The sequence below is a fragment of the Lonchura striata genome, unplaced genomic scaffold (genome assembly GCF_046129695.1).
Source record: "Lonchura striata isolate bLonStr1 unplaced genomic scaffold, bLonStr1.mat Scaffold_145, whole genome shotgun sequence".
NCBI lineage: Eukaryota > Metazoa > Chordata > Aves > Passeriformes > Estrildidae > Lonchura > Lonchura striata.
The window spans coordinates 74,291-360,070 of NW_027461096.1; the positions used below are offsets into that span (position 1 = coordinate 74,291).

At 50.2% G+C, this 285,780-nt stretch overlaps 1 protein-coding gene and 10 long non-coding RNA genes across 15 annotated transcripts in view; 7 read left to right on the forward strand and 4 right to left on the reverse strand.

Annotated features, from left to right (window-relative positions):
- Positions 1 to 52,732: 52,732 nt before the first annotated feature.
- On the reverse strand, positions 52,733 to 53,350 carry LOC144248473 (uncharacterized). Its single transcript, XR_013341755.1, has 2 exons — positions 53,282 to 53,350; positions 52,733 to 53,036 (listed from the first exon to the last, which is right to left on the reverse strand). It is a non-coding gene; the product is annotated as an uncharacterized LOC144248473 (long non-coding RNA).
- A 23,571-nt stretch (positions 53,351 to 76,921) lies between these two features.
- On the forward strand, positions 76,922 to 77,650 carry LOC144248463 (uncharacterized). Its single transcript, XR_013341743.1, has 2 exons — positions 76,922 to 77,083; positions 77,241 to 77,650. It is a non-coding gene; the product is annotated as an uncharacterized LOC144248463 (long non-coding RNA).
- A 5,193-nt stretch (positions 77,651 to 82,843) lies between these two features.
- On the forward strand, positions 82,844 to 126,432 carry LOC144248465 (uncharacterized). Its single transcript, XR_013341745.1, has 3 exons — positions 82,844 to 83,385; positions 84,955 to 85,087; positions 126,342 to 126,432. It is a non-coding gene; the product is annotated as an uncharacterized LOC144248465 (long non-coding RNA).
- Positions 85,386 to 87,993, forward strand: LOC144248462 (uncharacterized). Its single transcript, XR_013341742.1, has 2 exons — positions 85,386 to 86,476; positions 87,727 to 87,993. It is a non-coding gene; the product is annotated as an uncharacterized LOC144248462 (long non-coding RNA).
- LOC144248472 (uncharacterized) lies at positions 93,562 to 97,766 on the forward strand. The gene is made up of 2 exons (XR_013341754.1): positions 93,562 to 94,127; positions 97,613 to 97,766. It is a non-coding gene; the product is annotated as an uncharacterized LOC144248472 (long non-coding RNA).
- LOC144248469 (uncharacterized) lies at positions 101,359 to 112,154 on the reverse strand. Of its 2 annotated transcripts, XR_013341751.1 has the most exons (5): positions 111,571 to 112,154; positions 104,209 to 104,272; positions 103,833 to 103,910; positions 103,113 to 103,289; positions 101,359 to 102,658 (listed from the first exon to the last, which is right to left on the reverse strand). It is a non-coding gene; the product is annotated as an uncharacterized LOC144248469 (long non-coding RNA). The 2 variants fall into 2 exon arrangements; XR_013341750.1 differs by having other exon boundaries at positions 101,359 to 103,289; positions 111,571 to 112,145.
- A 2,432-nt stretch (positions 126,433 to 128,864) lies between the features above and the next one.
- Positions 128,865 to 235,805, reverse strand: LOC144248464 (uncharacterized). Its single transcript, XR_013341744.1, has 3 exons — positions 235,296 to 235,805; positions 232,487 to 233,590; positions 128,865 to 128,941 (listed from the first exon to the last, which is right to left on the reverse strand). It is a non-coding gene; the product is annotated as an uncharacterized LOC144248464 (long non-coding RNA).
- LOC144248466 (UBX domain-containing protein 1-like) lies at positions 180,021 to 184,879 on the forward strand. 3 transcript variants are annotated; one of them, XM_077790625.1, is made up of 6 exons: positions 180,021 to 180,272; positions 180,517 to 180,570; positions 180,995 to 181,114; positions 181,841 to 181,973; positions 183,049 to 183,362; positions 184,613 to 184,879. In XM_077790625.1, the coding sequence occupies exons 1-4, from the start codon at positions 180,220 to 180,222 to the stop codon at positions 181,848 to 181,850; spliced, it is 237 nt and encodes a 78-aa protein (XP_077646751.1). In that variant the 5' UTR covers positions 180,021 to 180,219; the 3' UTR covers positions 181,851 to 181,973; positions 183,049 to 183,362; positions 184,613 to 184,879. The 3 variants fall into 3 exon arrangements, 1 of the variants encoding a protein (XP_077646751.1); XR_013341746.1 differs by lacking the exon at positions 180,995 to 181,114; XR_013341747.1 differs by lacking the exons at positions 180,517 to 180,570; positions 180,995 to 181,114.
- On the forward strand, positions 191,229 to 195,097 carry LOC144248474 (uncharacterized). The gene is made up of 2 exons (XR_013341756.1): positions 191,229 to 191,458; positions 194,944 to 195,097. It is a non-coding gene; the product is annotated as an uncharacterized LOC144248474 (long non-coding RNA).
- Positions 199,903 to 209,179, reverse strand: LOC144248471 (uncharacterized). Of its 2 annotated transcripts, XR_013341753.1 has the most exons (5): positions 209,007 to 209,179; positions 201,533 to 201,596; positions 201,164 to 201,241; positions 200,444 to 200,620; positions 199,903 to 199,989 (listed from the first exon to the last, which is right to left on the reverse strand). It is a non-coding gene; the product is annotated as an uncharacterized LOC144248471 (long non-coding RNA). The 2 variants fall into 2 exon arrangements; XR_013341752.1 differs by lacking the exon at positions 199,903 to 199,989 and having other exon boundaries at positions 200,239 to 200,620.
- A 49,639-nt stretch (positions 235,806 to 285,444) lies between the features above and the next one.
- The window catches only part of LOC144248467 (uncharacterized), a 2,613-nt gene continuing 2,277 nt past the window's right edge, over positions 285,445 to 285,780 (forward strand). The window contains exon 1 of the long non-coding RNA XR_013341748.1: positions 285,445 to 285,780. This exon is cut by the window's right edge and continues 760 nt beyond it. This is a non-coding gene — a long non-coding RNA (uncharacterized LOC144248467).

A 285,780-nucleotide genomic window follows, 5' to 3' on the forward strand; every position in this document is an offset into this window, starting at 1 on the left:
TGCACATCCCTGCCCCCAAAGCTCATTCATAAGGCCCTCCCAGCACCCCACTTTCACCCCCAATGTGGGCCTGAGCCCTCAACTTATCTCTCAGCCATCTGGGGATGAGAGCACCCCGCTTTCACCCCCACTGTGGGCCTGAGCACTCAACTTATCTCTCAGGCATCTGGGGATGAGAATCCACATCGCGTGCCAATGGAGGCTGCCTCGCCTGCGGGGAATGTCCAATGGTCACCGGGCTGTGGTCCCGTGCTCAGCTACAATCGAGAACACCAAACATCACTGCATGATCTTAGCTGCACAATGGACAAAACCCAGCAATCCTGCTACTCACTGCTCTCCTAAGAATGCTCGGGCCACGCACTTTGGCCAGGCTCAGAGGCTGCCACCGTCTTCGCAGGGTCTGCCTGGGTTAAGAAGAGACAAAGTGACTCGGCATTGCTGAAACACGAGTTGACCTTGGCTCCCCCTCCCTACCTCGGCAACTCACCGCAACTCCTCAGCCATTGCCAAAGGCTCCCTGGATGCCATCGTGAAATACAAAATTTCAAGGCTTCATCTCACAGTCCTAAAATACATCCAGAGGGCTCACAAGCACAGGAAATCCAGGCCATCAGCTGTTGGTGACAGGGGCTTGGCATACTCTGGGTGGATTCCCTAAACACACAAACAAGAACAGATACATACAATTGCTCCAAAACCTGAAACCTGAGCACAAACAACTGCTTTGGCCCACTGCTCACCTGGCACACTTGGCCTTGACTGCTGCTATCTGCCTGGACCTCCTGAAAATAAAGGCAAAGAACACCGCTGTGACAAAGACACCCTTCAAGCATCCCCTGCAAATGCAAAAAATGACTGACCTGCTCATGGGAAAACCCTCACCCAGGACTGGGGCCCTTGGCCACAGATTTGAACTGTCAGCATCTGAAAGAAAGTTAGGACTGGTGTCAAACGGCTGCAGGACAACTTAACACAACTAAACATATTAAGCCAATCTCCCCATACAATCTAGAGCCCAACTACACACTGCACTGCCAATTTCAAGTCCCCAGGACTTGTGTTGTTACAGGCTATGCAGCAGGGCAGAACAGCTCCAGGAAAAATACGTGCAGACATCCACGACACAGGACAGGGAGAGAGAGCTTTTGAGGAGAAGAAAGGACCGAGAGACCCAAAGAACACACAGTGCACCAGAGACAAGTGACAGGACACACACCGCAACTGCTCTGCCCTGAGCACCTCAGCACTGTGATCAAAACAGACACTTTTTGCCTTTAGATGGCCTTAGGAGATGCTTCTTGCACATCCCTGCCCCCAAAGCTCATTCATAAGGCCCTCCCAGCACCCCACTTTCACCCCCAATGTGGGCCTGAGCCCTCAACTTATCTCTCAGCCATCTGGGGATGAGAGCACCCCGCTTTCACCCCCACTGTGGGCCTGAGCACTCAACTTATCTCTCAGGCATCTGGGGATGAGAATCCACATCGCGTGCCAATGGAGGCTGCCTCGCCTGCGGGGAATGTCCTATGGTCACCGGGCTGTGGTCCCGTGCTCAGCTACAATCGAGAACACCAAACATCACTGCATGATCTTAGCTGCACAATGGACAAAACCCAGCAATCCTGCTACTCACCGCTCTCCTAAGAATGCTCGGGCCACGCACTTTGGCCAGGCTCAGAGGCTGCCACCGTCTTCGCAGGGTCTGCCTGGGTTAAGAAGAGACAAAGTGACTCGGCATTGCTGAAACACGAGTGGACCTTGGCTCCCCCTCCCTACCTCGGCAACTCACCGCAACTCCTCAGCCATTGCCAAAGGCTCCCTGGATGCCATCGTGAAATACAAAATTTCAAGGCTTCATCTCACAGTCCTAAAATACATCCAGAGGGCTCACAAGCACAGGAAATCCAGGCCATCAGCTGTTGGTGACAGGGGCTTGGCATACTCTGGGTGGATTCCCTAAACACACAAACAAGAACAGATACATACAATTGCTCCAAAACCTGAAACCTGAGCACAAACAACTGCTTTGGCCCACTGCTCACCTGGCACACTTGGCCTTGACTGCTGCTATCTGCCTGGACCTCCTGAAAATAAAGGCAAAGAACACTGCTGTGGCAAAGACATCCTTCAAGCATCCCCTGCAAATGCAAAAAATGACTGACCTGTGTTGCAGAGGAATACTCATCCCACAGACCTGCTCATGGGAAAACCCTCACCCAGGACTGGGGCCCTTGGCCACAGATTTGAACTGTCAGCATCTGAAAGAAAGTTAGGACTGGTGTCAAACGGCTGCAGGACAACTTAACACAACTAAACATATTAAGCCAATCTCCCCATACAATCTAGAGCCCAACTACACACTGCACTGCCAATTTCAAGTCCCCAGGACTTGTGTTGTTACAGGCTATGCAGCAGGGCAGAACAGCTCCAGGAAAAATACGTGCAGACATCCACGACACAGGACAGGGAGAGAGAGCTTTTGAGGAGAAGAAAGGACCGAGAGACCCAAAGAACACACAGTGCACCAGAGACAAGTGACAGGACACACACCACAACTGCTCTGCCCTGAGCACCTCAGCACTGTGATCAAAACAGACACTTTTTGCCTTTAGATGGCCTTAGGAGATGCTTCTTGCACATCCCTGCCCCCAAAGCTCATTCATAAGGCCCTCCCAGCACCCCACTTTCACCCCCAATGTGGGCCTGAGCCCTCAACTTATCTCTCAGCCATCTGGGGATGAGAGCACCCCGCTTTCACCCCCACTGTGGGCCTGAGCACTCAACTTATCTCTCAGGCATCTGGGGATGAGAATCCACATCGCGTGCCAATGGAGGCTGCCTCGCCTGCGGGGAATGTCCTATGGTCACCGGGCTGTGGTCCCGTGCTCAGCTACAATCGAGAACACCAAACATCACTGCATGATCTTAGCTGCACAATGGACAAAACCCAGCAATCCTGCTACTCACTGCTCTCCTAAGAATGCTCGGGCCACGCACTTTGGCCAGGCTCGGAGGCTGCCACCGTCTTCGCAGGGTCTGCCTGGGTTAAGAAGAGACAAAGTGACTCGGCATTGCTGAAACACGAGTGGACCTTGGCTCCCCCTCCCTACCTCGGCAACTCACCGCAACTCCTCAGCCATTGCCAAAGGCTCCCTGGATGCCATCGTGAAATACAAAATTTCAAGGCTTCATCTCACAGTCCTAAAATACATCCAGAGGGCTCACAAGCACAGGAAATCCAGGCCATCAGCTGTTGGTGACAGGGGCTTGGCATACTCTGGGTGGATTCCCTAAACACACAAACAAGAACAGATACATACAATTGCTCCAAAACCTGAAACCTGAGCACAAACAACTGCTTTGGCCCACTGCTCACCTGGCACACTTGGCCTTGACTGCTGCTATCTGCCTGGACCTCCTGAAAATAAAGGCAAAGAACACCGCTGTGACAAAGACACCCTTCAAGCATCCCCTGCAAATGCAAAAAATGACTGACCTGTGTTGCAGAGGAATACTCATCCCACAGACCTGCTCATGGGAAAACCCTGACCCAGGACTGGGGCCCTTGGCCACAGATTTGAACTGTCAGCATCTGAAAGAAAGTTAGGACTGGTGTCAAACGGCTGCAGGACAACTTAACACGACTAAACATATTAAGCCAATCTCCCCATACAATCTAGAGCCCAACTACACCCTGCACTGCCAATTTCAAGTCCCCAGGACTTGTGTTGTTACAGGCTATGCAGCAGGGCAGAACAGCTCCAGGAAAAATACGTGCAGACATCCACGACACAGGACAGGGAGAGAGAGCTTTTGAGGAGAAGAAAGGACCGAGAGACCCAAAGAACACACAGTGCACCAGAGACAAGTGACAGGACACACACCGCAACTGCTCTGCCCTGAGCACCTCAGCACTGTGATCAAAACAGACACTTTTTGCCTTTAGATGGCCTTAGGAGATGCTTCTTGCACATCCCTGCCCCCAAAGCTCATTCATAAGGCCCTCCCAGCACCCCACTTTCACCCCCAATGTGGGCCTGAGCCCTCAACTTATCTCTCAGCCATCTGGGGATGAGAGCACCCCGCTTTCACCCCCACTGTGGGCCTGAGCACTCAACTTATCTCTCAGGCATCTGGGGATGAGAATCCACATCGCGTGCCAATGGAGGCTGCCTCGCCTGCGGGGAATGTCCTATGGTCACCGGGCTGTGGTCCCGTGCTCAGCTACAATCGAGAACACCAAACATCACTGCATGATCTTAGCTGCACAATGGACAAAACCCAGCAATCCTGCTACTCACCGCTCTCCTAAGAATGCTCGGGCCACGCACTTTGGCCAGGCTCAGAGGCTGCCACCGTCTTCGCAGGGTCTGCCTGGGTTAAGAAGAGACAAAGTGACTCGGCATTGCTGAAACACGAGTGGACCTTGGCTCCCCCTCCCTACCTCGGCAACTCACCGCAACTCCTCAGCCATTGCCAAAGGCTCCCTGGATGCCATCGTGAAATTCAAAATTTCAAGGCTTCATCTCAGAGTCCTAAAATACATCCAGAGGGCTCACAAGCACAGGAAATCCAGGCCATCAGCTGTTGGTGACAGGGGCTTGGCATACTCTGGGTGGATTCCCTAAACACACAAACAAGAACAGATACATACAATTGCTCCAAAACCTGAAACCTGAGCACAAACAACTGCTTTGGCCCACTGCTCACCTGGCACACTTGGCCTTGACTGCTGCTATCTGCCTGGACCTCCTGAAAATAAAGGCAAAGAACACCGCTGTGACAAAGACACCCTTCAAGCATCCCCTGCAAATGCAAAAAATGACTGACCTGCTCATGGGAAAACCCTGACCCAGGACTGGGGCCCTTGGCCACAGATTTGAACTGTCAGCATCTGAAAGAAAGTTAGGACTGGTGTCAAACGGCTGCAGGACAACTTAACACGACTAAACATATTAAGCCAATCTCCCCATACAATCTAGAGCCCAACTACACCCTGCACTGCCAATTTCAAGTCCCCAGGACTTGTGTTGTTACAGGCTATGCAGCAGGGCAGAACAGCTCCAGGAAAAATACGTGCAGACATCCACGACACAGGACAGGGAGAGAGAGCTTTTGAGGAGAAGAAAGGACCGAGTGACCCAAAGAACACACAGTGCACCAGAGACAAGTGACAGGACACACATCAGAACTGCTCTGCCCTGTGCACCTCAGCACTGTAATCAAAACAGACACTTTTTGCCTTTAGATGGCCTTAGGAGATGCTTCTTGCACATCCCTGCCCCCAAAGCTCATTCATAAGGCCCTCCCAGCACCCCACTTTCACCCCCAATGTGGGCCTGAGCCCTCAACTTATCTCTCAGCCATCTGGGGATGAAAGCACCCCGCTTTCATCCCCACTGTGGGCCTGAGCACTCAACTTATCTCTCAGGCATCTGGGGATGAGAATCCACATCGCGTGCCAATGGAGGCTGCCTCGCCTGCGGGGAATGTCCAATGGTCACCGGGCTGTGGTCCCGCGCTCAGCTACAATCGAGAACACCAAACATCACTGCATGATCTTAGCTGCACAATGGACAAAACCCAGCAATCCTGCTACTCACTGCTCTCCTAAGAATGCTTGGGCCACGCACTTTGGCCAGGCTCGGAGGCTGCCACCGTCATCGCAGGGTCTGCCTGGGTTAAGAAGAGACAAAGTGATTCGACATGGTTGAAACACGAGTGGACCTTGGCTCCCCCTCCCTACCTCGGCAACTCACCGCAACTCCTCAGCCATTGCCAAAGGCTCCCTGGATGCCATCGTGAAATACAAAATTTCAAGGCTTCATCTCACAGTCCTAAAATACATCCAGAGGGCTCACAAGCACAGGAAATCCAGGCCATCAGCTGTTGGTGACAGGGGCTTGGCATACTCTGGGTGGATTCCCTAAACACACAAACAAGAACAGATACATACAATTGCTCCAAAACCTGAAACCTGAGCACAAACAACTGCTTTGGCCCACTGCTCACCTGGCACACTTGGCCTTGACTGCTGCTATCTGCCTGGACCTCCTGAAAATAAAGGCAAAGAACACCGCTGTGACAAAGACACCATTCAAGCATCCCCTGCAAATGCAAAAAATGACTGACCTGCTCATGGGAAAACCCTCACCCAGGACTGGGGCCCTTGGCCACAGATTTGAACTGTCAGCATCTGAAAGAAAGTTAGGACTGGTGTCAAACGGCTGCAGGACAACTTAACACGACTAAACATATTAAGCCAATCTCCCCATACAATCTAGAGCCCAACTACACCCTGCACTGCCAATTTCAAGTCCCCAGGACTTGTGTTGTTACAGGCTATGAAGCAGGGCAAAACAGCTCCAGGAAAAATACGTGCAGACATCCACGACACAGGACAGGGAGAGAGAGCTTTTGAGGAGAAGAAAGGACCGAGAGACCCAAAGAACACACAGTGCACCAGAGACAAGTGACAGGACACACACCGCAACTGCTCTGCCCTGAGCACCTCAGCACTGTGATCAAAACAGACACTTTTTGCCTTTAGATGGCCTTAGGAGATGCTTCTTGCACATCCCTGCCCCCAAAGCTCATTCATAAGGCCCTCCCAGCACCCCACTTTCACCCCCAATGTGGGCCTGAGCCCTCAACTTATCTCTCAGCCATCTGGGGATGAGAGCACCCCGCTTTCACCCCCACTGTGGGCCTGAGCACTCAACTTATCTCTCAGGCATCTGGGGATGAGAATCCACATCGCGTGCCAATGGAGGCTGCCTCGCCTGCGGGGAATGTCCTATGGTCACCGGGCTGTGGTCCCGTGCTCAGCTACAATCGAGAACACCAAACATCACTGCATGATCTTAGCTGCACAATGGACAAAACCCAGCAATCCTGCTACTCACCGCTCTCCTAAGAATGCTCGGGCCACGCACTTTGGCCAGGCTCAGAGGCTGCCACCGTCTTCGCAGGGTCTGCCTGGGTTAAGAAGAGACAAAGTGACTCGGCATTGCTGAAACACGAGTGGACCTTGGCTCCCCCTCCCTACCTCGGCAACTCACCGCAACTCCTCAGCCATTGCCAAAGGCTCCCTGGATGCCATCGTGAAATACAAAATTTCAAGGCTTCATCTCACAGTCCTAAAATACATCCAGAGGGCTCACAAGCACAGGAAATCCAGGCCATCAGCTGTTGGTGACAGGGGCTTGGCATACTCTGGGTGGATTCCCTAAACACACAAACAAGAACAGATACATACAATTGCTCCAAAACCTGAAACCTGAGCACAAACAACTGCTTTGGCCCACTGCTCACCTGGCACACTTGGCCTTGACTGCTGCTATCTGCCTGGACCTCCTGAAAATAAAGGCAAAGAACACTGCTGTGGCAAAGACACCCTTCAAGCATCCCCTGCAAATGCAAAAAATGACTGACCTGTGTTGCAGAGGAATACTCATCCCACAGACCTGCTCATGGGAAAACCCTCACCCAGGACTGGGGCCCTTGGCCACAGATTTGAACTGTCAGCATCTGAAAGAAAGTTAGGACTGGTGTCAAACGGCTGCAGGACAACTTAACACAACTAAACATATTAAGCCAATCTCCCCATACAATCTAGAGCCCAACTACACACTGCACTGCCAATTTCAAGTCCCCAGGACTTGTGTTGTTACAGGCTATGCAGCAGGGCAGAACAGCTCCAGGAAAAATACGTGCAGACATCCACGACACAGGACAGGGAGAGAGAGCTTTTGAGGAGAAGAAAGGACCGAGAGACCCAAAGAACACACAGTGCACCAGAGACAAGTGACAGGACACACACCGCAACTGCTCTGCCCTGAGCACCTCAGCACTGTGATCAAAACAGACACTTTTTGCCTTTAGATGGCCTTAGGAGATGCTTCTTGCACATCCCTGCCCCCAAAGCTCATTCATAAGGCCCTCCCAGCACCCCACTTTCACCCCCAATGTGGGCCTGAGCCCTCAACTTATCTCTCAGCCATCTGGGGATGAGAGCACCCCGCTTTCACCCCCACTGTGGGCCTGAGCACTCAACTTATCTCTCAGGCATCTGGGGATGAGAATCCACATCGCGTGCCAATGGAGGCTGCCTCGCCTGCGGGGAATGTCCTATGGTCACCGGGCTGTGGTCCCGTGCTCAGCTACAATCGAGAACACCAAACATCACTGCATGATCTTAGCTGCACAATGGACAAAACCCAGCAATCCTGCTACTCACCGCTCTCCTAAGAATGCTCGGGCCACGCACTTTGGCCAGGCTCGGAGGCTGCCACCGTCTTCGCAGGGTCTGCCTGGGTTAAGAAGAGACAAAGTGACTCGGCATTGCTGAAACACGAGTGGACCTTGGCTCCCCCTCCCTACCTCGGCAACTCACCGCAACTCCTCAGCCATTGCCAAAGGCTCCCTGGATGCCATCGTGAAATACAAAATTTCAAGGCTTCATCTCACAGTCCTAAAATACATCCAGAGGGCTCACAAGCACAGGAAATCCAGGCCATCAGCTGTTGGTGACAGGGGCTTGGCATACTCTGGGTGGATTCCCTAAACACACAAACAAGAACAGATACATACAATTGCTCCAAAACCTGAAACCTGAGCACAAACAACTGCTTTGGCCCACTGCTCACCTGGCACACTTGGCCTTGACTGCTGCTATCTGCCTGGACCTCCTGAAAATAAAGGCAAAGAACACCGCTGTGACAAAGACACCCTTCAAGCATCCCCTGCAAATGCAAAAAATGACTGACCTGCTCATGGGAAAACCCTCACCCAGGACTGGGGCCCTTGGCCACAGATTTGAACTGTCAGCATCTGAAAGAAAGTTAGGACTGGTGTCAAACGGCTGCAGGACAACTTAACACAACTAAACATATTAAGCCAATCTCCCCATACAATCTAGAGCCCAACTACACCCTGCACTGCCAATTTCAAGTCCCCAGGACTTGTGTTGTTACAGGCTATGAAGCAGGGCAAAACAGCTCCAGGAAAAATACGTGCAGACATCCACGACACAGGACAGGGAGAGAGAGCTTTTGAGGAGAAGAAAGGACCGAGAGACCCAAAGAACACACAGTGCACCAGAGACAAGTGACAGGACACACACCGCAACTGCTCTGCCCTGAGCACCTCAGCACTGTGATCAAAACAGACACTTTTTGCCTTTAGATGGCCTTAGGAGATGCTTCTTGCACATCCCTGCCCCCAAAGCTCATTCATAAGGCCCTCCCAGCACCCCACTTTCACCCCCAATGTGGGCCTGAGCCCTCAACTTATCTCTCAGCCATCTGGGGATGAGAGCACCCCGCTTTCACCCCCACTGTGGGCCTGAGCACTCAACTTATCTCTCAGGCATCTGGGGATGAGAATCCACATCGCGTGCCAATGGAGGCTGCCTCGCCTGCGGGGAATGTCCTATGGTCACGGGGCTGTGGCCCCGTGCTCAGCTACAATCGAGAACACCAAACATCACTGCATGATCTTAGCTGCACAATGGACAAAACCCAGCAATCCTGCTACTCACCGCTCTCCTAAGAATGCTCGGGCCACGCACTTTGGCCAGGCTCAGAGGCTGCCACCGTCTTCGCAGGGTCTGCCTGGGTTAAGAAGAGACAAAGTGACTCGGCATTGCTGAAACACGAGTGGACCTTGGCTCCCCCTCCCTACCTCGGCAACTCACCGCAACTCCTCAGCCATTGCCAAAGGCTCCCTGGATGCCATCGTGAAATACAAAATTTCAAGGCTTCATCTCACAGTCCTAAAATACATCCAGAGGGCTCACAAGCACAGGAAATCCAGGCCATCAGCTGTTGGTGACAGGGGCTTGGCATACTCTGGGTGGATTCCCTAAACACACAAACAAGAACAGATACATACAATTGCTCCAAAACCTGAAACCTGAGCACAAACAACTGCTTTGGCCCACTGCTCACCTGGCACACTTGGCCTTGACTGCTGCTATCTGCCTGGACCTCCTGAAAATAAAGGCAAAGAACACTGCTGTGGCAAAGACACCCTTCAAGCATCCCCTGCAAATGCAAAAAATGACTGACCTGTGTTGCAGAGGAATACTCATCCCACAGACCTGCTCATGGGAAAACCCTCACCCAGGACTGGGGCCCTTGGCCACAGATTTGAACTGTCAGCATCTGAAAGAAAGTTAGGACTGGTGTCAAACGGCTGCAGGACAACTTAACACAACTAAACATATTAAGCCAATCTCCCCATACAATCTAGAGCCCAACTACACACTGCACTGCCAATTTCAAGTCCCCAGGACTTGTGTTGTTACAGGCTATGCAGCAGGGCAGAACAGCTCCAGGAAAAATACGTGCAGACATCCACGACACAGGACAGGGAGAGAGAGCTTTTGAGGAGAAGAAAGGACCGAGAGACCCAAAGAACACACAGTGCACCAGAGACAAGTGACAGGACACACACCGCAACTGCTCTGCCCTGAGCACCTCAGCACTGTGATCAAAACAGACACTTTTTGCCTTTAGATGGCCTTAGGAGATGCTTCTTGCACATCCCTGCCCCCAAAGCTCATTCATAAGGCCCTCCCAGCACCCCACTTTCACCCCCAATGTGGGCCTGAGCCCTCAACTTATCTCTCAGCCATCTGGGGATGAGAGCACCCCGCTTTCACCCCCACTGTGGGCCTGAGCACTCAACTTATCTCTCAGGCATCTGGGGATGAGAATCCACATCGCGTGCCAATGGAGGCTGCCTCGCCTGCGGGGAATGTCCAATGGTCACCGGGCTGTGGTCCCGTGCTCAGCTACAATCGAGAACACCAAACATCACTGCATGATCTTAGCTGCACAATGGACAAAACCCAGCAATCCTGCTACTCACTGCTCTCCTAAGAATGCTCGGGCCACGCACTTTGGCCAGGCTCAGAGGCTGCCACCGTCTTCGCAGGGTCTGCCTGGGTTAAGAAGAGACAAAGTGACTCGGCATTGCTGAAACACGAGTTGACCTTGGCTCCCCCTCCCTACCTCGGCAACTCACCGCAACTCCTCAGCCATTGCCAAAGGCTCCCTGGATGCCATCGTGAAATTCAAAATTTCAAGGCTTCATCTCAGAGTCCTAAAATACATCCAGAGGGCTCACAAGCACAGGAAATCCAGGCCATCAGCTGTTGGTGACAGGGGCTTGGCATACTCTGGGTGGATTCCCTAAACACACAAACAAGAACAGATACATACAATTGCTCCAAAACCTGAAACCTGAGCACAAACAACTGCTTTGGCCCACTGCTCACCTGGCACACTTGGCCTTGACTGCTGCTATCTGCCTGGACCTCCTGAAAATAAAGGCAAAGAACACCGCTGTGACAAAGACACCCTTCAAGCATCCCCTGCAAATGCAAAAAATGACTGACCTGCTCATGGGAAAACCCTCACCCAGGACTGGGGCCCTTGGCCACAGATTTGAACTGTCAGCATCTGAAAGAAAGTTAGGACTGGTGTCAAACGGCTGCAGGACAACTTAACACAACTAAACATATTAAGCCAATCTCCCCATACAATCTAGAGCCCAACTACACACTGCACTGCCAATTTCAAGTCCCCAGGACTTGTGTTGTTACAGGCTATGCAGCAGGGCAGAACAGCTCCAGGAAAAATACGTGCAGACATCCACGACACAGGACAGGGAGAGAGAGCTTTTGAGGAGAAGAAAGGACCGAGAGACCCAAAGAACACACAGTGCACCAGAGACAAGTGACAGGACACACACCGCAACTGCTCTGCCCTGAGCACCTCAGCACTGTGATCAAAACAGACACTTTTTGCCTTTAGATGGCCTTAGGAGATGCTTCTTGCACATCCCTGCCCCCAAAGCTCATTCATAAGGCCCTCCCAGCACCCCACTTTCACCCCCAATGTGGGCCTGAGCCCTCAACTTATCTCTCAGCCATCTGGGGATGAGAGCACCCCGCTTTCACCCCCACTGTGGGCCTGAGCACTCAACTTATCTCTCAGGCATCTGGGGATGAGAATCCACATCGCGTGCCAATGGAGGCTGCCTCGCCTGCGGGGAATGTCCTATGGTCACCGGGCTGTGGTCCCGTGCTCAGCTACAATCGAGAACACCAAACATCACTGCATGATCTTAGCTGCACAATGGACAAAACCCAGCAATCCTGCTACTCACCGCTCTCCTAAGAATGCTCGGGCCACACACTTTGGCCAGGCTCAGAGGCTGCCACCGTCTTCGCAGGGTCTGCCTGGGTTAAGAAGAGACAAAGTGACTCGGCATTGCTGAAACACGAGTGGACCTTGGCTCCCCCTCCCTACCTCGGCAACTCACCGCAACTCCTCAGCCATTGCCAAAGGCTCCCTGGATGCCATCGTGAAATACAAAATTTCAAGGCTTCATCTCACAGTCCTAAAATACATCCAGAGGGCTCACAAGCACAGGAAATCCAGGCCATCAGCTGTTGGTGACAGGGGCTTGGCATACTCTGGGTGGATTCCCTAAACACACAAACAAGAACAGATACATACAATTGCTCCAAAACCTGAAACCTGAGCACAAACAACTGCTTTGGCCCACTGCTCACCTGGCACACTTGGCCTTGACTGCTGCTATCTGCCTGGACCTCCTGAAAATAAAGGCAAAGAACACCGCTGTGACAAAGACACCCTTCAAGCATCCCCTGCAAATGCAAAAAATGACTGACCTGTGTTGCAGAGGAATACTCATCCCACAGACCTGCTCATGGGAAAACCCTGACCCAGGACTGGGGCCCTTGGCCACAGATTTGAACTGTCAGCATCTGAAAGAAAGTTAGGACTGGTGTCAAACGGCTGCAGGACAACTTAACACGACTAAACATATTAAGCCAATCTCCCCATACAATCTAGAGCCCAACTACACCCTGCACTGCCAATTTCAAGTCCCCAGGACTTGTGTTGTTACAGGCTATGCAGCAGGGCAGAACAGCTCCAGGAAAAATACGTGCAGACATCCACGACACAGGACAGGGAGAGAGAGCTTTTGAGGAGAAGAAAGGACCGAGAGACCCAAAGAACACACAGTGCACCAGAGACAAGTGACAGGACACACACCGCAACTGCTCTGCCCTGAGCACCTCAGCACTGTGATCAAAACAGACACTTTTTGCCTTTAGATGGCCTTAGGAGATGCTTCTTGCACATCCCTGCCCCCAAAGCTCATTCATAAGGCCCTCCCAGCACCCCACTTTCACCCCCAATGTGGGCCTGAGCCCTCAACTTATCTCTCAGCCATCTGGGGATGAAAGCACCCCGCTTTCATCCCCACTGTGGGCCTGAGCACTCAACTTATCTCTCAGGCATCTGGGGATGAGAATCCACATCGCGTGCCAATGGAGGCTGCCTCGCCTGCGGGGAATGTCCAATGGTCACGGGCTGTGGTCCCGTGCTCAGCTACAATCGAGAACACCAAACATCACTGCATGATCTTAGCTGCACAATGGACAAAACCCAGCAATCCTGCTACTCACCGTTCTCCTAAGAATGCTCGGGCCACGCACTTTGGCCAGGCTCGGAGGCTGCCACCGTCATCGCAGGGTCTGCCTGGGTTAAGAAGAGACAAAGTGATTCGACATGGCTGAAACACGAGTGGACCTTGGCTCCCCCTCCCTACCTCGGCAACTCACCGCAACTCCTCAGCCATTGCCAAAGGCTCCCTGGATGCCATCGTGAAATACAAAATTTCAAGGCTCCATCTCAGAGTCCTAAAATACATCCAGAGGGCTCACAAGCACAGGAAATCCAGGCCATCAGCTGTTGGTTACAGGGGCTTGGCATACTCTGGGTGGATTCCCTAAACACACAAACAAGAACAGATACATACAATTGCGCCAAAACCTGAAACCTGAGCACAAACAACTGCTTTGGCCCACTGCTCACCTGGCACACTTGGCCTTGACTGCTGCTATCTGCCTGGACCTCCTGAAAATAAAGGCAAAGAACACCGCTGTGACAAAGACACCATTCAAGCATCCCCTGCAAATGCAAAAAATGACTGACCTGCTCATGGGAAAACCCTCACCCAGGACTGGGGCCCTTGGCCACAGATTTGAACTGTCAGCATCTGAAAGAAAGTTAGGACTGGTGTCAAACGGCTGCAGGACAACTTAACACGACTAAACATATTAAGCCAATCTCCCCATACAATCTAGAGCCCAACTACACCCTGCACTGCCAATTTCAAGTCCCCAGGACTTGTGTTGTTACAGGCTATGAAGCAGGGCAAAACAGCTCCAGGAAAAATACGTGCAGACATCCACGACACAGGACAGGGAGAGAGAGCTTTTGAGGAGAAGAAAGGACCGAGAGACCCAAAGAACACACAGTGCACCAGAGACAAGTGACAGGACACACACCGCAACTGCTCTGCCCTGAGCACCTCAGCACTGTGATCAAAACAGACACTTTTTGCCTTTAGATGGCCTTAGGAGATGCTTCTTGCACATCCCTGCCCCCAAAGCTCATTCATAAGGCCCTCCCAGCACCCCACTTTCACCCCCAATGTGGGCCTGAGCCCTCAACTTATCTCTCAGCCATCTGGGGATGAGAGCACCCCGCTTTCACCCCCACTGTGGGCCTGAGCACTCAACTTATCTCTCAGGCATCTGGGGATGAGAATCCACATCGCGTGCCAATGGAGGCTGCCTCGCCTGCGGGGAATGTCCTATGGTCACGGGGCTGTGGCCCCGTGCTCAGCTACAATCGAGAACACCAAACATCACTGCATGATCTTAGCTGCACAATGGACAAAACCCAGCAATCCTGCTACTCACCGCTCTCCTAAGAATGCTCGGGCCACGCACTTTGGCCAGGCTCAGAGGCTGCCACCGTCTTCGCAGGGTCTGCCTGGGTTAAGAAGAGACAAAGTGACTCGGCATTGCTGAAACACGAGTGGACCTTGGCTCCCCCTCCCTACCTCGGCAACTCACCGCAACTCCTCAGCCATTGCCAAAGGCTCCCTGGATGCCATCGTGAAATACAAAATTTCAAGGCTTCATCTCACAGTCCTAAAATACATCCAGAGGGCTCACAAGCACAGGAAATCCAGGCCATCAGCTGTTGGTGACAGGGGCTTGGCATACTCTGGGTGGATTCCCTAAACACACAAACAAGAACAGATACATACAATTGCTCCAAAACCTGAAACCTGAGCACAAACAACTGCTTTGGCCCACTGCTCACCTGGCACACTTGGCCTTGACTGCTGCTATCTGCCTGGACCTCCTGAAAATAAAGGCAAAGAACACCGCTGTGGCAAAGACACCCTTCAAGCATCCCCTGCAAATGCAAAAAATGACTGACCTGTGTTGCAGAGGAATACTCATCCCACAGACCTGCTCATGGGAAAACCCTCACCCAGGACTGGGGCCCTTGGCCACAGATTTGAACTGTCAGCATCTGAAAGAAAGTTAGGACTGGTGTCAAACGGCTGCAGGACAACTTAACACAACTAAACATATTAAGCCAATCTCCCCATACAATCTAGAGCCCAACTACACACTGCACTGCCAATTTCAAGTCCCCAGGACTTGTGTTGTTACAGGCTATGCAGCAGGGCAGAACAGCTCCAGGAAAAATACGTGCAGACATCCACGACACAGGACAGGGAGAGAGAGCTTTTGAGGAGAAGAAAGGACCGAGAGACCCAAAGAACACACAGTGCACCAGAGACAAGTGACAGGACACACACCGCAACTGCTCTGCCCTGAGCACCTCAGCACTGTGATCAAAACAGACACTTTTTGCCTTTAGATGGCCTTAGGAGATGCTTCTTGCACATCCCTGCCCCCAAAGCTCATTCATAAGGCCCTCCCAGCACCCCACTTTCACCCCCAATGTGGGCCTGAGCCCTCAACTTATCTCTCAGCCATCTGGGGATGAGAGCACCCCGCTTTCACCCCCACTGTGGGCCTGAGCACTCAACTTATCTCTCAGGCATCTGGGGATGAGAATCCACATCGCGTGCCAATGGAGGCTGCCTCGCCTGCGGGGAATGTCCTATGGTCACCGGGCTGTGGTCCCGTGCTCAGCTACAATCGAGAACACCAAACATCACTGCATGATCTTAGCTGCACAATGGACAAAACCCAGCAATCCTGCTACTCACCGCTCTCCTAAGAATGCTCGGGCCACACACTTTGGCCAGGCTCAGAGGCTGCCACCGTCTTCGCAGGGTCTGCCTGGGTTAAGAAGAGACAAAGTGACTCGGCATTGCTGAAACACGAGTGGACCTTGGCTCCCCCTCCCTACCTCGGCAACTCACCGCAACTCCTCAGCCATTGCCAAAGGCTCCCTGGATGCCATCGTGAAATACAAAATTTCAAGGCTTCATCTCACAGTCCTAAAATACATCCAGAGGGCTCACAAGCACAGGAAATCCAGGCCATCAGCTGTTGGTGACAGGGGCTTGGCATACTCTGGGTGGATTCCCTAAACACACAAACAAGAACAGATACATACAATTGCTCCAAAACCTGAAACCTGAGCACAAACAACTGCTTTGGCCCACTGCTCACCTGGCACACTTGGCCTTGACTGCTGCTATCTGCCTGGACCTCCTGAAAATAAAGGCAAAGAACACCGCTGTGACAAAGACACCCTTCAAGCATCCCCTGCAAATGCAAAAAATGACTGACCTGTGTTGCAGAGGAATACTCATCCCACAGACCTGCTCATGGGAAAACCCTGACCCAGGACTGGGGCCCTTGGCCACAGATTTGAACTGTCAGCATCTGAAAGAAAGTTAGGACTGGTGTCAAACGGCTGCAGGACAACTTAACACGACTAAACATATTAAGCCAATCTCCCCATACAATCTAGAGCCCAACTACACCCTGCACTGCCAATTTCAAGTCCCCAGGACTTGTGTTGTTACAGGCTATGCAGCAGGGCAGAACAGCTCCAGGAAAAATACGTGCAGACATCCACGACACAGGACAGGGAGAGAGAGCTTTTGAGGAGAAGAAAGGACCGAGAGACCCAAAGAACACACAGTGCACCAGAGACAAGTGACAGGACACACACCGCAACTGCTCTGCCCTGAGCACCTCAGCACTGTGATCAAAACAGACACTTTTTGCCTTTAGATGGCCTTAGGAGATGCTTCTTGCACATCCCTGCCCCCAAAGCTCATTCATAAGGCCCTCCCAGCACCCCACTTTCACCCCCAATGTGGGCCTGAGCCCTCAACTTATCTCTCAGCCATCTGGGGATGAAAGCACCCCGCTTTCATCCCCACTGTGGGCCTGAGCACTCAACTTATCTCTCAGGCATCTGGGGATGAGAATCCACATCGCGTGCCAATGGAGGCTGCCTCGCCTGCGGGGAATGTCCAATGGTCACGGGCTGTGGTCCCGTGCTCAGCTACAATCGAGAACACCAAACATCACTGCATGATCTTAGCTGCACAATGGACAAAACCCAGCAATCCTGCTACTCACCGTTCTCCTAAGAATGCTCGGGCCACGCACTTTGGCCAGGCTCGGAGGCTGCCACCGTCATCGCAGGGTCTGCCTGGGTTAAGAAGAGACAAAGTGATTCGACATGGCTGAAACACGAGTGGACCTTGGCTCCCCCTCCCTACCTCGGCAACTCACCGCAACTCCTCAGCCATTGCCAAAGGCTCCCTGGATGCCATCGTGAAATACAAAATTTCAAGGCTCCATCTCAGAGTCCTAAAATACATCCAGAGGGCTCACAAGCACAGGAAATCCAGGCCATCAGCTGTTGGTGACAGGGGCTTGGCATACTCTGGGTGGATTCCCTAAACACACAAACAAGAACAGATACATACAATTGCGCCAAAACCTGAAACCTGAGCACAAACAACTGCTTTGGCCCACTGCTCACCTGGCACACTTGGCCTTGACTGCTGCTATCTGCCTGGACCTCCTGAAAATAAAGGCAAAGAACACCGCTGTGACAAAGACACCATTCAAGCATCCCCTGCAAATGCAAAAAATGACTGACCTGCTCATGGGAAAACCCTCACCCAGGACTGGGGCCCTTGGCCACAGATTTGAACTGTCAGCATCTGAAAGAAAGTTAGGACTGGTGTCAAACGGCTGCAGGACAACTTAACACGACTAAACATATTAAGCCAATCTCCCCATACAATCTAGAGCCCAACTACACCCTGCACTGCCAATTTCAAGTCCCCAGGACTTGTGTTGTTACAGGCTATGAAGCAGGGCAAAACAGCTCCAGGAAAAATACGTGCAGACATCCACGACACAGGACAGGGAGAGAGAGCTTTTGAGGAGAAGAAAGGACCGAGAGACCCAAAGAACACACAGTGCACCAGAGACAAGTGACAGGACACACACCGCAACTGCTCTGCCCTGAGCACCTCAGCACTGTGATCAAAACAGACACTTTTTGCCTTTAGATGGCCTTAGGAGATGCTTCTTGCACATCCCTGCCCCCAAAGCTCATTCATAAGGCCCTCCCAGCACCCCACTTTCACCCCCAATGTGGGCCTGAGCCCTCAACTTATCTCTCAGCCATCTGGGGATGAGAGCACCCCGCTTTCACCCCCACTGTGGGCCTGAGCACTCAACTTATCTCTCAGGCATCTGGGGATGAGAATCCACATCGCGTGCCAATGGAGGCTGCCTCGCCTGCGGGGAATGTCCTATGGTCACGGGGCTGTGGCCCCGTGCTCAGCTACAATCGAGAACACCAAACATCACTGCATGATCTTAGCTGCACAATGGACAAAACCCAGCAATCCTGCTACTCACCGCTCTCCTAAGAATGCTCGGGCCACGCACTTTGGCCAGGCTCAGAGGCTGCCACCGTCTTCGCAGGGTCTGCCTGGGTTAAGAAGAGACAAAGTGACTCGGCATTGCTGAAACACGAGTGGACCTTGGCTCCCCCTCCCTACCTCGGCAACTCACCGCAACTCCTCAGCCATTGCCAAAGGCTCCCTGGATGCCATCGTGAAATACAAAATTTCAAGGCTTCATCTCACAGTCCTAAAATACATCCAGAGGGCTCACAAGCACAGGAAATCCAGGCCATCAGCTGTTGGTGACAGGGGCTTGGCATACTCTGGGTGGATTCCCTAAACACACAAACAAGAACAGATACATACAATTGCTCCAAAACCTGAAACCTGAGCACAAACAACTGCTTTGGCCCACTGCTCACCTGGCACACTTGGCCTTGACTGCTGCTATCTGCCTGGACCTCCTGAAAATAAAGGCAAAGAACACCGCTGTGGCAAAGACACCCTTCAAGCATCCCCTGCAAATGCAAAAAATGACTGACCTGTGTTGCAGAGGAATACTCATCCCACAGACCTGCTCATGGGAAAACCCTCACCCAGGACTGGGGCCCTTGGCCACAGATTTGAACTGTCAGCATCTGAAAGAAAGTTAGGACTGGTGTCAAACGGCTGCAGGACAACTTAACACAACTAAACATATTAAGCCAATCTCCCCATACAATCTAGAGCCCAACTACACACTGCACTGCCAATTTCAAGTCCCCAGGACTTGTGTTGTTACAGGCTATGCAGCAGGGCAGAACAGCTCCAGGAAAAATACGTGCAGACATCCACGACACAGGACAGGGAGAGAGAGCTTTTGAGGAGAAGAAAGGACCGAGAGACCCAAAGAACACACAGTGCACCAGAGACAAGTGACAGGACACACACCGCAACTGCTCTGCCCTGAGCACCTCAGCACTGTGATCAAAACAGACACTTTTTGCCTTTAGATGGCCTTAGGAGATGCTTCTTGCACATCCCTGCCCCCAAAGCTCATTCATAAGGCCCTCCCAGCACCCCACTTTCACCCCCAATGTGGGCCTGAGCCCTCAACTTATCTCTCAGCCATCTGGGGATGAGAGCACCCCGCTTTCACCCCCACTGTGGGCCTGAGCACTCAACTTATCTCTCAGGCATCTGGGGATGAGAATCCACATCGCGTGCCAATGGAGGCTGCCTCGCCTGCGGGGAATGTCCTATGGTCACGGGGCTGTGGTCCCGTGCTCAGCTACAATCGAGAACACCAAACATCACTGCATGATCTTAGCTGCACAATGGACAAAACCCAGCAATCCTGCTACTCACCGCTCTCCTAAGAATGCTCGGGCCACGCACTTTGGCCAGGCTCAGAGGCTGCCACCGTCTTTGCAGGGTCTGCCTGGGTTAAGAAGAGACAAAGTGACTCGGCATTGCTGAAACACGAGTGGACCTTGGCTCCCCCTCCCTACCTCGGCAACTCACCGCAACTCCTCAGCCATTGCCAAAGGCTCCCTGGATGCCATCGTGAAATTCAAAATTTCAAGGCTTCATCTCAGAGTCCTAAAATACATCCAGAGGGCTCACAAGCACAGGAAATCCAGGCCATCAGCTGTTGGTGACAGGGGCTTGGCATACTCTGGGTGGATTCCCTAAACACACAAACAAGAACAGATACATACAATTGCTCCAAAACCTGAAACCTGAGCACAAACAACTGCTTTGGCCCACTGCTCACCTGGCACACTTGGCCTTGACTGCTGCTATCTGCCTGGACCTCCTGAAAATAAAGGCAAAGAACACCGCTGTGACAAAGACACCCTTCAAGCATCCCCTGCAAATGCAAAAAATGACTGACCTGCTCATGGGAAAACCCTCACCCAGGACTGGGGCCCTTGGCCACAGATTTGAACTGTCAGCATCTGAAAGAAAGTTAGGACTGGTGTCAAACGGCTGCAGGACAACTTAACACAACTAAACATATTAAGCCAATCTCCCCATACAATCTAGAGCCCAACTACACACTGCACTGCCAATTTCAAGTCCCCAGGACTTGTGTTGTTACAGGCTATGCAGCAGGGCAGAACAGCTCCAGGAAAAATACGTGCAGACATCCACGACACAGGACAGGGAGAGAGAGCTTTTGAGGAGAAGAAAGGACCGAGAGACCCAAAGAACACACAGTGCACCAGAGACAAGTGACAGGACACACACCGCAACTGCTCTGCCCTGAGCACCTCAGCACTGTGATCAAAACAGACACTTTTTGCCTTTAGATGGCCTTAGGAGATGCTTCTTGCACATCCCTGCCCCCAAAGCTCATTCATAAGGCCCTCCCAGCACCCCACTTTCACCCCCAATGTGGGCCTGAGCCCTCAACTTATCTCTCAGCCATCTGGGGATGAGAGCACCCCGCTTTCACCCCCACTGTGGGCCTGAGCACTCAACTTATCTCTCAGGCATCTGGGGATGAGAATCCACATCGCGTGCCAATGGAGGCTGCCTCGCCTGCGGGGAATGTCCTATGGTCACCGGGCTGTGGTCCCGTGCTCAGCTACAATCGAGAACACCAAACATCACTGCATGATCTTAGCTGCACAATGGACAAAACCCAGCAATCCTGCTACTCACCGCTCTCCTAAGAATGCTCGGGCCACGCACTTTGGCCAGGCTCAGAGGCTGCCACCGTCTTCGCAGGGTCTGCCTGGGTTAAGAAGAGACAAAGTGACTCGGCATTGCTGAAACACGAGTGGACCTTGGCTCCCCCTCCCTACCTCGGCAACTCACCGCAACTCCTCAGCCATTGCCAAAGGCTCCCTGGATGCCATCGTGAAATACAAAATTTCAAGGCTTCATCTCACAGTCCTAAAATACATCCAGAGGGCTCACAAGCACAGGAAATCCAGGCCATCAGCTGTTGGTGACAGGGGCTTGGCATACTCTGGGTGGATTCCCTAAACACACAAACAAGAACAGATACATACAATTGCTCCAAAACCTGAAACCTGAGCACAAACAACTGCTTTGGCCCACTGCTCACCTGGCACACTTGGCCTTGACTGCTGCTATCTGCCTGGACCTCCTGAAAATAAAGGCAAAGAACACCGCTGTGACAAAGACACCCTTCAAGCATCCCCTGCAAATGCAAAAAATGACTGACCTGCTCATGGGAAAACCCTCACCCAGGACTGGGGCCCTTGGCCACAGATTTGAACTGTCAGCATCTGAAAGAAAGTTAGGACTGGTGTCAAACGGCTGCAGGACAACTTAACACAACTAAACATATTAAGCCAATCTCCCCATACAATCTAGAGCCCAACTACACACTGCACTGCCAATTTCAAGTCCCCAGGACTTGTGTTGTTACAGGCTATGAAGCAGGGCAAAACAGCTCCAGGAAAAATACGTGCAGACATCCACGACACAGGACAGGGAGAGAGAGCTTTTGAGGAGAAGAAAGGACCGAGAGACCCAAAGAACACACAGTGCACCAGAGACAAGTGACAGGACACACACCGCAACTGCTCTGCCCTGAGCACCTCAGCACTGTGATCAAAACAGACACTTTTTGCCTTTAGATGGCCTTAGGAGATGCTTCTTGCACATCCCTGCCCCCAAAGCTCATTCATAAGGCCCTCCCAGCACCCCACTTTCACCCCCAATGTGGGCCTGAGCCCTCAACTTATCTCTCAGCCATCTGGGGATGAGAGCACCCCGCTTTCACCCCCACTGTGGGCCTGAGCACTCAACTTATCTCTCAGGCATCTGGGGATGAGAATCCACATCGCGTGCCAATGGAGGCTGCCTCGCCTGCGGGGAATGTCCTATGGTCACGGGGCTGTGGCCCCGTGCTCAGCTACAATCGAGAACACCAAACATCACTGCATGATCTTAGCTGCACAATGGACAAAACCCAGCAATCCTGCTACTCACCGCTCTCCTAAGAATGCTCGGGCCACGCACTTTGGCCAGGCTCAGAGGCTGCCACCGTCTTCGCAGGGTCTGCCTGGGTTAAGAAGAGACAAAGTGACTCGGCATTGCTGAAACACGAGTGGACCTTGGCTCCCCCTCCCTACCTCGGCAACTCACCGCAACTCCTCAGCCATTGCCAAAGGCTCCCTGGATGCCATCGTGAAATACAAAATTTCAAGGCTTCATCTCACAGTCCTAAAATACATCCAGAGGGCTCACAAGCACAGGAAATCCAGGCCATCAGCTGTTGGTGACAGGGGCTTGGCATACTCTGGGTGGATTCCCTAAACACACAAACAAGAACAGATACATACAATTGCTCCAAAACCTGAAACCTGAGCACAAACAACTGCTTTGGCCCACTGCTCACCTGGCACACTTGGCCTTGACTGCTGCTATCTGCCTGGACCTCCTGAAAATAAAGGCAAAGAACACTGCTGTGGCAAAGACACCCTTCAAGCATCCCCTGCAAATGCAAAAAATGACTGACCTGTGTTGCAGAGGAATACTCATCCCACAGACCTGCTCATGGGAAAACCCTCACCCAGGACTGGGGCCCTTGGCCACAGATTTGAACTGTCAGCATCTGAAAGAAAGTTAGGACTGGTGTCAAACGGCTGCAGGACAACTTAACACAACTAAACATATTAAGCCAATCTCCCCATACAATCTAGAGCCCAACTACACACTGCACTGCCAATTTCAAGTCCCCAGGACTTGTGTTGTTACAGGCTATGCAGCAGGGCAGAACAGCTCCAGGAAAAATACGTGCAGACATCCACGACACAGGACAGGGAGAGAGAGCTTTTGAGGAGAAGAAAGGACCGAGAGACCCAAAGAACACACAGTGCACCAGAGACAAGTGACAGGACACACACCGCAACTGCTCTGCCCTGAGCACCTCAGCACTGTGATCAAAACAGACACTTTTTGCCTTTAGATGGCCTTAGGAGATGCTTCTTGCACATCCCTGCCCCCAAAGCTCATTCATAAGGCCCTCCCAGCACCCCACTTTCACCCCCAATGTGGGCCTGAGCCCTCAACTTATCTCTCAGCCATCTGGGGATGAGAGCACCCCGCTTTCACCCCCACTGTGGGCCTGAGCACTCAACTTATCTCTCAGGCATCTGGGGATGAGAATCCACATCGCGTGCCAATGGAGGCTGCCTCGCCTGCGGGGAATGTCCTATGGTCACCGGGCTGTGGTCCCGTGCTCAGCTACAATCGAGAACACCAAACATCACTGCATGATCTTAGCTGCACAATGGACAAAACCCAGCAATCCTGCTACTCACCGTTCTCCTAAGAATGCTCGGGCCGCTCACTTTGGCCAGGCTCGGAGGCTGCCACCGTCTTCGCAGGGTCTGCCTGGGTTAAGAAGAGACAAAGTGACTCGGCATTGCTGAAACACGAGTGGACCTTGGCTCCCCCTCCCTACCTCGGCAACTCACCGCAACTCCTCAGCCATTGCCAAAGGCTCCCTGGATGCCATCGTGAAATACAAAATTTCAAGGCTTCATCTCAGAGTCCTAAAATACATCCAGAGGGCTCACAAGCACAGGAAATCCAGGCCATCAGCTGTTGGTGACAGGGGCTTGGCATACTCTGGGTGGATTCCCTAAACACACAAACAAGAACAGATACATACAATTGCTCCAAAACCTGAAACCTGAGCACAAACAACTGCTTTGGCCCACTGCTCACCTGGCACACTTGGCCTTGACTGCTGCTATCTGCCTGGACCTCCTGAAAATAAAGGCAAAGAACACCGCTGTGACAAAGACACCCTTCAAGCATCCCCTGCAAATGCAAAAAATGACTGACCTGCTCATGGGAAAACCCTCACCCAGGACTGGGGCCCTTGGCCACAGATTTGAACTGTCAGCATCTGAAAGAAAGTTAGGACTGGTGTCAAACGGCTGCAGGACAACTTAACACGACTAAACATATTAAGCCAATCTCCCCATACAATCTAGAGCCCAACTACACCCTGCACTGCCAATTTCAAGTCCCCAGGACTTGTGTTGTTACAGGCTATGAAGCAGGGCAAAACAGCTCCAGGAAAAATACGTGCAGACATCCACGACACAGGACAGGGAGAGAGAGCTTTTGAGGAGAAGAAAGGACCGAGAGACCCAAAGAACACACAGTGCACCAGAGACAAGTGACAGGACACACACCGCAACTGCTCTGCCCTGAGCACCTCAGCACTGTGATCAAAACAGACACTTTTTGCCTTTAGATGGCCTTAGGAGATGCTTCTTGCACATCCCTGCCCCCAAAGCTCATTCATAAGGCCCTCCCAGCACCCCACTTTCACCCCCAATGTGGGCCTGAGCCCTCAACTTATCTCTCAGCCATCTGGGGATGAGAGCACCCCGCTTTCACCCCCACTGTGGGCCTGAGCACTCAACTTATCTCTCAGGCATCTGGGGATGAGAATCCACATCGCGTGCCAATGGAGGCTGCCTCGCCTGCGGGGAATGTCCTATGGTCACGGGGCTGTGGCCCCGCGCTCAGCTACAATCGAGAACACCAAACATCACTGCATGATCTTAGCTGCACAATGGACAAAACCCAGCAATCCTGCTACTCACCGCTCTCCTAAGAATGCTCGGGCCACGCACTTTGGCCAGGCTCAGAGGCTGCCACCGTCTTCGCAGGGTCTGCCTGGGTTAAGAAGAGACAAAGTGACTCGGCATTGCTGAAACACGAGTGGACCTTGGCTCCCCCTCCCTACCTCGGCAACTCACCGCAACTCCTCAGCCATTGCCAAAGGCTCCCTGGATGCCATCGTGAAATACAAAATTTCAAGGCTTCATCTCACAGTCCTAAAATACATCCAGAGGGCTCACAAGCACAGGAAATCCAGGCCATCAGCTGTTGGTGACAGGGGCTTGGCATACTCTGGGTGGATTCCCTAAACACACAAACAAGAACAGATACATACAATTGCTCCAAAACCTGAAACCTGAGCACAAACAACTGCTTTGGCCCACTGCTCACCTGGCACACTTGGCCTTGACTGCTGCTATCTGCCTGGACCTCCTGAAAATAAAGGCAAAGAACACTGCTGTGGCAAAGACACCCTTCAAGCATCCCCTGCAAATGCAAAAAATGACTGACCTGTGTTGCAGAGGAATACTCATCCCACAGACCTGCTCATGGGAAAACCCTCACCCAGGACTGGGGCCCTTGGCCACAGATTTGAACTGTCAGCATCTGAAAGAAAGTTAGGACTGGTGTCAAACGGCTGCAGGACAACTTAACACAACTAAACATATTAAGCCAATCTCCCCATACAATCTAGAGCCCAACTACACACTGCACTGCCAATTTCAAGTCCCCAGGACTTGTGTTGTTACAGGCTATGCAGCAGGGCAGAACAGCTCCAGGAAAAATACGTGCAGACATCCACGACACAGGACAGGGAGAGAGAGCTTTTGAGGAGAAGAAAGGACCGAGAGACCCAAAGAACACACAGTGCACCAGAGACAAGTGACAGGACACACACCGCAACTGCTCTGCCCTGAGCACCTCAGCACTGTGATCAAAACAGACACTTTTTGCCTTTAGATGGCCTTAGGAGATGCTTCTTGCACATCCCTGCCCCCAAAGCTCATTCATAAGGCCCTCCCAGCACCCCACTTTCACCCCCAATGTGGGCCTGAGCCCTCAACTTATCTCTCAGCCATCTGGGGATGAGAGCACCCCGCTTTCACCCCCACTGTGGGCCTGAGCACTCAACTTATCTCTCAGGCATCTGGGGATGAGAATCCACATCGCGTGCCAATGGAGGCTGCCTCGCCTGCGGGGAATGTCCTATGGTCACCGGGCTGTGGTCCCGTGCTCAGCTACAATCGAGAACACCAAACATCACTGCATGATCTTAGCTGCACAATGGACAAAACCCAGCAATCCTGCTACTCACCGTTCTCCTAAGAATGCTCGGGCCGCTCACTTTGGCCAGGCTCGGAGGCTGCCACCGTCTTCGCAGGGTCTGCCTGGGTTAAGAAGAGACAAAGTGACTCGGCATTGCTGAAACACGAGTGGACCTTGGCTCCCCCTCCCTACCTCGGCAACTCACCGCAACTCCTCAGCCATTGCCAAAGGCTCCCTGGATGCCATCGTGAAATTCAAAATTTCAAGGCTTCATCTCAGAGTCCTAAAATACATCCAGAGGGCTCACAAGCACAGGAAATCCAGGCCATCAGCTGTTGGTGACAGGGGCTTGGCATACTCTGGGTGGATTCCCTAAACACACAAACAAGAACAGATACATACAATTGCTCCAAAACCTGAAACCTGAGCACAAACAACTGCTTTGGCCCACTGCTCACCTGGCACACTTGGCCTTGACTGCTGCTATCTGCCTGGACCTCCTGAAAATAAAGGCAAAGAACACCGCTGTGACAAAGACACCCTTCAAGCATCCCCTGCAAATGCAAAAAATGACTGACCTGCTCATGGGAAAACCCTCACCCAGGACTGGGGCCCTTGGCCACAGATTTGAACTGTCAGCATCTGAAAGAAAGTTAGGACTGGTGTCAAACGGCTGCAGGACAACTTAACACGACTAAACATATTAAGCCAATCTCCCCATACAATCTAGAGCCCAACTACACCCTGCACTGCCAATTTCAAGTCCCCAGGACTTGTGTTGTTACAGGCTATGCAGCAGGGCAGAACAGCTCCAGGAAAAATACGTGCAGACATCCACGACACAGGACAGGGAGAGAGAGCTTTTGAGGAGAAGAAAGGACCGAGTGACCCAAAGAACACACAGTGCACCAGAGACAAGTGACAGGACACACATCAGAACTGCTCTGCCCTGTGCACCTCAGCACTGTAATCAAAACAGACACTTTTTGCCTTTAGATGGCCTTAGGAGATGCTTCTTGCACATCCCTGCCCCCAAAGCTCATTCATAAGGCCCTCCCAGCACCCCACTTTCACCCCCAATGTGGGCCTGAGCCCTCAACTTATCTCTCAGCCATCTGGGGATGAAAGCACCCCGCTTTCATCCCCACTGTGGGCCTGAGCACTCAACTTATCTCTCAGGCATCTGGGGATGAGAATCCACATCGCGTGCCAATGGAGGCTGCCTCGCCTGCGGGGAATGTCCAATGGTCACCGGGCTGTGGTCCCGCGCTCAGCTACAATCGAGAACACCAAACATCACTGCATGATCTTAGCTGCACAATGGACAAAACCCAGCAATCCTGCTACTCACTGCTCTCCTAAGAATGCTTGGGCCACGCACTTTGGCCAGGCTCGGAGGCTGCCACCGTCATCGCAGGGTCTGCCTGGGTTAAGAAGAGACAAAGTGATTCGACATGGCTGAAACACGAGTGGACCTTGGCTCCCCCTCCCTACCTCGGCAACTCACCGCAACTCCTCAGCCATTGCCAAAGGCTCCCTGGATGCCATCGTGAAATACAAAATTTCAAGGCTTCATCTCAGAGTCCTAAAATACATCCAGAGGGCTCACAAGCACAGGAAATCCAGGCCATCAGCTGTTGGTGACAGGGGCTTGGCATACTCTGGGTGGATTCCCTAAACACACAAACAAGAACAGATACATACAATTGCTCCAAAACCTGAAACCTGAGCACAAACAACTGCTTTGGCCCACTGCTCACCTGGCACACTTGGCCTTGACTGCTGCTATCTGCCTGGACCTCCTGAAAATAAAGGCAAAGAACACCGCTGTGACAAAGACACCCTTCAAGCATCCCCTGCAAATGCAAAAAATGACTGACCTGCTCATGGGAAAACCCTCACCCAGGACTGGGGCCCTTGGCCACAGATTTGAACTGTCAGCATCTGAAAGAAAGTTAGGACTGGTGTCAAACGGCTGCAGGACAACTTAACACGACTAAACATATTAAGCCAATCTCCCCATACAATCTAGAGCCCAACTACACCCTGCACTGCCAATTTCAAGTCCCCAGGACTTGTGTTGTTACAGGCTATGAAGCAGGGCAAAACAGCTCCAGGAAAAATACGTGCAGACATCCACGACACAGGACAGGGAGAGAGAGCTTTTGAGGAGAAGAAAGGACCGAGAGACCCAAAGAACACACAGTGCACCAGAGACAAGTGACAGGACACACACCGCAACTGCTCTGCCCTGAGCACCTCAGCACTGTGATCAAAACAGACACTTTTTGCCTTTAGATGGCCTTAGGAGATGCTTCTTGCACATCCCTGCCCCCAAAGCTCATTCATAAGGCCCTCCCAGCACCCCACTTTCACCCCCAATGTGGGCCTGAGCCCTCAACTTATCTCTCAGCCATCTGGGGATGAGAGCACCCCGCTTTCACCCCCACTGTGGGCCTGAGCACTCAACTTATCTCTCAGGCATCTGGGGATGAGAATCCACATCGCGTGCCAATGGAGGCTGCCTCGCCTGCGGGGAATGTCCTATGGTCACCGGGCTGTGGTCCCGTGCTCAGCTACAATCGAGAACACCAAACATCACTGCATGATCTTAGCTGCACAATGGACAAAACCCAGCAATCCTGCTACTCACCGCTCTCCTAAGAATGCTCGGGCCACGCACTTTGGCCAGGCTCGGAGGCTGCCACCGTCTTCGCAGGGTCTGCCTGGGTTAAGAAGAGACAAAGTGACTCGGCATTGCTGAAACACGAGTGGACCTTGGCTCCCCCTCCCTACCTCGGCAACTCACCGCAACTCCTCAGCCATTGCCAAAGGCTCCCTGGATGCCATCGTGAAATACAAAATTTCAAGGCTTCATCTCACAGTCCTAAAATACATCCAGAGGGCTCACAAGCACAGGAAATCCAGGCCATCAGCTGTTGGTGACAGGGGCTTGGCATACTCTGGGTGGATTCCCTAAACACACAAACAAGAACAGATACATACAATTGCTCCAAAACCTGAAACCTGAGCACAAACAACTGCTTTGGCCCACTGCTCACCTGGCACACTTGGCCTTGACTGCTGCTATCTGCCTGGACCTCCTGAAAATAAAGGCAAAGAACACTGCTGTGGCAAAGACACCCTTCAAGCATCCCCTGCAAATGCAAAAAATGACTGACCTGTGTTGCAGAGGAATACTCATCCCACAGACCTGCTCATGGGAAAACCCTCACCCAGGACTGGGGCCCTTGGCCACAGATTTGAACTGTCAGCATCTGAAAGAAAGTTAGGACTGGTGTCAAACGGCTGCAGGACAACTTAACACAACTAAACATATTAAGCCAATCTCCCCATACAATCTAGAGCCCAACTACACACTGCACTGCCAATTTCAAGTCCCCAGGACTTGTGTTGTTACAGGCTATGCAGCAGGGCAGAACAGCTCCAGGAAAAATACGTGCAGACATCCACGACACAGGACAGGGAGAGAGAGCTTTTGAGGAGAAGAAAGGACCGAGAGACCCAAAGAACACACAGTGCACCAGAGACAAGTGACAGGACACACACCGCAACTGCTCTGCCCTGAGCACCTCAGCACTGTGATCAAAACAGACACTTTTTGCCTTTAGATGGCCTTAGGAGATGCTTCTTGCACATCCCTGCCCCCAAAGCTCATTCATAAGGCCCTCCCAGCACCCCACTTTCACCCCCAATGTGGGCCTGAGCCCTCAACTTATCTCTCAGCCATCTGGGGATGAGAGCACCCCGCTTTCACCCCCACTGTGGGCCTGAGCACTCAACTTATCTCTCAGGCATCTGGGGATGAGAATCCACATCGCATGCCAATGGAGGCTGCCTCGCCTGCGGGGAATGTCCTATGGTCACCGGGCTGTGGTCCCGTGCTCAGCTACAATCGAGAACACCAAACATCACTGCATGATCTTAGCTGCACAATGGACAAAACCCAGCAATCCTGCTACTCACCGTTCTCCTAAGAATGCTCGGGCCGCTCACTTTGGCCAGGCTCGGAGGCTGCCACCGTCTTCGCAGGGTCTGCCTGGGTTAAGAAGAGACAAAGTGACTCGGCATTGCTGAAACACGAGTGGACCTTGGCTCCCCCTCCCTACCTCGGCAACTCACCGCAACTCCTCAGCCATTGCCAAAGGCTCCCTGGATGCCATCGTGAAATACAAAATTTCAAGGCTTCATCTCAGAGTCCTAAAATACATCCAGAGGGCTCACAAGCACAGGAAATCCAGGCCATCAGCTGTTGGTGACAGGGGCTTGGCATACTCTGGGTGGATTCCCTAAACACACAAACAAGAACAGATACATACAATTGCTCCAAAACCTGAAACCTGAGCACAAACAACTGCTTTGGCCCACTGCTCACCTGGCACACTTGGCCTTGACTGCTGCTATCTGCCTGGACCTCCTGAAAATAAAGGCAAAGAACACCGCTGTGACAAAGACACCCTTCAAGCATCCCCTGCAAATGCAAAAAATGACTGACCTGCTCATGGGAAAACCCTCACCCAGGACTGGGGCCCTTGGCCACAGATTTGAACTGTCAGCATCTGAAAGAAAGTTAGGACTGGTGTCAAACGGCTGCAGGACAACTTAACACGACTAAACATATTAAGCCAATCTCCCCATACAATCTAGAGCCCAACTACACCCTGCACTGCCAATTTCAAGTCCCCAGGACTTGTGTTGTTACAGGCTATGCAGCAGGGCAGAACAGCTCCAGGAAAAATACGTGCAGACATCCACGACACAGGACAGGGAGAGAGAGCTTTTGAGGAGAAGAAAGGACCGAGTGACCCAAAGAACACACAGTGCACCAGAGACAAGTGACAGGACACACATCAGAACTGCTCTGCCCTGTGCACCTCAGCACTGTAATCAGAACAGACACTTTTTGCCTTTAGATGGCCTTAGGAGATGCTTCTTGCACATCCCTGCCCCCAAAGCTCATTCATAAGGCCCTCCCAGCACCCCACTTTCACCCCCAATGTGGGCCTGAGCCCTCAACTTATCTCTCAGCCATCTGGGGATGAAAGCACCCCGCTTTCATCCCCACTGTGGGCCTGAGCACTCAACTTATCTCTCAGGCATCTGGGGATGAGAATCCACATCGCGTGCCAATGGAGGCTGCCTCGCCTGCGGGGAATGTCCAATGGTCACCGGGCTGTGGTCCCGCGCTCAGCTACAATCGAGAACACCAAACATCACTGCATGATCTTAGCTGCACAATGGACAAAACCCAGCAATCCTGCTACTCACTGCTCTCCTAAGAATGCTTGGGCCACGCACTTTGGCCAGGCTCGGAGGCTGCCACCGTCATCGCAGGGTCTGCCTGGGTTAAGAAGAGACAAAGTGATTCGACATGGCTGAAACACGAGTGGACCTTGGCTCCCCCTCCCTACCTCGGCAACTCACCGCAACTCCTCAGCCATTGCCAAAGGCTCCCTGGATGCCATCGTGAAATACAAAATTTCAAGGCTTCATCTCACAGTCCTAAAATACATCCAGAGGGCTCACAAGCACAGGAAATCCAGGCCATCAGCTGTTGGTGACAGGGGCTTGGCATACTCTGGGTGGATTCCCTAAACACACAAACAAGAACAGATACATACAATTGCTCCAAAACCTGAAACCTGAGCACAAACAACTGCTTTGGCCCACTGCTCACCTGGCACACTTGGCCTTGACTGCTGCTATCTGCCTGGACCTCCTGAAAATAAAGGCAAAGAACACCGCTGTGACAAAGACACCATTCAAGCATCCCCTGCAAATGCAAAAAATGACTGACCTGCTCATGGGAAAACCCTCACCCAGGACTGGGGCCCTTGGCCACAGATTTGAACTGTCAGCATCTGAAAGAAAGTTAGGACTGGTGTCAAACGGCTGCAGGACAACTTAACACGACTAAACATATTAAGCCAATCTCCCCATACAATCTAGAGCCCAACTACACCCTGCACTGCCAATTTCAAGTCCCCAGGACTTGTGTTGTTACAGGCTATGAAGCAGGGCAAAACAGCTCCAGGAAAAATACGTGCAGACATCCACGACACAGGACAGGGAGAGAGAGCTTTTGAGGAGAAGAAAGGACCGAGAGACCCAAAGAACACACAGTGCACCAGAGACAAGTGACAGGACACACACCGCAACTGCTCTGCCCTGAGCACCTCAGCACTGTGATCAAAACAGACACTTTTTGCCTTTAGATGGCCTTAGGAGATGCTTCTTGCACATCCCTGCCCCCAAAGCTCATTCATAAGGCCCTCCCAGCACCCCACTTTCACCCCCAATGTGGGCCTGAGCCCTCAACTTATCTCTCAGCCATCTGGGGATGAGAGCACCCCGCTTTCACCCCCACTGTGGGCCTGAGCACTCAACTTATCTCTCAGGCATCTGGGGATGAGAATCCACATCGCGTGCCAATGGAGGCTGCCTCGCCTGCGGGGAATGTCCTATGGTCACGGGGCTGTGGTCCCGTGCTCAGCTACAATCGAGAACACCAAACATCACTGCATGATCTTAGCTGCACAATGGACAAAACCCAGCAATCCTGCTACTCACCGCTCTCCTAAGAATGCTCGGGCCACGCACTTTGGCCAGGCTCAGAGGCTGCCACCGTCTTCGCAGGGTCTGCCTGGGTTAAGAAGAGACAAAGTGACTCGGCATTGCTGAAACACGAGTGGACCTTGGCTCCCCCTCCCTACCTCGGCAACTCACCGCAACTCCTCAGCCATTGCCAAAGGCTCCCTGGATGCCATCGTGAAATACAAAATTTCAAGGCTTCATCTCACAGTCCTAAAATACATCCAGAGGGCTCACAAGCACAGGAAATCCAGGCCATCAGCTGTTGGTGACAGGGGCTTGGCATACTCTGGGTGGATTCCCTAAACACACAAACAAGAACAGATACATACAATTGCTCCAAAACCTGAAACCTGAGCACAAACAACTGCTTTGGCCCACTGCTCACCTGGCACACTTGGCCTTGACTGCTGCTATCTGCCTGGACCTCCTGAAAATAAAGGCAAAGAACACTGCTGTGGCAAAGACACCCTTCAAGCATCCCCTGCAAATGCAAAAAATGACTGACCTGTGTTGCAGAGGAATACTCATCCCACAGACCTGCTCATGGGAAAACCCTCACCCAGGACTGGGGCCCTTGGCCACAGATTTGAACTGTCAGCATCTGAAAGAAAGTTAGGACTGGTGTCAAACGGCTGCAGGACAACTTAACACAACTAAACATATTAAGCCAATCTCCCCATACAATCTAGAGCCCAACTACACACTGCACTGCCAATTTCAAGTCCCCAGGACTTGTGTTGTTACAGGCTATGCAGCAGGGCAGAACAGCTCCAGGAAAAATACGTGCAGACATCCACAACACAGGACAGGGAGAGAGAGCTTTTGAGGAGAAGAAAGGACCGAGAGACCCAAAGAACACACAGTGCACCAGAGACAAGTGACAGGACACACACCGCAACTGCTCTGCCCTGAGCACCTCAGCACTGTGATCAAAACAGACACTTTTTGCCTTTAGATGGCCTTAGGAGATGCTTCTTGCACATCCCTGCCCCCAAAGCTCATTCATAAGGCCCTCCCAGCACCCCACTTTCACCCCCAATGTGGGCCTGAGCCCTCAACTTATCTCTCAGCCATCTGGGGATGAGAGCACCCCGCTTTCACCCCCACTGTGGGCCTGAGCACTCAACTTATCTCTCAGGCATCTGGGGATGAGAATCCACATCGCGTGCCAATGGAGGCTGCCTCGCCTGCGGGGAATGTCCTATGGTCACCGGGCTGTGGTCCCGTGCTCAGCTACAATCGAGAACACCAAACATCACTGCATGATCTTAGCTGCACAATGGACAAAACCCAGCAATCCTGCTACTCACCGCTCTCCTAAGAATGCTCGGGCCACGCACTTTGGCCAGGCTCGGAGGCTGCCACCGTCTTCGCAGGGTCTGCCTGGGTTAAGAAGAGACAAAGTGACTCGGCATTGCTGAAACACGAGTGGACCTTGGCTCCCCCTCCCTACCTCGGCAACTCACCGCAACTCCTCAGCCATTGCCAAAGGCTCCCTGGATGCCATCGTGAAATACAAAATTTCAAGGCTTCATCTCACAGTCCTAAAATACATCCAGAGGGCTCACAAGCACAGGAAATCCAGGCCATCAGCTGTTGGTGACAGGGGCTTGGCATACTCTGGGTGGATTCCCTAAACACACAAACAAGAACAGATACATACAATTGCTCCAAAACCTGAAACCTGAGCACAAACAACTGCTTTGGCCCACTGCTCACCTGGCACACTTGGCCTTGACTGCTGCTATCTGCCTGGACCTCCTGAAAATAAAGGCAAAGAACACCGCTGTGACAAAGACACCCTTCAAGCATCCCCTGCAAATGCAAAAAATGACTGACCTGCTCATGGGAAAACCCTCACCCAGGACTGGGGCCCTTGGCCACAGATTTGAACTGTCAGCATCTGAAAGAAAGTTAGGACTGGTGTCAAACGGCTGCAGGACAACTTAACACGACTAAACATATTAAGCCAATCTCCCCATACAATCTAGAGCCCAACTACACCCTGCACTGCCAATTTCAAGTCCCCAGGACTTGTGTTGTTACAGGCTATGAAGCAGGGCAAAACAGCTCCAGGAAAAATACGTGCAGACATCCACGACACAGGACAGGGAGAGAGAGCTTTTGAGGAGAAGAAAGGACCGAGAGACCCAAAGAACACACAGTGCACCAGAGACAAGTGACAGGACACACACCGCAACTGCTCTGCCCTGAGCACCTCAGCACTGTGATCAAAACAGACACTTTTTGCCTTTAGATGGCCTTAGGAGATGCTTCTTGCACATCCCTGCCCCCAAAGCTCATTCATAAGGCCCTCCCAGCACCCCACTTTCACCCCCAATGTGGGCCTGAGCCCTCAACTTATCTCTCAGCCATCTGGGGATGAGAGCACCCCGCTTTCACCCCCACTGTGGGCCTGAGCACTCAACTTATCTCTCAGGCATCTGGGGATGAGAATCCACATCGCGTGCCAATGGAGGCTGCCTCGCCTGCGGGGAATGTCCTATGGTCACGGGGCTGTGGTCCCGTGCTCAGCTACAATCGAGAACACCAAACATCACTGCATGATCTTAGCTGCACAATGGACAAAACCCAGCAATCCTGCTACTCACCGTTCTCCTAAGAATGCTCGGGCCACGCACTTTGGCCAGGCTCAGAGGCTGCCACCGTCTTCGCAGGGTCTGCCTGGGTTAAGAAGAGACAAAGTGACTCGGCATTGCTGAAACACGAGTGGACCTTGGCTCCCCCTCCCTACCTCGGCAACTCACCGCAACTCCTCAGCCATTGCCAAAGGCTCCCTGGATGCCATCGTGAAATACAAAATTTCAAGGCTTCATCTCAGAGTCCTAAAATACATCCAGAGGGCTCACAAGCACAGGAAATCCAGGCCATCAGCTGTTGGTGACAGGGGCTTGGCATACTCTGGGTGGATTCCCTAAACACACAAACAAGAACAGATACATACAATTGCTCCAAAACCTGAAACCTGAGCACAAACAACTGCTTTGGCCCACTGCTCACCTGGCACACTTGGCCTTGACTGCTGCTATCTGCCTGGACCTCCTGAAAATAAAGGCAAAGAACACTGCTGTGGCAAAGACACCCTTCAAGCATCCCCTGCAAATGCAAAAAATGACTGACCTGTGTTGCAGAGGAATACTCATCCCACAGACCTGCTCATGGGAAAACCCTCACCCAGGACTGGGGCCCTTGGCCACAGATTTGAACTGTCAGCATCTGAAAGAAAGTTAGGACTGGTGTCAAACGGCTGCAGGACAACTTAACACGACTAAACATATTAAGCCAATCTCCCCATACAATCTAGAGCCCAACTACACCCTGCACTGCCAATTTCAAGTCCCCAGGACTTGTGTTGTTACAGGCTATGAAGCAGGGCAAAACAGCTCCAGGAAAAATACGTGCAGACATCCACGACACAGGACAGGGAGAGAGAGCTTTTGAGGAGAAGAAAGGACCGAGAGACCCAAAGAACACACAGTGCACCAGAGACAAGTGACAGGACACACACCGCAACTGCTCTGCCCTGAGCACCTCAGCACTGTGATCAAAACAGACACTTTTTGCCTTTAGATGGCCTTAGGAGATGCTTCTTGCACATCCCTGCCCCCAAAGCTCATTCATAAGGCCCTCCCAGCACCCCACTTTCACCCCCAATGTGGGCCTGAGCCCTCAACTTATCTCTCAGCCATCTGGGGATGAGAGCACCCCGCTTTCACCCCCACTGTGGGCCTGAGCACTCAACTTATCTCTCAGGCATCTGGGGATGAGAATCCACATCGCGTGCCAATGGAGGCTGCCTCGCCTGCGGGGAATGTCCTATGGTCACCGGGCTGTGGTCCCGTGCTCAGCTACAATCGAGAACACCAAACATCACTGCATGATCTTAGCTGCACAATGGACAAAACCCAGCAATCCTGCTACTCACCGCTCTCCTAAGAATGCTCGGGCCACGCACTTTGGCCAGGCTCAGAGGCTGCCACCGTCTTCGCAGGGTCTGCCTGGGTTAAGAAGAGACAAAGTGACTCGGCATTGCTGAAACACGAGTGGACCTTGGCTCCCCCTCCCTACCTCGGCAACTCACCGCAACTCCTCAGCCATTGCCAAAGGCTCCCTGGATGCCATCGTGAAATACAAAATTTCAAGGCTTCATCTCACAGTCCTAAAATACATCCAGAGGGCTCACAAGCACAGGAAATCCAGGCCATCAGCTGTTGGTGACAGGGGCTTGGCATACTCTGGGTGGATTCCCTAAACACACAAACAAGAACAGATACATACAATTGCTCCAAAACCTGAAACCTGAGCACAAACAACTGCTTTGGCCCACTGCTCACCTGGCACACTTGGCCTTGACTGCTGCTATCTGCCTGGACCTCCTGAAAATAAAGGCAAAGAACACCGCTGTGACAAAGACACCCTTCAAGCATCCCCTGCAAATGCAAAAAATGACTGACCTGTGTTGCAGAGGAATACTCATCCCACAGACCTGCTCATGGGAAAACCCTCACCCAGGACTGGGGCCCTTGGCCACAGATTTGAACTGTCAGCATCTGAAAGAAAGTTAGGACTGGTGTCAAACGGCTGCAGGACAACTTAACACGACTAAACATATTAAGCCAATCTCCCCATACAATCTAGAGCCCAACTACACCCTGCACTGCCAATTTCAAGTCCCCAGGACTTGTGTTGTTACAGGCTATGAAGCAGGGCAAAACAGCTCCAGGAAAAATACGTGCAGACATCCACGACACAGGACAGGGAGAGAGAGCTTTTGAGGAGAAGAAAGGACCGAGAGACCCAAAGAACACACAGTGCACCAGAGACAAGTGACAGGACACACACCGCAACTGCTCTGCCCTGAGCACCTCAGCACTGTGATCAAAACAGACACTTTTTGCCTTTAGATGGCCTTAGGAGATGCTTCTTGCACATCCCTGCCCCCAAAGCTCATTCATAAGGCCCTCCCAGCACCCCACTTTCACCCCCAATGTGGGCCTGAGCCCTCAACTTATCTCTCAGCCATCTGGGGATGAGAGCACCCCGCTTTCACCCCCACTGTGGGCCTGAGCACTCAACTTATCTCTCAGGCATCTGGGGATGAGAATCCACATCGCGTGCCAATGGAGGCTGCCTCGCCTGCGGGGAATGTCCTATGGTCACGGGGCTGTGGTCCCGTGCTCAGCTACAATCGAGAACACCAAACATCACTGCATGATCTTAGCTGCACAATGGACAAAACCCAGCAATCCTGCTACTCACCGTTCTCCTAAGAATGCTCGGGCCACGCACTTTGGCCAGGCTCAGAGGCTGCCACCGTCTTCGCAGGGTCTGCCTGGGTTAAGAAGAGACAAAGTGACTCGGCATTGCTGAAACACGAGTGGACCTTGGCTCCCCCTCCCTACCTCGGCAACTCACCGCAACTCCTCAGCCATTGCCAAAGGCTCCCTGGATGCCATCGTGAAATACAAAATTTCAAGGCTTCATCTCAGAGTCCTAAAATACATCCAGAGGGCTCACAAGCACAGGAAATCCAGGCCATCAGCTGTTGGTGACAGGGGCTTGGCATACTCTGGGTGGATTCCCTAAACACACAAACAAGAACAGATACATACAATTGCTCCAAAACCTGAAACCTGAGCACAAACAACTGCTTTGGCCCACTGCTCACCTGGCACACTTGGCCTTGACTGCTGCTATCTGCCTGGACCTCCTGAAAATAAAGGCAAAGAACACTGCTGTGGCAAAGACACCCTTCAAGCATCCCCTGCAAATGCAAAAAATGACTGACCTGTGTTGCAGAGGAATACTCATCCCACAGACCTGCTCATGGGAAAACCCTCACCCAGGACTGGGGCCCTTGGCCACAGATTTGAACTGTCAGCATCTGAAAGAAAGTTAGGACTGGTGTCAAACGGCTGCAGGACAACTTAACACGACTAAACATATTAAGCCAATCTCCCCATACAATCTAGAGCCCAACTACACCCTGCACTGCCAATTTCAAGTCCCCAGGACTTGTGTTGTTACAGGCTATGAAGCAGGGCAAAACAGCTCCAGGAAAAATACGTGCAGACATCCACGACACAGGACAGGGAGAGAGAGCTTTTGAGGAGAAGAAAGGACCGAGAGACCCAAAGAACACACAGTGCACCAGAGACAAGTGACAGGACACACACCGCAACTGCTCTGCCCTGAGCACCTCAGCACTGTGATCAAAACAGACACTTTTTGCCTTTAGATGGCCTTAGGAGATGCTTCTTGCACATCCCTGCCCCCAAAGCTCATTCATAAGGCCCTCCCAGCACCCCACTTTCACCCCCAATGTGGGCCTGAGCCCTCAACTTATCTCTCAGCCATCTGGGGATGAGAGCACCCCGCTTTCACCCCCACTGTGGGCCTGAGCACTCAACTTATCTCTCAGGCATCTGGGGATGAGAATCCACATCGCGTGCCAATGGAGGCTGCCTCGCCTGCGGGGAATGTCCTATGGTCACCGGGCTGTGGTCCCGTGCTCAGCTACAATCGAGAACACCAAACATCACTGCATGATCTTAGCTGCACAATGGACAAAACCCAGCAATCCTGCTACTCACCGCTCTCCTAAGAATGCTCGGGCCACGCACTTTGGCCAGGCTCAGAGGCTGCCACCGTCTTCGCAGGGTCTGCCTGGGTTAAGAAGAGACAAAGTGACTCGGCATTGCTGAAACACGAGTGGACCTTGGCTCCCCCTCCCTACCTCGGCAACTCACCGCAACTCCTCAGCCATTGCCAAAGGCTCCCTGGATGCCATCGTGAAATACAAAATTTCAAGGCTTCATCTCACAGTCCTAAAATACATCCAGAGGGCTCACAAGCACAGGAAATCCAGGCCATCAGCTGTTGGTGACAGGGGCTTGGCATACTCTGGGTGGATTCCCTAAACACACAAACAAGAACAGATACATACAATTGCTCCAAAACCTGAAACCTGAGCACAAACAACTGCTTTGGCCCACTGCTCACCTGGCACACTTGGCCTTGACTGCTGCTATCTGCCTGGACCTCCTGAAAATAAAGGCAAAGAACACCGCTGTGACAAAGACACCCTTCAAGCATCCCCTGCAAATGCAAAAAATGACTGACCTGTGTTGCAGAGGAATACTCATCCCACAGACCTGCTCATGGGAAAACCCTGACCCAGGACTGGGGCCCTTGGCCACAGATTTGAACTGTCAGCATCTGAAAGAAAGTTAGGACTGGTGTCAAACGGCTGCAGGACAACTTAACACGACTAAACATATTAAGCCAATCTCCCCATACAATCTAGAGCCCAACTACACCCTGCACTGCCAATTTCAAGTCCCCAGGACTTGTGTTGTTACAGGCTATGCAGCAGGGCAGAACAGCTCCAGGAAAAATACGTGCAGACATCCACGACACAGGACAGGGAGAGAGAGCTTTTGAGGAGAAGAAAGGACCGAGAGACCCAAAGAACACACAGTGCACCAGAGACAAGTGACAGGACACACACCGCAACTGCTCTGCCCTGAGCACCTCAGCACTGTGATCAAAACAGACACTTTTTGCCTTTAGATGGCCTTAGGAGATGCTTCTTGCACATCCCTGCCCCCAAAGCTCATTCATAAGGCCCTCCCAGCACCCCACTTTCACCCCCAATGTGGGCCTGAGCCCTCAACTTATCTCTCAGCCATCTGGGGATGAAAGCACCCCGCTTTCATCCCCACTGTGGGCCTGAGCACTCAACTTATCTCTCAGGCATCTGGGGATGAGAATCCACATCGCATGCCAATGGAGGCTGCCTCGCCTGCGGGGAATGTCCAATGGTCACCGGGCTGTGGTCCCGTGCTCAGCTACAATCGAGAACACCAAACATCACTGCATGATCTTAGCTGCACAATGGACAAAACCCAGCAATCCTGCTACTCACCGCTCTCCTAAGAATGCTTGGGCCACGCACTTTGGCCAGGCTCGGAGGCTGCCACCGTCATCGCAGGGTCTGCCTGGGTTAAGAAGAGACAAAGTGACTCGGCATTGCTGAAACACGAGCGGACCTTGGCTCCCCCTCCCTACCTCGGCAACTCACCGCAACTCCTCAGCCATTGCCAAAGGCTCCCTGGATGCCATCGTGAAATACAAAATTTCAAGGCTTCATCTCAGAGTCCTAAAATACATCCAGAGAGCCCACAAGCACAGGAAATCCAGGCCATCAGCTCTTGGTGACAGGGGCTTGGCATACTCTGGGTGGATTCCCTAAACACACAAACAAGAACAGATACATACAATTGCTCCAAAACCTGAAACCTGAGCACAAACAACTGCTTTGGCCCACTGCTCACCTGGCACACTTGGCCTTGACTGCTGCTATCTGCCTGGACCTCCTGAAAATAAAGGCAAAGAACACTGCTGTGGCAAAGACACCCTTCAAGCATCCCCTGCAAATGCAAAAAATGACTGACCTGTGTTGCAGAGGAATACTCATCCCACAGACCTGCTCATGGGAAAACCCTGACCCAGGACTGGGGCCCTTGGCCACAGATTTGAACTGTCAGCATCTGAAAGAAAGTTAGGACTGGTGTCAAACGGCTGCAGGACAACTTAACACAACTAAACATATTAAGCCAATCAACCCATACAATCTAGAGCCCAACTACACACTGCACTGCCAATTTCAAGTCCCCAGGACTTGTGTTGTTACAGGCTATGCAGCAGGGCAGAACAGCTCCAGGAAAAATACGTGCAGACATCCACGACACAGGACAGGGAGAGAGAGCTTTTGAGGAGAAGAAAGGACCGAGAGACCCAAAGAACACACAGTGCACCAGAGACAAGTGACAGGACACACACCGCAACTGCTCTGCCCTGAGCACCTCAGCACTGTGATCAAAACAGACACTTTTTGCCTTTAGATGGCCTTAGGAGATGCTTCTTGCACATCCCTGCCCCCAAAGCTCATTCATAAGGCCCTCCCAGCACCCCACTTTCACCCCCAATGTGGGCCTGAGCCCTCAACTTATCTCTCAGCCATCTGGGGATGAAAGCACCCCGCTTTCATCCCCACTGTGGGCCTGAGCACTCAACTTATCTCTCAGGCATCTGGGGATGAGAATCCACATCGCGTGCCAATGGAGGCTGCCTCGCCTGCGGGGAATGTCCAATGGTCACCGGGCTGTGGTCCCGCGCTCAGCTACAATCGAGAACACCAAACATCACTGCATGATCTTAGCTGCACAATGGACAAAACCCAGCAATCCTGCTACTCACCGCTCTCCTAAGAATGCTCGGGCCACGCACTTTGGCCAGGCTCAGAGGCTGCCACCGTCATCGCAGGGTCTGCCTGGGTTAAGAAGAGACAAAGTGATTCGACATGCCTGAAACACGAGTGGACCTTGGCTCCCCCTCCCTACCTCGGCAACTCACCGCAACTCCTCAGCCATTGCCAAAGGCTCCCTGGATGCCATCGTGAAATACAAAATTTCAAGGCTTCATCTCAGAGTCCTAAAATACATCCAGAGGGCTCACAAGCACAGGAAATCCAGGCCATCAGCTGTTGGTGACAGGGGCTTGGCATACTCTGGGTGGATTCCCTAAACACACAAACAAGAACAGATACATACAATTGCGCCAAAACCTGAAACCTGAGCACAAACAACTGCTTTGGCCCACTGCTCACCTGGCACACTTGGCCTTGACTGCTGCTATCTGCCTGGACCTCCTGAAAATAAAGGCAAAGAACACCGCTGTGACAAAGACACCCTTCAAGCATCCCCTGCAAATGCAAAAAATGACTGACCTGTGTTGCAGAGGAATACTCATCCCACAGACCTGCTCATGGGAAAACCCTGACCCAGGACTGGGGCCCTTGGCCACAGATTTGAACTGTCAGCATCTGAAAGAAAGTTAGGACTGGTGTCAAACGGCTGCAGGACAACTTAACACGACTAAACATATTAAGCCAATCTCCCCATACAATCTAGAGCCCAACTACACCCTGCACTGCCAATTTCAAGTCCCCAGGACCTGTGTTGTTACAGGCTATGCAGCAGGGCAGAACAGCTCCAGGAAAAATACGTGCAGACATCCACGACACAGGACAGGGAGAGAGAGCTTTTGAGGAGAAGAAAGGACCGAGAGACCCAAAGAACACACAGTGCACCAGAGACAAGTGACAGGACACACACCGCAACTGCTCTGCCCTGAGCACCTCAGCACTGTGATCAAAACAGACACTTTTTGCCTTTAGATGGCCTTAGGAGATGCTTCTTGCACATCCCTGCCCCCAAAGCTCATTCATAAGGCCCTCCCAGCACCCCACTTTCACCCCCAATGTGGGCCTGAGCCCTCAACTTATCTCTCAGCCATCTGGGGATGAGAGCACCCCGCTTTCACCCCCACTGTGGGCCTGAGCACTCAACTTATCTCTCAGCCATCTGGGGATGAGAATCCACATCGCGTGCCAATGGAGGCTGCCTCGCCTGCGGGGAATGTCCTATGGTCACCGGGCTGTGGTCCCGTGCTCAGCTACAATCGAGAACACCAAACATCACTGCATGATCTTAGCTGCACAATGGACAAAACCCAGCAATCCTGCTACTCACCGCTATCCTAAGAATGCTCGGGCCACGCACTTTGGCCAGGCTCAGAGGCTGCCACCGTCTTCGCAGGGTCTGCCTGGGTTAAGAAGAGACAAAGTGACTCGGCATTGCTGAAACACGAGTGGACCTTGGCTCCCCCTCCCTACCTCGGCAACTCACCGCAACTCCTCAGCCATTGCCAAAGGCTCCCTGGATGCCATCGTGAAATACAAAATTTCAAGGCTTCATCTCACAGTCCTAAAATACATCCAGAGGGCTCACAAGCACAGGAAATCCAGGCCATCAGCTGTTGGTGACAGGGGCTTGGCATACTCTGGGTGGATTCCCTAAACACACAAACAAGAACAGATACATACAATTGCTCCAAAACCTGAAACCTGAGCACAAACAACTGCTTTGGCCCACTGCTCACCTGGCACACTTGGCCTTGACTGCTGCTATCTGCCTGGACCTCCTGAAAATAAAGGCCAAAGAACACCGCTGTGACAAAGACACCATTCAAGCATCCCCTGCAAATGCAAAAAATGACTGACCTGCTCATGGGAAAACCCTGACCCAGGACTGGGGCCCTTGGCCACAGATTTGAACTGTCAGCATCTGAAAGAAAGTTAGGACTGGTGTCAAACGGCTGCAGGACAACTTAACACGACTAAACATATTAAGCCAATCTCCCCATACAATCTAGAGCCCAACTACACCCTGCACTGCCAATTTCAAGTCCCCAGGACTTGTGTTGTTACAGGCTATGCAGCAGGGCAGAACAGCTCCAGGAAAAATACGTGCAGACATCCACGACACAGGACAGGGAGAGAGAGCTTTTGAGGAGCAGAAAGGACCGAGTGACCCAAAGAACACACAGTGCACCAGAGACAAGTGACAGGACACACACCGCAACTGCTCTGCCCTGAGCACCTCAGCACTGTGATCAAAACAGACACTTTTTGCCTTTAGATGGCCTTAGGAGATGCTTCTTGCACATCCCTGCCCCCAAAGCTCATTCATAAAACCCTCCCAGCACCCCACTTTCACCCCCAATGTGGGCCTGAGCCCTCAACTTATCTCTCAGCCATCTGGGGATGAGAATCCACATCGCGTGCCAATGGAGGCTGCCTCGCCTGCGGGGAATGTCCAATGGTCACCGGGCTGTGGTCCCGCGCTCAGCTACAATCGAGAACACCAAACATCACTGCATGATCTTAGCTGCACAATGGACAAAACCCAGCAATCCTGCTACTCACCGTTCTCCTAAGAATGCTCAGGTCACGCACTTTGGCCAGGCTCGGAGGCTGCCACCATCATCGCAGGGTCTGTCTGGGTTAAGAAGAGACAAAGTGACTCGGCATTGCTGAAACACGAGTGGACCTTGGCTCCCCCTCCCTACCTCGGCAACTCACCGCAACTCCTCAGCCATTGCCAAAGGCTCCCTGGATGCCATCGTGAAATACAAAATTTCAAGGCTTCATCTCAGAGTCCTAAAATACATCCAGAGAGCCCACAAGCACAGGAAATACAGGCCATCAGCTCTTGGTGACAGGGGCTTGGCATACTCTGGGTGGATTCCCTAAACACACAAACAAGAACAGATACATACAATTGCTCCAAAACCTGAAACCTGAGCACAAACAACTGCTTTGGCCCACTGCTCACCTGGCACACTTGGCCTTGACTGCTGCTATCTGCCTGGACCTCCTGAAAATAAAGGCAAAGAACACCGCTGTGACAAAGACACCCTTCAAGCATCCCCTGCAAATGCAAAAAATGACTGACCTGCTCATGGGAAAACCCTGACCCAGGACTGGGGCCCTTGGCCACAGATTTGAACTGTCAGCATCTGAAAGAAAGTTAGGACTGGTGTCAAACGGCTGCAGGACAACTTAACACGACTAAACATATTAAGCCAATCTCCCCATACAATCTAGAGCCCAACTACACCCTGCACTGCCAATTTCAAGTCCCCAGGACTTGTGTTGTTACAGGCTATGCAGCAGGGCAGAACAGCTCCAGGAAAAATACGTGCAGACATCCACGACACAGGACAGGGAGAGAGAGCTTTTGAGGAGAAGAAAGGACCGAGAGACCCAAAGAACACACAGTGCACCAGAGACAAGTGACAGGACACACACCGCAACTGCTCTGCCCTGAGCACCTCAGCACTGTGATCAAAACAGACACTTTTTGCCTTTAGATGGCCTTAGGAGATGCTTCTTGCACATCCCTGCCCCCAAAGCTCATTCATAAGGCCCTCCCAGCACCCCACTTTCACCCCCAATGTGGGCCTGACCCCTATAGTTATCTCTCAGCCATCTGGGGATGAGAGCACCCCGCTTTCACCCCCACTGTGGGCCTGAGCACTCAACTTATCTCTCAGGCATCTGGGGATGAGAATCCACATCGCGTGCCAATGGAGGCTGCCTCGCCTGCGGGGAATGTCCAATGGTCACCGGGCTGTGGTCCCGCGCTCAGCTACAATCGAGAACACCAAACATCACTGCATGATCTTAGCTGCACAATGGACAAAACCCAGCAATCCTGCTGCTCACCATTATTCTCCTGAGAACGCCGGGCTCCTCGGGCCACACGCTTCACCCACGCTCTCCTGGCAGGGTCTGCCTGGCTGAAGAGCAGGCGAGGTGAGGTGGCGTTCCCAAAACTCGAGTGGACCCTGGTCCCCCTCACTAGTAGTTCCCCGACTTACAGCAACTCCTCGTCTGCTCCTGAGGCTCCCTGGTGCCACCTTCAAGTGACACAGATCAAGGCTTCGTCGCAGAGCCGTGTGCCGCTCCCCGAATTCCCAGGAGAGCGAAGGAGCGGCTCTGCGGCCGCTTGCAGGGGGGACTCGCTGGTACACGAGTGGACTGCCTAACACACACAAACATGAATGGATACTGAGAGACACTACAACTGCAGGCACACAAATTCATAAATAAATAAACTAACAAAATCCAAAAATTCTACCAAAATATTAATTTTATTTACCCAGTATCCGAATAGATTGACAGAGACACCCTGTCCTATCCCCTCAATAAGACCTCTTAATCTATGCCAAAAAATCCTTGAAACTAAGATAACCCTGCCTGTATCGAAATAAAAAAAAAAAAAGTCTTGTAAACTTTATAAATTCATTAACCTAACACATCAGAACCATAAAAATATTAAACTTTTATGAACACCAGTACGCATTACACACTACTCTCATTTCAACGTATAAGAGTAAAGCTATTCCTATTACTAACCTAACACAAATATCACAAAATATAGCAGTAAGAAAAGAAAAAAAAAAATAAACCTCACTAAAAATAAAATATAAAATTTTTATTTTAAGCAAAAAAAAAAAAATCATACATTCTAAACAGGAACTTCCTCAAAATCAAGTATTTCAATAAACCCAAAAAACTCTAACATATTTCAAACAACTACTAAAAAGCCAAAAAACATAAAACAATTAAGCAACCCACCACAACTATCTAAAACTATCTACAATAAACCTTCTTGAAAAAAAAACAACAAATACCCCTTACGACTTCAACAATACATCACCAGCAATACCAAACAACTCAAAACACCGTAACTCCCATCCAAAAAATGCTCTATAAACTGAAACACTAAAATTAATCTACAAAACCCACTCACCCTTCAACAACCTCCTCTAACCTACACACAAATCTAAAACAAATAAGAATTAACTATAAACTATCATACCTTAAATAACGCCACCATTAAACACTACTGTACCAGACTTACTATAAATCAAAAACCACAAAATAACACACCACTGTTAACATTACCAATATTTTTCTCCATTCCTCTAACAACTGAATACAAACCTCAATTTACCTTCACTTGAAAAACATACAATACACCTACAACCAACTACCCCAAAAATAAAAACACAATCCTACCATCTAGCATAAATTCATCCAAATGAAACTTAAAAAAATAAAACTCCAAAACATCTGTAATAATCCAACAACATTAGATGAAAAGTATAACAAAAATATTTTTTAAAATCATCCAAATTCATCTAAAAGACTATTACACCACCAAAAAAAAAAAAAAAAGGAATATCAAAAAGCCTACTGAAAAGATCCAATTTCTAAAAATAAAATAACAAAAGAAACATCAAATTCCCACCAATTTCATCAAAAACAGCCAGAATGGCTCCATGAGCCAACAAAAAGAACCCCAACCTATAAGAAAATGCCAAACCACCTCAGAAACAAACAATAAAACACAGACAAAAATGTCCTCTACCCTGCCATCAATGCCACATAAAGCAAATAAATTAACTGTTATCATACAGGACATCCATATAAAAAATCTCAATCGCCCTAAAACCTTAAAAATAATTACAAATTAACCCCAAAATAAAAACTTTAATCTCTAACAAAAGAAACCCAAAAACAAACAACAGAAACTAAAAATACACCACCATAGAACCAACTACCAGCAAAAAAAACCCCAAACTACTCTTTTTACTACCAGTTGTTAATGAGGCACATCACAAAAAAGAAACAAAAATAAAAAATAGCCCTATAGAAACCCACAAATCACAAAACCCCCTAGAAAAAGAAGTCCAACCAACATACTAAACTTCAAACCATACAACAGACCCTGAAAGCTACTAAAAATGAAAACCTGATCTCTACACTAACTCAAAGAGTAACCAGTACTCTGCTAAGTTATCTTTAAAAACCAAAGTAATAAACGATATTAAAAAAATCTAAACCACTAGACAATAAAAAGCACCCAAATAAAAAACTACCTAAAAAATCCACCGTATAAATACACAAGTTCCTAAAAAAAACCACTAATAAAAAGCAACCAACAAATACATCAAACTAAAACAAAAACTCAAATAAATAAACTGAAATTAACAACCAAAAAAATTACTCCTAACTCAATAAACCCAAAATGCCTCAATCCATCAAAATACAAATACCACCAAGAAACAAACACGTCACCAAAAGATAAATGTAACCATAAACGATAACTCCCAAATTACCGGTAACAATATAACATCCACGACAATTAAACAAACCAAATGAATAAAACCTCTATAATAGAATTTTTAAAAAAGCAATACTCAACATTTAAAAAAAAACCCTCACTAATTCACTACAGGACACTACCTCAAACCCACCAAAACTAACACTACATACTCGCGCTAATAAAAGCCACCACAACCTAATTAAAAACCAACCCTGTACTTCATGCTACGACCCATAAAAACTATTGTAAACCTTAAAAAAAATATCCTTTAAGAAGATAACAACAATTATATTTTTATAATATAAAAACAACGAAAAAAAAAAAATCCAACATATCGCACAAAAAAAAAAAAAATCCAACAACAAACTCAATCCAAAAAAACCCTTGTCACAGCACCTGAACCAAGAACCGTAACAACCAACAAGTACACCGTGACCCTTCTCATACACCAACTACGACCCAATAAACTCCTCAGGAGCGCCTCAAAAGCAGCGCAGCGAGGGAGGCTGGAAGATGCGGAGCCGCGCTCCCGGCCCCGGGCGCAGCGCGGCTCCGGCAGGAAAGCGGCTCCTCCGGCAGGCAGAGGCGGCGCCGCGCCGGCAGACCCCCGCCCGCTGCCCCCGGCCCGGCGGGGCCGGCACCGGGCCCGGGGGGCCCCGGCGGCGCCCGAGCCCCGCGCCCGGAGCGGACGGAGCGGCGGCACCGGCCGGCACCGGCGCGGCGCCCGCGCCGCCTCCCCCGCCCACCGGACCGGCCAAAGCTCCGCTCGGCTCCGCACGGCTCGCACCGGCGCGGCTCCGGCGGGCCCGCGGCAGCCCAGCCGCGCCCAGCTCCCCTTCCGCCCCGGCCAGCCCCGGCACTGCCGGCAGGGCTCCGCGCCGCACCCTTCGCTGCCGGGCCGGGGGCAGAAGAAGCGCCCCGAATGCAGCGGCACAGCCCGATCCCCGCCCTGCCAGCGCTGCCACGGCTGCAGCTCCCTTCCTCTGAAGGCCCGACACTGACGCCACGCTCCGGCGCTCACCTCCCTCCAACAAGGGAAAAGAAATGTGGGATCCCCTTCAACTGCGTCCCCTAGAAGAGCAGAAAAGAAGCGGCTTGCCTCAAATGATGGCAAAAGGGGGCTTCTTACCTCAATCCAAACCCCTTAAAAGGCGGGACCACAGGACTGCCCCCTCCAATTCAACCTCAGGATGACGAAATTTCAAGGGAAAGGAGAAAAGTCCCGGCTAAAAAAGCGCACCAGCTCACCTGCTCGGCTGCTGCTTCTCGGCACAAAGGTTTGTCCCTCGGCTCCTCCTTTGAGCAATGCTCCACGAATCCAGGTGATCCCCCGGACCCTGTCCAAAGCACTCACCGTCCTTCCAGGAGACAGCCCCGGGAGCCCCTCATAAACTCCGCTTCTCCAGCAGCTTTGTGCAAAACCGATGGGAGGAAAACCCCCTAAATCAGCCGCCGGAGGAGCCGCGCCCTCCTCATCATCCTCTCAGCTCACACCTGTGGCTGCTCTGAGCCCTCATCATCTTAACAACTCACACCTGTGGCTGGTCTGAGCCCTCATCATCCTAATAACTCACACCTGGGGCTGCTCTGAGCCCTCCTCATCATCCTCACAGCTCACACTTGGGGCCTGCTCTGAGCCCTCATCATCCTAACAGCTCACACCTGCCGCTGTTTCCACTCTCCAAAAGCGTCTCTCCGTCTCCAGCACACAGCCCACTTCTCACAGATACAGATTCAACAGAAATCTGCTACGGCTGTCGGCTTTTCTTAATCCACCTGGTTACACAATTAAAACACATACATGCACTGATGGTGATTGAAAGAAAGCTTTCCCCTGGAGAAAACAGTCCTTTTGCTGGCACACTTTGCTACACCTTCGGAAAAAGCAGAATCGGCACCAACTCCTAAGACCCCTGCCGAGGAACCCAGCCCTGCTTGGGACACCCAAAGCAGCCGACCTCGAAAAAGGAGGGGAAAAGTCAAGCTTGGAGTGGAAAAAGAGGACAGAAGTACAGCAGCCTTTAAAAATGCCTGCACGGAGCAATAGTGGGAACCAGACATATTTATTCTTTCCTTGCTTTCTGTGATGACATAAATAGGAAGTAAAAACACGTTAAACAAAAGGCAGAACTAGGATTTTACAGGTCTTTATTTTGGCAGGCTGCATGACAAACGCCTCTTCTGGGACTGCGACACGTTTGGGGGAATGGCAGAGAACGAAGGCAAAAGGTGCCGGGAGCCCTTTCTGTTCCCTTCAGCCCCTGCAGCTGCTCCGCTGGTTTCAGGGCACTTGCTTGGTTCGTTCCTAGAGAAAAAGGCTAGGGCATGATTTTCAAAACTACTGCCCATCCACAGTCAGAGTTTCCTACATTCCTGGGTACAAATGAGTGGATCGAGAGAGGGCTTCTTTCCAAAAGAGGTTAGCCATAGCTTCCTATTCTTTACCAATAGCTGTGAAAACGAAACACTTGCCAGGTTTTAGTATTCTACACACACCCCTCCCAGGGAATTTTGGGGCAGCTTTGGGTCCCTCTGCGGGACGGCACCCAGCGTGACCCGCCCCCCTCATTCGCCACCCACCCGCTCCTCCACCGCAGTGTGCGTAACTCTCCTAGCGACCTTGGGGTGCCCCAAATGCCATCAGAGGCCCGAGGCTTCAGCCCCTAACCCTGACCCCCGAAGAAGGCACAGGACGAGTCCAACTGCCCCGGACAGCAGCCCAGCACTCCCTTCCAGCCCTTCCCACACCTCCATCCCCCCAGAAAGGGACTCCGCCGCAACAAGAAAGGGGGGGGCAGCCCCCAGAAGGCTCGAAGCTCCTGCCCCGCCTCGCTGTCGCGGGCCAGGGGCAGAAACAGGGAGCGGCAGAGGCGGCGGGGACGCGGCACGGCCGGCACGGCACAGAGCGGGGGCCGCTCGCAGCGCGATGCCGGCGGAGCCGCAGGTCCGGCAGCGCCGGGGCGGGGTCCGAGCGGCGCGGGGGATCCGCCGAGAGCTCCGGCCCCGTGCGGGGACTCCCGCAAGGCCCGGGGGGCGCCGGGCTCCGGCCCTCGGGGCTTTATTCTCCGGCGCCCCGAGCCCCGCGGCTGCGGGGGAAAGAAGCGAAGGGGCGACGGGAAGAGAGGAGGGAGAGCGGGACATGCGAAAGGGCGGGGAGGAAGGTCGGGCTGCGGAGGAAAGCGGTCGGGGAAGGGAAAGGCCGGCAGGGCAGCAAGAGGGACGGGGCACAGAGGAGGGAGAGAGGGGGAATGGAACGGAGCAGCGGGGCAGGGACAGGACAGGACAGGAAGGAGCCGGGTTTGGGGGGGACATGGAAACGGGGGAAAGAGAGGTAACTGAATACGGGCAGGAGCATGGAGCGGGAGAGAGAGGGACAGGAGGGGGATCCCTCCCGGCGCCCCGGCCCCGCCCTGGCGCCCCGGCCGGCCCGGGCTGCTGCGCTCGGCAGAGCTCGGCTCCGTTCGGCTGGACTCGGCTCCTCGGCCAGCTTCGGCTACTGTCGGCCACGCTCGGCTATTTCCGGCCGCATTCGCCTCCATTCGCCTCTTCGGCAAAGCTCGGCTCGCCTCGGCTGAACTCGGCAAAGCTCGGCTCCGCTCGCCTCCTCGGCCCCTTTCGGCCGCTTTCGCCCACGCTCGCCTAGTCCCGCCCGCACCCGCCTCCATTCGCCCACTCCCACAGCTCGGCTCCCTCCGCCCGGCCCCGGCTCCCTCCGGCTCACACATTTCCTCAGGGCACCTCATTCCAGGGCACACAAACTGCAACCCCTAAAGGCTTGCGGCTCTTTCAACACACACACTCATAACTCAGCTCTCGGGACAGAGCTGATGGCCCCTTTAGGACAAGAATAGTTACACGTAAAAGCAATTCCCTCATTTTAAATCTCCTTTTTATTGACCCCCCCCCAAAATCCCATCCCTACCACAAAGAATGTGCAGCTCCGGTGACGCTATTTGTACAAAGGCCCTGGGGCAGCACACAGCCGGGATTCCACGGAAGAAAGCCCGGTTTGCATTGCAGAGGTTCTCGCTCCGGCACTGCCTGTTTGCAGCTGGGCTCCGCTTCCCTCATGGCCACATCCCCGAACGATGTGCCAGATTTCCCAGAGAGCTCCCAGTAAAACTCAGCTACAGTCACTGAGCAGAAAATCCTTTGGGCTTTAGTTCCACCTCTCACCTGTTCCGAGCGCTGGGAACGCGGGTTTTGGTCCCACATCGCAGCAGCAGGGATGGATTAGGGTTTTGTTTTGGTTTGGTTTGTGGTTTTTTTGTGTGTGTGTGGGTTTTTTTTAAATTAAAAAAAGGGTAATAAAAACAAACCATGTCTGACATAAATGTCTTGAAGTGCCATTCAAGCTTTTTAAACCCAAGCAAACCGTCCTAATTCCCTAGCCCAGTCTTCTATTCATACTGGCTACTTACACCCCAGTGTAGGAAGCTCTGCAGCCTTCTTCTCCTGTCCTGTATTAGACAGAGGATGGATATGAAGGGCACACACGCAGTCTTTTTGGTTCTTCAAAAAGATAAAAATGCCTGTAATAAAAATTACAGAAGTAATATTGTTTCTCAAAGTGTTCCAGAAAAGGGAATTTGGAGCTTTAATGTCCCACTGAGAGATGTTGAATAAAATCTTCCCCCTGAGTTTGCACCCAGTAATAAAATACTGATTTTTTTTTTTGACCAGACAAGGTAGGTCTATAGGAGAACAGCTCAGGAGGCTCTCATGGCTCACGGCGATGAGGATGGAGCAGGGCAGAACGTTAAAGGTGAAGTGTCAGTCCCCTGAATTAATGCCCTGATGGAGCCAATTTTTTTGCTAAGAGACATAACAGATCCTTCCCTTTGTTCCCCAGTTTCCAAGTCACCTGTAATTCGTTACCTGCACCAACCTGCCGCAGCTAAGTGACAAATCCAGCTCCTGTACTCCAAGCCACGTGTCCCTGACGTGAAGGGAAGTCAGGGATACAGAATCAGCTGTGGAAGAAAGAGAAGACAAAAATCAGAACAGATATTCTTCTATTTCCCCACAGGATCACCAAGCCAAGCTGCTTGCTACCTCTCCAGGACTATGTTTGAAAAGAGTTCCCTAACTCTTTTCTTAGCCTGAAATTCCGGAGTGGCTTTGCCCATGCAAAGCCAACGATCCTACTCACAAGAAGGAACAAACCAGCTTCCTGTTAAATAAAGCACTTGGAAATATGAGCTGCCACGTGGAGCTGGGTTTTTAAATATCACAAATAAACTTAACAAAAAATTATTCCTGACTCAAACCCACAATGCCTCAAACCATCAAAACAAAAATAGTTCTGGAATGACAGCTACACCTCTGCAGACCACAGCACAAAAATAACACTAAAGAATTTCTGACACCTTCCTTTTGAAGATGCTCTTACAGCATATTATCATAGTAAAGGGGCATTCCCTACATCTCTAACCAGAACTAGAGCTAGAGCTATCAGTTACTTTCACATACTCGCATGTCTGTATGGTGGCCTTAGGAGAAGCTGGCAACACCTCTTCTGGTACCACACCTTGGAGGCTCAGATTGAGTCAAAAGCACCACTGAAACCAGCGTGCCAGGAGCTAACTGAATAATGAAAGTCATTTTCTCCATTTCTGTGACAGAAAAGCCCTCCATTTGGACAGCATTATTTGCAGCCAATTATTCTGCTACTTCCAGCAGTGCTCCAGGGAGCTGTATCACTTCTCCGCAGAGCTCAGGAGCTGTTCATTAGGTTGATCTCCTATAGTCTCCAGTTCTTCCTTTTGCTTGCACAATGTGCACCCTGCAGTGCCATATGACAGGAGCTTTGAGTGCTGTCTGTTGCTCTGTATTACCCTCATAGGACTGAGGAACCCGTCCCAGCCAGGGAAAGAACAGCTTTTGATTCTTGGATTAGGACACAAAGTGCCACAGTTTAATCTAACAGTGGGAGGAATAAAGAGGAATACCTGGCATACTCAGAATTCCACCTTAGGGCAAAGCCCAAGTGACACTGCCCTACAGCAGGATTTGAAAAATTCAGGGTCCATCTCCTAATAAATACATTTTGGCAAGAACCTGCACGATTCTCTTTGACATGTATTTCTCCTTTGTAATGACTCAGTGCTTGGTCTCTAGGACTTCCATATCCCTGACACACTTGCACTCGGATTACTAGCAGGAGGATCACAAACTTAGGTAGTCTCATATCTGTGCAGCATTTAAAGTCAAGGAACACTGGGCTTGGTCAGCAAGACGTCCAGTTTTACAATTTTCCATCATAGCTGCCTACACCTTTTAACATAAACTCGAAAAAGAGACAAAATTCCACCCTACCACTGTTGCAATAGGGAACTGAACTCTGATTTCAGACATTTTCCTCCTGCTTGAGCAGGGACATTGTACAAGATGACTCCACTGGTGGGTCCCTTTCAACCTTAATAATTTTGTGATTTCCAGGGTCTTCAGAGCAAGCCTGCTGAGTTTATAATGTTTTATTTAATTAAAAAAGCTGGAAGTGCAGCTCGAACCCTGAAAGTCAAAATGCGTTTATTCCTTACTTACTCATTACCCCCCAAAGTAGAGCTGCAGCTCAGCAGACAGAGAGGGACTTCTGTGGACACTGCATTTGTCACCTGTGACTAATTTAATTCAGCAAGCTCTAAACCACAGGTCAGCCTGTTCCATTACAGCATCATCAGGGCAACTTACAAGAACTGAAGCCAACTGAGAGCCCCTTCATCCCAAAGAGGACAAATATAAGCCTTTTACTTCAGCTCAGCAGAACTCTTAGATCATCCTAACAAGAGGTAATGCGTCCCAGCAGGTGTCAGTGAACCCAACCTCTTTAAATACTCATTTAACCCTACCTCAGCTGGTAATCAAAGTCGTGGGGGTGAGGCTAGGCTGAATTTCTCTTTTCTGTCCTTCTCCAGAGTAGTCCTAGTGAAGTGGCCTTGGACTCTGTTTTCTGAAGAGCCTAAGTGCTGCTCATGAAAGCCTCTAGGAGATTTTTCTCCTGCTGCTGCTAGAGCTGTGACTTTGAAGAACTCACTCCTAAGAGCTGGAAATGTAAAAGCCAATTGGATGTGCTGGGCTGCAGTGCCCCAGAGCAGGCAGTGCCCCTCACCGTGCCTGTGAGAAGGTGAAGCCAACCCACGCCAGGTGCCTGTGCTGGACAAGTGGGAACACTGAAGCCAAGGCTGCTTCCTTCTTGAGGCTTTCTGAGGTGGCTGCTAGGAGAATTTTTCTTAGGCAGTCACTCTCTCGAACCCAGTCTCTCAATAACCTTCTGACACAAATAGAGGAGGATTTTTGTTCACTATCTCCATGTGTGCAAGGTAGGAAAAGTTAATTAATTGCCAGCATACCAGAGGATTCCGCCAGAGGAATCCTCTATACCAAGGCCTTCCATCAGAGCAGAAGGCACTAACCACGCAAAACCTCCAGCGGGAAGGATCCTAGCAGTCCTCTTCTTTCCTCCTTTGCAAGAAACTGTGCTTAAACATTCCCCAGTAATTAAATATGCTTATGACTCTTAGAACATTTAAAGTTCCTTGAGGGAAGAAGGCGTGTAGAGGCACTATATGATCCACTGTGTTTGTTACGTTTGGGGTTATGTTATATATTCTTACGTAATGGTTTGAAACTTATCTTTATCCCTGCACCGTGTCCTTAGAACAAGGCTGTGAACACTCTTTTTCTCCAAATACAAGAATAATTGAGGAAACAGAACAGTGTTTGTCAGAAATAATGAGGGTAGAGACTGAGGGTGCCAGCATGCTGACTTGTACCACCTTAGGACACTTTTGGAAGTCATCACTCCTGTAATATACTGGATCCAATTTCAGCAAGAGCTCCACTCTCTCCTGTGGTTTCCACAGGGCCAAATAAGGCAAGAGCTCCTTGAGACTGAGGGCTCCTCATGCCCTCCAGCAAGGAGAGGGTGGGCAAAGACCCATCGGTAGGAAACAGATGATCCTCAGACTGAGCAAGTTGCTAACATCCTCTTGAATGTGCTGTGGAATTGTGCAGACATTGCCATGGCCAGGGAGAGAGCAAATGGATGCTCTGATAATCTGCAACCTAAATTTAGCTGCAATTCCAGAGGGACAGTCTGATAGCCTGTTCCTAAGACATTTCATTTCCTGGACCTCAAAGATCCCCTTAGGCACTGCAGCTGCATTCTCTGAGGGTATATTGTGCGTTTCAGGCAGTTGGTGTGGGGTCCCTCCTCACTGATTCTGCCCCACATCTTGTGTTCCCAGGCTGAGGTGGGAGACTTGAGTGTAGAAGCAATTATTTATCTCTGCCTAAGAGAGACTTCTGAGTATGATCTAGCTTAAATGCCTGCTTGTAGGGCAGGCTGCACAGCTGAACTTGCCAAACACGGGGAAGCTAAACAGGCACCAAACCCTTGGCTTATTTCTGGGGGAGGCCCTCAGATGGCTTCTGAGCTTCTCCAATCTACACTCTACAGGGAGTCTGCACATCTCTCCAGCAATTGAAATCTTGAGCAGGGAAGCAGGCTGGTAGCAAAAGACTGAGCTAACACATAGCGAGGCCAAAGGAAACCGAGTGTCAGAAGCACAGCTTTGAGTCCAGAAACACAATCAAAGCCCGGGGAAGAGTGTGGCAAATGCTGGGGTCAGCAGTGCAAGTACAGGGCAAGGCTAGACGGTCCCTGAGCAAAGCACCGGGCACTGCCCAGACCAAACCAAAGACCAGAGTCTAAGCAGGAATACAGGGAGATTTCCAGCAGCTCTGCTGGGCTGGGATAGGCTCCCATGGTAAGCTGAGAGGATGGAGACTCGGCCCCCAAGCTACAGCCACTGGGACAACTCTCCATCATGGGGCCAGGGAGCTGTGCAGGGCACAGACTCACCTCATCCCCAGCACTGCTGTCCCCGGAGAGCCCGCTGGCTCTCTGCTCCTGAGAAACACTCTCTTCTCGCAAAAACCCAACTCCCTCACCACCTGCATCTGCTTCTTCTTCAGTATTGCCCGCAACCTTCATTTCTGCTCTCTCAAAGCACTGTTCATCTCCACCTCTTTTTCATCGCAACATCTTTCAATTGACACCTTTGAAGTGAAGAGGCCACTGAATTCTACCATTACAGAGTAAAACCACTCAGTATTGACACAGCCAGCTATTAGTTTTAATCCTCAGTTCTGCATTCCAAGGGATACTTCTGAAAACACACTGAAAACTCATAAAAATACGTGGCATTCACTGGAGCCAGGGCTCACTTCTGCACTGTGCCTTGGCACAAACACGCTCCATCACCTGTGACATCTCTCCTGCATTGACCATTGTTCAAAGCTTTCCTGCAGGGGCCTGACAGAGCAACAGGAGCTTGCTGAGCTTCTGTCAGGGCAGGAGCATAACAGGGTGCAGATCCTGTCCTGACCCCACCAAAGAGGGGTTTTTCCTGCATTCCTTCCTGCTGTGACACTCAATGACAAACATCCTCTGGGCCTCTATGTTACCAAATACAAGGACATGCCAACGTTTAGCGAGGACAATTTCAGCTTTCCCAATCTAAACTTTCCATATGATGCAATGACACTGTCACTTATTTACTGAGAACCCCAGCCCACGTAGCCTAGAGAAGTGTCTGTTGGCTCAGAGCAAGCTTTAGGAGCCTGGAAGAAGCTTGTTTTGATTTAGATGCCAGGCCCAAGACTGCATTTGAACTCCTGTCTCCCCACCAGAGGTTTCTAACCCTTCCCCCGTGTCACATGTGCAACACCAAATACAGCAGAAAAGCACTTCTGGGAGAAGCTTAGGAATGGAGGAAAGTATAGTTATTATAAGTGTTTCATATATCTGTATGTAAAGATAGATAAATAGATAGCTAAATATGTACAGACATCTGTACACCCACCTACACCGGTATCTATATGAAGTCCTTTTTAGACCCCTCCCCAAATTTGTAAGTGATTGGTGCTTATAGAGGCAAACAAAATGAACTTTTAAGTTAAGCCAACTGGGGTGGCTATTTGTGTCACAACAGTCTCTGAAAAAATGATGACAGCACTTAAAAGTCACCAATAGTAATAATAATAACAACAGTAATAAAGTATTTTGCTGCTATTTTGGCAGCTTATGCTGCTTCTTGTACTTACTGCTCAATGCCTTGCTATTTCAGTAGTTCACTATGAAGCAATAAAGCAAAAGCCTTAAGGCTGGCTTGCTTAGCTTACAAGAAGCTCTGTTACAATTTGGAGAAAAAATAAAACTTGGAGCATTATCAGTAAAACAGAGATTCTACCCATACCCATTAAAAATGCAGTATTTGCTCTGCAGACCTGCAAAAACTTACTTTAAAAGGTTAACTGTGACCTTTCACAAACCCAGTCTCATTTTAGCAGAAGAGTTTCCTGCTTCTCTGTGACTGTGAGATGTATCTATTAAGTTCCTTTCAAAGGCCTTGCCTGACCTATTCATTTTGCAATTGAGAGCCAAAATAGCTCAATATCAAATATCTGCAAGCACCTTAGTACTTTTGGAAGAGTGGAACTGCTCGATCAAATCCTCACGCTGACCACACTGTTTCAAAATGCAACAATGAATTACGTCATTATGTCTCCATTTGGAAAGGGTTATAATGTAAAATTAAGACAAGAGCCTGCCCTACTCTGAAGGCATGGGGACAATGGGGATTTGAGTCCCCAGTATGTAACTACTGTTGCAAATGGAAGACATCTATCAAGAACAGAGACGTGCGTTACTGCACGAGATACAGTGCCCAAGTCCCAGACTTCATTAACCTTAATTAAATGGTTTTGAAACCAAAATTTTTCCGTAGCAGTTCAACGGCATTAAAAGGGCCCTCCCTCTCTGTAAACGGTTTTGATACATAAACATGCAAGCACTCCCAGAAGGGCCACATCCTTAAGGACTGCTACTATATATTTACTTTATGAAGACACTGCCCCATCTGCTGGGTCAGCCACGCACACGGCCCCACTGCTACGCTTGAGTGTGGCACTGGAATAAAACTTTTCTTGTGTTCAGGAACAAAACCCCGTCAGTCAAATCCACAATCATTCCAGCAGCAAGTAGGGATGCACCAAACTGCTCGGGTTTCCATCCCTGTTTATTCTGGAAACTGACCACAAACTCCTACGGAGATTTTGAAGGGCACAAGGGCTTCTTGTGAAAGCACAAAGGAAAGAATAAATGACTAAACTGGTATGTTCAGAAGAATAGGTGGGAGGTTTGTACCTAAGCACATAAGGCCACAGCCTCCTTTTTCAACATGTACAATCATAGAATCAGAGAATGGTTTGGGTTGGAAGGGACCCCAAAGCTTTTCTCATCCCATCCCCTGCAGGGACACCTTCCACTAGAGCAGGTTGTTCCAAACCCCATCCAACCTGGCCTTGGACAATTCCAGGGGTGGGGCTGCCTCAGCTTCTCTGGGCAACCTCTGCTAGGGCCTCGTCACCGTAACAGGGAAGAATTTCTTCTGTATGTAGGATTTCTTTAAGCTTTAAAGTCCTAAAGCAGAGGCCACCTCAGGCAGGCATTTACGGATGTAAAGGGTCCTTCTCAAAGGTAACTGTAAAACATGTTCAATGTTCATTAACCTTTCATATGCTGCTCACCAATTACGGAGTGCTTTGAAGAATTTTTAATGAACGTAAATTTTAACCAAAAATACTGCAAAGCCATTATTAATACTGTATGTAGGCACAGGGTACCTGACTTGTAAAGCTGCCAGGAACCTAAACTCTTCTGATAAGATTTGCCACATTTTTTTCTTTAAATAAATACATTTTTAAAAATCATCAAATGTCCCTGCTTTATTTCACCACAGCAACGAAATAAGCACAGTCTCAAGTCTGTGCTTCTGGTTCCTATTACATTAATTTCTCCTACCCTGTTCCTCCCTCAAAGCAGTGAACGTGCAGGCAAAGTAATCCTGCCATTGCTCCAGCTCTATGGAGGATACAAACCTGCCTGCAGCCTCTGTCCCTCTGCTACTAGGCAGTCACTGCTGCGCCCAGGCTCTTTATTCACGGTTGTAACAGAAACACTTTCATTTTTTTTCTCTTAAAAAGACACCTAACATTTCACCAGATGGTATCAGCACTTCCAAGTGCCTGTAAACCAGACTCCCCAAGCCCAGCCCATTAGCAGCTGCTCTGTGAGTGGCAAAGGAATCCAGAAATTAATCGCCTACCTTACACCGCTTCTCACCTGGTCTTGGCTACTTCCTTTCCTCAGGCTCTGGCAAGAAACCCAGACATGAAGCAATTCCCCAACCACAATGACAGCCATGAAAACTATTTAAGCTGCTGACAGTTCGGCCGTATCATTGGGCAGTCTGACTGAATTAGGATAGAGAATTTTAGGCTCCCCACACTCTTCTGAGCAGAGGTAGGGTGCGTTATGTTCCTGTCTTGTGGAAACCTGGCACGTGGCAGAATGGGAGTTGGGTTTGTGCATCCTTTGCTGCTTACTCCTCTCCTTACCCCCAAAAACTGGACGTGGAGCTGCAGACATCCTTTTTACCTTTGTACTGGGGAACAAAGAGGTGGCAGATCCCCACCATTAATAGCCTGTGCAGACAGACCAACAATGAAATACAACTGTACTGGGTTTGCAAGGCAAAGCTTTGGTAGCAGGGTGGGGGGCAGAGCGGCGGCTTCTGCAAGAAGCTGCTGGCAGCTTCCTCCATGTCTGGCAGAGCCAGTCCCTGGCAGCTCCAAAGATGGATGTGCTTCAGGACGAGGCTGAGCCCATGAGAAATGGTGGTGGTGCCTCTGTGATCATGTGTTTCAGAAAAAAGAAAAAAATAAGTTTCTGCACAGTTGTAATTGCAGCCAGAGGAGAGTGGAGTGAGAGTACGTGAAAGGAACAACTCTGCAGACACCGAGGTCAGTGAAGAAGGAGGGGGAGAAGGTGTTCCAGGCACAGGAGCTGGGATTGCTCTGCGACCATGGTGAGGCAGCTGTGCCCCTGCAGCCCATGGAGATCCATGGGGATGCAAAGATCCACCTGCAGCCTGTGGAGGAGACCCATGCCAGAGCAGGGGGATGCCTGTGAGGAGGCTGTGACCCCGTGGGAGGCCTGTGGAAGGAGGAGCCCCTGCTGGAGCAGCTTGTCCCTGAAAGGCTGTACCCGTGGTAGGGTGGCCCACGCTGCAGCAGCCTGAAGGGACTTTCACCCACTGGAGGGACACAGACTGCAGCAGTGTGATGGGGAGTGTTGCCTGTGGGATGGACTCACACTGCAGCAATTCACAGGGATCTGCTGCCTGCGAGACGGACTCATGCTGTAAAAGTTCATGGAGAACTGTCTCCCATGGGAGAGACCCCAAGGAGCAGCAGGGGAGCGACTGCTTTCCCTGATGAACTGATTGTCACCTCCATTGCCTGTGTCCCTGCACAGATGGGGTAGGAGGTAGAGCTGGGAAGGAGGGTGTGGGAAGATGATGTTTTTAAGGTTTTATGTTGTTTCTCATTATTCTGCTCTGACTATTTAGCCATAAATTCAATTAGTATCTCTAATAAGACTCTTTCGCCTGTGACGGTATCTGACGAGCGATCTCTCCTGGTCCTTATCTCAACCCTTTTTTGTATTTTCTCTCCTCTGTCCAGCTGTGGCGGCAAGTGATAAGAGAGGCTTTGGTGGGTGCCTTGCATCCAACCCACTACATGGGAGCCTGCTCCTGGATCATGGAGCAGCTCCTGCCCCACTGCTCTGGGAATTACAGCCTATTGGAAAGCACTTGCTAGCACAGCACTATGTAGAACAAAGATGAAATATTCCTCTTACGCGTTTCTGATAGCCACCAGCAAAAGAATGACATATTCACCACCCCATCCAGCTGCCTCGAGATGTTGGCAATTGGTGGGTTACACTGATGGAAAAAATATTTACCCTAAAAATCCTGCAATGCACCAGAGCAGAGAACTAAGCACAGAACTCACTCACAATGGCTGGAGACAAAAGTGCTACAGCTAAAGCTATCACAGCCTCTAGTCATCATGCACACCCTAAAGCATGTCTCATCTATGGCAAGAGACCAGAAACAAGCCTGGCTGCTGGCTACTCTTGCTCCCCAGCTGATTCTCATTGATGTTTGCCTTACATAATTCCACTTCAGGGCCTTAGCTGGATTTCCATCTGGCCATCACTCTCTCATGGCTGATTCCTTCCATTTTAAACCTTTGCTCAATCCCTGTGACATCTGCTGTTTTGTAATACCCCACACCCATCCCGGGCTCCTCTTTCAGTCTATGGACAAGCCCCCTGTCATCTGCTGAGTTCCTCTGCCACATAAGCCTCTCTGCATTCACCTTCACCAGAGGCTGCTTCAGTTCTGGCTGGACAGCTGCACACACATTGCCTCAAGTAGCTCCTCACTCATCTGTGTATGAGTATCATCAGAAACAACTATTAAACACCCAAACTGCTTTTAATTGACCAGCAGTAACTCAGTGTTTCGCTCAGTACTTATAAAAGGTCACAGTTCTGTGTTTTCCAGTTCTGACTGATAGTACCCACCACCTGTAACCCCCAGAAGTGGCAATATTGCTCAGCTGCTTTTCACATCTCTCTTTAGCACATGCTATTAAGAAACCATTTACCTCATCAATTACACATTGAAAAGTATCTCTAGTGTCTAAAGGTACTCTAAAAGCTGGATGCAATGGAGGAACTACTTCCTGAAACTTGTGGATGTGCTAAATCAATGACTGGTCACTGATTAAAGGCTGGAGCACTCACCTTGAGCTCTAACACTTCAGCTGATCAGCATGTGCACATGAGTACGTATCGGTGCAAAGGATTGTCTTCTGCTTCAACTGACAAACTGCTGGATAGCTTTTAAATTAAAAAAATCAAAAATAATAAAATAAATAAAATCTGTATTCCTCCAGACCCAGGGGAACAAACAAGCCAGACCTTCCGGACCCAAGCCCCAGGCCCTGCCAGCAACACACACAGCACTAAGGGATGCACAGCACGGCTGGGTGCTTAGGTTACCAACTTCTGAACTCAGGAAAGAAAGGAGGAAAAGGCAAACTTCTGGATTATTTAACAGAGTAATTTCAGCAACGATCACTCTTGGTAACTTAATGGAACAGAGGAGCAAAGTCCTCTGCCCAGAGACAAGAAGTGACTGTGTATGGCTCAGCTCACGGCCACATAACACACTCTGACCTCAGTCTGCTGGAGCATCCTCCATATGGGGACAGCAGGGGCAACCTGGATGGCTGGACTCACCCTTGACTACCAGCAAAATGCTGAAACAGTCCTGACCTGGTGCTGTGCGAAAGGAAACACTGCCAGGAAGCATTGACGGGATCAGTTCTGAAAGCAAAGCGAGGTCCTGGCCTCATGCATTGCCCTGTTTTAACCACACAGGCAAACAGCTAAGAAATGTAACTATTTTCTGCTTAAAAACCGCAAATTCCTTGGAGAAAAGGAAAACTCAATCTGACAAAAAGAAACACTCAGGCAATGGTGAGAATCTGGCACATACCGGATAACAATCATTGGCCAAACGCTCCCGGAGAAAATTGAAATTAAAAGTCACAAGGCAGATGCAGAATAATATCTGTTGTGAAAATACATTATTCAGCCAGCACTGGTGGTGGAGACTTTTGGTGCAGTGCAATCTGCACACCCTGGTGACCACATATGCAGCAAGATGTGCTGCTTGGCATAGCCAAAGAGAGAGCAGCAGCCTTGCTTGGGAGGCATTTGGGAACCAGCGCCCTTACAGGTCAGAACTACTTGTTATGCCACTCTCACTGCATCGCAGCCTTCTGGAACTCGAGTAACACAGACCAGCCCTGCCTCGGGGCATGCAAGAAATCATATGGGGACAAGCTGCAGACAAATGGGCCACTAGTCCATGCCACATGCATCACCAATGGCACAGCATATGCTCCCGGTTACACTGTGGATCACATTCTGGATGGAGATCTGCAGTCCTCCATTAGCCTTAGAAGAGACAGATGCACACACTCTACAGCCAATCATCCAATTTGCACCGATCTTCAAGACAAAAATCACAGACCGCTCACAGACAAACCTATGGCAGTGAAGTTACATTATGGCTTACTTAGTGGAGAAGAGGCCTCAGGAGTTGTCACCAGCTCTCTACAGCACCGTTTGCTTGTCTGAGCCCACCCAGCACATGCTCTGGACGAGACCACAGTGGTCCTTGGAGCAGCAAGTGCTGCCAGGAGCTGGAGCCTTCCTGTAGCGCAGAGCTGCTCGGGAGCTGCTGCTCTCCCTGCACCACAGAGCCCTGTCCTGAAGCCTCCTGCTCCCGTGCCTCCATCTGCCGTGGCCGTGCCCAGCCCTCGAAGGAAAAGCTCACAGCTCTGGCTCTTACAGCACTGCAGGAACTCGCACACGAGGAGGAGGAAGCACTGGGCTCTCTCACCCCCAGTGCCCGCCTTGTTCCAGCATGTCAGACCTGCAGGGACAATTATTCAAAGTAAGGAACTTACTCGGAGGCTTTAAATACAGTGCTTAGGATTCTGCAGAAGATGAGCAGCCAGTTCATTCAATAAGACCCAACAAAAATAACGGTACGCATTTCTTCCTTTTATAGGTTTACGGCTAGAGGTGTCCAATTCCCACCTAAGTGACTCCCCTGGGCATAGGCCAGAGCAGTCTAATAAGCTCCTGTGGCTTTCCAAGAACTGAACAAATGAAACAACACAAAGATGAGTGTACCTCAAGAGCTGTTTATGGAATACATTTGAGCTGGACTTAGTTTATCTGCATCCACAAATGCTTTAGGACTGTCACATTACACTTGCAGGCAAATACACACATGCAGAGAAAGGCATGTGCAGCCCCATGCAGAGATCACCTATGAGCTGCCAAAGAATAAGATGCCATGTTTAATATCCAAGAGAATAAATCTTCTTGTGTTTTTTAGGCTGTCTGCTGAAGTTGCTGCTGACCTATACACTTTAGGCTCATCTAACATTGCTGGGGAATTGATGACTTTTAAGTCTGAGCATTCAAGACTTTCACCCAGCCTTGGGTGTTTTCTCATTTATGTTTTAAGAAAGTCCATCTTATATTTATCTTCAGGCAGCTACTCAAAAAGAAAAAAGGAAGGCACAGCCCTCCTTCAGTGCATCCAGACTGTTTTGAAGAGACATCCAAGTAAAGCTTTTGAAGAGCCACAAACATTAACCTGACTGCTGTTACCCACTTGTGAGGATTTCTGACATTGCCTTTCAGGGACACTTCCCTTTGAAATCATTAATGAGCATCCTCCAAGGTGCTGCACCCCTCCAAGGTGACTGAATCTACTCCAAGAATTTTCTCCTTTTCTGAAATACACTCGAATAGACTGAGCAGACATATCAGCTGTACCTTCAGGAATTTTTTAAAGTTTTACTATTTCAGGTAGCAACACCATTTTCATCACCAGTATCCATCCTTCTTAGCCAGAGAGGAGCAGATCACCTGTCTGTCTTGAAACTTTGCAGCTACTCTCGAGGAGGCTGAGCTGCCATGAGTCCCAGAACACGTGAGCCCTACAAACTGACATCAGGAACCTGGACTGGTGACTTTTCTTTCCCAGGGAAAATGTCCAAAGCATGTCCCCAGGGACTCCTGGCCCTGAGCTGGGACCTAACAGCAAAGAATCCATACATCAAAGGACATACCTGAGACCAAAGTTGTCCCCTCCTCAAATTTCTGCTGCCCAGATAGACCCAAGGGAGCCCTACAAACTGACATCAGGAACCTGGACTGGTGACTTTTCTTTCCCAGGGAAAATGGCCAAAGCACGTGCACAGGGGCCCCTGGCCCTGGGCTGGGACCTGACTGCAAAGAATCCATACATCAAAGGATGTACCCCAGACCAAAGTAGTCCCCTCCTCAAGCTTGTGCTGCCCTGATAGACCCAAGGGAGCCCTACAAACTGACATCAGGAACCTGGACTGGTGAGTTTTCTTTCCCAGGGAAAATGGCCTGTGTTTCTGCCCAGAGCCCCCTGGGACTTCGGGTGAGGCTGACTGAAAAAAATCCGAACATGGAAGGATATGTTCAGACCCCAGCTGCCCCCACCCCAAACTTGTGCTTCCCTGACAGTCCCAAGGGAGCCCTACAAACTGACACCAGGAACCTGGGCTGCTGAATTTGCTTTCACCATGTAGATATCCCTCATTTATTCCCAGGGCCTTGCAATCCCCCTGGGTTGTCTGGTCCCAGGTTTCCTTTTGCCTCCCTGATGTCAAAACGGCCCATGATTTCTCCCAGTCCAAATCTCCCACCCCCAAGTACTCAGGGTTGTTTTTTTTTTTTTCATTCCAAATACATGTTGCAAACTGACAGTACTAAGCTTGAGGCTTGATTTTTTTCTGTGCTGGAGAAATCTGCCACCATATAACCCTAACCACAACCACCTTGCTTTGCTCAGAAATCACAACCTTCAGACCAGCATCATGGCACCTTACCCACTGGCCCTCCACTGGCACCTTCCCCAAGCACTCCAGTAATACTCCACATTTTCAGTGGTCATTCTGTCAGACCCTCATCCTTACCCTAAAAATGCACCAAGGAATTCAAAAATAGCCATTAGGAAGGTATAACAATTCTCTAAAAGTCACCAGAGAAAGCCTTCAAAATTCCCCTAAATATTCCTAATAGCCCTGCAAAAAAAAAAAAAAAAAAAAACACTCAAGGAAGCCTGCTCAGCCTCCAAACCCCTTCCTGTTGCTCTCTAGCCCACAGATGTCATCCCTACCTTTTAGCAGCGGGTCCTGTTGTCCTCTGAGGGTTCCGGCGTTGTCCTGGTGCGAGGGTCGCTGCCCTGTCCCACTGGGAGGCTTCCGGTGTGGTCTCGCTGTCAGGCTTGCTGTGCTGTGCTGCTGTTGTTGGGGCTGAAAAGGGAAAAGGCTGCTTAGGGTGAGGTACGGGTGGCGTGAGGGGTGCCGCACCTGTACCCTAACTTGCCTCCTAAGATGTACCCTGTAGCCCTGATCTCCACTGGACTGTCCAGCCCTCAAGGCCTCACCCTTTACCCCTGACCCCTCCCTCTGCCCCCCAGCCCTCAGGCTCTGGCTGTCACCCTCGAGCCCCCCCCTGCCCCTCAAGCCCCCTCTCAGCTGCCCCTCAGCTCCTGTGTGCCACCCTTAATCCCTCTCCTCTGCCCCTCAGCCCCCAGCTTCTCTGTGTCACCCTCCAGCTGCCCCTGCCCCCCTCAGCATCTCTCTGTGTCACCCACTGTCCCCCCCCCGTTCCCCCCTGAGGCACAGCCTCTGTCACCCTCAAGGCCCCACAGTGCCCCTCAAGCTGCCCCTCTGCCGCGATGCCATGAAAAGACCCTAAAAACCCATAAAAATGCCCTAAAAAATCCCTCATCTTCAAAACGCCTTAAAACTTTCACAACAACATAAAAATAGCCTCTGAACGCCCTTAAAATAAAATAAAAACAAAATAAAAATACCCTACTTTAAAACACCCCTAAAAGCCCCCAAAGAACCTTTTAAAAAAAAAAAATCCCTACATATTCCTAAGAGCTCTTAGAACAGCTCCATAATCCTTAAAACACATCGATAAGACCCTAAAAACCAGCGCAGCGAGGGAGGCTGGAAGATGCGGAGCCGCGCTCCCGGCCCCGGGCGCAGCGCGGCTCCGGCAGGAAAGCGGCTCCTCCGGCAGGCAGAGGCGGCGCCGCGCCGGCAGACCCCCGCCCGCTGCCCCCGGCCCGGCGGGGCCGGCACCGGGCCCGGGGGGCCCCGGCGGCGCCCGAGCCCCGCGCCCGGAGCGGACGGAGCGGCGGCACCGGCCGGCACCGGCCCCGGCCGCCCTCGGCCCGCGGAGCCGCCTCCAGCCCTCCCCTCACTCACAGACACCGCCCCGCTCGCCGCTCGCTCCCGCCCCTCGCCCCTCCCGCCGCTTCGGCCGGGCTCCGGCTGGGGGGCTGCAGTACCGCCCTGTGCCCACAAGGCGGCAGCACTTGTCCAGAGGGTCCGCGACACGATGGCGGCCCGTGGGGACCTTGACGGAGAGAGGCGTTTTTGCCCATGCCTGTCGGCTCCCGCCAAAAACCCGCACGCTCGCGGTGCTGCTGACCCCACAGCCCGTGTGCACGACACCCGAACCTCCGCGGAAAATCTCGTCGGGGGGCGCCGGCGGTGCGCGCAATTCACGCAGTGTAAAAAACAGACACGGGTCCTCGAATTTCAACGTCCTCGTTTTCGCGCCCTCTCGAGAAGGTCAAGCGAGTCCGCGCCACGCCACTCCCAAGATGGCGGCCGCGGGCGGCGGGCTGCAGTACCGCTCTCTGCCCACACGGCGGCAGCACCGCGCCGTCCCCGCCGGCACGGCCTCGGCAGCGAACGCCCCAAAGCGTCCGCGCGGGAAAGAACGGAACAAAAAGCCTGCCTGCGACCCGACAGGAACCGAAAGAAAAAAGCTTTCCTCTTAAACTGCATTGCAACAGGGTTTGTTTTTATATTTTTCAGATTTATACTCACAGTCGGATTTGTAATGGATACTGATGGAAAATTGTATTTTTATCACTCCTTACATTTATTCCTATTCTATTTTATTACTTTTTATTTTTTATACATATCTTATTAGATTGCTTACATATTTCTATAGTTAGATTTAGATTTCTAAAAGGTTTGTATTGCTTAAAATAAAACCCTGCCTCTATCCAAGTAAAAATCTTTTAAAAAAAACCCTTCATTTAAACTCCATTTAAATGTAACTCTATTTCTCGCATTTATATTCAAATGTATATTTTAAATGTAGATTGATGTATGATGCTATTTACAGTCTATCTCTTCCTAATACTCATTTTTATTTCTATTTTATATTTTTATATATACACCTGTATACATTGATTGTATATTTCCATATTTAGAATGATATCAAACTAAAATGTATATTCATCTCTTTTCCATTAAAACCCTGCCTCCAACCAAATAAAAACGAAAAAAGCCCTTTCTTTAAACGATTTTCGAATATTTTTATATTTTTTTCATCATTATAGCCACCTTTGAACTTCTACTTTATATAGATGTATTTATAAATATATTTTATATATATATAATACGGTAGCGAGATTGATAAATTATTTTTTAAATTCTATTTCGTACACACTGCTAATACTTATATTTACTTACCTTTGAATTTTTATATAGATCTTAACGTATTTAGGATATATTTCTATACAAAGATTTCTAATTTTATTTTATTTCTATTCATAATTTTAATAATAAAACCCCTACCTAATACCAAATAGAAAATAAAAATTCCCTTTATTCTAAATTATATTTAAATATTTATATATTTCTATTTTTGATTTTTACAAGTACTTATCTATTCTATCACAACATTTTGAGGTACTATATTTCGATATATAGTATTTATGATGTGAAATGCGTTATAATAAGACACATACAGTAAAATACGCATTAGGTACTGTATTGATTCCTATTGTTTTGTAATATTCATATATCCACATGTATTAATTATACATTTCTATATGGATATTTATGTTTATAATCGATATTTATATGCATATAAACATATAAAATACTCCATATCAAACAAGGTTATACCTAATAGTAATGGACGGCATTATTTATATTACACGTTTCATTTATATGTTTTCCATTTACATTTAAAATTGAAGTTTTATATTCCCTTTATCATGTTTATGCATGTGTTCTATTTCATTAGAGTTATAGTTAAAACTTTGCAGTTATAATCTAATTCCTAAAAATAAAATGCCAAAACAAACAGCATCAAATTCCCACCAATACCGTCCAAAAAATTCAGAATGGCTCCACCAGCCAACCAACTACCAGCAAAAAAACCCGCACTACATTCCTTTCACCAGCAGCTCTTATCACGCCACAAAAACGAAACAAACATCTTAAATAACCCTATAGAAACCCACACAGCAAATCACAAAAACCACTATAAAGGAAAAAAAAAAAAAAGCCAACTAACTTACCATACTCCAAACCATACAAGAGACCCCCAACGTTTGTAAAAAAAATAATAACCAAAACTCTACCACTACACTAACTCATAAAGAGAACCCCATGCTCTATAAAATTAACTAAAAAAAACCACCAAATAATTACAGATATAAAAATATGGGAAACACGAAGAAAAAAAAATTCACCCCCCAAATAAAATAAACACCTAAAGAGATCCACCATGGAAATGTCCATGCTCCCAAAAATAAAACCAATAAAAAACAACAACCAAACACATCAAACAACAAAAAAATATATGTATATTAACAACAACAAAATAAGTATTCTTAACTCAAGAAACAAAAATTGCCTCAAACCATCAAAACACAGATACCACATAGAAATAAACACGTCGCCAAAAGAGAAATGTAACCACAAACAATATCTCCCAAGGTCTCTGCAACAATGAAACATACACGGCAATCAAATAAGCCAAACGAATGAAACCCCTATAATGTAATAAACAAGAATGCATTCATCAATATTAAAAGAAACCTCACCGATTAACTCCAGGGCACTCCCTCAAGCCCACCAAAACAAACACTACGCATTCGCGCAAATAAAAGCCTCCACAACCGAATTGAAAAACGACCCTCTACATCATGCTACGACCCATAAAAACCAGCGTAAACCTTTAGAAACGCATCCTTAAAAAACATAAGAACCGATCAAAAAGAAATCCAACAACAACACTCAATCCAAAAAAAACCTTGTCACGAGCACCCGAAGCAACAACCGTAACAACCAAGAAGCGCCCGGGGCCCTTCTCCTACAGCGACGCCGATCAAAAGCCACCGATCCCAGGAGCTCCTCAGGAGCGCCTCAAAAGCAGCGCAGCGAGGGAGGCTGGAAGATGCGGAGCCGCGCTCCCGGCCCCGGGCGCAGCGCGGCTCCGGCAGGAAAGCGGCTCCTCCGGCAGGCAGAGGCGGCGCCGCGCCGGCAGACCCCCGCCCGCTGCCCCCGGCCCGGCGGGGCCGGCACCGGGCCCGGGGGGCCCCGGCGGCGCCCGAGCCCCGCGCCCGGAGCGGACGGAGCGGCGGCACCGGCCGGCACCGGCGCGGCGCCCGCGCCGCCTCCCCCGCCCGCCGGCCCGGCCAAAGCTCCGCTCGGCTCCGCACGGCTCGCACCGGCGCGGCTCCGGCGGGCCCGCGGCAGCCCAGCCGCGCCCAGCTCCCCTTCCGCCCCGGCCAGCCCCGGCACTGCCGGCAGGGCTCCGCGCCGCACCCTTCGCTGCCGGGCCGGGGGCAGAAGAAGCGCCCCGAATGCAGCGGCACAGCCCGATCCCCGCCCTGCCAGCGCTGCCACGGCTGCAGCTCCCTTCCTCTGAAGGCCCGACACGCTCCGGCGCTCACCTCACCCCAACGAGGGCACAGAAACGTAGCCTTCCCTTCAATCGCGTCCCCTAGAAGAGAAGAAAAGAAGCGGCTTGCCTCAAACGATGGCAAAAGGGGGCTTCTTACTTCAATCCAAACCCCTTAAAAGGCGGGACCACAGGACTGCCCCCTCCAATTCAACCTCAGGAGGACGAAATTTCAAAGGGAAAGGAGAAAAGTCCCGGCTGTAAAGGCGCACCGGCTCACCTGCTCGGCTGCTGCTTCTCGGCACAAAGGTTTGTCCCTCGGCTCCTCCTTTGAGCAAGGCTCCACGTATCCAGGTGGGGATCCACGTGATCCCCCGAACCCTGTCTGAAGCGCCCACCGTCCTTCCAGGAGACAGCCCCGGGAGCCCCCCATAAACTCCTCTCCTCCAGCAGCTCCGTGCAAAAGCATTGCGAGGAAAACCCCCTAAATCAGCCACCGGAGGAGCCGCCCCCTCCTCATCATCCTCACAGCTCACACCTGGGGCTGCTCTGAGCCCTCCTCATCCTCACAGCTCACACCTGGGGCTGCTCTGAGCCCTCCTCATCCTCACAGCCCACACCTGGGGCTGCTCTGAGCCCTCCTCATCCTCACAGCTCACACCTGGGGCTGCTCTGAGCCCTCATCATCCTAACAACTCACACCTGCCACTGTTGCCGCACTCCAACAGCGTCTCTCCGTCTCCAGCACAAAGCCCACTTCTCCCAGACACAGATCCAGCAGAAATCTGCTACGGGTGTTGTCTTTTCTTAATCCGTCTGGGTGCACGGTTAAAACCTGTACGTGCATTGATGGTCATTGAGAGAAAGCCCAGATGCCTGAGAGATAAGTGGAGGGCTAAGGCCCACAGAGGGGGTGAAAGCGGAGTGCTGGGGAAGCATTTTCAATGAGCTTTGGGGGTGGGGATGTGCAAGAAGTGTCCCCTTAGATCAGCTAAAGGGAAAGTGTCTGTTTTGATCACAGTGCTGAGGTGCTCAGGGCAGAGCAGTTCTGGTGTGTGTCCTGTCACTTGTCTCTGGTGCACTCTGTGTTCTTTGGGTCTCTCGGTCCTTTCTTCTCCTCAAAAGCTCTCTCTGCCTGTCCAGTGTCACGGGTGTCTGCACGTATTTGTCCCACAACTGCTCTGCCCTGCTGCATAGCCTGTAATAGCAGAAGTCCTGGGGACTTGAAATTTGTAATTTGCGGTGTAGTTGGGCTCTAAATTGTATGGGGAGATTGACATAACATGTTTGGTGATGCTAAGTTGTCCTGCAGCCATTTGACACTAGTCCTAACTTTCTTTCAAATCTGTGGCAGAGAGCCCCAGTCCTGGGTGAGGGTGTTGCCATGATCAGGTCAGTCATGGTTTGCATTTGCAGGGGCTGCCTAAATGGTGACCGTGTTACAGCAGTGTTCTTTGCCTTTATTTTTAGGAGGTCCAGACAGATAGCAGCAGTCAAGGCAGACCAAAGCAGTTGTTTTTGCTCAGCTTTTGGTTTTTGGTGGAACTGTAAGCATCCACTGTTGTTTGTGTGCTTTAGGGAATCCACTCAGAGTACTTATACCACTGTCTCCAACTGGCTGATGGACCAGGTTTCATGCACGTGTGATCTTGTGGGAAGCAATACAGGACCCTGTGACAGAGCCTTCCAATTTTGCATTTCAAGGTCCCCTCCTGGTAACCCACAGGAATGGGCAAGGAGTTGTGGTGAGGCAGGGAAGAGGAGCGAGGGTACCCTCAAGTTGCAGCAATGCCATGTCACCTTGTCTGCCCTTAACCTAGGTGTGCCTTGAGATGACGGTGTCAGAATACAAGCACGCCTGAGGTGTGTGGCCCAAGACTTCTTGGGAGACGGTGAGTAGCAGAATTGTCAGGTTCTGGCCCATGTGCTGTTAAGGTAGTGCACTAACGTTTGGTTTTCTTTCTCTTGGCAGAGCAAAAGATAACAGCCTGGTGACAACTGGAACTTCCCAGACAGGCACGAGGCCTCGTTCTGCACCTGATGGGGATTTGCATCCCCAGATATGTGCAAGATAAGTGGAGGGCTGCAACCCACAGAGGGGATGGAAGAGAGGTGCCGGGTTGGGACTCCCCAGGAGGGGTTTTTGAGTCAGTTTTGGAGATGGGGATGTGCAAGAAGTGTCCCCTTAGGCCACCTAAAGGGAAAGTGTCTGTTTTGATCACAGTGCTGAGGTGCTCAGGGCAGAGCAGTTCTGGTGTGTGTCCCGTCACTTGTCTCTGGTGCACTCTGTGTTCTTTGGGTCTCTCGGTCCTTTCTTCTCCTCAAAAGCTCTCTCTCCCTGTCCTGTGTCACGGGTGTCTGCACTTATTTTTCCCACAGCTGCTCTGCCCTGCTGCATAGCCTGTAATAGCACAAGTCCTGGGGACTTGAAATTGTTAATGCAGGGTGTAGTTGGGCTCTAGATTGTATCAGGAGATTGACATAACATGTTTGGTGCTGTTAAGTTGTCCTGCAGCTGTTTGACACTAGTCCTAACTTCCTTTCAGACGAAGACAGTTCAGTTCAGTGGCAGGGAGCCCCAGTCCTGGGTGAGGGTTTTCCCATGATCAGGTCAGTCATTGTTTGCATTTGCAGCGGCAGCCTGAATGGTGACCATGTTACAGTAGTGTTCTTTGCCTTTATTTTTAGGAGGTCCCGGCAGTTAGCAGCAGTCAAGGCCCTGTGTGCCAGGTGAGCAGTGGACAGAAGGAGTTGTTCTGGCTCAGGTCTCCATTTCTGGTGCAATTCTAAGCATCCACTCTTAGTTACTTTGTTTTATTTTAGGCAGTCGTCTTGCAAGATATCTCTGGTCCGGATGTCCAAGGCCAGGTGGGTGCAAGCATAAGGTCTGGGTGGGTGTGCTTTTCAGGGCAGGGGGATGTTGTTTTCACAGTATCTCAGTGTGGGTTTTTTTGCTTTGTTTTTTTGCAGGTGCTGTCGCTGCCCTAGCTGTGTGAAGGAACAGAGGCGAGCGGGTGAGTTGGCATTTTGGCACGGTGACTCACAGGTGACCCTTATGCAGCAGCATGCTAAGTGTGTACCTTTTTGTTTTTCAGGTATCCTCCAGGCAGCCTGTGAAGTCAAATTGAGACTTCAGGTGAGCTGGGGCAGCGGTGTGTCGGAGTGTCAGGGATTCCTCTTTTCGTGGGCGCTAGTTGCATTTTCTGTTTTGTCTTAGGTACCCTGTGGAGGAGCGTAGCTGAAGTTTGGAAACGGCAGCACCGAAGCGGATGTACAGAACATCTCGCCGTTCACATCCAACTGACATGGGATTCCATCTGGTTGTCTTCCAAAAGCTAAGTGCTGGGGCCAGTAGGTGGGAGATGGGGGAAGATCCTTCACTATCACAGGAGGCTATTTGATGTTAGCTCAGAGAAGAGGCCCATAGTGGGATGGGCCCCTCGGGAGCAAAGGGAGAGGGTTTCTCCTCAGCCCCCCCAGAGTCTTCGCTGGGCAGGGCAGTTCCGATCCCTCTCCACGTTCTCGTGACGTTCGCATCGGCGGCCTTCTTTGACTCTTGACGTTGTCGTGGATCTTTTCACCATAGGAGCCCGCCTTCATGTCTGGAGCTATAGCTACAGTCACCCTGTAGTCATTTCTTCCTTCTCTAGGCCTACTGAGCTTCTTAGGCTTTCTCTTAAGTGCTTTGGCACTAACATCTTGAAAGGAGTTGCATGTCATCATCAAGTGCTACTGCCCTAGGGCTTTCTTTTCTTTGGCATCACCAGCCCATGGCTCATCTTGGGCGAGGAATCTTGGGTCCATAAGGTGAAATTGCCAGGCAGTTTCCATGTGTGTCTGTGTCACATTGTCTGTGTCTGTGTCACGTTGTCTGTGTCACGTTGTCTGTGTCCGTGTCACGTTGTCTGTGTCTTAGGCCTTTGTTACATCTCCATGCTTTAGCAACATCATTTTGTGCCGTATCGGCCATATTTTGCTCACGTACCTTCCTGGATATCAGTTATTCTGGCATCTTTACATATTTACTTTTTGGGACCGGACGATGTACATGAGATGTTCTCATCCATCTTCATTCTCAGTTTTGGTAGCCCTTCTCTTGGACTTCCGTACGGATCTTATTAGCCCTTCATCACCTGACCACAGTAGTTCCGTAGCATCTGCCTTCTCAAAGGATATAGGGCTCAAAAATTAGTCTTCTGGAGAATTATATCAAGTCCTCACTTATCTTGTATCTCTGTCGGCTTACATTGTATGCACTTATGTTGCACCTACCTGTGTCGGCTTCTATTGTATGTGCGTATGTTGCGCCTACCTATGTTGGCTTATGTTGTTTGTGCTTATACTGTATGTACCTATGTTGTCTTATATTGTTTGTGCTTATACTGTATGTACCTACGTTGGCTTATGTTGTTTGTGCTTATACTGTATGTACCTATGTTGTCTTATATTGTTTGTGCTTATACTGTATGCACCTACGTTGCCTTATGTTGTTTGTGCTTATACTGTATGTACCTACGATGGCTTATGTTGTTTGTGCTTATACTGTATGCACCTACGTTGCCTTATGTTGTTTGTGCTTATACTGTATGTACCTACGTTGCCTTATGTTGTTTGTGCTTATACTGTATGTACCTACGATGGCTTATGTTGTATGCACCTCTGTTGTGGCAATTGTGATCGGAGCTGCCTTGCCCGGGCACGTAGTCACGCTCAGGTAGAGCAGTTATAAAGCTTTGCCGTTCATCTGTTCTCTATGGGGTTTGGGGTACAACACTGATGGGCCCAGAGTTGGTATAGCTCCTAGCTCTCAGATAGTCAGTCACTGACCGCCTCCCCTTGTCTCGTAGGTCCCCGGGTCCCTACAGAATTTCCTGGAATCTACCATTTGACATGGAGGTCCTGCGGTCAGAAGAAGCGTTTAAGCATATTCTTCAGTGCAGCGTTTCACGTAAGGGTGGCAGCCAGCGTGTCAGCAGAAGAATGTGTGAGAGTGTGACTGTCTGTGTCTGTCTGTGAGAGTTTGTGTGTGCTTGTGTCTGCAGCTGTGTGTGTGTGTGTGTGTGTGGAGCAGTTCCAACCTTGTGTGTATGGCCTTTGCCTTTCAGGGGGGGTTTTCATCAGGCAGGAGGATTTTTTGGGAGTCTCTGGAGCGAGTTGCCGTGAATGTGAGTTTGTGCGTAACGCGAAGGGGGCGTGCACGTCGGCGGAGCGTTTTGCGCCGTTTTTGTTCCGGGTGCGTCATAACAATAAAAGCGTTGTGGACTTTTCTGAAATGGAGACACGGTTATATTGTGTCAATATGTATTTTCCTTGTAATACATTATATTGTTCTGTCTTTGCAGGTGTTCCTGTCTTTTGATGTATTTTGCTGTATGTAAATTGGACTTGTACTTGTGTGCCTAGGTATGATGTATTCTTTGTTGTATTTGTCTCTGTACTTGCATTTGTATGCATTGTTTCCCTGTGTATTGCTGAAGTTTAAATTAAAGGAATAAAGATTAATCAGCCCTAATAATGATACCTCTTACCCTCTGCCCCGCCCACCATCCATCTCCTGTCTTTCTTTGGTGTGGTTGAGTCGTATCATTCTCACCCTTTTTCTCCCTTTGCCTCTTACTTTCCTCTTTAGTCTATTCCTCACTTTATCCTTCCGTGTGTAACTCTTTGTCTCTGGCTGTGTTTTCCTTTGTTTCCATTTCTAACACATCTCTATGTTTCTCTAACCCTATTTCCTTCTCACCCTGTCTATTTTCTTCCCTTCCTCTACATGTATTTCCCCATGTCTCTTTGTCTCTTTCAATCTAGGTTTCACTATGTTTTCTTCTTTTTTTTCTCTTTGTCAGCCTTTGTCTTTCTAACACTTGCTATCATTTTCTTTGTCTCTAACCCTTTTTACTTTTCTGTCCAACTTTAATTTTTTGTGTTTCTAACTCTCTATTTCTTTCTCTCTTGAACCCTACCTTGTGTTCAGTCTCTCCATTTGTTTTCCTGTAGGTTTTCAGCTCTATTTCTTCTTTTTCTTGTCTCTCTATTTGCTTTTCTCTTTCATTTCAAGTGCTTCCTTTTCTCTTTGTCTTTCACTCTTTTTCTCTTTACCCCTCCTTTCTTTTGCCTTTCTCTTTCTAATCTGAATTTTTTGGTTTCTCTTTTTATCTCTTTTATTTTTCTTGCTCTGTTTTCTTCATACTCTTTTCTCTTCCTTTTCTTTTTCTCACTCTTTCTTCTCGCTCTCTTCTTCTCACTCTCTCCTCTTCTTCTTCTTCTCACTCTCTCTCCTCTTCTTCTCACACTCTCCTCTTCTTCTCCTCGCTCTCTCCTCTTCTTCTCACTCCTCTTCCTCCTCTCTCCTCTTCCTCTCATCTCTCCTCTTCCTCCTCTCTCCTTCTTCTCGCTCTCTCCTCTTCTTCTCACACTGTCTTCATCTCTCTCTCTCCTTCTCACTTTCTCCTCTTCCTCCTCTTTCTTCTTCCTCTGACTCTCTCCTCTTCTTCTTACTCTCTCCTCTCACTCTCCTCTTCTTCATCTCACTCTCTCCTCTTCTTCTTCTCACTCTCTCTTCTTCTTCTTCCTCACTCCTCTTCTTCACACTCTCTCCTCTCCTCACACTCTCTCCTCACACTCTCTTCTTCATCTCTCTCTCTCCTTTTCTCCTCACTCTCTCCTCTTCCTCCTCTCTCCTCTTATTCCTCTCACTCTCTCCTCTTATTCTTCTCACCTTCTCCTCTTCTTCATCTCACTCTCTCCTTTTCTTCTCACTCTGTCCTCTTCCTCCTTTCTCCTCTTCTTCTCACTTTCTCCTCTTCTTCCTCTCTTCTTCTTCCTCTCTCTTCTTCCTCACTCTCTCCACTTCTCACACTCTCTTTTTCTTCTCACTCTCTCCTTTTCGTCTCACTCTCTCCTCTTCCTCCTCTCTCCTCTTCTTCTCACTTTCTCCTCTTCCTCCTCTTTCTTCTTCCTCTGACTCTCTCCTCTTCTTCTCACACTCTCATCTCACTCTCCTCTTCTTCATCTCTCTCTTCTTCTCACACTCTCCTTTTCATCTCATTCTCTCCGTTTCTTCTCACTCGCTCCTCTTCCTCCTCTCTCCTTTTCTCACTTTCTCCTCTTCCTCCTCTCTTCTTCTTCCTCCTCTCTCCTCTTCTTGTTCTCATTCTCACCTCTTCTTCTCCCACTCTCTTCTTCATCTTTCTCCTTTTCTTCTCACTCTCTTCCTCCTCTCCTCACTTTCTCCTCTTCCTCCTCTCACTTCTTCCTCCTCTCTCCTCGTCTTCTCACTCTCCTTGTCTTCTCACTCTCTCCTCTTCTCACACTCTCGTCTTCATCTCTCTCCTTTTCTCCTCACTCTCTCCTCTTCCTCCTCTCTCCTTCTCACTCTCCTCTTCTTCTCTCTCTCATCTTCCTCCTCTCTCTCTCCTTTTCTTCCTCTCACTTACTCCTCTTCCTCCTCTCTTCCTCTTGTCACTCTCTCCTCTCTTCTTCTCACACTCGCTTCATCTATCTCTCCCCTTTTCTTCCTCTCACTTACTCCTCTTCCTCCTCTCTTCCTCTTGTCACTTACTCCTCTCTTCTTCTCACACTCGCTTCATATCTCTCTCCTTTTCTTTTCACTCTCTCCTCTTTCTCCTCTCACCTCTTTCTCCTCTCTCCTTCTCACTCTCACCTCTTCTTCTCACTGTTCTCTTCTTCTCACACTCTTCTTCATCTCACTCTCTCCTTTCCTTCTCGCTCTTTTCCTCTTCTCTCCTCTTCTTCACACTCGCTGCTCTTCCTCCTCTCTCCTATTCTTCTCACTCGCTGCTCTTCCTCCTCTCTCCTCTTCCTCCTCTCTCTCCTCTTCCTCCTCTCTCTCCTCTTCTTCCTCTCTCTTCTTCCTCTCACTCTTTTCTCTTCCTCTCACTCTCTCCTCTTCATCTCACTCTTTCCTTTTCTTCTCACTCTCTCCTTTTCCTCCTCTCTCCTCTTCTTCTCACTCTCTCCTCTCTCTCATCTTCCTCCTCTCTCTCCTCTTCTTCCTCTCACTTACTCCTCTTCCTCCTCTCTCTTCCTCTTGTCACTCTCTCCTTTCCTTCTCACACTCTCTTCTTCCTCTCACGCTTTCCTCTTCTTCTTGCTCTCTTCTCTCCTTCTCACACTCTTCTTCATCTCTCTCCCTTTCTTCTCACTCCTCTTCCTCCTCTCTCCTCTTTTTCTTCTCACTCTCTCATCTTCCTCCTCTCTCTTTTTCCTTTTCTCGCTCTCTCGTCTTCCTCCTCTCTCCTTTTCTTCTTGTCTCTCCTCTTCTTCTCACTCTCTCCTCTTCTTCTTCTTCTCACTCTCTCCTCCTCTTTCTCTCTTTTTTCCCCTTTCTGTACTTAGAATAAAAAAGCAGGAGTAGAAAATACCGTGCTCCGAGGAAGTAAAAAAAAAGAAAAACAACTTTAAAAATAAAAATTTCTACTCCCTGGGAGCATCAAAGTAAAAATAAAAATTTTTACTCCTTGGTAGCATCAAATTTTCCACTGCTGCGCCTGACAATATTTTTATATTTATATATATATGTATAGGGGGGGTAGGGGAGGGGTCTGTCTGGTAGCCACACCCCCACCCTGAATCCTCCCTCTACCCTAACCCCTTCCCTGACCCACCCTCCACCCCCTCCCCCACACCCTGACCCCACCCCTAACCACGCCCCCAATGCTGACCCCCCTCCCCCAATGCTGACCCCACCCTCTAACCCCCACCCCTGTCCTTACCCCCTCCCCTGGCCCCGCCCCCAGCCACACACCCTCCCCTGACCTCTATTAAGATATCCATTAGGATACGTATAAAAATCTGAAATAAAATATAATAGGAATAAATGTAAGAAATTATGAAAATATAATTTTCCATCAATATCCATTACAAATCCGAATGTGAATATAAATATGAAAAACATAAAAATAAAGCGTGTTGAACTGCAGCTTAAGAGTAAAGCTTTTTTCTTTCGGTTCCTATCGGGTCTCAGGCAGGCTTTTTGTTCCGTTCTTTCCCGCGCGGACGCTTTGGGGCGTTCGCTGCCGAGGCCGTGCCGGCGGGGACGGCGCGGTACTGCCGCCTTGTGGGCAGAGAGCGGTACTGCAACCCGGCCGCCCTCTTGGGAGTGCCTTGGCGCGGACTCGCTTGAAAAGTGCTGCCGCCTTGTGGACACAGGGCGGTACTGCAACCCCGCCGCCCTCTTGGGAGTGCCTTGGCGCAGACTCGCTTGAAAAGTGCTGCCGCCTTGTGGAAAAAGGGCGGTACTGCGGCCCCGCCTCTCGCAGCCGCCCTCTTGGGAGTGGCTTGGCGTGGACTCGCTTGAAAAGTGCTGCCGCCTTGTGGACAAAGGCCGGTACTGCGGCCCTGCCGCTCGCAGCCGCCCTCTTGGGAGTGGCTTGGCGTGGACTCGCTTGAAAAGTGCTGCCGCCTTGTGGACACAAGGCAGTAGTGCAGCCGCTCTGCCCGTGGCCGCACTCTTGGAAGTGGCTTGGCGCGGACTCGCTTGAAAAGTGCTGCCGCCTTGTGGAAAAAGGGCAGTACTGCAACCCCGCCGCCCTCTTGGGAGTGGCTTGGCGCGGACTCCCTTGAAAAGTGCTGCCGCCTTGTGGACAAAGGGTGGTACTGCGGCCCCGCCTCTCGCAGCCGCCCTCTTGGGAGTGGCTTTGCGTGGACTCGCTTGAAAAGTGCTGCCGCCTTGTGGACAAAGGCCGGTACTGCAGCCCGACCGCCCTCTTGGGAGTGCCTTGGCGCGGACTCGCTTGAAAAGTGCTGCCGCCTTGTGGACACAAGGCAGTAGTGCAGCCGCTCTGCCCGCAGCCGCACTCTTGGGAGTGCCTTGGCGCGGACTCGCTTGAAAAGTGCTGCCGCCTTGTGGGCACAGGGCAGTAGTGCAGCCGCTCTGCCCGCAGCCGCACTCTTGGGAGTGCCTTGGCGCGGACTCGCTTGAAAAGTGCTGCCGCCTTGTGGACACAGGGCGGTACTGCGGCCCGACCGCCCTCTTGGGAGTGGCTTGGCGCGGACTCGCTTGAAAAGTGCTGCCGCCTTGTGGACACAGGGCGGTACTTCAGCCCGGCCGCCCTCTTGGAAGTGGCTTGGCGCGGACTCCCTTGAAAAGTGCTGCCGCCTTGTGGACAAAGGGCAGTAGTGCAGCCGCTCTGCCCGCAGCCGCACTCTTGGGAGTGCCTTGGCGCGGACTCGCTTGAAAAGTGCTGCCGCCTTGTGGACAAAGGCCGGTACTGCAGCCCGACCGCCCTCTTGGGAGTGCCTTGGCGCGGACTCGCTTGAAAAGTGCTGCCGCCTTGTGGAAACAAGGCAGTAGTGCAGCCGCTCTGCCCGCAGCCGCACTCTTGGGAGTGCCTTGGCGCGGACTCACTTGCAAAGTGCTGCCGCCTTGTGGGCACAGGGCAGTAGTGCAGCCGCTCTGCCCGCAGCCGCACTCTTCGGAGTGCCTTGGCGCGGACTCGCTTGAAAAGTGCTGCCGCCTTGTGGACAAAGGGCGGTACTGCGGCCCCGCCTCTCGCAGCCGCCCTCTTGGGAGTGGCTTTGCGTGGACTCGCTTGAAAAGTGCTGCCGCCTTGTGGACACAAGGCAGTAGTGCAGCCGCTCTGCCCGCAGCCGCACTCTTGGGAGTGCCTTGGCGCGGACTCACTTGAAAAGTGCTGCCGCCTTGTGGGCACAGGGCAGTAGTGCAGCCGCTCTACCCGCAGCCGCACTCTTGGAAGTGGCTTGGCGCGGACTCCCTTGAAAAGTGCTGCCGCCTTGTGGGCACAGGGCGGTACTGCAACCCCGCCGCCCACGGCCGCCCTCTTGGGAGTGGCTTGGTGCAGACTCGCTTGGAAAGTGCTGCCGCCCTGTGGACAAAGGGCGGTACTGCAACCCGGCCGCCCTCTTGGGAGTGGCTTGGCGCGGACTCGCTTGAAAAGTGCTGCCGCCTTGTGGGCACAGGGCGGTACTGCAGCCCCCCAGCCAGCGCCCGGCAAAATCACCGAGACGGGGCGAGGGGCGGCAGCGAGCGGCGAGCGGGGCGATGTCTGTGAGTGAGGGGAGGGCTGGAGGCGGCTCCGCGGCGGCGCCGGATTAGGATGGCAGCGGCGAGGGAGGCTTTCTGTCCCGTTCCGGCCGCCGTCCGTACCGGAACGCTTTGTGCCTTTCTGTCCCTCGCCGGCCGCCGTCCCCCACGTGTCGGGAGCCCGGCGCCGCCGTGATGGCGGCGGGCGGTGGGACCGGGCTCGGGCGGCTCTGGAGGCGCTGCTGGAGGTGGGATTCGGGGCCCGGCGCGCTGAGGGCGGCGGCACCGGGGGGACAGCGGGGGAGGGCGGGCGGGAGCAGCCGGAGGGGACCCGGCACCGGGAATGGGATTGGGGGGGGGGCGGGACACACGGACAGGCCCCGGAGCCCCCGGGACCCCCAAAACGCCACCGAGACCCCCAAAAAACCCCCCGGGACCCCTCAGAACCCTCTGGGACCCCCCAAAAATAACCGGGAGCCCCCCGGTCCCGCAGGGCGAAGGCGCTGGCGCTGACCGGGAACCGGGGAGTGGAGCCGGCCGTGGACTGGTGAGGGGGGACCCCAAGAACACTCCCGGCACCCCCAAAAATACCCGGCGGGATCCCCCAAAAACAGCCCCGGGACCGCCAAAAACAGCCTCGGGAACCCAAAAATTCCCTTCAGGACCCCAACCCCCCCCCAGGACCCCCAAAATTCCTCCCAAAAACCCCTTGAAACCTCCAAACTTCTCCCCAGGACTCCAAAGCCCTCCCTGGGACGCCCAAAATTCTCTTTGGGACCCCAAAACTCCCCCTGGGACCTCCAAATTTCCCTTTAGGACCCCTGAAATTCCTCCTGGGACCCCCAAAACCCCCTGAGACCCCAAAAGTCCTCCTGGGATGCCCCAAAGACCTTCCAGAACCCCCCAGAACCCCCTCCAATTTTGGGTCCCCCCCCCCCGATTCGGGGTTCCCCCCGGTTTTTGGGTCCCCAGGCTGGTGGCTCATGAGGACGACCCCGACTTGGACCCCGAACTCCCCCCGGGTTTGGGGGCGCCGCCCGCGGGCCTGGGGGGGCCCCGGCAGCCGCCGGCCCCCGAGGACGAGACCCAGAAGTGAATTTTGGGGGTCGGGGGGGAATTTGGGGGTTGGGGAGGAAAATTTGGGGTATGAGGAGCTCAGGGATATTTTGGGGTTCAGAGTGGTTAATTTGGGGTTTCAGGGTGTTTATGGGCAGGGTTTTCGGGTATTCTCGGGAGGGCTTTGGGGTATTCTTTGGTGGGTTTTAGGATATTTTTGGGTGGATTTTTTGGGGTATTTTTGGGAGGGTTTTGGGCTGGTTTTGGGGCATTTTATGGTGAGTTTTTTGGATATTTTTAGGAGGGTTTGGGTAGTTTTGGGTGGGTTTTTGGGGGGCATTTAGGACGATTTTGGGGTATTTTTGGGTGGGTTTTGGGCTGAAGGCGGCTCAGCGGCGGCGCTGGAGAAGGATGGCAGCGGCGAGGGGGGCCCGGCGGGGCCCTGCCTTTGCCAGCCCCTCCTGCCGCCCTCCTTGGAATGGTTTGGGGCAGTATGGGGTTATTGAGGTAGGAGTAATTATTTTGTTGTTGTTGATTTAATGTGGGGTTTTTTGTTTGTTTGTTTGTTGTTGTCGTTTGATGTATTTGGTTTGTAGAGCAGGAACTGTAGACAGAATCCTGCAGAAGTAATATGGAATTTGTCCTCCCAAAACCCGCCCGGCTTCCAACCACTTTCAGCACGTGGTCTTCCTTAGCAGCACATGGTTCCCCCACACTTGGGAGCCGGTGCACTCTACTTTTCTCTCCTCCTTTGCTGACAGATCCTGCTGAGGCTGAGGACAAAGCCCTACCCCTACACGGACAAGGCAGCAGACCTGGTTCGGGAAGCCAGCGTGCTCCAGGCTGCTCCAGGACTCTGATCAAACATCAGCATCCCCGTCTCTCACGTTGATGGTACGTGGTAACCCCTTAAGAACAGAATTCCACCTTTTCTAACCCTAAGCAGCAAACTGGGGACGGATAACTCTAGAAATCCTGTCATGTAAGGACCTCCAGGATTCAGCCCTCCATGTGTCCTTGGTATCAGAGGTTGGAATTGCAGAGTTGCCACTTTACCCCCAGACGTAATTTTTGATGTGGTTGTGCCACTTTAACAGTATTTGAAATCTCTCTTCGTGTTCTTGCAGCAGCATTTTCGAAGCACAATGGAAATCTAGCCCTTCTGCCGGGAGCGGTTCACAGATTCGTGGAATCCCAGAAGGGTTTGGATGGGAAGGCACCTTTTTTTAAAGCTCGTCCCGTTCCAGCCCCTGCCATGGGCAGGGACACCTTCCACCATGCCAGGGTGCTCTAAGCCCTGTCCAGCCTGGCCTTGGACACTTCCAGGGATCCGGGGGCAGCCACAGCTTCTGTGTGCAACCTGTGCTGAGGTGCCCTGAGGAAATGTGTGAGCCGGAGGGAGCCGGGGCCGGGCGGAGGGAGCCGAGCTGTGGGAGTGGGCGAATGGAGGCGGGAGCGGGCGGGACTAGGCGAGCGTGGGCGAAAGCGGCCGAAAGGGGCCGAGGAGGCGAGCGGAGCCGAGCTTTGCCGAGTTCAGCCGAGGCGAGCCGAGCTTTGCCGAAGAGGCGAATGGAGGCGAATGCGGCCGGAAATAGCCGAGCGTGGCCGAAAGTAGCCGAAGCTGGCCGAGGAGGCGAGTCCAGCCGAACGGAGCCGAGCTCTGCCGAGCGCAGCAGCCCGGGCGGGGCTGAGCCGGGGCGGAGCCGGGGCGCCGGGAGGATCCCCTCCTGTCCCTCTCTCTCCCGCTCCATGCTCCTGCCCGTGTTCAGTTACCTCTCTTTCCCCCGTTTCCGTGTCCCCCCCAAACCCGGCTCCTTCCTGTCCTGTCCTGTCCCTGCCCCGCTGCTCCGTTCCATTCCCCCTCTCGGTGGTGTGAGATGAGATTTGAGCCCTTTCTGACACCCACGCGTGCTCTTTGTGTTGTCAAATCCCGCGTGTGAGCCAGAAGCTCTCCCTGCCTATTTTGCAGGTGGATGTGCCATTCAAAGCCCTGGAGGCAGGGCTGAGCACCGGCGAGCCGCGCGTGGCTGCTCTGCACAGGGGGCGTGGCAGGAAACACTCGCTGAGTGCCGGAGGAGCGAACGGGAGCCTTGGCCCTGCCATCCTCTGGGATCTGCGGGGACACTGCAAGCACTGGCAAAGAGCCGAGAGCCATGGGAGCAGCGCTGAGCGAGGCTGTGTCCCAGCCAAGGAGTTCCTCCTGTGTCCCTTAAGAGGATACCCCAGGGCTGGTTTTCTGCATCAAGACTTCTGATCAGACCATCTGTAGACCTCTGGCTTAATGTAAATATTTATTTATATGTTTGTCTCTGACAGCAAAGCACGTATCTCCTGACTTCCCTGCTATTCAGTATCTGCTGAACTGGCTGTGCATTTTTCCTAAGCTAAGGAAAACCCTCCCTCTGATTCTGTAATTTCCAAAGGAGCAGCATTGAGTCACTTATGTTTTTCTTGTCTCCATAACTTTAGCTTGACTCGTGCTCAAGGACAGGAATGACTCAAGAACTGTATGTGGTGAATTGTTAGTTTGGCAGGGGTTTTTGCAAATTCAGGGCTAAAATGTGATGTAAGAAAAGGCTTTTATTGCAGCAGTTAGATTTTTGCAGCATGGCAGATTTTCAAGCCTCTAAGTAAATCACTTCATTCAGATTTAAACTCTCTTGAAATATGCTTGATATGTTTTGGGGTTTTTTTCATTGTTATGCTACTTTTCGTTTTGGTTTGATTTGGCTTTCTTTTTTGCCTGGCGTGGGAAAATTTTACAGCTCTCACTTTTTTCTTCTCCAGTTGAGTATAGTGTTACCTTCTTAATTCAAAAACCATTTGCTGTATGGAAAAAGCACCTTGCCTTTGTGAAGGGCCAGGTGGGAACTGTTTTAATGGCCAGTGGCACAGCCCTGTAGCACACAATTCCCAGGAAGTGGGGAGCCCTCTGCCAGGCAGAGCCACCTGGCCAGGTTCCTGCGGGTGCTGCTGCTGTACCCGGCTGATGAGGTGAGAAGCAGCTTGGCTTTATTGCCAAAATAAAACTCACCCGTTTTCCTATGAATCCCAGCAAAGTGGTCCCAAAGGCTCTGTCACTCAGTCTCTGCTTCCATTGGTGTGGAGAGGCTGGATCCCAGTTATCACCCCAGCAGTGCCCCTGCCTCCCTTTTCCCCACTTTTCTGTTCCAGTCGTGCGAAATATTCAGGCTTTGTTTTCTTCCCCCTGCGGTTCACTGCAGATCCCAGAAAACCCACAGGAGGGAAGATCATTCCTTGTGCTTCCGCCTCCAGGTGAGAGAGGAGATGGTCACATCCTAGGAGCCTGATTTTGGAATGTTTTCTGGAATTGGCCCAGTGGCTTTTACTTCTGGGGTTCCTGGAGTCTGTCCGTGGCAGGTCCAGCCCGTGCTTCAACTGAGAGCCCTCAGTCCGCAGGGAAATGAACCTTTGGGGAAGTTCTTACAGCTCTGCTTAGTGCTTTATGAATGGTGATGATTTTCTGGAAGTAGGCTGTCCATTCTGACCCTTTTTCTTCCCTCTCCCTGCAGACTGTACCTGCTGAGAGGCTGAGGTGAGACCAGGATCTGTAAAATCCCTGACTCTCCGTGTTTTCCCGAGGCTGAAGCCGTGTTTGCTGTCAGTGACGACAGGGTGGGAGATGCTAAACACTGAAAACTTTGGGGTTTTTCCCCTGAACTCCCCAAGACTCTCTGCAGCTGTGCCCTGTCTATCTCTTGAAAGAGTTTCTGGATTTACAAAGGTTTTTACATTCTGCAATATTTATCTATAACTCGATTAAAAAGAATCCTACTGTATCAATGTGGTGTTGATTACTTTGTTTGAGTCGGTTAATTAAAGCGAATTGTTGGTAAGGGGTTTGAGCATCCCTTAGTTGGAGCTGGCAGCTCTTATTTAATTTCTCTTCATTCCTTTAATTTCTTTCAATTATTTCTTAAGCCATTACTGCAATTAGGATGCACGGTAAGGACAAGAGCATTTCTGCCCTGCTGGATTGGGAAATCCGAGCCCAATTCCTTGGAGAGATTGAGGGGATGGGGATCTGTGCCTCAAGCTGGGTTTTGACAGTGGGAATTTGGTGAGGAAGGAAGAGGAGAGATCCCACGGAAAGTGGCTGAGGCCAGTTCCGCTGGCTTTGGGTGCTCCTACCCCCGAGAAAATCATCCTGGCTGAAGGGAGCTGGAAGAAGCCAGGGGGCTGCGCCGGGGGCTGTGCAGGGACCCCAAACCCTGGTCAGGGGCGCTGGGCAGTGCCAGCTGCAGAGGAACGCTGCAGAGGGGCTGCGCTGGAGCCCCTCAGCTTCCATGCAGAGATGCTGGCACTGCGGGGCTTTCGGGACACTGCCGAGAGGCTCCGCTGCCAGAGCCGGGGAGTTCTCCCGTTCTTTTCTGTCGTGCTGGGCACCTGGCAAGTCCTTCGAGCCCCGCAGGCTGCCAGTGCCAGCGGAGCAGCTGGAATCACAGACGGTCACACAGAAACCGGGCTGGGAGAGCAAATGAGCTCTTCCATGTTGTTTTTCACAACGCGTTTTGGATTTATACCAGAATCTCTTCTCTCCCCTCAGACCCCGTACCCCTGACTTTTGAGTTTTCTCACAGAAATGTCTCGGCCTGCACCGGGAAAAAGAAAATTCCCTGGCACGGCGGGGAGCGGCGGGGTTTGGGGGTGCTGGGGCGGCACGGGGGTCCCCGCGCCCCGGCCGGTCTCGGTCAGCCCCGGGAAATCGCCGCCGCCGCCGGCTCGGCCCCGGCGCCGCCCCGGTGCTCCGGCCCGAGAGAGACCCCGACCCGCCCGCCGGGGCAGAGGCGGCACCGCCGGGAGCCGAAGCGGCAGCCCCGGGCCCATCCCGGCGGGCCGGGAGCGATGGCCCCGCCTCCATCCCGGGCGGGCCGGAGCCTCAGGGGCGGGGCCGGGCCGGAGCCTCAGGGGCGGGGCCGGCGCTGGCTCAGGTGCGCGGGACCGCGGGGCACCTGCGTGGGGTGGGGCCGAGCTTATTTAAGTGCCGGGAATCGCTGCAGCCGCCATTTGCTCACTCGGAGCGCAGTGAGGGTGGTGGGTTCTGTGCGGGCTCCGCAGCTTCGCCCTTCTCTCCTTCCCCCCCTTTACTCTTCCTTCCTCCTGCTCCCATTCCCCTTCTTTCCCTGCCTTTCCCCCGTTTTCCTCTCCTCCCCAAAGCCGACTGCTTTCGCTCCCCTTTTGTGCCCCCTTCTACTCTTCCTTCCTTCTGCTCCTATTCCCCTTCTTTGTCTTCCTCCTTTTCCTTCTCGTCCCATTTCGGCCTCCCCTCCCGTCCCACCATCTACCCTTCCTTCCTTCTCTCCATATTTCTGTTTTTTCTCCCCTAAACCCACTCTCCCTCCTCCCCCAAATGCGACCCCCCCACTCGTCCCTCACCTGTCCCTGCCCCGCTGCTCCGTTCCATTCCCTCTCTCTTCCCTCCTCTGTCCCGTCCCTCTTTCCCCCTGCCGGTCTTTCCCTTCCCCGCCCGCTTTCCTCGCAGCCCGACCTCCCTCCCCACCTTCCCGCATGCTCCGCTCTGCTCCCCTGTTCTCGTTCCCCATTCCCCTTTTCCTTCTTTCCTCGCAGCCGCGGGGCTCGGGGCGCCGCAGAATAAAGCCCAGAGGGCCGGAGCCGGCGCCCCCCGCCCTCGCTGGGGTCCCCACACGGGGCCGGAGCCGCTCTGCGGGTCCCCCCATTGCAGTCTAATACACGGCCCGACACTGCCGGGGTGCGGCTTTCCCGACATCACACTGGGGGTCGGGCTGGGGGTCGGGAGGGGGTCCTGGGGGGAGGAGGGTGGGGGGGTTAGGAAGGGCCCCCTCCGGAGGAGGGGGTCCCGGGGGGGGGGGGGGCCAGGGTGGGCCCCCTCCGGAGGAGGGGGTCCGGGGGAGGGGGGCGGGGTGGAGGGGGGTCTTCCCCCCTCCAGCCCCGCCCCCTCTCCGGGACCCCCTTCTCCGGACCGGGACCCGGGGGGAGGAGTGGGGGGGGGTGGGGGGTGGGGGGGGGGGGTAGCAGAGGGGGTCACGTCACTCTGCGCCGTGAACAGAAATAAAAAAACACACGACCGGCGGTCCCCTCCAGCGCCCCCCCCCCCACCCCACCCCACACCCCCCCCACCCCACCCCCCCCCCCACCCCCCCCCACCCCCCCCACCCCCCCCCCACTCCTCCCCCCGGGTCCCGGTCCGGAGAAGGGGGTCCCGGAGAGGGGGCGGGGCTGGAGGGGGGAAGACCCCCCCTCCACCCCGCCCCCCTCCCCCGGACCCCCTCCTCCGGAGGGGGCCCACCCTGGCCCCCCCCCCCCCCGGGACCCCCTCCTCCGGAGGGGGCCCTTCCTAACCCCCCCACCCTCCTCCCCCCAGGACCCCCTCCCGACCCCCAGCCCGACCCCCAGTGTGATGTCGGGAAAGCCGCACCCCGGCAGTGTCGGGCCGTGTATTAGACTGCAATGGGGGGACCCGCAGAGCGGCTCCGGCCCCGTGTGGGGACCCCAGCGAGGGCGGGGGGCGCCGGCTCCGGCCCTCTGGGCTTTATTCTGCGGCGCCCCGAGCCCCGCGGCTGCGAGGAAAGAAGGAAAAGGGGAATGGGGAACGAGAACAGGGGAGCAGAGCGGCAGTCGAGGGGAAGGGGACGAGGACAGGGGGCCGGTGGGGAGAGGTCGGGGTGTGCAGGGCAGCTGGGGAGGGGCCTGGGGGGAGAGCCGGGTGAAGGAAAAGAAAGATTGAAGGCAGCTTTGGGGAAGGAGGCGGAATGTGTGGAGGGGGAAAGGCATCACGGAAAGGCGGCAGGAGGAACCGGGAGCGCGTGGGGGGGAGCAGGGGGAGGGGGCACGGGGGAGCCCGGCTGGGGAGGGAAGGAACAGGGACACGATGGAGGGACAGGATAGTGTAGGGGTGAGTAGGGGAATAGAGAGGGAGGACAAGGAAAGGGGTGTAGGGGGGCCCGCCCGGGAGGGAGGGAGGGGAGGGCTAGGGGGGAGAGGGAGGGGGGGGGGTTTGGGGGGGGGGGAGGGTGTAGGGGGTGGGGGAGGGGAGGAAAGGAGGGTAGATAGGAGAGGTACAGAGAAAAAGAAATACAAAAGAAAAGAAACGCGCAAGAAAAGCAAAAGAAACAGAGATATGGAGCCCGACCGGTCGTAACCTCCCGCTCCGAGCGCCCAGCACCAAATGGCTCCGCCGCGCTCGCCCCGCGGTTTAAATACCCGCGGCCCCGCCCCGCGCAGGCGCGCTGGGGCCCCCTGCACCTGTGCGCGCACCTGTGCTGGCCCCGCCCCCGGCCCCGCCCCCCGCCCGTAAATGGCGGCGGCTCCGCGCCCGCCCCGTGTTCTGTGTGGATGCTCGGACGGACTGCGGCGGGACCGGCGCTCGGAGCTCCGTGCGGGGATCGGATCGGGGCAGCTCCCGGCCTGCGCGGCGTCCGAGGCGCTCAGCTGAGATCGGGATCGGGATTTGGGTCCTGGGCCCGCCGGTGTCTGCTGGGGGAGCCGGGCAGAGCCGCTCCTTCCTCGGCGGGCAGGGAGGGGGTGCCGGGGCCGGCGGATCGAGGCGGGATCGCGGCTGGGATCCGGACCGGCAGCGCCGCGGCCGGGAGGAGCCGCTCCGGGACGGGCGCCGCCGCTCCAGCTGCGGCCGGCCCGGGGCTCGGGTCCCGCCGGGGCTCGGGTCCCGTTCTCGCTGTGGCCGCGGGGAGCTGGGGCTGCGTCGGGGCCGGGACCCCATCGGCACCGCCGCTCCCGCAGCGCCGCCTCCGGCCCCGCGGGCGGACACGGAGCCGCCCCGCAGCCCCCGCGGGATGCCGAGCCCCCCCGCCCCGGTAGCCCCGTGGCCACCGCGCTCCCCTGCGAGCAGCAGCGCCCGCCTCCCCCGCCCCGTGTCCGCATCCCCGGGGGAGCCCCGCCGGACGAGCGGGGCTGCGGCGCCGCGGCCGGGAGCGGCCGCTCCGCCGGGGCCGCTGCTCCCGCTCCGGCTGTGCCCGGTGCGGGGCTGGAGGCGCCGGAGCCCCCGAAGGGCAGAGAGCACCTCCTGTCCTTGGCTCTGCGGGGCGGGAGCTGCCGTGCCCTGCCCGTGGCTCGCAGCGTGCCGAACGCATGTCCCGGCACGGGCACCGGCGCACGGGACAGCGCTGGCACGGACACGGCTGAAGGGCTGCCCGCGGCTCCTCGGCCAGGGGCTGCTCCCCACAGGCACGCAGGGATGCTTCAGCCCGGACAGCCGACAGCGACAGCCGACAGGGACCCCAGGGAACGGCTGGCATTACCTGGGAATGGAGGCACGGGCCGTTTGCAGAGGGGCTCTGACGGCAATCCCTGTTGCCGACCTCCCCGAGCTCCCACACAGCTGCCAGGTATGTTCCAGCCACCCCAAATCTCCTCCCTCTTTTCCAGCCTGAGGCCATCATTCACCAGCAGCATTTCAGCCAAGGCAATCTTCCTTCACGGGTACTAAATGCCAAGCAAGAGCCTCGGAGATGCCTTGAAATCAGAGGTTCGAGTGCGATGATGTTCGGAGATTTCCAGGGAGCCAGCTGGAGGTGCAGAAGGGATGGAAAACTCTCACAGGTGGGTCCCACTGGAGGTGTGCTGCAGGCAGGGATGTGCATCCCTTTCCTGAGGAAAACGGACATGCCGAGGCTCTGAAAGGAGCTGAGCTTCTGCAGGAGAGATGTTCTGCCTCAGCACAGGCCGGGAGCACATCCAGCCACCGCCTTGTCCTGCTTTAAAACATTAACTGGAGCCTGAGCTCCGGGTGGGGAGGGAGCTGAGAGCCGGAGGGGCAGGAGCAGGGATGGGAGATGAGGCTGCTGGAATGTCACCTGGAGCAGCTGAACATGTTCTGTCCCTGCAGGAGCCAAAGCAGATCCCTCCTGGCCAGGCTGGATGGGAGATGAGGCTGCTGGAATGTCATTGGAGCAGCCAGGAGCCAAAGCAGATCCCTCCTGGCCGGGCTGGATGGGAGATGAGGCTGCTGGAGTGTCATTGGAGCAGCCAGGAGCCAAAGCAGATCCCTCCTGGCCGGGCTGGATGGGAGATGAGGCTGCTGGAATGTCACCTGGAGCAGCCAGGAGCCAAAGCAGATCCCTCCTGGCCGGGCTGGATGGGAGATGAGGCTGCTGGAATGTCACCTGGAGCAGCCAGGAGCCAAAGCAGATCCCTCCTGGCCGGGCTGGAGGGCAGCTGCTGGATCTGCTGTGGGGGAAAACTCCCTGCCCCTGCCAGGAGCGCTGGCTCTGCTCTTCCTCCAGCTCCTGAGCAGTGTCAGGGCCACCGTGAGGGAGTTCAAACCCAAAAAATCCCCACAGCCCACGGAGTGAATGATCCCAGCAGAGAAACGCAGCATTGAAATAAAAATCTTACAGCTCTGTCAAAAAGGCTGTGACATCGCTGCAACGGGATTGCCAGGAACCTTCTGGTTTGCTCTCGGAATGCTCTTGGTTCTCTTTTGTGTATTTTTAGTCCCTCAGTGGACAGCTTGTAGAATTTATTCTGGGACTTAGAGGTTGAGCAGGGTTGGCTCAGGATTGACCTTCACCTCTGGTGCCGCTTTGCGCAAACACAACGTGGCCGGGCTGGGTGAACTCGTGACCTCAGCTTTCCCCTCCAAAATGTCCCTCGCTTATTTCCCTGGGGTGAGCTGGGATTTTGGCCCAGACTGTCACTCCTCACCTCCCCGTGCCCGCGCGGTGTCCGTTGTGTTCCCCACGGTGCCCTGGGGACACCGGCGGGTCCCTTTGCCTTTCTCCTGCCCCTTTCCAGCCCGAGGCTCCTCTGCCCTCGTCCCACACACAGCACAGGGGCACCGAAGGGGAAAGGCTCCAGAAAACATTTCTGCGATTCCTCAGCAATTCTTTCAATTCCCCGGGGAGAGGAGCGTGAACTCACAGCCACCGAGGCCTGACGGGTTCCTGCAGCGAGAGCTCGGCGCGTGTCCGCAGAGGTGAGTGCGGCACCCGAAAGGAAAAAGCGCGGGAGACAAACGTGATTTCTTTTGCTTCAAAGTTATTGCAAGTTCTTAAAGCCCGACCAACTTTTGCTCTTGCTTTTGGTCGGGTGGAGCAGGAGCAGTGGGCAGAGGTGGTGCCATTGATGCGGACGTGCCCGATGCTTTCTGGGGCAGAAAAGGGAGATTAAGCTCGCCTTACGTCAAGCAGCTATTTAAAAAGATTTATAGCTCTTTAAACGTAGCGCCCTTTAATTACCATAATGTTTCTTCCACGATTTTAACTAATTCTCGGTGTATTTTATAAAACTTAAAATAACACCTCCTCCCCATAAAACAGACTCATCAAGCATTAGACAAAAATTCCTTGTGCCAGTCTCAGGCTTCCACATCTAACAGGAGACCCTCCCCGTAAGCAAACAAAAAAATCAAAATAACGTACCAAAACTAGTCCTTGCTAACATTAAAAATACAGCTCGACCGTATCCAAAAAACCCCCGATTTTATTTCTTCCAAATGCCAAATACTCTTCAAATTCTAAATCAAAAACTCTTAAAAAACAAAAACCATTTGTCCAAGCCCACAAAAAATATAAAACAATCCAATCGATATCCTACATTTAACAAAACCCACTACACAAATTAGTACCATTTGAAATGTAACATAAATAAAAATCTATGACTAAGAAACATATCTCCCAATAAATAAAACCACTCGGTAAAGATATAAGTAATAATCTCAACTCAACAAGCTAAAATTTCTCCAAAACCAAAAGACTTAAAAAACCTTCAATACTTATAAATAACAACATTCAATATGTTAAGTGTTAGTAAAATCAAACAAACTTAAATGTCAATGCATTTAAATAAATACATTAAGTTTCTTTTTATCTATTAAAATTAAGTTTATTATTCCTTACTATCAAAATTCATTCAGTCTAAATTTAAATGTTATGTAATATAACTTACCCTAAATTTTATTAAAAATCACTTCTCTAAACTATACAGTATATGGTTAATTTTATTTTAAAAAAATGAAACTACTCAAATTACAACAACTAAAAGAAAACACTAACAAACACCTATTCAGAAGTTAAAAAAATATAGTGTATTATGTCATCAATTTCATCAAAAATTCTGTTCTTCATTACAATCTCTACTCTTTTTATCTTTCATAAGTAACACCAAAAAATAGCAATTACTATTCATATCATGCTATTTAAGAATTTTACTCTATTTCCTTAATATATATTTTTAAAGTTATCCTAACTCCTTCAAACACTTACTACTAATATACTAATTATATAATAATTTTTATAATAAGCAATATTTATTAAATATTATTATAATATTTACAACCAACTTTCATGTACTTTGTTATCTCTTTATATAATGATCTAAAAAACACATAAAATTTCTAATTCCTACTTTTTTTATTCTCTACTTATACAGCTCTTAAAACAAGTTAACCCTCTAACTAATCTCTACACTAACTCTATAATTTAACCTAATGTTATCTCACAGTTTTAAATATTTTTCAAGACTAAAAAAAAAAATATTTTATTAAAAACCTCCTCCAGACTGTTAATCTTATCACTTTCCTCAGTTATTATTACAAAATCACTTCAATGTAAAACCCGACTACAACATTAATTTCTATTTCTAAGTTTCACACTAAGTAATCGCTCTCTCATACATTTTCTCCACCTTCACACTCTCAATATCCAAATCCAAACTCACAATCCTGTCCATAACCACTTTCAAATCTTTAAACAAAAGTTTACTATACTCAAATCTATTCTAAAAACACTTCTAAAAAATCCAATTATTAAATAATGTAATTCATCTTTAATCCTAACATTTTTACTCTTAACTACTATTTTTAGAAACATTATATAAGAATACATTAAGTAACATTCACCAATTAAAATTTAAACTAGAACCTAACCCTAACTCTACCTAAATAAAATAATTAACAAGAAACCCAAATATTTTCTACGTCAAAAATAAAATTCAAATAATTTTAACTTAACAATTTAACTTTATCGATATAACAAATAAACTTATTTTTATTTTAAACTTAAAAAATCATTATCCACACATAATTATTTAACTTGCTACTAATTTAACATTTATCAACTGTTAAAAACTCTAAAATAACATACCATCTTTTAATACTTACTAATGATATAATTTCACCTATGTTACTAATTATAGATGTTATCTAAGTAATTCCTAATTATTGTCAATTTCTTCTTTACTACGTACATTATTTTATTCTTATATTTCTTCATGCTTATAACTGAAAAATTATAACAACTTATACCATTATCTTGCAAGTCTCTATACAATTTTATAAAACAAAACTTAACAAGACTTATTTCTCATGTCAAAACATAAAGTTTACTTATATCTCAACAAGTACAAAAACCCAAGTCAATTTCAATAAGGACCATAAAACCAGATCACACAAAAAACACACTCGCCACTCCACAAATAAAACACCAATGTAAATACAAAGATACACTACACTATGTAAATACAAATGGTAGATTACGCGAGAATTGCAACATACGCCTGACGTCTTGTACTGCACCCACCAAAATATAGAAACTTTAGGTTTTTTTATAAATATAAAAATCAATATTATAAACATCTTATTTAATAACTTACAAAGTATAAAATTCTATCAAATATTATACTTCTACTCTCTTTACTTTATTTACTTTTAATTATATCACTTTACCAATTAACCAACCTAAAACAAACATTTCAGTAACTTTAACTAAAGTTTCAAGTTTAAATACTTTGTATTTATCTAGCGCTTCTCAAAAAAAATCCATTCTTTACCTACTTACTTAATATACCAATAAAAAACATTACAAGTAATCCATATAATTAAAAAGCCCTTACATTATTAGCTCTTAATATAAAAATAGTTACCAATTTAAAACAAAAAAGTCATTTATCCATCAATAGTAATCAAAATATAAAAGTAATTTTAAGCCTTGAAACTTAAAAATGGTAGGATCACATTTTATACCACCTATTACTTCAACAACACTAAAATAATTAAATCAATTGAAATATTATCTAAATAAACGATCTAATTCTACATCCCTTACACTAAATACCTTTCTAACAAATATAAAATATTAAATACGCAGTTTTACAAAAAATCAACAATAAATTTTCTTTTATTAACACACAAACATAAATATAAAAATTGAATAAAAGTTATAAATGCATCTAATCACATAAAATCTACTTATAAAAGTGTACAACTTTAAGAAATATCAAAAATAAGAATAACTAATATAACAATAAATAAAATTTAACACCATAATTTTAAAATCTTATAACAAAATTATACATTTAAATTATATTATTATAATAATAATAACGATAACACCTTCTTTATGTTAATATATGCAACAAATGCTTAACAAAATCCATTAATAATTTTATTTTTTTTAAATACAGAGGGAGAGGGGAGACGTGGGAACGGGAAAACCAGAAACTCCCACGGACACTGAAAGATTTGATCTGCAGCCTCGGGAGAAGCTGGGATTGATGTGCAAGTACAAGACGCGGGCATTAAGCAGGAAAAGAATGAAATAAAAGGCAATCCCTTCTGTTTCTGTGGCTGTCAGTGAGAGCCTGCCCCGGCTGAGCGAGAGAGAAACCGCGTGGGCACGATGGGGAAGGGCTCGCAGGGCAGGGCTGGGGCTGTGTGGGCTGAACGGAGAGTTTGCACCTTCTGACAGGAGGCGCTGAGCAAAAGTCCCCTCGGTGCAGCGGAGCCGAGCGAAGGCGCTGGGCTGGAAAAGCCAAATAAAGGCCGGGGTCAGAAATTCCGGCTGCCTCGGAACAAAGAGCCGTGAGCGCTCCTGAGCCCCGGCAGCTGCTCGCTCTGTGAACCCCCACGCGCCGGGGCTGGGTTTGCCTGAGCCCCGAGTGCCCCCGGCCCAAGAGCAGCCCCGGCCCTTCCCTGCTGAGCGCGCAGCGATCGCAAAGGAAAAAAGGAAACTCTGGCCGGCAGGGCTCTCTCTGCGTGGGTTAGGGCAGGGCCCTGCGGGGAGCAGGGCGCTCCAGCACGGACAGCCCGGATCCAGAGCAGCTCCAGGGCTGAGCAGCGGGCTGGGGACAGCTGGGGACAGCCGTGAGCAGAGCCCGTCAGCCTCCCTCCGGGGCTGGGACTGCCTCGAGCACACAGCTCCTGCCAGGTGTGGCACCTTCAGACTCCTCGCCACAAACGAGTTCTGATCTCGCTCTCGGGGTGACCTGCACCTCCTCCCCAGAAACCGCAGGAATTAGAATTTCGGGCCGCTTTTACAAACTTTACGTCAGCTTTGCAAATGCAAATCCCAGCGGGTCCCTGCTTCCCAGAGCGCCGGTCCTCAGCCATCTCCACTTCCCTGGAAAACTGCTCCAGCTCCAGGCTGTACCAAGGTGAGCACAAGTCTGGAGAGGTCAGAACCCTCACCTGGACCGCTGCACTCGGAGCGAGATCCAGCTACAAATGGAATTCCAGAAACGGCCTCCAAAATGTTCCATAATCACACCTTTAAAATGGCTCCACAGGGCAACAGCTCCCGTGCCAGAGCGGCACCTGCACGAGGCCTTGTGCCAGCCCTGGCGCCCTGAAAAACACAAGAAACCAACATCACACAGGCCTTGTTTGCAGAATTCCTGATCCAAGCCCTCACCTGTCCTGCCCAGCACCGAGGGAAATCTGACACGGTATTCATAGGTAACCTTTGCTGAGAGCGGCCATCACCCCGGTCCTCCAGCCTGGGCAAGGTTTTGCAGCGAATGGACCCAACTTCTAACCCTGGACCTAAATTTCTGTCAGCTTTTGTTAGAAAGATACTGGAGAGTAAATCCTACAACAGATTTAAAACGTTGCGCAAGGAATAACCGGCCCAGACAAAACCAAACCACCCCCATCTCTGCTCCACCCCATTTCTCCCAATTTTGGGAGAAATACTGATAGAGTTTGTAAAGACTCCCCTTCCCTGCTGCACCGTCCTTCACTGCACGTCCCTGTTGAGAGAGAAATGGAACTGGAAACAAGTTTTAAAGGATGAGTTTGTAAATAAGACTAGATACTTTAGAGAAATAGAACTATGAAAGATGCACTCTAATAAGATTCATGAGGGGTAATTTCAGATGATTGGTTTTAAGGCATAGTGTAGCAAAAGCTAATAGGCCAAGAAACGCTTATAATGTATTGTAATTAGGAAATAGTTGGCTTCTGATTGCGGTGGCATGAATTATAACATCTGTATTGTCTCACCCTTCACGTGAGACTGAAAATGAAATAAAAGTTTTTAAAAACACTTCTCAGTTGCCTTATTTCTGGGTCAGAAAAGGGCATAATCTGATAAACTGGTGCGTTGTGTGAGGAAGATTTATCTCTCTCAATGTCCTATTCCATGGCATTTCTAAGTCAGCGTTTCTTATCTCAAATTTTCCATTCAGATACATACTATGTAAACCTCCTGTCAAACTCTGACAATTTTCTGCAAGTCCATTTCCCACAGCAGAACTGCTCCCTGCCCAGCACAGGAGCTGCGAGTGCTGTTGCAGGGCACAATGCCTGAAGGAACACCGGAGCTGTGACATTAAAACCAGCAAAAGCAATTACTAAGTAAAAGAGATCCTCACCTGCTCCAAGAACTGAACCTCTGTGGCTCATCCTCACGGGGTGAACCTGCTCCAGGGAGGACTCTCCACGCAGCCCCCGAGACCTGGGGTCAGACGCTGCCCTACCAGCAGAAGAACAAGGGGTTAGTGAAGCTTTTTGGACACATTCTGGCCTCAGAGTGGTCTGACAAAACATCCGTCAACGTGGATCTTTAATAAAGGCAGCTGGTACCTATGCTTGCAACAGACTTTCGTGTGTTATTTCCTCGGTCTCTGTTCTAATACATTTTGATATTAAAAGTGTTTAAACAAGATTTAACCTGAGCTCTGCACCCTGCCGTGCTCCAAGCCCTGAGGAAGAGCTGGACATCCTCACACTCGCCCAAGCTGAGGCAGCTCTCACGTAGGGACAGAGCTGCTGCAGCATTTAACAACACTTAGAAATCACCCCTGCCTTGAGGGCGTCCAGAGCTGGGAGAAAGCCCTTCCCACCACCCTCTTGGATTTCCCTCCCTGCCCCTGGCTTTGCTTCCAGCTTGGGAAGGTTTGTCCTGGGGCCATTTCAGCAGCACGAAGGGCTTTTCCAACCTCAGGGGTTCCACGGGAGCCCAGTGACTGACCCAGCTGCGCACCCAGGCACACGGATCGATTATCCTGCCGTGAGCCAGAGCACTCCAGGGCATCCTTGGAACAGCTGCGGAGAGCGGGAAAAAGACACAGCTGCAGCACCGATCCCGCTCCCTGCTTTCCCAGAGGGGCAGGAACACCATTTCCTCCCGAGCCTGAGAGCTCCCAGGGAAATCCCTGTTAGGGTGGCACTGAAGGTGCCACATTTCTGGCACCCTTGCCCTAGAACCACGGCCCAGCAGGTTTCTGTGGGAGCGGGGATTGTTGCTGCAGCTCAGAAGCTGCACATCCCTAAAGCATTTCCTTAGGGACACGAAGCTCCCCGCGCGCATGTTGTAGTCCAGTTTGTAATTTCAGCGTCTTTCAAGAGAGTTTAAATCGCAATGAGGCGACTCGGTGCCAGCACAGCATTAGCTACGGGACATCGGGAGACTCACCAGACGACATTCTCGGCAGAGCCTCCATTCTCAGCGCTCCAGCTGCAGCGTTCGCATCTCTCACGGACTCCGAGCTCCGTTTCCAGGGCTCCCATCGGGAAACCGGCGGCCGCTCCCAGATGCAAATGCCCAGGGCACCGCCGATCCCAGCCCCTGCTCCCTCTCCCCCCCGGACCCCCCTTCCTCCAGCCTTTACCCCTTTTAGAGCCACGGCCCCGCCCAGGACACAAACGGAGGCTCCCAGGTGCCTCCTGAGACCCAAATCATTCCAGGGGCATCAGGAAATCAAGAGAAATAAACTTTGTAGCCATGATTTCATGTGTTTTGACTCTTCACATGGATAGTCTTAAGCCGTACTTTGTCATCATTTGGTCAGCTCATGAGGTTTTTTAGTTTTTAAAATTGTGTTTTCTCGAGGCAGAGAAACTGCAACTATCTATCTTTGAGTAGAGGAGCACATACAAAATGTCAGGGTGAAAGATTACTCATACCAGTGTGAAAAAAAACGCTAATCGCTTGGTTTTTAAAATTTTAAAAGTTTAATAATAATAAAATGGCTATAAAAATAATAATATCATTAGAGTACTAAAGCTTAGAGTTAGGACAATTACAAGACAATAAAAAAAGTAAAGAATTACGGACGTCCGGATGTTCTCGGACATTAAGCTACGAAAAGCATGACTTGTGAATAAAGGAATCACCCTTAAACTAATATACTTGTTGCATATTTATATATCCTTTATGGTTATGAATGCATTCTATTTTAAACAAGAAACTCTGTTTGTTGTATGTTAATTGTTTCCTTTAATCCCTTGGTGTCTTCGAGTAAGGCCTGAAGAAATTAGCTTCTTCTGATAAGAAGCCATAAATTCCTCTCCTTTGGAAGATTTAGGTGTTCTTTGAAGTAAGTATCTCATTCCTAAAAAAAAAACTTCCCCACCTACATAGTCTCTATTTTAACATTATGTTAGAACCTAAAACTGTATTTAACACACTACTTAAGCAAATGAACACAGCATAACTTTCTAACATTACACTTATAATATTCATTATAGCCTTTGAGAAAAGCCAATCATAAAATATGCATTTTTCACACCAGCAAGGACAAGGAGGTATTGAAGGAGACTGTTGAAGGAGAGGTAAAGTCTTAAATGCTAAAACTGAAGACAGAGCATCACTAAGTCAAATAAAAGATTTGTCTATTTGCTTTTAAACTGATACAAAGCAAGACAAAGTAAATTATTATAACTACTTCAAATCTAGTTGAAAATGTGCTGAGGTGTGCATTAAGACAAAGGTGGAAGTTTACAAGTTACAAATGCTTAAGACACTTCTTGCTAGGGATAGATAGCATTGCATCCATTCCTGAAAGATTTGCATCTCAAAAAGATATGGCATATGAATTCTTAAATTAGACCAACAATGACATGCACCCAAAAAAGAAAAACATTCTCTCTTCTCCCTTTCTTTTCTGCTTTCTTGTCATAGAGTGTGACTAAGGAGAAACGAAAAGAATCCATGAGTGACAGAGCTGATTCCAATCAATCCTCCCCGATGGAGTGATCAAAGGCCAACTGTAGTGGACCAAACAGGGCTTTCCCCTTGGAAGTGTATTCCATCCCGTCGAGATCAGCACAAACACAAGGGATGAAACCGACTTCCCACGGCTGCCATCCAAGCTATGACACTGTAACTCAGTACCACCTGCACATTTTTTTGCTTGAATCCTTAAAGTAATGATTCTCTCCATCTCCATCCCTTAAAATCCAATTCTGTCAGCTTTTCAGTGTTCAAAAATGAACTAGTTAAGATAGCACTGAGGAAAGAAAGAACACAATAAGCATATTTTATTGTGTAAGTAAGTAGATTTGAGATGGAATTACTAAAAGGTAAGCATACATGGACCCCCCCCACACACACACAGTTGTCTTTTTGCAGTTGCACTTAAGGATTGTACTTCAAATATGGTTACACAGATATCTTCCCCCCCTCCACATTGACTGCCTCTTAATATTAGAACCGAATCTGCCACAAAATTACATGAAATAAAACAGTGAGAAACATACTTGAGAATGACTGTTGTTTACAAAACAGGTAATTTATAGTATACAATTACTGATAAGGTAGAACAAGAGTTCAAAAACTGGACTGCTTTACAAAGCACTTCTTCAAACATCAATTTTGGATTATTGCTGGAAGGTACTAAATGGTCTGTTATAGACTAATTTACAGACATTCATAGAATAGTGAAAAACGCATGCTTTAGAAACCTGGGACATTTCATGCCTTTGTGCTAGCAGAACATGAAGTGATTGGCATTTTTCAATGTAGGTTAGCAGCATTTAGAGTTTTTATTCTGGTGTACTAACTGATTCTACGTATTTTTTCTCTTTTTTTTCAGGTGATTTTTCATCTTCAGGTTTAGTCCATGGAGGGCTGTGAAACTTCTGTAAAGGTAAAAACATGGTGTATAGAATACATATATACATAAACAGAAATAAAAAAGTCTGTTAAAATTCCATGGCAATGGAATTGTCCCTAGAAAAGGGTCCTGATCTCTAAGAAAGCATCATTAACAACCTTCACAGTGCAAAACCATACAAGTCTGATGCTACATACAGCTTCATATCACTGCATATTTTATGTATATATGTATGAAAACAACCACATAGGTATTTAATATTTAATTATTTTGGATAACTCTCCTTACTCCTGCTTCCAGGGCTATACACATCACACTGTCAAATTAAGTAATTTGACTACTAATTCATTTGACTACCAGCTTTCCAAATATTTCATAGTTTGCAAGTTGTTACCAGCCAGAAATCATTTTGAACAGGTCAATTGCAATCAGACACAGACAAAGTCTGAATTAAGTAGTCTTCTCTTTTGAGACAGAACTTGGTGAAGAATGTGTAAGTATACTTTAAGTAACTGAATCTCATGAGACTTTTTAGTAAAACCCCACAAATTACTCTGGAAGAGAATACCTGAAAGCTTGTCTCTGTTTCTGCTGCTTCCAAACGAGATGTTGAATCATTACGATTCCCCAGACATGTCTTGGCAACCTGTCAATAGAAATGTCAGAGATAACTACTTCATATTTTTTCCAAAAATATTCCGTTTAAAAAAAAAAAAAAAAAAAAAAAAAAACCCAAAAAAAAAACCACCAAAAAAAAACCAAAATACCAAAAAAACCCCAACAACAACAGCAAAAAACCAACCCAATTTGGGTCTTCTTTTAAGCCTACTTAATGAAATGGAACTAAGTTTTCATAGCTAAACTTATCCCAGACTCCCATCATCCCTGTAACAGTCTTCAACAATACAGTCTTGTGACAGCGAGTTTAACAACTTCATACTTACCCAGCTTTTTTTCTTCGTGTTTAAATCTCATCACCAATAGTGAAGTTTACTTCTACAGGTGGTCCTAGGGAACAGAAAATTAATTACAAGTGCCTTTTATGGGTGAGGAAATAGTAACAAACAGTAGAAAATCAGCATTAGTTAGAACTTCTCTATTACTATTCTCTTGGCTATACTCTGGATCTCTTAGGTATAATAATCCCTGAATAGGAATATAAAGTCACTGAATGGAGAAGTCAGGTGACTCTCAAGGCAGAAAATCTTGCTGCATTACTTCCTGTCATTTTATTCAAGAAATAATGTCATATTCTTTGCCAATATGTTTTTTAATATCTGGGAAAGCAGAGTTGCACAGCATAAATAAAATTAATTACAAAGTGGATTTTTGAACTAAGGAGATCTTCAGGTATGAAACCAGAGATTTGCTCAACACTGGAAATTCTACTGTATTTAAATCCAAGTCCCTTCAGGAGTAGGATTAAGGATGCAATAAGAAAAGGAACTGAAAGATTAAATGCAGTCAAATATTCATAATACTTGGTCATTGCTCTAAAATGAGTTCACATTGGAATTTCTCTACTTGTTTTGCTATTAAAAGTGACACATTTAAATGGAGTGAAAACTACAAGGTTTTTTTAAAGTTTTGAGTCAGCAAGACTCTTTCCAGTGTAACAGTGGGAGGGGTTTAGTCATGTTTAAGCTACTGAAGGCAGCCTCTGAGATGATGCAGATGGATTTGATGTGGGGAACTCTTTCTCATATTTTCCCACTCTAGACAGTAGAAATAAAAATTGGATTCATGTAGGGAATAATCAAGGCAGTATTGATTAAAATAAAGTCTATTGATAAAGCACCTACTCCTTTTATGACAAAAAATCAAACATCAAACAAACACGTGGTTTATGTCTTAGATAAAGACTAAAAAGTCAGATGACAGGGTAGCAATTTTTCGTAGTCTTGAAATACTTCAAAACCTTATACGTGTGGTCCTGTCAAAACTTCCATTTAAATTATTTACTCTTAATCTAGATTTAAAAAAAAATATTCCAAGCTGAATTATCCTCAGAAAAAATGAAGATTTAGGTGACTTCTAGGTGTGTGGCTTGAGCACAAAAGATACTCTAGGTCCAACAATCAATAGTATTGCAAAATGTGTAATAAAGAGGATAGAAATAATGCTAATTAAATATGATAATTTACATAGCCAGAATTTTCTCTGACTGTACCTACTAGAACATGAAATCAGGTGACCTATTTCACCAACATCATTTATAGGAGATAGGAAGCAAAAACTATTAATTGCATTAGTAAAGCTAAAGGTCAACTTCTTAAGACATATGCAAAGGAAAAAGAAAAAAACAACCCCGGTCTGCTTTAGAGAAAATAAAAGTGAACAATAAAACAATGCTGTATGAGTGAGTAGTCTTGCAGTGTCTTCATAGGCCAGACAACAAAGGCTATCTTGATAGGAAAAGAGCAATAAAGATTAAGTCTGTACTATTTCACATTTGTTCACTCAGAGATCTTCTCCTTTTAGTAGCACACCATATGGATCACTGTTGGAGAAAGACAGGGACTTTTTCCTAAGGATGTCTTTATGATGTTAAAGCATAACATATTCATTATTGACTCCTTATCACTGTGAAACATTGTATATCATTACCAAATAAATTACAGCTTGAAAACAACAACAGTTCAATAGCCAGGACTGTAACCAGCTCCTGTGGACGAGGTGCAAACACACACACACAGAGAGGGCTGGGTTTAACAGAACACAAACTGAATCCCACACACATATGACCTCAGGCATATATATATATAAATACATACATATACATACACCCCCACCTGTGTGTATTTATGTGTTTTTATATGTCTATATCTACATGCATATATAAACACATAAATATGCAAACACGCATAACACATATATCTTTGTGTCCCTCAGCTAAAGATCAGTGACAGAATATAAACTCAATGAACTAGAATACCTTCCACACCCTTAGGTGACAAAGGAAGCAAAATATTAAACTTCGGCTATTGTTGTTAGTTCCCTCTATGCCAAATAGTGGATTGTTTTGTATGTTTGTCCGTCAGATTTCCTCCCATGAGAGGTACAATCATTACCAATGGACAGAATGAGAGCTCGACATGGCAGAAACTATCAAAAAGCAAAAACTATTTGCTGTGTTGCTTTCCTCAGCTTAGCATGCAGCCCAATTAACAAATTATCTGTGTGTGAAATTATGGCTATAAAATCTGCATATTGATTGGTCACGTACACCAAATTTGGGAAGTTATGGTATTCAATTGTCCTAGTAAACAGCACTGCAAAGCTGGAGAGCTTCACAGCTGGATGTATAAATGACAAAGGTGGATAAACAAAGGGTGCATCTTTATTACTGTGAGAACCCCGGCCTTGCTCTGGGGTCTCATGTGGTGGTGAAATTCCTCCTCCCACCCGTGCTTCCAAAGAAAAACTCCGCAGGCTTTAGCTGTTCGGTCTCAAGGCAGTTTATCGCTAGTTATCTAACAGATTATGTTCTTGGACTGCGGCTGTTTGATCAGCGGCCTGGGTAGAGGCACACACAGCCCCTGACATCCTCTCGATCTGCTGCCTTCTTCGTCTCCCTCTCCGCCCAGGGCTGCTGCTATCTTTTATAAGATATATTACGTATAACACGTTTATAATTATTCCCCAATACCTACTACCTACGTTGCCAAGTGTTTTTCTACTCTAAACCAATCTGTGAGTGCCAACATCACCAAGAACATGGAGGTAAGGAAAAAGAAGGAGGAAGAACAGGATCAGCCCACTTTCCTCCATCTTAGAACTTCTGACCCCCATGTACATGCGTTAAAACCCCCCTGTACAATACTAAAAAAATTTCCCCTCTACTTTGTAACTACTTTTACTATACTATCTAACCTTTTGTGATTGCTTGTTCCACCTCCAAAGTTGGCAATTCATTCCATGGCTCAAACTCAAAATCACAGCTGTTTTTCAGCTGTCTGCCAGGGTCTAGAATGCCTCTGACCAAGGCCTGGAACCTCTAAAAATGTCTGAGAGACATTTTGAGTTCCCACATATTAGAAAAATTTTAACACGCCAGTCAGAACTCAGCATGTCCAGTGGCTATTGAATCATGCAACTTTACCTGCGAACAGCTGAACCATGTAAATATAAGTATTTTCTACGGCATCAACTCAGCAAATCAGAACTGGCTTTATGGTCAAAAAAACCATAACAATTTAAGGTCAAATAATCAATTCACAAGTGAACAGGAAATCAAGTTTAAATAAGTGGTATTATAACAGTTTTTGCAGTTAGAAAATCATTCTGCTGCTCCTAAAGAGCATCATCCAGATTTAGTTGACCAGACATTGGAGTTTCAGTGTTCCTGTGCATCACTGCTCCTCTTGGCTTCATAGGGCACAAAAAGCAGATAGGGAGGTTGTTTGTAAAGCACGATGGGGGAGAAAGTACTGGGTTAATTCTGAAGAAAAGAAACCAGATACAGGAGAAAAGAATGGTGCGGTTAGATCAACTGACAAACTAGTTATCTTAGTTGTCAGGTTAGGTTCACAGTTTACTCAAAGACACGTCTTATCAGATTTGCTCATGAATTTGTTACAGATCTGTACTGGGAGCTGCTTTAATCACTGTTTAGAAGAAAGATACAGAACAAGAAGTATGTGAAATGTGCATATACCTTCTCAGAAGACACCTCTGCAGTTTTTCATACGCTTTTCCTGTTTTAGATCAGTGTGCTAAGGGGATGGTTAAACTCAGATGATGTAACTTCTTATGACCTTCCTCTTCCTAGTCCTCATTTACAGAATCAAATTTCCTTTAAGGATTTTATTGGCTTGAAATTTCGTTATAAAAATGGTTATTTTTTTCTCTTATTACACCCTTTGGAAAACAATTGGAGAGTGCAATTTGATCAAAGCTCTGAAACAGATTTAAGAAAATAAAGCAAAATGCTGTAGTTGCTTAGAAACGTATACAATTTTGGCTCCAATACAGAATACCCTTTGTCGTTGAATGATTAATGAACATGGAGTGTTTTTTTATTGCAGGAAATTAAGGCAGTAAATAAAAAGCACTACCACTTCTATTTATCAGAGAAGATTCTGTAAGGACAAAGCAAAAAATCTAATAAGAGAACAAAGAATAATTTTATAAGTTCTTTGATGTTGTAGCAATACCAAGCAGGTAGTTAAAAATGAGATGTTATATGCATAAGAATTCTCTGACACGAAAAGGCAATTAAGTAAATTATGGTGTAAAAGCCATAATCCCAAAAGCTTTTGGGAAGACAGAAAAGGGAAGGAATACAGGGGGAAAAGCTCTGCAGAACTCTGGTTCTGCACAGAGACTTTCAGGAGTCAGACATAAGAAAGCATCTCCGGATAAGGCTAAGAAAAAGTAGTACTGACAAGATGCCTCTAATAAAGTACAAATAATAAAAAGAATGGAAACTTTTACAATACCAAAGGTAATTTGGAGGGGGGGTTTTGATGAATTTCAGATGCTGTATCACAGGATATTCTACCTACTTCTGGCTATTGCTGGTCCTATGCCAAATTTCATTACAGATAAATATCAGCAGCGTCTAATTTCCAGATTTGCTACTCTGTATCCCATTTGCCAATAACTTTTCATTTTTTGTATTTCAGTATTTGTTCTAATGTAAATGACACTAATTACTCTGAACAGGCATAAGCCCCATAAATACAAAATTGCAGAAAGATCACAAATTTAAGATAGAGATGCTTAGCCATACAGACTTAAAAATACCAGTTGGAACCAGCAACTAACCATTTTGCTTTATTTTTTGCCTCAGTATCTATAAGGTTGCATGTTCTTCTCTAGTTAGTCTTCACTACCTTAATTCTTTCTAAATAGAAATCACATTTTATTTATCAGAGACACAATAAGAGGACCTTTGTGAAGTTCTGAGAAAGGATTACTGAAATAATAGGTTTCTAAGCAATGCAGTTTCTAGTACATCTTCACAAATATTACTTTGAAATGCTGCATTACAACCTTAACCAGCCAGCCTTAATCTTCCTTCATTTGAATGCAAGAAGCTGTAAAAACTTCAGAAAAAATGACACAGTCAAGTAATGAAAAAAACAATTAAAACTCTTCCTAAGTGTTGCATTTTCTCCAAGTGATAGTGTTCACAGGTACAAATGGCAGTTTTGACTTACCAAAGAATTAGGATCCTTTGGGTATAAATTCCTTCCGGTACTTTCAGAACTTAAAGTGGTATTTCTAATGCCACTATATGTAGGCTAATTGTAGAAAGAAGATTTTTATTTCAGTTCTCAAAGCTAATAATTTGAATTCCTTGTGCCTTTCGTCTCTCTAGGTTAATGTGAGATGATGATGATGATGATGAAGAAAAGGTTGCTAACCAATGTCATCACCTGCACTATTTTTATGGCCTGTTAAGATGGACAGGGTGTCTGTCTGCTGATGGACTAAACAGTTAAAAATACAAGCTGTTAGAAGGACAAAAAACAACCACCTAAATAAGTAAACCACCATCTCAATAACTAAAACCTTGATTTTATGGAAAGGTGAATCTTTTAGGTGTCTTTGATTGCAATACTTGATGCAGAAATTAAATACTGGTTTGACTTTTGAAATATATTACCAGTTATTTTCTTTCCCTTTCTCTTTTAATGTATTCACTTCTGTATAAAAGAGCTGTTTAAAATGTTTGATACAAGTATTTAGCCTAAGAGGAAGAAAAAGAGGAGAGAGTGAGGAGGAGAGCGTAAGAGGAAGAAAAAGAGGAGAGAGTGAGGAGGAGAGCGTAAGAGGAAGAGTAAGAGGAGAGAGGGAGGAGGAGAGCGTAAGAGGAAGAAAAAGAGGAGAGAGTGAGAAGAAAGAGGAGAGAGTGAGAAGAAAGAGGAGAGAGTGAGAAGAAAGAGGAGAGAGTGAGAAGAAAAACTGAGAAGAAAAGGAAGAGGAGAGAGTGAGAAGAAGAAAGACTGAGAAGAAAAGGAAGAGGAGAGAGTGAGAAGAAGAAAGACTGAGAAGAAAAGGAAGAGGAGAGAGTGAGAAGAAGAAAGACTGAGAAGAAAAGGAAGAGGAGAGAGTAAGAAGAAAACAAAGCAAGAAAAATAAGAGTCAGAGATAAAAAGAAAAACCAAAAAAGTCAGATTAGAAAGAGAAAGGCAGAGAAAGAGGAAAGAAAGGTGGGGTAAAGAGAAAAAGAGTGAAAGACAATCAGAAAAGGAAGCACTTGAAATGAAAGAGAAAAGCAAATAGACAAGAAAAAGAAGAAATAGAGCTGAAAACCTACAGGAAAACAAATGGAGAGACTGAACACAAGGTAGGGTTCAAGAGAGAAAGAAATAGAGAGTTAGACAAAAAAGTTAAAGTTGGACAGAAAAGTAAAAAGGGTTAGAGACAAAGACAATGATAGCAAGTGTTAGAAAGACAAAGGCTGACAAAGAGAAAAAAAAGAAGAAAACATAGTGAAACCTAGATTGAAAGAGACAAAGAGACATGGGGAAATACATGTAGAGGAATGGAAGAAAATAGACAGGGTGAGAAGGAAATAGGGTTAGAGAAACATAGAGATGTCTTAGAAATGGAAACAAAGGAAAACACAGCCAGAGACAAAGAGTTACACATGGAAGGATAAAGTGAGGAATAGACTAAAGAGGAAAGTAAGAGGCAAAGGGAGAAAAAGGGTGAGAATGATACGACTCAACCACACCAAAGAAAGACAGGAGATGAATGGTGGGCAGGACAGAGGGTAAGAGGCATCATTATTAGGGCTGATTAATCTTTATTCCCTTAATTTAAACTTCAGCAATACACAGGGAAACAATGCATACAAATGCAAGTACAGAGACAAATACAACAAAGAATACATCATACCTAGGCACACAAGTACAAGTCCAATTTACATATAGCAAAATACATCAAAATACAGGAACAACTGCAAAGACAGAACAATATAATGTATTACAAGGAAAATACATATTGACACAATATAACCGTGTCTCCATTTCAGAAAAGTCCACAACACTTTTATTGTTATGACGCACCCGGAACAAAAACGGCGCAAAACGCTCCGCCGACGTGCACGCCCCCTTCGCGTTACGCACAAACTCACATTCACGGCAACTCGCTCCAGAGACTCCCAAAAAATCCTCCTGCCTGATGAAAACCCCCCCTGAAAGGCAAAGGCCATACACACAAGGTTGGAACTGCTCCACACACACACACACACACACAGCTGCAGACACAAGCACACACAAACTCTCACAGACAGACACAGACAGTCACACTCTCACACATTCTTCTGCTGACACGCTGGCTGCCACCCTTACGTGAAACGCTGCACTGAAGAATATGCTTAAACGCTTCTTCTGACCGCAGGACCTCCATGTCAAATGGTAGATTCCAGGAAATTCTGTAGGGACCCGGGGACCTACGAGACAAGGGGAGGCGGTCAGTGACTGACTATCTGAGAGCTAGGAGCTATACCAACTCTGGGCCCATCAGTGTTGTACCCCAAACCCCGTAGAGAACAGATGAACGGCAAAGCTTTATAACTGCTCTACCTGAGCGTGACTACGTGCCCGGGCAAGGCAGCTCCAATCACAATTGCCACAACAGAGGTGCATACAACATAAGCCATCGTAGGTACATACAGTATAAGCACAAACAACATAAGGCAACGTAGGTACATACAGTATAAGCACAAACAATATAAGACAACATAGGTAGGCGCAACATACACACATACAATAGAAGCCGACACAGGTAGGTGCAACATAAGTGCATACAATGTAAGCCGACAGAGATACAAGATACAAGAAAACCCGCCCCCAGGACTGGGACTCTCTGCCACTGATTGGAGTTGTCAGCATCTGAAAGGAAGTTAGGACTAGTGTCAAACGGCTGCAAGACAACTTAGCATCACCAAACATGTTATGTCAATCTCCCCATACAATCTAGAGCCCAACTACACCCTGCAAATGACAAATTTCAAGTCCCCAGGACTTGTGCTATTACAGGCTATGCAGCAGGGCAGAGCAGTTGTGGGACAAATACGTGCAGACACCCGTGACACAGGACAGGGAGAGAGAGCTTTTGAGGAGAAGAAAGGACCGAGAGACCCAAAGAACAGAGTGCACCAGAGACAAGTGACAGGACACACACCAGAACTGCTCTGCCCTGAGCACCTCAGCACTGTGATCAAAACAGACACTTTCCCTTTAGCTGGCCTAAGGGGACACTTCTTGCACATCCCTGCCCCCAAACCTGATCCTAAAGGCCCTCCCAGCACCCCGCTTTCACCCCCTTGCGGGCCTTAGCCCTCCACTTATCTCTCTGGCATCTGGGGATGAGAATCCACGTCGCCTGGCAATGGAGGCTGCCTCGCCTGCGGGGAATGTCCTATGGTCACTGGGCTGTGGTCCCGTGCTCAGCTACAATCGAGAACACCAAACATCACTGCATGATCTTAGCTGCACAATGGACAAAACCCAGCAATCCTGCTACTCACCGTTCTCCTGAGAACGCTCGGGCCGCACACTTTGGCCAGGCTCAGAGGCTGCCACCGTCATCGCAGGGTCTGCCTGGGTTAAGAAGAGACAAAGAGACTCGGCATTGCTGAAACACGAGTGGACCTTGGCTCCCCCTCCCTACCTCGGCGACTCACCGCAACTCCTCAGCCATTGCCAAAGGCAACTCTGATGCAATCTTGAAATACAAAATTTCAAGGCTTCATCACAGAGTCCTGCAATACTTCCTGAGAGCTCACAAGCACAGGAAATCCAGGCCATCAGCTGTTGGTGACAGGGGCTTGGCATACTCTGAGTGGATTCCCTAAAGCACACAAACAACAATGGATGCTTACAATTGCACCAAAACCTGAAACCTGAGCAAGAACAACTGCTTCTGTCCACTGCTCACCTGGCACACAGGGCCTTGACTGCTGCTACCTGCCTGGACCTCCTAAAAATAAAGGCAAAGAACACTGCTGTAACACAGTCACCCTTTAGGCTTCCCCTGCAAATGCAAACAATGACTGACCTGATCATGGCAACACCCTCACCCAAGGACTGGGGCTCTCTGCCACTGACCTGAACTGTCTGTATCTGAAAGGAAGTTAGGACTAGTGTCAAACTGCTGCAGGACAACTTAACAGCACCAAACATGTTATGTCAATCTCCCCATACAATCTAGAGCCCAACTACACCCTGCAAATGACAAATTTCAAGTCCCCAGGACTTGTGCTATTACAGGCTATGCAGCAGGGCAGAGCAGTTGTGGGACAAATACGTGCAGACACCCGTGACACAGGACAGGCAGAGAGAGCTTTTGAGGAGAAGAAAGGACCGAGAGACCCAAAGAACACAGAGTGCACCAGAGACAAGTGACAGGACACACACCAGAACTGCTCTGCCCTGAGCACCTCAGCACTGTGATCAAAACAGACACTTTCCCTTTAGCTGGCCTTAGGAGACACTTCTTGGACATCCCCATCTCCAAAACTGACTCAAAAACCCCTCCTGGGGAGTCCCAACCTGGCACCTCTCTTCCATCCCCTCTGTGGGTTGTAGCTCTCCACTTATCTTGCACATATCTGGGGATGCAAATCCCCATCAGGGGCAGAACGAGGCCTCGTGCCTGTCTGGGAAGTTCCAGTTGTCACCAGGCTGTTATCTCTTGCTCTGCCAAGAGAAAGAAAACCAAACGTCAGTGCACCACCTTAACAGCACATGGGCCAGAACCTGACAATTCTGCTACTCACCGTCTCCCAAGAAGTCTTGGGCCACACACCTCAGGCGCGCTTGGATTCTGACACCGTCATCTCAAGGCACACCTAGGTTAAGGGCAGACAAGGTGACATGGCATTGCTGCAACTTGAGGGTACCCTCGCTCCTCTTCCCTGCCTCACCACAACTCCTTGCCCATTCCTGTGGGTTACCAGGAGGGGACCTTGAAATGCAAAATTGGAAGGCTCTGTCACAGGGTCCTGTAATGCTTCTGGCAAGACCACACGTGCATGAAACCTGGTCCATCAGCCAGTTGGAGACAGAGGTATGAGTACACTGAGTGGATTCCCTAAAGCACACAAACAACAGTGGATGCTTACAGTTCCACCAAAAGCTGAGCAAAAACAACTGCTTTGGTCCACTGCTCACCTGGCACACTTGGCCTTGACTGCTGCTATCTGCCTGGACCACCTAAAAATAAAGGCAAAGAACACTGCTGTAACACGGTTACCATTTAGGCTGCTCCTGCAAGTGCAAACAATGACTGACCTGATCATGGGAAAACCCTCCTCCAGAACTGGGGCTCTCTGCCACAGATTCGAACTGTCTTCATGTGAAAGGAAGTTAGGACTAGTGTCAAATGGCTGCAGGACAACTTAGCATCACCAAACATGTTATGTCAATCTCCCCATACAATCTAGAGCCCAACTACACCCTGCAAATGACAAATTTCAAGTCCCCAGGACTTGTGTTATTACAGGCTATGCAGCAGGGCAGAGCAGCTGTGGGACAAATACGTGCAGACACCTGTGACACAGGACAGGATGTGACAAACCAGGGGACAGGACAGGGAGAGAGAGCTCTTGATGAGAAGAATATCTGCAAGGACCGAGAGACCCAAACAACACAGAGTGCACCAGAGACATGTGACAGGACACTCATCGGAACTGCTCTGCCCTGCATGCCTCAGCACTAAGGTCAAAACAGACACTTTTCGCCTTTAGATGGTCTAAGGAGACACTTCTTGGACGTCCCCAATTCCAAACTGACTGAAAAACCCCTCCTGGGGAGTCCCAACCTGGCACCTCGCTTATCACGCCCCTCGGTGGGTCATAACCCTCCACTTATCTTGCACATATCTGGGGATGCAAATCCCTGTTGGGTGCAGAAGAACGCCATCTCCCTGTCTGGTAAGTTCCAGCTGTCACCTCTTGGTCTGCCAAGGGAAAGAAAACTAAACATCAGTGCACAATCTGAACAGCACATCGGCCAAAACCTGGTAAATCTGCTACTCACCATCCTCCTCAGAATGCCCGGGTTCTTGGCCCTCACACTTTGGGCGTGCTTGGATTCTGACACCGTCATCGCAGGGGACACCTAGGTTAAGTGGAGACAAGGCAACATGGCATTGCTGAAACACGAGTGGAATCTCATTCCCCCCCGACTCACCGCAACACTTTGGCCATTCCCTCAGGGCTACCAGGATGGGACCTTGACATGCAGGATTGGAAGGCTCCATCAGAGGGTCCTGTAATGCTTCCAGCGAGATCACAAGGGCATGAAACCTGGTCCATCAGCCAGTTGGTAACGGAGGTATGCGCACTCAGAGTTGATTCCCTAAAGCACAAAATCAAGAATAAATGCTTAGAATTGCACCAAAAATTGAGACCTGAGCAAAACCAACTGTTCCTGTCCACTGCTCACCTTGGACACTCGGCCTTGACTGCTGCTATCTGTCTGGACCACCTAAAAATAAAGGCAAAGAACACTGCTGTAACACGGTCACCCTTTAGGCTGCCCCTGCAAATGCAAACAATGACTGACCTGATCATGGCAACACCCTCACCCAGGACTGGGGCTCTCTGCCACTGATTGGAGTTGTCAGCATCTTGAAAGGAAGTTAGGACTAGTGTCAAATGGCTGCAGGACAACTTAGCATCACCAAACATATTAAGGCAATCCCCTAATACAATCAAGAGCCCAACTACACCCTGCAAATGACAAATTTCAAGTCCCCAGGACTTGTGCTATTACAGGCTATGCAGCAGGGCAGAGCAGTTGTGGGACAAATACGTGCAGACACCCATGACACAGGACAGGGAGAGAGAGCTTTTGAGGAGAAGAAAGAGCTGAGAGACCCAAAGAACACAGAGTGCACCAGAGACAAGTGACAGGACACACACCAGAACTGCTCTGCCCTGAGCACCTCAGCACTGTGATCAAAACAGACACTTTCCCTTTAGCTGGCCTTAGGAGACACTTCTTGGACATCCCCATCTCCAAAACTGACTCAAAAACCCCTCCTGGGGAGTCCCAACCTGGCACCTCTCTTCCATCCCCTCTGTGGGTTGTAGGTCTCCACTTATCTTGCACATATCTGGGGATGCAAATCCCCATCAGGTGCAGAACGAGGCCTCGTGCCTGTCTGGGAAGTTCCAGTTGTCACCAGGCTGTTATCTCTTGCTCTGCCAAGAGAAAGAAAACCAAACGTCAGTGCACCACCTTAACAGCACATGGGCCAGAACCTGACAATTCTGCTACTCACCGTCTCCCAAGAAGTCTTGGGCCACACACCTCAGGCGCGCTTGGATTCTGACACCGTCATCTCAAGGCACACCTAGGTTAAGGGCAGACAAGGTGACATGGCATTGCTGCAACTTGAGGGTACCCTCGCTCCTCTTCCCTGCCTCACCACAACTCCTTGCCCATTCCTGTGGGTTACCAGGAGGGGACCTTGAAATGCAAAATTGGAAGGCTCTGTCACAGGGTCCTGTAATGCTTCTGGCAAGACCACACGTGCATGAAACCCGGTCCATCAGCCAGTTGGAGACAGAGGTATGAGTACACTGAGTGGATTCCCTAAAGCACACAAACAACAGTGGATGCTTACAGTTCCACCAAAAACTAAAACCTGAGCAAAAACAACTGCTTTGGTCCACTGCTCACCTGGCACACTTGGCCTTGACTGCTGCTATCTGCCTGGACCACCTAAAAATAAAGGCAAAGAACACTGCTGTAACACGGTCACCCTTTAGGCTGCCCCTGCAAATGCAAACAATGACTGACCTGATCATGGCAACACCCTCACTCAGGACTGGGGGCTCTCTGCCACTGATTGGAGTTGTCAGCATCTGAAAGGAAGTTAGGACTAGTATCAAATGGCTGCAGGACAACTTAGCATCACCAAACATGTTATGTCAATCTCCCCATACAATCTAGAGCCCAACTACACCCTGCAAATGACAAATTTCAAGTCCCCAGGACTTGTTCTATTACAGGCTATGCAGCAGGGCAGAGCAGTTGTGGGACAAATACGTGCAGACACCCGTGACACAGGACAGGCAGAGAGAGCTTTTGAGGAGAAGAAAGGACCGAGAGACCCAAAGAACACAGAGTGCACCAGAGACAAGTGACAGGACACACACCAGAACTGCTCTGCCCTGAGCACCTCAGCACTGTGATCAAAACAGACACTTTCCCTTTAGCTGGCCTAAGGGGACACTTCTTGCACATCCCTGCCCCCAAACCTGATCCTAAAGGCCCTCCCAGCACCCCACTTTCACCCCCTCTGCGGGCCTTAGCCCTCCACTTATCTCTCTGGCATCTGGGGATGAGAATCCACGTCGCCTGGCAATGGAGGCTGCCTCGCCTGCGGGGAATGTCCTATGGTCACTGGGCTGTGGTCCCGTGCTCAGCTACAATCGAGAACACCAAACATCACTGCACGATCTCAGCCGCACAGCAGCCACAACTCAGCAATTCTGCTGCTCACCATTATTCTCTTGAGAACGCCGGGCTCCTCGGGCCGCACGCTTCGCCCACGCCCTCCTGGCAGGGTCTGCCTGGCTGAAGAGCAGGCGAGGTGAGGCGGCGTTCCCAAAACTCGAGTGGACCCTGGTCCCCCTCACTAGTAGTTCCCCCACTTACAGCAACTCCTCGGCCGCTCCTGAGGCTCCCTGGTGCCACCTCCAAGTGACAAAGATCAAGGCTTCGTCGCAGAGCCGTGTGCCGCTCCCCGAATTCCCAGGAGAGCGAAGGAGCGGCTCTGCGGCCGCTTGCAGGGGGGACTCGCTGGTACACGAGTGGACTGCCTAACGCACACAAACATGAATGGATACTGAGACTTGCAGCAGAGACACTACAGCTGCAGGCACACAAATTCATAAATAATTAAACTAACAAAACCCCAAAATTCTACCAAAATATTAATTTTATTTACCCAGTATCCAAATTGCCAAATAGATTAACAGAGACACCCTGTCCTATCCCCTCAATAACGCCTCTAAAATCTATGCCAAACAAATCCTGAAAACTAAGAAAACCCTGCCTGTATTGAAATAAAAACAAAAAAAAGTCTTGTAAACGTTATAAATTCATTAACCTAACACATCAGAACCATAAAAATATTAAACCTTTATGAACACCAGTACGCACTACCCTCGTTTCAACGTATAAAAGTAAAGCTATCCCTACTACCAACCTAACACAAATATCACAAAATATAGCAGTAAGAAAAGAAAAAAAATAATCCTCACTATAACTAGAATATAAATTTTTTATTTTAAGCCAAGAAAAATTCATACATTCTAAACAGGAACTTCCTCAAAATCAAGTATTTCAATAAACCCAAAAAACTCTAACATATTTCAAATAACTACAAAAAGGCTAAAAAACATAAAACAATCAAGCAACCCACCACAACTATCTAAAACTATCTACAATAAACCTTCTTTAAAAAAACCCAACAAATACTTCTTACCACCTCAACAATACATCACCAGCGACACCAAACAACTCAAAATACTGTAACTCCCATCCAAAAAATGCTCTATAAACTGAAACACTAAAACTCATCTAAAACACCCACTTACCCTTCAATAACCTCCTCTAACCTACACACAAATCTAAAACCAGTAAGAATTAACTATAAACTATCATACCCTAAAGAACTCCACCATTAAACACTACTGTACCAGACTTACTATAAATCAAAAACCCCAAAACACACCACTGTTAACATCACCAAAACATTTTTCTCCATTCCTCTAACAACCAAATACAAGCCTCGATTTACTTTCACTTGAAAAACATACAATACACCTACAACCAACTGCCCCAAAAATAAAAACACAGTCCTACCATCCAGCATAAATTCATCCAAATGAAACTTCAAAAAAATAAAGCTCCAAAACATCTGTAATAATCCAACATCATTAGATGAAAAGTATAACAAAAATATTCTTCTAAAAGACTATTATACCACAAAAAAGGAAAAAAAAAAAAAAAAAAGCAAAATCAAAAAGCATCAAAGTCCCACCAATTTCATCAAAAACAGCCAGAATGGCTCCACGAGCCAACAAAAAAAACCCCAACCTATAAGAAAATGCCAAACCACCTCAGAAACAAACAATAAAACACAGCCCCTCTTACCATGGTATTATTTTAGTACTATGATTAAAATACACATTCTATACAAAAATGTCCTCTACCCTTCCATCAATGCCACATAAAGCAAATAAATTAACTGTTATCATACAGGACATCCATATAAAAAAAAATCTCAATCGCCCTAAAACCTTAAAAATAATTACAAATTAACCCCAAAATGAAAACTTTAACAAAAGAAACCCAAAAACAAACAACAGAAACTAAAAATACACCACCATAGAACTAACTACCAGCAAAAACAACCCCACACTACACTCTTTTCACTAACAGTTGTCAGTGAGACACATCACAAAAATGAAACAAAAATAAAAAACAGCCCTAGAGAAACCCACAAAACAAATCACAAAACCCACTAGAAAAAGAAGTCCAACCAATTTACTAAACTTCAAACCATACAACAGACCCTGAAAGCTGCTAAAAATTAAAACCGTACCTCTACACTAACTCAAAGAGTAACCAGCATTCTGCTAAGTTAGCTTTAAAAACCAAACTAATAAAGGAGATTAACAAAAACCTAAACCACTAGACAATAAAAAGAGAAGCACCCAGATAAATAACTACCTAAAAAAATCCACTGTATAAATACACAAGTTCCTAAAAAAAAACCACTGATAAAAAGCAACCAACAAATAGATCAAACTGAAACAAAAACCCAAATAAATACAGTAACAACAAAAAAAATTATTCCTAACTCAATAAACCCATAATGCCTCAAACCATCAAAATACAAATACCACCTAGAAATAAACACATCACCAAAAGAGAAATGTAACCACAAACAGTAAGTCCCAAATTACCGGTAACAATAAAACGTCCACAACAATTAAACAAACCAAATGAATAAAACCTCTATAGGAAAATTTAAAAAATGCAATTACCAAGATTAAAAAAAAAACCTCACTAATTCACTACAGCACACTACCTCAAGCCCACCAAAACAAACACAATGCACTCGCGCTAATAAAAGCCTCCACAACCGAATTGAAAAACAACCCTCTACATCATGCTACGACCCATAAAAACCAGCGTAAACCTTTAGAAACGCATCCTTAAAAAACATAAGAACCGATCAAAAAGAAATCCAACAACAACACTCAATCCAAAAAAAACCTTGTCACGAGCACCCGAAGCAAGAACCGTAACAACCAAGAAGCGCCCGGGGCCCTTCTCCTACAGCGACGCCGATCAAAAGCCACCGATCCCAGGAGCTCCTCAGGAGCGCCTCAAAAGCAGCGCAGCGAGGGAGGCTGGAAGATGCGGAGCCGCGCTCCCGGCCCCGGGCGCAGCGCGGCTCCGGCAGGAAAGCGGCTCCTCCGGCAGGCAGAGGCGGCGCCGCGCCGGCAGACCCCCGCCCGCTGCCCCCGGCCCGGCGGGGCCGGCACCGGGCCCGGGGGGCCCCGGCGGCGCCCGAGCCCCGCGCCCGGAGCGGACGGAGCGGCGGCACCGGCCGGCACCGGCGCGGCGCCCGCGCCGCCTCCCCCGCCCGCCGGCCCGGCCAAAGCTCCGCTCGGCTCCGCACGGCTCGCACCGGCGCGGCTCCGGCGGGCCCGCGGCAGCCCAGCCGCGCCCAGCTCCCCTTCCGCCCCGGCCAGCCCCGGCACTGCCGGCAGGGCTCCGCGCCGCACCCTTCGCTGCCGGGCCGGGGGCAGAAGAAGCGCCCCGAATGCAGCGGCACAGCCCGATCCCCGCCCTGCCAGCGCTGCCACGGCTGCAGCTCCCTTCCTCTGAAGGCCCGACTCTGATGCCACGCTCCGGCGCTCACCTCACCCCAACGAGGGCACAGAAACGTAGCCTTCCCTTCAATCGCGTCCCCTAGAAGAGAAGAAAAGAAGCGGCTTGCCTCAAACGATGGCAAAAGGGGGCTTTTTACCTCAGTCCAAACCCCTTAAAAGGGGGGACAACAGGACTGCCCCCTCCAATTCAACCTCAGGAGGACGAAGTTTCAAAGGGAAAGGAGAAAAGTCCCGGCTGCAAAGGCGCACCGGCTCACCTGCTGCTTCTCGGCACAAAGGTTTGTCCCTCGGCTCCTCCTCAGAGCAAGGCTCCACGTATCCAGGTGGGTTTCCAGGTGATCCCCCAGACCCTGCCCGAAGCGCCCGCTGTCCTTCCAGGAGACAGCCCCGGGAGCCCCCCATAAACTCCTCTCCTCCAGCAGCTCCGTGCAAAAGCATTGCGAGGAAAACCCCCTAAATCAGCTGCCGGAGGAGCCGCGCCCTCCTCATCATCCTCACAGCCCACACCTGGGGCTGCTCTGAGCCCTCCTCATCCTCACAGCCCACACCTGGGGCTGCTCTGAGCCCTCCTCATCCTCACAGCTCACACCTGGGGCTGCTCTGAGCCCTCCTCATCCTCACAGCTCACACCGGGGGCTGCTCTGAGCCCTCCTCATCCTCACAGCTCACACCTGCCGCTGTTGCCGCACTCCAACAGCGTCTCTCTGTCTCCAGCACACAGCCCACTTCGCACAGACACAGATCCAACAGAAATCTGCTACGGGTGTCGGCTTTTCTTAATCCGCCTGGGTGCACGGTTAAAACATGTACATGCATTGATGGTCATTGAGAGAAAGCTTTCCCCTGGAGAAAACAGTCCTTTTGCTGGCACACTTTGATACACCTTCGCAAAAAGCAGAAGCAGTAGCGAGTCCTAAGACCCCTGCCGAAGAACCCAGCCCTGTTTGGGACACCCAAAGCAGCAGACCTCGAAAAAGGAGGGGGAAAGTCAAGCTTGGAGGGGAAAAAGAGGACAGAAGTACAGCAGCCTTTAAAAATGCCTGCACGGAGCAATAGTGGGAACCAGTCACATTTCTTCTTTCCTTGCTTTCTTTGATGACATAAATAGGAAGTAAGAACACGTTAAACAAAAGGCAAGAGTTAGGATTTGACAGGTATTCATTTTGGCAAGCTGCATAACAAACGCCTCTTCTGAGACTGAGACGCCTTTTGGGGAATGGCAGAGAACGGAGGGAAAAGGTGCCGGGGAGCCCTTTTTGTTCCCTTCAGCCTCTGCAGCTGCTCCGCTGGTTTCAGGGCACTTGCTTGGTTCGTTCCTAGAGAAAAAGGCTAGGGCATGATTTTCAGAACTACTGCCCGTCCCCAGCCAGCTTCCTACGTTCCTGCACACAAATGAACGGATACAGAGATGGCTCATTTCCAAATGCGTTTAGTTTTAGAATCCTATTCTTTACCAATAGCTGTAAAAACAAAACACTTGCCAGGTTTTAGTGTTATACGCACACCCCTCCCAGGGAATTTTGGGGCAGCTTTGGGTTACTCTGCGGGACGGCACCCAGCGTGGCCCCCTCCCCTCATTCGCCACCCACCCGCTCCCCCACCGCAGTGTGCATCCCTCTCCTGGGGACCTTGGGGTGCCCCAAATGGCATCAGAGCCCCGAGTCTTCAGCCCCTTTTCCTGACCCCCGAAGAAGGCACAGGGGGAGTCCAACTGCCCTGGAGAGCAGCTAAAAGGACTGTTTTCTCCGGGGGAAAGCTTTCTCTCAATGACCATCAATGCACGTACATGTTTTAACCGTGCACCCAGGCGGATTAAGAAAAGCCGACACCCGTAGCAGATTTCTGTTGGATCTGTGTCTGTGCGAAGTGGGCTGTGTGCTGGAGACAGAGAGACGCTGTTGGAGTGCGGCAACAGCGGCAGGTGTGAGCTGTGAGGATGAGGAGGGCTCAGAGCAGCCCCCGGTGTGAGCTGTGAGGATGAAGAGGGCTCAGAGCAGTCCCAGGTGTGGGCTGTGAGGATGATGAGGAGGGCGCGGCTCCTCCGGCAGCTGATTTAGGGGGTTTTCCTCGCAATGCTTTTGCACGGAGCTGCTGGAGGAGAGGAGTTTATGGGGGGCTCCCGGGGTTGTCTCCTGGAAGGACAGCGGGCGCTTCGGGCAGGGTCTGGGGGATCACCTGGAAACACACCTGGATACGTGGAGCCTTGCTCTGAGGAGGAGCCGAGGGACAAACCTTTGTGCCGAGAAGCAGCAGGTGAGTCGGTGCGCCTTTGCAGCCGGGACTTTTCTCCTTTCCCTTTGAAACTTCGTCCTCCTGAGGTTGAATTGGAGGGGGCAGTCCTGTTGTCCCCCCTTTTAAGGGGTTTGGACTGAGGTAAAAAGCCCCCTTTTGCCATCGTTTGAGGCAAGCCGCTTCTTTTCTTCTCTTCTAGGGGACGCGATTGAAGGGAAGGCTACGTTTCTGTGCCCTCGTTGGGGTGAGGTGAGCGCCGGAGGGTGGCATCAGAGTCGGGCCTTCAGAGGAAGGGAGCTGCAGCCGTGGCAGCGCTGGCAGGGCGGGGATCGGGCTGTGCCGCTGCATTCGGGGCGCTTCTTCTGCCCCCGGCCCGGCAGCGAAGGGTGCGGCGCGGAGCCCTGCCGGCAGTGCCGGGGCTGGCCGGGGCGGAAGGGGAGCTGGGCGCGGCTGGGCTGCCGCGGGCCCGCCGGAGCCGCGCCGGTGCGAGCCGTGCGGAGCCGAGCGGAGCTTTGGCCGGGCCGGCGGGCGGGGGAGGCGGCGCGGGCGCCGCGCCGGTGCCGGCCGGTGCCGCCGCTCCGTCCGCTCCGGGCGCGGGGCTCGGGCGCCGCCGGGGCCCCCCGGGCCCGGTGCCGGCCCCGCCGGGCCGGGGGCAGCGGGCGGGGGTCTGCCGGCGCGGCGCCGCCTCTGCCTGCCGGAGGAGCCGCTTTCCTGCCGGAGCCGCGCTGCGCCCGGGGCCGGGAGCGCGGCTCCGCATCTTCCAGCCTCCCTCGCTGCGCTGGGTCTTTAGGGTCTTATCGATGTGTTTTAAGGTTTTTGGAGCAATTCGGAGAGCTCTTAGGAATATGTAGGGATTTTTTTTTTTTTAAAAGGTTCTTTCGGGGCTTTTAGGGGTGTTTTAAAGTAGGGTATTTTTATTGTATTTTAAGGGCGTTCAGAGGCTATTTTTATGTTGTTGTGAAAGTTTTAAGGCGTTTTGAAGATGAGGGATTTTTTAGGGCATTTTTATGGGTTTTTAGGGTCTTTTCATGGCATCGCGGCTGAGGGGCAGCTTGAGGGGCACTGTGGGGCCTTGAGGGTGACAGAGGCTGTGCCTCAGGGGGGAACGGGGGGGGGACAGTGGGTGACACAGAGAGATGCTGAGGGGGGCAGGGGCAGCTGGAGGGTGACACAGAGAAGCTGGGGGCTGAGGGGCAGAGGAGAGGGATTAAGGGTGGCACACAGGAGCTGAGGGGCAGCTGAGAGGGGGCTTGAGGGGCAGGGGGGGGCTCGAGGGTGACAGCCAGAGCCTGAGGGCTGGGGGGCAGAGGGAGGGGTCAGGGGTAAAGGGTGAGGCCTTGAGGGCTGGACAGTCCAGTGGAGATCAGGGCTACAGGGTACATCTTAGGAGGCAAGTTAGGGTACAGGTGCGGCACCCCTCACGCCACCCGTACCTCACCCTAAGCAGCCTTTTCCCTTTTCAGCCCCAACAACAGCAGCACAGCACAGCAAGCCTGACAGCGAGACCACACCGGAAGCCTCCCAGTGGGACAGGGCAGCGACCCTCGCACCAGGACAACGCCGGAACCCTCAGAGGACAACAGGACCCGCTGCTAAAAGGTAGGGATGACATCTGTGGGCTAGAGAGCAACAGGAAGGGGTTTGGAGGCTGAGCAGGCTTCCTTGAGTGTTTTTTTTTTTTTTTTTTTTTTTGCAGGGCTATTAGGAATATTTAGGGGAATTTTGAAGGCTTTCTCTGGTGACTTTTAGAGAATTGTTATACCTTCCTAATGGCTATTTTAGGATTCCTTGGTGCGTTTTTAGGGTAAGGATGAGGGTCTGACAGGATGCCCACTGAAAATGTGGAGTATTACTGGAGTGCTTGGGGAAGGTGCCAGTGGAGGGCCAGTGGGTAAGGTGCCATGATGCTGGTCTGAAGGTTGTGATTTCTGAGCAAAGCAAGGTGGTTGTGGTTAGGGTTATACGGTGGCAGATTTCTCGAGGAGAATTCCAGCACAGAGAAAATCAAGCCCCAAGCTTTGTACTGTCAGTTTGCAACATGTATTCGGCATGAAAAAAAAAACAAAAACCCTGAGTACTTGGGGGTGGGAGATTTGGACTGGGAAAAGGAAACCTGGGACCAGGCAGCCCAGGGAGATTGCAGGGCCCTGGGAATAAATGAGGGATATCTACATGGTGAAAGCAAATTCAGCAGCCCGGGTTCCTGGCGTCAGTTTGTAGGGCTCCCTTGGGGCTGTCAGGGAAGCGCAAGTTTGTGGCGGGGACAACTTCGCTCTGGGGTACATGGGCAAAAACGCCTCTCTCCGTCAAGGTCCCCACGGGCCGCCATCGTGTCGCGGACCCTCTGGACAAGTGCTGCCGCCTTGTGGGCACAGGGCGGTACTGCAGCCCCCCAGCCGGAGCCCGGCCGAAGCGGCGGGAGGGGCGAGGGGCGGGAGCGAGCGGCGAGCGGGGCGGTGTCTGTGAGTGAGGGGAGGGCTGGAGGCGGCTCCGCGGGCCGAGGGCGGCCGGGGCCGGTGCCGGCGGGCGGCGGAGGCGCGGTCGCAGCGCTCCCGGGCCGCGGCCGAGCGGCATCGGAGCAGGGCTGCGCCGCCTTTCCCGGCCCCGCGCCCCTCTCCAGACGCCGGGAGCGGCCGCGTGCCGGAAAATGCCGCCGGGGCGGCGGAGCGGGGCCCTGGCTCTGCCCGCCCCTCCTGCCGCCCTCCCTGGAATGGTTCGAGGCGTTATGGGTTTAGTGAGGTAGGAATAATTATTTTGTTCGTGCTAATTTAAGGGTGGGTTTTTTTGTTGTTGTTGTTTGTTTGTTTGTTCGGTTTTATCTTCTGTTTTGTTGTGTTTTGGGTTTTTTTTTTGGGGGGGAACTAGAAAGATACCTTGTGTTCCTGGAATGTTGCATTCTACCTCTGTTGTTTTCCCAGTTAGTCTGGATCCTCTGCTTACATTTTTTCCTTCGCTTATTAGATGTCGTGGATATGCTGGCTGTTCTGATGGAGGGCAGTGATGGCTTAGATCAAGAAATTGAGTTATCTTTAAATGAAGACGTGATTATCCAAAGAGTTCTCTGCAGTGCTGTTGTCCCTGCTGCATTAGCAGCCAGGAATATGCTGTTGCTTCAGTCTGAAAATGGAACAGGTACTGGGTTTTTTCTTACGTTTTGTGTCATTTCCAGCAGTGGAGTGAAAGTAGGAGAAGATTTTAACGAATTGCATTCATCCATACAGATCTCTTTTGTGGACCCATTTGGGCCAGTTGACTAAATCTGGCATAAAAGATAGCACAGAGATTTTAACTGTTGAAAAACTCTGAGCAGGAAGTGTTCCCACAGTGCAAGAATCCTTTGAGTCAGGGTGCTTAAATACTGTAATTCATAAGTTGTCTAGAGGAGGAGTAGAAGAAAGTTATACTAAGCTACCTTTTCAGGAAGATGAACTAAACCTCATTAGAAGTCTGTATGGACACTCATTCTGCAAATTAAAGGAGCAGGAAGGAAGGCAATTGATGGTGCTTCAATTCTCCATCAGAGGCCTAAGACGAATGTATCTTAACAGATTTCTCTTCTTAATTCAGTTAGTGTATTTTCATTTCCCTGAATGACTCCAGGTAGACAAAGGCACAAGGGAATAGTGGGTTTTGAATTGCCCAGGATACTACAGGTGGAGGTCCTCAGGAGGTGGCACGTGCTTTTTGGCTGTTGCCACAAACCATGGAGCTTTGAGCCATCCCAGGTGCCAGCAGCACCCTGAGCAGTGCTTACCAGCACCTGGCACTGGTAAACGTTCCTGGCACAAAAGATTTTCTCTCTGTGGCCGAGCTGTGTCCGTGCAGGTAGCAGGGACAGCCATGCCATGGTCAGGGTTGCTGCTGCAGCACGTCCCATTCTGTCCTGGTAGGATTCGCTGAGCGCTAGTCACAAGAAGAGTGTCTAAAGTGATTTCTAAGAGAAAAGCTGCAAGGGGTCAAACATGATCTTTCCTGTGGTTTTTGTAGCCAGATCACCGTCGGTTCCCAGCACTGAACCAGGGCAGGGTGTGCCGTAGCTTGGCTCGTCCCTGAACGGGTGCCACCGTGCCTCTCCCTTCTTTACTGCCCAAAGCTTTGTGTCCAGGCACAAGGGGAGTAGAGAAGCTTCCTGCCAGGAGATTGAGAGGCAGCCCGTGTGCTCATTCTTCTGCTCCATGAGCCTTTCCTGGCAGAGACGGGGCTGCATGGCGCTCCCTGCATTTGCAGCACTGGTACTTGCTGATAGCACAGCTTCTTCTCCCATCCTCTTGCTGGCTGCAAGGTCCTGTTACCTTCCCTCATGTTACTTTCTGGCTCTTTTCATCCCTAACTGAATTTAATTTTCCCTTGGGAGTGATCCCTGGGGTTCCGGTGCTTGCCCGTTTCTCTCTGCATGCTATAGAATTTTATTGTTCTGGGAAGACTTAAGTTTCCGCTTAAGCTAACAGGGTGATCAAAAAAATGTGTATAAAATGTCTTAGCTTTGGCCTTCTCTGCAGCAGGTGCACTGCGAAGGGAAAGAATTGTGAAAGGTATGGAGCTGCCTTCTCTGGCATACCACCAAGCCCCCATCCCCAGGCTTCTACTCTCCTGCTCTCTGGTTTCCAGTGCAGAATCAGCTGCCCATGGGTGCAGCATGGTGACAGTGCACTGGTGGCACAACTGCTCTGTGGTGTATTTCTTCCAGAAATAAAAAGGGCTAATTTCTTGTAATTTGCCAAAGAGAGGGGAATGATGGAATGAGTCTCTTGGAGGCATCTTTTCTCCCGTGGTGAGTAGACACTGTTACTTGCCTTCTGTCAGTAATTTCACAGTCTTACCCTTCATTTTGTTGCAGATGCAGAAGAAACAGCTATGTAACAAGGTGCTATGTGACGCGTGCTGTGAAATTCATTAACTTGCCACTACCTGATTATTGCAAGCAATGAAAAGGTAAAGAGATAATTGTGTTAGTAGAGCAGGGCTCAGATCACGTTATTTGATTTAAACCATTATCTGTTGTGAATCTTCTGTTACCAGTGAGCTACACGGCAGTGGCAGCAAAACTTGTGTAGCACACGGGTACGGTGATGTGCCAGATTGTGCCAGCTGTGTGGGCAGCTCTGCCCAGTGCCCCCAGTTATGGCTTTGGCATGATCCCCAAGTGGCTGGCCATGGCTGTGCTTTGGCTGAGAATGGGCATCCACCAAGAAGAAGGTGGAAGCTGTGGTGGGACAAGGCAGGTACCCAGAGAGGGAACGTGCTCTTGAGAGTGGATCCAGAGGCCTCTGGTTTGAAGTCATTAGGCAGAGCCTTGTGCTTTGATGTTTTTCTGATCCACAGGCAAAGCAAAAAGCAAGGGTACTTCCTCTGACAAGAGGAAGAGCCATAATTTAGCCTGGCTGAAATCTGTCAGAAAAGCGCTTTGCGAAATGCAGTTGTACTTGGAGTGGCTGTTGCATACAACAGATGAAATTTTGTTTGAGGAAGAGCTAAGAACTGTCAGCTGCTTGTGCTACTGGACACCAGATATCCCTAAGCCTCCCTCATTGCTAGACAAGAGTCCTCTTGCTGCATGAGCACTGCATAAACACAGTGAAGGCATGGTCTCTGCACTACGGATTGTGCAGCCTGATACATGAGAGTAGATGTATCTGGATGGACAAATGGGGAATGGCAAGAAACAAGGAGAGAAATATCACAAAAGTGATTTTATGACTGTTAAAATAATAATATATCGATGACCTGAGTGGTCAGAAGTCCCCTAGAGGGGCTTCCTTGTTGTCTTGTTGGTTGATTGTTGGGCTCCAAGAAAAAAATACTTCCCTCATTCCTTCTGTAGCACTCATGAGCCTTGTTCAGTTGAAGAGAAGAAAGCCTTGGAACAAGCAGTGAGATATTTCTCTCGTTTCTCCTCTGAACACATGAGAACAGATGTCCAGGCAGTATGAAGTTGATGCAGGTCTGCTAAAGCCCTTGTGTATAAAGGTGGAATTGGGTAATAGTTGCCTTAAAAGCTGTAGAACGTGGTTGTACATAGAGCCATGGAGATAATGTTTAAAAGAGAAGCAAGGAGAAGACTTGCTCCCTGGACATGGCTATGTGATAATATGTGGGTTAAATTAAAGCACTAGCCTGCACTGAGGGGAAAAAAAGAAATTTGTTTTAGTAGTTCCATTGCATGCAGCTGTCTATGGTTGTTGTAAGAATTCTGAACACTGTGAATTTTGCCGGAGTGTGGAGTTGCCATGTCCTTGTCAGGTGATGGATGAGGCAAAGTCAGCCCTTCAGAGCCACTGCTGATGGCTAATGCTAATCCACAGATTGTTTCTGTTTGGGGAGTGCACTGGCTATAAACTCACATTTTGTATGCTAGTATTTCTTTGCTTTCTCTACACGTTGGGTTGCTGATAAAAAGGGTATTGGCTCTAGATCAAAGCAGTTACTTTCGGAGTATTTTGAATTAGCAAAGACTTTTTTATTGAAATGAAAATGTTATGTAGGAATGCGTTGCTTTCAGCTGTGTAATTTGTAATTAATTTTGGGAAGTACCCAAAGTTTTCTAGGCTTTTGCAACAAGCCAAGTGGGCTGCCTCCAGCCCAGGCTTCCAGGGTCCTGGATTCCTAAACTCACGTGTTCTGGGACTCATGGCAGCTCAGCCTCCTCAAGAGTAGTGTCAAGACAGACAGGTGATCTGCTGCTCTCTGGCTCACAGGGATGGATACTGGTGATGAAAATGGTGTTGCTACCAGAAATAGTAAAACTTTAATGTCTGCTCAGTCTATTCGTGTGTATTTCAAAAAAGGAGAGAAAATTCTTGGAGTAGATTCAGTCACCTTGGAAGGGTGCGGCACCTTGGAGGATGCTCATTAGTGATTTCAAAGGGAAGTGTCCCTGGAAGCCAATGTCAGAAATCCTCACAAGTGGGTAACAGCAGTCAGGTTAATGTTTGTGGCTCTTCAAAAGCTTTACTTGGATGTCTCTTCAAAACAGTCTGGATGCACTGAAGGAGGGCTGTGCCTTCCTTTTTTCTTTTTGAGTAGCTGCCTGAAGATAAATATAAGATGGACTTTCTTAAAACATAAATGAGAAAACACCCAAGGCTGGGTGAAAGTCTTGAATGCTCAGACTTAAAAGTCATCAATTCCCCAGCAATGTTAGATGAGCCTAAAGTGTATAGGTCAGCAGCAACTTCAGCAGGCAGCCTAAAAAACACAAGACTCTTGGGTATTAAACATGGCATCTTATTCTTTGGCAGCTCATAGGTGATCTCTGCATGGGGCTGCACATGCCTTTCTCTGCGTGTGTGTATTTGCCTGCAAGTGTAATGTGACAGTCCTAAAGCATTTGTGGATGCAGATAAACTAAGTCCAGCTCAAATGTATTCCATAAACAGCTCTTGAGGTACACTCATCTTTGTGTTGTTTCATTTGTTCAGTTCTTGGAAAGCCACAGGAGCTTATTAGACTGCTCTGGCCTATGCCCAGGGGAGTCACTTAGGTGGGAATTGGACACCTCTAGCCGTAAACCTATAAAAGGAAGAAATGCATACCGTTATTTTTGTTGGGTCTTATTGAATGAACTGGCTGCTCATCTTCTGCAGAATCCTAAGCACTGTATTTAAAGCCTCCGAGTAAGTTCCTTACTTTGAATAATTTAATATCTTTCACTGGTCCTTCTGCTTTTTCTTTTGCAGTCCCATATAAAATGTTTTATGACAGTTTAAAGAAACATCAGTCATTGGATATCTGTAGGTCAGGCAAAGACTAGCCTGCTTTTAGTGTTTTAGTGTATGGTTCTGTCTGGAAAGAAAATTCCCATTGCTGCCTATCCTTGTGCAGCCAAGGCGTTTGAAAAACTCACCAGCTGAACACAAACTATGGCTGGGTGTTTTGTCTTCCTTATCTTTTGTCTGTGCCTCATTGCCACCAGTGAACGGAAGGAGAAGACAGAGCAGCTTCTCACACTGACATAATTTGGCACTTGCTGGAGATGAAAGTGAGTAGAGCAAGATCTTTCTTTCTGAGGCAGTAACAGGGATCTGAAGTGCTGACTTCTGTCAATATGGCAATGGCAAGCTCCTCTGCCTCTCCCTCCAGTGACTGCTGTTGCTATAAGAAAAGCAAGAGGTACAGGCTTTACCAATATGCCAATGCTTTAGGATAAAATGAGGAGAGGAAAAAATAATGTGAGGCAAGGCTCTCGAGGGCTCATAACAGTACAGCCATGAACGATGGGGGTGCATCTGTCCAGCATGTGCGGAAAGGATACCAATACCTAGGGATGAACATGTAATGCATCAGGCACGGCTTCCCATGGTTGTAAACCGGTATAAAAACATTAACCTAACAGGGGTTTTTCTAACTTGGTGTATATAAGAGTGTGTGATGTACCAGTCCTGCTTTTCCCACCTTGTTCTGCCATGAGGTAATGCCTGTTTGCAAACACACCTAATACAGTCTGAGAGGGTTACTGCAAGTGAGTCCAGTGTGAATTCTCAGCCCCCTCCACTGGGCTCAAAGAGCTCTCTCAGAGGGCAAACTGCATTCTTCAAGCTTGTTCCAGGCTGCAAAGGTGTGGCTTCTGTTTCTTCCCAGCCCAGGCACATTTTCTCATTTTGCCTTTGGACTGTGGTAGAGGAACCCCCATGGGAAGGGGGCATGCAGACTTGCAGCAGATCAGGTTAGCTTAGTAAACACAGGCTTCATCAAAGCAAAATGTAGTCCCTTATTGAAGCAGTTTTGGTTCTGTTTTGAATCTATTTCCTAAAGGGTAAAAAATGGCAGAGTTGTTTGCTTGGGATGAAAGTAGCATGAGTCATCAGGGAAAACCAGGAGGAAGTACCCAAAGTTTTCTAGGCAAACAAAGCCTGGCAAATATGGACAAGTGGGCTAGAAGCAGGAGCAGGTACATTAAATTCTCAGTCTTTCCCTTGTTCCCATTTACTTGGATGCAGGGCATTTCATTAGCCAGTTGTCTCTCCACAATGCATCGGTTGCTCTCGTAATCCCTCGCAGTGAGTTTATTCAGCACTTTTATGGGACTTGAATCTCTCAAGTGGAGTCCTCCAGAAATGCTGAGCCCCGTTGGAGCTACTAGAACTTGTGCAAACAGTGTGCCCTGGCTGCAGGGATGGCCAGTGGTCTCCTGGGCTGCGTTAGACAAAGTATTGTCAGCAGGGCAGGGAGGTGGTCCTGCCCCTCTGCTCTGCGCTGCTGAGGCCACGTCTGGAGTGCTGTGTGCAGCTCTGGGCTCCTCGGGACAGGAGAGACACGGACCTCCTTGAGAGAGTCTGACAGAGCACTGTGAAGGTGGTAAAGGGACAGGAGGAAAGACTGAGAGAGCTGAGGCTGTTCAGCATGGAGAAGAGATGTCTCAGGGGGGCGTCTAGTTACAAATACTTGAAGAGAGAATGTAAAAAAGATGGAGCCAAACTCTTCTCAGTGGTGCTGAGTGTCAGTGGTCACAAACTGAAGCAAATGGAGGTCCTCTGAACATCAGGAAGCATTGTCTTTGAGGGTGACTGAGCAGAAGGATTGAGAACTGCATTCACCCAACTGCTAAATAGGGAAGCTGCAACCACACAAGAAGAGCTCTTTGCAAAAGTACCACAGAGATCCATCCTCTCCTCTGTTCAGAGGAATCAATAGCTGAGTTGGTTCTTTATTTCTGGAAGTTAGTTATTTTATCAGTTATTGGCAACCTTCACCTCGATTGTTAAACCATTTCTAGCACAGCTTGTTTATGCTTTAGGGCTACTGCAAAGTCCCATGCAGCAAGTTTTTACATCCCTGTTTGCTAGAAGCACCAGCATATCCTCCAAGAAAGCCTGCACTCAGCATGGCCTATTTCCTTTCTTTGCCTGTGCATTTCTCCTGCTATCGCTGTTAGCAAGAAAATGTTGGATTTAGTTAACTTTTAGGTCTGAAGCTGCATGGCTGTTTCTCTGCATTGCGTTGTCCTTGGTGTCAAGTTAGCAAAAGCTGAGAAGAATCCATTGTCACATTAATACTTGGGTGAGTTTACTCATCAGTTTGTACTGTGTGCATGTGTAAATGGAGGCCAGATGTTGCTACCAAATGGAGTCTAATACTGCTGTATAAATGCGTGTAATACTGGGGCATTTGCCCTGCAGGACTGACATGCTGGAACAAGGCGGGCACTGGGGGTGAGAGAGCCCAGTGCTTCCTCCTCCTCGTGTGCGAGTTCCTGCAGTGCTGTAAGAGCCAGAGCTGTGAGCTTTTCCTTCGAGGGCTGGGCACGGCCACGGCAGATGGAGGCACGGGAGCAGGAGGCTTCAGGACAGGGCTCTGTGGTGCAGGGAGAGCAGCAGCTCCCGAGCAGCTCTGCGCTACAGGAAGGCTCCAGCTCCTGGCAGCACTTGCTGCTCCAAGGACCACTGTGGTCTCGTCCAGAGCATGTGCTGGGTGGGCTCAGACAAGCAAACGGTGCTGTAGAGAGCTGGTGACAACTCCTGAGGCCTCTTCTCCACTAAGTAAGCCATAATGTAACTTCACTGCCATAGGTTTGTCTGTGAGCGGTCTGTGATTTTTGTCTTGAAGATCGGTGCAAATTGGATGATTGGCTGTAGAGTGTGTGCATCTGTCTCTTCTAAGGCTGATGGAGGACTGCAGATCTCCATCCAGAATGTGATCCACAGTGTAACCGGGAGCATATGCTGTGCCATTGGTGATGCATGTGGCATGGACTAGTGGCCCATTTGTCTGCAGCTTGTCCCCATATGATTTCTTGCATGCCCCGAGGCAGGGCTGGTCTGTGTTACTCGAGATCCAGAAGGCTGCGATGCAGTGAGAGTGGCATAACAAGTAGTTCTGACCTGTAAGGGCGCTGGTTCCCAAATGCCTCCCAAGCAAGGCTGCTGCTCTCTCTTTGGCTATGCCAAGCAGCACATCTTGCTGCATATGTGGTCACCACGGTGTCCAGATTGCAGTGCACCAAAAGTCTCCACCACCAGTGCTGGCTGAATAATGTATTTTCACAACAGATATTATTCTGCATCTGCCTTGTGACTTTTAATTTCAATTTTCTCTGGGAGCGTTTGGCCAATGATTGTTATCCGGTATGTGCCAGATTATCACCATTGCCCGAGTGTTTCTTTTTGTCAGATTGAGTTTTCCTTTTCTCCAAGGAATTTGCGGCTTTTAAGCAGAAAATAGTTACATTTCTTAGCTGTTTGCCTGTGTGGTTAAAACAGGGCAATGCATGAGGCCAGGACCTCGCTTTGCTTTCAGAACTGATCCCGTCAATGCTTCCTGGCAGTGTTTCCTTTCGCACAGCACCAGGTCAGGACTGTTTCAGCATTTTGCTGGTAGTCAAGCGTGAGTCCAGCCATCCAGGTTGCCCCTGCTGTCCCCATATGGAGGATGCTCCAGCAGACTGAGGTCAGAGTGTGTTATGTGGCCGTGAGCTGAGCCATACACAGTCACTTCTTGTCTCTGGGCAGAGGACTTTGCTCCTCTGTTCCATTAAGTTACCAAGAGTGATCGTTGCTGAAATTACTCTGTTAAATAATCCAGAAGTTTGCCTTTTCCTCCTTTCTTTCCTGAGTTCAGAAGTTGGTAACCTAAGCACCCAGCCGTGCTGTGCATCCCTTAGTGCTGTGTGTGTTGCTGGCAGGGCCTGGGGCTTGGGTCCGGAAGGTCTGGCTTGTTTGTTCCCCTGGGTCTGGAGGAATACAGATTTTATTTATTTTATTATTTTTGATTTTTTTAATTTAAAAGCTATCCAGCAGTTTGTCAGTTGAAGCAGAAGACAATCCTTTGCACCGATACGTACTCATGTGCACATGCTGATCAGCTGAAGTGTTAGAGCTCAAGGTGAGTGCTCCAGCCTTTAATCAGTGACCAGTCATTGATTTAGCACATCCACAAGTTTCAGGAAGTAGTTCCTCCATTGCATCCAGCTTTTAGAGTACCTTTAGACACTAGAGATACTTTTCAATGTGTAATTGATGAGGTAAATTGATGAGGTCTCTTAATAGCATGTGCTAAAGAGAGATGTGAAAAGCAGCTGAGCAATATTGCCACTTCTGGGGGTTACAGGTGGTGGGTACTATCAGTCAGAACTGGAAAACACAGAACTGTGACCTTTTATAAGTACTGAGCGAAACACTGAGTTACTGCTGGTCAATTAAAAGCAGTTTGGGTGTTTAATAGTTGTTTCTGATGATACTCATACACAGATGAGTGAGGAGCTACTTGAGGCAATGTGTGTGCAGCTGTCCAGCCAGAACTGAAGCAGCCTCTGGTGAAGGTGAATGCAGAGAGGCTTATGTGGCAGAGGAGCTCAGCAGATGACAGGGGGCTTGTCCATAGACTGAAAGAGGAGCCCGGGATGGGTGTGGGCTATTACAAAACAGCAGATGTCACAGGGATTGAGCAAAAGTTTAAAATGGAAGGAATCAGCCATGAGAGAGTGATGGCCAGATGGAAATCCAGCTAAGGCCCTGAAGTGGAATTATGTAAGGCAAACATCAATGAGAATCAGCTGGGGAGCAAGAGCAGCCAGCAGCCAGGCTTGTTTCTGGTCTCTTGCCATAGATGAGACATGCTTTAGGGTGTGCATGATGACTAGAGGCTGTGATAGCTTTAGCTGTAGCTCTTTTGTCTCCAGCCATTGTGAGTGAGTTCTGTGCTTAGTTCTCTGCTCTGGTGCATTGCAGGATTTTTAGGGTAAATATTTTTTCCATCAGTGTAACCCACCAATTGCCAACATCTCGAGGTGGCAGGATGGGGTGGTGAATATGCCATTCTTCTGCTGGTGGCTATCAGAAACTCTTAAGAGGAAAATTTCATCTTTGTTCTACATAGTGCTGTGCTAGCAAGTGCTTTCCAATAGGCTGTAATTCCCAGAGCAGTGGGGCAGGAGCTGCTCCATGATCCAGGAGCAGGCTCCCATGTAGTGGGTTGGATGCAAGGCACCCACCAAAGCCTCTCTTATCACTTGCCGCCACAGCTGGACAGAGGAGAGAAAATACAAAAAAGGGTTGAGATAAGGACCAGGAGAGATCGCTCGTCAAATACTGTCACAGGCGAAAGAGAGTCTTATTAGAGATACTAATTGAATTCATGGCTAAATAGTCAGAGCAGGATAATGAGAAACAACATAAAACCTTAAAAACATCATCTTCCCACACCCTCCTTCCCAGCTCTACCTCCTACCCCATCTGTGCAGGGACACAGGCAATGGAGGTGACAATCAGTTCATCAGGGAAAGCAGTCGCTCCCCTGCTGCTCCTTGGGGTCTCTCCCATGGGAGACAGTTCTCCATGAACTTTTGCAGCATGAGTCCGTCTCGCAGGCAGCAGATCCCTGTGAATTGCTGCAGTGTGAGTCCATCCCACAGGCAACACTCCCCATCACACTGCTGCAGTCTGTGTCCCTCCAGTGGGTGAAAGTCCCTTCAGGCTGCTGCAGCGTGGGCCACCCTACCACGGGTACAGCCTTTCAGGGACAAGCTGCTCCAGCAGGGGCTCCTCCTTCCACAGGCCTCCCACGGGGTCACAGCCTCCTCACAGGCATCCCCCTGCTCTGGCATGGGTCTCCTCCATAGGCTGCAGGTGGATCTTTGCATCCCCATGGATCTCCATGGGCTGCAGGGGCACAGCTGCCTCACCATGGTCGCAGAGCAATCCCAGCTCCTGTGCCTGGAACACCTTCTCCCCCTCCTTCTTCACTGACCTCGGTGTCTGCAGAGTTGTTCCTTTCACGTACTCTCACTCCACTCTCCTCTGGCTGCAATTACAACTGTGCAGAAACTTATTTTTTTCTTTTTTCTGAAACACATGATCACAGAGGCACCACCACCATTTCTCATGGGCTCAGCCTCGTCCTGAAGCACATCCATCTTTGGAGCTGCCAGGGACTGGCTCTGCCAGACATGGAGGAAGCTGCCAGCAGCTTCTTGCAGAAGCCGCCGCTCTGCCCCCCACCCTGCTACCAAAGCTTTGCCTTGCAAACCCAGTACAGTTGTATTTCATTGTTGGTCTGTCTGCACAGGCTATTAATGGTGGGGATCTGCCACCTCTTTGTTCCCCAGTACAAAGGTAAAAAGGATGTCTGCAGCTCCACGTCCAGTTTTTGGGGGTAAGGAGAGGAGTAAGCAGCAAAGGATGCACAAACCCAACTCCCATTCTGCCACGTGCCAGGTTTCCACAAGACAGGAACATAACGCACCCTACCTCTGCTCAGAAGAGTGTGGGGAGCCTAAAATTCTCTATCCTAATTCAGTCAGACTGCCCAATGATACGGGCCGAACTGTCAGCAGCCTAAATAGCTTTTCATGGCTGTCATTGTGGTTGGGGAATTGATTCATGTCTGGGTTTCTTGCCAGAGCCTGAGGAAAGGAAGTAGCCAAGACCAGGTGAGAAGCGGTGTAAGGTAGGCAATTAATTTTTGGATTCCTTTGCCACTCACAGAGCAGCTGCTAATGGGCTGGGCTTGGGGAGTCTGGTTTACAGGCACTTGGAAGTGCTGATACCATCTGGTGAAATGTTAGGTGTCTTTTTAAGAGAAAAAAATGAAAGTGTTTCTGTTACAACCGTGAATAAAGAGCCTGGGCGCAGCAGTGACTGCCTAGTAGCAGAGGGACAGAGGCTGCAGGCAGGTTTGTATCCTCCATAGAGCTGGAGCAATGGCAGGATTACTTTGCCTGCACGTTCACTGCTTTGAGGGAGGAACAGGGTAGGAGAAATTAATGTAATAGGAAACAGAAGCACAGACTTGAGACTGTGCCGTCTGTTTTGTTGCCGTGGTGAAATAAAGCAGGGACATTTGATGATTTTTAAAAATGTATTTATTTAAAGAAAAAAATGTGGCAAATCTTATCAGAAGAGTTTTGGTTTCTGGCAGCTTTACAAGTCAGGTACCCTGTGCCTACATACAGTATTAATAATGGCTTTGCAGTATTTTTGGTTAAAATTTACGTTCATTAAAAAATTCTTCAAAACACTCTGTAATTGGTGAGCAGCATATGAAAGGTTAATGAACATTGAACATGTTTTACAGTTTCCTTTGAGAAGGACCCTTTACATCCGTAAATGCCTGCCTGAGGTGGCCTCTGCTTTAGGACTTTAAAGCTTAAAGAAATCCTACATACAGAAGAAATTCTTCCCTGTTACGGTGACGAGGCCCTAGCAGAGGTTGCCCAGAGAAGCTGAGGCAGCCCCACCCCTGGAATTGTCCAAGGCCAGGTTGGATGGGGTTTGGAACAACCTGCTCTAGTGGAAGGTGTCCCTGCAGGGGATGGGATGAGAAAAGCTTTGGGGTCCCTTCCAACCCAAACCATTCTCTGATTCTACGATTGTACATGTTGAAAAAGGAGGCTGTGGCCTTATGTGCTTAGGTACAAACCTCCCACCTATTCTTCTGAACATACCAGTTTAGTCATTTATTCTTTCCTTTGTGCTTTCACAAGAAGCCCTTGTGCCCTTCAAAATCTCCGTAGGAGTTTGTGGTCAGTTTCCAGAATAAACAGGGATGGAAACCCGAGCAGTTTGGTGCATCCCTACTTGCTGCTGGAATGATTGTGGATTTGACTGACAGGGTTTTGTTCCTAAACACAAGAAAAGTTTTATTCCAGTGCCACACTCAAGCGTAGCAGTGGGGCCGTGTGCGTGGCTGACCCAGCAGATGGGGCAGAGTCTTCATAAAGTAAATATATAGTAGCAGTCCTTAAGGATGTGGCCCTTCTGGGAGTGCTTGCATGTTTATGTATCAAAACCGTTTACAGAGAGGGAGGGCCCTTTTAATGCCGTTGAACTGCTACGGAAAAATTTTGGTTTCAAGACCATTTAATTAAGGTTAATGAAGTCTGGGACTTGGGCACTGTATCTCGTGCAGTAACGCACGTCTCTGTTCTTGATAGATGTCTTCCATTTGCAACAGTAGTTACATACTGGGGACTCAAATCCCCATTGTCCCCATGCCTTCAGAGTAGGGCAGGCTCTTGTCTTAATTTTACATTATAATCCTTTCCAAATGGAGACATAATGACGTAATTCATTGTTGCATTTTGAAACAGTGTGGTCAGCGTGAGGATTTGATCGAGCAGTTCCACTCTTCCAAAAGTACTAAGGTGCTTGCAGATATTTGATATTGAGCTATTTTGGCTCTCAATTGCAAAATGAATAGGTCAGGCAAGGCCTTTGAAAGGAACTTAATAGATACATCTCACAGTCACAGAGAAGCAGGAAACTCTTCTGCTAAAATGAGACTGGGTTTATGAAAGGTCGCAGTTAACCTTTTAAAGTAAGTTTTTGCAGGTCTGCAGAGCAAATACTGCATTTTTAATGGGTATGGGGAGAATCTCTGTTTTACTGATAATGCTCCAAGTTTTATTTTTTCTCCAAATTGGAACAGAGCTTCTTGTAAGCTAAGCAAGCCAGCCTTAAGGCTTTTGCTTTATTGCTTCATAGTGAACTACTGAAATAGCAAGGCATTGAGCAGTAAGTACAAGAAGCAGCATAAGCTGCCAAATACTTTATTACTGTTGTTATTATTACTACTGTTGGTGACTTTTAAGTGCTGTCATCATTTTTTCAGAGACTGTTGTGACACAAATAGCCACCCCAGTTGGCTTAACTTAAAAGTTCATTTTTTTTGCCTCTATAAGCACCAATCACTTACAAATTTGGGGAGGGGTCTAAAAAGGACTTCATATAGATACCGGTGTAGGTGGGTGTACAGATGTCTGTACATATTTAGCTATCTATTTATCTATCTTTACATACAGATATATGAAACACGTATAATAACTATACTTTCCTCCATTCCTAAGCTTCTCCCAGAAGTGCTTTTCTGCTGTATTTGGTGTTGCACATGTGACACGGGGGAAGGGTTAGAAACCTCTGGTGGGGAGACAGGAGTTCAAATGCAGTCTTGGGCCTGGCATCTAAATCAAAACAAGCTTCTTCCAGGCTCCTAAAGCTTGCTCTGAGCCAACAGACACTTCTCTAGGCTACGTGGGCTGGGGTTCTCAGTAAATAAGTGACAGTGTCATTGCATCATATGGAAAGTTTAGATTGGGAAAGCTGAAATTGTCCTCGCTAAACGTTGGCATGTCCTTGTATTTGGTAACATAGAGGCCCAGAGGATGTTTGTCATTGAGTGTCACAGCAGGAAGGAATGCAGGAAAAACCCCTCTTTGGTGGGGTCAGGACAGGATCTGCACCCTGTTATGCTCCTGCCCTGACAGAAGCTCAGCAAGCTCCTGTTGCTCTGTCAGGCCCCTGCAGGAAAGCTTTGAACAATGGTCAACGCAGGAGAGATGTCACAGGTGATGGAGCGTGTTTGTGCCAAGGCACAGTGCAGAAGTGAGCCCTGGCTCCAGTGAATGCCACGTATTTTATGAGTTTTCAGTGTGTTTTCAAAAGTATCCCTTGGAATGCAGAACTGAGGACTAAAACTAATAGCAGGCTCTGTCAGTACTGAGTGGTTTTACTCTGTAATGGTAGAATTCAGTGGCCTCTTCACTTCAAAGGTGTCAATTGAAAGATGTTGCGATGAAAAAGAGGTGGAGATGAACAGTGCTTTGAGAGAGCAGAAATGAAGGTTGCGGGCAATACTGAAGAAGAAGCAGATGCAGGTGGTGAGGGAGTTGGGTTTTTGCGAGAAGAGAGTGTTTCTCAGGAGCAGAGAGCCAGCGGGCTCTCCGGGGACAGCAGTGCTGGGGATGAGGGGAGTCTGTGCCCTGCACAGCTCCCTGGCCCCGTGATGGAGAGTTGTCCCGGTGGCTGTAGCTTGGGGGCCGAGTCTCCATCCTCTCAGCTTACCATGGGAGCCTATCCCAGCCCAGCAGAGCTGCTGGAAATCTCCCTGTATTCGTGCAAGAGCAGCTGTCCATGCAGAATATAGCTCTGGCTTTTGGGGCGTTCATTAGAACATACAATTCAAAACCAAAGGAACTCTCCAGACCTGAAGGCCGATAGGAAATCAGACAGAGTCAGGGTGCCACCAGGTGTAAGGACACTTTCCCTCTGTGTCTCCCTTCTCCCTCTTGTTCTCTCCCCCATTCCTTTTCCATTTTCCTTCCTCCTTCTGTGTCGGCGAGCCGAGCTTTGCCGAAGAGGCGAATGGAGGCGAATGCGGCCGGAAATAGCCGAGCGTGGCCGAAAGTAGCCGAAGCTGGCCGAGGAGGCGAGTCCAGCCGAACGGAGCCGAGCTCTGCCGAGCGCAGCAGCCCGGGCGGGGCTGAGCCGGGGCGGAGCCGGGGCGCCGGGAGGATCCCCTCCTGTTCCTCTCTCTCCCGCTCCATGCTTCTGCCCGTGTTCAGTTACCTCTCTTTCCCCCGTTTCCGTGTCCCCCCCAAACCCGGCTCCTTCCTGTCCTGTCCTGTCCCTGCCCCGCTGCTCCGTTCCATTCCCCCTCTCTCCCTCCTCTGTGCCCCGTCCCTCTTGCTGCCCTGCCGGCCTTTCCCTTCCCCGACCGCTTTCCTCCGCAGCCCGACCTCCCTCCCCGCCCTTTCGCATGTCCCGCTCTCCCTCCTCTCTTGCCGTCGCCCCTTCGCTTCTTTCCCCCGCAGCCGTGGAGCTCGGGGCGCCTGCCAAAATGAAGACCTGTCAAATCCTAGCTCTGCCTTTTGTTTAACGTGTTCTTACTTCCTATTTATGTCATCACAGAAAGCAAGGAAAGAAGAAATGTGACTGGTTCCCACTATTGCTCCGTGCAGGCATTTTTAAAGGCTGCTGTATTTCTATCCTCTTTTTCCCCTCCAAGCTTGACTTTTCCCCTCCTTTTTCGAGGTCTGCTGCTTTGGGTGTCCCAAGCAGGGCTGGGTTCTTCGGCAGGGGTCTTAGGACTCGCTACTGCTTCTGCTTTTTGCGAAGGTGTATCAAAGTGTGCCGGCAAAAGGACTGTTTTCTCCAGGGGAAAGCTTTCTCTCAATGACCATCAATGCACGTATGTGTTTTAGTCGTGTACCCAGACGGATTAAGAAAAGCCGACACCCGTAGCAGATTTCTGTTGGATCTGTGTCTGTGCGAAGTGGGCTGTGTGCTGGAGACGGAGAGACGCTGTTGGAGAGTGGCAACAGCGGCAGGTGTGAGCTGTGAGGATGAGGAGGGCTCAGAGCAGCCCCCGGTGTGAGCTGTGAGGATGAGGAGGGCTCAGAGCAGCCCCAGGTGTGAGCTGTGAGGATGAGGAGGGCTCAGAGCAGCCCCAGGTGTGAGCTGTGAGGATGAGGAGGGCTCAGAGCAGCCCCAGGTGTGGGCTGTGAGGATGATGAGGAGGGCGCGGCTCCTCCGGCGGCTGATTTAGGGGGTTTTCCTCGCAATGCTTTTGCACGGAGCTGCTGGAGGAGAGGAGTTTATGGGGGGCTCCCGGGGCTGTCTCCTGGAAGGACAGCGGGCGCTTCGGGCAGGGTCTGGGGGATCACCTGGAAACCCACCTGGATACGTGGAGCCTTGCTCTGAGGAGGAGCCGAGGGACAAACCTTTGTGCCGAGAAGCAGCAGGTGAGCCGGTGCGCCTTTGCAGCCGGGACTTTTCTCCTTTCCCTTTGAAACTTCGTCCTCCTGAGGTTGAATTGGAGGGGGCAGTCCTGTTGTCCCCCCTTTTAAGGGGTTTGGACTGAGGTAAAAAGCCCCCTTTTGCCATCGTTTGAGGCAAGCCGCTTCTTTTCTTCTCTTCTAGGGGACGCGATTGAAGGGAAGGCTACGTTTCTGTGCCCTCGTTGGGGTGAGGTGAGCGCCGGAGCGTGGCATCAGAGTCGGGCCTTCAGAGGAAGGGAGCTGCAGCCGTGGCAGCGCTGGCAGGGCGGGGATCGGGCTGTGCCGCTGCATTCGGGGCGCTTCTTCTGCCCCCGGCCCGGCAGCGAAGGGTGCGGCGCGGAGCCCTGCCGGCAGTGCCGGGGCTGGCCGGGGCGGAAGGGGAGCTGGGCGCGGCTGGGCTGCCGCGGGCCCGCCGGAGCCGCGCCGGTGCGAGCCGTGCGGAGCCGAGCGGAGCTTTGGCCGGGCCGGCGGGCGGGGGAGGCGGCGCGGGCGCCGCGCCGGTGCCGGCCGGTGCCGCCGCTCCGTCCGCTCCGGGCGCGGGGCTCGGGCGCCGCCGGGGCCCCCCGGGCCCGGTGCCGGCCCCGCCGGGCCGGGGGCAGCGGGCGGGGGTCTGCCGGCGCGGCGCCGCCTCTGCCTGCCGGAGGAGCCGCTTTCCTGCCGGAGCCGCGCTGCGCCCGGGGCCGGGAGCGCGGCTCCGCATCTTCCAGCCTCCCTCGCTGCGCTGGGTCTTTAGGGTCTTATCGATGTGTTTTAAGGTTTTTGGAGCAATTCGGAGAGCTCTTAGGAATATGTAGGGATTTTTTTTTTTTTAAAAGGTTCTTTCGGGGCTTTTAGGGGTGTTTTAAAGTAGGGTATTTTTATTGTATTTTAAGGGCGTTCAGAGGCTATTTTTATGTTGTTGTGAAAGTTTTAAGGCGTTTTGAAGATGAGGGATTTTTTAGGGCATTTTTATGGGTTTTTAGGGTCTTTTCATGGCATCGCGGCTGAGGGGCAGCTTGAGGGGCACTGTGGGGCCTTGAGGGTGACAGAGGCTGTGCCTCAGGGGGGAACGGGTGGGGGACAGTGGGTGACACAGAGAGATGCTGAGGGGGGCAGGGGCAGCTGGAGGGTGACACAGAGAAGCTGGGGGCTGAGGGGCAGAGGAGAGGGATTAAGGGTGGCACACAGGAGCTGAGGGGCAGCTGAGAGGGGGCTTGAGGGGCAGGGGGGGGCTCGAGGGTGACAGCCAGAGCCTGAGGGCTGGGGGGCAGAGGGAGGGGTCAGGGGTAAAGGGTGAGGCCTTGAGGGCTGGACAGTCCAGTGGAGATCAGGGCTACAGGGTACATCTTAGGAGGCAAGTTAGGGTACAGGTGCGGCACCCCTCACGCCACCCGTACCTCACCCTAAGCAGCCTTTTCCCTTTTCAGCCCCAACAACAGCAGCACAGCACAGCAAGCCTGACAGCGAGACCACACCGGAAGCCTCCCAGTGGGACAGGGCAGCGACCCTCGCACCAGGACAACGCCGGAACCCTCAGAGGACAACAGGACCCGCTGCTAAAAGGTAGGGATGACATCTGTGGGCTAGAGAGCAACAGGAAGGGGTTTGGAGGCTGAGCAGGCTTCCTTGAGTGTTTTTTTTTTTTTTTTTTTTGCAGGGCTATTAGGAATATTTAGGGGAATTTTGAAGGCTTTCTCTGGTGACTTTTAGAGAATTGTTATACCTTCCTAATGGCTATTTTAGGATTCCTTGGTGCGTTTTTAGGGTAAGGATGAGGGTCTGACAGGATGCCCACTGAAAATGCAGAGTACTTCTGGAATGTACTGGAGTGCTTGGGGAAGGTGCCAGTGGAGGGCCAGTGGGTAAGGTGCCATGATGCTGGTCTGAAGGTTGTGATTTCTGAGCAAAGCAAGGTGGTTGTGGTTAGGGTTTTATGGTGGCAGATTTCTGGAGGTGAAATACTGCACAGAAAATATCAAGCCCGAAGCTTTGTACTGTCAGTTTGCAACGGGTATTCGGTAAAGAAATAAAAAACCCTGAGTACTTGGGGATGGGAGACTTCGACTGGGAGAAATCCTGTGCTGTTTTGATATTGAGGAGGCAAAAGGAAACTTGGGACCTGACAACCCAGCGGCATCGCAGGGCCCTGTGAAAATATGAGGGATATCTACTTGGTGAAAGCAAATTCACCAGCCCAGGTCCCTGGCGTCAGTTTGTAGGGCTCCCTTGGCACTGTCAGAAAAGCACAAGTTTGGGGGGGGGGGGGGGGCGGGCAGCTGGGGTCTGAATATATCCTTTAATATTCGGATTATTTCTAGTCAGCCTCACCCTAAGACCCAGGGAGCTCTGCGCACAATCACAGGCCATTTTCCCGTGGAAAGAAAACTCACCAGTCCAGGTTCCTGATGTCAGTTTGTAGGGCTCCCTTGGGTCTATCAGGTCAGCACAAGTTTGAGGTGGGGACAAATTTGGTCTGCGATCCATCCTTTGATATAGGGATTTTTTGCATTCAGGTCCCAGCCCAGGGCCAGGAGCCCCTGGGCACATCCTTTGGCCATTTTCCCTGGAAAAGAAAACTCACCAGTCCAGGTTGCTGATGTCAGTTTGTAGGGCTCCCTTGGGTCTATCAGGGCAGCAGAGGTTTCTGGACGGGACTACTTCAGTTTGGGGACCATCCTTTGATATAAGGATTTTTTGCATTCAGGTCCCAGCCCAGGACCAGGGGCCCCTGGGCACATCCTTTGGCCATTTTCCCTGGAAAAGAAAATTCACCAGTCCAAGTTGCTGATGTCAGTTTGTAGGGCTCCCTTGGGTCTATCAGGGCACCACAAGTTTGAGGAGGGGACAACTTCGGTCTGGAGTCCAGCCTTCGATATAAGGATTTTGTGCAGTCAGGTCCCAGCCCAAGGCCTGGGGCCCCTGGGCACATCCTTTGGCCATTTTCCCTGGGAAAGAAAACTCACCAGTCCAGGTTGCTGATGTCAGTTTGTAGGGCTCCCTTGGCTTTATCAGGGCAGCAGAGGTTTGTGGAGGGGACAACTTCAGTTTGGGGACCATCCTTTGATATAAGGATTTTTTGCATTCAGGTCCCAGCCCAGGGCCAGGGGCCCCTGGGCACATCCTTTGGCCATTTCTCCTGGGGAAGAAAATTCACCAGTCCAGGTTGCTGATGTCAGTTTGTAGGGCTCCCTTGGGTCTATCAGGGCAGCAGAGTTTTGAGGAGGGGACAATTTTGGTCTGGGGTCCATCCTTCGATATAAGGATTTTGTGCAGTCAGGTCCCAGCCCAGTGCCAGGGGCCCCTGGGCACATCCTTTGGCCATTTTCCCTGGAAAAGAAAACTCACCAGTCCAGGTACCTGATGTCAGTTTGTAGGGCTCCCTTGGGTCTATCAGGTCAGCACAAGTTGGAGGTGGGGACAAGTTTGGTCTGCGATCCATCCTTCGATATAGGGATTCTTTACAGTCAGGTCCCAGCCCAGTGCCAGGGGCCCCTGGGCACATCCTTTGGCCATTTTCCCTGGGAAAGAAAACTCACCAGTCCAGGTTGCTGATGTCAGTTTGTAGGGCTCCCTTGGCTTTATCAGGGCAGCAGAGGTTTGTGGAGGGGACAACTTCAGTTTGGGGACCATCCTTTGATATAAGGATTTTTTGCATTCAGGTCCCAGCCCAGGACCAGGGGCCCCTGGGGACATCCTTTGGCCATTTTCCCTGGAAAAGAAAACTCACCAGTCCAGGTTGCTGATGTCAGTTTGTAGGGCTCCCTTGGGTCTATCAGGGCAGCACAAGTTTGAGGTGGGGACAACTTTGGTCTGCGATCCATCCTTCGATATAGGGATTCATTACAGTCAGGTCCCAGCCCAGTGCCAGGGGCCCCTGGGCACATCCTTTGGCCATTTTCCCTGGAAAAGAAAACTCACCAGTCCAGGTTCCTGATGTCAGTTTGTAGGGCTCCCTTGTGTCTATCAGGGCAGCACAAGTTTGAGGAGGGGACAACTTCGGTCTGCGATCCATCCTTTGATAGAGGGATTCTTTGCAGTCAGGCCCCAGCCCAGTGCCAGGGGCCCCTGGGCACATCCTTTTGCCATTTTCCCTGGGAAAGAAAACTCACCAGTCCAGGTTGCTGATGTCAGTTTGTAGGGCTCCCTTGGCTTTATCAGGGCAGCACAACTTTGAGGAGGGGACAACTTCGGTCTGGAGTCCAGCCTTCAATATAAGTCTTTTGTGCATTCAGGTCCCAGCCCAGTGCCAGGGGCCCCTGGGCACATCCTTTGGCCATTTTCCCTGAAAAAGAAAACTCACCAGTCCAGGTACCTGATGTCAGTTTGTAGGGCTCCCTTGGGTCTATCAGGGCAGCACGAGTTTGAGGTGGGGACAACTTCGGTCTGTGATCCATCCTTCGATGTAAGGATTTTTTGCATTCAGGTCCCAGCCCAGTGCCAGGGGCCCCTGGGCACATCCTTTGGCCATTTTCCCTGGGAAAGAAAACTCACCAGTCCAGGTTGCTGATGTCAGTTTGTAGGGCTCCCTTGGGTCTATCAGGTCAGCACATGTTTGATGAGGGGACAACTTTGGTCTGCGATCCATCCTTCGATATAAGGATTCTTTGCATTCAGGTCCCAGCCCAGGGCCAGGGGCCCCTGGGCACATCCTTTGGCCATTTTCCATGGAAAAGAAAACTCACCAGTCCAGGTTGCTGATGTCAGTTTGTAGGGCTCCCTTGGCTTTATCAGGGCAGGAGAGGTTTGTGGAGGGGACAACTTTGGTCTGCGATCCATCCTTCGATATAAGGATGTTTTTGCATTCAGGTTCCAGCCCAGTGCCAGGGGCCCCTGGGCACATCCTTTGGCCATTTTTCCTGGAAAAGAAAACTCACAAGTACAGGTTGCTAATGTCAGTTTGTAGGGCTCCCTGGTGTCTATCAGGGCAGCAGAGTTTTGAGGAGGGGACTACTTCAGTTTGTGGACCATCCTTTGATATAAGGATTTTTTGCATTCAGGTCCCATCCCAGGACCAGGGGCCCCTGGGCACATCCTTTGGCCATTTTCCCTGGGAAAGAAAACTCACCAGTCCAGGTACCTGATGTCAGTTTGTAGGGCTCCCTTGGCTTTATCAGGGCAGCAGAGGTTTGTGGAGGGGACAACTTTGGTCTGCGATCCATCCTTCGAGATAAGGATTTTTTTGCATTCAGGTTCCAGGCCAGTGCCAGGGGCCCCTGGGCACATCCTTTGGCCATTTTCCCTGGAAAAGAAAACTCACCAGTCCAGGTTGCTGATGTCAGTTTGTAGGGCTCCCTTGGGTCTATCAGGGCAGCAGAGTTTTGAGGAGGGGACAGTTTCGGTCGGGGGTCCATCCTTCGATATAAGGAATTTTTGCATTCAGGTCCCAGCCCAGTGCCAGGGGCCCCTGGGCACATCCTTTGGCCATGTTCCCTGGAAAAGAAAACACACCAGTCCAGGTACCTGATGTCAGTTTGTAGGGCTCCCTTGGGTCTATCAGGGCAGCACAAGTTGGAGGTGGGGACAACTTTGGTCTGCGATCCGTCCTTCGATAGAGGGACTCTTTACAGTCAGGTCCCAGCCCAGTTCCAGGGGCCCCTGGGCACATCCTTTGGCCATTTTCCCTGGGAAAGAAAACTCACCAGTCCAGGTTGCTGATGTCAGTTTGTAGGGCTCCCTTGGGTCTATCAGGTCAGCACATGTTTGATTAGGGGACAACTTTGGTCTGCGATCCATCCTTTGATATAGGGATTTTTTGCATTCAGGTCCCAGCCCAGTGCCAGGGGCCCCTGGGCACATCCTTTGGCCATTTTCCCTGGGAAAGAAAACTCAGCAGTCCAGGTTCCTGATGTCAGTTTGTAGGGCTCCCTTGGGTCTATCAGGGCGGCACAACTTTGGGGAGGGGACAACTTCGGTCTGGGGTCCATCCTTCAATATAAGGATTTTTTGCTTTGAGGTCCTAGCCCAGTGCTAGGGGACCCTGGGCACATCCTTTGGCCATTTTCCATGGAAAAGAAAATTCACCAGTCCAGGTTCCTGATGTCAGTTTGTAGGGCTCCCTTGGGTCTATCAGGGCAGCAGAGTTTTGAGGTGGGGACAACTTTGGTCTGGGGTCCATCCTTCGATATAAGGATTTTGTGCAGTCAGGTCCCAGTCCAAGGCCAGTGGCCCCTGGGCACATCCTTTGGCCATTTTCCCTGGAAAAGAAAACTCACCAGTCCAGGTTCCTGATGTCAGTTTGTAGGGCTCCCTTGGCTTTATCAGGGCAGCAGAGGTTTGTGGAGGGGACAACTTCAGTTTGGGGACCATCCTTTGATATAAGGATTTTTTGCATTCAGGTCCCATCCCAGGACCAGGGGCCCCTGGGGACATCCTTTGGCTATTTTCCCTGGAAAAGAAAACTCACCAGTCCAGGTTCCTGATGTCAGTTTGTAGGGCTCCCTTGGGTCTATCAGGGCACCACAAGTTTGAGGTGGGGACAACTTTGGTCTGCGATCCATCCTTTCATATAATGATTCTTTGCAGTCAGGCCCCAGCCCAGGGCCAGGGGCCTCTGGGCACATCCTTTGGCCATTTTCCCTGGAAAAGAAAACTCACCAGTCCAGGTTCCTGATGTCAGTTTGTAGGGCTCCCTTGGGTCTATCAGGGCAGCACAACTTGAGGTGGGGACAACTTTGGTCTGCGATCCATCCTTCGATAGAGGGACTCTTTACAGTCAGGTCCCAGCCCAGTGCCAGGGGCCCCTGGGCACATCCTTTGGCCATTTTCCCTGGGAAAGAAAACTCACCAGTCCAGGTTGCTGATGTCAGTTTGTAGGGCTCCCTTGGCTTTATCTGGGCAGCAGAGGTTTGTGGAGGGGACAACTTCAGTTTGGGGACCATCCTTTGATATAAGGATTTTTTGCATTCAGGTCCCATCCCAGGACCAGGGGCCCCTGGGCACATCCTTTGGCCATTTTCCCTGGGAAAGAAAACTCACCAGTCCAGGTTGCTGATGTCAGTTTGTAGGGCTCCCTTGGGTCTATCAGGGCAGCAGAGGTTTGAGGTGGGGACAACTTTGGTCTGCGATCCATCCTTCGATATAGGGATTCATTACAGTCAGGTCCCAGCCCAGTGCCAGGGGCCCCTGGGCACATCCTTTGGCCATTTTCCCTGGGAAAGAAAACTCACCAGTCCAGGTTGCTGATGTCAGTTTGTAGGGCTCCCTTGGGTCTATCAGGTCAGCACATGTTTGATTAGGGGACAACTTTGGTCTGCGATCCATCCTTTGATATAGGGATTTTTTGCATTCAGGTCCCAGCCCAGGGCCAGGGGCCCCTGGGCACATCCTTTGGCCATTTTCCCTGGGAAAGAAAACTCACCACTCCAGGTTCCTCATGTCAGTTTGTAGGGCTCCCTTGGGTCTATCAGGACAGCACAAGTTTGAGGTGGGGAGAACTTCGGTCTGGAGTCCAGCCTTCGATATAAGGATTTTGTGCAGTCAGGTTCCAGCCCAGTGCCAGGGGCCCCTGGGCACATCCTTTGGCCATTTTCCCTGGAAAAGAAAACTCACCAGTCCAGGTACCTGATGTCAGTTTGTAGGGCTCCCTTGGGTCTATCAGGTCAGCACAAGTTTGAGGTGGGGACAACTTTGGTCTGCGATCCATCCTTCGATATAGGGATTCTTTACAGTCAGGTCCCAGCCCAGTGCCAGGGGCCCCTGGGCACATCCTTTGGCCATTTTCCCTGGGAAAGAAAACTCACCAGTCCAGGTTGCTGATGTCAGTTTGTAGGGCTCCCTTGGCTTTATCAGGGCAGCAGAGGTTTGTGGAGGGGACAACTTCAGTTTGGGGACCATCCTTTGATATAAGGATTTTTTGCATTCAGGTCCCAGCCCAGGACCAGGGGCCCCTGGGGACATCCTTTGGCCATTTTCCCTGGAAAAGAAAACTCACCAGTCCAGGTTGCTGATGTCAGTTTGTAGGGCTCCCTTGGGTCTATCAGGGCAGCACAAGTTTGAGGGGGGGACAACTTTGGTCTGCGATCCATCCTTCGATATAATGATTCTTTGAAGTCAGGTCCCAGCCCAGGGCCAGGGGCCCCTGGGCACATCCTTTGGCCATTTTCCCTTGGGAAAGAGAACTCACCAGTCCAGGTTCCTGATGTCAGTTTGTAGGGCTCCCTTGGCTTTATCAGGGCAGCACAACTTTGAGGAGGGGACAACTTCGGTCTGGAGTCCAGCCTTCAATATAAGTCTTTTGTGCATTCAGGTCCCAGCCCAGTGCCAGGGGCCCCTGGGCACATCCTTTGGCCATTTTCCCTGAAAAAGAAAACTCACCAGTCCAGGTTCCTGATGTCAGTTTGTAGGGCTCCCTTGGGTCTATCAGGGCAGCAGAGTTTGAGGAGGGGACAACTTCGGTCTGTGATCCATCCTTCGATGTAAGGATTTTTTGCATTCAGGTCCCATCCCAGGGCCAGGGGCCCCTGGGCACATCCTTTGGCCATGTTCCCTGGAAAAGAAAACACACCAGTCCAGGTACCTGATGTCAGTTTGTAGGGCTCCCTTGGGTCTATCAGGTCAGCACAAGTTGGAGGTGGGGCCAAGTTTGGTCTGCGATCCATCCTTCGATAGAGGGATTCTTTACAGTCAGGCCCCAGCCCAGTGCCAGGGGCCCCTGGGCACATCCTTTGGCCATTTTCCCTGGAAAAGAAAACTCACCAGTCCAGGTTGCTGATGTCAGTTTGTAGGGCTCCCTTGGGTCTATCAGGTCAGCACATGTTTGATGAGGGGACAACTTTGGTCTGCGATCCATCCTTCGATATAAGGATTCTTTGCAGTCAGGTCCCAGCCCAGGGCCAGGGGCCCCTGGGCACATCCTTTGGCCATTTTCCATGGAAAAGAAAATTCACCAGTCCAGGTTGCTGATGTCAGTTTGTAGGGCTCCCTTGGGTCTATCAGGTCAGCACATGTTTGATGAGGGGACAACTTTGGTCTGCGATCCATCCTTCGATATAAGGATTCTTTGCAGTCAGGTCCCAGCCCAGGGCCAGGGGCCCCTGGGCACATCCTTTGGCCATGTTCCCTGGAAAAGAAAACACACCAGTCCAGGTACCTGATGTCAGTTTGTAGGGCTCCCTTGGGTCTATCAGGGCACCACAAGTTGGAGGTGGGGCCAACTATGGTCTGCGATCCATCCTTCGATAGAGGGATTCTTTACAGTCAGGCCCCAGCCCAGTGCCAGGGGCCCCTGGGCACATCCTTTGGCCATTTTCCCTGGGAAAGAAAACTCACCAGTCCAGGTACCTGATGTCAGTTTGTAGGGCTCCCTTGGGTCTATCAGGTCAGCACATGTTTGATGAGGGGACAACTTTGGTCTGCGATCCATCCTTCGATATAAGGATTCTTTGCAGTCAGGCCCCAGCCCAGGGCCAGGGGCCCCTGGGCACATCCTTTGGCCATTTTCCATGGAAAAGAAAATTCACCAGTCCAGGTTGCTGATGTCAGTTTGTAGGGCTCCCTTGGCTTTATCAGGGCAGCAGAGGTTTGTGGAGGGGACAACTTTGGTCTGCGATCCATCCTTCGATATAAGGATTTTTTTGCATTCAGGTTCCAGGCCAGTGCCAGGGGCCCCTGGGCACATCCTTTGGCCATTTTCCCTGGAAAAGAAAACTCACCAGTCCAGGTACCTGATGTCAGTTTGTAGGGCTCCCTTGGGTCTATCAGGTCAGCACAAGTTGGAGGTGGGGACAAGTTTGGTCTGCGATCCATCCTTCGATAGAGGGATTCTTTACAGTCAGGCCCCAGCCCAGTGCCAGGGGCCCCTGGGCACATCCTTTGGCCATTTTCCCTGGGAAAGAAAACTCACCAGTCCAGGTTGCTGATGTCAGTTTGTAGGGCTCCCTTGGGTCTATCAGGTCAGCACATGTTTGATGAGGGGACAACTTTGGTCTGCGATCCATCCTTCGATATAAGGATTCTTTGCATTCAGGTCCCAGCCCAGGGCCAGGGGCCCCTGGGCACATCCTTTGGCCATTTTCCATGGAAAAGAAAATTCACCAGTCCAGGTTGCTGATGTCAGTTTGTAGGGCTCCCTTGGCTTTATCAGGGCAGGAGAGGTTTGTGGAGGGGACAACTTTGGTCTGCGATCCATCCTTCGATATAAGGATGTTTTTGCATTCAGGTTCCAGCCCAGTGCCAGGGGCCCCTGGGCACATCCTTTGGCCATTTTTCCTGGAAAAGAAAACTCACAAGTACAGGTTGCTAATGTCAGTTTGTAGGGCTCCCTTGGGTCTATCAGGGCAGCAGAGTTTTGAGGAGGGGACTACTTCAGTTTGTGGACCATCCTTTGATATAAGGATTTTTTGCATTCAGGTCCCATCCCAGGACCAGGGGCCCCTGGGCACATCCTTTGGCCATTTTCCCTGGGAAAGAAAACTCACCAGTCCAGGTACCTGATGTCAGTTTGTAGGGCTCCCTTGGGTCTATCAGGGCAGCAGAGGTTTGTGGAGGGGATTACTTCAGTTTGGGGACCATCCTTTGATATAAGGATTTTTTGCATTCAGGTCCCATCCCAGGACCAGGGGCCCCTGGGCACATCCTTTGGCCATTTTCCCTGAAAAAGAAAACTCACCAGTCCAGGTTCCTGATGTCAGTTTGTAGGGCTCCCTTGGGTCTGTCAGAGCAGCAGAGTTTTGAGGAGGGGACAATTTCGGTCGGGGGTCCATCCTTCGATATAAGGATTTTGTGCAGTCAGGTCCCAGCCCAGTGCCAGGGGCCCCTGGGCACATCCTTTGGCCATTTTCCCTGGGAAAGAAAACTCACCAGTCCAGGTTGCTGATGTCAGTTTGTAGGGCTCCCTTGGGTCTATCAGGTCAGCACATGTTTGATTAGGGGACAACTTTGGTCTGCGATCCATCCTTTGATATAGGGATTTTTTGCAGTCAGGTCCCAGCCCAGTGCCAGGGGCCCCTGGGCACATCCTTTGGCCATTTTCCCTGGGAAAGAAAACTCACCAGTCCAGGTTCCTGATGTCAGTTTGTAGGGCTCCCTTGGGTCTATCAGGGCGGCACAACTTTGGGGAGGGGACAACTTCGGTCTGGGGTCCATCCTTCAATATAAGGATTTTTTGCTTTGAGGTCCTAGCCCAGTGCTAGGGGCCCCTGGGCACATCCTTTGGCCATTTTCCATGGAAAAGAAAATTCACCAGTCCAGGTTCCTGATGTCAGTTTGTAGGGCTCCCTTGGGTCTATCAGGGCAGTAGAGTTTTGAGGTGGGGACAACTTTGGTCTGCGATCCATCCTTCGATATAAGGATTCTTTGCAGTCAGGTCCCAGTGCTGTGCTTGGGGCCCCTGGGTACAACCTTTGGCAATTTTCCCTGGGAAAGAAAACTCACCAGTCCAGGTTGCTGATGTCAGTTTGTCGGGCTCCCTTGGGTATATCAGGGCAGCAGAGTTTTGAGGAGGGGACAATTTTGGTCTGGGGTCCATCCTTCGATATAAGGATTTTGTGCAGTCAGGTCCCAGTCCAAGGCCAGTGGCCCCTGGGCACATCCTTTGGCCATTTTCCCTGGAAAAGAAAACTCACCAGTCCAGGTTCCTGATGTCAGTTTGTAGGGCTCCCTTGGCTTTATCAGGGCAGCAGAGGTTTGTGGACGGGACAACTTCAGTTTGGGGACCATCCTTCGATATAAGGATTTTTTGCATTCAGGTCCCATCCCAGGACCAGGGGCCCCTGGGGACATCCTTTGGCTATTTTCCCTGGAAAAGAAAACTCACCAGTCCAGGTTCCTGATGTCAGTTTGTAGGGCTCCCTTGGGTCTATCAGGGCAGCACAAGTTTGAGTTGGGGACAACTTTGGTCTGCGATCCATCCTTTCATATAATGATTCTTTGCAGTCAGGCCCCAGCCCAGGGCCAGGGGCCTCTGGGCACATCCTTTGGCCATTTTCCCTGGAAAAGAAAACTCACCAGTCCAGGTTGCTGATGTCAGTTTGTAGGGCTCCCTTGGGTCTATCAGGGCAGCACAACTTGAGGTGGGGACAACTTTGGTCTGCGATCCATTCTTCGATATAAGGATTCTTTGCATTCAGGTCCCAGTGCTGTGCTTGGGGCCCCTGGGTACAACCTTTGGCAATTTTCCCTGGGAAAGAAAACTCAGCAGTCCAGGTTCCTGATGTCAGTTTGTAGGGCTCCCTTGGGTCTATCAGGGCGGCACAACTTTGGGGAGGGGACAACTTCGGTCTGCGATCCATCCTTCGATAAAATGATTTTTTGAAGTCAGGCCCCTGCCCAGTGCCAGGGGCCCCTGGGCACATCCTTTGACCATTTTCTTTGGGAAAGAAAACTCACCAGTCCAGGTTCCTGATGTCAGTTTGTCGGGCTCCCTTGTGTCTATCAGGGCAGCACAAGTTGGAGGTGGGGACAACTTTGGTCTGCGATCCATCCTTCGATAGAGGGACTCTTTACAGTCAGGTCCCAGCCCAGTGCCAGGGGCCCCTGGGCACATCCTTTGGCCATTTTCCCTGGGAAAGAAAACTCACCAGTCCAGGTTGCTGATTTCAGTTTGTAGGGCTCCCTTGGGTCTATCAGGGCAGCAGAGGTTTGTGGAGGGGACAACTTCAGTTTGGGGACCATCCTTTGATATAAGGATTTTTTGCATTCAGGTCCCATCCCAGGACCAGGGGCCCCTGGGCACATCCTTTGGCCATTTTCCCTGGGAAAGAAAACTCACCAGTCCAGGTTCCTGATGTCAGTTTGTAGGGCTCCCTTGTGTCTATCAGGGCAGCACAAGTTGGAGGTGGGGACAACTTTGGTCTGCGATCCATCCTTCGATAGAGGGACTCTTTACAGTCAGGTCCCAGCCCAGTGCCAGGGGCCCCTGGGCACATCCTTTGGCCATTTTCTTTGGGAAAGAAAACTCAGCAGTCCAGGTTCCTCATGTCAGTTTGTAGGGCTCCCTTGGGTCTATCAGGGCAGCGGAGGTTTGAGGTGGGGACAACTTTGGTCTGCGATCCATCCTTCGATATAGGGATTCATTACAGTCAGGTCCCAGCCCAGTGCCAGGGGCCCCTGGGCACATCCTTTGGCCATTTTCCCTGGAAAAGAAAACTCACCAGTCCAGGTTGCTGATGTCAGTTTGTAGGGCTCCCTTGGGTCTATCAGGTCAGCACATGTTTGATTAGGGGACAACTTTGGTCTGCGATCCATCCTTTGATATAGGGATTTTTTGCATTCAGGTCCCAGCCCAGGGCCAGGGGCCCCTGGGCACATCCTTTGGCCATTTTCCCTGGGAAAGAAAACTCAGCAGTCCAGGTTCCTGATATCAGTTTGTAGGGCTCCCTTGTGTCTATCAAGGCAGCACAAGTTGGAGGTGGGGACAACTTTGGTCTGCGATCCATCCTTCGATAGAGGGACTCTTTACAGTCAGGTCCCAGCCCAGTGCCAGGGGCCCCTGGGCACATCCTTTGGCCATTTTCCCTGGGAAAGAAAACTCACCAGTCCAGGTACCTGATGTCAGTTTGTAGGGCTCCCTTGGCTTTATCTGGGCAGCAGAGGTTTGTGGAGGGGATAACTTCAGTTTGGGGACCATCCTTTGATATAAGGATTTTTTGCATTCAGGTCCCATCCCAGGACCAGGGGCCCCTGGGGACATCCTTTGGCCATTTTCCCTGGGAAAGAAAACTCACCACTCCAGGTTCCTCATGTCAGTTTGTAGGGCTCCCTTGGGTCTATCAGGGCAGCGCAAGTTTGAGGTGGGGACAACTTTGGTCTGCGATCCATCCTTCGATATAGGGATTCATTACAGTCAGGTCCCAGCCCAGTGCCAGGAGCCCCTGGGCACATCCTTTGGCCATTTTCCCTGTAAAAGAAAACTCACCAGTCCAGGTTCCTGTTGTCAGTTTGTAGGGCTCCCTTGGGTCTATCAGGGCAGCACGAGTTTGAGGAGGGGACAACTTTGGTCTGTGATCCATCCTTCGATGTAAGGATTTTTTGCATTCAGGTCCCATCCTAGGGCCAGGGGCCCCTGGGCACATCCTTTGGCCATGTTCCCTGGAAAAGAAAACACACCAGTCCAGGTACCTGATGTCAGTTTGTAGGGCTCCCTTGGGTCTATCAGGGCACCACAAGTTGGAGGTGGGGCCAACTATGGTCTGCGATCCATCCTTCGATAGAGGGATTCTTTATAGTCAGGCCCCAGCCCAGTGCCAGGGGCCCCTGGGCACATCCTTTGGCCATTTTCCCTGGGAAAGAAAACTCACCAGTCCAGGTACCTGATGTCAGTTTGTAGGGCTCCCTTGGGTCAATCAGGGCAGCAGAAGTTTGAGGAGGGGACAACTTCGGTCTGCGATCCATCCTTCGATAAAATGATTTTTTGAAGTCAGGCCCCTGCCCAGTGCCAGGGGCCCCTGGGCACATCCTTTGACCATTTTCTTTGGGAAAGAAAACTCACCAGTCCAGGTTGCTGATGTCAGTTTGTAGGTCTCCCTTGGGTCTATCAGGGCAGCACAAATTTGAGGAGGGGACAACTTCGGTCTGGTGTCCAGCCTTTGATATAAGGATTTTGTGCAGTCAGGTCCCAGCCCAAGGCCTGGGGCCCCTGGGCACATCCTTTGGCCATTTTCTTTGGGAAAGAAAACTCACCACTCCAGGTTCCTCATGTCAGTTTGTAGGGCTCCCTTGGGTCTATCAGGGCAGCAGAGTTTTGAGGAGGGGACAACTTTGGTCTGCGATCCATCCTTCGATAGAGGGATTCTTTGCAGTCAGGCCCCAGCCCAGTGCCAGGGGCCCCTGGGCACATCCTTTTGCCATTTTCCCTGGGAAAGAAAACTCACCAGTCCAGGTTGCTGATGTCAGTTTGTAGGGCTCCCTTGGGTCTATCAGGTCAGCACAAGTTGGAGGTGGGGACAAGTTTGGTCTGCGATCCATCCTTCGATATAGGGATTCTTTACAGTCAGGTCCCAGCCCAGTGCCAGGGGCCCCTGGGCACATCCTTTGGCCATTTTCCCTGGGAAAGAAAACTCAGCAGTCCAGGTTCCTGATGTCAGTTTGTAGGGCTCCCTTGGGTCTATCAGGGCAGCACAAGTTTGAGGAGGGGAAAACTTCGGTCTGGGGTCCATCCTTCGATATAAGGATTTTGTGCCATCAAGTCCCAACCAGGGGCCAGGGGCCCCTGGGCACATCCTTTGGCCATTTTTCCTGGGAAAGAAAACTCACTAGTCCAGGTACCTGATGTCAGTTTGTAGGGCTCCCTTGGGTCAATCAGGGCAGCAGAAGTTTGAGGAGGGGACAACTTCGGTCTGCGATCCATCCTTCGATAAAATGATTTTTTGAAGTCAGGCCCCTGCCCAGTGCCAGGGGCCCCTGGGCACATCCTTTGACCATTTTCTTTGGGAAAGAAAACTCACCAGTCCAGGTTGCTGATGTCAGTTTGTAGGTCTCCCTTGGGTCTATCAGGGCAGCACAAATTTGAGGAGGGGACAACTTCGGTCTGGAGTCCAGCCTTTGATATAAGGATTTTGTGCAGTCAGGTCCCAGCCCAAGGCCTGGGGCCCCTGGGCACATCCTTTGGCCATTTTCCCTGGGAAAGAAAACTCACCAGTCCAGGTTGCTGATGTCAGTTTGTAGGGCTCCCTTGGCTTTATCAGGGCAGCAGAGGTTTGTGGAGGGGACAACTTCAGTTTGGGGACCATCCTTTGATATAAGTATTTTTTGCATTCAGGTCCCAGCCCAGGACCACGGGCCCCTGGGAACATCCTTTGGCCATTTCTCCTGGGGAAGAAAATTCACCACTCCAGGTACCTGATGTCAGTTTGTAGGGCTCCCTTGGGTCTGTCAGGGCAGCAGAGTTTTGAGGAGGGGACAATTTTGGTCTGGGGTCCATCCTTCGATATAAGGATTTTGTGAAGTCAGGTCCCAGCCCGGAGCCAGTGGCCCCTGGGCACAACCTTTGGCCATTTTCCCTGGAAAAGAAAACTCACCAGTCCAGGTTGCTGATGTCAGTTTGTAGGGCTCCCTTGGGTCTATCAGGTCAGCACAAGTTGGAGGTGGGGACAAGTTTGGTCTGCGATCCATCCTTCGATATAGGGATTCTTTACAGTCAGGTCCCAGCCCAGTGCCAGGGGCCCCTGGGCACATCCTTTGGCCATTTTCCCTGGAAAAGAAAACTCACCAGTCCAGGTTGCTGATGTCAGTTTGTAGGGCTCCCTTGGGTCTATCAGGGCAGCAGAGGTTTGTGGAGGGGACAACTTCAGTTTGGGGACCATCCTTTGATATTAGGTTTTTTTGCATTCAGGTCCCATCCCAGGACCAGGGGCCCCTGGGCACATCCTTTGGCCATTTTCCCTGGAAAAGAAAACTCACCAGTCCAGGTTCCTGATGTCAGTTTGTAGGGCTCCCTTGGGTCTATCAGGGCAGCACAAGTTTGAGGTGGGGACAACTTTGGTCTGCGATCCATCCTTCGATATAATGATTCTTTGCAGTCAGGTCCCAGCCCAGGGCCAGGGGCCTCTGGGCACATCCTTTGGCCATTTTCCCTGGAAAAGAAAACTCACCAGTCCAGGTTCCTGATGTCAGTTTGTAGGGCTCCCTTGGGTCTATCAGGGCAGCAGAAGTTTGAGGTGGGGACAACTTCGGTCTGCGATCCATCCTTCGATATAATGATTCTTTGAAGTCAGGTCCCAGCCCAGGACCAGGGGAGCCTGGGCACATCCTTTGGCCATTTTCCCTGGAAAAGAAAATTCACCAGTCCAGGTACCTGATGTCAGTTTGTAGGGCTCCCTTGGATCTATCAGGGCAGCAGAGTTTTGAGGAGGGGACAATTTTGGTCTGGGGTCCAGCCTTCGATATAAGGATTTTGTGAAGTCAGGTCCCAGCCCAGAGCCAGGGGCCCCTGGGCACATCCTTTGGCCATTTTCCCTGGAAAAGAAAACTCACCAGTCCAGGTTGCTGATGTCAGTTTGTAGGGCTCCCTTGGCTTTATCTGGGCAGCAGAGGTTTGTGGAGGGGACAACTTCAGTTTGGGGACCATCCTTTGATATAAGGATTTTTTGCATTCAGGTCCCATCCCAGGACCAGGGGCCCCTGGGGACATCCTTTGGCCATTTTCCCTGGAAAAGAAAACTCACCAGTCCAGGTTCCTGATGTCAGTTTGTAGGGCTCCCTTGGGTCTATCAGGGCAGCACAAGTTTGAGGTGGGGACAACTTTGGTCTGCGATCCATCCTTCGATATAATGATTCTTTGCAATCAGGTCCCAGCCCAGGGCCAGGGGCCTCTGGGCACATCCTTTGGCCATTTTCCCTGGAAAAGAAAACTCACCAGTCCAGGTTCCTGATGTCAGTTTGTAGGGCTCCCTTGGGTCTATCAGGGCAGCACAACTTGAGGTGGGGACAACTTTGGTCTGCGATCCATCCTTCGATATAAGGATTCTTTGCATTCAGGTCCCAGTGCTGTGCTTGGGGCCCCTGGGTACAACCTTTGGCAATTTTCCCTGGGAAAGAAAACTCACCAGTCCAGGTTCCTGATGTCAGTTTGTAGGGCTCCCTTGTGTCTATCAGGGCAGCACAAGTTGGAGATGGGGACAACTTTGGTCTGCGATCCATCCTTCGATAGAGGGACTCTTTACAGTCAGTTCCCAGCCCAGTGCCAGGGGCCCCTAGGCACATCCTTTGGCCATTTTCCCTGGAAAAGAAAACTCACCAGTCCAGGTACCTGATGTCAGTTTGTAGGGCTCCCTTGGCTTTATCTGGGCAGCAGAGGTTTGTGGAGGGGATAACTTCAGTTTGGGGACCATCCTTTGATATAAGGATTTTTTGCATTCAGGTCCCATCCCAGGACCAGGGGCCCCTGGGGACATCCTTTGGCCATTTTCCCTGGGAAAGAAAACTCACCAGTCCAGGTTGCTGATGTCAGTTTGTAGGGCTCCCTTGTGTCTATCAGGGCAGCACAAGTTGGAGGTGGGGACAACTTTGGTCTGCGATCCATCCTTCGATAGAGGGACTCTTTACAGTCAGGTCCCAGCCCAGTGCCAGGGGCCGTTGGGCACATCCTTTGGCCATTTTCCCTGGGAAAGAAAACTCACCAGTCCAGGTTGCTGATGTCAGTTTGTAGGGCTCCCTTGTGTCTATCAGGGCAGCACAAGTTTGAGGTGGGGAGAACTTCGGTCTGGAGTCCAGCCTTCGATATAAGGATTTTGTGCAGTCAGGTCCCAGCCCAGTGCCAGGGGCCCCTGGGCACATCCTTTGGCCATTTTCTTTGGGAAAGAAAACTCACCACTCCAGGTTCCTCATGTCAGTTTGTAGGGCTCCCTTGGGTCTATCAGGGCAGCGCAGGTTTGAGGTGGGGACAACTTTGGTCTGCGATCCATCCTTCGATATAGGGATTCATTACAGTCAGGTCCCAGCCCAGGACCAGGGGCCCCTGGGCACATCCTTTGGCCATTTTCCCTGGAAAAGAAAACTCACCAGTCCAAGTTCCTGATGTCAGTTTGTAGGGCTCCCTTGTGTCTATCAGGGCAGCACAACTTTGGGGAGGGGACAACTTCGGTCTGGGGTCCATCCTTCAATATAAGGATTTTTTGCTTTGAGGTCCTAGCCCAGTGCTAGGGGCCCCTGGGCACATCCTTTGGCCATTTTCCCTGGAAAAGAAAACTCACCAGTCCAGGTTCCTGATGTCAGTTTGTAGGGCTCCCTTGGGTCTATCAGGGCAGCAGAGTTTTGAGGTGGGGACAACTTTGGTCTGCGATCCATCCTTCGATATAAGGATTCTTTGCAGTCAGGTCCCAGTGCTGTGCTTGGGGCCCCTGGGTACAACCTTTGGCAATTTTCCCTGGGAAAGAAAACTCACCAGTCCAGGTTCCTGATGTCAGTTTGTAGGGCTCCCTTGGGTCTATCAGGGCGGCACAACTTTGGGGAGGGGACAATTTTGGTCTGGGGTCCATCCTTCGATATAAGGATTTTGTGCAGTCAGGTCCCAGTCCAAGGCCAGTGGCCCCTGGGCACATCCTTTGGCCATTTTTCCTGGAAAGGAAAACTCACCAGTCCAGGTTGCTGATGTCAGTTTGTAGGGCTCCCTTGGGTCTGTCAGAGCAGCAGAGTTTTGAGGAGGGGACAACTTCGGTCTGCGATCCATCCTTCGATAAAATGATTTTTTGAAGTCAGGCCCCTGCCCAGTGCCAGGGGCCCCTGGGCACATCCTTTGGCCATTTTCCCTGGGAAAGAAAACTCACCAGTCCAGGTTGCTGATGTCAGTTTGTAGGGCTCCCTTGGCTTTATCAGGGCAGCAGAGGTTTGTGGAGGGGACAACTTCAGTTTGGGGACCATCCTTTGATATAAGTATTTTTTGCATTCAGGTCCCAGCCCAGGACCACGGGCCCCTGGGCACATCCTTTGGCCATTTCTCCTGGGGAAGAAAATTCACCACTCCAGGTACCTGATGTCAGTTTGTAGGGCTCCCTTGGGTCTATCAGGGCAGCAGAGTTTTGAGGAGGGGACAATTTTGGTCTGGGGTCCATCCTTCGATATAAGGATTTTGTGAAGTCAGGTCCCAGCCCAGAGCCAGTGGCCCCTGGGCACATCCTTTGGCCATTTTCCCTGGAAAAGAAAACTCACCAGTCCAGGTTGCTGATGTCAGTTTGTAGGGCTCCCTTGGCTTTATCTGGGCAGCAGAGGTTTGTGGAGGGGACAACTTCAGTTTGGGGACCATCCTTTGATATAAGGATTTTTTGCATTCAGGTCCCATCCCAGGACCAGGGGCCCCTGGGGACATCCTTTGGCCATTTTCCCTGGAAAAGAAAACTCACCAGTCCAGGTTCCTGATGTCAGTTTGTAGGGCTCCCTTGGGTCTATCAGGGCAGCACAAGTTTGAGGTGGGGACAACTTTGGTCTGCGATCCATCCTTCGATACAATGATTCTTTGCAGTCAGGCCCCAGCCCAGGGCCAGGGGCCTCTGGGCACATCCTTTGGCCATTTTCCCTGGAAAAGAAAACTCACCAGTCCAGGTTCCTGATGTCAGTTTGTAGGGCTCCCTTGGGTCTATCAGGGCAGCACAACTTGAGGTGGGGACAACTTTGGTCTGCGATCCATTCTTCGATATAAGGATTCTTTGCATTCAGGTCCCAGTGCTGTGCTTGGGGCCCCTGGGTACAACCTTTGGCAATTTTCCCTGGGAAAGAAAACTCACCAGTCCAGGTTCCTGATGTCAGTTTGTAGGGCTCCCTTGTGTCTATCAGGGCAGCACAAGTTGGAGGTGGGGACAACTTTGGTCTGCGATCCATCCTTCGATAGAGGGACTCTTTACAGTCAGGTCCCAGCCCAGTGCCAGGGGCCCCTGGGCACATCCTTTGGCCATTTTCCCTGGAAAAGAAAACTCACCAGTCCAGGTACCTGATGTCAGTTTGTAGGGCTCCCTTGGCTTTATCTGGGCAGCAGAGGTTTGTGGAGGGGATAACTTCAGTTTGGGGACCATCCTTTGATATAAGGATTTTTTGCATTCAGGTCCCATCCCAGGACCAGGGGCCCCTGGGGACATCCTTTGGCCATTTTCCCTGGGAAAGAAAACTCACCAGTCCAGGTTGCTGATGTCAGTTTGTAGGCCTCCCTTGGGTCTATCAGGGCAGCACAAGTTTGAGGTGGGGAGAACTTCGGTCTGGAGTCCAGCCTTCGATATAAGGATTTTGTGCAGTCAGGTCCCAGCCCAGTGCCAGGGGCCCCTGGGCACATCCTTTGGCCATTTTCTTTGGGAAAGAAAACTCACCACTCCAGGTTCCTCATGTCAGTTTGTAGGGCTCCCTTGTGTCTATCAGGGCAGCGCAGGTTTGAGGTGGGGACAACTTTGGTCTGCGATCCATCCTTCGATATAGGGATTCATTACAGTCAGGTCCCAGCCCAGTGCCAGGGGCCCCTGGGCACATCCTTTGGCCATTTTCCCTGGAAAAGAAAACTCACCAGTCCAAGTTCCTGATGTCAGTTTTTATGGCTCCCTTGTGTCTATCAGGGCAGCACAACTTTGGGGAGGGGACAACTTCGGTCTGGGGTCCATCCTTCAATATAAGGATTTTTTTGCTTTGAGGTCCTAGCCCAGTGCTAGGGGCCCCTGGGCACATCCTTTGGCCATTTTCCCTGGGAAAGAAAACTCACCAGTCCAGGTTCCTGATGTCAGTTTGTAGGGCTCCCTTGGGTCTATCAGGGCAGCAGAAGTTTTGAGGTGGGGACAACTTTGGTCTGCGATCCATCCTTCGATATAAGGATTCTTTGCAGTCAGGTCCCAGTGCTGTGCTTGGGGCCCCTGGGTACAACCTTTGGCAATTTTCCCTGGGAAAGAAAACTCACCAGTCCAGGTTCCTGATGTCAGTTGGTAGGGCTCCCTTGGGTCAATCAGGGCAGCAGAAGTTTGAGGAGGGGACAACTTCGGTCTGCGATCCATCCTTCGATAAAATGATTTTTTGAAGTCAGGCCCCTGCCCAGTGCCAGGGGCCCCTGGGCACATCCTTTGGCCATTTTCTTTGGGAAAGAAAACTCACCAGTCCAGGTTGCTGATGTCAGTTTGTAGGTCTCCCTTGGGTCTATCAGGGCAGCACAAATTTGAGGAGGGGACAACTTCGGTCTGGAGTCCAGCCTTTGATATAAGGATTTTGTGCAGTCAGGTCCCAGCCCAAGGCCTGGGGCCCCTGGGCACATCCTTTGGCCATTTTCCCTGGGAAAGAAAACTCACCAGTCCAGGTTGCTGATGTCAGTTTGTAGGGCTCCCTTGGCTTTATCAGGGCAGCAGAGGTTTGTGGAGGGGACAACTTCAGTTTGGGGACCATCCTTTGATATAAGTATTTTTTGCATTCAGGTCCCAGCCCAGGACCACGGGCCCCTGGGCACATCCTTTGGCCATTTCGCCTGGGGAAGAAAATTCACCACTCCAGGTACCTGATGTCAGTTTGTAGGGCTCCCTTGGGTCTATCAGGTCAGCACAAGTTGGAGGTGGGGACAAGTTTGGTCTGCGATCCATCCTTCGATAGAGGGATTCTTTACAGTCAGGTCCCAGCCCAGTGCCAGGGGCCCCTGGGCACATCCTTTGGCCATTTTCCCTGGAAAAGAAAACTCAGCAGTCCAGGTTCCTGATGTCAGTTTGTAGGGCTCCCTTGGGTCTATCAGGGCGGCACAACTTTGGGGAGGGGACAACTTCGGTCTGGGGTCCATCCTTCAATATAAGGATTTTTTGCTTTGAGGTCATAGCCCAGTGCTAGGGGCCCCTGGGCACTTCCTTTGGCCATTTTCCCTGGGAAAGAAAACTCAGCAGTCCAGGTTCCTGATGTCGGTTTATAGGGCTCCCTTGGGTCTATCAGGGCAGCACAAGTTTGAGGTGGGGACAACTTTGGTCTGCGATCCATCCTTCGATACAATGATTCTTTGCAGTCAGGCCCCAGCCCAGGGCCAGGGGCCTCTGGGCACATCCTTTGGCCATTTTCCCTGGAAAAGAAAACTCACCAGTCCAGGTTCCTGATGTCAGTTTGTAGGGCTCCCTTGGGTCTATCAGGGCAGCACAAGTTTGAGGTGGGGAGAACTTCGGTCTGGAGTCCAGCCTTCGATATAAGGATTTTGTGAAGTCAGGTCCCAGCCCAGTGCCAGGGGCCCCTGGGCACATCCTTTGGCCATTTTCCCTGGAAAAGAAAACTCACCAGTCCAAGTTCCTGATGTCAGTTTGTAGGGCTACCTTGTGTCTATCAGGGCAGCACAAGTTTGAGGAGGGGACAACTTCGGTCTGCGATCCATCCTTCGATAGAGGGATTCTTTGCAGTCAGGTCCCAGCCCAGGACCAGGGGCCCCTGGGCACATCCTTTGGCCATTTTCCCTGGAAAAGAAAATTCACCAGTCCAGGTACCTAATGTCAGTTTGTAGGGCTCCCTTGGGTCTGTCAGAGCAGCAGAGTTTTGAGGAGGGGACAATTTCGGTCGGGGGTCCATCCTTCGATATAAGGATTTTGTGCAGTCAGGTCCCAGCCCAGTGCCAGGGGCCCCTGGGCACATCCTTTGGCCATTTTCCCTGGGAAAGAAAACTCACCAGTCCAGGTTCCTGATGTCAGTTTGTAGGGCTCCCTTGGGTCTATCAGGGCAGCACAAGTTTGAGGTGGGGACAACTTTGGTCTGCGATCCGTCCTTCGATATAGGGATTCTTTACAGTCAGGTCCCAGCCCAGTTCCAGGGGCCCCTGGGCACATCCTTTGGCCATTTTCCCTGGGAAAGAAAACTCACCAGTCCAGGTTGCTGATGTCAGTTTGTAGGGCTCCCTTGGGTCTATCAGGTCAGCACATGTTTGATTAGGGGACAACTTTGGTCTGCGATCCATCCTTTGATATAGGGATTTTTTGCATTCAGGTCCCAGCCCAGGGCCAGGGGCCCCTGGGCACATCCTTTGGCCATTTTCCCTGGGAAAGAAAACTCAGCAGTCCAGGTTCCTGATGTCAGTTTGTAGGGCTCCCTTGGGTCTATCAGGGCGGCACAACTTTGGGGAGGGGACAACTTCGGTCTGGGGTCCATCCTTCAATATAAGGATTTTTTGCTTTGAGGTCATAGCCCAGTGCTAGGGGCCCCTGGGCACTTCCTTTGGCCATTTTCCCTGGGAAAGAAAACTCACCAGTCCAGGTTCCTGATGTCAGTTTGTAGGGCTCCCTTGGGTCTATCAGGGCAGCAAAACTTGAGGTGGGGACAACTTTGGTCTGCGATCCATCCTTCGATATAAGGATTCTTTGCAGTCAGGTCCCAGTGCTGTGCTTGGGGCCCCTGGGTACAACCTTTGGCAATTTTCCCTGGGAAAGAAAACTCACCAGTCCAGGTTGCTGATGTCAGTTTGTCGGGCTCCCTTGGGTATATCAGGGCAGCAGAGTTTTGAGGAGGGGACAATTTTGGTCTGGGGTCCATCCTTCGATATAAGGATTTTGTGCAGTCAGGTCCCAGTCCAAGGCCAGTGGCCCCTGGGCACATCCTTTGGCCATTTTTCCTGGAAAGGAAAATTCACCAGTCCAGGTTGCTGATGTCAGTTTGTAGGGCTCCCTTGGGTCTATCAGGGCAGCAGAGTTTTGAGGAGGGGAAAACTTCGGTCTGGGGTCCATCCTTCGATATAAGGATTTTGTGCCATCAAGTCCCAACCAGGGGCCAGGGGCCCCTGGGCACATCCTTTGGCCATTTTTCCTGGGAAAGAAAACTCACCAGTCCAGGTACCTGATGTCAGTTTGTAGGGCTCCCTTGGGTCAATCAGGGCAGCAGAAGTTTGAGGAGGGGACAACTTCGGTCTGCGATCCATCCTTCGATAAAATGATTTTTTGAAGTCAGGCCCCTGCCCAGTGCCAGGGGCCCCTGGGCACATCCTTTGACCATTTTCTTTGGGAAAGAAAACTCACCAGTCCAGGTTGCTGATGTCAGTTTGTAGGTCTCCCTTGGGTCTATCAGGGCAGCACAAATTTGAGGAGGGGACAACTTCGGTCTGGAGTCCAGCCTTCGATATAAGGATTTTGTGCAGTCAGGTCCCAGCCCAAGGCCTGGGGCCCCTGGGCACATCCTTTGGCCATTTTCCCTGGGAAAGAAAACTCACCAGTCCAGGTTGCTGATGTCAGTTTGTAGGGCTCCCTTGGCTTTATCAGGGCAGCAGAGGTTTGTGGAGGGGACAACTTCAGTTTGGGGACCATCCTTTGATATAAGTATTTTTTGCATTCAGGCCCCAGCCCAGGACCACGGGCCCCTGGGCACATCCTTTGGCCATTTCTCCTGGGGAAGAAAATTCACCAGTCCAGGTACCTGATGTCAGTTTGTAGGGCTCCCTTGGGTCTGTCAGGGCAGCAGAGTTTTGAGGAGGGGACAATTTTGGTCTGGGGTCCATCCTTCGATATAAGGATTTTGTGAAGTCAGGTCCCAGCCCGGAGCCAGTGGCCCCTGGGCACAACCTTTGGCCATTTTCCCTGGAAAAGAAAACTCACCAGTCCAGGTACCTGATGTCAGTTTGTAGGGCTCCCTTGGGTCTATCAGGTCAGCACAAGTTGGAGGTGGGGACAAGTTTGGTCTGCGATCCATCCTTCGATATAGGGATTCTTTACAGTCAGGTCCCAGCCCAGTGCCAGGGGCCCCTGGGCACATCCTTTGGCCATTTTCCCTGGGAAAGAAAACTCACCAGTCCAGGTTGCTGATGTCAGTTTGTAGGGCTCCCTTGGGTCTATCAGAGCAGCAGAGTTTTGAGGAGGGGACAATTTTGGTCGGGGGTCCATCCTTCGATATAAGGATTTTGTGCAGTCCGGTCCCAGCCGAGTGCCAGGGGCCCCTGGGCACATCCTTTGGCCATTTTCCCTGGGAAAGAAAACTCACCAGTCCAGGTTCCTGATGTCAGTTTGTAGGGCTCCCTTGTGTCTATCAGGGTAGCACAAGTTGGAGGTGGGGACAACTTTGGTCTGCGATCCGTCCTTCGATAGAGGGATTCTTTACAGTCAGGTCCCAGCCCAGGGCCAGGGGCCCCTGGGCACATCCTTTGGCCATTTTTCCTGGAAAAGAAAACCCACCAGACCAGGTTCCTGATGTCAGTTTGTCAGGCTCCCTTGGCTTTATCAGGGCTGCAGAGGTGTGTGGAGGGGACAAGTTCAGTTTGGGGACCATCCTTTGATATAAGGATTTTTTGCATTCAGGCCCCAGCCCAGGACCAGGGGACCCTGGGCACATCCTTTGGCCATTTTCCCTGGGAAAGAAAACTCACCAGTCCAGGTTCCTGATGTCAGTTTGTAGGGCTCCCTTGGGTCTATCAGGGCAGCAAAATTTGAGATGGGGACAACTTTGGTCTGCGATCCATCCTTCGATATAGGGATTCTTTGCAGTCCGGCCCCAGCCCAGGGCCAGGGGCCCCTGGGCACATCCTTTGGCCATTTTCCATGGAAAAGAAAATTCACCAGTCCAGGTTGCTGATGTCAGTTTGTAGGGCTCCCTTGGCTTTATCAGGGCAGCAGAGGTTTGTGGAGGGGACAACTTTGGTCTGCGATCCATCCTTCGATATAAGGATTTTTTTGCATTCAGGTTCCAGCCCAGTGCCAGGGGCCCCTGGGCACATCCTTTGGCAATTTTCCCTGGAAAAGAAAACTCACCAGTCCAGGTTGCTGATGTCAGTTTGTAGGGCTCCCTTGGGTCTATCTGGGCAGCACAAGTATGAGATGGGGACAATTTTGTCTGGGGTCCAGCCTTTGATTTAATGATTCTTTGCAGTCAGGCCCTAGCCCAGGGCCAGGGGCACCTGGGCACGTCCTTTGGCCATTTTCCCTGGGAAAGAAAACTCAGCAGTCCAGGTTCCTGCTGTCAGTTTGTAGGGCTCCCTTGGGTCTATCAGGGCGGCACAACTTTGGGGAGGGGACAACTTCGGTCTGGGGTCCATCCTTCAATATAAGGATTTTTTGCTTTGAGGTCATAGCCCAGTGCTAGGGGCCCCTGGGCACTTCCTTTGGCCATTTTCCATGGAAAAGAAAATTCACCAGTCCAGGTTCCTGATGTCCGTTTGTAGGGCTCCCTGCGGACTGTCAGGGCAGCACCTGCTGGAGATGGTGGCAACTATGGTCTGGGATATATCCTTCGTTGTATGAATTTTTTGCTGTCAGGTCCCTGCTCAGGAGCAGGGTCCCCTGGGCATGTGCCTCAATTTTGAGGAAGTTTCTGTTTAGAATGTATGATTTTTTTTTGGCTTAAAGTAAAAAATTTATTTTTCATTTTTAGTGAGGTTTATTTTTTTTTATTGCTTATTGCTATATTTTTTTGATATTTGTGTTAGGTTAGTAGTAGGGATAGCTTTACTTTTATACGTTGAAACGAGGGTCGTGCGTACTGGTGTTCATAAAGGTTTAATATTTTTATGGTTCTGATGTGTTAGGTTAATGAATTTATAACGTTTACAAGAATTTTTTTTGTTTTTATTTCAATACAGGCAGGGTTTTCTTAGTTTTAAGGATTTGTTTGGCATAGATTTTAGAGGCGTTATTGAGGGGATAGGACAGGGTGTCTCTGTTAATCTATTTGGCAATTTGGATACTGGGTAAATAAAATTAATATTTTGGTAGAATTTTGGGGTTTTGTTAGTTTAATTATTTATGAATTTGTGTGCCTGCAGCTGTAGTGTCTCTGCTGCAAGTCTCAGTATCCATTCATGTTTGTGTGCGTTAGGCAGTCCACTCGTGTACCAGCGAGTCCCCCCTGCAAGCGGCCGCAGAGCCGCTCCTTCGCTCTCCTGGGAATTCGGGGAGCGGCACACGGCTCTGCGACGAAGCCTTGATCTTTGTCACTTGGAGGTGACACCAGGGAGCCTCAGGAGCGGCCAAGGAGTTGCTGTAAGTGGGGGAACTACTAGTGAGGGGGACCAGGGTCCACTCGAGTTTTGGGAACGCCGCCTCACCTCGCCTGCTCTTCAGCCAGGCAGACCCTGCCAGGAGGGCGTGGGCGAAGCGTGCGGCCCGAGGAGCCCGGCGTTCTCAAGAGAATAATGGTGAGCAGCAGAATTGCTGAGTTGTGGCTGCTGTGCGGCTGAGATCGTGCAGTGATGTTTGGTGTTCTCGATTGTAGCTGAGCACAGGACCACAGCCCAGTGACCATAGGACATTCCCCGCAGGCGAGGCAGCCTCCATTGCCAGGCGACATGGATTCTCATCCCCAGATGCCAGAGAGATAAGTGGAGGGCTAAGGCCCGCAGAGGGGGTGAAAGCGGGGTGCTGGGAGGGCCTTTAGGATCAGGTTTGGGGGCAGGGATGTGCAAGAAGTGTCCCCTTAGGCCAGCTAAAGGGAAAGTGTCTGTTTTGATCACAGTGCTGAGGTGCTCAGGGCAGAGCAGTTCTGGTGTGTGTCCTGTCACTTGTCTCTGGTGCACTCTGTGTTCTTTGGGTCTCTCAGCTCTTTCTTCTCCTCAAAAGCTCTCTCTCCCTGTCCTGTGTCACGGGTGTCTGCACGTATTTGTCCCACAGCTGCTCTGCCCTGCTGCATAGCCTGTAATAGCACAAGTCCTGGGGACTTGAAATTTGTCATTTGCAGGGTGTAGTTGGGCTCTAGATTGTATGGGGAGATTGACATAACATGTTTGGTGATGCTAAGTTGTCCTGCAGCCATTTGACACTAGTCCTAACTTCCTTTCAGGTGCTGACAATTCAAATATGTGGCAGAGAGCCCCAGTCCTGGGTGAGGGTGTTGCCATGATCAGGTCAGTCATGGTTTGCATTTGCAGGGGCTGCCTAAATGGTGACCGTGTTACAGCAGTGTTCTTTGCCTTTATTTTTAGGAGGTCCAGGCAGATAGCAGCAGTCAAGGCCGAGTGTGCCAGGTGAGCAGTGGACAGAAGCAGCTGTTGTTGCTCAGGTTTCAAGATTTGGTGCAATTGTAAGCATCCATTGTTGTTTGTGTGCTTTAGGGAATCCACTCAGTGTACTCATACCTCTGTCTCCAACTGGCTGATGGACCAGTTTTCATGCAGATGTGATCTTGTGGGAAGCAATACAGGACCCTGTGACAGATCCTTCCAATTTTCCATTTCAAGGTCCCCTCCTGGTAACCCACAGGAATGGGCAAGGAGTTGTGGTGAGGCAGGGAAGAGGAGTGAGGGTACCCTCAAGTTGCAGCAATGCCATGTCACCTTGTCTGCCCTTAACCTAGGTGTGCCTTGAGATGACGGTGTCAGAATCCAAGCGCGCCTGAGGTGTGTGGCCCAAGACTTCTTGGGAGACGGTGAGTAGCAGAATTGTCAGGTTCTGGCCCATGTGCTGTTAAGGTAGTGCACTGACGTTTGGTTTTCTTTCTCTTGGCAGAGCAAGAGATAACAGCCTGGTGACAACTGGAACTTCCCAGACAGGCACGAGGCCTCGATCTGCACCTGATGGGGATTTGCATCCCCAGATATGTGCAAGATAAGTGCAGGGCTACAATGCACAGAGGGGATGGAAGAGAGGTGCTGGGTTGGGACTCCCCAGGAGGGGTTTTTGAGTCAGTTTTGGAGATGGGGATGTGCAAGAAGTGTCCCCTTAGGCCAGCTAAAGGGAAAGTGTCTGTTTTGATCACAGTGCTGAGGTGCACAGGGCAGAGCAGTTCTGGTGTGTGTCCTGTCACTTGTCTCTGGTGCACTCTGTGTTCTTTGGGTCTCTCGGTCCTTTCTTCTCCTCAAAAGCTCTCTCTGCCTGTCCTGTGTCATGGGTGTCTGCACGTATTTTTCCCACCGCTGCTCTGCCCTGCTGCATAGCCTGTAATAGCACAAGTCCTGGGGACTTGAAATTTGTCATTTGCAGGGTGTAGTTGGGCTCTAGATTGTATGGGGAGATTGACATAACATGTTTGGTGATGCTAAGTTGTCCTGCAGCCATTTGACACTAGTCCTAACTTCCTTTCAGATGCAGACAGTTCAGGTCAGTGGCAGAGGGCCCCATTCTTGCGTGAGGATTTTCCCATGATCAGGTCAGTCATTGTTTGCATTTGCAGCGGCAGCCTGAATGGTGACCATGTTACAGCAGTGTTCTTTGCCTTTAATTTTAGGAGGTCCCGGCAGTTTGCAGCAGTCAAGGCCCTGTGTGCCAGGTGAGCAGTGGACAGAAGGAGTTGTTCTGGCTCAGGTCTCCATTTCTGGTGCAATTCTAAGCATCCACTCTTAGTTACTTTGTTTTATTTTAGGCAGTCGTCTTGCAAGATATCTCTGGTCCGGATGTCCAAGGCCAGGTGGGTGCAAGCGTAAGGTCTGGGTGGGTGTGCTTTTCAGGGCAGGGGGATGTTGTTTTCACAGAATCTCGGTGTGGGTTTTTTTGCTTTGTTTTTTTGCAGGTGCTGTCGCTGCCCTAGCTGTGTGAAGGAACAGAGGCGAGCGGGTGAGTTGGCATTTTGGCACGGTGACTCACAGGTGACTCTTATGCAGCAGCATGCTAAGTGTGTACCTTTTTGTTTTTCAGGTATCCTCCAGGCAGCCTGTGGAGTCAAATTGAGACTTCAGGTGAGCTGGGGCAGCGGTGTGTCGGAGTTTCAGGGATTCCTCTTTTCGTGGGCACTAGTTGCATTTTCTGTTTTGTCTTAGGTACCCTGAGGAGGAGCGTAGCTGAAGTTTGGAAACGGCAGCACCGAAGCGGATGTACAGAACATCTCGCCGTTCACATCCAACTGACATGGGATTCCATCCGGTTGTCTTGCAAAAGCTAAGTGCTGGGGCCAGTAGGTGGGAGATGGGGGAAAAACCTTCACTATCACAGGAGGCTATTTGATGTTAGCTTGGAGAAGAGGCCCATAGTGGGATGGGCCCCTCGGGAGCAAAGGGAGAGGGTTTCTCCTCAGCCCCCCCAGAGTCTTCGCTGGGCAGGGCAGTTCCGATCCCTCTCCGCGTTCTCGTGACGTTCGCATCGGCGGCCTTCTTTGACTCTTGACGTTGTCGTGGATCTTTTCACCATAGGAGCCCGCCTTCATGTCTGGAGCTATAGCTACAGTCACCCTGTAGTCATTTCTTCCTTCTCTAGGCCTACTGAGCTTCTTAGGCTTTCTCTTAAGTGCTTTGGCACTAACATCTTGAAAGGCGTTGCATGTCATCATCAAGTGCTACTGCCCTAGGGCTTTCTTTTCTTTGGCATCATCAGCCCATGGCTCATCTTGGGCCAGGAATCTTGGGTCCATAAGGTGAAATTGCCAGGCAGTTTCCATGTGTGTCTGTGTCACGTTGTCTGTGTCCGTGTCACGTTGTCTGTGTCTTAGGCCTTTGTTACATCTCCATGCTTTAGCAACATCATTTTGTGCCGTATCGGCCATATTTTGCTCACGTACCTTCCTGGATATCAGTTATTCTGGCATCTTTACATATTTACTTTTTGGGACCGGACGATGTACATGAGATGTTCTCATCCATCTTCATTCTCAGTTTTGGTAGCCCTTCTCTTGGACTTCCGTACGGATCTTATTAGCCCTTCATCACCTGACCACAGTAGTTCCGTAGCATCTGCCTTCTCAAAGGATATAGGGCTCAAAAATTAGTCTTCTGGAGAATTATATCAAGTCCTCACTTATCTTGTATCTCTGTCGGCTTACATTGTATGCACTTATGTTGCACCTACCTGTGTCGGCTTCTATTGTATGTGCGTATGTTGCGCCTACCTATGTTGGCTTATGTTGTTTGTGCTTATACTGTATGTACCTATGTTGTCTTATATTGTTTGTGCTTATACTGTATGTACCTACGTTGCCTTATGTTGTTTGTGCTTATACTGTATGTACCTACGATGGCTTATGTTGTTTGTGCTTATACTGTATGCACCTACGTTGCCTTATGTTGTTTGTGCTTATACTGTATGTACCTACGTTGCCTTATGTTGTTTGTGCTTATACTGTATGCACCTACGTTGCCTTATGTTGTTTGTGCTTATACTGTATGTACCTACGTTGCCTTATGTTGTTTGTGCTTATACTGTATGTACCTACGATGGCTTATGTTGTTTGTGCTTATACTGTATGTACCTACGTTGCCTTATGTTGTTTGTGCTTATACTGTATGTACCTACGATGGCTTATGTTGTATGCACCTCTGTTGTGGCAATTGTGATCGGAGCTGCCTTGCCCGGGCACGTAGTCACGCTCAGGTAGAGCAGTTATAAAGCTTTGCCGTTCATCTGTTCTCTATGGGGTTTGGGGTACAACACTGATGGGCCCAGAGTTGGTATAGCTCCTAGCTCTCAGATAGTCAGTCACTGACCGCCTCCCCTTGTCTCGTAGGTCCCCGGGTCCCTACAGAATTTCCTGGAATCTACCATTTGACATGGAGGTCCTGCGGTCAGAAGAAGCGTTTAAGCATATTCTTCAGTGCAGCGTTTCACGTAAGGGTGGCAGCCAGCGTGTCAGCAGAAGAATGTGTGAGAGTGTGACTGTCTGTGTCTGTCTGTGAGAGTTTGTGTGTGCTTGTGTCTGCAGCTGTGTGTGTGTGTGTGTGTGGAGCAGTTCCAACCTTGTGTGTATGGCCTTTGCCTTTCAGGGGGGGTTTTCATCAGGCAGGAGGATTTTTTGGGAGTCTCCGGAGCGAGTTGCCGTGAATGTGAGTTTGTGCGTAACGCGAAGGGGGCGTGCACGTCGGCGGAGCGTTTTGCGCCGTTTTTGTTCCGGGTGCGTCATAACAATAAAAGTGTTGTGGACTTTTCTGAAATGGAGACACGGTTATATTGTGTCAATATGTATTTTCCTTGTAATACATTATATTGTTCTGTCTTTGCAGGTGTTCCTGTCTTTTGATGTATTTTACTGTATGTAAATTGGACTTGTACTTGTGTGCCTAGGTATGATGTATTCTTTGTTGTATTTGTCTCTGTACTTGCGTTTGTATACATTGTTTCCCTGTGTATTGCTGAAGTTTAAATTAAAGGAATAAAGATTAATCAGCCCTAATAATGATACCTCTTACCCTCTGCCCCGCCCACCATCCATCTCCTGTCTTTCTTTGGTGTGGTTGAGTCGTATCATTTTCACCCTTTTTCTCCCTTTGCCTCTTACTTTCCTCTTTAGTCTATTCCTCACTTTATCCTTCCATGTGTAACTCTTTGTCTCTGGCTGTGTTTTCCTTTGTTTCCATTTCTAACACATCTCTATGTTTCTCTAACCCTATTTCCTTCTCACCCTGTCTATTTTCTTCCCTTCCTCTACATGTATTTCCCCATGTCTCTTTGTCTCTTTCAATCTAGGTTTCACTATGTTTTCTTCTTTTTTTTCTCTTTGTCAGCCTTTGTCTTTCTAACACTTGCTATCATTTTCTTTGTCTCTAACCCTTTTTACTTTTCTGTCCAACTTTAATTTTTTGTGTTTCTAACTCTCTATTTCTTTCTCTCTTGAACCCTACCTTGTGTTCAGTCTCTCCATTTGTTTTCCTGTAGGTTTTCAGCTCTATTTCTTCTTTTTCTTGTCTCTCTATTTGCTTTTCTCTTTCATTTCAAGTGCTTCCTTTTCTCTTTGTCTTTCACTCTTTTTCTCTTTACCCCTCCTTTCTTTTGCCTTTCTCTTTCTAATCTGAATTTTTTGGTTTCTCTTTTTATCTCTTTTATTTTTCTTGCTCTGTTTTCTTCATACTCTTTTCTCTTCCTTTTCTTTTTCTCACTCTTTCTTCTCGCTCTCTTCTTCTCACTCTCTCCTCTTCTTCTTCTTCTCACTCTCTCTCCTCTTCTTCTCACACTCTCCTCTTCTTCTCCTCGCTCTCTCCTCTTCTTCTCACTCCTCTTCCTCCTCTCTCCTCTTCCTCTCATCTCTCCTCTTCCTCCTCTCTCCTTCTTCTCGCTCTCTCCTCTTCTTCTCACACTGTCTTCATCTCTCTCTCTCCTTCTCACTTTCTCCTCTTCCTCCTCTTTCTTCTTCCTCTGACTCTCTCCTCTTCTTCTTACTCTCTCCTCTCACTCTCCTCTTCTTCATCTCACTCTCTCCTCTTCTTCTCACACTCTCCTTTTCTTCATCTCACTCTCTCCTTCTCACTCGCTCCTCTTCCTCCTCTCTCCTCTTCTTCCTCCTCTCTCCTCTTCTTCTTCCTCTCTCCTCTTCTTCTTCTCACTCTCTCCTCTTCTTCTCACTCTCTCCTCTTCTTCTTCTTCCTCTCTCCTCTTCTTCTTCTTCCTCTCTCCTCTTCTTCTTCTCACTCCTCTTCTTCACACTCTCTCCTCTCCTCACACTCTCTCCTCACACTCTCTTCTTCATCTCTCTCTCTCCTTTTCTCCTCACTCTCTCCTCTTCCTCCTCTCTCCTCTTATTCCTCTCACTCTCTCCTCTTATTCTTCTCACCTTCTCCTCTTCTTCATCTCACTCTCTCCTTTTCTTCTCACTCTGTCCTCTTCCTCCTTTCTCCTCTTCTTCTCACTTTCTCCTCTTCTTCCTCTCTTCTTCTTCCTCTCTTCTTCCTCTCTCTTCTTCCTCACTCTCTCCACTTCTCACACTCTCTTTTTCTTCTCACTCTCTCCTTTTCGTCTCACTCTCTCCTCTTCCTCCTCTCTCCTCTTCTTCTCACTTTCTCCTCTTCCTCCTCTTTCTTCTTCCTCTGACTCTCTCCTCTTCTTCTCACACTCTCATCTCACTCTCCTCTTCTTCATCTCTCTCTTCTTCTCACACTCTCCTTTTCATCTCATTCTCTCCGTTTCTTCTCACTCGCTCCTCTTCCTCCTCTCTCCTTTTCTCACTTTCTCCTCTTCCTCCTCTCTTCTTCTTCCTCCTCTCTCCTCTTCTTGTTCTCATTCTCACCTCTTCTTCTCCCACTCTCTTCTTCATCTTTCTCCTTTTCTTCTCACTCTCTTCCTCCTCTCCTCACTTTCTCCTCTTCCTCCTCTCACTTCTTCTTCCTCTCTCCTCGTCTTCTCACTCTCCTGTCTTCTCACTCTCTCCTCTTCTCACACTCTCGTCTTCATCTCTCTCCTTTTCTCCTCACTCTCTCCTCTTCCTCCTCTCTCCTTCTCACTCTCCTCTTCTTCTCTCTCTCATCTTCCTCCTCTCTCTCTCCTTTTCTTCCTCTCACTTACTCCTCTTCCTCCTCTCTTCCTCTTGTCACTCTCTCCTCTCTTCTTCTCACACTCGCTTCATCTCTCTCTCCTTTTCTTTTCACTCTCTCCTCTTTCTCCTCTCTCCTCTTTCTCCTCTCTCCTTCTCACTCTCACCTCTTCTTCTCACTGTTCTCTTCTTCTCACACTCTTCTTCATCTCACTCTCTCCTTCTCGCTCTTTTCCTCTTCTCTCCTCTTCTTCACACTCGCTGCTCTTCCTCCTCTCTCCTATTCTTCTCACTCACTGCTCTTCCTCCTCTCTCCTCTTCCTCCTCTCTCTCCTCTTCTTCCTCTCTCTTCTTCCTCTCACTCTCTTCTCTTCCTCTCACTCTCTCCTCTTCATCTCACTCTTTCCTTTTCTTCTCACTCTCTCCTTTTCCTCCTCTCTCCTCTTCTTCTCACTCTCTCCTCTCTCTCATCTTCCTCCTCTCTCTCTCCTCTTCTTCCTCTCACTTACTCCTCTTCCTCCTCTCTCTTCCTCTTGTCACTCTCCTTTCCTTCTCACACTCTCTTCTTCCTCTCACGCTTTCCTCTTCTTCTTGCTCTCTTCTCTCCTTCTCACACTCTTCTTCATCTCTCTCCCTTTCTTCTCACTCCTCTTCCTCCTCTCTCCTCTTTTTCTTCTCACTCTCTCATCTTCCTCCTCTCTCTTTTTCCTTTTCTCGCTCTCTCGTCTTCCTCCTCTCTCCTTTTCTTCTTGTCTCTCCTCTTCTTATCACTCTCTCCTCTTCTTCTTCTTCTCACTCTCTCCTCCTCTTTCTCTCTTTTTTCCCCTTTCTGTACTTAGAATAAAAAAGCAGGAGTAGAAAATACCGTGCTCCGAGGAAGTAAAAAAAAAGAAAAACAACTTTAAAAATAAAAATTTCTACTCCCTGGGAGCATCAAAGTAAAAATAAAAATTTTTACTCCTTGGTAGCATCAAATTTTCCACTGCTGCGCCTGACAATATTTTTATATTTATATATATATGTATAGGGGGGGTAGGGGAGGGGTCTGTCTGGTAGCCACACCCCCACCCTGAATCCTCCCTCTACCCTAACCCCTTCCCTGACCCACCCTCCACCCCCTCCCCCACACCCTGACCCCACCCCTAACCACGCCCCCAATGCTGACCCCCCTCCCCCAATGCTGACCCCACCCTCTAACCCCCACCCCTGTCCTTACCCCCTCCCCTGGCCCCGCCCCCAGCCACACACCCTCCCCTGACCTCTATTAAGATATCCATTAGGATACGTATAAAAATCTGAAATAAAATATAATAGGAATAAATGTAAGAAATTATGAAAATATAATTTTCCATCAATATCCATTACAAATCCGAATGTGAATATAAATATGAAAAACATAAAAATAAAGCGTGTTGAACTGCAGCTTAAGAGTAAAGCTTTTTTCTTTCGGTTCCTATCGGGTCTCAGGCAGGCTTTTTGTTCCGTTCTTTCCCGCGCGGACGCTTTGGGGCGTTCGCTGCCGAGGCCGTGCCCGCGGGGACGGCGCGGTGCTGCCGCCGTGTGGGCAGAGAGCGGTACTGCAACCCGGCCGCCCTCTTGGGAGTGCCTTGGCGCGGACTCGCTTGAAAAGTGCTGCCGCCTTGTGGACACAGGGCGGTACTGCAACCCCGCCGCCCTCTTGGGAGTGCCTTGGCGCGGACTCCCTTGAAAAGTGCTGCCGCCTTGTGGAAAAAGGGCGGTACTGCGGCCCCGCCTCTCGCAGCCGCCCTCTTGGGAGTGGCTTTGCGTGGACTCGCTTGAAAAGTGCTGCCGCCTTGTGGACAAAGGCCGGTACTGCAGCCCGACCGCCCTCTTGGGAGTGCCTTGGCGCGGACTCGCTTGAAAAGTGCTGCCGCCTTGTGGACACAAGGCAGTAGTGCAGCCGCTCTGCCCGCAGCCGCACTCTTGGGAGTGCCTTGGCGCGGACTCACTTGAAAAGTGCTGCCGCCTTGTGGGCACAGGGCAGTAGTGCAGCCGCTCTGCCCGCAGCCGCACTCTTGGGAGTGCCTTGGCGCGGACTCGCTTGAAAAGTGCTGCCGCCTTGTGGACACAGGGCGGTACTGCGGCCCGACCGCCCTCTTGGGAGTGGCTTGGCGCGGACTCGCTTGAAAAGTGCTGCCGCCTTGTGGACACAGGGCGGTACTTCAGCCCGGCCGCCCTCTTGGAAGTGGCTTGGCGCGGACTCCCTTGAAAAGTGCTGCCGCCTTGTGGACAAAGGGCAGTAGTGCAGCCGCTCTGCCCGCAGCCGCACTCTTGGGAGTGCCTTGGCGCGGACTCCCTTGAAAAGTGCTGCCGCCTTGTGGACAAAGGCCGGTACTGCAGCCCGACCGCCCTCTTGGGAGTGCCTTGGCGCGGACTCGCTTGAAAAGTGCTGCCGCCTTGTGGACACAAGGCAGTAGTGCAGCCGCTCTACCCGCAGCCGCACTCTTGGAAGTGGCTTGGCGCGGACTCCCTTGAAAAGTGCTGCCGCCTTGTGGGCACAGGGCGGTACTGCAACCCCGCCGCCCACGGCCGCCCTCTTGGGAGTGGCTTGGTGCAGACTCGCTTGGAAAGTGCTGCCGCCCTGTGGACAAAGGGCGGTACTGCAACCCGGCCGCCCTCTTGGGAGTGGCTTGGCGCGGACTCCCTTGAAAAGTGCTGCCGCCTTGTGGGCACAGGGCGGCACTGCAGCCCCCCAGCCAGCGCCCGGCAAAATCACCGAGACGGGGCGAGGGGCGGCAGCGAGCGGCGAGCGGGGCGATGTCTGTGAGTGAGGGGAGGGCTGGAGGCGGCTCCGCGGCGGCGCCGGATTAGGATGGCAGCGGCGAGGGAGGCTTTCTGTCCCGTTCCGGCCGCCGTCCGTACCGGAACGCTTTGTGCCTTTCTGTCCCTCGCCGGCCGCCGTCCCCCACGTGTCGGGAGCCCGGCGCCGCCGTGATGGCGGCGGGCGGTGGGACCGGGCTCGGGCGGCTCTGGAGGCGCTGCTGGAGGTGGGATTCGGGGCCCGGCGCGCTGAGGGCGGCGGCACCGGGGGGACAGCGGGGGAGGGCGGGCGGGAGCAGCCGGAGGGGACCCGGCACCGGGAATGGGATTGGGGGGGGGCGGGACACACGGACAGGCCCCGGAGCCCCCGGGACCCCCAAAACGCCACCGAGACCCCCAAAAAACCCCCCGGGACCCCTCAGAACCCTCTGGGACCCCCCAAAAATAACCGGGAGCCCCCCGGTCCCGCAGGGCGAAGGCGCTGGCGCTGACCGGGAACCGGGGAGTGGAGCCGGCCATGGACTGGTGAGGGGGGACCCCAAGAACACTCCCGGCACCCCCAAAAATACCCGGCGGGATCCCCCAAAAACAGCCCCGGGACCGCCAAAAACAGCCTCGGGAACCCAAAAATTCCCTTCAGGACCCCAACCCCCCCCCAGGACCCCCAAAATTCCTCCCAAAAACCCCTTGAAACCTCCAAACTTCTCCCCAGGACTCCAAAGCCCTCCCTGGGACGCCCAAAATTCTCTTTGGGACCCCAAAACTCCCCCTGGGACCTCCAAATTTCCCTTTAGGACCCCTGAAATTCCTCCTGGGACCCCCAAAACCCCCTGAGACCCCAAAAGTCCTCCTGGGATGCCCCAAAGACCTTCCAGAACCCCCCAGAACCCCCTCCAATTTTGGGTCCCCCCCCCCGATTCGGGGTTCCCCCCGGTTTTTGGGTCCCCAGGCTGGTGGCTCATGAGGACGACCCCGACTCGGACCCCGAACTCCCCCCGGGTTTGGGGGCGCCGCCCGCGGGCCTGGGGGGGCCCCGGCAGCCGCCGGCCCCCGAGGACGAGACCCAGAAGTGAATTTTGGGGGTCGGGGGGGAATTTGGGGGTTGGGGAGGAAAATTTGGGGTATGAGGAGCTCAGGGATATTTTGGGGTTCAGAGTGGTTAATTTGGGGTTTCAGGGTGTTTATGGGCAGGGTTTTCGGGTATTCTCGGGAGGGCTTTGGGGTATTCTTTGGTGGGTTTTAGGATATTTTTGGGTGGATTTTTTGGGGTATTTTTGGGAGGGTTTTGGGCTGGTTTTGGGGCATTTTATGGTGAGTTTTTTGGATATTTTTAGGAGGGTTTGGGTAGTTTTGGGTGGGTTTTTGGGGGGCATTTAGGACGATTTTGGGGTATTTTTGGGTGGGTTTTGGGCTGAAGGCGGCTCAGCGGCGGCGCTGGAGAAGGATGGCAGCGGCGAGGGGGGCCCGGCGGGGCCCTGCCTTTGCCAGCCCCTCCTGCCGCCCTCCTTGGAATGGTTTGGGGCAGTATGGGGTTATTGAGGTAGGAGTAATTATTTTGTTGTTGTTGATTTAATGTGGGGTTTTTTTGTTTGTTTGTTTGTTGTTGTCGTTTGATGTATTTGGTTTGTAGAGCAGGAACTGTAGACAGAATCCTGCAGAAGTAATATGGAATTTGTCCTCCCAAAACCCGCCCGGCTTCCAACCACTTTCAGCACGTGGTCTTCCTTAGCAGCACATGGTTCCCCCACACTTGGGAGCCGGTGCACTCTACTTTTCTCTCCTCCTTTGCTGACAGATCCTGCTGAGGCTGAGGACAAAGCCCTACCCCTACACGGACAAGGCAGCAGACCTGGTTCGGGAAGCCAGCGTGCTCCAGGCTGCTCCAGGACTCTGATCAAACATCAGCATCCCCGTCTCTCACGTTGATGGTACGTGGTAACCCCTTAAGAACAGAATTCCACCTTTTCTAACCCTAAGCAGCAAACTGGGGACGGATAACTCTAGAAATCCTGTCATGTAAGGACCTCCAGGATTCAGCCCTCCATGTGTCCTTGGTATCAGAGGTTGGAATTGCAGAGTTGCCACTTTACCCCCAGACGTAATTTTTGATGTGGTTGTGCCACTTTAACAGTATTTGAAATCTCTCTTCGTGTTCTTGCAGCAGCATTTTCGAAGCACAATGGAAATGTAGCCCTTCTGCCGGGAGCGGTTCACAGATTCGTGGAATCCCAGAAGGGTTTGGATGGGAAGGCACCTTTTTTTAAAGCTCGTCCCGTTCCAGCCCCTGCCATGGGCAGGGACACCTTCCACCATGCCAGGGTGCTCTAAGCCCTGTCCAGCCTGGCCTTGGACACTTCCAGGGATCCGGGGGCAGCCACAGCTTCTGTGTGCAACCTGTGCTGAGGTGCCCTGAGGAAATGTGTGAGCCGGAGGGAGCCGGGGCCGGGCGGAGGGAGCCGAGCTGTGGGAGTGGGCGAATGGAGGCGGGAGCGGGCGGGACTAGGCGAGCGTGGGCGAAAGCGGCCGAAAGGGGCCGAGGAGGCGAGCGGAGCCGAGCTTTGCCGAGTTCAGCCGAGGCGAGCCGAGCTTTGCCGAAGAGGCGAATGGAGGCGAATGCGGCCGGAAATAGCCGAGCGTGGCCGAAAGTAGCCGAAGCTGGCCGAGGAGGCGAGTCCAGCCGAACGGAGCCGAGCTCTGCCGAGCGCAGCAGCCCGGGCGGGGCTGAGCCGGGGCGGAGCCGGGGCGCCGGGAGGATCCCCTCCTGTCCCTCTCTCTCCCGCTCCATGCTCCTGCCCGTGTTCAGTTACCTCTCTTTCCCCCGTTTCCGTGTCCCCCCCAAACCCGGCTCCTTCCTGTCCTGTCCTGTCCCTGCCCCGCTGCTCCGTTCCATTCCCCCTCTCGGTGGTGTGAGATGAGATTTGAGCCCTTTCTGACACCCACGCGTGCTCTTTGTGTTGTCAAATCCCGCGTGTGAGCCAGAAGCTCTCCCTGCCTATTTTGCAGGTGGATGTGCCATTCAAAGCCCTGGAGGCAGGGCTGAGCACCGGCGAGCCGCGCGTGGCTGCTCTGCACAGGGGGCGTGGCAGGAAACACTCGCTGAGTGCCGGAGGAGCGAACGGGAGCCTTGGCCCTGCCATCCTCTGGGATCTGCGGGGACACTGCAAGCACTGGCAAAGAGCCGAGAGCCATGGGAGCAGCGCTGAGCGAGGCTGTGTCCCAGCCAAGGAGTTCCTCCTGTGTCCCTTAAGAGGATACCCCAGGGCTGGTTTTCTGCATCAAGACTTCTGATCAGACCATCTGTAGACCTCTGGCTTAATGTAAATATTTATTTATATGTTTGTCTCTGACAGCAAAGCACGTATCTCCTGACTTCCCTGCTATTCAGTATCTGCTGAACTGGCTGTGCATTTTTCCTAAGCTAAGGAAAACCCTCCCTCTGATTCTGTAATTTCCAAAGGAGCAGCATTGAGTCACTTATGTTTTTCTTGTCTCCATAACTTTAGCTTGACTCGTGCTCAAGGACAGGAATGACTCAAGAACTGTATGTGGTGAATTGTTAGTTTGGCAGGGGTTTTTGCAAATTCAGGGCTAAAATGTGATGTAAGAAAAGGCTTTTATTGCAGCAGTTAGATTTTTGCAGCATGGCAGATTTTCAAGCCTCTAAGTAAATCACTTCATTCAGATTTAAACTCTCTTGAAATATGCTTGATATGTTTTGGGGTTTTTTTCATTGTTATGCTACTTTTCGTTTTGGTTTGATTTGGCTTTCTTTTTTGCCTGGCGTGGGAAAATTTTACAGCTCTCACTTTTTTCTTCTCCAGTTGAGTATAGTGTTACCTTCTTAATTCAAAAACCATTTGCTGTATGGAAAAAGCACCTTGCCTTTGTGAAGGGCCAGGTGGGAACTGTTTTAATGGCCAGTGGCACAGCCCTGTAGCACACAATTCCCAGGAAGTGGGGAGCCCTCTGCCAGGCAGAGCCACCTGGCCAGGTTCCTGCGGGTGCTGCTGCTGTACCCGGCTGATGAGGTGAGAAGCAGCTTGGCTTTATTGCCAAAATAAAACTCACCCGTTTTCCTATGAATCCCAGCAAAGTGGTCCCAAAGGCTCTGTCACTCAGTCTCTGCTTCCATTGGTGTGGAGAGGCTGGATCCCAGTTATCACCCCAGCAGTGCCCCTGCCTCCCTTTTCCCCACTTTTCTGTTCCAGTCGTGCGAAATATTCAGGCTTTGTTTTCTTCCCCCTGCGGTTCACTGCAGATCCCAGAAAACCCACAGGAGGGAAGATCATTCCTTGTGCTTCCACCTCCAGGTGAGAGAGGAGATGGTCACATCCTAGGAGCCTGATTTTGGAATGTTTTCTGGAATTGGCCCAGTGGCTTTTACTTCTGGGGTTCCTGGAGTCTGTCCGTGGCAGGTCCAGCCCGTGCTTCAACTGAGAGCCCTCAGTCCGCAGGGAAATGAACCTTTGGGGAAGTTCTTACAGCTCTGCTTAGTGCTTTATGAATGGTGATGATTTTCTGGAAGTAGGCTGTCCATTCTGACCCTTTTTCTTCCCTCTCCCTGCAGACTGTACCTGCTGAGAGGCTGAGGTGAGACCAGGATCTGTAAAATCCCTGACTCTCCGTGTTTTCCCGAGGCTGAAGCCGTGTTTGCTGTCAGTGACGACAGGGTGGGAGATGCTAAACACTGAAAACTTTGGGGTTTTTCCCCTGAACTCCCCAAGACTCTCTGCAGCTGTGCCCTGTCTATCTCTTGAAAGAGTTTCTGGATTTACAAAGGTTTTTACATTCTGCAATATTTATCTATAACTCGATTAAAAAGAATCCTACTGTATCAATGTGGTGTTGATTACTTTGTTTGAGTCGGTTAATTAAAGCGAATTGTTGGTAAGGGGTTTGAGCATCCCTTAGTTGGAGCTGGCAGCTCTTATTTAATTTCTCTTCATTCCTTTAATTTCTTTCAATTATTTCTTAAGCCATTACTGCAATTAGGATGCACGGTAAGGACAAGAGCATTTCTGCCCTGCTGGATTGGGAAATCCGAGCCCAATTCCTTGGAGAGATTGAGGGGATGGGGATCTGTGCCTCAAGCTGGGTTTTGACAGTGGGAATTTGGTGAGGAAGGAAGAGGAGAGATCCCACGGAAAGTGGCTGAGGCCAGTTCCGCTGGCTTTGGGTGCTCCTACCCCCGAGAAAATCATCCTGGCTGAAGGGAGCTGGAAGAAGCCAGGGGGCTGCGCCGGGGGCTGTGCAGGGACCCCAAACCCTGGTCAGGGGCGCTGGGCAGTGCCAGCTGCAGAGGAACGCTGCAGAGGGGCTGCGCTGGAGCCCCTCAGCTTCCATGCAGAGATGCTGGCACTGCGGGGCTTTCGGGACACTGCCGAGAGGCTCCGCTGCCAGAGCCGGGGAGTTCTCCCGTTCTTTTCTGTCGTGCTGGGCACCTGGCAAGTCCTTCGAGCCCCGCAGGCTGCCAGTGCCAGCGGAGCAGCTGGAATCACAGACGGTCACACAGAAACCGGGCTGGGAGAGCAAATGAGCTCTTCCATGTTGTTTTTCACAACGCGTTTTGGATTTATACCAGAATCTCTTCTCTCCCCTCAGACCCCGTACCCCTGACTTTTGAGTTTTCTCACAGAAATGTCTCGGCCTGCACCGGGAAAAAGAAAATTCCCTGGCACGGCGGGGAGCGGCGGGGTTTGGGGGTGCTGGGGCGGCACGGGGGTCCCCGCGCCCCGGCCGGTCTCGGTCAGCCCCGGGAAATCGCCGCCGCCGCCGGCTCGGCCCCGGCGCCGCCCCGGTGCTCCGGCCCGAGAGAGACCCCGACCCGCCCGCCGGGGCAGAGGCGGCACCGCCGGGAGCCGAAGCGGCAGCCCCGGGCCCATCCCGGCGGGCCGGGAGCGATGGCCCCGCCTCCATCCCGGGCGGGCCGGAGCCTCAGGGGCGGGGCCGGGCCGGAGCCTCAGGGGCGGGGCCGGCGCTGGCTCAGGTGCGCGGGACCGCGGGGCACCTGCGTGGGGTGGGGCCGAGCTTATTTAAGTGCCGGGAATCGCTGCAGCCGCCATTTGCTCACTCGGAGCGCAGTGAGGGTGGTGGGTTCTGTGCGGGCTCCGCAGCTTCGCCCTTCTCTCCTTCCCCCCCTTTACTCTTCCTTCCTCCTGCTCCCATTCCCCTTCTTTCCCTGCCTTTCCCCCGTTTTCCTCTCCTCCCCAAAGCCGACTGCTTTCGCTCCCCTTTTGTGCCCCCTTCTACTCTTCCTTCCTTCTGCTCCTATTCCCCTTCTTTGTCTTCCTCCTTTTCCTTCTCGTCCCATTTCGGCCTCCCCTCCCGTCCCACCATCTACCCTTCCTTCCTTCTCTCCATATTTCTGTTTTTTCTCCCCTAAACCCACTCTCCCTCCTCCCCCAAATGCGACCCCCCCACTCGTCCCTCACCTGTCCCTGCCCCGCTGCTCCGTTCCATTCCCTCTCTCTTCCCTCCTCTGTCCCGTCCCTCTTTCCCCCTGCCGGCCTTTCCCTTCCCCGCCCGCTTTCCTCGCAGCCCGACCTCCCTCCCCACCTTCCCGCATGCTCCGCTCTGCTCCCCTGTTCTCGTTCCCCATTCCCCTTTTCCTTCTTTCCTCGCAGCCGCGGGGCTCGGGGCGCCGCAGAATAAAGCCCAGAGGGCCGGAGCCGGCGCCCCCCGCCCTCGCTGGGGTCCCCACACGGGGCCGGAGCCGCTCTGCGGGTCCCCCCATTGCAGTCTAATACACGGCCCGACACTGCCGGGGTGCGGCTTTCCCGACATCACACTGGGGGTCGGGCTGGGGGTCGGGAGGGGGTCCTGGGGGGAGGAGGGTGGGGGGTTAGGAAGGGCCCCCTCCGGAGGAGGGGGTCCCGGGGGGGGGGGGGGGCCAGGGTGGGCCCCCTCCGGAGGAGGGGGTCCGGGGGAGGGGGGCGGGGTGGAGGGGGGGGCCTTCCCCCTCCAGCCCCGCCCCCTCTCCGGGACCCCCTTCTCCGGACCGGGACCCGGGGGGAGGAGTGGGGTGGGAGGGGGGTTGGGGGGGGGTGGGGGGGGGGGGGGGGGGGTGGGTGGGGTGGGGTGGGGGGGGTGGGTGGGGGGGGGGGGGGCGCTGGAGGGGACCGCCGGTCGTGTGATTTTTTATTTCTGTTCACGGCGCAGAGTGACGTGACCCCCTCTGCTACCCCCCCCCCCCCCCCCGCCCCCCCCCCACCCCACCCCCCTCCACCCCACCCCCCCCCGCCCCCCCCCACCCCCCCCCACCCCACCCACCCCCCCACCCCCCCCACCCCCCCCCCACTCCTCCCCCCGGGTCCCGGTCCGGAGAAGGGGTCCCGGAGAGGGGGCGGGGCTGGAGGGGGGAAGGCCCCCCCTCCACCCCGCCCCCCTCCCCCGGACCCCCTCCTCCGGAGGGGGCCCACCCTGGCCCCCCCCACCCCCGGGACCCCCTCCTCCGGAGGGGGCCCTTCCTAACCCCCCCACCCTCCTCCCCCCAGGACCCCCTCCCGACCCCCAGCCCGACCCCCAGTGTGATGTCGGGAAAGCCGCACCCCGGCAGTGTCGGGCCGTGTATTAGACTGCAATGGGGGGACCCGCAGAGCGGCTCCGGCCCCGTGTGGGGACCCCAGCGAGGGCGGGGGGCGCCGGCTCCGGCCCTCTGGGCTTTATTCTGCGGCGCCCCGAGCCCCGCGGCTGCGAGGAAAGAAGGAAAAGGGGAATGGGGAACGAGAACAGGGGAGCAGAGCGGCAGTCGAGGGGAAGGGGACGAGGACAGGGGGCCGGTGGGGAGAGGTCGGGGTGTGCAGGGCAGCTGGGGAGGGGCCTGGGGGGAGAGCCGGGTGAAGGAAAAGAAAGATTGAAGGCAGCTTTGGGGAAGGAGGCGGAATGTGTGGAGGGGGAAAGGCATCACGGAAAGGCGGCAGGAGGAACCGGGAGCGCGTGGGGGGGAGCAGGGGGAGGGGGCACGGGGGAGCCCGGCTGGGGAGGGAAGGAACAGGGACACGATGGAGGGACAGGATAGTGTAGGGGTGAGTAGGGGAATAGAGAGGGAGGACAAGGAAAGGGGTGTAGGGGGGCCCGCCCGGGAGGGAGGGAGGGGAGGGCTAGGGGGGAGAGGGAGGGGGGGGGGTTTGGGGGGGGGGAGGGTGTAGGGGGTGGGGGAGGGGAGGAAAGGAGGGTAGATAGGAGAGGTACAGAGAAAAAGAAATACAAAAGAAAAGAAACGCGCAAGAAAAGCAAAAGAAACAGAGATATGGAGCCCGACCGGTCGTAACCTCCCGCTCCGAGCGCCCAGCACCAAATGGCTCCGCCGCGCTCGCCCCGCGGTTTAAATACCCGCGGCCCCGCCCCGCGCAGGCGCGCTGGGGCCCCGCGCACCTGTGCGCGCACCTGTGCTGGCCCCGCCCCCGGCCCCGCCCCCCGCCCGTAAATGGCGGCGGCTCCGCGCCCGCCCCGTGTTCTGTGTGGATGCTCGGACGGACTGCGGCGGGACCGGCGCTCGGAGCTCCGTGCGGGGATCGGATCGGGGCAGCTCCCGGCCTGCGCGGCGTCCGAGGCGCTCAGCTGACATCGGGATCGGGATTTGGGTCCTGGGCCCGCCGGTGTCTGCTGGGGGAGCCGGGCAGAGCCGCTCCTTCCTCGGCGGGCAGGGAGGGGGTGCCGGGGCCGGCGGATCGAGGCGGGATCGCGGCTGGGATCCGGACCGGCAGCGCCGCGGCCGGGAGGAGCCGCTCCGGGACGGGCGCCGCCGCTCCAGCTGCGGCCGGCCCGGGGCTCGGGTCCCGCCGGGGCTCGGGTCCCGTTCTCGCTGTGGCCGCGGGGAGCTGGGGCTGCGTCGGGGCCGGGACCCCATCGGCACCGCCGCTCCCGCAGCGCCGCCTCCGGCCCCGCGGGCGGACACGGAGCCGCCCCGCAGCCCCCGCGGGATGCCGAGCCCCCCCGCCCCGGTAGCCCCGTGGCCACCGCGCTCCCCTGCGAGCAGCAGCGCCCGCCTCCCCCGCCCCGTGTCCGCATCCCCGGGGGAGCCCCGCCGGACGAGCGGGGCTGCGGCGCCGCGGCCGGGAGCGGCCGCTCCGCCGGGGCCGCTGCTCCCGCTCCGGCTGTGCCCGGTGCGGGGCTGGAGGCGCCGGAGCCCCCGAAGGGCAGAGAGCACCTCCTGTCCTTGGCTCTGCGGGGCGGGAGCTGCCGTGCCCTGCCCGTGGCTCGCAGCGTGCCGAACGCACGTCCCGGCACGGGCACCGGCGCACGGGACAGCGCTGGCACGGACACGGCTGAAGGGCTGCCCGCGGCTCCTCGGCCAGGGGCTGCTCCCCACAGGCACGCAGGGATGCTTCAGCCCGGACAGCCGACAGGGACCCCAGGGAACGGCTGGCATTACCTGGGAATGGAGGCACGGGCCGTTTGCAGAGGGGCTCTGACGGCAATCCCTGTTGCCGACCTCCCCGAGCTCCCACACAGCTGCCAGGTATGTTCCAGCCACCCCAAATCTCCTCCCTCTTTTCCAGCCTGAGGCCATCATTCACCAGCAGCATTTCAGCCAAGGCAATCTTCCTTCACGGGTACTAAATGCCAAGCAAGAGCCTCGGAGATGCCTTGAAATCAGAGGTTCGAGTGCGATGATGTTCGGAGATTTCCAGGGAGCCAGCTGGAGGTGCAGAAGGGATGGAAAACTCTCACAGGTGGGTCCCACTGGAGGTGTGCTGCAGGCAGGGATGTGCATCCCTTTCCTGAGGAAAACGGACATGCCGAGGCTCTGAAAGGAGCTGAGCTTCTGCAGGAGAGATGTTCTGCCTCAGCACAGGCCGGGAGCACATCCAGCCACCGCCTTGTCCTGCTTTAAAACATTAACTGGAGCCTGAGCTCCGGGTGGGGAGGGAGCTGAGAGACGGAGGGGCAGGAGCAGGGATGGGAGATGAGGCTGCTGGAATGTCACCTGGAGCAGCTGAACATGTTCTGTCCCTGCAGGAGCCAAAGCAGATCCCTCCTGGCCAGGCTGGATGGGAGATGAGGCTGCTGGAATGTCATTGGAGCAGCCAGGAGCCAAAGCAGATCCCTCCTGGCCGGGCTGGATGGGAGATGAGGCTGCTGGAATGTCACCTGGAGCAGCCAGGAGCCAAAGCAGATCCCTCCTGGCTGGGCTGGATGGGAGATGAGGCTGCTGGAGTGTCATTGGAGCAGCCAGGAGCCAAAGCAGATCCCTCCTGGCCGGGCTGGATGGGAGATGAGGCTGCTGGAGTGTCATTGGAGCAGCCAGGAGCCAAAGCAGATCCCTCCTGGCCGGGCTGGATGGGAGATGAGGCTGCTGGAATGTCACCTGGAGCAGCCAGGAGCCAAAGCAGATCCCTCCTGGCCGGGCTGGATGGGAGATGAGGCTGCTGGAATGTCACCTGGAGCAGCCAGGAGCCAAAGCAGATCCCTCCTGGCCGGGCTGGATGGGAGATGAGGCTGCTGGAATGTCACCTGGAGCAGCCAGGAGCCAAAGCAGATCCCTCCTGGCCGGGCTGGATGGGAGATGAGGCTGCTGGAATGTCACCTGGAGCAGCCAGGAGCCAAAGCAGATCCCTCCTGGCCGGGCTGGATGGGAGATGAGGCTGCTGGAATGTCACCTGGAGCAGCCAGGAGCCAAAGCAGATCCCTCCTGGCCGGGCTGGAGGGCAGCTGCTGGATCTGCTGTGGGGGAAAACTCCCTGCCCCTGCCAGGAGCGCTGGCTCTGCTCTTCCTCCAGCTCCTGAGCAGTGTCAGGGCCACCGTGAGGGAGTTCAAACCCAAAAAATCCCCACAGCCCACGGAGTGAATGATCCCAGCAGAGAAACGCAGCATTGAAATAAAAATCTTACAGCTCTGTCAAAAAGGCTGTGACATCGCTGCAACGGGATTGCCAGGAACCTTCTGGTTTGCTCTCGGAATGCTCTTGGTTCTCTTTTGTGTATTTTTAGTCCCTCAGTGGACAGCTTGTAGAATTTATTCTGGGACTTAGAGGTTGAGCAGGGTTGGCTCAGGATTGACCTTCACCTCTGGTGCCGCTTTGCGCAAACACAACGTGGCCGGGCTGGGTGAACTCGTGACCTCAGCTTTCCCCTCCAAAATGTCCCTCGCTTATTTCCCTGGGGTGAGCTGGGATTTTGGCCCAGACTGTCACTCCTCACCTCCCCGTGCCCGCGCGGTGTCCATTGTGTTCCCCACGGTGCCCTGGGGACACCGGCGGGTCCCTTTGCCTTTCTCCTGCCCCTTTCCAGCCCGAGGCTCCTCTGCCCTCGTCCCACACACAGCACAGGGGCACCGAAGGGGAAAGGCTCCAGAAAACATTTCTGCGATTCCTCAGCAATTCTTTCAATTCCCCGGGGAGAGGAGCGTGAACTCACAGCCACCGAGGCCTGACGGGTTCCTGCAGCGAGAGCTCGGCGCGTGTCCGCAGAGGTGAGTGCGGCACCCGAAAGGAAAAAGCGCGGGAGACAAACGTGATTTCTTTTGCTTCAAAGTTATTGCAAGTTCTTAAAGCCCGACCAACTTTTGCTCTTGCTTTTGGTCGGGTGGAGCAGGAGCAGTGGGCAGAGGTGGTGCCATTGATGCGGACGTGCCCGATGCTTTCTGGGGCAGAAAAGGGAGATTAAGCTCGCCTTACGTCAAGCAGCTATTTAAAAAGATTTATAGCTCTTTAAACGTAGCGCCCTTTAATTACCATAATGTTTCTTCCACGATTTTAACTAATTCTCGGTGTATTTTATAAAACTTAAAATAACACCTCCTCCCCATAAAACAGACTCATCAAGCATTAGACAAAAATTCCTTGTGCCAGTCTCAGGCTTCCACATCTAACAGGAGACCCTCCCCGTAAGCAAACAAAAAAATCAAAATAACGTACCAAAACTAGTCCTTGCTAACATTAAAAATACAGCTCGACCGTATCCAAAAAACCCCCGATTTTATTTCTTCCAAATGCCAAATACTCTTCAAATTCTAAATCAAAAACTCTTAAAAAACAAAAACCATTTGTCCAAGCCCACAAAAAATATAAAACAATCCAATCGATATCCTACATTTAACAAAACCCACTACACAAATTAGTACCATTTGAAATGTAACATAAATAAAAATCTATGACTAAGAAACATATCTCCCAATAAATAAAACCACTCTGTAAAGATATAAGTAATAATCTCAACTCAACAAGCTAAAATTTCTCCAAAACCAAAAGACTTAAAAAACCTTCAATACTTATAAATAACAACATTCAATATGTTAAGTGTTAGTAAAATCAAACAAACTTAAATGTCAATGCATTTAAATAAATACATTAAGTTTCTTTTTATCTATTAAAATTAAGTTTATTATTCCTTACTATCAAAATTCATTCAGTCTAAATTTAAATGTTATGTAATATAACTTACCCTAAATTTTATTAAAAATCACTTCTCTAAACTATACAGTATATGGTTAATTTTATTTAAAAAAAATGAAACTACTCAAATTACAACAACTAAAAGAAAACACTAACAAACACCTATTCAGAAGTTAAAAAAATATAGTGTATTATGTCATCAATTTCATCAAAAATTCTGTTCTTCATTACAATCTCTACTCTTTTTATCTTTCATAAGTAACACCAAAAAATAGCAATTACTATTCATATCATGCTATTTAAGAATTTTACTCTATTTCCTTAATATATATTTTTAAAGTTATCCTAACTCCTTCAAACACTTACTACTAATATACTAATTATATAATAATTTTTATAATAAGCAATATTTATTAAATATTATTATAATATTTACAACCAACTTTCATGTACTTTGTTATCTCTTTATATAATGATCTAAAAAACACATAAAATTTCTAATTCCTACTTTTTTTATTCTCTACTTATACAGCTCTTAAAACAAGTTAACCCTCTAACTAATCTCTACACTAACTCTATAATTTAACCTAATGTTATCTCACAGTTTTAAATATTTTTCAAGACTAAAAAAAAATATATTTTATTAAAAACCTCCTCCAGACTGTTAATCTTATCACTTTCCTCAGTTATTATTACAAAATCACTTCAATGTAAAACCCGACTACAACATTAATTTCTATTTCTAAGTTTCACACTAAGTAATCGCTCTCTCATACATTTTCTCCACCTTCACACTCTCAATATCCAAATCCAAACTCACAATCCTGTCCATAACCACTTTCAAATCTTTAAACAAAAGTTTACTATACTCAAATCTATTCTAAAAACACTTCTAAAAAATCCAATTATTAAATAATGTAATTCATCTTTAATCCTAACATTTTTACTCTTAACTACTATTTTTAGAAACATTATATAAGAATACATTAAGTAACATTCACCAATTAAAATTTAAACTAGAACCTAACCCTAACTCTACCTAAATAAAATAATTAACAAGAAACCCAAATATTTTCTACGTCAAAAATAAAATTCAAATAATTTTAACTTAACAATTTAACTTTATCGATATAACAAATAAACTTATTTTTATTTTAAACTTAAAAAATCATTATCTACACATAATTATTTAACTTGCTACTAATTTAACATTTATCAACTGTTAAAAACTCTAAAATAACGTACCATCTTTTAATACTTACTAATGATATAATTTCACCTATGTTACTAATTATAGATGTTATCTAAGTAATTCCTAATTATTGTCAATTTCTTCTTTACTACGTACATTATTTTATTCTTATATTTCTTCATGCTTATAACTGAAAAATTATAACAACTTATACCATTATCTTGCAAGTCTCTATACAATTTTATAAAACAAAACTTAACAAGACTTATTTCTCATGTCAAAACATAAAGTTTACTTATATCTCAACAAGTACAAAAACCCAAGTCAATTTCAATAAGGACCATAAAACCAGATCACACAAAAAACACACTCGCCACTCCACAAATAAAACACCAATGTAAATACAAAGATACACTACACTATGTAAATACAAATGGTAGATTACGCGAGAATTGCAACATACGCCTGACGTCTTGTACTGCACCCACCAAAATATAGAAACTTTAGGTTTTTTTATAAATATAAAAATCAATATTATAAACATCTTATTTAATAACTTACAAAGTATAAAATTCTATCAAATATTATACTTCTACTCTCTTTACTTTATTTACTTTTAATTATATCACTTTACCAATTAACCAACCTAAAACAAACATTTCAGTGACTTTAACTAAAGTTTCAAGTTTAAATACTTTGTATTTATCTAGCGCTTCTCAAAAAAAATCCATTCTTTACCTACTTACTTAATATACCAATAAAAAACATTACAAGTAATCCATATAATTAAAAAGCCCTTACATTATTAGCTCTTAATATAAAAATAGTTACCAATTTAAAACAAAAAAGTCATTTATCCATCAATAGTAATCAAAATATAAAAGTAATTTTAAGCCTTGAAACTTAAAAATGGTAGGATCACATTTTATACCACCTATTACTTCAACAACACTAAAATAATTAAATCAATTGAAATATTATCTAAATAAACGATCTAATTCTACATCCCTTACACTAAATACCTTTCTAACAAATATAAAATATTAAATACGCAGTTTTACAAAAAATCAACAATAAATTTTCTTTTATTAACACACAAACATAAATATAAAAATTGAATAAAAGTTATAAATGCATCTAATCACATAAAATCTACTTATAAAAGTGTACAACTTTAAGAAATATCAAAAATAAGAATAACTAATATAACAATAAATAAAATTTAACACCATAATTTTAAAATCTTATAACAAAATTATACATTTAAATTATATTATTATAATAATAATAACGATAACACCTTCTTTATGTTAATATATGCAACAAATGCTTAACAAAATCCATTAATAATTTTATTTTTTTTAAATACAGAGGGAGAGGGGAGACGTGGGAACGGGAAAACCAGAAACTCCCACGGACACTGAAAGATTTGATCTGCAGCCTCGGGAGAAGCTGGGATTGATGTGCAAGTACAAGACGCGGGCATTAAGCAGGAAAAGAATGAAATAAAAGGCAATCCCTTCTGTTTCTGTGGCTGTCAGTGAGAGCCTGCCCCGGCTGAGCGAGAGAGAAACCGCGTGGGCACGATGGGGAAGGGCTCGCAGGGCAGGGCTGGGGCTGTGTGGGCTGAACGGAGAGTTTGCACCTTCTGACAGGAGGCGCTGAGCAAAAGTCCCCTCGGTGCAGCGGAGCCGAGCGAAGGCGCTGGGCTGGAAAAGCCAAATAAAGGCCGGGGTCAGAAATTCCGGCTGCCTCGGAACAAAGAGCCGTGAGCGCTCCTGAGCCCCGGCAGCTGCTCGCTCTGTGAACCCCCACGCGCCGGGGCTGGGTTTGCCTGAGCCCCGAGTGCCCCCGGCCCAAGAGCAGCCCCGGCCCTTCCCTGCTGAGCGCGCAGCGATCGCAAAGGAAAAAAGGAAACTCTGGCCGGCAGGGCTCTCTCTGCGTGGGTTAGGGCAGGGCCCTGCGGGGAGCAGGGCGCTCCAGCACGGACAGCCCGGATCCAGAGCAGCTCCAGGGCTGAGCAGCGGGCTGGGGACAGCTGGGGACAGCCGTGAGCAGAGCCCGTCAGCCTCCCTCCGGGGCTGGGACTGCCTCGAGCACACAGCTCCTGCCAGGTGTGGCACCTTCAGACTCCTCGCCACAAACGAGTTCTGATCTCGCTCTCGGGGTGACCTGCACCTCCTCCCCAGAAACCGCAGGAATTAGAATTTCGGGCCGCTTTTACAAACTTTACGTCAGCTTTGCAAATGCAAATCCCAGCGGGTCCCTGCTTCCCAGAGCGCCGGTCCTCAGCCATCTCCACTTCCCTGGAAAACTGCTCCAGCTCCAGGCTGTACCAAGGTGAGCACAAGTCTGGAGAGGTCAGAACCCTCACCTGGACCGCTGCACTCGGAGCGAGATCCAGCTACAAATGGAATTCCAGAAACGGCCTCCAAAATGTTCCATAATCACACCTTTAAAATGGCTCCACAGGGCAACGGCTCCCGTGCCAGAGCGGCACCTGCACGAGGCCTTGTGCCAGCCCTGGCGCCCTGAAAAACACAAGAAACCAACATCACACAGGCCTTGTTTGCAGAATTCCTGATCCAAGCCCTCACCTGTCCTGCCCAGCACCGAGGGAAATCTGACACGGTATTCATAGGTAACCTTTGCTGAGAGCGGCCATCACCCCGGTCCTCCAGCCTGGGCAAGGTTTTGCAGCGAATGGACCCAACTTCTAACCCTGGACCTAAATTTCTGTCAGCTTTTGTTAGAAAGATACTGGAGAGTAAATCCTACAACAGATTTAAAACGTTGCGCAAGGAATAACCGGCCCAGACAAAACCAAACCACCCCCATCTCTGCTCCACCCCATTTCTCCCAATTTTGGGAGAAATACTGATAGAGTTTGTAAAGACTCCCCTTCCCTGCTGCACCGTCCTTCACTGCACGTCCCTGTTGAGAGAGAAATGGAACTGGAAACAAGTTTTAAAGGATGAGTTTGTAAATAAGACTAGATACTTTAGAGAAATAGAACTATGAAAGATGCACTCTAATAAGATTCATGAGGGGTAATTTCAGATGATTGGTTTTAAGGCATAGTGTAGCAAAAGCTAATAGGCCAAGAAACGCTTATAATGTATTGTAATTAGGAAATAGTTGGCTTCTGATTGCGGTGGCATGAATTATAACATCTGTATTGTCTCACCCTTCACGTGAGACTGAAAATGAAATAAAAGTTTTTAAAAACACTTCTCAGTTGCCTTATTTCTGGGTCAGAAAAGGGCATAATCTGATAAACTGGTGCGTTGTGTGAGGAAGATTTATCTCTCTCAATGTCCTATTCCATGGCATTTCTAAGTCAGCGTTTCTTATCTCAAATTTTCCATTCAGATACATACTATGTAAACCTCCTGTCAAACTCTGACAATTTTCTGCAAGTCCATTTCCCACAGCAGAACTGCTCCCTGCCCAGCACAGGAGCTGCGAGTGCTGTTGCAGGGCACAATGCCTGAAGGAACACCGGAGCTGTGACATTAAAACCAGCAAAAGCAATTACTAAGTAAAAGAGATCCTCACCTGCTCCAAGAACTGAACCTCTGTGGCTCATCCTCACGGGGTGAACCTGCTCCAGGGAGGACTCTCCACGCAGCCCCCGAGACCTGGGGTCAGACGCTGCCCTACCAGCAGAAGAACAAGGGGTTAGTGAAGCTTTTTGGACACATTCTGGCCTCAGAGTGGTCTGACAAAACATCCGTCAACGTGGATCTTTAATAAAGGCAGCTGGTACCTATGCTTGCAACAGACTTTCGTGTGTTATTTCCTCGGTCTCTGTTCTAATACATTTTGATATTAAAAGTGTTTAAACAAGATTTAACCTGAGCTCTGCACCCTGCCGTGCTCCAAGCCCTGAGGAAGAGCTGGACATCCTCACACTCGCCCAAGCTGAGGCAGCTCTCACGTAGGGACAGAGCTGCTGCAGCATTTAACAACACTTAGAAATCACCCCTGCCTTGAGGGCGTCCAGAGCTGGGAGAAAGCCCTTCCCACCACCCTCTTGGATTTCCCTCCCTGCCCCTGGCTTTGCTTCCAGCTTGGGAAGGTTTGTCCTGGGGCCATTTCAGCAGCACGAAGGGCTTTTCCAACCTCAGGGGTTCCACGGGAGCCCAGTGACTGACCCAGCTGCGCACCCAGGCACACGGATCGATTATCCTGCCGTGAGCCAGAGCACTCCAGGGCATCCTTGGAACAGCTGCGGAGAGCGGGAAAAAGACACAGCTGCAGCACCGATCCCGCTCCCTGCTTTCCCAGAGGGGCAGGAACACCATTTCCTCCCGAGCCTGAGAGCTCCCAGGGAAATCCCTGTTAGGGTGGCACTGAAGGTGCCACATTTCTGGCACCCTTGCCCTAGAACCACGGCCCAGCAGGTTTCTGTGGGAGCGGGGATTGTTGCTGCAGCTCAGAAGCTGCACATCCCTAAAGCATTTCCTTAGGGACACGAAGCTCCCCGCGCGCATGTTGTAGTCCAGTTTGTAATTTCAGCGTCTTTCAAGAGAGTTTAAATCGCAATGAGGCGACTCGGTGCCAGCACAGCATTAGCTACGGGACATCGGGAGACTCACCAGACGACATTCTCGGCAGAGCCTCCATTCTCAGCGCTCCAGCTGCAGCGTTCGCATCTCTCACGGACTCCGAGCTCCGTTTCCAGGGCTCCCATCGGGAAACCGGCGGCCGCTCCCAGATGCAAATGCCCAGGGCACCGCCGATCCCAGCCCCTGCTCCCTCTCCCCCCCGGACCCCCCTTCCTCCAGCCTTTACCCCTTTTAGAGCCACGGCCCCGCCCAGGACACAAACGGAGGCTCCCAGGTGCCTCCTGAGACCCAAATCATTCCAGGGGCATCAGGAAATCAAGAGAAATAAACTTTGTAGCCATGATTTCATGTCTTTTGACTCTTCACATGGATAGTCTTAAGCCGTACTTTGTCATCATTTGGTCAGCTCATGAGGTTTTTTAGTTTTTAAAATTGTGTTTTCTCGAGGCAGAGAAACTGCAACTATCTATCTTTGAGTAGAGGAGCACATACAAAATGTCAGGGTGAAAGATTACTCATACCAGTGTGAAAAAAAACGCTAATCGCTTGGTTTTTAAAATTTTAAAAGTTTAATAATAATAAAATGGCTATAAAAATAATAATATCATTAGAGTACTAAAGCTTAGAGTTAGGACAATTACAAGACAATAAAAAAAGTAAAGAATTACGGACGTCCGGATGTTCTCGGACATTAAGCTACGAAAAGCATGACTTGTGAATAAAGGAATCACCCTTAAACTAATATACTTGTTGCATATTTATATATCCTTTATGGTTATGAATGCATTCTATTTTAAACAAGAAACTCTGTTTGTTGTATGTTAATTGTTTCCTTTAATCCCTTGGTGTCTTCGAGTAAGGCCTGAAGAAATTAGCTTCTTCTGATAAGAAGCCATAAATTCCTCTCCTTTGGAAGATTTAGGTGTTCTTTGAAGTAAGTATCTCATTCCTAAAAAAAAAACTTCCCCACCTACATAGTCTCTATTTTAACATTATGTTAGAACCTAAAACTGTATTTAACACACTACTTAAGCAAATGAACACAGCATAACTTTCTAACATTACACTTATAATATTCATTATAGCCTTTGAGAAAAGCCAATCATAAAATATGCATTTTTCACACCAGCAAGGACAAGGAGGTATTGAAGGAGACTGTTGAAGGAGAGGTAAAGTCTTAAATGCTAAAACTGAAGACAGAGCATCACTAAGTCAAATAAAAGATTTGTCTATTTGCTTTTAAACTGATACAAAGCAAGACAAAGTAAATTATTATAACTACTTCAAATCTAGTTGAAAATGTGCTGAGGTGTGCATTAAGACAAAGGTGGAAGTTTACAAGTTACAAATGCTTAAGACACTTCTTGCTAGGGATAGATAGCATTGCATCCATTCCTGAAAGATTTGCATCTCAAAAAGATATGGCATATGAATTCTTAAATTAGACCAACAATGACATGCACCCAAAAAAGAAAAACATTCTCTCTTCTCCCTTTCTTTTCTGCTTTCTTGTCATAGAGTGTGACTAAGGAGAAACGAAAAGAATCCATGAGTGACAGAGCTGATTCCAATCAATCCTCCCCGATGGAGGGATCAAAGGCCAACTGTAGTGGACCAAACAGGGCTTTCCCCTTGGAAGTGTATTCCATCCTATTGAGATCAGCACAAACACAAGGGATGAAACCGACTTCCCACGGCTGCCATCCAAGCTATGACACTGTAACTCAGTACCACCTGCACATTTTTTTGCTTGAATCCTTAAAGTAATGATTCTCTCCATCTCCATCCCTTAAAATCCAATTCTGTCAGCTTTTCAGTGTTCAAAAATGAACTAGTTAAGATAGCACTGAGGAAAGAAAGAACACAATAAGCATATTTTATTGTGTAAGTAAGTAGATTTGAGATGGAATTACTAAAAGGTAAGCATACATGGACCCCCCCCCCACACACACAGTTGTCTTTTTGCAGTTGCACTTAAGGATTGTACTTCAAATATGGTTACACAGATATCTTCCCCCCCTCCACATTGACTGCCTCTTAATATTAGAACCGAATCTGCCACAAAATTACATGAAATAAAACAGTGAGAAACATACTTGAGAATGACTGTTGTTTACAAAACAGGTAATTTATAGTATACAATTACTGATAAGGTAGAACAAGAGTTCAAAAACTGGACTGCTTTACAAAGCACTTCTTCAAACATCAATTTTGGATTATTGCTGGAAGGTACTAAATGGTCTGTTATAGACTAATTTACAGACATTCATAGAATAGTGAAAAACGCATGCTTTAGAAACCTGGGACATTTCATGCCTTTGTGCTAGCAGAACATGAAGTGATTGGCATTTTTCAATGTAGGTTAGCAGCATTTAGAGTTTTTATTCTGGTGTACTAACTGATTCTACGTATTTTTTCTCTTTTTTTTCAGGTGATTTTTCATCTTCAGGTTTAGTCCATGGAGGGCTGTGAAACTTCTGTAAAGGTAAAAACATGGTGTATAGAATACATATATACATAAACAGAAATAAAAAAGTCTGTTAAAATTCCATGGCAATGGAATTGTCCCTAGAAAAGGGTCCTGATCTCTAAGAAAGCATCATTAACAACCTTCACAGTGCAAAACCATACAAGTCTGATGCTACATACAGCTTCATATCACTGCATATTTTATGTATATATGTATGAAAACAACCACATAGGTATTTAATATTTAATTATTTTGGATAACTCTCCTTACTCCTGCTTCCAGGGCTATACACATCACACTGTCAAATTAAGTAATTTGACTACTAATTCATTTGACTACCAGCTTTCCAAATATTTCATAGTTTGCAAGTTGTTACCAGCCAGAAATCATTTTGAACAGGTCAATTGCAATCAGACACAGACAAAGTCTGAATTAAGTAGTCTTCTCTTTTGAGACAGAACTTGGTGAAGAATGTGTAAGTATACTTTAAGTAACTGAATCTCATGAGACTTTTTAGTAAAACCCCACAAATTACTCTGGAAGAGAATACCTGAAAGCTTGTCTCTGTTTCTGCTGCTTCCAAACGAGATGTTGAATCATTACGATTCCCCAGACATGTCTTGGCAACCTGTCAATAGAAATGTCAGAGATAACTACTTCATATTTTTTCCAAAAATATTCCGTTTAAAAAAAAAAAAAAAAAAAACCCAAAAAAAAAACCACCAAAAAAAAACCAAAATACCAAAAAAACCCCAACAACAACAGCAAAAAACCAACCCAATTTGGGTCTTCTTTTAAGCCTACTTAATGAAATGGAACTAAGTTTTCATAGCTAAACTTATCCCAGACTCCCATCATCCCTGTAACAGTCTTCAACAATACAGTCTTGTGACAGCGAGTTTAACAACTTCATACTTACCCAGCTTTTTTTCTTCGTGTTTAAATCTCATCACCAATAGTGAAGTTTACTTCTACAGGTGGTCCTAGGGAACAGAAAATTAATTACAAGTGCCTTTTATGGGTGAGGAAATAGTAACAAACAGTAGAAAATCAGCATTAGTTAGAACTTCTCTATTACTATTCTCTTGGCTATACTCTGGATCTCTTAGGTATAATAATCCCTGAATAGGAATATAAAGTCACTGAATGGAGAAGTCAGGTGACTCTCAAGGCAGAAAATCTTGCTGCATTACTTCCTGTCATTTTATTCAAGAAATAATGTCATATTCTTTGCCAATATGTTTTTTAATATCTGGGAAAGCAGAGTTGCACAGCATAAATAAAATTAATTACAAAGTGGATTTTTGAACTAAGGAGATCTTCAGGTATGAAACCAGAGATTTGCTCAACACTGGAAATTCTACTGTATTTAAATCCAAGTCCCTTCAGGAGTAGGATTAAGGATGCAATAAGAAAAGGAACTGAAAGATTAAATGCAGTCAAATATTCATACTACTTGGTCATTGCTCTAAAATGAGTTCACATTGGAATTTCTCTACTTGTTTTGCTATTAAAAGTGACACATTTAAATGGAGTGAAAACTACAAGGTTTTTTTAAAGTTTTGAGTCAGCAAGACTCTTTCCAGTGTAACAGTGGGAGGGGTTTAGTCATGTTTAAGCTACTGAAGGCAGCCTCTGAGATGATGCAGATGGATTTGATGTGGGGAACTCTTTCTCATATTTTCCCACTCTAGACAGTAGAAATAAAAATTGGATTCATGTAGGGAATAATCAAGGCAGTATTGATTAAAATAAAGTCTATTGATAAAGCACCTACTCCTTTTATGACAAAAAATCAAACATCAAACAAACACGTGGTTTATGTCTTAGATAAAGACTAAAAAGTCAGATGACAGGGTAGCAATTTTTCGTAGTCTTGAAATACTTCAAAACCTTATACGTGTGGTCCTGTCAAAACTTCCATTTAAATTATTTACTCTTAATCTAGATTTAAAAAAAAATATTCCAAGCTGAATTATCCTCAGAAAAAATGAAGATTTAGGTGACTTCTAGGTGTGTGGCTTGAGGACAAAAGATATTCTAGGTCCAACAATCAATAGTATTGCAAAATGTGTAATAAAGAGGATAGAAATAATGCTAATTAAATATGATAATTTACATAGCCAGAATTTTCTCTGACTGTACCTACTAGAACATGAAATCAGGTGACCTATTTCACCAACATCATTTATAGGAGATAGGAAGCAAAAACTATTAATTGCATTAGTAAAGCTAAAGGTCAACTTCTTAAGACATATGCAAAGGAAAAAGAAAAAAACAACCCCGGTCTGCTTTAGAGAAAATAAAAGTGAACAATAAAACAATGCTGTATGAGTGAGTAGTCTTGCAGTGTCTTCATAGGCCAGACAACAAAGGCTATCTTGATAGGAAAAGAGCAATAAAGATTAAGTCTGTACTATTTCACATTTGTTCACTCAGAGATCTTCTCCTTTTAGTAGCACACCATATGGATCACTGTTGGAGAAAGACAGGGACTTTTTCCTAAGGATGTCTTTATGATGTTAAAGCATAACATATTCATTATTGACTCCTTATCACTGTGAAACATTGTATATCATTACCAAATAAATTACAGCTTGAAAACAACAACAGTTCAATAGCCAGGACTGTAACCAGCTCCTGTGGACGAGGTGCAAACACACACACACACAGAGGGCTGGGTTTAACAGAACACAAACTGAATCCCACACACATATGACCTCAGGCATATATATATATAAATACATACATATACATACACCCCCACCTGTGTGTATTTATGTGTTTTTATATGTCTATATCTACATGCATATATAAACACATAAATATGCAAACACGCATAACACATATATCTTTGTGTCCCTCAGCTAAAGATCAGTGACAGAATATAAACTCAATGAACTAGAATACCTTCCACACCCTTAGGTGACAAAGGAAGCAAAATATTAAACTTCGGCTATTGTTGTTAGTTCCCTCTATGCCAAATAGTGGATTGTTTTGTATGTTTGTCCGTCAGATTTCCTCCCATGAGAGGTACAATCATTACCAATGGACAGAATGAGAGCTCGACATGGCAGAAACTATCAAAAAGCAAAAACTATTTGCTGTGTTGCTTTCCTCAGCTTAGCATGCAGCCCAATTAACAAATTATCTGTGTGTGAAATTATGGCTATAAAATCTGCATATTGATTGGTCACGTACACCAAATTTGGGAAGTTATGGTATTCAATTGTCCTAGTAAACAGCACTGCAAAGCTGGAGAGCTTCACAGCTGGATGTATAAATGACAAAGGTGGATAAACAAAGGGTGCATCTTTATTACTGTGAGAACCCCGGCCTTGCTCTGGGGTCTCATGTGGTGGTGAAATTCCTCCTCCCACCCGTGCTTCCAAAGAAAAACTCCGCAGGCTTTAGCTGTTCGGTCTCAAGGCAGTTTATCGCTAGTTATCTAACAGATTATGTTCTTGGACTGCGGCTGTTTGATCAGCGGCCTGGGTAGAGGCACACACACCCCCTGACATCCTCTCGATCTGCTGCCTTCTTCGTCTCCCTCTCCGCCCAGGGCTGCTGCTATCTTTTATAAGATATATTACGTATAACACGTTTATAATTATTCCCCAATACCTACTACCTACGTTGCCAAGTGTTTTTCTACTCTAAACCAATCTGTGAGTGCCAACATCACCAAGAACATGGAGGTAAGGAAAAAGAAGGAGGAAGAACAGGATCAGCCCACTTTCCTCCATCTTAGAACTTCTGACCCCCATGTACATGCGTTAAAACCCCCCTGTACAATACTAAAAAAATTTCCCCTCTACTTTGTAACTACTTTTACTATACTATCTAACCTTTTGTGATTGCTTGTTCCACCTCCAAAGTTGGCAATTCATTCCATGGCTCAAACTCAAAATCACAGCTGTTTTTCAGCTGTCTGCCAGGGTCTAGAATGCCTCTGACCAAGGCCTGGAACCTCTAAAAATGTCTGAGAGACATTTTGAGTTCCCACATATTAGAAAAATTTTAACACGCCAGTCAGAACTCAGCATGTCCAGTGGCTATTGAATCATGCAACTTTACCTGCGAACAGCTGAACCATGTAAATATAAGTATTTTCTACGGCATCAACTCAGCAAATCAGAACTGGCTTTATGGTCAAAAAAACCATAACAATTTAAGGTCAAATAATCAATTCACAAGTGAACAGGAAATCAAGTTTAAATAAGTGGTATTATAACAGTTTTTGCAGTTAGAAAATCATTCTGCTGCTCCTAAAGAGCATCATCCAGATTTAGTTGACCAGACATTGGAGTTTCAGTGTTCCTGTGCATCACTGCTCCTCTTGGCTTCATAGGGCACAAAAAGCAGATAGGGAGGTTGTTTGTAAAGCACGATGGGGGAGAAAGTACTGGGTTAATTCTGAAGAAAAGAAACCAGATACAGGAGAAAAGAATGGTGCGGTTAGATCAACTGACAAACTAGTTATCTTAGTTGTCAGGTTAGGTTCACAGTTTACTCAAAGACACGTCTTATCAGATTTGCTCATGAATTTGTTACAGATCTGTACTGGGAGCTGCTTTAATCACTGTTTAGAAGAAAGATACAGAACAAGAAGTATGTGAAATGTGCATATACCTTCTCAGAAGACACCTCTGCAGTTTTTCATACGCTTTTCCTGTTTTAGATCAGTGTGCTAAGGGGATGGTTAAACTCAGATGATGTAACTTCTTATGACCTTCCTCTTCCTAGTCCTCATTTACAGAATCAAATTTCCTTTAAGGATTTTATTGGCTTGAAATTTCGTTATAAAAATGGTTATTTTTTTCTCTTATTACACCCTTTGGAAAACAATTGGAGAGTGCAATTTGATCAAAGCTCTGAAACAGATTTAAGAAAATAAAGCAAAATGCTGTAGTTGCTTAGAAACGTATACAATTTTGGCTCCAATACAGAATACCCTTTGTCGTTGAATGATTAATGAACATAGAGTGTTTTTTTATTGCAGGAAATTAAGGCAGTAAATAAAAAGCACTACCACTTCTATTTATCAGAGAAGATTCTGTAAGGACAAAGCAAAAAATCTAATAAGAGAACAAAGAATAATTTTATAAGTTCTTTGATGTTGTAGCAATACCAAGCAGGTAGTTAAAAATGAGATGTTATATGCATAAGAATTCTCTGACACGAAAAGGCAATTAAGTAAATTATGGTGTAAAAGCCATAATCCCAAAAGCTTTTGGGAAGACAGAAAAGGGAAGGAATACAGGGGGAAAAGCTCTGCAGAACTCTGGTTCTGCACAGAGACTTTCAGGAGTCAGACATAAGAAAGCATCTCCGGATAAGGCTAAGAAAAAGTAGTACTGACAAGATGCCTCTAATAAAGTACAAATAATAAAAAGAATGGAAACTTTTACAATACCAAAGGTAATTTGGAGGGGGGGTTTTGATGAATTTCAGATGCTGTATCACAGGATATTCTACCTACTTCTGGCTATTGCTGGTCCTATGCCAAATTTCATTACAGATAAATATCAGCAGCGTCTAATTTCCAGATTTGCTACTCTGTATCCCATTTGCCAATAACTTTTCATTTTTTGTATTTCAGTATTTGTTCTAATGTAAATGACACTAATTACTCTGAACAGGCATAAGCCCCATAAATACAAAATTGCAGAAAGATCACAAATTTAAGATAGAGATGCTTAGCCATACAGACTTAAAAATACCAGTTGGAACCAGCAACTAACCATTTTGCTTTATTTTTTGCCTCAGTATCTATAAGGTTGCATGTTCTTCTCTAGTTAGTCTTCACTACCTTAATTCTTTCTAAATAGAAATCACATTTTATTTATCAGAGACACAATAAGAGGACCTTTGTGAAGTTCTGAGAAAGGATTACTGAAATAATAGGTTTCTAAGCAATGCAGTTTCTAGTACATCTTCACAAATATTACTTTGAAATGCTGCATTACAACCTTAACCATCCAGCCTTAATCTTCCTTCATTTGAATGCAAGAAGCTGTAAAAACTTCAGAAAAAATGACACAGTCAAGTAATGAAAAAAACAATTAAAACTCTTCCTAAGTGTTGCATTTTCTCCAAGTGATAGTGTTCACAGGTACAAATGGCAGCTTTGACTTACCAAAGAATTAGGATCCTTTGGGTATAAATTCCTTCCGGTACTTTCAGAACTTAAAGTGGTATTTCTAATGCCACTATATGTAGGCTAATTGTAGAAAGAAGATTTTTATTTCAGTTCTCAAAGCTAATAATTTGAATTCCTTGTGCCTTTCGTCTCTCTAGGTTAATGTGAGATGATGATGATGATGATGAAGAAAAGGTTGCTAACCAATGTCATCACCTGCACTATTTTTATGGCCTGTTAAGATGGACAGGGTGTCTGTCTGCTGATGGACTAAACAGTTAAAAATACAAGCTGTTAGAAGGACAAAAAACAACCACCTAAATAAGTAAACCACCATCTCAATAACTAAAACCTTGATTTTATGGAAAGGTGAATCTTTTAGGTGTCTTTGATTGCAATACTTGATGCAGAAATTAAATACTGGTTTGACTTTTGAAATATATTACCAGTTATTTTCTTTCCCTTTCTCTTTTAATGTATTCACTTCTGTATAAAAGAGCTGTTTAAAATGTTTGATACAAGTATTTAGCCTAAGAGGAAGAAAAAGAGGAGAGAGTGAGGAGGAGAGCGTAAGAGGAAGAAAAAGAGGAGAGAGTGAGGAGGAGAGCGTAAGAGGAAGAAAAAGAGGAGAGAGTGAGGAGGAGAGCGTAAGAGGAAGAGTAAGAGGAGAGAGGGAGGAGGAGAGCGTAAGAGGAAGAAAAAGAGGAGAGAGTGAGAAGAAAGAGGAGAGAGTGAGAAGAAAGAGGAGAGAGTGAGAAGAAAGAGGAGAGAGTGAGAAGAAAGAGGAGAGAGTGAGAAGAAAAACTGAGAAGAAAAGGAAGAGGAGAGAGTGAGAAGAAGAAAGACTGAGAAGAAAAGGAAGAGGAGAGAGTGAGAAGAAGAAAGACTGAGAAGAAAAGGAAGAGGAGAGAGTGAGAAGAAGAAAGACTGAGAAGAAAAGGAAGAGGAGAGAGTGAGAAGAAGAAAGACTGAGAAGAAAAGGAAGAGGAGAGAGTAAGAAGAAAACAAAGCAAGAAAAATAAGAGTCAGAGATAAAAAGAAAAACCAAAAAAGTCAGATTAGAAAGAGAAAGGCAGAGAAAGAGGAAAGAAAGGTGGGGTAAAGAGAAAAAGAGTGAAAGACAATCAGAAAAGGAAGCACTTGAAATGAAAGAGAAAAGCAAATAGAGAGACAAGAAAAAGAAGAAATAGAGCTGAAAACCTACAGGAAAACAAATGGAGAGACTGAACACAAGGTAGGGTTCAAGAGAGAAAGAAATAGAGAGTTAGACAAAAAAGTTAAAGTTGGACAGAAAAGGAAAAAGGGTCAGAGACAAAGACAATGATAGCAAGTGTTAGAAAGACAAAGGCTGACAAAGAGAAAAAAAAGAAGAAAACATAGTGAAACCTAGATTGAAAGAGACAAAGAGACATGGGGAAATACATGTAGAGGAATGGAAGAAAATAGACAGGGTGAGAAGGAAATAGGGTTAGAGAAACATAGAGATGTCTTAGAAATGGAAACAAAGGAAAACACAGCCAGAGACAAAGAGTTACACATGGAAGGATAAAGTGAGGAATAGACTAAAGAGGAAAGTAAGAGGCAAAGGGAGAAAAAGGGTGAGAATGATACGACTCAACCACACCAAAGAAAGACAGGAGATGAATGGTGGGCAGGACAGAGGGTAAGAGGCATCATTATTAGGGCTGATTAATCTTTATTCCCTTAATTTAAACTTCAGCAATACACAGGGAAACAATGCATACAAATGCAAGTACAGAGACAAATACAACAAAGAATACATCATACCTAGGCACACAAGTACAAGTCCAATTTACATACAGCAAAATACATCAAAATACAGGAACAACTGCAAAGACAGAACAATATAATGTATTACAAGGAAAATACATATTGACACAATATAACCGTGTCTCCATTTCAGAAAAGTCCACAACACTTTTATTGTTATGACGCACCCGGAACAAAAACGGCGCAAAACGCTCCGCCGACGTGCACGCCCCCTTCGCGTTACGCACAAACTCACATTCACGGCAACTCGCTCCAGAGACTCCCAAAAAATCCTCCTGCCTGATGAAAACCCCCCCTGAAAGGCAAAGGCCATACACACAAGGTTGGAACTGCTCCACACACACACACACACACACACACACACAGCTGCAGACACAAGCACACACAAACTCTCACAGACAGACACAGACAGTCACACTCTCACACATTCTTCTGCTGACACGCTGGCTGCCACCCTTACGTGAAACGCTGCACTGAAGAATATGCTTAAACGCTTCTTCTGACCGCAGGACCTCCATGTCAAATGGTAGATTCCAGGAAATTCTGTAGGGACCCGGGGACCTACGAGACAAGGGGAGGCGGTCAGTGACTGACTATCTGAGAGCTAGGAGCTATACCAACTCTGGGCCCATCAGTGTTGTACCCCAAACCCCATAGAGAACAGATGAACGGCAAAGCTTTATAACTGCTCTACCTGAGCGTGACTACGTGCCCGGGCAAGGCAGCTCCAATCACAATTGCCACAACAGAGGTGCATACAACATAAGCCATCGTAGGTACATACAGTATAAGCACAAACAACATAAGGCAACGTAGGTACATACAGTATAAGCACAAACAACATAAGGCAACGTAGGTACATACAGTATAAGCACAAACAACATAAGGCAACGTAGGTGCATACAGTATAAGCACAAACAATATAAGACAACATAGGTAGGCGCAACATACACACATACAATAGAAGCCGACACAGGTAGGTGCAACATAAGTGCATACAATGTAAGCCGACAGAGATACAAGATACAAGAAAACCCGCCCCCAGGACTGGGACTCTCTGCCACTGATTGGAGTTGTCAGCATCTGAAAGGAAGTTAGGACTAGTGTCAAACGGCTGCAGGACAACTTAGCATCACCAAACATGTTATGTCAATCTCCCCATACAATCTAGAGCCCAACTACACCCTGCAAATGACAAATTTCAAGTCCCCAGGACTTGTGCTATTACAGGCTATGCAGCAGGGCAGAGCAGTTGTGGGACAAATACGTGCAGACACCCGTGACACAGGACAGGGAGAGAGAGCTTTTGAGGAGAAGAAAGGACCGAGAGACCCAAAGAACAGAGTGCACCAGAGACAAGTGACAGGACACACACCAGAACTGCTCTGCCCTGAGCACCTCAGCACTGTGATCAAAACAGACACTTTCCCTTTAGCTGGCCTAAGGGGACACTTCTTGCACATCCCTGCCCCCAAACCTGATCCTAAAGGCCCTCCCAGCACCCCGCTTTCACCCCCTTGCGGGCCTTAGCCCTCCACTTATCTCTCAGCCATCTGGGCATGAGAATCCACATCGCGTGCCAATGGAGGCTGCCTCGCCTGCGGGGAATGTCCTATGGTCACCGGGCTGTGGTCCCGTGCTCAGCTACAATCGAGAACACCAAACATCACTGCATGATCTTAGCTGCACAATGGACAAAACCCAGCAATCCTGCTACTCACCGTTCTCCTGAGAACGCTCGGGCCGCACACTTTGGCCAGGCTCAGAGGCTGCCACCGTCATCGCAGGGTCTGCCTGGGTTAAGAAGAGACAAAGAGACTCGGCATTGCTGAAACACGAGTGGACCTTGGCTCCCCCTCCCTACCTCGGCGACTCACCGCAACTCCTCAGCCATTGCCAAAGGCAACTCTGATGCAATCTTGAAATACAAAATTTCAAGGCTTCATCACAGAGTCCTGCAATACTTCCTGAGAGCTCACAAGCACAGGAAATCCAGGCCATCAGCTGTTGGTGACAGGGGCTTGGCATACTCTGAGTGGATTCCCTAAAGCACACAAACAACAATGGATGCTTACAATTGCACCAAAACCTGAAACCTGAGCAAGAACAACTGCTTCTGTCCACTGCTCACCTGGCACACAGGGCCTTGACTGCTGCTACCTGCCTGGACCTCCTAAAAATAAAGGCAAAGAACACTGCTGTAACACAGTCACCCTTTAGGCTTCCCCTGCAAATGCAAACAATGACTGACCTGATCATGGCAACACCCTCACCCCAGGACTGGGGCTCTCTGCCACTGACCTGAACTGTCTGTATCTGAAAGGAAGTTAGGACTAGTGTCAAACTGCTGCAGGACAACTTAACAGCACCAAACATGTTATGTCAATCTCCCCATACAATCTAGAGCCCAACTACACCCTGCAAATGACAAATTTCAAGTCCCCAGGACTTGTGCTATTACAGGCTATGCAGCAGGGCAGAGCAGTTGTGGGACAAATACGTGCAGACACCCGTGACACAGGACAGGCAGAGAGAGCTTTTGAGGAGAAGAAAGGACCGAGAGACCCAAAGAACACAGAGTGCACCAGAGACAAGTGACAGGACACACACCAGAACTGCTCTGCCCTGAGCACCTCAGCACTGTGATCAAAACAGACACTTTCCCTTTAGCTGGCCTTAGGAGACACTTCTTGGACATCCCCATCTCCAAAACTGACTCAAAAACCCCTCCTGGGGAGTCCCAACCTGGCACCCCTCTTCCATCCCCTCTGTGGGTTGTAGCTCTCCACTTATCTTGCACATATCTGGGGATGCAAATCCCCATCAGGGGCAGAACGAGGCCTCGTGCCTGTCTGGGAAGTTCCAGTTGTCACCAGGCTGTTATTTCTTGCTCTGCCAAGAGAAAGAAAACCAAACGTCAGTGCACCACCTTAACAGCACATGGGCCAGAACCTGACAATTCTGCTACTCACCGTCTCCCAAGAAGTCTTGGGCCACACACCTCAGGCGCGCTTGGATTCTGACACCGTCATCTCAAGGCACACCTAGGTTAAGGGCAGACAAGGTGACATGGCATTGCTGCAACTTGAGGGTACCCTCACTCCTCTTCCCTGCCTCACCACAACTCCTTGCCCATTCCTGTGGGTTACCAGGAGGGGACCTTGAAATGCAAAATTGGAAGGCTCTGTCACAGGGTCCTGTAATGCTTCTGGCAAGACCACACGTGCATGAAACCCGGTCCATCAGCCAGTTGGAGACAGAGGTATGAGTACACTGAGTGGATTCCCTAAAGCACACAAACAACAGTGGATGCTTACAGTTCCACCAAAAACTAAAACCTGAGCAAAAACAACTGCTTTGGTCCACTGCTCACCTGGCACACTTGGCCTTGACTGCTGCTATCTGCCTGGACCACCTAAAAATAAAGGCAAAGAACACTGCTGTAACACGGTTACCATTTAGGCTGCTCCTGCAAGTGCAAACAATGACTGACCTGATCATGGGAAAACCCTCCTCCAGAACTGGGGCTCTCTGCCACAGATTCGAACTGTCTTCATGTGAAAGGAAGTTAGGACTAGTGTCAAATGGCTGCAGGACAACTTAGCATCACCAAACATGTTATGTCAATCTCCCCATACAATCTAGAGCCCAACTACACCCTGCAAATGACAAATTTCAAGTCCCCAGGACTTGTGCTATTACAGGCTATGCAGCAGGGCAGAGCAGCTGTGGGACAAATACGTGCAGACACCTGTGACACAGGACAGGATGTGACAAACCAGGGGACAGGACAGGGAGAGAGAGCTCTTGATGAGAAGAATATCTGCAAGGACCGAGAGACCCAAACAACACAGAGTGCACCAGAGACATGTGACAGGACACTCATCGGAACTGCTCTGCCCTGCATGCCTCAGCACTAAGGTCAAAACAGACACTTTTCGCCTTTAGATGGTCTAAGGAGACACTTCTTGGACGTCCCCAATTCCAAACTGACTGAAAAACCCCTCCTGGGGAGTCCCAACCTGGCACCTCGCTTATCACGCCCCTCGGTGGGTCATAACCCTCCACTTATCTTGCACATATCTGGGGATGCAAATCCCTGTTGGGTGCAGAAGAACGCCATCTCCCTGTCTGGTAAGTTCCAGCTGTCACCTCTTGGTCTGCCAAGGGAAAGAAAACTAAACATCAGTGCACAATCTGAACAGCACATCGGCCAAAACCTGGTAAATCTGCTACTCACCATCCTCCTCAGAATGCCCGGGTTCTTGGCCCTCACACTTTGGGCGTGCTTGGATTCTGACACCGTCATCGCAGGGGACACCTAGGTTAAGTGGAGACAAGGCAACATGGCATTGCTGAAACACGAGTGGAATCTCATTCCCCCCCGACTCACCGCAACACTTTGGCCATTCCCTCAGGGCTCCCAGGATGGGACCTTGACATGCAGGATTGGAAGGCTCCATCAGAGGGTCCTGTAATGCTTCCAGCGAGATCACAAGGGCATGAAACCTGGTCCATCAGCCAGTTGGTAACGGAGGTATGCGCACTCAGAGTTGATTCCCTAAAGCACAAAATCAAGAATAAATGCTTAGAATTGCACCAAAAATTGAGACCTGAGCAAAACCAACTGTTCCTGTCCACTGCTCACCTTGGACACTCGGCCTTGACTGCTGCTATCTGTCTGGACCACCTAAAAATAAAGGCAAAGAACACTGCTGTAACACGGTCACCCTTTAGGCTGCCCCTGCAAATGCAAACAATGACTGACCTGATCATGGCAACACCCTCACCCAGGACTGGGGCTCTCTGCCACTGATTGGAGTTGTCAGCATCTTGAAAGGAAGTTAGGACTAGTGTCAAATGGCTGCAGGACAACTTAGCATCACCAAACATGTTATGTCAATCTCCCCATACAATCTAGAGCCCAACTACACCCTGCAAATGACAAATTTCAAGTCCCCAGGACTTGTGCTATTACAGGCTATGCAGCAGGGCAGAGCAGTTGTGGGACAAATGCGTGCAGACACCCATGACACAGGACAGGGAGAGAGAGCTTTTGAGGAGAAGAAAGAGCTGAGAGACCCAAAGAACACAGAGTGCACCAGAGACAAGTGACAGGACACACACCAGAACTGCTCTGCCCTGAGCACCTCAGCACTGTGATCAAAACAGACACTTTCCCTTTAGCTGGCCTTAGGAGACACTTCTTGGACATCCCCATCTCCAAAACTGACTCAAAAACCCCTCCTGGGGAGTCCCAACCTGGCACCCCTCTTCCATCCCCTCTGTGGGTTGTAGGTCTCCACTTATCTTGCACATATCTGGGGATGCAAATCCCCATCAGGTGCAGAACGAGGCCTCGTGCCTGTCTGGGAAGTTCCAGTTGTCACCAGGCTGTTATCTCTTGCTCTGCCAAGAGAAAGAAAACCAAACGTCAGTGCACTACCTTAACAGCACATGGGCCAGAACCTGACAATTCTGCTACTCACCGTCTCCCAAGAAGTCTTGGGCCACACACCTCAGGCGCGCTTGGATTCTGACACCGTCATCTCAAGGCACACCTAGGTTAAGGGCAGACAAGGTGACATGGCATTGCTGCAACTTGAGGGTACCCTCGCTCCTCTTCCCTGCCTCACCACAACTCCTTGCCCATTCCTGTGGGTTACCAGGAGGGGACCTTGAAATGCAAAATTGGAAGGCTCTGTCACAGGGTCCTGTAATGCTTCTGGCAAGACCACACGTGCATGAAACCCGGTCCATCAGCCAGTTGGAGACAGAGGTATGAGTACACTGAGTGGATTCCCTAAAGCACACAAACAACAGTGGATGCTTACAGTTCCACCAAAAACTAAAACCTGAGCAAAAACAACTGCTTTGGTCCACTGCTCACCTGGCACACTTGGCCTTGACTGCTGCTATCTGCCTGGACCACCTAAAAATAAAGGCAAAGAACACTGCTGTAACACGGTCACCCTTTAGGCTGCCCCTGCAAATGCAAACAATGACTGACCTGATCATGGCAACACCCTCACTCAGGACTGGGGGCTCTCTGCCACTGATTGGAGTTGTCAGCATCTGAAAGGAAGTTAGGACTAGTGTCAAATGGCTGCAGGACAACTTAGCATCACCAAACATGTTATGTCAATCTCCCCATACAATCTAGAGCCCAACTACACCCTGCAAATGACAAATTTCAAGTCCCCAGGACTTGTGCTATTACAGGCTATGCAGCAGGGCAGAGCAGTTGTGGGACAAATACGTGCAGACACCCGTGACACAGGACAGGCAGAGAGAGCTTTTGAGGAGAAGAAAGGACCGAGAGACCCAAAGAACACAGAGTGCACCAGAGACAAGTGACAGGACACACACCAGAACTGCTCTGCCCTGAGCACCTCAGCACTGTGATCAAAACAGACACTTTCCCTTTAGCTGGCCTAAGGGGACACTTCTTGCACATCCCTGCCCCCAAACCTGATCCTAAAGGCCCTCCCAGCACCCCGCTTTCACCCCCTCTGCGGGCCTTAGCCCTCCACTTATCTCTCTGGCATCTGGGGATGAGAATCCACGTCGCCTGGCAATGGAGGCTGCCTCGCCTGCGGGGAATGTCCTATGGTCACTGGGCTGTGGTCCCGTGCTCAGCTACAATCGAGAACACCAAACATCACTGCACGATCTCAGCCGCACAGCAGCCACAACTCAGCAATTCTGCTGCTCACCATTATTCTCTTGAGAACGCCGGGCTCCTCGGGCCGCACGCTTCGCCCACGCCCTCCTGGCAGGGTCTGCCTGGCTGAAGAGCAGGCGAGGTGAGGTGGCGTTCCCAAAACTCGAGTGGACCCTGGTCCCCCTCACTAGTAGTTCCCCCACTTACAGCAACTCCTCGGCCGCTCCTGAGGCTCCCTGGTGCCACCTCCAAGTGACAAAGATCAAGGCTTCGTCGCAGAGCCGTGTGCCGCTCCCCGAATTCCCAGGAGAGCGAAGGAGCGGCTCTGCGGCCGCTTGCAGGGGGGACTCGCTGGTACACGAGTGGACTGCCTAACGCACACAAACATGAATGGATACTGAGACTTGCAGCAGAGACACTACAGCTGCAGGCACACAAATTCATAAATAATTAAACTAACAAAACCCCAAAATTCTACCAAAATATTAATTTTATTTACCCAGTATCCAAATTGCCAAATAGATTAACAGAGACACCCTGTCCTATCCCCTCAATAACGCCTCTAAAATCTATGCCAAACAAATCCTGAAAACTAAGAAAACCCTGCCTGTATTGAAATAAAAACAAAAAAAAGTCTTGTAAACGTTATAAATTCATTAACCTAACACATCGGAACCATAAAAATATTAAACCTTTATGAACACCAGTACGCACTACCCTCGTTTCAACGTATAAAAGTAAAGCTATCCCTACTACTAACCTAACACAAATATCACAAAATATAGCAGTAAGAAAAGAAAAAAAAATAATCCTCACTATAACTAGAATATAAATTTTTTATTTTAAGCCAAGAAAAATTCATACATTCTAAACAGGAACTTCCTCAAAATCAAGTATTTCAATAAACCCAAAAAACTCTAACATATTTCAAATAACTACAAAAAGGCTAAAAAACATAAAACAATCAAGCAACCCACCACAACTATCTAAAACTATCTACAATAAACCTTCTTTTAAAAAACCCAACAAATACTTCTTACCACCTCAACAATACATCACCAGCGACACCAAACAACTCAAAATACTGTAACTCCCATCCAAAAAATGCTCTATAAACTGAAACACTAAAACTCATCTAAAACACCCACTTACCCTTCAATAACCTCCTCTAACCTACACACAAATCTAAAACCAGTAAGAATTAACTATAAACTATCATACCCTAAAGAACTCCACCATTAAACACTACTGTACCAGACTTACTATAAATCAAAAACCCCAAAACACACCACTGTTAACATCACCAAAACATTTTTCTCCATTCCTCTAACAACCAAATACAAGCCTCGATTTACTTTCACTTGAAAAACATACAATACACCTACAACCAACTGCCCCAAAAATAAAAACACAGTCCTACCATCCAGCATAAATTCATCCAAATGAAACTTCAAAAAAATAAAGCTCCAAAACATCTGTAATAATCCAACATCATTAGATGAAAAGTATAACAAAAATATTTTTTAAATCATCCAAATTCTTCTAAAAGACTATTATACCACAAAAAAGGAAAAAAAAAAAAAAAAAAAAGCAAAATCAAAAAGCATCAAAGTCCCACCAATTTCATCAAAAACAGCCAGAATGGCTCCACGAGCCAGCAAAAAAAACCCCAACCTATAAGAAAATGCCAAACCACCTCAGAAACAAACAATAAAACACAGCCCCTCTTACCATGGTATTATTTTAGTACTATGATTAAAATACACATTCTATACAAAAATGTCCTCTACCCTTCCATCAATGCCACATAAAGCAAATAAATTAACTGTTATCATACAGGACATCCATATAAAAAAAAATCTCAATCGCCCTAAAACCTTAAAAATAATTACAAATTAACCCCAAAATGAAAACTTTAACAAAAGAAACCCAAAAACAAACAACAGAAACTAAAAATACACCACCATAGAACTAACTACCAGCAAAAACAACCCCACACTACACTCTTTTCACTAACAGTTGTCAGTGAGACACATCACAAAAATGAAACAAAAATAAAAAACAGCCCTAGAGAAACCCACAAAACAAATCACAAAACCCACTAGAAAAAGAAGTCCAACCAATTTACTAAACTTCAAACCATACAACAGACCCTGAAAGCTGCTAAAAATTAAAACCGTACCTCTACACTAACTCAAAGAGTAACCAGCATTCTGCTAAGTTAGCTTTAAAAACCAAACTAATAAAGGAGATTAACAAAAACCTAAACCACTAGACAATAAAAAGAGAAGCACCCAGATAAATAACTACCTAAAAAAATCCACTGTATAAATACACAAGTTCCTAAAAAAAAACCACTGATAAAAAGCAACCAACAAATAGATCAAACTGAAACAAAAACCCAAATAAATACAGTAACAACAAAAAAAATTATTCCTAACTCAATAAACCCATAATGCCTCAAACCATCAAAATACAAATACCACCTAGAAATAAACACATCACCAAAAGAGAAATGTAACCACAAACAGTAAGTCCCAAATTACCGGTAACAATAAAACGTCCACAACAATTAAACAAACCAAATGAATAAAACCTCTATAGGAAAATTTAAAAAATGCAATTACCAAGATTAAAAAAAAAACCTCACTAATTCACTACAGCACACTACCTCAAGCCCACCAAAACAAACACAATGCACTCGCGCTAATAAAAGCCTCCACAACCGAATTGAAAAACAACCCTCTACATCATGCTACGACCCATAAAAACCAGCGTAAACCTTTAGAAACGCATCCTTAAAAAACATAAGAACCGATCAAAAAGAAATCCAACAACAACACTCAATCCAAAAAAAACCTTGTCACGAGCACCCGAAGCAACAACCGTAACAACCAAGAAGCGCCCGGGGCCCTTCTCCTACAGCGACGCCGATCAAAAGCCACCGATCCCAGGAGCTCCTCAGGAGCGCCTCAAAAGCAGCGCAGCGAGGGAGGCTGGAAGATGCGGAGCCGCGCTCCCGGCCCCGGGCGCAGCGCGGCTCCGGCAGGAAAGCGGCTCCTCCGGCAGGCAGAGGCGGCGCCGCGCCGGCAGACCCCCGCCCGCTGCCCCCGGCCCGGCGGGGCCGGCACCGGGCCCGGGGGGCCCCGGCGGCGCCCGAGCCCCGCGCCCGGAGCGGACGGAGCGGCGGCACCGGCCGGCACCGGCGCGGCGCCCGCGCCGCCTCCCCCGCCCGCCGGCCCGGCCAAAGCTCCGCTCGGCTCCGCACGGCTCGCACCGGCGCGGCTCCGGCGGGCCCGCGGCAGCCCAGCCGCGCCCAGCTCCCCTTCCGCCCCGGCCAGCCCCGGCACTGCCGGCAGGGCTCCGCGCCGCACCCTTCGCTGCCGGGCCGGGGGCAGAAGAAGCGCCCCGAATGCAGCGGCACAGCCCGATCCCCGCCCTGCCAGCGCTGCCACGGCTGCAGCTCCCTTCCTCTGAAGGCCCGACACGCTCCGGCGCTCACCTCACCCCAACGAGGGCACAGAAACGTAGCCTTCCCTTCAATCGCGTCCCCTAGAAGAGAAGAAAAGAAGCGGCTTGCCTCAAACGATGGCAAAAGGGGGCTTTTTACCTCAGTCCAAACCCCTTAAAAGGGGGGACAACAGGACTGCCCCCTCCAATTCAACCTCAGGAGGACGAAGTTTCAAAGGGAAAGGAGAAAAGTCCCGGCTGCAAAGGCGCACCGGCTCACCTGCTGCTTCTCGGCACAAAGGTTTGTCCCTCGGCTCCTCCTCAGAGCAAGGCTCCACGTATCCAGGTGGGTTTCCAGGTGATCCCCCAGACCCTGCCCGAAGCGCCCGCTGTCCTTCCAGGAGACAGCCCCGGGAGCCCCCCATAAACTCCTCTCCTCCAGCAGCTCCGTGCAAAAGCATTGCGAGGAAAACCCCCTAAATCAGCCGCCGGAGGAGCCGCGCCCTCCTCATCATCCTCACAGCCCACACCTGGGGCTGCTCTGAGCCCTCCTCATCCTCACAGCTCACACCTGGGGCTGCTCTGAGCCCTCCTCATCCTCACAGCTCACACCTGGGGCTGCTCTGAGCTCTCCTCATCCTCACAGCTCACACCTGGGGCTGCTCTGAGCCCTCCGCAGCCTCACAGCTCACACCGGGGGCTGCTCTGAGCCCTCCTCATCCTCACAGCTCACACCTGCCGCTGTTGCCACTCTCCAACAGCGTCTCTCCATCTCCAGCACACAGCCCACTTCGCACAGACACAGATCCAACAGAAATCTGCTACGGGTGTCGGCTTTTCTTAATCCATCTGGGTACACGACTAAAACATACGTGCATTGATGGTCATTGAGAGAAAGCTTTCCCCTGGAGAAAACAGTCCTTTTGCCGGCACACTTTGATACACCTTCGCAAAAAGCAGAAGCAGTAGCGAGTCCTAAGACCCCTGCCGAAGAACCCAGCCCTGTTTGGGACACCCAAAGCAGCAGACCTCGAAAAAGGAGGGGAAAAGTCAAGCTTGGAGGGGAAAAAGAGGATAGAAATACAGCAGCCTTTAAAAATGCCTGCACGGAGCAATAGTGGGAACCAGTCACATTTCTTCTTTCCTTGCTTTCTGTGATGACATAAATAGGAAGTAAGAACACGTTAAACAAAAGGCAGAGCTAGGATTTGACAGGTCTTCATTTTGGCAGGCGCCCCGAGCTCCACGGCTGCGGGGGAAAGAAGCGAAGGGGCGACGGCAAGAGAGGAGGGAGAGCGGGACATGCGAAAGGGCGGGGAGGGAGGTCGGGCTGCGGAGGAAAGCGGTCGGGGAAGGGAAAGGCCGGCAGGGCAGCAAGAGGGACGGGGCACAGAGGAGGGAGAGAGGGGGAATGGAACGGAGCAGCGGGGCAGGGACAGGACAGGACAGGAAGGAGCCGGGTTTGGGGGGGACACGGAAACGGGGGAAAGAGAGGTAACTGAACACGGGCAGGAGCATGGAGCGGGAGAGAGAGGAACAGGAGGGGATCCTCCCGGCGCCCCGGCTCCGCCCCGGCTCAGCCCCGCCCGGGCTGCTGCGCTCGGCAGAGCTCGGCTCCGTTCGGCTGGACTCGCCTCCTCGGCCAGCTTCGGCTACTTTCGGCCACGCTCGGCTATTTCCGGCCGCATTCGCCTCCATTCGCCTCTTCGGCAAAGCTCGGCTCGCCGACACAGAAGGAGGAAGGAAAATGGAAAAGGAATGGGGGAGAGAACAAGAGGGAGAAGGGAGACACAGAGGGAAAGTGTCCTTACACCTGGTGGCACCCTGACTCTGTCTGATTTCCTATCGGCCTTCAGGTCTGGAGAGTTCCTTTGGTTTTGAATTGTATGTTCTAATGAACGCCCCAAAAGCCAGAGCTATATTCTGCATGGACAGCTGCTCTTGCACGAATACAGGGAGATTTCCAGCAGCTCTGCTGGGCTGGGATAGGCTCCCATGGTAAGCTGAGAGGATGGAGACTCGGCCCCCAAGCTACAGCCACCGGGACAACTCTCCATCACGGGGCCAGGGAGCTGTGCAGGGCACAGACTCCCCTCATCCCCAGCACTGCTGTCCCCGGAGAGCCCGCTGGCTCTCTGCTCCTGAGAAACACTCTCTTCTCGCAAAAACCCAACTCCCTCACCACCTGCATCTGCTTCTTCTTCAGTATTGCCCGCAACCTTCATTTCTGCTCTCTCAAAGCACTGTTCATCTCCACCTCTTTTTCATCGCAACATCTTTCAATTGACACCTTTGAAGTGAAGAGGCCACTGAATTCTACCATTACAGAGTAAAACCACTCAGTACTGACAGAGCCTGCTATTAGTTTTAGTCCTCAGTTCTGCATTCCAAGGGATACTTTTGAAAACACACTGAAAACTCATAAAATACGTGGCATTCACTGGAGCCAGGGCTCACTTCTGCACTGTGCCTTGGCACAAACACGCTCCATCACCTGTGACATCTCTCCTGCGTTGACCATTGTTCAAAGCTTTCCTGCAGGGGCCTGACAGAGCAACAGGAGCTTGCTGAGCTTCTGTCAGGGCAGGAGCATAACAGGGTGCAGATCCTGTCCTGACCCCACCAAAGAGGGGTTTTTCCTGCATTCCTTCCTGCTGTGACACTCAATGACAAACATCCTCTGGGCCTCTATGTTACCAAATACAAGGACATGCCAACGTTTAGCGAGGACAATTTCAGCTTTCCCAATCTAAACTTTCCATATGATGCAATGACACTGTCACTTATTTACTGAGAACCCCAGCCCACGTAGCCTAGAGAAGTGTCTGTTGGCTCAGAGCAAGCTTTAGGAGCCTGGAAGAAGCTTGTTTTGATTTAGATGCCAGGCCCAAGACTGCATTTGAACTCCTGTCTCCCCACCAGAGGTTTCTAACCCTTCCCCCGTGTCACATGTGCAACACCAAATACAGCAGAAAAGCACTTCTGGGAGAAGCTTAGGAATGGAGGAAAGTATAGTTATTATACGTGTTTCATATATCTGTATGTAAAGATAGATAAATAGATAGCTAAATATGTACAGACATCTGTACACCCACCTACACCGGTATCTATATGAAGTCCTTTTTAGACCCCTCCCCAAATTTGTAAGTGATTGGTGCTTATAGAGGCAAAAAAAATGAACTTTTAAGTTAAGCCAACTGGGGTGGCTATTTGTGTCACAACAGTCTCTGAAAAAATGATGACAGCACTTAAAAGTCACCAACAGTAGTAATAATAACAACAGTAATAAAGTATTTGGCAGCTTATGCTGCTTCTTGTACTTACTGCTCAATGCCTTGCTATTTCAGTAGTTCACTATGAAGCAATAAAGCAAAAGCCTTAAGGCTGGCTTGCTTAGCTTACAAGAAGCTCTGTTCCAATTTGGAGAAAAAATAAAACTTGGAGCATTATCAGTAAAACAGAGATTCTCCCCATACCCATTAAAAATGCAGTATTTGCTCTGCAGACCTGCAAAAACTTACTTTAAAAGGTTAACTGCGACCTTTCATAAACCCAGTCTCATTTTAGCAGAAGAGTTTCCTGCTTCTCTGTGACTGTGAGATGTATCTATTAAGTTCCTTTCAAAGGCCTTGCCTGACCTATTCATTTTGCAATTGAGAGCCAAAATAGCTCAATATCAAATATCTGCAAGCACCTTAGTACTTTTGGAAGAGTGGAACTGCTCGATCAAATCCTCACGCTGACCACACTGTTTCAAAATGCAACAATGAATTACGTCATTATGTCTCCATTTGGAAAGGATTATAATGTAAAATTAAGACAAGAGCCTGCCCTACTCTGAAGGCATGGGGACAATGGGGATTTGAGTCCCCAGTATGTAACTACTGTTGCAAATGGAAGACATCTATCAAGAACAGAGACGTGCGTTACTGCACGAGATACAGTGCCCAAGTCCCAGACTTCATTAACCTTAATTAAATGGTCTTGAAACCAAAATTTTTCCGTAGCAGTTCAACGGCATTAAAAGGGCCCTCCCTCTCTGTAAACGGTTTTGATACATAAACATGCAAGCACTCCCAGAAGGGCCACATCCTTAAGGACTGCTACTATATATTTACTTTATGAAGACTCTGCCCCATCTGCTGGGTCAGCCACGCACACGGCCCCACTGCTACGCTTGAGTGTGGCACTGGAATAAAACTTTTCTTGTGTTTAGGAACAAAACCCTGTCAGTCAAATCCACAATCATTCCAGCAGCAAGTAGGGATGCACCAAACTGCTCGGGTTTCCATCCCTGTTTATTCTGGAAACTGACCACAAACTCCTACGGAGATTTTGAAGGGCACAAGGGCTTCTTGTGAAAGCACAAAGGAAAGAATAAATGACTAAACTGGTATGTTCAGAAGAATAGGTGGGAGGTTTGTACCTAAGCACATAAGGCCACAGCCTCCTTTTTCAACATGTACAATCGTAGAATCAGAGAATGGTTTGGGTTGGAAGGGACCCCAAAGCTTTTCTCATCCCATCCCCTGCAGGGACACCTTCCACTAGAGCAGGTTGTTCCAAACCCCATCCAACCTGGCCTTGGACAATTCCAGGGGTGGGGCTGCCTCAGCTTCTCTGGGCAACCTCTGCTAGGGCCTCGTCACCGTAACAGGGAAGAATTTCTTCTGTATGTAGGATTTCTTTAAGCTTTAAAGTCCTAAAGCAGAGGCCACCTCAGGCAGGCATTTACGGATGTAAAGGGTCCTTCTCAAAGGAAACTGTAAAACATGTTCAATGTTCATTAACCTTTCATATGCTGCTCACCAATTACAGAGTGTTTTGAAGAATTTTTTAATGAACGTAAATTTTAACCAAAAATACTGCAAAGCCATTATTAATACTGTATGTAGGCACAGGGTACCTGACTTGTAAAGCTGCCAGAAACCAAAACTCTTCTGATAAGATTTGCCACATTTTTTTCTTTAAATAAATACATTTTTAAAAATCATCAAATGTCCCTGCTTTATTTCACCACGGCAACAAAACAGACGGCACAGTCTCAAGTCTGTGCTTCTGTTTCCTATTACATTAATTTCTCCTACCCTGTTCCTCCCTCAAAGCAGTGAACGTGCAGGCAAAGTAATCCTGCCATTGCTCCAGCTCTATGGAGGATACAAACCTGCCTGCAGCCTCTGTCCCTCTGCTACTAGGCAGTCACTGCTGCGCCCAGGCTCTTTATTCACGGTTGTAACAGAAACACTTTCATTTTTTTCTCTTAAAAAGACACCTAACATTTCACCAGATGGTATCAGCACTTCCAAGTGCCTGTAAACCAGACTCCCCAAGCCCAGCCCATTAGCAGCTGCTCTGTGAGTGGCAAAGGAATCCAAAAATTAATTGCCTACCTTACACCGCTTCTCACCTGGTCTTGGCTACTTCCTTTCCTCAGGCTCTGGCAAGAAACCCAGACATGAATCAATTCCCCAACCACAATGACAGCCATGAAAAGCTATTTAGGCTGCTGACAGTTCGGCCCGTATCATTGGGCAGTCTGACTGAATTAGGATAGAGAATTTTAGGCTCCCCACACTCTTCTGAGCAGAGGTAGGGTGCGTTATGTTCCTGTCTTGTGGAAACCTGGCACGTGGCAGAATGGGAGTTGGGTTTGTGCATCCTTTGCTGCTTACTCCTCTCCTTACCCCCAAAAACTGGACGTGGAGCTGCAGACATCCTTTTTACCTTTGTACTGGGGAACAAAGAGGTGGCAGATCCCCACCATTAATAGCCTGTGCAGACAGACCAACAATGAAATACAACTGTACTGGGTTTGCAAGGCAAAGCTTTGGTAGCAGGGTGGGGGGCAGAGCGGCGGCTTCTGCAAGAAGCTGCTGGCAGCTTCCTCCATGTCTGGCAGAGCCAGTCCCTGGCAGCTCCAAAGATGGATGTGCTTCAGGACGAGGCTGAGCCCATGAGAAATGGTGGTGGTGCCTCTGTGATCATGTGTTTCAGAAAAAAGAAAAAAATAAGTTTCTGCACAGTTGTAATTGCAGCCAGAGGAGAGTGGAGTGAGAGTACGTGAAAGGAACAACTCTGCAGACACCGAGGTCAGTGAAGAAGGAGGGGGAGAAGGTGTTCCAGGCACAGGAGCTGGGATTGCTCTGCGACCATGGTGAGGCAGCTGTGCCCCTGCAGCCCATGGAGATCCATGGGGATGCAAAGATCCACCTGCAGCCTGTGGAGGAGACCCATGCCAGAGCAGGGGGATGCCTGTGAGGAGGCTGTGACCCCGTGGGAGGCCTGTGGAAGGAGGAGCCCCTGCTGGAGCAGCTTGTCCCTGAAAGGCTGTACCCGTGGTAGGGTGGCCCACGCTGCAGCAGCCTGAAGGGACTTTCACCCACTGGAGGGACACAGACTGCAGCAGTGTGATGGGGAGTGTTGCCTGTGGGATGGACTCACACTGCAGCAATTCACAGGGATCTGCTGCCTGCGAGACGGACTCATGCTGCAAAAGTTCATGGAGAACTGTCTCCCATGGGAGAGACCCCAAGGAGCAGCAGGGGAGCGACTGCTTTCCCTGATGAACTGATTGTCACCTCCATTGCCTGTGTCCCTGCACAGATGGGGTAGGAGGTAGAGCTGGGAAGGAGGGTGTGGGAAGATGATGTTTTTAAGGTTTTATGTTGTTTCTCATTATCCTGCTCTGACTATTTAGCCATGAATTCAATTAGTATCTCTAATAAGACTCTCTTTCGCCTGTGACAGTATTTGACGAGCGATCTCTCCTGGTCCTTATCTCAACCCTTTTTTGTATTTTCTCTCCTCTGTCCAGCTGTGGCGGCAAGTGATAAGAGAGGCTTTGGTGGGTGCCTTGCATCCAACCCACTACATGGGAGCCTGCTCCTGGATCATGGAGCAGCTCCTGCCCCACTGCTCTGGGAATTACAGCCTATTGGAAAGCACTTGCTAGCACAGCACTATGTAGAACAAAGATGAAATTTTCCTCTTAAGAGTTTCTGATAGCCACCAGCAGAAGAATGGCATATTCACCACCCCATCCTGCCACCTCGAGATGTTGGCAATTGGTGGGTTACACTGATGGAAAAAATATTTACCCTAAAAATCCTGCAATGCACCAGAGCAGAGAACTAAGCACAGAACTCATTCACAATGGCTGGAGACAAAAGAGCTACAGCTAAAGCTATCACAGCCTCTAGTCATCATGCACACCCTAAAGCATGTCTCATCTATGGCAAGAGACCAGAAACAAGCCTGGCTGCTGGCTGCTCTTGCTCCCCAGCTGATTCTCATTGATGTTTGCCTTACATAATTCCACTTCAGGGCCTTAGCTGGATTTCCATCTGGCCATCACTCTCTCATGGCTGATTCCTTCCATTTTAAACTTTTGCTCAATCCCTGTGACATCTGCTGTTTTGTAATAGCCCACACCCATCCCGGGCTCCTCTTTCAGTCTATGGACAAGCCCCCTGTCATCTGCTGAGCTCCTCTGCCACATAAGCCTCTCTGCATTCACCTTCACCAGAGGCTGCTTCAGTTCTGGCTGGACAGCTGCACACACATTGCCTCAAGTAGCTCCTCACTCATCTGTGTATGAGTATCATCAGAAACAACTATTAAACACCCAAACTGCTTTTAATTGACCAGCAGTAACTCAGTGTTTCGCTCAGTACTTATAAAAGGTCACAGTTCTGTGTTTTCCAGTTCTGACTGATAGTACCCACCACCTGTAACCCCCAGAAGTGGCAATATTGCTCAGCTGCTTTTCACATCTCTCTTTAGCACATGCTATTAAGAGACCTCATCAATTTACCTCATCAATTACACATTGAAAAGTATCTCTAGTGTCTAAAGGTACTCTAAAAGCTGGATGCAATGGAGGAACTACTTCCTGAAACTTGTGGATGTGCTAAATCAATGACTGGTCACTGATTAAAGGCTGGAGCACTCACCTTGAGCTCTAACACTTCAGCTGATCAGCATGTGCACATGAGTACGTATCGGTGCAAAGGATTGTCTTCTGCTTCAACTGACAAACTGCTGGATAGCTTTTAAATTAAAAAAATCAAAAATAATAAAATAAATAAAATCTGTATTCCTCCAGACCCAGGGGAACAAACAAGCCAGACCTTCCGGACCCAAGCCCCAGGCCCTGCCAGCAACACACACAGCACTAAGGGATGCACAGCACGGCTGGGTGCTTAGGTTACCAACTTCTGAACTCAGGAAAGAAAGGAGGAAAAGGCAAACTTCTGGATTATTTAACAGAGTAATTTCAGCAACGATCACTCTTGGTAACTTAATGGAACAGAGGAGCAAAGTCCTCTGCCCAGAGACAAGAAGTGACTGTGTATGGCTCAGCTCACGGCCACATAACACACTCTGACCTCAGTCTGCTGGAGCATCCTCCATATGGGGACAGCAGGGGCAACCTGGATGGCTGGACTCACGCTTGACTACCAGCAAAATGCTGAAACAGTCCTGACCTGGTGCTGTGCGAAAGGAAACACTGCCAGGAAGCATTGACGGGATCAGTTCTGAAAGCAAAGCGAGGTCCTGGCCTCATGCATTGCCCTGTTTTAACCACACAGGCAAACAGCTAAGAAATGTAACTATTTTCTGCTTAAAAGCCGCAAATTCCTTGGAGAAAAGGAAAACTCAATCTGACAAAAAGAAACACTCGGGCAATGGTGATAATCTGGCACATACCGGATAACAATCATTGGCCAAACGCTCCCAGAGAAAATTGAAATTAAAAGTCACAAGGCAGATGCAGAATAATATCTGTTGTGAAAATACATTATTCAGCCAGCACTGGTGGTGGAGACTTTTGGTGCACTGCAATCTGGACACCGTGGTGACCACATATGCAGCAAGATGTGCTGCTTGGCATAGCCAAAGAGAGAGCAGCAGCCTTGCTTGGGAGGCATTTGGGAACCAGCGCCCTTACAGGTCAGAACTACTTGTTATGCCACTCTCACTGCATCGCAGCCTTCTGGAACTCGAGTAACACAGACCAACCCTGCCTCGGGGCATGCAAGAAATCATATGGGGACAAGCTGCAGACAAATGGGCCACTAGTCCATGCCACATGCATCACCAATGGCACAGCATATGCTCCCGGTTACACTGTGGATCACATTCTGGATGGAGATCTGCAGTCCTCCATCAGCCTTAGAAGAGACAGATGCACACACTCTACAGCCAATCATCCAATTTGCACCGATCTTCAAGACAAAAATCACAGACCGCTCACAGACAAACCTATGGCAGTGAAGTTACATTATGGCTTACTTAGTGGAGAAGAGGCCTCAGGAGTTGTCACCAGCTCTCTACAGCACCGTTTGCTTGTCTGAGCCCACCCAGCACATGCTCTGGACGAGACCACAGTGGTCCTTGGAGCAGCAAGTGCTGCCAGGAGCTGGAGCCTTCCTGTAGCGCAGAGCTGCTCGGGAGCTGCTGCTCTCCCTGCACCACAGAGCCCTGTCCTGAAGCCTCCTGCTCCCGTGCCTCCATCTGCCGTGGCCGTGCCCAGCCCTCGAAGGAAAAGCTCACAGCTCTGGCTCTTACAGCACTGCAGGAACTCGCACACGAGGAGGAGGAAGCACTGGGCTCTCTCACCCCCAGTGCCCGCCTTGTTCCAGCATGTCAGTCCTGCAGGGCAAATGCCCCAGTATTACACGCATTTATACAGCAGTATTAGACTCCATTTGGTAGCAACATCTGGCCTCCATTTACACATGCACACAGTACAAACTGATGAGTAAACTCACCCAAGTATTAATGTGACAATGGATTCTTCTCAGCTTTTGCTAACTTGACACCAAGGACAACGCAATGCAGAGAAACAGCCATGCAGCTTCAGACCTAAAAGTTAACTAAATCCAACATTTTCTTGCTAACAGCGATAGCAGGAGAAATGCACAGGCAAAGAAAGGAAATAGGCCATGCTGAGTGCAGGCTTTCTTGGAGGATATGCTGGTGCTTCTAGCAAACAGGGATGTAAAAACTTGCTGCATGGGACTTTGCAGTAGCCCTAAAGCATAAACAAGCTGTGCTAGAAATGGTTTAAGAATCGAGGTGAAGGTTGCCAATAACTGATAAAATAACTAACTTCCAGAAATAAAGAACCAACTCAGCTATTGATTCCTCTGAACAGAGGAGAGGATGGATCTCTGTGGTACTTTTGCAAAGAGCTCTTCTTGTGTGGTTGCAGCTTCCCTATTTAGCAGTTGGGTGAATGCAGTTCTCAATCCTTCTGCTCAGTCACCCTCAAAGACAATGCTTCCTGATGTTCAGAGGACCTCCATTTGCTTCAGTTTGTGACCACTGACACTCAGCACCACTGAGAAGAGTTTGGCTCCATCTTTTTTACATTCTCTCTTCAAGTATTTGTAACTAGACGCCCCTGAGACATCTCTTCTCCATGCTGAACAGCCTCAGCTCTCTCAGTCTTTCCTCCTGTCCCTTTACCACCTTCACAGTGCTCTGTCAGACTCTCTCAAGGAGGTCCGTGTCTCTCCTGTCCCGAGGAGCCCAGAGCTGCACACAGCACTCCAGACGTGGCCTCAGCAGCGCAGAGCAGAGGGGCAGGACCACCTCCCTGCCCTGCTGACAATACTTTGTCTAACGCAGCCCAGGAGACCACTGGCCATCCCTGCAGCCAGGGCACACTGTTTGCACAAGTTCTAGTAGCTCCAACGGGGCTCAGCATTTCTGGAGGACTCCACTTGAGAGATTCAAGTCCCATAAAAGTGCTGAATAAACTCACTGCGAGGGATTACGAGAGCAACCGATGCATTGTGGAGAGACAACTGGCTAATGAAATGCCCTGCATCCAAGTAAATGGGAACAAGGGAAAGACTGAGAATTTAATGTACCTGCTCCTGCTTCTAGCCCACTTGTCCATATTTGCCAGGCTTTGTTTGCCTAGAAAACTTTGGGTACTTCCTCCTGGTTTTCCCTGATGACTCATGCTACTTTCATCCCAAGCAAACAACTCTGCCATTTTTTACCCTTTAGGAAATAGATTCAAAACAGAACCAAAACTGCTTCAATAAGGGACTACATTTTGCTTTGATGAAGCCTGTGTTTACTAAGCTAACCTGATCTGCTGCAAGTCTGCATGCCCCCTTCCCATGGGGGTTCCTCTACCACAGTCCAAAGGCAAAATGAGAAAATGTGCCTGGGCTGGGAAGAAACAGAAGCCACACCTTTGCAGCCTGGAACAAGCTTGAAGAATGCAGTTTGCCCTCTGAGAGAGCTCTTTGAGCCCAGTGGAGGGGGCTGAGAATTCACACTGGACTCACTTGCAGTAACCCTCTCAGACTGTATTAGGTGTGTTTGCAAACAGGCATTACCTCATGGCAGAACGAGGTGGGAAAAGCAGGACTGGTACATCACACACTCTTATATACACCAAGTTAGAAAAACCCCTGTTAGGTTAATGTTTTTATACCGGTTTACAACCATGGGAAGCCGTGCCTGATGCATTACATGTTCATCCCTAGGTATTGGTATCCTTTCCGCACATGCTGGACAGATGCACCCCCATCGTTCATGGCTGTACTGTTATGAGCCCTCGAGAGCCTTGCCTCACATTATTTTTTCCTCTCCTCATTTTATCCTAAAGCATTGGCGTATTGGTAAAGCCTGTACCTCTTGCTTTTCTTATAGCAACAGCAGTCACTGGAGGGAGAGGCAGAGGAGCTTGCCATTGCCATATTGACAGAAGTCAGCACTTCAGATCCCTGTTACTGCCTCAGAAAGAAAGATCTTGCTCTACTCACTTTCATCTCCAGCAAGTGCCAAATTATGTCAGTGTGAGAAGCTGCTCTGTCTTCTCCTTCCGTTCACTGGTGGCAATGAGGCACAGACAAAAGATACGGAAGACAAAACACCCAGCCATAGTTTGTGTTCAGCTGGTGAGTTTTTCAAACGCCTTGGCTGCACAAGGATAGGCAGCAATGGGAATTTTCTTTCCAGACAGAACCATACACTAAAACACTAAAAGCAGGCTAGTCTTTGCCTGACCTACAGATATCCAATGACTGATGTTTCTTTAAACTGTCATAAAACATTTTATATGGGACTGCAAAAGAAAAAGCAGAAGGACCAGTGAAAGATATTAAATTATTCAAAGTAAGGAACTTACTCGGAGGCTTTAAATACAGTGCTTAGGATTCTGCAGAAGATGAGCAGCCAGTTCATTCAATAAGACCCAACAAAAATAACGGTATGCATTTCTTCCTTTTATAGGTTTACGGCTAGAGGTGTCCAATTCCCACCTAAGTGACTCCCCTGGGCATAGGCCAGAGCAGTCTAATAAGCTCCTGTGGCTTTCCAAGAACTGAACAAATGAAACAACACAAAGATGAGTGTACCTCAAGAGCTGTTTATGGAATACATTTGAGCTGGACTTAGTTTATCTGCATCCACAAATGCTTTAGGACTGTCACATTACACTTGCAGGCAAATACACACACGCAGAGAAAGGCATGTGCAGCCCCATGCAGAGATCACCTATGAGCTGCCAAAGAATAAGATGCCATGTTTAATACCCAAGAGTCTTGTGTTTTTTAGGCTGCCTGCTGAAGTTGCTGCTGACCTATACACTTTAGGCTCATCTAACATTGCTGGGGAATTGATGACTTTTAAGTCTGAGCATTCAAGACTTTCACCCAGCCTTGGGTGTTTTCTCATTTATGTTTTAAGAAAGTCCATCTTATATTTATCTTCAGGCAGCTACTCAAAAAGAAAAAAGGAAGGCACAGCCCTCCTTCAGTGCATCCAGACTGTTTTGAAGAGACATCCAAGTAAAGCTTCTGAAGAGCCACAAACATTAACCTGACTGCTGTTACCCACTTGTGAGGATTTCTGACATTGGCTTCCAGGGACACTTCCCTTTGAAATCACTAATGAGCATCCTCCAAGGTGCCGCACCCTTCCAAGGTGACTGAATCTACTCCAAGAATTTTCTCTCCTTTTTTGAAATACACACGAATAGACTGAGCAGACATTAAAGTTTTACTATTTCTGGTAGCAACACCATTTTCATCACCAGTATCCATCCCTGTGAGCCAGAGAGCAGCAGATCACCTGTCTGTCTTGACACTACTCTTGAGGAGGCTGAGCTGCCATGAGTCCCAGAACACGTGAGTTTAGGAATCCAGGACCCTGGAAGCCTGGGCTGGAGGCAGCCCACTTGGCTTGTTGCAAAAGCCTAGAAAACTTTGGGTACTTCCCAAAATTAATTACAAATTACACAGCTGAAAGCAACGCATTCCTACATAACATTTTCATTTCAATAAAAAAGTCTTTGCTAATTCAAAATACTCCGAAAGTAACTGCTTTGATCTAGAGCCAATACCCTTTTTATCAGCAACCCAACGTGTAGAGAAAGCAAAGAAATACTAGCATACAAAATGTGAGTTTATAGCCAGTGCACTCCCCAAACAGAAACAATCTGTGGATTAGCATTAGCCATCAGCAGTGGCTCTGAAGGGCTGACTTTGCCTCATCCATCATCTGACAAGGACATGGCAACTCCACACTCCGGCAAAATTCACAGTGTTCAGAATTCTTACAACAACCATAGACAGCTGCATGCAATGGAACTACTAAAACAAATTTCTTTTTTTCCCCTCAGTGCAGGCTAGTGCTTTAATTTAACCCACATATTATCACATAGCCATGTCCAGGGAGCAAGTCTTCTCCTTGCTTCTCTTTTAAACATTATCTCCATGGCTCTATGTACAACCACGTTCTACAGCTTTTAAGGCAACTATTACCCAATTCCACCTTTATACACAAGGGCTTTAGCAGACCTGCATCAACTTCATACTGCCTGGACATCTGTTCTCATGTGTTCAGAGGAGAAACGAGAGAAATATCTCACTGCTTGTTCCAAGGCTTTCTTCTCTTCAACTGAACAAGGCTCATGAGTGCTACAGAAGGAATGAGGGAAGTATTTTTTTCTTGGAGCCCAACAATCAACCAACAAGACAACAAGGAAGCCCCTCTAGGGGACTTCTGACCACTCAGGTCATCGATATATTATTATTTTAACAGTCATAAAATCACTTTTGTGATATTTCTCTCCTTGTTTCTTGCCATTCCCCATTTGTCCATCCAGATACATCTACTCTCATGTATCAGGCTGCACAATCCGTAGTGCAGAGACCATGCCTTCACTGTGTTTATGCAGTGCTCATGCAGCAAGAGGACTCTTGTCTAGCAATGAGGGAGGCTTAGGGATATCTGGTGTCCAGTAGCACAAGCAGCTGACAGTTCTTAGCTCTTCCTCAAACAAAATTTCATCTGTTGTATGCAACAGCCACTCCAAGTACAACTGCATTTCGCAAAGCGCTTTTCTGACAGATTTCAGCCAGGCTAAATTATGGCTCTTCCTCTTGTCAGAGGAAGTACCCTTGCTTTTTGCTTTGCCTGTGGATCAGAAAAACATCAAAGCACAAGGCTCTGCCTAATGACTTCAAACCAGAGGCCTCTGGATCCACTCTCAAGAGCACGTTCCCTCTCTGGGTACCTGCCTTGTCCCACCACAGCTTCCACCTTCTTCTTGGTGGATGCCCATTCTCAGCCAAAGCACAGCCATGGCCAGCCACTTGGGGATCATGCCAAAGCCATAACTGGGGGCACTGGGCAGAGCTGCCCACACAGCTGGCACAATCTGGCACATCACCGTACCCGTGTGCTACACAAGTTTTGCTGCCACTGCCGTGTAGCTCACTGGTAACAGAAGATTCACAACAGATAATGGTTTAAATCAAATAACGTGATCTGAGCCCTGCTCTACTAACACAATTATCTCTTTACCTTTTCATTGCTTGCAATAATCAGGTAGTGGCAAGTTAATGAATTTCACAGCACGCGTCACATAGCACCTTGTTACATAGCTGTTTCTTCTGCATCTGCAACAAAATGAAGGGTAAGACTGTGAAATTACTGACAGAAGGCAAGTAACAGTGTCTACTCACCACGGGAGAAAAGATGCCTCCAAGAGACTCATTCCATCATTCCCCTCTCTTTGGCAAATTACAAGAAATTAGCCCTTTTTATTTCTGGAAGAAATACACCACAGAGCAGTTGTGCCACCAGTGCACTGTCACCATGCTGCACCCATGGGCAGCTGATTCTGCACTGGAAACCAGAGAGCAGGAGAGTAGAAGCCTGGGGATGGGGGCTTGGTGGTATGCCAGAGAAGGCAGCTCCATACCTTTCACAATTCTTTCCCTTCGCAGTGCACCTGCTGCAGAGAAGGCCAAAGCTAAGACATTTTATACACATTTTTTTGATCACCCTGTTAGCTTAAGCGGAAACTTAAGTCTTCCCAGAACAATAAAATTCTATAGCATGCAGAGAGAAACGGGCAAGCACCGGAACCCCAGGGATCACTCCCAAGGGAAAATTAAATTCAGTTAGGGATGAAAAGAGCCAGAAAGTAACATGAGGGAAGGTAACAGGACCTTGCAGCCAGCAAGAGGATGGGAGAAGAAGCTGTGCTATCAGCAAGTACCAGTGCTGCAAATGCAGGGAGCACCATGCAGCCCCGTCTCTGCCAGGAAAGGCTCATGGAGCAGAAGAATGAGCACACGGGCTGCCTCTCAATCTCCTGGCAGGAAGCTTCTCTACTCCCCTTGTGCCTGGACACAAAGCTTTGGGCAGTAAAGAAGGGAGAGGCACGGTGGCACCCGTTCAGGGACGAGCCAAGCTACGGCACACCCTGCCCTGGTTCAGTGCTGGGAACCGACGGTGATCTGGCTACAAAAACCACAGGAAAGATCATGTTTGACCCCTTGCAGCTTTTCTCTTAGAAATCACTTTAGACACTCTTCTTGTGACTAGCGCTCAGCGAATCCTACCAGGACAGAATGGGACGTGCTGCAGCAGCAACCCTGACCATGGCATGGCTGTCCCTGCTACCTGCACGGACACAGCTCGGCCACAGAGAGAAAATCTTTTGTGCCAGGAACGTTTACCAGTGCCAGGTGCTGGTAAGCACTGCTCAGGGTGCTGCTGGCACCTGGGATGGCTCAAAGCTCCATGGTTTGTGGCAACAGCCAAAAAGCACGTGCCACCTCCTGAGGACCTCCACCTGTAGTATCCTGGGCAATTCAAAACCCACTATTCCCTTGTGCCTTTGTCTACCTGGAGTCATTCAGGGAAATGAAAATACACTAACTGAATTAAGAAGAGAAATCTGTTAAGATACATTCGTCTTAGGCCTCTGATGGAGAATTGAAGCACCATCAATTGCCTTCCTTCCTGCTCCTTTAATTTGCAGAATGAGTGTCCATACAGACTTCTAATGAGGTTTAGTTCATCTTCCTGAAAAGGTAGCTTAGTATAACTTTCTTCTACTCCTCCTCTAGACAACTTATGAATTACAGTATTTAAGCACCCTGACTCAAAGGATTCTTGCACTGTGGGAACACTTCCTGCTCAGAGTTTTTCAACAGTTAAAATCTCTGTGCTATCTTTTATGCCAGATTTAGTCAACTGGCCCAAATGGGTCCACAAAAGAGATCTGTATGGATGAATGCAATTCGTTAAAATCTTCTCCTACTTTCACTCCACTGCTGGAAATGACACAAAACGTAAGAAAAAACCCAGTACCTGTTCCATTTTCAGACTGAAGCAACAGCATATTCCTGGCTGCTAATGCAGCAGGGACAACAGCACTGCAGAGAACTCTTTGGATAATCACGTCTTCATTTAAAGAGAACTCAATTTCTTGATCTAAGCCATCACTGCCCTCCATCAGAACAGCCAGCATATCCACGACATCTAATAAGCGAAGGAAAAAATGTAAGCAGAGGATCCAGACTAACTGGGAAAACAACAGAGGTAGAATGCAACATTCCAGGAACACAAGGTATCTTTCTAGTTCCCCCCCAAAAAAAAACCCAAAACACAACAAAACAGAAGATAAAACCGAACAAACAAACAAACAACAACAACAAAAAAACCCACCCTTAAATTAGCACGAACAAAATAATTATTCCTACCTCACTAAACCCATAACGCCTCGAACCATTCCAGGGAGGGCGGCAGGAGGGGCGGGCAGAGCCAGGGCCCCGCTCCGCCGCCCCGGCGGCATTTTCCGGCACGCGGCCGCTCCCGGCGTCTGGAGAGGGGCGCGGGGCCGGGAAAGGCGGCGCAGCCCTGCTCCGATGCCGCTCGGCCGCGGCCCGGGAGCGCTGCGACCGCGCCTCCGCCGCCCGCCGGCACCGGCCCCGGCCGCCCTCGGCCCGCGGAGCCGCCTCCAGCCCTCCCCTCACTCACAGACACCGCCCCGCTCGCCGCTCGCTCCCGCCCCTCGCCCCTCCCGCCGCTTCGGCCGGGCTCCGGCTGGGGGGCTGCAGTACCGCCCTGTGCCCACAAGGCGGCAGCACTTGTCCAGAGGGTCCGCGACACGATGGCGGCCCGTGGGGACCTTGACGGAGAGAGGCGTTTTTGCCCATGTACCCCAGAGCGAAGTTGTCCCCGCCACAAACTTGCGCTTCCCTGACAGCCCCAAGGGAGCCCTACAAACTGACGCCAGGAACCCGGGCTGCTGAATTTGCTTTCACCATGTAGATATCCCTCATTTATTCCCAGGGCCCTGCAATCTCCCTGGGCTGCCTGGTCCCAGGTTTCCTTTTCCCAGTCCAAATCTCCCACCCCCAAGTACTCAGGGTTTTTGTTTTTTTTTTCATGCCGAATACGTGTTGCAAACTGACAGTACAAAGCTTGGGGCTTGATTTTCTCTGTGCTGGAATTCTCCTCGAGAAATCTGCCACCGTATAACCCTAACCACAACCACCTTGCTTTGCTCAGAAATCACAACCTTCAGACCAGCATCATGGCACCTTACCCACTGGCCCTCCACTGGCACCTTCCCCAAGCACTCCAGTAATACTCCACATTTTCAGTGGGCATCCTGTCAGACCCTCATCCTTACCCTAAAAACGCACCAAGGAATCCTAAAATAGCCATTAGGAAGGTATAACAATTCTCTAAAAGTCACCAGAGAAAGCCTTCAAAATTCCCCTAAATATTCCTAATAGCCCTGCAAAAAAAAAAAAAAAAAAAAAACACTCAAGGAAGCCTGCTCAGCCTCCAAACCCCTTCCTCTTGCTCTCTAGCCCACAGATGTCATCCCTACCTTTTAGCAGCGGGTCCTGTTGTCCTCTGAGGGTTCCGGCGTTGTCCTGGTGCGAGGGTCGCTGCCCTGTCCCACTGGGAGGCTTCCGGTGTGGTCTCGCTGTCAGGCTTGCTGTGCTGTGCTGCTGTTGTTGGGGCTGAAAAGGGAAAAGGCTGCTTAGGGTGAGGTACGGGTGGCGTGAGGGGTGCCGCACCTGTACCCTAACTTGCCTCCTAAGATGTACCCTGTAGCCCTGATCTCCACTGGACTGTCCAGCCCTCAAGGCCTCACCCTTTACCCCTGACCCCTCCCTCTGTCCCCCAGCCCTCAGGCTCTGGCTGTCACCCTCGAGCCCCCCCCTGCCCCTCAAGCCCCCTCTCAGCTGCCCCTCAGCTCCTGTGTGCCACCCTTAATCCCTCTCCTCTGCCCCTCAGCCCCCAGCTTCTCTGTGTCACACTCCAGCTGCCCCTGCCCCCCTCAGCATCTCTCAGTGTCAGCCACTGTCCCCCCCCCGTTCCCCCCTGAGGCACAGCCTCTGTCACCCTCAAGGCCCCACAGTGCCCCTCAAGCTGCCCCTCAGCCGCGATGCCATGAAAAGACCCTAAAAACCCATAAAAATGCCCTAAAAAATCCCTCATCTTCAAAACGCCTTAAAACTTTCACAACAACATAAAAATAGCCTCTGAACGCCCTTAAAATACAATAAAAATACCCTACTTTAAAACACCCCTAAAAGCCCCGAAAGAACCTTTTAAAAAAAAAAAATCCCTACATATTCCTAAGAGCTCTTAGAACAGCTCCATAATCCTTAAAACACATCGATAAGACCCTAAAGACCCAGCGCAGCGAGGGAGGCTGGAAGATGCGGAGCCACGCTCCCGGCCCCGGGCGCAGCGCGGCTCCGGCAGGAAAGCGGCTCCTCCGGCAGGCAGAGGCGGCGCCGCGCCGGCAGACCCCCGCCCGCTGCCCCCGGCCCGGCGGGGCCGGCACCGGGCCCGGGGGGCCCCGGCGGCGCCCGAGCCCCGCGCCCGGAGCGGACGGAGCGGCGGCACCGGCCGGCACCGGCGCGGCGCCCGCGCCGCCTCCCCCGCCCACCGGCCCGGCCAAAGCTCCGCTCGGCTCCGCACGGCTCGCACCGGCGCGGCTCCAGCGGGCCCGCGGCAGCCCAGCCGCGCCCAGCTCCCCTTCCGCCCCGGCCAGCCCCGGCACTGCCGGCAGGGCTCCGCGCCGCACCCTTCGCTGCCGGGCCGGGGGCAGAAGAAGCGCCCCGAATGCAGCGGCACAGCCCGATCCCCGCCCTGCCAGCGCTGCCACGGCTGCAGCTCCCTTCCTCTGAAGCCCCGACACTGACGCCACGCTCCGGCGCTCACCTCACGCCGACAAGGGAAAAGAAATGTAGGCTTCCCTTCAATCGCGTCCCCTAGAAGAGAAGAAAAGAAGCAGCTTGCCTCAAACGATGGCAAAAGGGGGCTTTTTACCTCAGTCCAAACCCCTTAAAAGGGGGGACAACAGGACTGCCCCCTCCAATTCAACCTCAGGAGGACGAAGTTTCAAAGGGAAAGGAGAAAAGTCCCGGCTGCAAAGGCACACTGGCTCACCTGCTGCTTCTCGGCACAAAGGTTTGTCCCTCGGCTCCTCCTTTGAACAATGCTCCACGTATCCAGGTGGCTTTCCAGGTGATCCCCCACACCCTGTCCGAAGCGCCCACCATCCTTCCAGGAGAGAGCCCCGGGAGCCCCCCATAAACTCCTCTCCTCCAGCAGCTCCGTACAAAAGCGATGGGAGGAAAACCCCCTAAATCAGCCGCCGGAGGAGCCGCCCCTTCCTCATCATCCTCACAGCTCACACCGGGGGCTGCTCTGAGCCCTCCTCATCCTCACAGCTTACACCTGGGGCTGCTCTGAGCCCTCCGCAGCCTCACAGCTCACACCTGGGACTGCTCTGAGCCCTCTTCATCCTCACAGCTCACACCTGGGGCTGCTCTGAGCCCTCCTCATCCTCACAGCTCACACCTGCCGCTGTTGCCGCACTCCAACAGCGTCTCTCTGTCTCCAGCACACAGCCCACTTCGCACAGACACAGATCCAACAGAAATCTGCTACGGGTGTCGGCTTTTCTTAATCCGCCTGGGTGCACGGTTAAAACATGTACGTGCATTGATGGTCATTGAGAGAAAGCTTTCCCCCGGAGAAAACAGTCCTTTTAGCTGCTCTCCAGGGCAGTTGGACTCCCCCTGTGCCTTCTTCGGGGGTCAGGAAAAGGGGCTGAAGACTCGGGGCTCTGATGCCATTTGGGGCACCCCAAGGTCCCCAGGAGAGGGATGCACACTGCGGTGGGGGAGCGGGTGGGTGGCGAATGAGGGGAGGGGGCCACGCTGGGTGCCGTCCCGCAGAGTAACCCAAAGCTGCCCCAAAATTCCCTGGGAGGGGTGTGCGTATAACACTAAAACCTGGCAAGTGTTTTGTTTTTACAGCTATTGGTAAAGAATAGGATTCTAAAACTAAACGCATTTGGAAATGAGCCATCTCTCTATCCGTTCATTTGTGTGCAGGAACGTAGGAAGCTGGCTGGGGACGGGCAGTAGTTCTGAAAATCATGCCCTAGCCTTTTTCTCTAGGAACGAACCAAGCAAGTGCCCTGAAACCAGCGGAGCAGCTGCAGAGGCTGAAGGGAACAAAAAGGGCTCCCCGGCACCTTTTCCCTCCGTTCTCTGCCATTCCCCAAAAGGCGTCTCAGTCTCAGAAGAGGCGTTTGTTATGCAGCTTGCCAAAATGAATACCTGTCAAATCCTAACTCTTGCCTTTTGTTTAACGTGTTCTTACTTCCTATTTATGTCATCACAGAAAGCAAGGAAAGAAGAAATGTGACTGGTTCCCACTATTGCTCCGTGCAGGCATTTTTAAAGGCTGCTGTATTTCTATCCTCTTTTTCCCCTCCAAGCTTGACTTTCCCCCTCCTTTTTCGAGGTCTGCTGCTTTGGGTGTCCTAAGCAGGGCTGGGTTCCTCGGCAGGGGTCTTAGGACTCGCTACTGCTTCTGCTTTTTGCGAAGGTGTATCAAAGTGTGCCAGCAAAAGGACTGTTTTCTCCAGGGGAAAGCTTTCTCTCAATGACCATCAATGCATGTACATGTTTTAACCGTGCACCCAGGCGGATTAAGAAAAGCCGACACCCGTAGCAGATTTCTGTTGGATCTGTGTCTGTGCGAAGTGGGCTGTGTGCTGGAGACAGAGAGACGCTGTTGGAGTGCGGCAACAGCGGCAGGTGTGAGCTGTGAGGATGAGGAGGGCTCAGAGCAGTCCCAGGTGTGAGCTGTGAGGATGAGGAGGGCTCAGAGCAGCCCCAGGTGTGAGCTGTGAGGATGAGGAGGGCTCAGAGCAGCCCCAGGTGTGGGCTGTGAGGATGATGAGGAGGGTGCGGCTCCTCCGGCAGCTGATTTAGGGGGTTTTCCTCGCAATGCTTTTGCACGGAGCTGCTGGAGGAGAGGAGTTTATGGGGGGCTCCCGGGGCTGTCTCCTGGAAGGACAGCGGGCGCTTCGGGCAGGGTCTGGGGGATCACCTGGAAACACACCTGGATACGTGGAGCCTTGCTCTGAGGAGGAGCCGAGGGACAAACCTTTGTGCCGAGAAGCAGCAGGTGAGCCGGTGCGCCTTTGCAGCCGGGACTTTTCTCCTTTCCCTTTGAAACTTTGTCCTCCTGAGGTTGAATTGGAGGGGGTAGTCCTGTTGTCCCCCCTTTTAAGGGGTTTGGACTGAGGTAAAAAGCCCCCTTTTGCCATCGTTTGAGGCAAGCCGCTTCTTTTCTTCTCTTCTAGGGGACGCGATTGAAGGGAAGGCTACGTTTCTGTGCCCTCGTTGGGGTGAGGTGAGCGCCGGAGCGTGTCGGGCCTTCAGAGGAAGGGAGCTGCAGCCGTGGCAGCGCTGGCAGGGCGGGGATCGGGCTGTGCCGCTGCATTCGGGGCGCTTCTTCTGCCCCCGGCCCGGCAGCGAAGGGTGCGGCGCGGAGCCCTGCCGGCAGTGCCGGGGCTGGCCGGGGCGGAAGGGGAGCTGGGCGCGGCTGGGCTGCCGCGGGCCCGCTGGAGCCGCGCCGGTGCGAGCCGTGCGGAGCCGAGCGGAGCTTTGGCCGGGCCGGCGGGCGGGGGAGGCGGCGCGGGCGCCGCGCCGGTGCCGGCCGGTGCCGCCGCTCCGTCCGCTCCGGGCGCGGGGCTCGGGCGCCGCCGGGGCCCCCCGGGCCCGGTGCCGGCCCCGCCGGGCCGGGGGCAGCGGGCGGGGGTCTGCCGGCGCGGCGCCGCCTCTGCCTGCCGGAGGAGCCGCTTTCCTGCCGGAGCCGCGCTGCGCCCGGGGCCGGGAGCGCGGCTCCGCATCTTCCAGCCTCCCTCGCTGCGCTGCTTTTGAGGCGCTCCTGAGGAGCTCCTGGGATCGGTGGCTTTTGATCGGCGTCGCTGTAGGAGAAGGGCCCCGGGCGCTTCTTGGTTGTTACGGTTGTTGCTTCGGGTGCTCGTGACAAGGTTTTTTTTGGATTGAGTGTTGTTGTTGGATTTCTTTTTGATCGGTTCTTATGTTTTTTAAGGATGCGTTTCTAAAGGTTTACGCTGGTTTTTATGGGTCGTAGCATGATGTAGAGGGTTGTTTTTCAATTCGGTTGTGGAGGCTTTTATTAGCGCGAGTGCATAGTGTTTGTTTTGGTGGGCTTGAGGGAGTGCCCTGGAGTTAATCGGTGAGGTTTCTTTTAATATTGATGAATGCATTCTTGTTTATTACATTATATGGGTTTCATTCGTTTGGCTTATTTGATTGCCGTGTATGTTTCATTGTTGCCGAGAACTTGGGAGATATTGTTTGTGGTTACATTTCTCTTTTGGCGACGTGTTTATTTCTAGGTGGTATCTGTGTTTTGATGGTTTGCGGCAATTTTTGTTTCTTGAGTTAAGAATACTTATTTTGTTGTTGTTAATATATATTTTTTTTGTCGTTTGATGTGTTTGGTTGTTGTTTTTATTGGTTTTACTTTTGGGAACATGGGCATTTCCATGGTGGATCTCTTTAGGTGTTTATTTTATCTGGGGGGTGAATTTTTTGTTTCTTCGTGGTTCCCATATTTTTATATCTGTAATTATTTGGTGGTTTTTTTTAGTTAATTTTATAGAGCATGGGGTTCTCTTTATGAGTTAGTGTAGTGGTAGGGTTTTGGTTATTATTTTTTTTACAAACGTTGGGGGTCTCTTGTATGGTTTGGAGTATGGTAAGTTAGTTGGCTCTTTTTTTTTTTTCCTTTATAGTGGTTTTTGTGATTTGCTGTGTGGGTTTCTATAGGGTTTTTTAAAATATTTGTTTCGTTTTTGTGACGCGATAAGAGCTGCTGGTGAAAGGAATGTACTGCGGGTTTTTTTGCTGGTAGTTGGTTGGCTGGTGGAGCCTTTCTGAATTTTTTGGACGGTATTGGTGGGAATTTGATGCTGTTTGTTTTGGCATTTTATATTTAGGAATTAGATTATAACTGCAAAGTTTTAACTATAACTCTAATGAAATAGAACACATGCATAAACATGATAATGGGAATATAAAGCTTCAATTTTAAATGTAAATGGAAAATATATAAATGAAACGTGTAACATAAATAATGCTGTCCGTTACTATTAGGTATAACCTTGTTTGATATGGAGTATTTTATATGTTTATATGCATATAAATATCGATTATAAACATAAATATCCATATAGAAATGTATAATTAATACATGTGGATATATGAATATTACAAAACAATAGGAATCAATACAGTACCTAATGCGTATTTAACTGTATGTGTCTTATTATAACACATTTCATGTCATAAATACTATCTATCGAAATATAGTACCTCAAAATGTTGTGATAGAATAGATAATTACTTATAAAAATCAAAAATAGAAGTATAGAAATATTTAAATATAATTTAGAATAAAGGGGATTTTTATTTTCTATTTGGTATTAGGTAGGGGTTTTATTATTAAAATTATGAATAGAAATAAAGTAAAATTAGAAGTCTTTGTATAGAAATATATCCTAAATACGTTGAGATCGATTTGATAATTCAAAGGTAAGTAAATATAAGTATTAGCAGTGTGTACGAAATAGAGTTTAAAAAATAATTTATCTATCTCACTACCTTATTATATATATATAAAATATATTTATAAATACATCTATATAAAGTAGAAGTTCAAATGTGACTATAATGATGAAAAAAATATAAGAATATTCGAAAATCGTTTAAAGAAAGGGCTTTTTTCGTTTTTATTTGGTTGGAGGCAGGGTTTTAATGGAAAAGAGATGAATATACATTTTAGTTTGATATCATTCTAAATATGGAAATATATAATCAATGTATACAGGTGTATATATAAAAATATAAAATAGAAATAAAAATGAGTATTAGGAAGAGATAGACTATAAATAGCATCATACATCAATCTACATTTAAAATATACATTTGAATATAAATGCGAGAAATGGAGATACATTTAAATGGAGTTTAAATAAAGGGTTTTTTTAAAAAGATTTTTACTTGGATAGAGGCAGGGTTTTATTTTAAGCAATACAAACCTTTTAGAAACCTAAATCTAACTATAGAAATATGTAAGCAATCTAATAAGATATGTATAAAAAATAAAATGTAATAAAATAGAATAGGAATAAATGTAAGAAGTGATAAAAATACAATTTTCCATCAGTATCCATTACAAATCCGACTGTGAGTATAAATCTGAAAAATATAAAAACAAACCCTGTTGCAATGCAGTTTAAGAGGAAAGCTTTTTTCTTTCGGTTCCTGTCGGGTCGCAGGCAGGCTTTTTGTTCCGTTCTTTCCCGCGCGGACGCTTTGGGGCGTTCGCTGCCGAGGCCGTGCCGGCGGGGACGGCGCGGTGCTGCCGCCGTGTGGGCAGAGAGCGCTACTGCAGCCCGCCGCCCGCGGCCGCCATCTTGGGAGTGGCGTGGCGCGGACTCGCTTGACCTTCTCGAGAGGGCGCGAAAACGAGGACGTTGAAATTCGAGGACCCGTGTCTGTTTTTTACACTGCGTGAATTGCGCGCACCGCCGGCGCCCCCCGACGAGATTTTCCGCGGAGGTTCGGGTGTCGTGCACACGGGCTGTGGGGTCAGCAGCACCGCGAGCGTGCGGGTTTTTGGCGGGAGCCGACAGGCATGGGCAAAAACGCCTCTCTCCGTCAAGGTCCCCACGGGCCGCCATCGTGTCGCGGACCCTCTGGACAAGTGCTGCCGCCTTGTGGGCACAGGGCGGTACTGCAGCCCCCCAGCCGGAGCCCGGCCGAAGCGGCGGGAGGGGCGAGGGGCGGGAGCGAGCGGCGAGCGGGGCGGTGTCTGTGAGTGAGGGGAGGGCTGGAGGCGGCTCCGCGGGCCGAGGGCGGCCGGGGCCGGTGCCGGCCGGTGCCGCCGCTCCGTCCGCTCCGGGCGCGGGGCTCGGGCGCCGCCGGGGCCCCCCGGGCCCGGTGCCGGCCCCGCCGGGCCGGGGGCAGCGGGCGGGGGTCTGCCGGCGCGGCGCCGCCTCTGCCTGCCGGAGGAGCCGCTTTCCTGCCGGAGCCGCGCTGCGCCCGGGGCCGGGAGCGCGGCTCCGCATCTTCCAGCCTCCCTCGCTGCGCTGGTTTTTAGGGTCTTATCGATGTGTTTTAAGGATTATGGAGCTGTTCTAAGAGCTCTTAGGAATATGTAGGGATTTTTTTTTTTTTAAAAGGTTCTTTGGGGGCTTTTAGGGGTGTTTTAAAGTAGGGTATTTTTATTTTGTTTTTATTTTATTTTAAGGGCGTTCAGAGGCTATTGTTATGTTGTTGTGAAAGTTTTAAGGCATTTTGAAGATGAGGGATTTTTTAGGGCATTTTTATGGGTTTTTAGGGTCTTTTCATGGCATCGCGGCTGAGGGGCAGCTTGAGGGGCACTGTGGGGCCTTGAGGGTGACAGAGGCTGTGCCTCAGGGGGGAACGGGGGGGGACAGTGGGTGACACAGAGAGATGCTGAGGGGGGCAGGGGCAGCTGGAGTGTGACACAGAGAAGCTGGGGGCTGAGGGGCAGAGGAGAGGGATTAAGAGTGGCACACAGGAGCTGAGGGGCAGCTGAGAGGGGGCTTGAGGGGCAGGGGGGGGCTCGAGGGTGACAGCCAGAGCCTGAGGGCTGGGGGGCAGAGGGAGGGGTCAGGGGTAAAGGGTGAGGCCTTGAGGGCTGGACAGTCCAGTGGAGATCAGGGCTACAGGGTACATCTTAGGAGGCAAGTTAGGGTACAGGTGCGGCACCCCTCACGCCACCCATACCTCACCCTAAGCAGCCTTTTCCCTTTTCAGCCCCAACAACAGCAGCACAGCACAGCAAGCCTGACAGCGAGACCACACCGGAAGCCTCCCAGTGGGACAGGGCAGCGACCCTCGCACCAGGACAACGCCGGAACCCTCAGAGGACAACAGGACCCGCTGCTAAAAGGTAGGGATGACATCTGTGGGCTAGAGAGCAACAGGAAGGGGTTTGGAGGCTGAGCAGGCTTCCTTGAGTGTTTTTTTTTTTTTTTTTTTTTTTGCAGGGCTATTAGGAATATTTAGGGGAATTTTGAAGGCTTTCTCTGGTGACTTTTAGAGAATTGTTATACCTTCCTAATGGCTATTTTAGGATTCCTTGGTGTGTTTTTAGGGTAAGGATGAGGGTCTGACAGGATGCCCACTGAAAATGCAGAGTACTTCTGGAATGTACTGGAGTGCTTGGGGAAGGTGCCAGTGGAGGGCCAGTGGGTAAGGTGCCATGATGCTGGTCTGAAGGTTGTGATTTCTGAGCAAAGCAAGGTGGTTGTGGTTAGGGTTTTATGGTGGCAGATTTCTGGAGGTGAAATACTGCACAGAAAATATCAAGCCCGAAGCTTTGTACTGTCAGTTTGCAACGGGTATTCGGTAAAGAAATAAAAAACCCTGAGTACTTGGGGATGGGAGACTTCGACTGGGAGAAATCCTGTGCTGTTTTGATATTGAGGAGGCAAAAGGAAACTTGGGACCTGACAACCCAGCGGCATCGCAGGGCCCTGTGAAAATATGAGGGATATCTACTTGGTGAAAGCAAATTCACCAGCCCAGGTCCCTGGCGTCAGTTTGTAGGGCTCCCTTGGCACTGTCAGAAAAGCACAAGTTTGGGGGGGGGGGGGGGGCGGGCAGCTGGGGTCTGAATATATCCTTTAATATTCGGATTATTTCTAGTCAGCCTCACCCTAAGACCCAGGGAGCTCTGCGCACAATCACAGGCCATTTTCCCGTGGAAAGAAAACTCACCAGTCCAGGTTCCTGATGTCAGTTTGTAGGGCTCCCTTGGGTCTATCAGGTCAGCACAAGTTTGAGGTGGGGACAACTTTGGTCTGCGATCCATCCTTTGATATAGGGATTTTTTGCATTCAGGTCCCAGCCCAGGGCCAGGAGCCCCTGGGCACATCCTTTGGCCATTTTCCCTGGAAAAGAAAACTCACCAGTCCAGGTTGCTGATGTCAGTTTGTAGGGCTCCCTTGGGTCTATCAGGGCAGCAGAGGTTTCTGGACGGGACTACTTCAGTTTGGGGACCATCCTTTGATATAAGGATTTTTTGCATTCAGGTCCCAGCCCAGGACCAGGGGCCCCTGGGCACATCCTTTGGCCATTTTCCCTGGAAAAGAAAATTCACCAGTCCAAGTTGCTGATGTCAGTTTGTAGGGCTCCCTTGGGTCTATCAAAGCAGCACAACTTTGAGGTTGGGGACAACTTTGGTCTGGGATCCATCCTTCGATAGAGGGATTCTTTACAGTCAGGTCCCAGCCCAAGGCCAGGGGCCCCTGGGCACATCCTTTGGCCATTTTCCCTGGAAAAGAAAACTCACCAGTCCAGGTTCCTGATGTCAGTTTGTAGGGCTCCCTTGGGTCTCTCAGGGCACCACAAGTTTGAGGAGGGGACAACTTCGGTCTGGAGTCCAGCCTTCGATATAAGGATTTTGTGCAGTCAGGTCCCAGCCCAAGGCCTGGGGCCCCTGGGCACATCCTTTGGCCATTTTCCCTGGGAAAGAAAACTCACCAGTCCAGGTTGCTGATGTCAGTTTGTAGGGCTCCCTTGGCTTTATCAGGGCAGCAGAGTTTTGAGGAGGGGACAATTTTGGTCTGGGGTCCATCCTTCGATATAAGGATTTTTTTGCATTCAGGTTCCAGGCCAGTGCCAGGGGCCCCTGGGCACATCCTTTGGCCATTTTCCCTGGAAAAGAAAACTCACCAGTCCAGGTACCTGATGTCAGTTTGTAGGGCTCCCTTGGGTCTATCAGGGCAGCACAAGTTTGAGGTGGGGACAACTTTGGTCTGCGATCCATCCTTCGATATAATGATTCTTTGCAGTCAGGCCCCAGCCCAGGGCCAGGGCCCTCTGGGCACATCCTTTGGCCATTTTCCCTGGAAAAGAAAACTCACCAGTCCAGGTTGCTGATGTCAGTTTGTAGGGCTCCCTTGGGTCTATCAGGGCAGCACAAGTTTGAGGGGGGGACAACTTTGGTCTGCGATCCATCCTTCGATATAATGATTCTTTGAAGTCAGGTCCCAGCCCAGGGCCAGGGGCCCCTGGGCACATCCTTTGGCCATTTTCCCTGGGAAAGAGAACTCACCAGTCCAGGTTGCTGATGTCAGTTTGTAGGGCTCCCTTGGGTCTATCAGGGCAGCACAAGTTTGAGGTGGGGAGAACTTCGGTCTGGAGTCCAGCCTTCGATATAAGGATTTTGTGCAGTCAGGTCCCAGCCCAGTGCCAGGGGCCCCTGGGCACATCCTTTGGCCATTTTCTTTGGGAAAGAAAACTCACCAGTCCAGGTTGCTGATGTCAGTTTGTAGGGCTCCCTTGGGTCTATCAGGGCAGCACAAGTTTGAGGTGGGGACAACTTTGGTCTGCGATCCATCCTTCGATATAGGGATTCTTTACAGTCAGGTCCCAGCCCAGTGCCAGGGGCCCCTGGGCACATCCTTTGGCCATTTTCCCTGGAAAAGAAAACTCACCAGTCCAAGTTCCTGATGTCAGTTTGTAGGGCTCCCTTGTGTCTATCAGGGCAGCACAAGTTTGAGGAGGGGACAACTTCGGTCTGCGATCCATCCTTTGATAGAGGGATTCTTTGCAGTCAGGCCCCAGCCCAGTGCCAGGGGCCCCTGGGCACATCCTTTTGCCATTTTCCCTGGGAAAGAAAACTCACCAGTCCAGGTTCCTGATGTCAGTTTGTAGGGCTCCCTTGGCTTTATCAGGGCAGCACAACTTTGAGGAGGGGACAACTTCGGTCTGGAGTCCAGCCTTCAATATAAGTCTTTTGTGCATTCAGGTCCCAGCCCAGTGCCAGGGGCCCCTGGGCACATCCTTTGGCCATTTTCCCTGAAAAAGAAAACTCACCAGTCCAGGTTGCTGATGTCAGTTTGTAGGGCTCCCTTGGGTCTATCAGGGCAGCACGAGTTTGAGGAGGGGACAACTTCGGTCTGTGATCCATCCTTCGATGTAAGGATTTTTTGCATTCAGGTCCCAGCCCAGTGCCAGGGGCCCCTGGGCACATCCTTTGGCCATTTTCCCTGGGAAAGAAAACTCACCAGTCCAGGTTGCTGATGTCAGTTTGTAGGGCTCCCTTGGGTCTATCAGGTCAGCACATGTTTGATGAGGGGACAACTTTGGTCTGCGATCCATCCTTCGATATAAGGATTCTTTGCAGTCAGGTCCCAGCCCAGTGCCAGGGGCCCCTGGGCACATCCTTTGGCCATTTTCCATGGAAAAGAAAATTCACCAGTCCAGGTTGCTGATGTCAGTTTGTAGGGCTCCCTTGGCTTTATCAGGGCAGGAGAGGTTTGTGGAGGGGACAACTTTGGTCTGCGATCCATCCTTCGATATAAGGATGTTTTTGCATTCAGGTTCCAGCCCAGTGCCAGGGGCCCCTGGGCACATCCTTTGGCCATTTTCCCTGGGAAAGAAAACTCACCAGTCCAGGTACCTGATGTCAGTTTGTAGGGCTCCCTTGGGTCTATCAGGGCAGCAGAGGTTTGTGGAGGGGACTACTTCAGTTTCGGGACCATCCTTTGATATAAGGATTTTTTGCATTCAGGTCCCATCCCAGGACCAGGGGCCCCTGGGCACATCCTTTGGCCATTTTTCCTGGGAAAGAAAACTCACCAGTCCAGGTTGCTGATGTCAGTTTGTAGGGCTCCCTTGGGTCAATCAGGGCAGCAGAAGTTTGAGGAGGGGACAACTTCGGTCTGCGATCCATCCTTCGATAAAATGATTTTTTGAAGTCAGGCCCCTGCCCAGTGCCAGGGGCCCCTGGGCACATCCTTTGACCATTTTCTTTGGGAAAGAAAACTCACCAGTCCAGGTTGCTGATGTCAGTTTGTAGGGCTCCCTTGGGTCTATCAGGGCAGCACAAATTTGAGGAGGGGACAACTTCGGTCTGGAGTCCAGCCTTTGATATAAGGATTTTGTGCAGTCAGGTCCCAGCCCAAGGCCTGGGGCCCCTGGGCACATCCTTTGGCCATTTTCCCTGGGAAAGAAAACTCACCAGGCCAGGTTGCTGATGTCAGTTTGTAGGGCTCCCTTGGCTTTATCAGGGCAGCAGAGGTTTGTGGAGGGGACAACTTCAGTTTGGGGACCATCCTTTGATATAAGTATTTTTTGCATTCAGGTCCCAGCCCAGCACCACGGGCCCCTGGGCACATCCTTTGGCCATTTCTCCTGGGGAAGAAAATTCACCACTCCAGGTACCTGATGTCAGTTTGTAGGGCTCCCTTGGGTCTGTCAGGGCAGCAGAGTTTTGAGGAGGGGACAATTTTGGTCTGGGGTCCATCCTTCGATATAAGGATTTTGTGAAGTCAGGTCCCAGCCCAGAGCCAGTGGCCCCTGGGCACATCCTTTGGCCATTTTCCCTGGAAAAGAAAACTCACCAGTCCAGGTTGCTGATGTCAGTTTGTAGGGCTCCCTTGGCTTTATCTGGGCAGCAGAGGTTTGTGGAGGGGACAACTTCAGTTTGGGGACCATCCTTTGATATAAGGATTTTTTGCATTCAGGTCCCATCCCAGGACCAGGGGCCCCTGGGGACATCCTTTGGCCATTTTCCCTGGGAAAGAAAACTCACCAGTCCAGGTTGCTGATGTCAGTTTGTAGGGCTCCCTTGGGTCTATCAGGTCAGCAGAAGTTGGAGGTGGGGACAAGTTTGGTCTGCGATCCATCCTTCGATAGAGGGATTCTTTGCAGTCAGGCCCCAGCCCAGGGCCAGGGGCCTCTGGGCACATCCTTTGGCCATTTTCCCTGGAAAAGAAAACTCACCAGTCCAGGTTCCTGATGTCAGTTTGTAGGGCTCCCTTGGGTCTATCAGGGCAGCAGAAGTTTGAGGGGGGGACAACTTCGGTCTGCGATCCATCCTTCGATATAATGATTCTTTGAAGTCAGGTCCCAGCCCAGGACCAGGGGAGCCTGGGCACATCCTTTGGCCATTTTCCCTGGAAAAGAAAATTCACCAGTCCAGGTACCTGATGTCAGTTTGTAGGGCTCCCTTGGGTCTATCAGGGCAGCACAAATTTGAGGAGGGGACAACTTCGGTCTGGAGTCCAGCCTTCGATATAAGGATTTTGTGCAGTCAGGTCCCAGCCCAAGGCCTGGGGCCCCTGGGCACATCCTTTGGCCATTTTCCCTGGGAAAGAAAACTCACCAGTCCAGGTTGCTGATGTCAGTTTGTAGGGCTCCCTTGGCTTTATCAGGGCAGCAGAGGTTTGTGGAGGGGACAACTTCAGTTTGGGGACCATCCTTTGATATAAGTATTTTTTGCATTCAGGCCCCAGCCCAGGACCACGGGCCCCTGGGCACATCCTTTGGCCATTTTCCCTGGAAAAGAAAACTCACCAGTCCAAGTTCCTGATGTCAGTTTGTAGGGCTCCCTTGGGTCTATCAGGGCAGCAGAGTTTTGTGGAGGGGACAATTTTGGTCTGGGGTCCATCCTTCGATATAAGGATTTTGTGAAGTCAGGTCCCAGCCCAGGGCCAGGGGCCCCTGGGCACATCCTTTGGCCATTTTCCCTGGGAAAGAAAACTCACCAGTCCAAGTTCCTGATGTCAGTTTGTAGGGCTCCCTTGGGTCTATCAGGGCAGCAGAGGTTTGTGGAGGGGACTACTTCAGTTTGGGGACCATCCTTTGATATAAGGATTTTTTGCATTCAGGTCCCATCCCAGGACCAGGGGCCCCTGGGCACATCCTTTGGCCATTTTCCCTGGGAAAGAAAATTCACCAGTCCAGGTTGCTGATGTCAGTTTGTAGGGCTCCCTTGGGTCTGTCAGAGCAGCAGAGTTTTGAGGAGGGGACAATTTCGGTCGGGGGTCCATCCTTCGATATAAGGATTTTGTGCAGTCAGGTCCCAGCCCAGTGCCAGGGGCCCCTGGGCACATCCTTTGGCCATTTTCCCTGGGAAAGAAAACTCACCAGTCCAGGTTCCTGATGTCAGTTTGTAGGGCTCCCTTGGGTCTATCAGGGCAGCACAAGTTTGAGGTGGGGACAACTTTGGTCTGCGATCCGTCCTTCGATATAGGGATTCTTTACAGTCAGGTCCCAGCCCAGTTCCAGGGGCCCCTGGGCACATCCTTTGGCCATTTTCCCTGGGAAAGAAAACTCACCAGTCCAGGTTGCTGATGTCAGTTTGTAGGGCTCCCTTGGGTCTATCAGGTCAGCACATGTTTGATTAGGGGACAACTTTGGTCTGCGATCCATCCTTTGATATAGGGATTTTTTGCATTCAGGTCCCAGCCCAGGGCCAGGGGCCCCTGGGCACATCCTTTGGCCATTTTCCCTGGGAAAGAAAACTCAGCAGTCCAGGTTCCTGATGTCAGTTTGTAGGGCTCCCTTGGGTCTATCAGGGCGGCACAACTTTGGGGAGGGGACAACTTCGGTCTGGGGTCCATCCTTCAATATAAGGATTTTTTGCTTTGAGGTCATAGCCCAGTGCTAGGGGCCCCTGGGCACTTCCTTTGGCCATTTTCCCTGGGAAAGAAAACTCAGCAGTCCAGGTTCCTGATGTCAGTTTATAGGGCTCCCTTGGGTCTATCAGGGCAGCACAAGTTTGAGGTGGGGACAACTTTGGTCTGCGATCCATCCTTCGATACAATGATTCTTTGAAGTCAGGCCCCAGCCCAGGGCCAGGGGCCTCTGGGCACATCCTTTGGCCATTTTCCCTGGAAAAGAAAACTCACCAGTCCAGGTTCCTGATGTCAGTTTGTAGGGCTCCCTTGGGTCTATCAGGGCAGCACAAGTTTGAGGTGGGGAGAACTTCGGTCTGGAGTCCAGCCTTCGATATAAGGATTTTGTGCAGTCAGGTCCCAGCCCAGTGCCAGGGGCCCCTGGGCACATCCTTTGGCCATTTTCCCTGGAAAAGAAAACTCACCAGTCCAAGTTCCTGATGTCAGTTTGTAGGGCTACCTTGTGTCTATCAGGGCAGCACAAGTTTGAGGAGGGGACAACTTCGGTCTGCGATCCATCCTTCGATAGAGGGATTCTTTGCAGTCAGGTCCCAGCCCAGGACCAGGCTCCCCTGGGCACATCCTTTGGCCATTTTCCCTGGAAAAGAAAATTCACCAGTCCAGGTACCTGATGTCAGTTTGTAGGGCTCCCTTGGGTCTATCAGGGCAGCAGAGTTTTGAGGAGGGGACAATTTTGGTCTGGGGTCCATCCTTCGATATAAGGATTTTGTGAAGTCAGGTCCCAGCCCAGGGCCAGGGGCCCCTGGGCACATCCTTTGGCCATTTTCCCTGGGAAAGAAAACTCACCAGTCCAAGTTCCTGATGTCAGTTTGTAGGGCTCCCTTGGGTCTATCAGGGCAGCAGAGGTTTGTGGAGGGGACTACTTCAGTTTGGGGACCATCCTTTGATATAAGGATTTTTTGCATTCAGGTCCCATCCCAGGACCAGGGGCCCCTGGGCACATCCTTTGGCCATTTTCCCTGGGAAAGAAAATTCACCAGTCCAGGTTGCTGATGTCAGTTTGTAGGGCTCCCTTGGGTCTGTCAGAGCAGCAGAGTTTTGAGGAGGGGACAATTTCGGTCGGGGGTCCATCCTTCGATATAAGGATTTTGTGCAGTCAGGTCCCAGCCCAGTGCCAGGGGCCCCTGGGCACATCCTTTGGCCATTTTTCCTGGGAAAGAAAACTCACCAGTCCAGGTTGCTGATGTCAGTTTGTAGGGCTCCCTTGGGTCTATCAGGTCAGCACATGTTTGATTAGGGGACAACTTTGGTCTGCGATCCATCCTTCGATATAAGGATTCTTTGCAGTCAGGTCCCAGTGCTGTGCTTGGGGCCCCTGGGTACAACCTTTGGCAATTTTCCCTGGGAAAGAAAACTCACCAGTCCAGGTTGCTGATGTCAGTTTGTCGGGCTCCCTTGGGTATATCAGGGCAGCAGAGTTTTGAGGAGGGGACAATTTTGGTCTGGGGTCCATCCTTCGATATAAGGATTTTGTGCAGTCAGGTCCCAGCCCAAGGCCAGTGGCCCCTGGGCACATCCTTTGGCCATTTTTCCTGGAAAGGAAAATTCACCAGTCCAGGTTGCTGATGTCAGTTTGTAGGGCTCCCTTGGGTCTATCAGGGCAGCAGAGTTTTGAGGAGGGGAAAACTTCGGTCTGGGGTCCATCCTTCGATATAAGGATTTTGTGCCATCAAGTCCCAACCAGGGGCCAGGGGCCCCTGGGCACATCCTTTGGCCATTTTTCCTGGGAAAGAAAACTCACCAGTCCAGGTACCTGATGTCAGTTTGTAGGGCTCCCTTGGGTCAATCAGGGCAGCAGAAGTTTGAGGAGGGGACAACTTCGGTCTGCGATCCATCCTTCGATAAAATGATTTTTTGAAGTCAGGCCCCTGCCCAGTGCCAGGGGCCCCTGGGCACATCCTTTGACCATTTTCTTTGGGAAAGAAAACTCACCAGTCCAGGTTGCTGATGTCAGTTTGTAGGTCTCCCTTGGGTCTATCAGGGCAGCACAAATTTGAGGAGGGGACAACTTCGGTCTGGAGTCCAGCCTTCGATATAAGGATTTTGTGCAGTCAGGTCCCAGCCCAAGGCCTGGGGCCCCTGGGCACATCCTTTGGCCATTTTCCCTGGGAAAGAAAACTCACCAGTCCAGGTTGCTGATGTCAGTTTGTAGGGCTCCCTTGGCTTTATCAGGGCAGCAGAGGTTTGTGGAGGGGACAACTTCAGTTTGGGGACCATCCTTTGATATAAGTATTTTTTGCATTCAGGTCCCAGCCCAGGACCACGGGCCCCTGGGCACATCCTTTGGCCATTTCTCCTGGGGAAGAAAATTCACCAGTCCAGGTACCTGATGTCAGTTTGTAGGGCTCCATTGGGTCTGTCAGGGCAGCAGAGTTTTGTGGAGGGGACAATTTTGGTCTGGGGTCCATCCTTCGATATAAGGATTTTGTGAAGTCAGGTCCCAGCCCGGAGCCAGTGGCCCCTGGGCACAACCTTTGGCCATTTTCCCTGGAAAAGAAAACTCACCAGTCCAGGTTGCTGATGTCAGTTTGTAGGGCTCCCTTGGGTCTATCAGGGCACCACAAGTTTGAGGTGGGGAGAACTTCGGTCTGGAGTCCAGCCTTCGATATAAGGATTTTGTGCATTCAGGTCCCAGCCCAGTGCCAGGGGCCCCTGGGCACATCCTTTGGCCATTTTCCCTGGGAAAGAAAACTCACCAGTCCAGGTTGCTGATGTCAGTTTGTAGGGCTCCCTTGGGTCTATCCGAGCAGCAGAGTTTTGAGGAGGGGACAATTTTGGTCTGGGGTCCATCCTTCGATATAAGGATTTTGTGCAGTCCGGTCCCAGCCGAGTGCCAGGGGCCCCTGGGCACATCCTTTGGCCATTTTCCCTGGGAAAGAAAACTCAGCAGTCCAGGTTCCTGCTGTCAGTTTGTAGGGCTCCCTTGGGTCTCTCAGGGCAGCACAAGTTTGAGGAGGGGAAAACTTCGGTCTGGAGTCCAGCCTTCGATATAAGGATTTTTTGCATTCAGACCCCAGCCCAGTGCCAGGGGCCCCTGGGCACATCCTTTGGCCATTTTTCCTGGGAAAGAAAACTCACCAGTCCAGGTACCTGATGTCAGTTTGTAGGGCTCCCTTGGGTCAATCAGGGCAGCAGAAGTTTGAGGAGGGGACAACTTCGGTCTGCGATCCATCCTTCGATAAAATGATTTTTTGAAGTCAGGCCCCTGCCCAGTGCCAGGGGCCCCTGGGCACATCCTTTGACCATTTTCTTTGGGAAAGAAAACTCACCAGTCCAGGTTGCTGATGTCAGTTTGTAGGGCTCCCTTGGGTCTCTCAGGGCAGCACAAGTTTGAGGAGGGGACAACTTCGGTCTGCGATCCATCCTTTGATAGAGGGATTCTTTGCAGTCAGGCCCCAGCCCAGTGCCAGGGGCCCCTGGGCACATCCTTTTGCCATTTTCCCTGGGAAAGAAAACTCACCAGTCCAGGTTCCTGATGTCAGTTTGTAGGGCTCCCTTGGCTTTATCAGGGCAGCACAACTTTGAGGAGGGGACAACTTCGGTCTGGAGTCCAGCCTTCAATATAAGTCTTTTGTGCATTCAGGTCCCAGCCCAGTGCCAGGGGCCCCTGGGCACATCCTTTGGCCATTTTCCCTGGGAAAGAAAACTCACCAGTCCAGGTTGCTGATGTCAGTTTGTAGGGCTCCCTTGGGTCTATCAGGTCAGCACATGTTTGATGAGGGGACAACTTTGGTCTGCGATCCATCCTTCGATATAAGGATGTTTTTGCATTCAGGTTCCAGCCCAGTGCCAGGGGCCCCTGGGCACATCCTTTGGCCATTTTCCCTGGGAAAGAAAACTCACCAGTCCAGGTACCTGATGTCAGTTTGTAGGGCTCCCTTGGTTCTATCAGGGCAGCAGAGTTTTGAGATGAGGCCAACTTTGGTCTGCGATCCATCCTTCGATAGAGGGATTCTTTGCAGTCAGGCCCCAGCCCAGTGCCAGGGGCCCCTGGGCACATCCTTTGGCCATTTTCCCTGGGAAAGAAAACTCACCAGTCCAGGTACCTGATGTCAGTTTGTAGGGCTCCCTTGTGTCTATCAGGTCAGCACATGTTTGATGAGGGGACAACTTTGGTCTGCGATCCATCCTTCGATATAAGGATTCTTTGCAGTCAGGTGCCAGCCCAGTGCCAGGGGCCCCTGGGCACATCCTTTGGCCATTTTCCCTGGAAAAGAAAACTCACCAGTCCAGGTTGCTGATGTCAGTTTGTAGGGCTCCCTTGGGTCTATCAGGGCAGCAGAGTTTTGAGGAGGGCACAATTTCGGTCGGGGGTCCATCGTTCGATATAAGGAATTTTTGCATTCAGGTCCCAGCCCAGTGCCAGGGGCCCCTGGGCACATCCTTTGGCCATTTCTCCTGGGGAAGAAAATTCACCAGTCCAGGTTCCTGATGTCAGTTTGTAGGGCTCCCTTGGGTCTATCAGGGCAGCAGAGTTTTGAGGTGGGGACAACTTTGGTCTGCGATCCATCCTTCGATATAAGGATTCTTTGCAGTCAGGTCCCAGTGCTGTGCTTGGGGCCCCTGGGTACAACCTTTGGCAATTTTCCCTGGGAAAGAAAACTCACCAGTCCAGGTTGCTGATGTCAGTTTGTCGGGCTCCCTTGGGTATATCAGGGCAGCAGAGTTTTGAGGAGGGGACAATTTTGGTCTGGGGTCCATCCTTCGATATAAGGATTTTGTGCAGTCAGGTCCCAGTCCAAGGCCAGTGGCCCCTGGGCACATCCTTTGGCCATTTTCCCTGGAAAAGAAAACTCACCAGTCCAGGTTCCTGATGTCAGTTTGTAGGGCTCCCTTGGGTCTATCAGGGCAGCAGAGTTTTGAGGAGGGGACAAGTTTGGTCTGCGATCCATCCTTCGATATAGGGATTCTTTACAGTCAGGTCCCACCCAGTGCCAGGGGCCCCTGGGCACATCCTTTGGCCATTTTCTTTGGGAAAGAAAACTCAGCAGTCCAGGTTCCTCATGTCAGTTTGTAGGGCTCCCTTGGGTCGATCAGGGCAGCGGAGGTTTGAGGTGGGGACAACTTTGGTCTGCGATCCATCCTTCGATATAGGGATTCATTACAGTCAGGTCCCAGCCCAGTGCCAGGGGCCCCTGGGCACATCCTTTGGCCATTTTCCCTGGGAAAGAAAACTCACCAGTCCAGGTTGCTGATGTCAGTTTGTAGGGCTCCCTTGTGTCTATCAGGGCAGCACAAGTTGGAGGTGGGGACAACTTTGGTCTGCGATCCATCCTTCGATAGAGGGACTCTTTACAGTCAGGTCCCAGCCCAGTGCTAGGGGCCCCTGGGCACATCCTTTGGCCATTTTCCATGGAAAAGAAAATTCACCAGTCCAGGTTCCTGATGTCAGTTTGTAGGGCTCCCTTGGGTCTATCAGGGCAGCAGAGTTTTGAGGAGGGGACAATTTTGGTCTGGGGTCCATCCTTCGATATAAGGATTTTGTGCAGTCAGGTCCCAGTCCAAGGCCAGTGGCCCCTGGGCACATCCTTTGGCCATTTTTCCTGGAAAGGAAAATTCACCAGTCCAGGTTGCTGATGTCAGTTTGTAGGGCTCCCTTGGGTCTATCAGGGCAGCAGAGTTTTGAGGAGGGGAAAACTTCGGTCTGGGGTCCATCCTTCGATATAAGGATTTTGTGCCATCAAGTCCCAACCAGGGGCCCCTGGGCCCCTGGGCACATCCTTTGGCCATTTTCCCTGGAAAAGAAAACTCACCAGTCCAGGTTGCTGATGTCAGTTTGTAGGGCTCCCTTGGGTCTCTCAGGGCAGCACAAGTTTGAGGAGGGGACAACTTCGGTCTGGAGTCCAGCCTTCGATATAAGGATTTTTTGCATTCAGACCCCAGCCCAGTGCCAGGGGCCCCTGGGCACATCCTTTGGCCATTTTTCCTGGGAAAGAAAACTCACCAGTCCAGGTTGCTGATGTCAGTTTGTAGGGCTCCCTTGGGTCAATCAGGGCAGCAGAAGTTTGAGGAGGGGACAACTTCGGTCTGCGATCCATCCTTCGATAAAATGATTTTTTGAAGTCAGGCCCCTGCCCAGTGCCAGGGGCCCCTGGGCACATCCTTTGACCATTTTCTTTGGGAAAGAAAACTCACCAGTCCAGGTTGCTGATGTCAGTTTGTAGGTCTCCCTTGGGTCTATCAGGGCAGCACAAATTTGAGGAGGGGACAACTTCGGTATGGAGTCCAGCCTTCGATATAAGGATTTTGTGCAGTCAGGTCCCAGCCCAAGGCCTGGGGCCCCTGGGCACATCCTTTGGCCATTTTCCCTGGGAAAGAAAACTCACCAGTCCAGGTTGCTGATGTCAGTTTGTAGGGCTCCCTTGGCTTTATCAGGGCAGCAGAGGTTTGTGGAGGGGACAACTTCAGTTTGGGGACCATCCTTTGATATAAGTATTTTTTGCATTCAGGCCCCAGCCCAGGACCACGGGCCCCTGGGCACATCCTTTGGCCATTTCTCCTGGGGAAGAAAATTCACCAGTCCAGGTTGCTGATGTCAGTTTGTAGGGCTCCCTTGGGTCTATCAGGGCAGCAGAGTTTTGAGGAGGGGACAACTTTGGTCTGCGATCCATCCTTCGATATAAGGATTTTGTGCAGTCAGGTCCCAGCCCAGTGCCAGGGGCCCCTGGGCACATCCTTTGGCCATTTTCCCTGGAAAAGAAAACTCACCAGTCCAGGTTCCTGATGTCAGTTTGTAGGGCTCCCTTGGGTCTATCAGGGCAGCACAAGTTTGAGGTGGGGACAACTTTGGTCTGCGATCCATTCTTCGATATAAGGATTCTTTGCATTCAGGTCCCAGTGCTGTGCTTGGGGCCCCTGGGTACAACCTTTGGCAATTTTCCCTGGGAAAGAAAACTCACCAGTCCAGGTTCCTGATATCAGTTTGTAGGGCTCCCTTGTGTCTATCAGGGCAGCACAAGTTGGAGGTGGGGACAACTTTGGTCTGCGATCCATCCTTCGATAGAGGGACTCTTTACAGTCAGGTCCCAGCCCAGTGCCAGGGGCCCCTGGGCACATCCTTTGGCCATTTTCCCTGGGAAAGAAAACTCACCAGTCCAGGTACCTGATGTCAGTTTGTAGGGCTCCCTTGGCTTTATCTGGGCAGCAGAGGTTTGTGGAGGGGATAACTTCAGTTTGGGGACCATCCTTTGATATAAGGATTTTTTGCATTCAGGTCCCATCCCAGGACCAGGGGCCCCTGGGGACATCCTTTGGCCATTTTCCCTGGGAAAGAAAACTCACCACTCCAGGTTCCTCATGTCAGTTTGTAGGGCTCCCTTGGGTCTATCAGGGCAGCGCAGGTTTGAGGTGGGGACAACTTTGGTCTGCGATCCATCCTTCGATATAGGGATTCATTACAGTCAGGTCCCAGCCCAGTGCCAGGAGCCCCTGGGCACATCCTTTGGCCATTTTCCCTGGGAAAGAAAACTCACCAGTCCAGGTACCTGATGTCAGTTTGTAGGGCTCCCTTGGGTCTATCAGGTCAGCACATGTTTGATGAGGGGACAACTTTGGTCTGCGATTCATCCTTCGATATAAGGATTCTTTGCAGTCAGGTCCCAGTGCTGTGCTTGGGGCCCCTGGGTACAACCTTTGGCAATTTTCCCTGGGAAAGAAAACTCACCAGTCCAGGTTCCTGATGTCAGTTTGTAGGGCTCCCTTGGGTCTATCAGGGCGGCACAACTTTGGGGAGGGGACAATTTTGGTCTGGGGTCCATCCTTCGATATAAGGATTTTGTGCAGTCAGGTCCCAGTCCAAGGCCAGTGGCCCCTGGGCACATCCTTTGGCCATTTTTCCTGGGAAAGAAAACTCACCAGTCCAGGTACCTGATGTCAGTTTGTAGGGCTCCCTTGGGTCAATCAGGGCAGCAGAAGTTTGAGGAGGGGACAACTTCGGTCTGCGATCCATCCTTCGATAAAATGATTTTTTGAAGTCAGGCCCCTGCCCAGTGCCAGGGGCCCCTGGGCACATCCTTTGACCATTTTCTTTGGGAAAGAAAACTCACCAGTCCAGGTTGCTGATGTCAGTTTGTAGGTCTCCCTTGGGTCTATCAGGGCAGCACAAATTTGAGGAGGGGACAACTTCGGTCTGGAGTCCAGCCTTTGATATAAGGATTTTGTGCAGTGAGGTCCCAGCCCAAGGCCTGGGGCCCCTGGGCACATCCTTTGGCCATTTTCCCTGGGAAAGAAAACTCACCAGTCCAGGTTGCTGATGTCAGTTTGTAGGGCTCCCTTGGCTTTATCAGGGCAGCAGAGGTTTGTGGAGGGGACAACTTCAGTTTGGGGACCATCCTTTGATATAAGTATTTTTTGCATTCAGGTCCCAGCCCAGGACCACGGGCCCCTGGGCACATCCTTTGGCCATTTCTCCTGGGGAAGAAAATTCACCACTCCAGGTACCTGATGTCAGTTTGTAGGGCTCCCTTGGGTCTATCAGGGCAGCAGAGTTTTGAGGAGGGGACAATTTTGGTCTGGGGTCCATCCTTCGATATAAGGATTTTGTGAAGTCAGGTCCCAGCCCAGAGCCAGTGGCCCCTGGGCACAACCTTTGGCCATTTTCCCTGGAAAAGGAAACTCACCAGTCCAGGTTGCTGATGTCAGTTTGTAGGGCTCCCTTGGGTCTATCAGGTCAGCACAAGTTGGAGGTGGGGACAACTTTGGTCTACGATCTATCCTTCGTTATAATGATTCTTTGCAGTCAGGCCCCAGCCCAGGGCCAGGGGCCTCTGGGCACATCCTTTGGCCATTTTCCCTGGAAAAGAAAACTCACCAGTCCAGGTTCCTGATGTCAGTTTGTAGGGCTCCCTTGGGTCTATCAGGGCAGCACAAGTTTGAGGTGGGGAGAACTTCGGTCTGGAGTCCAGCCTTCGATATAAGGATTTTGTGCAGTCAGGTCCCAGCCCAGTGCCAGGGGCCCCTGGGCACATCCTTTGGCCATTTTCCCTGGAAAAGAAAACTCACCAGTCCAAGTTCCTGATGTCAGTTTGTAGGGCTCCCTTGGGTCTATCAGGGCAGCAGAGTTTTGAGGAGGGGACAATTTTGGTCTGGGGTCCATCCTTCGATATAAGGATTTTGTGAAGTCAGGTCCCAGCCCAGGACCAGGGGCCCCTGGGCACATCCTTTGGCCATTTTCCCTGGGAAAGAAAACTCACCAGTCCAAGTTCCTGATGTCAGTTTGTAGGGCTCCCTTGGGTCTATCAGGGCAGCAGAGGTTTGTGGAGGGGACTACTTCAGTTTGGGGACCATCCTTTGATATAAGGATTTTTTGCATTCAGGTCCCATCCCAGGACCAGGGGCCCCTGGGCACATCCTTTGGCCATTTTCCCTGGGAAAGAAAATTCACCAGTCCAGGTTGCTGATGTCAGTTTGTAGGGCTCCCTTGGGTCTGTCAGAGCAGCAGAGTTTTGAGGAGGGGACAATTTCGGTCGGGGGTCCATCCTTCGATATAAGGATTTTGTGCAGTCAGGTCCCAGCCCAGTGCCAGGGGCCCCTGGGCACATCCTTTGGCCATTTTCCCTGGGAAAGAAAACTCACCAGTCCAGGTTCCTGATGTCAGTTTGTAGGGCTCCCTTGGGTCTATCAGGGCAGCACAAGTTTGAGGTGGGGACAACTTTGGTCTGCGATCCGTCCTTCGATATAGGGATTCTTTACAGTCAGGTCCCAGCCCAGTTCCAGGGGCCCCTGGGCACATCCTTTGGCCATTTTCCCTGGGAAAGAAAACTCACCAGTCCAGGTTGCTGATGTCAGTTTGTAGGGCTCCCTTGGGTCTATCAGGTCAGCACATGTTTGATTAGGGGACAACTTTGGTCTGCGATCCATCCTTTGATATAGGGATTTTTTGCATTCAGGTCCCAGCCCAGGGCCAGGGGCCCCTGGGCACATCCTTTGGCCATTTTCCCTGGGAAAGAAAACTCAGCAGTCCAGGTTCCTGATGTCAGTTTGTAGGGCTCCCTTGGGTCTATCAGGGCGGCACAACTTTGGGGAGGGGACAACTTCGGTCTGGGGTCCATCCTTCAATATAAGGATTTTTTGCTTTGAGGTCATAGCCCAGTGCTAGGGGCCCCTGGGCACTTCCTTTGGCCATTTTCCCTGGGAAAGAAAACTCACCAGTCCAGGTTCCTGATGTCAGTTTGTAGGGCTCCCTTGGGTCTATCAGGGCAGCAAAACTTGAGGTGGGGACAACTTTGGTCTGCGATCCATCCTTCGATATAAGGATTCTTTGCAGTCAGGTCCCAGTGCTGTGCTTGGGGCCCCTGGGTACAACCTTTGGCAATTTTCCCTGGGAAAGAAAACTCACCAGTCCAGGTTGCTGATGTCAGTTTGTCGGGCTCCCTTGGGTATATCAGGGCAGCAGAGTTTTGAGGAGGGGACAATTTTGGTCTGGGGTCCATCCTTCGATATAAGGATTTTGTGCAGTCAGGTCCCAGTCCAAGGCCAGTGGCCCCTGGGCACATCCTTTGGCCATTTTTCCTGGAAAGGAAAATTCACCAGTCCAGGTACCTGATGTCAGTTTGTAGGGCTCCCTTGGGTCTATCAGGGCAGCAGAGTTTTGAGGAGGGGAAAACTTCGGTCTGGGGTCCATCCTTCGATATAAGGATTTTGTGCCATCAAGTCCCAACCAGGGGCCAGGGGCCCCTGGGCACATCCTTTGGCCATTTTTCCTGGGAAAGAAAACTCACCAGTCCAGGTACCTGATGTCAGTTTGTAGGGCTCCCTTGGGTCAATCAGGGCAGCAGAAGTTTGAGGAGGGGACAACTTCGGTCTGCGATCCATCCTTCGATAAAATGATTTTTTGAAGTCAGGCCCCTGCCCAGTGCCAGGGGCCCCTGGGCACATCCTTTGACCATTTTCTTTGGGAAAGAAAACTCACCAGTCCAGGTTGCTGATGTCAGTTTGTAGGTCTCCCTTGGGTCTAACAGGGCAGCACAAATTTGAGGAGGGGACAACTTCGGTCTGGAGTCCAGCCTTCGATATAAGGATTTTGTGCAGTCAGGTCCCAGCCCAAGGCCTGGGGCCCCTGGGCACATCCTTTGGCCATTTTCCCTGGGAAAGAAAACTCACCAGTCCAGGTTGCTGATGTCAGTTTGTAGGGCTCCCTTGGCTTTATCAGGGCAGCAGAGGTTTGTGGAGGGGACAACTTCAGTTTGGGGACCATCCTTTGATATAAGTATTTTTTGCATTCAGGTCCCAGCCCAGGACCACGGGCCCCTGGGCACATCCTTTGGCCATTTCTCCTGGGGAAGAAAATTCACCAGTCCAGGTACCTGATGTCAGTTTGTAGGGCTCCCTTGGGTCTGTCAGGGCAGCAGAGTTTTGAGGAGGGGACAATTTTGGTCTGGGGTCCATCCTTCGATATAAGGATTTTGTGAAGTCAGGTCCCAGCCCGGAGCCAGTGGCCCCTGGGCACAACCTTTGGCCATTTTCCCTGGAAAAGAAAACTCACCAGTCCAGGTTGCTGATGTCAGTTTGTAGGGCTCCCTTGGGTCTATCAGGGCAGCACAAGTTTGAGGGGGGGACAACTTCGGTCTGCGATCCATCCTTTGATATAATGATTCTTTGAAGTCAGGTCCCAGCCCAGGACCAGGGGAGCCTGGTCACATCCTTTGGCCATTTTCCCTGGAAAAGAAAATTCACCAGTCCAGGTACCTGATGTCAGTTTGTAGGGCTCCCTTGGGTCTATCAGGGCACCACAAGTTTGAGGTGGGGAGAACTTCGGTCTGGAGTCCAGCCTTCGTTATAAGTATTTTTTGCATTCAGGTCCCAGCCCAGGACCACGGGCCCCTGGGCACATCCTTTGGCCATTTCTCCTGGGGAAGAAAATTCACCAGTCCAGGTACCTGATGTCAGTTTGTAGGGCTCCCTTGGGTCTGTCAGGGCAGCAGAGTTTTGAGGAGGGGACAATTTTGGTCTGGGGTCCATCCTTCGATATAAGGATTTTGTGAAGTCAGGTCCCAGCCCAGGACCAGGGGCCCCTGGGCACATCCTTTGGCCATTTTCCCTGGGAAAGAAAACTCACCAGTCCAGGTTGCTGATGTCAGTTTGTAGGGCTCCCTTGGGTCTATCAGAGCAGCAGAGTTTTGAGGAGGGGACAATTTTGGTCGGGGGTCCATCCTTCGATATAAGGATTTTGTGCAGTCCGGTCCCAGCCGAGTGCCAGGGGCCCCTGGGCACATCCTTTGGCCATTTTCCCTGGGAAAGAAAACTCACCAGTCCAGGTTCCTGATGTCAGTTTGTAGGGCTCCCTTGTGTCTATCAGGGTAGCACAAGTTGGAGGTGGGGACAACTTTGGTCTGCGATCCGTCCTTCGATAGAGGGATTCTTTACAGTCAGGTCCCAGCCCAGGGCCAGGGGCCCCTGGGCACATCCTTTGGCCATTTTTCCTGGAAAAGAAAACCCACCAGACCAGGTTCCTGATGTCAGTTTGTAGGGCTCCCTTGGCTTTATCAGGGCAGCAGAGGTGTGTGGAGGGGACAACTTTGGTCTGCGATCCATCCTTCGATATAAGGATTTTTTTGCATTCAGGTTCCAGCCCAGTGCCAGGGGCCCCTGGGCACATCCTTTGGCAATTTTCCCTGGAAAAGAAAACTCACCAGTCCAGGTTGCTGATGTCAGTTTGTAGGGCTCCCTTGGGTCTATCAGGGCAGCAGAGTTTTGAGGAGGGGAAAACTTCGGTCTGGGATCCATCCTTCGATATAAGGATTTTGTGCCATCAAGTCCCAACCAGGGGCCAGGGGCCCCTGGGCACATCCTTTGGCCATTTTCCCTGGAAAAGAAAACTCACCAGTCCAGGTTGTTGATGTCAGTTTGTAGGGCTCCCTTGGGTCTCTCAGGGCAGCACAAGTTTGAGGAGGGGACAACTTCGGTCTGGAGTCCAGCCTTCGATATAAGGATTTTTTGCATTCAGGCCCCAGCCCAGTGCCAGGGGCCCCTGGGCACATCCTTTGGCCATTTTTCCTGGGAAAGAAAACTCACCAGTCCAGGTACCTGATGTCAGTTTGTAGGGCTCCCTTGGGTCAATCAGGGCAGCAGAAGTTTGAGGAGGGGACAACTTCGGTCTGCGATCCATCCTTCGATAAAATGATTTTTTGAAGTCAGGCCCCTGCCCAGTGCCAGGGGCCCCTGGGCACATCCTTTGACCATTTTCTTTGGGAAAGAAAACTCACCAGTCCAGGTTGCTGATGTCAGTTTGTAGGTCTCCCTTGGGTCTATCAGGGCAGCACAAATTTGAGGAGGGGACAACTTCGGTCTGGAGTCCAGCCTGTGATATAAGGATTTTGTGCAGTCAGGTCCCAGCCCAAGGCCAGTGGCCCCTGGGCACATCCTTTGGCCATTTCTCCTGGGGAAGAAAATTCACCACTCCAGGTACCTGATGTCAGTTTGTAGGGCTCCCTTGGGTCTATCAGGGCAGCAGAGTTTTGAGGAGGGGACAATTTTGGTCTGGGGTCCATCCTTCGATATAATGATTCTTTGCAGTCAGGCCCCAGCCCAGGGCCAGGGGCCTCTGGGCACATCCTTTGGCCATTTTCCCTGGAAAAGAAAACTCACCAGTCCAGGTTCCTGATGTCAGTTTGTAGGGCTCCCTTGGGTCTATCAGGGCAGCACAAGTTTGAGGTGGGGAGAACTTCGGTCTGGAGTCCAGCCTTCGATATAAGGATTTTGTGCAGTCAGGTCCCAGCCCAGTGCCAGGGGCCCCTGGGCACATCCTTTGGCCATTTTCCCTGGAAAAGAAAACTCACCAGTCCAAGTTCCTGATGTCAGTTTGTAGGGCTACCTTGGGTCTATCAGGGCAGCACAAGTTTGAGGAGGGGACAACTTCGGTCTGCGATCCATCCTTCGATAGAGGGATTCTTTGCAGTCAGGTCCCAGCCCAGGACCAGGGGCCCCTGGGCACATCCTTTGGCCATTTTCCCTGGAAAAGAAAATTCACCAGTCCAGGTACCTGATGTCAGTTTGTAGGGCTCCCTTGGGTCTATCAGGGCAGCAGAGTTTTGAGGAGGGGACAATTTTGGTCTGGGGTCCATCCTTCGATATAAGGATTTTGTGAAGTCAGGTCCCAGCCCAGGACCAGGGGCCCCTGGGCACATCCTTTGGCCATTTTCCCTGGGAAAGAAAACTCACCAGTCCAAGTTCCTGATGTCAGTTTGTAGGGCTCCCTTGGGTCTATCAGGGCAGCAGAGGTTTGTGGAGGGGACTACTTCAGTTTGGGGACCATCCTTTGATATAAGGATTTTTTGCATTCAGGTCCCATCCCAGGACCAGGGGCCCCTGGGCACATCCTTTGGCCATTTTCCCTGGGAAAGAAAACTCACCAGTCCAGGTTGCTGATGTCAGTTTGTAGGGCTCCCTTGGGTCTATCAGGGCAGCACAAGTTTGAGGTGGGGACAACTTTGGTCTGCGATCCGTCCTTCGATATAGGGATTCTTTACAGTCAGGTCCCAGCCCAGTTCCAGGGGCCCCTGGGCACATCCTTTGGCCATTTTCCCTGGGAAAGAAAACTCACCAGTCCAGGTTGCTGATGTCAGTTTGTAGGGCTCCCTTGGGTCTATCAGGTCAGCACATGTTTGATTAGGGGACAACTTTGGTCTGCGATCCATCCTTTGATATAGGGATTTTTTGCATTCAGGTCCCAGCCCAGGGCCAGGGGCCCCTGGGCACATCCTTTGGCCATTTTCCCTGGGAAAGAAAACTCACCAGTCCAGGTTCCTGATGTCAGTTTGTAGGGCTCCCTTGGGTCTATCAGGGCAGCAAAACTTGAGGTGGGGACAACTTTGGTCTGCGATCCATCCTTCAATATAAGGATTCTTTGCAGTCAGGTCCCAGTGCTGTGCTTGGGGCCCCTGGGTACAACCTTTGGCAATTTTCCCTGGGAAAGAAAACTCACCAGTCCAGGTTGCTGATGTCAGTTTGTCGGGCTCCCTTGGGTATATCAGGGCAGCAGAGTTTGAGGAGGGGACAATTTTGGTCTGGGGTCCATCCTTCGATATAAGGATTTTGTGCAGTCAGGTCCCAGCCCAAGGCCAGTGGCCCCTGGGCACATCCTTTGGCCATTTTTCCTGGAAAGGAAAATTCACCAGTCCAGGTTGCTGATGTCAGTTTGTAGGGCTCCCTTGGGTCTATCAGGGCAGCAGAGTTTTGAGGAGGGGAAAACTTCGGTCTGGGGTCCATCCTTCGATATAAGGATTTTGTGCCATCAAGTCCCAACCAGGGGCCAGGGGCCCCTGGGCACATCCTTTGGCCATTTTTCCTGGGAAAGAAAACTCACCAGTCCAGGTACCTGATGTCAGTTTGTAGGGCTCCCTTGGGTCAATCAGGGCAGCAGAAGTTTGAGGAGGGGACAACTTCGGTCTGCGATCCATCCTTCGATAAAATGATTTTTTGAAGTCAGGCCCCTGCCCAGTGCCAGGGGCCCCTGGGCACATCCTTTGACCATTTTCTTTGGGAAAGAAAACTCACCAGTCCAGGTTGCTGATGTCAGTTTGTAGGTCTCCCTTGGGTCTATCAGGGCAGCACAAATTTGAGGAGGGGACAACTTCGGTCTGGAGTCCAGCCTTCGATATAAGGATTTTGTGCAGTCAGGTCCCAGCCCAAGGCCTGGGGCCCCTGGGCACATCCTTTGGCCATTTTCCCTGGGAAAGAAAACTCACCAGTCCAGGTTGCTGATGTCAGTTTGTAGGGCTCCCTTGGCTTTATCAGGGCAGCAGAGGTTTGTGGAGGGGACAACTTCAGTTTGGGGACCATCCTTTGATATAAGTATTTTTTGCATTCAGGTCCCAGCCCAGGACCACGGGCCCCTGGGCACATCCTTTGGCCATTTCTCCTGGGGAAGAAAATTCACCAGTCCAGGTACCTGATGTCAGTTTGTAGGGCTCCCTTGGGTCTGTCAGGGCAGCAGAGTTTTGAGGAGGGGACAATTTTGGTCTGGGGTCCATCCTTCGATATAAGGATTTTGTGAAGTCAGGTCCCAGCCCAGGACCAGGGGCCCCTGGGCACATCCTTTGGCCATTTTCCCTGGGAAAGAAAACTCACCAGTCCAAGTTCCTGATGTCAGTTTGTAGGGCTCCCTTGGGTCTATCAGGGCAGCAGAGGTTTGTGGAGGGGACTACTTCAGTTTGGGGACCATCCTTTGATATAAGGATTTTTTGCATTCAGGTCCCATCCCAGGACCAGGGGCCCCTGGGCACATCCTTTGGCCATTTTCCCTGGGAAAGAAAATTCACCAGTCCAGGTTGCTGATGTCAGTTTGTAGGGCTCCCTTGGGTCTGTCAGAGCAGCAGAGTTTTGAGGAGGGGACAATTTCGGTCGGGGGTCCATCCTTCGATATAAGGATTTTGTGCAGTCAGGTCCCAGCCCAGTGCCAGGGGCCCCTGGGCACATCCTTTGGCCATTTTCCCTGGGAAAGAAAACTCACCAGTCCAGGTTCCTGATGTCAGTTTGTAGGGCTCCCTTGGGTCTTTCAGGGCAGCACAAGTTTGAGGTGGGGACAACTTTGGTCTGCGATCCGTCCTTCGATATAGGGATTCTTTACAGTCAGGTCCCAGCCCAGTTCCAGGGGCCCCTGGGCACATCCTTTGGCCATTTTCCCTGGGAATGAAAACTCACCAGTCCAGGTTGCTGATGTCAGTTTGTAGGGCTCCCTTGGGTCTATCAGGTCAGCACATGTTTGATTAGGGGACAACTTTGGTCTGCGATCCATCCTTTGATATAGGGATTTTTTGCATTCAGGTCCCAGCCCAGGGCCAGGGGCCCCTGGGCACATCCTTTGGCCATTTTCCCTGGGAAAGAAAACTCAGCAGTCCAGGTTCCTGATGTCAGTTTGTAGGGCTCCCTTGGGTCTATCAGGGCGGCACAACTTTGGGGAGGGGACAACTTCGGTCTGGGGTCCATCCTTCAATATAAGGATTTTTTGCTTTGAGGTCATAGCCCAGTGCTAGGGGCCCCTGGGCACTTCCTTTGGCCATTTTCCCTGGGAAAGAAAACTCACCAGTCCAGGTTCCTGATGTCAGTTTGTAGGGCTCCCTTGGGTCTATCAGGGCAGCACAAGTTTGAGGTGGGGACAACTTTGGTCTGCGATCCGTCCTTCGATATAGGGATTCTTTACAGTCAGGTCCCAGCCCAGTTCCAGGGGCCCCTGGGCACATCCTTTGGCCATTTTCCCTGGGAAAGAAAACTCACCAGTCCAGGTTGCTGATGTCAGTTTGTAGGGCTCCCTTGGGTCTATCAGGGCAGCAAAACTTGAGGTGGGGACAACTTTGGTCTGCGATCCATCCTTCGATATAAGGATTCTTTGCAGTCAGGTCCCAGTGCTGTGCTTGGGGCGCCTGGGTACAACCTTTGGCAATTTTCCCTGGGAAAGAAAACTCACCAGTCCAGGTTGCTGATGTCAGTTTGTCGGGCTCCCTTGGGTCTATCAGGGCAGCAGAGTTTTGAGGGGGGGACAATTTTGGTCTGGGGTCCATCCTTCGATATAAGGATTTTGTGCAGTCAGGTCCCAGTCCAAGGCCAGTGGCCCCTGGGCACATCCTTTGGCCATTTTTCCTGGAAAGGAAAATTCACCAGTCCAGGTACCTGATGTCAGTTTGTAGGGCTCCCTTGGGTCTATCAGGGCAGCAGAGTTTTGAGGAGGGGAAAACTTCTGTCTGGGGTCCATCCTTCGATATAAGGATTTTGTGCCATCAAGTCCCAACCAGGGGCCAGGGGCCCCTGGGCACATCCTTTGGCCATTTTTCCTGGGAAAGAAAACTCACCAGTCCAGGTACCTGATGTCAGTTTGTAGGGCTCCCTTGGGTCAATCAGGGCAGCAGAAGTTTGAGGAGGGGACAATTTCGGTCTGCGATCCATCCTTCGATAAAATGATTTTTTGAAGTCAGGCCCCTGCCCAGTGCCAGGGGCCCCTGGGCACATCCTTTGACCATTTTCTTTGGGAAAGAAAACTCACCAGTCCAGGTTGCTGATGTCAGTTTGTAGGTCTCCCTTGGGTCTAACAGGGCAGCACAAATTTGAGGAGGGGACAACTTCGGTCTGGAGTCCAGCCTTCGATATATATGGATTTTGTGCAGTCAGGTCCCAGCCCAAGGCCTGGGGCCCCTGGGCACATCCTTTGGCCATTTTCCCTGGGAAAGAAAACTCACCAGTCCAGGTTGCTGATGTCAGTTTGTAGGGCTCCCTTGGCTTTATCAGGGCAGCAGAGGTTTGTGGAGGGGACAACTTCAGTTTGGGGACCATCCTTTGATATAAGTATTTTTTGCATTCAGGTCCCAGCCCAGGACCACGGGCCCCTGGGCACATCCTTTGGCCATTTCTCCTGGGGAAGAAAATTCACCAGTCCAGGTACCTGATGTCAGTTTGTAGGGCTCCCTTGGGTCTATCAGGGCAGCAGAGTTTTGAGGAGGGGACAATTTTGGTCTGGGGTCCATCCTTCGATATAAGGATTTTGTGAAGTCAGGTCCCAGCCCGGAGCCAGTGGCCCCTGGGCACAACCTTTGGCCATTTTCCCTGGAAAAGAAAACTCACCAGTCCAGGTTGCTGATGTCAGTTTGTAGGGCTCCCTTGGGTCTATCAGGGCAGCACAAGTTTGAGGTGGGGAGAACTTCGGTCTGGAGTCCAGCCTTCGATATAAGGATTTTGTGCAGTCAGGTCCCAGCCCAGTGCCAGGGGCCCCTGGGCACATCCTTTGGCCATTTTCCCTGGAAAAGAAAACTCACCAGTCCAGGTTGCTGATGTCAGTTTGTAGGGCTCCCTTGGGTCTGTCAGAGCAGCAGAGTTTTGAGGAGGGGACAATTTCGGTCGGGGGTCCATCCTTCGATATAAGGATTTTGTGCAGTCAGGTCCCAGCCCAGTGCCAGGGGCCCCTGGGCACATCCTTTGGCCATTTTCCCTGGGAAAGAAAACTCACCAGTCCAGGTTCCTGATGTCAGTTTGTAGGGCTCCCTTGGGTCTATCAGGGCAGCACAAGTTTGAGGTGGGGACAACTTTGGTCTGCGATCCGTCCTTCGATATAGGGATTCTTTACAGTCAGGTCCCAGCCCAGTTCCAGGGGCCCCTGGGCACATCCTTTGGCCATTTTCCCTGGGAAAGAAAACTCACCAGTCCAGGTTGCTGATGTCAGTTTGTAGGGCTCCCTTGGGTCTATCAGGTCAGCACATGTTTGATTAGGGGACAACTTTGGTCTGCGATCCATCCTTTGATATAGGGATTTTTTGCATTCAGGTCCCAGCCCAGTGCCAGGGGCACCTGGGCACGTCCTTTGGCCATTTTCCCTGGGAAAGAAAACTCAGCAGTCCAGGTTCCTGATGTCAGTTTGTAGGGCTCCCTTGGGTCTATCAGGGCGGCACAACTTTGGGGAGGGGACAACTTCGGTCTGGGGTCCATCCTTCCATATAAGGATTTTTTGCTTTGAGGTCATAGCCCAGTGCTAGGGGCCCCTGGGCACTTCCTTTGGCCATTTTCCATGGAAAAGAAAATTCACCAGTCCAGGTTCCTGATGTCCGTTTGTAGGGCTCCCTGGGGACTGTCAGGGCAGCACCTGCTGGAGATGGTGGCAACTATGGTCTGGGATATATCCTTCGTTGTATGAATTTTTTGCTGTCAGGTCCCTGCTCAGGAGCAGGGTCCCCTGGGCATGTGCCTCAATTTTGAGGAAGTTTCTGTTTAGAATGTATGATTTTTTTTTGGCTTAAAGTAAAAAATTTATTTTTCATTTTTAGTGAGGTTTATTTTTTTTTATTGCTTATTGCTATATTTTTTTGATATTTGTGTTAGGTTAGTAGTAGGGATAGCTTTACTTTTATACGTTGAAACGAGGGTCGTGCGTACTGGTGTTCATAAAGGTTTAATATTTTTATGGTTCTGATGTGTTAGGTTAATGAATTTATAACGTTTACAAGAATTTTTTTTGTTTTTATTTCAATACAGGCAGGGTTTTCTTAGTTTTAAGGATTTGTTTGGCATAGATTTTAGAGGCGTTATTGAGGGGATAGGACAGGGTGTCTCTGTTAATCTATTTGGCAATTTGGATACTGGGTAAATAAAATTAATATTTTGGTAGAATTTTGGGGTTTTGTTAGTTTAATTATTTATGAATTTGTGTGCCTGCAGCTGTAGTGTCTCTGCTGCAAGTCTCAGTATCCATTCATGTTTGTGTGCGTTAGGCAGTCCACTCGTGTACCAGCGAGTCCCCCCTGCAAGCGGCCGCAGAGCCGCTCCTTCGCTCTCCTGGGAATTCGGGGAGCGGCACACGGCTCTGCGACGAAGCCTTGATCTTTGTCACTTGGAGGTGGCACCAGGGAGCCTCAGGAGCGGCCGAGGAGTTGCTGTAAGTGGGGGAACTACTAGTGAGGGGGACCAGGGTCCACTCGAGTTTTGGGAACGCCGCCTCACCTCGCCTGCTCTTCAGCCAGGCAGACCCTGCCAGGAGGGCGTGGGCGAAGCGTGCGGCCCGAGGAGCCCGGCGTTCTCAAGAGAATAATGGTGAGCAGCAGAATTGCTGAGTTGTGGCTGCTGTGCGGCTGAGATCGTGCAGTGATGTTTGGTGTTCTCGATTGTAGCTGAGCACAGGACCACAGCCCAGTGACCATAGGACATTCCCCGCAGGCGAGGCAGCCTCCATTGCCAGGCGACGTGGATTCTCATCCCCAGATGCCAGAGAGATAAGTGGAGGGCTAAGGCCCGCAGAGGGGGTGAAAGCGGGGTGCTGGGAGGGCCTTTAGGATCAGGTTTGGGGGCAGGGATGTGCAAGAAGTGTCCCCTTAGGCCAGCTAAAGGGAAAGTGTCTGTTTTGATCACAGTGCTGAGGTGCTCAGGGCAGAGCAGTTCTGGTGTGTGTCCTGTCACTTGTCTCTGGTGCACTCTGTGTTCTTTGGGTCTCTCAGCTCTTTCTTCTCCTCAAAAGCTCTCTCTCCCTGTCCTGTGTCACGGGTGTCTGCACGTATTTGTCCCACAACTGCTCTGCCCTGCTGCATAGCCTGTAATAGCACAAGTCCTGGGGACTTGAAATTTGTCATTTGCAGGGTGTAGTTGGGCTCTAGATTGTATGGGGAGATTGACATAACATGTTTGGTGATGCTAAGTTGTCCTGCAGCCATTTGACACTAGTCCTAACTTCCTTTCAGGTGCTGACAATTCAAATATGTGGCAGAGAGCCCCAGTCCTGGGTGAGGGTGTTGCCATGATCAGGTCAGTCATGGTTTGCATTTGCAGGGGCTGCCTAAATGGTGACCGTGTTACAGCAGTGTTCTTTGCCTTTATTTTTAGGAGGTCCAGGCAGATAGCAGCAGTCAAGGCCGAGTGTGCCAGGTGAGCAGTGGACAGAAGCAGCTGTTGTTGCTCAGGTTTCAAGATTTGGTGCAATTGTAAGCATCCATTGTTGTTTGTGTGCTTTAGGGAATCCACTCAGTGTACTCATACCTCTGTCTCCAACTGGCTGATGGACCAGTTTTCATGCAGATGTGATCTTGTGGGAAGCAATACAGGACCCTGTGACAGATCCTTCCAATTTTCCATTTCAAGGTCCCCTCCTGGTAACCCACAGGAATGGGCAAGGAGTTGTGGTGAGGCAGGGAAGAGGAGTGAGGGTACCCTCAAGTTGCAGCAATGCCATGTCACCTTGTCTGCCCTTAACCTAGGTGTGCCTTGAGATGACGGTGTCAGAATCCAAGCGCGCCTGAGGTGTGTGGCCCAAGACTTCTTGGGAGACGGTGAGTAGCAGAATTGTCAGGTTCTGGCCCATGTGCTGTTAAGGTGGTGCACTGACGTTTGGTTTTCTTTCTCTTGGCAGAGCAAGAGATAACAGCCTGGTGACAACTGGAACTTCCCAGACAGGCACGAGGCCTCGATCTGCACCTGATGGGGATTTGCATCCCCAGATATGTGCAAGATAAGTGCAGGGCTACAATGCACAGAGGGGATGGAAGAGAGGTGCTGGGTTGGGACTCCCCAGGAGGGGTTTTTGAGTCAGTTTTGGAGATGGGGATGTGCAAGAAGTGTCCCCTTAGGCCAGCTAAAGGGAAAGTGTCTGTTTTGATCACAGTGCTGAGGTGCTCAGGGCAGAGCAGTTCTGGTGTGTGTCCTGTCACTTGTCTCTGGTGCACTCTGTGTTCTTTGGGTCTCTCAGCTCTTTCTTCTCCTCAAAAGCTCTCTCTCCCTGTCCTGTGTCACGGGTGTCTGCACCTATTTTTCCCACCGCTGCTCTGCCCTGCTGCATAGCCTGTAATAGCACAAGTCCTGGGGACTTGAAATTTGTCATTTGCAGGGTGTAGTTGGGCTCTAGATTGTATGGGGAGATTGACATAACATGTTTGGTGCTGTTAAGTTGTCCTGCAGCTGTTTGACACTAGTCCTAACTTCCCTTCAGATGCAGACAGTTCCGGTCAGTGGCAGAGAGCCCCAGTCCTGGGGTGAGGGTGTTGCCATGATCAGGTCAGTCATTGTTTGCATTTGCAGGGGAAGCCTAAAGGGTGACTGTGTTACAGCAGTGTTCTTTGCCTTTATTTTTAGGAGGTCCAGGCAGATAGCAGCAGTCAAGGCCGAGTGTGCCAGGTGAGCAGTGGACAGAAGCAGCTGTTGTTGCTCAGGTTTCAAGATTTGGTGCAATTGTAAGCATCCATTGTTGTTTGTGTGCTTTAGGGAATCCACTCAGAGTATGCCAAGCCCCTGTCACCAACAGCTGATGGCCTGGATTTCCGTGCTTGTGAGCCCTCTGGAAGGTGTTGCAGGACTCTGAGATGAAGCCTTGAAATTTTGTATTTCAAGATTGCATCAGAGTTGCCTTTGGCAATGGCTGAGGAGTTGTGGTGAGTCGCCGAGGTAGGGAGGGGGAGCCAAGGTCCACTCGTGTTTCAGCAATGCCGAGTCTCTTTGTCTCTTCTTAACCCAGGCAGACCCTGCGATGATGGTGGCAGCCTCTGAGCCTGGCCAAAGTGTGCGGCCCGAGCGTTCTCAGGAGAACGGTGAGTAGCAGGATTGCTGGGTTTTGTCCATTGTGCAGCTAAGATCATGCAGTGATGTTTGGTGTTCTCGATTGTAGCTGAGCACGGGACCACAGCCCGGTGACCATTGGACATTCCCCGCAGGTGAGGCAGCCTCCATTGGCACGCGACGTGGATTCTCATGCCCAGATGGCTGAGAGATTAGTGGAGGGCTCAGGCCCACAGTGGGGGTGAAAGCGGGGTGCTGGGAGGGCCTTTAGGATCAGGTTTGGGGGCAGGGATGTGCAAGAAGTGTCCCCTTAGGCCAGCTAAAGGGAAAGTGTCTGTTTTGATCACAGTGCTGTGGTGCTCAGGGCAGAGCAGTTCTGGTGTGTGTCCTGTCACTTGTCTCTGGTGCACTCTGTGTTCTTTGGGTCTCTCGGTCCTTTCTTCTCCTCAAAAGCTCTCTCTGCCTGTCCTGTGTCACGGGTGTCTGCACGTATTTGTCCCACAGCTGCTCTGCCCTGCTGCATAGCCTGTAATAGCACAAGTCCTGGGGACTTGAAATTTGTCATTTGCAGGGTGTAGTTGGGCTCTAGATTGTATGGGGAGATTGACATAACATGTTTGGTGATGCTAAGTTGTCCTGCAGCCATTTGACACTAGTCCTAACTTCCTTTCAGATGCAGACAGTTCAGGTCAGTGGCAGAGGGCCCCATTCTTGCGTGAGGATTTTCCCATGATCAGGTCAGTCATTGTTTGCATTTGCAGCGGCAGCCTGAATGGTGACCATGTTACAGCAGTGTTCTTTGCCTTTAATTTTAGGAGGTCCCGGCAGTTTGCAGCAGTCAAGGCCCTGTGTGCCAGGTGAGCAGTGGACAGAAGGAGTTGTTCTGGCTCAGGTCTCCATTTCTGGTGCAATTCTAAGCATCCACTCTTAGTTACTTTGTTTTATTTTAGGCAGTCGTCTTGCAAGATATCTCTGGTCCGGATGTCCAAGGCCAGGTGGGTGCAAGCGTAAGGTCTGGGTGGGTGTGCTTTTGAGGGCAGGGGGATGTTGTTTTCACAGAATCTCGGTGTGGGTTTTTTTGCTTTGTTTTTTTGCAGGTGCTGTCGCTGCCCTAGCTGTGTGAAGGAACAGAGGCGAGCGGGTGAGTTGGCATTTTGGCACGGTGACTCACAGGTGACTCTTATGCAGCAGCATGCTAAGTGTGTACCTTTTTGTTTTTCAGGTATCCTCCAGGCAGCCTGTGGAGTCAAATTGAGACTTCAGGTGAGCTGGGGCAGCGGTGTGTCGGAGTTTCAGGGATTCCTCTTTTCGTGGGCACTAGTTGCATTTTCTGTTTTGTCTTAGGTACCCTGAGGAGGAGCGTAGCTGAAGTTTGGAAACGGCAGCACCGAAGCGGATGTACAGAACATCTCGCCGTTCACATCCAACTGACATGGGATTCCATCCGGTTGTCTTGCAAAAGCTAAGTGCTGGGGCCAGTAGGTGGGAGATGGGGGAAAAACCTTCACTATCACAGGAGGCTATTTGATGTTAGCTTGGAGAAGAGGCCCATAGTGGGATGGGCCCCTCGGGAGCAAAGGGAGAGGGTTTCTCCTCAGCCCCCCCAGAGTCTTCGCTGGGCAGGGCAGTTCCGATCCCTCTCCGCGTTCTCGTGACGTTCGCATCGGCGGCCTTCTTTGACTCTTGACGTTGTCGTGGATCTTTTCACCATAGGAGCCCGCCTTCATGTCTGGAGCTATAGCTACAGTCACCCTGTAGTCATTTCTTCCTTCTCTAGGCCTACTGAGCTTCTTAGGCTTTCTCTTAAGTGCTTTGGCACTAACATCTTGAAAGGCGTTGCATGTCATCATCAAGTGCTACTGCCCTAGGGCTTTCTTTTCTTTGGCATCATCAGCCCATGGCTCATCTTGGGCCAGGAATCTTGGGTCCATAAGGTGAAATTGCCAGGCAGTTTCCATGTGTGTCTGTGTCACGTTGTCTGTGTCCGTGTCACGTTGTCTGTGTCTTAGGCCTTTGTTACATCTCCATGCTTTAGCAACATCATTTTGTGCCGTATCGGCCATATTTTGCTCACGTACCTTCCTGGATATCAGTTATTCTGGCATCTTTACATATTTACTTTTTGGGACCGGACGATGTACATGAGATGTTCTCATCCATCTTCATTCTCAGTTTTGGTAGCCCTTCTCTTGGACTTCCGTACGGATCTTATTAGCCCTTCATCACCTGACCACAGTAGTTCCGTAGCATCTGCCTTCTCAAAGGATATAGGGCTCAAAAATTAGTCTTCTGGAGAATTATATCAAGTCCTCACTTATCTTGTATCTCTGTCGGCTTACATTGTATGCACTTATGTTGCACCTACCTGTGTCGGCTTCTATTGTATGTGCGTATGTTGCGCCTACCTATGTTGGCTTATGTTGTTTGTGCTTATACTGTATGTACCTATGTTGTCTTATATTGTTTGTGCTTATACTGTATGTACCTACGTTGGCTTATGTTGTTTGTGCTTATACTGTATGTACCTATGTTGTCTTATATTGTTTGTGCTTATACTGTATGCACCTACGTTGCCTTATGTTGTTTGTGCTTATACTGTATGTACCTACGATGGCTTATGTTGTTTGTGCTTATACTGTATGTACCTACGATGGCTTATGTTGTTTGTGCTTATACTGTATGTACCTACGTTGCCTTATGTTGTTTGTGCTTATACTGTATGTACCTACGATGGCTTATGTTGTATGCACCTCTGTTGTGGCAATTGTGATCGGAGCTGCCTTGCCCGGGCACGTAGTCACGCTCAGGTAGAGCAGTTATAAAGCTTTGCCGTTCATCTGTTCTCTATGGGGTTTGGGGTACAACACTGATGGGCCCAGAGTTGGTATAGCTCCTAGCTCTCAGATAGTCAGTCACTGACCGCCTCCCCTTGTCTCGTAGGTCCCCGGGTCCCTACAGAATTTCCTGGAATCTACCATTTGACATGGAGGTCCTGCGGTCAGAAGAAGCGTTTAAGCATATTCTTCAGTGCAGCGTTTCACGTAAGGGTGGCAGCCAGCGTGTCAGCAGAAGAATGTGTGAGAGTGTGACTGTCTGTGTCTGTCTGTGAGAGTTTGTGTGTGCTTGTGTCTGCAGCTGTGTGTGTGTGTGTGTGTGTGGAGCAGTTCCAACCTTGTGTGTATGGCCTTTGCCTTTCAGGGGGGGTTTTCATCAGGCAGGAGGATTTTTTGGGAGTCTCCGGAGCGAGTTGCCGTGAATGTGAGTTTGTGCGTAACGCGAAGGGGGCGTGCACGTCGGCGGAGCGTTTTGCGCCGTTTTTGTTCCGGGTGCGTCATAACAATAAAAGCGTTGTGGACTTTTCTGAAATGGAGACACGGTTATATTGTGTCAATATGTATTTTCCTTGTAATACATTATATTGTTCTGTCTTTGCAGGTGTTCCTGTCTTTTGATGTATTTTGCTGTATGTAAATTGGACTTGTACTTGTGTGCCTAGGTATGATGTATTCTTTGTTGTATTTGTCTCTGTACTTGCGTTTGTATACATTGTTTCCCTGTGTATTGCTGAAGTTTAAATTAAAGGAATAAAGATTAATCAGCCCTAATAATGATACCTCTTACCCTCTGCCCCGCCCACCATCCATCTCCTGTCTTTCTTTGGTGTGGTTGAGTCGTATCATTTTCACCCTTTTTCTCCCTTTGCCTCTTACTTTCCTCTTTAGTCTATTCCTCACTTTATCCTTCCATGTGTAACTCTTTGTCTCTGGCTGTGTTTTCCTTTGTTTCCATTTCTAAGACATCTCTATGTTTCTCTAACCCTATTTCCTTCTCACCCTGTCTATTTTCTTCCCTTCCTCTACATGTATTTCCCCATGTCTCTTTGTCTCTTTCAATCTAGGTTTCACTATGTTTTCTTCTTTTTTTTCTCTTTGTCAGCCTTTGTCTTTCTAACACTTGCTATCATTTTCTTTGTCTCTAACCCTTTTTACTTTTCTGTCCAACTTTAATTTTTTGTGTTTCTAACTCTCTATTTCTTTCTCTCTTGAACCCTACCTTGTGTTCAGTCTCTCCATTTGTTTTCCTGTAGGTTTTCAGCTCTATTTCTTCTTTTTCTTGTCTCTCTATTTGCTTTTCTCTTTCATTTCAAGTGCTTCCTTTTCTCTTTGTCTTTCACTCTTTTTCTCTTTACCCCTCCTTTCTTTTGCCTTTCTCTTTCTAATCTGAATTTTTTGGTTTCTCTTTTTATCTCTTTTATTTTTCTTGCTCTGTTTTCTTCATACTCTTTTCTCTTCCTTTTCTTTTTCTCACTCTTTCTTCTCGCTCTCTTCTTCTCACTCTCTCCTCTTCTTCTTCTTCTCACTCTCTCTCCTCTTCTTCTCACACTCTCCTCTTCTTCTCCTCGCTCTCTCCTCTTCTTCTCACTCCTCTTCCTCCTCTCTCCTCTTCCTCTCATCTCTCCTCTTCCTCCTCTCTCCTTCTTCTCGCTCTCTCCTCTTCTTCTCACACTGTCTTCATCTCTCTCTCTCCTTCTCACTTTCTCCTCTTCCTCCTCTTTCTTCTTCCTCTGACTCTCTCCTCTTCTTCTTACTCTCTCCTCTCACTCTCCTCTTCTTCATCTCACTCTCTCCTCTTCTTCTCACACTCTCCTTTTCTTCATCTCACTCTCTCCTTCTCACTCGCTCCTCTTCCTCCTCTCTCCTCTTCTTCCTCCTCTCTCCTCTTCTTCTTCCTCTCTCCTCTTCTTCTTCTCACTCTCTCCTCTTCTTCTCACTCTCTCCTCTTCTTCTTCTTCCTCTCTCCTCTTCTTCTTCTTCCTCTCTCCTCTTCTTCTTCTCACTCCTCTTCTTCACACTCTCTCCTCTCCTCACACTCTCTCCTCACACTCTCTTCTTCATCTCTCTCTCTCCTTTTCTCCTCACTCTCTCCTCTTCCTCCTCTCTCCTCTTATTCCTCTCACTCTCTCCTCTTATTCTTCTCACCTTCTCCTCTTCTTCATCTCACTCTCTCCTTTTCTTCTCACTCTGTCCTCTTCCTCCTTTCTCCTCTTCTTCTCACTTTCTCCTCTTCTTCCTCTCTTCTTCTTCCTCTCTTCTTCCTCTCTCTTCTTCCTCACTCTCTCCACTTCTCACACTCTCTTTTTCTTCTCACTCTCTCCTTTTCGTCTCACTCTCTCCTCTTCCTCCTCTCTCCTCTTCTTCTCACTTTCTCCTCTTCCTCCTCTTTCTTCTTCCTCTGACTCTCTCCTCTTCTTCTCACACTCTCATCTCACTCTCCTCTTCTTCATCTCTCTCTTCTTCTCACACTCTCCTTTTCATCTCATTCTCTCCGTTTCTTCTCACTCGCTCCTCTTCCTCCTCTCTCCTTTTCTCACTTTCTCCTCTTCCTCCTCTCTTCTTCTTCCTCCTCTCTCCTCTTCTTGTTCTCATTCTCACCTCTTCTTCTCCCACTCTCTTCTTCATCTTTCTCCTTTTCTTCTCACTCTCTTCCTCCTCTCCTCACTTTCTCCTCTTCCTCCTCTCACTTCTTCTTCCTCTCTCCTCGTCTTCTCACTCTCCTGTCTTCTCACTCTCTCCTCTTCTCACACTCTCGTCTTCATCTCTCTCCTTTTCTCCTCACTCTCTCCTCTTCCTCCTCTCTCCTTCTCACTCTCCTCTTCTTCTCTCTCTCATCTTCCTCCTCTCTCTCTCCTTTTCTTCCTCTCACTTACTCCTCTTCCTCCTCTCTTCCTCTTGTCACTCTCTCCTCTCTTCTTCTCACACTCGCTTCATCTCTCTCTCCTTTTCTTTTCACTCTCTCCTCTTTCTCCTCTCTCCTCTTTCTCCTCTCTCCTTCTCACTCTCACCTCTTCTTCTCACTGTTCTCTTCTTCTCACACTCTTCTTCATCTCACTCTCTCCTTCTCGCTCTTTTCCTCTTCTCTCCTCTTCTTCACACTCGCTGCTCTTCCTCCTCTCTCCTATTCTTCTCACTCACTGCTCTTCCTCCTCTCTCCTCTTCCTCCTCTCTCTCCTCTTCTTCCTCTCTCTTCTTCCTCTCACTCTCTTCTCTTCCTCTCACTCTCTCCTCTTCATCTCACTCTTTCCTTTTCTTCTCACTCTCTCCTTTTCCTCCTCTCTCCTCTTCTTCTCACTCTCTCCTCTCTCTCATCTTCCTCCTCTCTCTCTCCTCTTCTTCCTCTCACTTACTCCTCTTCCTCCTCTCTCTTCCTCTTGTCACTCTCTCCTTTCCTTCTCACACTCTCTTCTTCCTCTCACGCTTTCCTCTTCTTCTTGCTCTCTTCTCTCCTTCTCACACTCTTCTTCATCTCTCTCCCTTTCTTCTCACTCCTCTTCCTCCTCTCTCCTCTTTTTCTTCTCACTCTCTCATCTTCCTCCTCTCTCTTTTTCCTTTTCTCGCTCTCTCGTCTTCCTCCTCTCTCCTTTTCTTCTTGTCTCTCCTCTTCTTATCACTCTCTCCTCTTCTTCTTCTTCTCACTCTCTCCTCCTCTTTCTCTCTTTTTTCCCCTTTCTGTACTTAGAATAAAAAAGCAGGAGTAGAAAATACCGTGCTCCGAGGAAGTAAAAAAAAAGAAAAACAACTTTAAAAATAAAAATTTCTACTCCCTGGGAGCATCAAAGTAAAAATAAAAATTTTTACTCCTTGGTAGCATCAAATTTTCCACTGCTGCGCCTGACAATATTTTTATATTTATATATATATGTATAGGGGGGGTAGGGGAGGGGTCTGTCTGGTAGCCACACCCCCACCCTGAATCCTCCCTCTACCCTAACCCCTTCCCTGACCCACCCTCCACCCCCTCCCCCACACCCTGACCCCACCCCTAACCACGCCCCCAATGCTGACCCCCCTCCCCCAATGCTGACCCCACCCTCTAACCCCCACCCCTGTCCTTACCCCCTCCCCTGGCCCCGCCCCCAGCCACACACCCTCCCCTGACCTCTATTAAGATATCCATTAGGATACGTATAAAAATCTGAAATAAAATATAATAGGAATAAATGTAAGAAATTATGAAAATATAATTTTCCATCAATATCCATTACAAATCCGAATGTGAATATAAATATGAAAAACATAAAAATAAAGCGTGTTGAACTGCAGCTTAAGAGTAAAGCTTTTTTCTTTCGGTTCCTATCGGGTCTCAGGCAGGCTTTTTGTTCCGTTCTTTCCCGCGCGGACGCTTTGGGGCGTTCGCTGCCGAGGCCGTGCCGGCGGGGACGGCGCGGTGCTGCCGCCGTGTGGGCAGAGAGCGGTACTGCAACCCGGCCGCCCTCTTGGGAGTGGCTTGGCGCGGACTCGCTTGAAAAGTGCTGCCGCCTTGTGGACACAGGGCGGTACTGCAACCCCGCCGCCCTCTTGGGAGTGCCTTGGCGCGGACTCGCTTGAAAAGTGCTGCCGCCTTGTGGACACAGGGCGGTACTGCAACCCCGCCGCCCTCTTGGGAGTGCCTTGGCGCGGACTCCCTTGAAAAGTGCTGCCGCCTTGTGGAAAAAGGGCGGTACTGCGGCCCCGCCTCTCGCAGCCGCCCTCTTGGGAGTGGCTTTGCGTGGACTCGCTTGAAAAGTGCTGCCGCCTTGTGGACAAAGGCCGGTACTGCAGCCCGACCGCCCTCTTGGGAGTGCCTTGGCGCGGACTCGCTTGAAAAGTGCTGCCGCCTTGTGGACACAAGGCAGTAGTGCAGCCGCTCTGCCCGCAGCCGCACTCTTGGGAGTGCCTTGGCGCGGACTCACTTGAAAAGTGCTGCCGCCTTGTGGGCACAGGGCAGTAGTGCAGCCGCTCTGCCCGCAGCCGCACTCTTGGGAGTGCCTTGGCGCGGACTCGCTTGAAAAGTGCTGCCGCCTTGTGGACACAGGGCGGTACTGCGGCCCGACCGCCCTCTTGGGAGTGGCTTGGCGCGGACTCCCTTGAAAAGTGCTGCCGCCTTGTGGACAAAGGGCAGTAGTGCAGCCGCTCTGCCCGCAGCCGCACTCTTGGGAGTGCCTTGGCGCGGACTCCCTTGAAAAGTGCTGCCGCCTTGTGGACAAAGGCCGGTACTGCAGCCCGACCGCCCTCTTGGGAGTGCCTTGGCGCGGACTCGCTTGAAAAGTGCTGCCGCCTTGTGGACACAAGGCAGTAGTGCAGCCGCTCTACCCGCAGCCGCACTCTTGGAAGTGGCTTGGCGCGGACTCCCTTGAAAAGTGCTGCCGCCTTGTGGGCACAGGGCGGTACTGCAACCCCGCCGCCCACGGCCGCCCTCTTGGGAGTGGCTTGGTGCAGACTCGCTTGGAAAGTGCTGCCGCCCTGTGGACAAAGGGCGGTACTGCAACCCGGCCGCCCTCTTGGGAGTGGCTTGGCGCGGACTCGCTTGAAAAGTGCTGCCGCCTTGTGGGCACAGGGCGGCACTGCAGCCCCCCAGCCAGCGCCCGGCAAAATCACCGAGACGGGGCGAGGGGCGGCAGCGAGCGGCGAGCGGGGCGATGTCTGTGAGTGAGGGGAGGGCTGGAGGCGGCTCCGCGGCGGCGCCGGATTAGGATGGCAGCGGCGAGGGAGGCTTTCTGTCCCGTTCCGGCCGCCGTCCGTACCGGAACGCTTTGTGCCTTTCTGTCCCTCGCCGGCCGCCGTCCCCCACGTGTCGGGAGCCCGGCGCCGCCGTGATGGCGGCGGGCGGTGGGACCGGGCTCGGGCGGCTCTGGAGGCGCTGCTGGAGGTGGGATTCGGGGCCCGGCGCGCTGAGGGCGGCGGCACCGGGGGGACAGCGGGGGAGGGCGGGCGGGAGCAGCCGGAGGGGACCCGGCACCGGGAATGGGATTGGGGGGGGGCGGGACACACGGACAGGCCCCGGAGCCCCCGGGACCCCCAAAACGCCACCGAGACCCCCAAAAAACCCCCCGGGACCCCTCAGAACCCTCTGGGACCCCCCAAAAATAACCGGGAGCCCCCCGGTCCCGCAGGGCGAAGGCGCTGGCGCTGACCGGGAACCGGGGAGTGGAGCCGGCCGTGGACTGGTGAGGGGGGACCCCAAGAACACTCCCGGCACCCCCAAAAATACCCGGCGGGATCCCCCAAAAACAGCCCCGGGACCGCCAAAAACAGCCTCGGGAACCCAAAAATTCCCTTCAGGACCCCAACCCCCCCCCAGGACCCCCAAAATTCCTCCCAAAAACCCCTTGAAACCTCCAAACTTCTCCCCAGGACTCCAAAGCCCTCCCTGGGACGCCCAAAATTCTCTTTGGGACCCCAAAACTCCCCCTGGGACCTCCAAATTTCCCTTTAGGACCCCTGAAATTCCTCCTGGGACCCCCAAAACCCCCTGAGACCCCAAAAGTCCTCCTGGGATGCCCCAAAGACCTTCCAGAACCCCCCAGAACCCCCTCCAATTTTGGGTCCCCCCCCCCGATTCGGGGTTCCCCCCGGTTTTTGGGTCCCCAGGCTGGTGGCTCATGAGGACGACCCCGACTCGGACCCCGAACTCCCCCCGGGTTTGGGGGCGCCGCCCGCGGGCCTGGGGGGGCCCCGGCAGCCGCCGGCCCCCGAGGACGAGACCCAGAAGTGAATTTTGGGGGTCGGGGGGGAATTTGGGGGTTGGGGAGGAAAATTTGGGGTATGAGGAGCTCAGGGATATTTTGGGGTTCAGAGTGGTTAATTTGGGGTTTCAGGGTGTTTATGGGCAGGGTTTTCGGGTATTCTCGGGAGGGCTTTGGGGTATTCTTTGGTGGGTTTTAGGATATTTTTGGGTGGATTTTTTGGGGTATTTTTGGGAGGGTTTTGGGCTGGTTTTGGGGCATTTTATGGTGAGTTTTTTGGATATTTTTAGGAGGGTTTGGGTAGTTTTGGGTGGGTTTTTGGGGGCATTTAGGACGATTTTGGGGTATTTTTGGGTGGGTTTTGGGCTGAAGGCGGCTCAGCGGCGGCGCTGGAGAAGGATGGCAGCGGCGAGGGGGGCCCGGCGGGGCCCTGCCTTTGCCAGCCCCTCCTGCCGCCCTCCTTGGAATGGTTTGGGGCAGTATGGGGTTATTGAGGTAGGAGTAATTATTTTGTTGTTGTTGATTTAATGTGGGGTTTTTTTGTTTGTTTGTTTGTTGTTGTCGTTTGATGTATTTGGTTTGTAGAGCAGGAACTGTAGACAGAATCCTGCAGAAGTAATATGGAATTTGTCCTCCCAAAACCCGCCCGGCTTCCAACCACTTTCAGCACGTGGTCTTCCTTAGCAGCACATGGTTCCCCCACACTTGGGAGCCGGTGCACTCTACTTTTCTCTCCTCCTTTGCTGACAGATCCTGCTGAGGCTGAGGACAAAGCCCTACCCCTACACGGACAAGGCAGCAGACCTGGTTCGGGAAGCCAGCGTGCTCCAGGCTGCTCCAGGACTCTGATCAAACATCAGCATCCCCGTCTCTCACGTTGATGGTACGTGGTAACCCCTTAAGAACAGAATTCCACCTTTTCTAACCCTAAGCAGCAAACTGGGGACGGATAACTCTAGAAATCCTGTCATGTAAGGACCTCCAGGATTCAGCCCTCCATGTGTCCTTGGTATCAGAGGTTGGAATTGCAGAGTTGCCACTTTACCCCCAGACGTAATTTTTGATGTGGTTGTGCCACTTTAACAGTATTTGAAATCTCTCTTCGTGTTCTTGCAGCAGCATTTTCGAAGCACAATGGAAATCTAGCCCTTCTGCCGGGAGCGGTTCACAGATTCGTGGAATCCCAGAAGGGTTTGGATGGGAAGGCACCTTTTTTTAAAGCTCGTCCCGTTCCAGCCCCTGCCATGGGCAGGGACACCTTCCACCATGCCAGGGTGCTCTAAGCCCTGTCCAGCCTGGCCTTGGACACTTCCAGGGATCCGGGGGCAGCCACAGCTTCTGTGTGCAACCTGTGCTGAGGTGCCCTGAGGAAATGTGTGAGCCGGAGGGAGCCGGGGCCGGGCGGAGGGAGCCGAGCTGTGGGAGTGGGCGAATGGAGGCGGGAGCGGGCGGGACTAGGCGAGCGTGGGCGAAAGCGGCCGAAAGGGGCCGAGGAGGCGAGCGGAGCCGAGCTTTGC

Coding starts and splice junctions, on each gene's coding strand:
- LOC144248466 (XM_077790625.1), top strand. CDS start 180,220: ATGGCGGCGGGCGGTGGGACCGGGCTCGGGCGGCTCTGGAGGCGCTGC. Junction 180,273..180,516: donor CTCTGGAGGCGCTGCTGGAG/GTGGGATTCGGG, acceptor CCGGTCCCGCAG/GGCGAAGGCGCTGGCGCTGA. Junction 180,571..180,994: donor GTGGAGCCGGCCATGGACTG/GTGAGGGGGGAC, acceptor TTGGGTCCCCAG/GCTGGTGGCTCATGAGGACG.